This window comes from Scatophagus argus, chromosome 6 (assembly GCF_020382885.2).
Source record: "Scatophagus argus isolate fScaArg1 chromosome 6, fScaArg1.pri, whole genome shotgun sequence".
Lineage (NCBI taxonomy): Eukaryota > Metazoa > Chordata > Actinopteri > Scatophagidae > Scatophagus > Scatophagus argus.
In genome coordinates, this window is record NC_058498.1 from 22,878,857 (window position 1) to 23,166,239 (window position 287,383).

At 40.1% G+C, this 287,383-nt stretch overlaps 17 protein-coding genes across 32 annotated transcripts; 8 read left to right on the plus strand and 9 right to left on the minus strand.

Annotated features, from left to right (window-relative positions):
- The first annotated feature begins 15,120 nt into the window (after positions 1 to 15,120).
- LOC124060578 (pre-B-cell leukemia transcription factor 1) lies at positions 15,121 to 70,624 on the plus strand. 3 transcript variants are annotated; one of them, XM_046391690.1, is made up of 9 exons: positions 15,121 to 15,841; positions 16,772 to 16,845; positions 57,616 to 57,860; positions 60,087 to 60,277; positions 62,154 to 62,289; positions 63,775 to 63,934; positions 65,320 to 65,432; positions 66,345 to 66,434; positions 68,620 to 70,624. In XM_046391690.1, the coding sequence occupies exons 1-9, from the start codon at positions 15,654 to 15,656 to the stop codon at positions 68,710 to 68,712; spliced, it is 1,290 nt and encodes a 429-aa protein (XP_046247646.1). In that variant the 5' UTR covers positions 15,121 to 15,653; the 3' UTR covers positions 68,713 to 70,624. The 3 variants fall into 3 exon arrangements, with proteins under 3 accessions (XP_046247646.1, XP_046247648.1, XP_046247649.1); XM_046391692.1 differs by having other exon boundaries at positions 63,775 to 63,823; XM_046391693.1 differs by lacking the exon at positions 65,320 to 65,432 and having other exon boundaries at positions 15,123 to 15,841.
- An 8,087-nt stretch (positions 70,625 to 78,711) lies between these two features.
- med8 (mediator complex subunit 8) lies at positions 78,712 to 82,667 on the minus strand. Its single transcript, XM_046392694.1, has 7 exons — positions 82,516 to 82,667; positions 82,029 to 82,150; positions 81,224 to 81,368; positions 81,000 to 81,140; positions 80,545 to 80,632; positions 80,221 to 80,460; positions 78,712 to 79,123 (listed from the first exon to the last, which is right to left on the minus strand). Exons 1-7 carry the CDS (start codon positions 82,519 to 82,521, stop codon positions 79,053 to 79,055), a joined length of 813 nt encoding a protein of 270 aa, XP_046248650.1. The 5' UTR covers positions 82,522 to 82,667; the 3' UTR covers positions 78,712 to 79,052.
- A 1,892-nt stretch (positions 82,668 to 84,559) lies between these two features.
- Positions 84,560 to 90,393, minus strand: aldh9a1a.1 (aldehyde dehydrogenase 9 family, member A1a, tandem duplicate 1). The gene is made up of 12 exons (XM_046392624.1): positions 90,236 to 90,393; positions 89,866 to 90,026; positions 89,352 to 89,497; positions 88,887 to 89,016; positions 88,649 to 88,783; positions 88,330 to 88,526; positions 87,807 to 87,947; positions 87,535 to 87,723; positions 87,251 to 87,338; positions 86,984 to 87,125; positions 85,763 to 85,875; positions 84,560 to 85,011 (listed from the first exon to the last, which is right to left on the minus strand). Exons 2-12 carry the CDS (start codon positions 90,005 to 90,007, stop codon positions 84,917 to 84,919), a joined length of 1,518 nt encoding a protein of 505 aa, XP_046248580.1. The 5' UTR covers positions 90,008 to 90,026; positions 90,236 to 90,393; the 3' UTR covers positions 84,560 to 84,916.
- A 975-nt stretch (positions 90,394 to 91,368) lies between these two features.
- Positions 91,369 to 95,214, minus strand: tmco1 (transmembrane and coiled-coil domains 1). The gene is made up of 7 exons (XM_046392628.1): positions 94,993 to 95,214; positions 93,920 to 93,997; positions 93,770 to 93,829; positions 93,626 to 93,672; positions 93,342 to 93,409; positions 92,945 to 93,089; positions 91,369 to 91,841 (listed from the first exon to the last, which is right to left on the minus strand). The coding sequence occupies exons 1-7, from the start codon at positions 95,060 to 95,062 to the stop codon at positions 91,743 to 91,745; spliced, it is 567 nt and encodes a 188-aa protein (XP_046248584.1). The 5' UTR covers positions 95,063 to 95,214; the 3' UTR covers positions 91,369 to 91,742.
- A 507-nt stretch (positions 95,215 to 95,721) lies between these two features.
- uck2a (uridine-cytidine kinase 2a) lies at positions 95,722 to 101,045 on the plus strand. 2 transcript variants are annotated; one of them, XM_046392626.1, is made up of 7 exons: positions 95,722 to 95,854; positions 97,402 to 97,561; positions 97,714 to 97,810; positions 98,437 to 98,579; positions 99,060 to 99,157; positions 99,262 to 99,310; positions 99,888 to 101,045. In XM_046392626.1, exons 2-7 carry the CDS (start codon positions 97,423 to 97,425, stop codon positions 100,022 to 100,024), a joined length of 663 nt encoding a protein of 220 aa, XP_046248582.1. In that variant the 5' UTR covers positions 95,722 to 95,854; positions 97,402 to 97,422; the 3' UTR covers positions 100,025 to 101,045. The 2 variants fall into 2 exon arrangements, with proteins under 2 accessions (XP_046248582.1, XP_046248581.1); XM_046392625.1 differs by having other exon boundaries at positions 95,742 to 95,931.
- Positions 101,046 to 101,765: 720 nt separating this feature from the next.
- On the minus strand, positions 101,766 to 103,867 carry aatf (apoptosis antagonizing transcription factor). The gene has a single exon (XM_046392623.1). It carries the CDS (start codon positions 103,730 to 103,732, stop codon positions 102,044 to 102,046), a length of 1,689 nt encoding a protein of 562 aa, XP_046248579.1. The 5' UTR covers positions 103,733 to 103,867; the 3' UTR covers positions 101,766 to 102,043.
- A 461-nt stretch (positions 103,868 to 104,328) lies between these two features.
- Positions 104,329 to 106,107, plus strand: magoh (mago homolog, exon junction complex subunit). The gene is made up of 5 exons (XM_046392629.1): positions 104,329 to 104,531; positions 104,849 to 104,907; positions 105,343 to 105,453; positions 105,715 to 105,797; positions 105,889 to 106,107. The coding sequence occupies exons 1-5, from the start codon at positions 104,441 to 104,443 to the stop codon at positions 105,986 to 105,988; spliced, it is 444 nt and encodes a 147-aa protein (XP_046248585.1). The 5' UTR covers positions 104,329 to 104,440; the 3' UTR covers positions 105,989 to 106,107.
- A 158-nt stretch (positions 106,108 to 106,265) lies between these two features.
- On the minus strand, positions 106,266 to 110,351 carry cpt2 (carnitine palmitoyltransferase 2). The gene is made up of 5 exons (XM_046392622.1): positions 110,170 to 110,351; positions 109,785 to 109,865; positions 109,570 to 109,676; positions 108,184 to 109,488; positions 106,266 to 107,325 (listed from the first exon to the last, which is right to left on the minus strand). Exons 1-5 carry the CDS (start codon positions 110,349 to 110,351, stop codon positions 106,997 to 106,999), a joined length of 2,004 nt encoding a protein of 667 aa, XP_046248578.1. The 3' UTR covers positions 106,266 to 106,996.
- scp2b (sterol carrier protein 2b) lies at positions 110,339 to 119,725 on the plus strand. Of its 2 annotated transcripts, none has more exons than XM_046392630.1 (5): positions 110,339 to 110,470; positions 113,801 to 113,891; positions 115,186 to 115,315; positions 115,528 to 115,607; positions 119,048 to 119,725. In XM_046392630.1, exons 1-5 carry the CDS (start codon positions 110,427 to 110,429, stop codon positions 119,141 to 119,143), a joined length of 441 nt encoding a protein of 146 aa, XP_046248586.1. In that variant the 5' UTR covers positions 110,339 to 110,426; the 3' UTR covers positions 119,144 to 119,725. The 2 variants fall into 2 exon arrangements, with proteins under 2 accessions (XP_046248586.1, XP_046248587.1); XM_046392631.1 differs by lacking the exon at positions 110,339 to 110,470 and adding an exon at positions 112,876 to 113,066.
- A 4,328-nt stretch (positions 119,726 to 124,053) lies between these two features.
- Positions 124,054 to 135,090, plus strand: podn (podocan). 2 transcript variants are annotated; one of them, XM_046392190.1, is made up of 12 exons: positions 124,054 to 124,271; positions 125,007 to 125,079; positions 127,351 to 127,632; positions 127,755 to 127,848; positions 128,799 to 128,863; positions 130,422 to 130,531; positions 130,618 to 130,774; positions 130,876 to 130,991; positions 131,209 to 131,422; positions 131,639 to 132,082; positions 132,266 to 132,414; positions 133,605 to 135,090. In XM_046392190.1, exons 3-12 carry the CDS (start codon positions 127,369 to 127,371, stop codon positions 133,747 to 133,749), a joined length of 1,758 nt encoding a protein of 585 aa, XP_046248146.1. In that variant the 5' UTR covers positions 124,054 to 124,271; positions 125,007 to 125,079; positions 127,351 to 127,368; the 3' UTR covers positions 133,750 to 135,090. The 2 variants fall into 2 exon arrangements, with proteins under 2 accessions (XP_046248146.1, XP_046248148.1); XM_046392192.1 differs by lacking the exon at positions 125,007 to 125,079.
- A 1,403-nt stretch (positions 135,091 to 136,493) lies between these two features.
- slc1a7b (solute carrier family 1 member 7b) lies at positions 136,494 to 164,621 on the minus strand. Its single transcript, XM_046392193.1, has 11 exons — positions 164,295 to 164,621; positions 153,486 to 153,565; positions 147,179 to 147,394; positions 144,167 to 144,209; positions 143,834 to 144,065; positions 143,628 to 143,727; positions 142,550 to 142,783; positions 141,477 to 141,671; positions 137,693 to 137,827; positions 137,462 to 137,561; positions 136,494 to 137,150 (listed from the first exon to the last, which is right to left on the minus strand). Exons 1-11 carry the CDS (start codon positions 164,433 to 164,435, stop codon positions 136,893 to 136,895), a joined length of 1,734 nt encoding a protein of 577 aa, XP_046248149.1. The 5' UTR covers positions 164,436 to 164,621; the 3' UTR covers positions 136,494 to 136,892.
- Positions 164,622 to 180,225: 15,604 nt separating this feature from the next.
- On the plus strand, positions 180,226 to 189,961 carry LOC124061099 (protein shisa-like-2A). The gene is made up of 3 exons (XM_046392639.1): positions 180,226 to 180,555; positions 186,103 to 186,239; positions 188,452 to 189,961. The coding sequence occupies exons 1-3, from the start codon at positions 180,374 to 180,376 to the stop codon at positions 188,637 to 188,639; spliced, it is 507 nt and encodes a 168-aa protein (XP_046248595.1). The 5' UTR covers positions 180,226 to 180,373; the 3' UTR covers positions 188,640 to 189,961.
- Positions 189,962 to 194,989: 5,028 nt separating this feature from the next.
- c6h19orf44 (chromosome 6 C19orf44 homolog) lies at positions 194,990 to 201,714 on the plus strand. Of its 7 annotated transcripts, none has more exons than XM_046390729.1 (11): positions 194,990 to 195,498; positions 195,610 to 195,780; positions 195,862 to 195,989; positions 196,153 to 196,657; positions 197,639 to 197,948; positions 198,164 to 198,175; positions 198,489 to 198,568; positions 198,788 to 199,181; positions 199,335 to 199,427; positions 200,874 to 201,040; positions 201,394 to 201,714. In XM_046390729.1, exons 1-11 carry the CDS (start codon positions 195,379 to 195,381, stop codon positions 201,481 to 201,483), a joined length of 2,070 nt encoding a protein of 689 aa, XP_046246685.1. In that variant the 5' UTR covers positions 194,990 to 195,378; the 3' UTR covers positions 201,484 to 201,714. The 7 variants fall into 7 exon arrangements, with proteins under 7 accessions (XP_046246685.1, XP_046246687.1, XP_046246683.1 ...); XM_046390731.1 differs by having other exon boundaries at positions 194,990 to 195,489; positions 198,785 to 199,181; XM_046390727.1 differs by having other exon boundaries at positions 194,992 to 195,498; positions 198,785 to 199,181.
- A 232-nt stretch (positions 201,715 to 201,946) lies between these two features.
- akr1a1b (aldo-keto reductase family 1, member A1b (aldehyde reductase)) lies at positions 201,947 to 208,945 on the minus strand. 3 transcript variants are annotated; one of them, XM_046390738.1, is made up of 9 exons: positions 208,788 to 208,945; positions 206,789 to 206,884; positions 205,173 to 205,292; positions 204,832 to 204,983; positions 204,362 to 204,557; positions 204,032 to 204,231; positions 203,570 to 203,642; positions 203,259 to 203,345; positions 201,947 to 202,232 (listed from the first exon to the last, which is right to left on the minus strand). In XM_046390738.1, the coding sequence occupies exons 2-9, from the start codon at positions 206,867 to 206,869 to the stop codon at positions 202,167 to 202,169; spliced, it is 975 nt and encodes a 324-aa protein (XP_046246694.1). In that variant the 5' UTR covers positions 206,870 to 206,884; positions 208,788 to 208,945; the 3' UTR covers positions 201,947 to 202,166. The 3 variants fall into 3 exon arrangements, with proteins under 3 accessions (XP_046246694.1, XP_046246693.1, XP_046246695.1); XM_046390737.1 differs by lacking the exon at positions 208,788 to 208,945 and adding an exon at positions 208,637 to 208,780; XM_046390739.1 differs by lacking the exon at positions 208,788 to 208,945 and adding an exon at positions 207,377 to 207,620.
- A 440-nt stretch (positions 208,946 to 209,385) lies between these two features.
- Positions 209,386 to 222,870, plus strand: uhmk1 (U2AF homology motif (UHM) kinase 1). 2 transcript variants are annotated; one of them, XM_046390735.1, is made up of 11 exons: positions 209,386 to 209,686; positions 209,796 to 210,200; positions 210,875 to 211,001; positions 211,806 to 212,010; positions 212,106 to 212,303; positions 213,600 to 213,694; positions 213,846 to 213,922; positions 214,010 to 214,108; positions 214,212 to 214,300; positions 214,932 to 215,052; positions 222,643 to 222,870. In XM_046390735.1, the coding sequence occupies exons 2-11, from the start codon at positions 209,897 to 209,899 to the stop codon at positions 222,696 to 222,698; spliced, it is 1,371 nt and encodes a 456-aa protein (XP_046246691.1). In that variant the 5' UTR covers positions 209,386 to 209,686; positions 209,796 to 209,896; the 3' UTR covers positions 222,699 to 222,870. The 2 variants fall into 2 exon arrangements, with proteins under 2 accessions (XP_046246691.1, XP_046246692.1); XM_046390736.1 differs by having other exon boundaries at positions 209,390 to 210,200; positions 211,824 to 212,010.
- Positions 222,871 to 223,773: 903 nt separating this feature from the next.
- Positions 223,774 to 232,535, minus strand: LOC124061011 (meprin A subunit beta-like). Its single transcript, XM_046392499.1, has 15 exons — positions 232,447 to 232,535; positions 232,308 to 232,335; positions 231,382 to 231,432; positions 231,252 to 231,295; positions 230,595 to 230,673; positions 230,357 to 230,474; positions 229,738 to 229,916; positions 229,346 to 229,564; positions 228,096 to 228,245; positions 226,829 to 227,044; positions 226,488 to 226,744; positions 224,690 to 224,900; positions 224,398 to 224,574; positions 224,055 to 224,305; positions 223,774 to 223,961 (listed from the first exon to the last, which is right to left on the minus strand). The coding sequence occupies exons 1-15, from the start codon at positions 232,486 to 232,488 to the stop codon at positions 223,917 to 223,919; spliced, it is 2,067 nt and encodes a 688-aa protein (XP_046248455.1). The 5' UTR covers positions 232,489 to 232,535; the 3' UTR covers positions 223,774 to 223,916.
- An 8-nt stretch (positions 232,536 to 232,543) lies between these two features.
- On the minus strand, positions 232,544 to 252,027 carry si:ch211-247n2.1 (calcium-activated potassium channel subunit beta-2). 2 transcript variants are annotated; one of them, XM_046392500.1, is made up of 5 exons: positions 251,821 to 252,027; positions 238,086 to 238,193; positions 236,063 to 236,233; positions 235,695 to 235,890; positions 232,544 to 235,173 (listed from the first exon to the last, which is right to left on the minus strand). In XM_046392500.1, the coding sequence occupies exons 1-5, from the start codon at positions 251,928 to 251,930 to the stop codon at positions 234,889 to 234,891; spliced, it is 870 nt and encodes a 289-aa protein (XP_046248456.1). In that variant the 5' UTR covers positions 251,931 to 252,027; the 3' UTR covers positions 232,544 to 234,888. The 2 variants fall into 2 exon arrangements, with proteins under 2 accessions (XP_046248456.1, XP_046248458.1); XM_046392502.1 differs by lacking the exon at positions 251,821 to 252,027 and adding an exon at positions 243,634 to 244,231.
- Between the last annotated feature and the right edge of the window lie 35,356 nt (positions 252,028 to 287,383).

Below are 287,383 nucleotides of genomic sequence, written 5' to 3' on the forward strand. Positions count from 1 at the left end.
AATATAACCAATTCAGATAGGATGTGGCTGCGATTCTAAACCTATTTGTGCACACAGTTGCATTTGATTATTTGTCATCCTCACATGTAACGGCACATAATGATGAGTGTGGGTTCAGCAGTGATTGGATTAGTTGAGGTTCCACGTCTTTTGACTTCTACATACTTCTAATGGAGATGGAGCTGGCTCTAAAGTGATTACTGTCTTATTTAATCATTTCAGGAAAAATTTGTTCTAATCAACTCGGTGAGTGTGCAGCCAGATGTTTGGAGTTTCTATAATTGAGTTATTTCAGTCAGACAAACAGAGACGTGTTTGGTCTAATTAGACTCCGTTGTCAAGGAAATCAAAAATTCTTCAAGCGGGAGCTGAATGCTTTTAATACGCCATTGAGTGATGTATCATTTTTAGAATTAATTTCTGATGCAATAAAAACTTGTCTGATCTTTGGATGTTCCTGTTCATCAAGAGCTGTCAGTTATTTCTGTCATAATTCTCTCAGAACAAACTGTTTAGAAAGTACATTGTTTGTCTCTGTTTGATCTTCCTGGAGCAATCAGGCGGTCACAGATATTTATAGCACTCCTCCTCAATCTTGGATTGAATTAATATTCGTACAAATGAATGGTCTCTCTACTTCTGTCAGTATATGCAGGGATGGAGATGATTTCTGTTGTTGTGATGTTAAAGCATGTCTGAGCATCTTATGGCATTCTCTCAATTTATCCATCCATATGTACAACGCTTTGAAGGGAAACCATCTTTATTTGGCTTGGAATAACAGGCTGATTTTCTTCCTGGCAGCTCATAGCCTGTGTGACTTCATTACCCCCGTCAGGCCCACCAAGCACATTGGCTAATTACTCAGTCGGTCCAGCATTGGCAGGTAGTTGCACACATATTGATCAAAGTGCTTAAGGCTGGACTCTCAAGCAAAAATTAATCAGGCATTATTTTTGCTGAAGGAAAGTATTAAATCTCAAACTGTTCCATGTTTGATGTGATGTGGATGATGTAGTGCTTCAGCAATTTGTTTTTTGTTTTTTTTTTTTGCGGATTAAGGCCTGAACTTGAGATGACATCAGAGAATATGACTCACTGTGTAAAGACATGGAGACATGCAGGGTAAACAAGTCAGGAGGTCAAATGTCACTTCTGTTTGTTGGACACTCAAAGTCCAACAAACTTAATATAATCAAATCAAATTATATTATAAATTTGACATGCTCGAACTCCAAATAAGCGATGCAGCTTTTGTTTTGGTTCTGATTAAGACTTTAATTTAACACTTCTCTGACACAATATAAGTGAACTGACCATTATAACCTTCATAAACATGAACTTTGTTTGCTGGTCTGTTGTTGTTGTTATTGTACTGGGTGTCAAAAGGTGCACCTAATAAACTGGCAGTTAATTTTATAGTATACTGCCATGTCATTTATCCTTACCCTGTGTAAAATTCATAAAGAATATGAACAACTATCTATCATATCTATCTATCTAATCATTTATTACAGTTTTACTTTAATTTGCATAAACATTTTACTTGTTATCGTATTTTACAATAATTTATAATGTACTTTGATTGGATCTGACTGAGAACCCAAGGATACACTGGGGTATAGTTGTCAATCTCAAGGAAGCCACACCCTAAAACATACCCTTCTTTATTGTCTATTTTACTCTAAATGTTACCATAATTTACACAGTGAACATCATGCTGTGAAAGTACTGACTGAGACCATAAACTCATTAGGAAAGTGTTTATGGAGGTAATAAATCAAGTGACAAATAGGCTAATTTTATCATAAGCATATATACAATCAGACTTCTTTTTGAAACCAGCAGAGTAGGCCATTGGATAGAATGTAGATTTAAGGCACTTCCACACTGGTTTCTTTGAGAATTTCCCCATTGGTACTGTTCTTTTACGACTACTCACTGAAACTATTTACTTAATAATAATACTTACAAGAATAAATATAAATATATGAATAATAAACAAATATAACTAATTTCTTACTGTAAACAGAAACACAGTAATATGAGAATTTGCTGAATTACTGTTCTTAAACTTAATCTCACTTTAGGGGATTGTTTTGTGTACTCACATTTCATGTGTTTTTTTGTGTTTTTATAATCAGGGTCATAATTTTTGGGCTCTGTGCATCTGTGCTTGTAAGTGGGATGATGAGTTTCAGTGTGTAAGTTTGGTTAGTGTCTAGAGTTAAAGTGAAGGTATGTGCTCTGTAACCCCATGGATTTATTTGAGGTCATTTATGGAGCTTGGTGGACTGCCAAGAAGCCTGGATTGAAAGGTATGTCAGCAGTGTGATTAACGGATAATGACAGACCCGGGTGTCGATATGTTCTGCGCTCAGATTTGTAGTGTGGGCATTATCACAGGCTCAGGCTCAGTATATCATCCAAAGGGAGTCAAGAAGGAAGTGTAGTGGGAGATGGCTGAGGAGGCCACAACTATTCTCAGGAAAGGAGAAAAAAAATAAGAGACTACATTCGAGGCTCCCCTGGTGCTGTGTGGAACTTATTTCTCATTTTCTTGCACAGACAGTAAATACCTTGCTTTTCCACCCATGCTCCTGACCTGAACCTGTGACCTGCCCTTGGTCTTTGATGATACTCCCATGGTCCCTTGCTCAAGGCTGCCGAGCATGCGGCACGGCCGGATCCAGGCCTTGTAATTCACAGGCTTCTAGATCGCCTGCCACAGTGTATTGATTTTTGTTTCCCCAATCTCCAGGAGAGAAGCAAAGAAAAGATTAAAAACACTGTCAGTTTGAAGTTGAATAAGAATCCTGCACAGGGGAGATACCTTGGAGAGCAAGGGGTCACAGCTGAGGTACGTATATCTCTTTATAGGTTTAACCCTTCCTTGGCCTGTAAATCCTATTATCAGTACAGAGAAACAGCAAAGGGCCAAGAATGTTGAACATAATTTTGACATTTTATTTCACTAATAAATATAGCGGCTATTTACTGAATATACTGTGTTACTAAAGCAGACTCTTGGTCACGTTGCAAATAATCTAATCTAACTTTAATCTAATATTTTAATAAGGGATTCTCAGTCCTCCTGAAATTCTAGTAAGACCAGTAATCGTCATGTGAATCTGTGATCTATTTATTGGGCCATGGAGGAAGTTTAAAATGCAAATAGCGTGTTTTAAAGGATTTGATATACTTTGTGTTGAAATGATCAATCAGAGAATTATGTGTGTCAATATATTAAGTGACTTTATGTCTGACAGACTCCTAATGGACTGTGTGGTTACCCAAACTAGTGATGTCAAATGACTTTTTAATGAGTTGTGAATATAATATGTTACATTTTGAGGGAAAAAAATAGGAAATTACAAGATACATTTTGATAATTTTAAGTATAGTATTGAAATGTGTTGTGTAAATTCAAAATAACCGTCACTGGTGTGGTTCACTCCTGAAGCTCTCATCAGTCTTCTGAAAGAGCTTGAATAAATCCTGTACACTAACATCCCTGCACACAGCTGCAGGCAGACTCGTTGGTGAACACAGAAAACAGAGCTAAACATACCATGGATTTAGATCAGATGTAAATTTTTCTTCTTCTTCCTTGTCCTGTCTTTTCACTCAGTCTCCTTTGTTGTTCGGCCAGAGTCCTGGGACCTCTGTCTCTCGCCTGGCTGCCAGTGCCTCATTCCAGATGTTTGGATCTGGATCTTCGTCCTCCAGGAGGTTCACCCTCCCCCTCGTCTCTCTGTTGTTTGCATGCTGTCCTTGTCTCTCTCTTCCTCTGTGTGTGTGTTCTTTTCTCCTCCCTGCAGTGAGGGAATATTATACTCAGGCTGTGACATCAGTGTGCATCACAGGTACAACAGAGAACCTGGGGCTGGTCAGAGGTGTGTGGTATGGTCTTAAGTTACTCTTCAAGTATAACCTTATATCAGTGATCTTTGGATAGTTTAATCATTGATTGTGCTAGTGGTTATAGTTGAGCTGTCAGTCTCGGATTCATCTGGTGATATTGCATACCAGTCTTTTGTAACTACATTCTACCATTTCTAATGATTTGGAATGTGTTGTATAGAAACCATTGACATAAGCCAAAATATCCCGGATATGAGAGCTGCCATCTTATTCCGGTGACATCATTTGGAGTCAGAATTTGTGCAGTAGTGATGAGGTGATGGAACCACGGTCGAGTTCCTACTCATAGACCTGAAACCACCTTTTGGAAAACTTGGGATATGTACTAGTTATTAGTTTGTCCCTTGTCCCACCTGCTGAGATTTAGGGGGTGGAGTTTGTGACTTATACTGCAGCCAGCCACCAGGGGGCAGTTGGGATGTTTTGGCTTCACTTTTACAGTCAGTGATATAAAGTATAACATAAACAGACTTTATACCTTCAGCCCCAACACTTTTCTTAATCTAAATCAACAGTAGTCTTCAACAGAAAGTTACATTAATCAAACAGCCTCATAAAACAGGGTCATTAAATTTATTTGATGTAGAGTGCCAAAAGAGAGGAGGCCAAGTCTAAGCAAAAGCAGTTTTTTGGGGAAGGCCCCTAACAGTCACCCTTCTACCTTTCTACAATACAAAAAAGCAAGCTGTAGGCAAACCATCTTTCAATTTCACCATACACATACTGACCTCATTGTATCCTCTCAGTCAGTTTGTGATAGTATGTAGTATTATCAGTAAGAGCTGTTCTATATCCCTCCCATTCATTTTACATTCTCAGGATTGTGTGTGTGTGTGTGTATCGCTGGCATTTTGATCATGGCAGTCAGGCCACATTTGTCTCTGTGGTGTTGAAAAGGCTTCTTATTGGCACTGACCCTACATGAAATATTGTCTTATCAGCTGAGCTTGAGTTGCCATAAGGCATTAGGGTTGGCACATTTCTCCTACTCCCCTCCCTAACAATCCCCACCCACTGGAAGGAGATCACAAATCCAGCGCTGTCACGCCCTGTTCGCTCTGTTTACTTGATGTCTATCTATCTATGGTCAAAACAAAGATGTCAAATAAAGTCAGGCCCTATGGATGTCTTTGAAGTATTATTGTAGCTGTTACTTCATTAAACATTTTTAGCAAAGGAAGCTTCTTTTTCAGGCTTTACAGATGTAAAATATATACAGACATGTAGAAATTACAGTAACCACAGGCAAAATACAGGTGATAACTCTAATAAAAGATGACAGAAGACATAAGGAAACAAATTAGAGGGTGACAATTTCCTCAGATGCTGTCACCTAAGGTTCAAATGGCAGGCACTGTGTTCTATTATTTATTGAGTTGGTTGATGAAATGTCATCTTTGATGATGCGTTGTTCACAGGGAAGGCTGACGTCTAAGAAGTTTAACTGACATGCGTCGCCGTAGCCTTGCCAAAAACATGTACTCTGCTTTAAATATTGAAGGCCTACATAAGGAGGAACATGGAGTTCTTTGTGCTGTCTGTCATTATTATACACGCGCTGGCTGGTGTAAATTAATTGGTTGGATAGCACTTTTTTGTATGCTGATTAAAGCAAATCTTTCAGAAACGGTGTGTAGTTTTCCCAGGATTCACAAGTGTAAGACCAGAAACACTAACACCGAACAGAGCACTATTATACATACAGTAGGCACACGGCTTTAAATTACTGTAAAGCATGCAAATATTTGAATTTGCATCAGTTGGAAAAATGCTGATTATTTCACTGTTTTCTACTTAATTATAGACATTTAATATTAACATTTGCGACAGAAGCGAGCAAAAGGCATCTGACAGGAAACACAGCACCATACTCTGTAAATTCCACAATTTACACAGCATGATATTGTATTTTATGTTATTCATAGGAATTTGCCTTCAGGCTACTTGACGAGCTTAAAGTCTCTCACAATATGCCGGGCCTCCTCAAAGGGCATATTAGTGTTTGCTGTTGCATATTAATTTAGCATCCAGAATGACTGACTGGATACAACCCACCATGCTCCTTTATGCCTCCTTTCTTTCGCCCTGGAGGGGTAATATTGCCGGATTATGACTCCTGTGTGTTATATTTATACACCCCCCCTCCCCCTGTTCCACTCCTTTTTATCTCAAGCAATTATGTCTTTCACCCCATCAATCTGTCACTGAACATCTCCTTATACCCACCACACTGTTTTTGCCAGGAGATGTTGTGTCTGTTCATTCACTGCTAAACCCTTGACTTTTTGATCAGTCCTCGTTTACTTTCCTGCATGTCATCATTAGCTGCGCTTAGGAGAGTGAAGTGAGAATTGTTGCATACAAGTCATTAAAATCAAATCACATATAGTTCACTTTTGAACGTACGTTGCCTGGAAGGAAACACATTTCCTTTGTTGCTATTAGCCAAAAGCTACATTCAGCATTTACATCATGCTCAACGGTCTCATTGAAAAGTTATTTTTTGCCATGTTGACATGTCTCCATATGGTTGTACAGGTGTGAGGGGAGAATACGTGAGGAATCTATCACTACTGTACCGCAGCGGTGCTAGTTATTTTTGTTTGTCCCATCCTCTTTGGTAGAACACGAAGGGGCTCAGGGAGCGCGCTGAGCGGAAAATGTGCTAGCGGAGGATCAATGGAAAAAGTGCATGTGCGTAAAAGAAGACAAACCGCAAACAAAAACACACACACGCCTTCACATCATAAAGACGCACACACACATGCAAACATTATAAATACACAGTATAAGCCCAAGTGGATTTGGTGCAAGCTGTTTTCACTGGCAGCAACCACCCCCTCCCAATCCCCCTCCATATCCCCATCCCAGCCCTGTTCAGCAAAGCTGTCACAGCGGCAGCACTCATAATGAAGGGTAAAATATTTTATTCAGATTTATTAATTTGAAAATGAAGCATGCCTGTCGACAGAGGGACAGTTCTTCTCAATCTGTCAACGCGGAGCCACTCGGCGCTGACACCAGGATTCATTTGTCTTGTCGGCTCTGACAGTCGGATTCTCCCAGTGCTCTACGGAGAGGGATCGCCCAGGGATTTTTTGAGCTGGATAAAACACATTCCGACAAGGAACAGCCTCTTTATTAATGCAAATTAGGCCAGAAAAATTCCAGCAACAGCTACTTGGCTCCAGAGCCCTGGCTTCTATTCTCTGTTTTTTTTTTTTTTTTTTTTTTTAAGGGGGGGTGGTGGTGGTGGTGGGGTGTTAATAAAAGCAGCCTCGGAGTGTTGTGAGAATAGGGCCTGCAGGAGGACCTGTCAAGCCGCAGCTGTGACACTCCCCACACACATGGGACCTAGACCGAATTTTGGAGCCTTTCCTGCACTTTTAGGTGTCCTCACCAGGTGTAATAAACATCACAACAATGAACATTTCTTACATTCATGTTCCTCTTTTTATAAAAAAAAAAAACTTTCCAGAACCAGACAGATATGGCTTGGAGTTTCATAATCATTCAGCTCCCTCATGTAGGCATTAATTAGGGTGAAGCGGTTGAATTGCTTGTTAAGTAAGTCCATATTTGTCAAACCCTCTGCCCTCCATTACTTTTGAGTTTATTTCTCTTTTCTCTGCTCGGTCCCTGTGTGCCTATTTAGACCAGAGGCCAGGAGACTCACGAACTGTGGCTGACTTGTGCTTGCCTGGTTGAGTGCGGGCGAGTTGTTGTTTTATTTCGCCGAGAGTCCTTTGACATTTATCTCTCTTCACCTGCTTCGTGATGGTAATTCCAAGTGACAGGGTCTCCTCTCTCTCTTCCTTCTCTGCCTGTCCTTTCTCAACCTTTTTCCTCGTTGTTTCCATCTCTCCTTCCATCCCCCTCTGAGCTCGTCTTCCTTTCTCCTCCAAACCTCGCTGCAGCTTTGGATATGTGCATCCTAAGCCTGGCTGATATTGGCACAGCAGAAAGTGAATTGAACCTGGGTTACTGTGAGACCCTTAAAAAGAAAACACTGTCAGTCAGAGACATTTGACGGGTTGAGGGGAGACAGCACGAGAGGGACAGCGAGGGTGAAGCTGTGCATGATGGGATTGCTCCTTTATAATGTTGAAAACGAGACAGCCTCTCCAGTCCTTAAATTACTTAAATGAATGAGATAGGAAAGGAGCATGTGCTGCCACTGCATCTCTACTGTGACACTCAGATTAGTTAATTGCTTATCCTCTGGAACAATGTAAGTTGTATGTCACTCAAACAGACGGTAGGCATCACTTATTCAGAGTCCTCCCACTGTCAATATAGTATAACAGAGAGAGGCCTCTCTTCGGCCTCCTGCAGTGTGGGTTTACTCTTGCTGGAAGATAGATGTAGTCCATATGTAACAACCACACACTGTAGCTGTTCTTGAGAGGCTCCATTGCAGCGCACGCTGCTGCAAAGAGGTGGCTGTTTCAATTTGTTTTTATCCCATGTATTGACCAGCTCGTATGGGAAAAGTCACCTTAATTGCAAAGGCTTCAATACTTGACCTCACCATCAGTTCATTAACCCGGCAATAAAAGAAGCCCTTGTTCTGCCAGGACTGCACCCGGTTTGCCCATTTGAAAACCATCTCACCTCCACAACCCCGTTTTCCCCCCAGAGTAAATGCCTGTGCTGGCCACCCACTTCATCAATTGCCTTCATAATTTTAAAAGCCTTTTTTATGTTGTTGTTTTTCTCTCATATAGTAAATGGAGCCATAATTTAATATTTTAATGCATGTTAATGTGTTGTTTAACCTTCTAGCAACAATCAGGCGTCTCTAAAAGGTTAACCTTGAACGTGAGCCAGTGCAGACAGCAGCACAATAACGCGTCAATCTTTGAAAAACATCTCTGTCTAATGGATTAGTAGTTGATTGCACAGCCCCATCTCGAGGTAGATGCCGTATATATTGGATAGGCATTAAAACGAGCATTTCTCAATTTTCTCGCTGCCGGCCCTCAGGGTCAATGGATCGCTAGGGCAACAAAACGCTGAGTCAACGCTTGCCTGTTAATTTATCTTGGGAGTTTGATTACGGCTTCATTTAAGTCTCAAGCAGCCTACCAGCACAGATATTAAACAGGTTGGATTTTAAAGAAAGGACTGGTTTCTTCATTGTTCAATTAAAAGATCTTTTCCCTTGTATAATACCTCACAAGTTAGAGTAGAGGGTATTGTGAAAACATGCCAGACCTGCGCTGACATGAGAGGTAAACAATACTGTAAGAAATATGACAGGTAGCTAAGAAAAAAAAGAGGAGATGTCTTCAGATGAATGAGAGAAAGGGCATGCTGTGGGCTGCTGGTGTGTGAAGGGTAACTAGACTGTCAGTAACCTTTATGCGATGGTTTGACATTGTATCTATCACATTAAGGATTGGTCAGGTGGAAAAACACTGATCGGGCACAACTCAATGTCTTGTTCTAAAAGAGGAATTCCTCTTTCCTCTCAGGTGTTGACTGCAATATGAGACAGTTCATTTAAAATGTGTGAGTCACTGCACTGCATTTCTAATTATACACACACACAGTCAGGTTAAGGCCTTTGTATTCAAAGTAACTTCCAGATTGTCTTTCAAAAACAACCCATTCTTTAAGCTCCACAACTTTCCAGATCAGACAAGCCAACAGTCATGTTAAGAGCTTTTAGATGAAATATGAACTGAAGTTGGCCAGGTGTGGTGACTTTATAGTATCTTCACTGTCTGGCAACTTCACAGTGACAACAAATATCTTTCAGAAAATGCTGGACTATTTCTGTAAGAAGCTCTCAGCCTACAATTTGAAGGAATTTACTCATTGGTAGCTTAGCTTTGGTGACTCTTCACAAAAACTTTCCTCAGTTTAGGTTTACCAGTGGCGGCTAAAAGCCGGCTAAAAATATACAACATGTAAAGAAAACCATTTTGGTGTTATCAACGTGCCTTCTTTTGTTGGAAGCTACTAACTGCCTCGCAACACCTCCTGGTGAAGTCTCTCCTCTGCACACAGATGAAATAGATAGGCCACCTGTGTCTCATCCAAACCCTGGTAAGACAACAAAGAAGTAGATCCCAAAAACGTACCATTAATAGAAGTAGAAATTGTAATGTGTTACTGTCCAACTTTGGCTTCAACACACTTAATTCTAATATAAGAAAATATTAACCTTTATTTAACAAACAGTTATAGTATGCTTAAATAACAAAGTAACTGTGTTAGCCAACATAGCTCTGTTCATCATAGTAGTTTATCTGTCTATGCGCTGGTTGTGTCCCAAGTTTCCACAGTTTATCCACCCGTCCTCACATCTGTCTTTATCCTTGTTCCGTGAGATGCATGTGAGATGCCTGTGATACACTGCTGTGACAGTGGTTGAGCAATAGGCCTGTCTTGTTCTGGGGCCCCTGCTGAAGCACAGTTCCCCTTTGTTCTGTGATGTATTGATCCATTCAGACCTCCTCCCAAATGTACTCCGCTGGTGCTCACTCTGCTCAAACCAGCTTGTGCCATGGATCTTTGTGTAGTTCTCGCTCACACACGGCAGCTGAAAGGGAGCCTCCGCAAAAACCAGCCTTCACAGACTCTATTTTCTACTCCGCTGTGATAACATAGTGAGCTGCTAAAAACCTGTACATTTTCTTTTTTAAGCTATCCGATATAATGCCTTCTAGCTTTTGCCACTTAATGGTTTATACCGAAGAATGAATGACTACATAGGCAGATCAATCGTTTGTCTCTTCCTTATTTCCAGAGGAATTTGTCATGTTTTAGTATTAAAAGTTCTAAGGGGATCCTTTGTTGGGGCTTAATATTTGAATCTTAAAATCTTCACGTCACACTGTATTCTAAAAGCATCTTGTAAAGCAGCTCCTATCACTTAATGCCAAGTCACTCAAGTATAATCTCACTTGCAGCCATTTTGACTCATTGCTGCACAGAAGCAAAAATTTTTAATTTGTATGAAAAACACAGCTAATACAGGCTAAAAAAGGTCACCTCCTGCTTCGTCCAGCTCTTTTTCCATTGTTCATTGCTGTCCATATATGAGGCATTGTATGTTTGAACGCTGAGCGGACATGGAGCTCCAGTGCATTCGTTTTTCAGTCAAAACGTATTAGAATCAAAGAGATGGTTATGTGTATGAATCCGTTCCATTAGCGCTGCCTCCACACAGGCCAAAAGCCGCACAGGATGAAAGGAAGGATTTATCTTCACAACCTCATCACATGGTGTGACCTGGGGCCTGGAGTAGAGAGGTCTTTCTCTGAGGTGCCATGGAAACCAGCCCACCTCTGGCTGCTTGTCCTCTCCTCCAGCCGCCCTCTGTGCTTTTCCTGCAGATATCAGGCCTGTAGAATATGTGAGGTAGTTCTCAGACAGATTGCTTGAAAGCTGTGAGGACTCTGTTCTGTAGAGTTTTAGCGCATCTCTTAATGTGCTACAGAACTGATGTCTAAGAAACTGCTAGTGCACTGTGCTAGCGTGCTAATTTATATGGCCAACACATTTTTAGTTATCAGTGCATGGCTTTTGTTTCTTAATCAAGAGGGGTAAAACTACAGCCATGTATGGTGACCAAACATGACTTATTAAATAAATATATTTTAGAAAAGTCTGAATAAATTCACAATGAAATAATGGACGACATGCAGGTAAGTTGATTTGGCTGCTCTAAAATGTCTGTGGGGGGCATGTATTTGTCTGTATATATTATCCAGCTAGCACTTAGCTACACTTGCAGACAGGATAGCTATCTGTTAATATGTCAAATTTAAATGCAACTAACATTAACCATGGGGAGCTGCATGAGTGTTGGGTCTTTGAAGACAAGCAGAACTCTTCTATTGGTTGTTGTCTATCCATCGGAGTCACCAGTGACTTTGTGTTGATTGAAAGTTATTGATATTGTTGTAACTTACCTGATAAATGTGTTCTAAGCTGTTATCAATTATGTTTTGACTGGAGGGGAGGTGAACCTGACAGTCCCGGAAAAGAAGGCGATAAGATTTATGATCAAGTTAACATGAAGACATTTATATGCCTAAGTGTGAAGATAGGTTTGTCAAAATCGCATGTGGATGTGAGCTTAAGTGCCCTGTGATAGGCTGGCAACCTGTCCACGATGTGTCTGACCTCATCCGGCTCCGCTAGCCTCCAGGCCAACCCTACAAAGGATAGGTTATTCAAAAACGTGAAAGACAAAAGACAAAAATGTAAAGTTAGCCTATATCTGAATGATAGGATAGGCTTTTACTATCCTGTGACACTTCAGCCAATAAGAACTCTGACATAACTCATAGAGAGATTTGACTGCATATTTAAGGTAAAACAGATTCAGCCAGACTATGATCAAATTAAATCCCAAAACAGATTATATAGTTTTAATTTAATTAGTCACACAATTAATTTCTATTTTTAGACTGTATATATTTATTTAATAAGTGCACTTTGTTTCAGCTGTTCTTAGAGATATGGTTTATTTCCAGTCAAGCTGTGTCTGTGACACAGAAGTCCTAGAGGATCTACAGTGCAGAGGTGTGAGGGCCAGAGCTGCTGTTCTGTCCCACACCTGGGCGTTATATTTGCCACTGCTGTCAGAGTCTGCCTTTGTTACTTTTAATAACTGTGATGCTATCACAGAATTCCATTGGTATGGAAGGTACCCTGGTATATGTATTCAGTGCCATGCGCCTTAATGTACCGCTTACCATCTCTGCTGCAAATTAGGCATTTTACAGGTCATCTATAAGCATTTGTTTTATCACTAGTGAGTAGCTGATCATTCATCAGCCTGGCAATGAATGGATGAAGATCACTGCCAGCTCTGTGATTTGTTTGCCTTGCCATGTAGCCTGAAAGTATCAGCATATATTTAGATTCCTAAATGCCCTGCTAACGTAACTTAGCAGATGTTAGGGAGTCATATGGATGGTGGTGTAACAGAGACCCCCTCAGGTATTCTCATTATTCTACTACTGAGCAGATGGCAGAGAAACTTACCACACTTACCATTATCCATCATACATATTCTGGTCCCAATTTACATAGCCAGTGATTCACAGGAGCTCCTACAGGGAGGGTACCTAGCTCCAGGATTGCACTGCAGCTCCACCTGAGGCTTGGGAAGACAGTCTGAGATGTCATTGCCACTACACCTCAAACTCAAATATGCTAATAGTTGTACAGAGGAATTCCAATGGGTGCATCCCAGTTTGTATATTTTGAATTGTGAGGAAGAAAAATCTGCAGCTTGTTGATTTTTAAATAGTTTATTATCAATCAGGAGATGTTCTTCTATGACATAACTTGAATAAGAAACAGCTTGAGTTTCACAGTTTCAGAATTGATGGATTTACAAGTGCAAACGTTTCAAAAAATATACTACAAACTGTATGAGCCATTCGACCTCAAATTAGAAAACTCATTTTGTCATTTCGAGATCCTGAAAACCTATTTTCACCATCACTTTCTTACAAGGGAAGATAGCTTCGCCACCAGATTGAATTGTTTTTGTTATTTTAAATGACAGTTTTCTGTATTTGTGTTTTTGTCTGCGCTCCTCTCCGAGTGGGTGGGCCTCAGTTGGAACAAGATGACATCATGGACTTTCGTGCACCAATTAGGATTCAGAATCAAATTCTTGTGACAGCTGTGACCAGCACAATCTTCCAGTGTTAATCTATAAATAAATGACATCCAGGGATGTGTACTCCAGAGTCTGATTGTAGCCTTTTTAGTCAAGATTATTTAAAGGTGCGCTGTGCAGTTTTTGATCACTAGTGCTGATTGCACTGATTTACAGGTAGCATGAAATTGCCAAGAAATGTAGCAACGCACCAAAAAATATAATGAAGAAGGAGAAAAATGGTAATAAATAAACACTGATGTAAAAAAATACAGTTTCAAAAGGTAAAAAACGTGCTTTACAACAGTTTTATAAAGAAGGAAATGCATTTAAAAAGTTAGTTGCACCTCGATGATACACACAGAGTGAACACTGATTATAAGCAAAACTTGTTCACAAGAAAACACACAAGGGTACCTTTAATATTTTCAAGAAATGCTCAAGATTTTAACATTTTTTAAAGCTTTTTATTATCAAATGTGTTTGTCATTTCACTGGAGTTGCGCATAGTTTAGATGGGTTTAGTTTATGAAGTGAAAAGTTTGTGTCAAAATAAATTCATTCCAGGGAAAACGTCGGGGTAGCAGTTAACATCTTGTTTAACTCTGGTTTGACTTTAAGCCGGCTGCAATAAAACACTGTGGCACTCTAAAGCATTTACATACGTTCCTTATTATGCATGTCACACATGTATACAGCCAGGCTGGCGATTTGCACGGCACTGTTCATACTTCAGCTTTTCTTGCTAGCTTTATTTTGTGCCCCTCCTCCTCCTCCTCCCCCACCTCCTCCACCTCCCCTCTACCCTCAGAATGGCTCTCAGTGGTGGAGGGGAGCAGCGGCAGCGAGGCAGCACTAGGCCTGAAGGGCACTTTTCAGCCTGGCCAGACACACTCGGGGCTTGCTGCTTGGCTGCGCAACATGGGTCACCGCCTTACATTAGGAGGACCCTGCCAAAGCCAGCCAAGCGGAGCCCTGCAACATACCTGAAAATGAATGAACATACTCGATGTTCCACTCCCTACTGTAACCAAAACAGCATGCTTGACTGTGAGATCCTGTTTATAATACCATATAGTAACAACTAAAAAAAGAGATACATCAAAGGTGTTTTTCATAAGGTGTCTCATCAGTGGATTGATTTTCCCAGTCATAAATCTCCAATCACATTAGCTGTCCAGTAATTATATTAAATGAAAGGGCTGGGCAATAGTTTTGATTAGTGCACCTTGTATCTTGGCACTGCATGGAAATGAAATGGTCTCCTGTGGAGCCAGCGGGGCCTCATGCAGAGGTCAGAGGGGCGACTAAAGCAGACCTCATGTGTCAGGCACTGTTATTTATTTGGAGTTCAGGCTCTATTCATCACCGTGTTACCATCTCCCTGCTTGCAAGGCAGCAGCCTCATCTTCCAGCTTCTCCTCTGCATCCCACCTTTACAGTCCAATGATCGACGTTTCATGAGAGGCACCTCAAGGTGGGGCTAAATGGTCTTATATTCCCCATCATGTCGCGTAGGCGGAGTCTGACTCTCACGCTCTTTGCTGTGCTGCTGCTGCCTGCCCAGCCTGTACTGTACATGACAAAAGCAAGAGGATGGAGTGAGTGAAATAAATGCACACTTTTTTCTTTATTTCTCAGAGCCACTCTTTTGTAATTTGTCAGCAAGAAAGGGTGTTGGATCACTGCGCTACATTACAAGAAAACGTGTCTTAGTTGGCGTTAGTAGTAGAAACCAGCAGCCTGTCTGTTTTTACGCACACCCTGCTCCAGTGAAGGCAGCAGCAGTTCAGATCAGATTTCACATTCAGCTCCGACCAGCTGAGAGAGAGAGAGAGAGAGAGAGAGAGAGAGAGAGACAGCCAGAGAGCAGGAGGACTCGAGTCTCCGCTTTCCCCTCCGACAGGCTTCCCTTCTCCGTGAGGCGAGCGCCACACACACAAAAAAAAAGCCCCTGCGAGGAAGAAACCGGGTGCACGGTGCAAATATTAAAGCACCTACCGGGATTTTTTTCCCCTTCCTTTTTTTCTTTTATGTATTTTCGCAGGATTTCAGCAGCGAGAGCGCCACAGAGAATTAGATAGAGAGAGAAGAAGAGATGGACGAGCAGCCGAGGTTGATGCACTCTCACACGGGGGTAGGCATGGCAGGGCACCCCGGCCTGCCGCAACATATGCAGGAAGGCACCGGTGGAACGGACGGCGACGGAAGAAAGCAGGACATTGGAGACATTTTACAGCAAATTATGACCATCACGGATCAAAGTCTGGACGAAGCCCAAGCCAGGTAAAGATACGCTCCTGTTCGGCTGTCAGCAGGAGGCGGCGGCAAACTAGAAAAATAAAAAGAAGGGGACTGAAAAATGAAAAATACATATTCATAATTTACAATACAGTGCGGTGTAGATGGAAGTATAAATATAAGGGCATTGCACAGCCAGATATAAACAGCGGAAAACAACCATGGCATGTGTGCAAATTACCAGTTTGCTTCCCATTGAAATAACTCGACAACCGCGCGCCTTGAAGAGAAAATAAAAGTGTAACGTTATGAATGTGCTGTTTATTACAGTGACCTGCCAACGTGTCGCCCACTGACAGCGTGTTTAAAGCACTTTACACTTTAATACAGTCAAGGTGCATTGGTGAAACCAGACATGTGCAGCGGATTTATTTTCTAAATATGAAATGTAATTACTGAGTAACAGTTCGGGCTGTCCTTCTTTTAAGTGGGTTAAGCTACAGCTTGTTTACAACTTTCTCACTTGTGATACACACTTCAAGAGTTCATCTTGTCTTGTAAAATCCACTTTAAATTCACTGACAAAAGTTTTACGTTTCAAAGAATTTATTTTATTGATTCAGTTGATGGACAAAACGCATATATAATATATATTATATATATATATATATATATATATATATATATGAATTGTATAATTTCATAATAATAATAACAATAGATAAAGCTAAATAAAATGTTACTGTCTGTAGAGGTAAATGTTGCAACAGTGATGCTGAAGAGCACATACACGTTTTACTAATCCATGTGAAAATGGTAAGAGAGTGCCTCTAATTCTACTTTAGCATTTAACAAAAAATATACAAATAAAACCACAATAGTCAGCATTGCACTCCAATAATTAAAAGGCTGAGTAAGTTTTAGATATAATTTATATTTCTGTGGTTTGCTTATGAAGCCACTTTTCTGTTCCAGGAAACACGCTCTGAACTGTCACAGAATGAAGCCAGCTCTTTTCAATGTCTTGTGTGAAATCAAAGAAAAAACAGGTACGTTCATATTCATTGTAATAAGGGAACCTAAACGCTAAACTGTTGCTGTCTCCACACTGTCACACACCAGAAATCGTCAGTCTCCTTCACCAGGTTGGATGCTGCACACTCTCTTTCTCAACAATAGAGCAAAAACAAAAATCCACAGAGGCCCAGCTCTGTGTGGGCTATTTTATCATCAAAGGATAATTTGCTATTTACACTCTTAAGTCACAACCTGATTTTGGATTTTCAGTCACAACACTATTCAGCATATAAATTTCACTGACATGTAAGACATGTGTTTCCTCCTGTAGCTGTAAAGTCTGCGCGTTTCAGCTGGTTCACAATAGGAACTATGGACAATTACCTCGAGCCGTCCTTATCAATTATCGTGTCAAAATATGAATGAGCTTTTTTGATGCTATTGTGGAATAATAGAGAGTATTGAGCAAAATTGTCACAAGCACGTTGATGTCTCCCCTTGTGAGTTAACTGTCAAGTCTGGTGAATACATCTCTTTCTATTCTGTATTGTGTCTCTCTATTAAAGCGGTTGTGAGAGAGCGTGTCAGCAGAATAATTGCTAGGAGAGAAATAACCTAACACAGGAGGCGTAAGTCGTGTTTCCAAATCATTTTCCTCGTGACATTTTTGAAATTGGCACACATAGAATTCAGTGCACTTCAGGCTGATAGCGTGCATCTCATCTTTTATTTTCCTGTCGTCAGACTGATGTGCTACAGGACTGAGAACTTACGCCGGTTAGATACCGAGTCGCCAAAACGTGCCAGTTCAGCACGAGAGCCAGCGCTTTCTGTGTGTTTCACACTCATTAGTGCATGAAATCAAATGGAATGGATGGAGGATGTTGTGTTTTCACTGCGCCACAAAAGTTGCACTTGCTCATACTTGACCTTTGTGGTGGCGTAGACTGGTGCTGTTTATATTGTTTCTCGTGTGCGATCCCACCCTCGCCTGGCGCTTTCATGGATGTTTTCATTGAGGTTTTCATTGAAGTTCACCTCGCTGTCTGCCCCCAAGCTCGGCAGTTTATCTTGAATCGGCCACTGCCTCAGGAGAGAGCAGGGGGCCGTTTGAAGCCTGCTGGCTCACTGTGCTTTTTTGTTGTCTTGGTTGGTTTTTTGGAGGGGGAGTGACACAGTTATGCATAGTGTTTTACTCCCTGGCGCTCCTCGGAGTTCATCCAAAGTTCGGCTCTGCTGAGAGTACAAAGTAACTTGGACCTCTTCCTGCCTGCACACCCATTCTTTTCTCTTTCAGCTGGCAACCTATAAATACAAGGTGCAGCTCGTGGAGCTCTACACAGGAGATCTGGTGCCTGTCTCCTTTTTGTAGACTTTAATTTCATCCAGTTGGCTTTGTTGTAAGTTTCAGTGAGACACATTTCACTTTCACTGTCATTAAAACTGTTTCTCTGATTCCGCTGTAATTTTACAGTTGACTGTATCACTAAAAATTTACAATACGCAAATATGGAGAGTTAATTAAGTACATGTCTTTACACTTTCTTTACATTACCCCGTGATCATGGTCGTGATCATCAGTTAAGAGCAATGTGCAGACTAATGTGCTTCCTCAGACTCAACACCTCTGCACGGCTGGTAGTTTTAGTGGACATAAAATATGGGAGCGTTTGAAAGGCTTCCATGTACTCACACACTGGGTAAAATGTTCATGATTTGAATGTTGTGTTTTACTCTTTCTCCATCAGATCCACAAACACAGATCATGGTCTTGATAATTAATAATAAACACTTTTAAATAATATTTTACCCCCCTTGTCAGCTCGTCAGCAGAATGTTGTGAAGTTGTCAGCTGTCATGTCAGCTGGTGAAACGGTCCAGATTTTTGGATTTTTTTTAAAGGTATTATTTTGCCCGCCAGTCCTGTCCTGAATGTCAATATTACTGGACTTCTGTAAACTATGTAGAAAAAGTCGCAGCTTGTTGCTCCCTCTAGTGGGAGATCTACTTTTGAAATCGAATTAAAAATCTGGCTGATGAGGCTTTGTAACTATTTTTTTTTTCTTTTTTTGTCTGATTAGGTTTTCTTAATTTAAAGAAATTACGGTTGTGATGGTGTGTGGCTGTTTTAGTTGGTGGTCTCATGATATTTGTTCTTTTGAAACTGGTGAGAAAGCCTGTCAGGTTTTCTTTCTCCGCTTTAAATATAAGCTTTGATGGAAGGCTGAAGATGAAAGAATAAATGATTCACTTTGTTTGAATGATTTGCACGTAATTATTAATTTTAACAGATTTTAGACAACGTTAGCTGTAATTTAGTTTGCTGTTTCACAACATTTTTGGCTTTTGTGATATTGTCATCCTCGCTCCCCTGAAACAAACCCAAAACTCCTCCTTTTGTACCAGCAGTTGAACGTTCCCGGTTCCACCTTCAAATATTTCCAAGAGCTTTAGCTTTTACTCCTCAGAGCTGCAGTTGAGCCGCTGCCTGACTTTGTATCTGAGTCCAGAGACAGTGTGAATCCACAGAGCTGCTGTTTGCTTGTGTATATTTTCTATCCCTGGCTGTCCCCGGAGCAGCTGACAGCACCTGCAGGACACAATGCCGTTGCTGATCTAGGGCCTGAACTTGTGACCTGCTCTGTGTATTTTTACTGGGATGAAGTGAAAGATGGCCAGCAGAAATATTGCGCAGTATAAACAAGCACAATGGTCCAGCAACACCCGGGAGGAAAGGACAAGGAAGGAACACTTTATTTAAACCAATGCCTCCCTCTTTCCAACCCCCCCCCAGACAGAAACCGGCTTCGTCTTCACTGCCACAGTTTCATTCCAGGAATATTTGGGGTGTCTTTTTTACTTCAAAGGAATGCTGTTTTTCAGACGCTGTGCATAATTTTGCGCGTGTGCGGCATAGTACATTCCTCAGAAGAGACGAAGCATAAAATATATAAAGCATAGATAAAGCATTAATTATATCACAGTCCAAAATGTGGAGCGAAGGTAAAAACAGAAGTGTTTGTCTGTGTCAGTGCTAGTCCTAGCAACGGCAGTGAACTCAGACTCTCACAGAGACTTTCCAAAAATATATCCAAACAGTTTGACTCCACTGCTGCTGCTCATCCTTCCACCAACTGGGTTTAAGTTAAAAGGCTTATAAAAGGTTTTTACTTTTTGTATGTAATCCATCCATGTAAAAATGTTGATGTTTTTAAGGTACGACGTTTTCTCTTAGTCCACATCATCATCATCGTTTTTTTTTTTTTTTTTTCTTTTACGATTGATGAAAAGCCCACTTTAGATAAGCAAATGCTTGACAAACTGATTTGGAAAATGAGCCGCCCTGACCTCTGTAAACACTTCACCAACATCATAAATCTCCAGCAGTGTCAAACAAAACCACTCCTTGACTGAGCCGTTCAGTAAATGTGCTGCTCTGACTTGCTGTTTAATTTTTTTCTTCTCAACCTCAACAAAAGGCCAGCTTTCTTGTGGCCCGTGTTTGTATAGTGTTAGGTTTCAAGCCTAGGGGATCCTCCATTTATAAAAATGACTAGCCGAGTGATGTAATGTTATTTTTTGAAGGGTGAAAATAGGGTGTTTTACAGAGAGCAGCCGAGTAGTGTTTGACAGGACGAAATGAGCCAGAGGTCTGATTATGGAAGGTGCATGGAAACCTACACCACATTGACTTGTCAGTCCATTCAGATACTTGGCATCTGCCTATTTGTATTACAGAGGCTGAAGTCAGCTCAGCCCTGCACGTCACTGTGCAAACACTTTGAAACAGCCTTCATGGTGACTGGGTCAAATCAGATCAAGTGTAATACAATCTGGTGTGGTGCTGACACCATTAGTGGGTCACAATTAGAAAATGAATTGGCAACAGTTTGGATAAGTAATTAAGTAACTGAACTTATTCATGAAGCAAAAAGCCAAGTATTCTCTGACTCTGGCTTCTGCTTTTCTCTGTTCTGTATTCTTGTGAGCTGAATGTTTTTTGGGCTATTAGTCAAACAAAACAAAAAAATATTTTTATTGATTAATGTGCTGGTTATTTTCTCAATGAATCAACTCATTGTTTGGTCTATAAGACAGAACAGTGAGCACATTACCATAGAGCCCAAGGCAATGTCATCAAATGTCTTGTTTGCCCAATCAAAATAAATCAGATTTCAAAATTAATCAATTTTCCATCTATTGAGTAATCGATGAATTGACTAACCTTTGCATCTCACATCGCCTTGCGCCCTGAAAACTTGTGATTGGCTTTCGTTTTTTATAGACCAAGTGACTGATCAACTATGGACAAAAAATTTCAATTTACAGTTTAATTAATATTGAAAATGAACATGCAGCTAAAAACTGCATGTATTATCCATTAATCTGTTGATTAGCCAATGAATTGTTTCATCTGCAAACTGTCTAAAAAATGAACTACATTCATTTATTTTGGATTTAGTGGGTGGCTAACGGATGCATTTCAACATTACAATCACAGACTCATTATAATGAGTGTCTGCATGGTGGTTTCCCTGTCCTGTTAGGCCTCACTGTAAGAGTAAAAGTGTGTGTTATTCTCTCTGTACTAGGCCAGAGATGTCTGGGCTGATAGGGATCGGTGTGTCACGGGGCTGCGCCTCCCCTCCCGTGGCCGTCCCTCGGCTGACGGAGAGACGGCTCTGATACGTGTGGCTTTTGTCTCGCTCTTATCCTTCCTCCTCGATGCTGATACAGCAGCATTCAGAAGGGAGAGAAATGCCAAGTTCGCCGCCACAGCTGTTTCCCCAATCTCTCTGCTTAATCACCCACTGAGAGAGAGGAAGAGCTGTGGTCTAATTCTCCTCCGAGGATGTACACAACTGTGGAAAAATGTGTTTTGATTAAGCAGTGTCAGGCACGTACGCACTTTTTACTGTATTTGATGCAGAATCATAATCACAGAATCATCTGTGAGTGACAGCATTGTAAATGGTGTGTTAATACCATTACAGTATAGAACAATGTGGTTACATTATACATTATGCAAATTGTCAGTCGCCTAATTGATACATGTTAATCATATTAAGGAGCTTAATTATAGGAATCTTATTGCGCTGCGATTTGTTAATTAACACTGACATCACATGTACAAGGAAAGTGATCTATTTTTGTTCCAGGAGAAGTTTCATGATAGTCTCCTCTGCTCCAGCACTGTATTGTTTTTATGTTTCTGATAGATTTTCACTATTTCTTGAACTGATGAATGTTTTTTTCCCTCTTTTCCGAAGGCCACTAGAATGCAGTTGGTAGAAAAATCACATTTAGCTCCGAGCAGCCCTGCCAGTGTGGAGATTACAGAATGCAGGCGAGATCCAAGCAGGCTTGTAAAAGAGCACGGGCCTCAATCTTTTACCTGAATGTCGACTCCTGAGCTCAACGCGTTGCTTAAATATCGCTGTTCTGCCATTTACCTCGTTCCAGCCTCTCTTTGCAATCTCAGTCCCTGCAGGTTTTGGTTTGCCTTTTTTTTTTATACAGGCCTCCTTAATATGTTACGAATTTAATCAAGTCTGCAAATTTGTTATGCACGTTAAATTGAACATGCAATGGCACATTTGAATGTGGTTGCCATACCAACCCCCCAGGAGTTCATTTTCCATAATGTAGTGTTTGGAATCTCATTTCCTCCACTTTCCCCTGCTGCTACTTGCAGACGCCACCTCCAGGCTTTCACTGTATGTTCACTATGAAAGAGGCTCGGCTGCCACAGCTTTCAAACACTGGAGGAAGAGAGGAAGAAAAGAAAGAGAGAGAGAGAGAGAGAGAGAGAGAGAGAGAGGCCTCTCTCCACGTAGTGGAAATGACACAAATTAATATACACTACTTAAACCAGACCAAGATTAATGGTTCCCTTTCGCTGCAGCTTAGTCCCACTGTCAGTTGCCGGGTGCTCGTTGGACAAAATCAACACTAATCAACATTTATTCCACTTTTGCCCTGGGCTCTCAGGAGTCTGGCAGGACTGTGTGGCCCCCTCCCCCCCCTCCTCAGTCTCCCTTCCCTCCCAGCAATCCACCCCTCCCTTCGTCCGTCTCGCTACGCTTTTCACCTCTCATCCAGCTCCTCCATACATCACCCTCCTCACACCGCTCGGCTCCTCAGAGGAGAGTGCGCCCCCTCCTATCAGCCCACATTAGAGTCATGATAGATTTTCTCTTTTCATTTGCATCTGATATTTAACACAGCAAAGCAGTTGCTCTGTCACTTTACAGTACGTGTGTGTGTGTGTGTTTAGGGGTATGTATGCATGAGTGTGTCCATACAGGCTTTTGTTCGTGTGTGTTTTGGAAGCGGTCATTTCAGTCAGTAATCTTATCTGCTCTCATTCGCCGCTGCATTATGAGAAACAGGATATGCATTCACTGTTCCCTTATGAGTGTGTGACAGGTGTGTATTTATGCAACACTTCATTTCAGAATATCCACTACATGGAAACTGAACTCCATGGTCCTGGTGTAAGATAAAGTTATCACGAGAATAAGTGCTGTGTATCATAAATATATTTTGACTTCTTTGACTGGCAGTAACTGCGGCCACAGATCTGCTGAGTCTGTTCTCCAGTGAAGGCTCATAATTGACCGTGCGAATGCAGCCTGCAACTGCTGCTACTCATCTCAATGTCATTCCATGGCTTGCAATAAAAACACCCTCAGATTAAGCGTATTTCTTCTTAAGAAATACACTTAAAATTAAACGGTGTCAGCCTCTTAACTGTAAATGTGCAGTAAATGTTCTTTACGCTTTTCTTATACCAGAGAACGACTCAACTATAAACATGTTAAGAGAACATCATTGTTTTTATTCTTATTATTAGTATGACTTTGGTTTCTCATACCAAAAACAGAATTTTGTGTTTAATCACAGCCTGTAATTTACAATCCTGTGCAATTACAAAAATAAAGTAAAAGTACGATTGAAATAGAATTCATTTGTCCAAATAAAAATGCATATTTTCTGGTGTGGTGCTCCACCGTCAAAACATTAAGATTATTTTACTTCCACGGCTGCAGAGATCAAATGTGTTCGTGTCATTTCATGTAAAACCAATTCTGATTTGATGTCAGATATTCATCCCTTGTTTTCTGACTATCATGACTTCTACACATTTAGCTGAATTTCATTCATCCAGCTGTTGTCTTACCCGCTTGTTCCTATTAAGGGAGCTACATGTGCTGGATCTATTCTCAGCATGCATTGGGCATGATCCAGGGAAACACCCTGAACAGTTTATCGCAGCAGTTCAAATTTTATGCATGTTCAGTAATGGGAGGTGGAACCCCTCTCAGATTTAGAGATTGCATGTCGCTTTTTGCCCCAGTGGAGGTGAAATTGTGCAAATAACTGATGCCTCTTTTCCTACTTTGCCAAGATATGCAGCGCCTTGTTGTCCATCTTGTAGCATTGCACGGCCAGCGGCATTGTCATGGCACCAACTGGCCTCATTGAAGTGACAACGAGTGCTTTGTCAGCTTTGTGTCTCAGGTGCCAACCTGCACTTCCCAAAATAAACTGTCATGCAATGTGGCAGGACAGAAAAATGTAGGAGCATGTTGGGGCCCTGCGCCCCCCTGAAAGCAAACAAATGTTCCATAGCAGAAATGTATTGTGGTTTTGGATGCCTTCCCAGCTCCGACACCAGCAGCATGGTGGGGAACTTAAAGCATGGAGCGTTATCGTCTGCAGCATCAGCAGGGGTCACACCAGGTGGGATCATAGACATTAAAGTTGGAGTTTTTCTGCATAGACGCAGCTTTTTATTGATTTATTTTTAAATGATTTTATTTCACTGTGGACCTGTTTTTCAGATTTTGACAGCTCTTTGTTAGTTGTAGACATCCTCCTCCAGAAATAGCTTATGCTTACTGTAGTTAGCTCCCCTTCCTGTTTTATAAATGGTCTGTCATCCTCTCTCTGCGGTGCAACATTACACCAGGAGAGCCAACAGAGGATGTGCACTTGGTTGAAGTCACTTTCAGCCTGATGTCAGGAAGTTGGAAAGGGTGAGCATGTAAAAAGTCACACGCAGAGATTCCTTACGACCTCCAAACTGTAACCACTGGTCGTACCTGCCCGTTTGGATTTGGCACCGAGCATGTGATTCCTGTTAGATCTTAGTGTGGCCTGTGTGCTCTATAGCTGGCATGACATTTTATGACTAGTGGAGTGAAGTAAAGGTGAGAGTCACAATGGTTTGAAATGGAAGTTCAGTCCTCACCTCGATAATGAGGTACGAGAAGCTAATCGTGCAGATAGAGGGAAGGATTTTGTAGCCTGACAGTGAGAGAGGTATAATGATGTTTCACTAAACATGTACCGCAGAGCTGGACAGGTTGATTTGAACAGTGTTTGAGCCACAGTTGTGTAGGAGGTGGTGAAATGGGCCCATTACTATGTTTCTAGGGGTCATTGCTCCATCCAACTCAGAAAATAAACACTATTAAAACTGTACATCCACTCAGTGCTACAAAAGTATGTTAAAGTGATATGAGAACTGACCATATACATCTATGAGGATGGACTTCCTGCATATACACCCACCTGACCTCCCTAAACCCCATTTAATAACATCAAATAATTAATCAAAACCAAAGTTATCAGAAAAATTAACACCTGAACATAATTCAGTGCTATTAAAACTACCTAAATGGGAAAAAGTTATTTGATGTCTACTTTCAGTTTTCAGTTTGGCCCATATCCCCTCTGCTAACATGGAGGGTTAGGGATTTTAGATCCACACTGTAGCAGGGGGCTAGCAAAATATTTTCACATTCACTGTTTTCATCGGTCAATTGTGTCGTTCATTTTTTATATAGAGTCACTGGAAGTGACATTAGCATTTGACACATGACAAGTTTAGTTCTCAGTTACAAGAAACAAATGAGAATTGTTTGGAAATTCTAAAATCACACAGGTGGAAAATAAATGAATCAGTTTTACCTGCAAATAGTTTAAATTCAGACAATCTGGAAAAGCAAACTGATTCACTGTAGCTCGAATTCGTGCTACTTAATTTTGCATTTTTTAAACTAATCATTAGATTGAACAACATAATTACTTGTCAATGCTGTGGATGTTAGATAATAAAACTGAAGGATATTACCGTCTGCTATTGTTAGCTGTTGGCCAGTCCTACCTAGCTACAGTATACAAGGCTGAAAAATGAAATGTGGCAAGTCACACTCCGCTTTTTCCAACTGCAAACAGTCCTTGCTAATGTTGTAATGGTACAGAGTTATGTTTCTCTCTCTAGCCTCAAACTTGTAACTCCTAGTCTGAGTCTACAAGGAATTTCTAAGACCGACACAGCAGAATGACTGCAAGTGCATCACAACTGGCAGCTACATTAAAACAAAATCGAACATTAGTGCTATTGATACATTGCATTTTATAGCAGCTGTTCACTGTCTGTATCTAGTTTCACTTCCACACTCCTACACATATGTAAGACAACAATAAAGAAATTTTGGCTATTTGTCTAGTGTGACCACAAGGTTAGCACTAGGGCTGGAATAGCGTGTGAATACTATGAACAGTGTAAATAATACGTGGAGAGCACTATTTGACCATGACTGTGTGGGGGAAATTGGGAGCAGGGAAGTAGTAAGGTCAGTCAACACCCTCAAAATGTGTTTTATATACATGTAAATTGATCATGTTTGATTCAGGTTGAACTGTTGATTGGACAAGATAAGTGAATCAAACGCATCACTTTCTGTGTTTTCTGACACTTTATGGGCTATAGGATTAATGAACTGATGAAGAAAAATAATCGACAGTTTATTTGATAATCAAAATAATCATTACTTGTGATTCTTAAAGCCAGCTGGCCAGCCTGTCACTGCTATCCCTGCTGATAAATTCACATTCTCCTTCCTCTGCTGTAAAGAGATTGTGTTGATAAGTTAATATTCTGACAACAGAGATGAGATAAAGAGGTTTTAGGAGTTTGGAGGATAGCATAACCTTGATAAAACACTCATCTCAGTGACATTGATTTTCACCATCCATCTTCATCTGATATGAAGTATGCAAATGGTGGCATCAGCTGGGAGTGGAGTACAGTGCTGTTAAATGGGCCATTTCAAATGTTCTTTGTACTATGCTGACTTCCAAAAAATTCACTGTCAGTCAGCTCGCTGCATGCTCAAGTCTTTTTGGAGACATTTTTCCACCTTCATCCTACATTTTCTTCCATTTCTTCCACCTCTCTCAACCCCCTCTCCCCCCTTCCCCATCTTTTCCCTTCCCCTCTCCTTGCATCCCATACAAATTAGGTATACACTGACAGTATCAGAATGGCTACTCATTAAATATTAACAGCTTGTAGAGAATTTTACATTGTTACATTACTCTTCATTTTTAACTATGTCAGCACAAGCTGTGGAACATTTGTTTGTGTGAGTTCAGGAAGGCTATTACCCTGCCAGCTTTTTTTCATGTTTTATATGATATCCATCAACCCTTTTTCCACATGCGTGTCGTCTATTTTACCTCAAATATCCTGCAACGGGAAGTGAGACAATGATCCAGTGTGTTTATCTGTACCTAACACTTCCTGGGTACATGATCTCTGGATACAAGATCCTGGATGTAACGAGATGTTTATTGCCCTGTGAAGCTGGTAATTACCCTTTTATGAGTAAGATCACACCAAATACTTTGCATTAAACAGCATATGGATAGTTGTTAAAGTGCCTGCATGGAAGGTAAAACCTGAACTGACAGTGATAAACCCTGAGTTCAATTACAGGAAACCTAGGGTTGGTATTCCTGAACATAGATACGAATCTGTGTCTCTGAGAATCATCTTTTTCTCTCATTTGTCTTTAATATGGTTTATTTTATTTATTTATTTTTTTAATCTCGCAGATTCATTGCTGTTCTCTAAATGCGTTCAGCTCTGTGGGCGGGGATGGCCTCTCTCTTTCTGCCTTTCTGTTTGGATGGCCCCTATAAAGATGGAGCTGTCAATCATGTGCAGGCTTCCTGAGTCCTGAGAGGCGGCGTTAGCTCTCAGTGAGGCACTGGAACAATGACTTTCATTGTCACACATGTGCATTGCTGTTGAGCATTCTGTGGACAATGTGTTGCTACCTTTTAATTAAATTCATTGTGAAGAAGCTAAGGGGAGGTGCGTAGATGCTTGTCCAAATAATTGAACTTACTGAATATAGAGAATATAGTAATGCAGAGAAAGGTCTCATTCAGATCCTGTGATTTGGGTTAAATACCTTCTGAATGATAAAAATCAGTCTATTACAACTTGGGTCTGAATTTCGTGGGTTTTCCTTTTGTTGCTGTATGCTAATATTGTACTCACTAAAATAACTGCTGGAATCTGGGAACTGGGAACACAGCTGCATCACTACATCAGACAATAAAATAATATATATAATAGCATAAAACAAGCATATAAACAAGCTAACACTTTCAAGTCAGATTATTTAAACCACTTAATTTTGAGGAAAAACTGAAAAGTTGCACACCCAAAATGTCCATAGTAATCCCTTACTGCATAGGAAAACCTACTGCACACAACTATGGCAACTAGATAAGCAACTAATTGGCCAGTGAGTTTTGATAGATATTTATGAAACCACAACTGTAACTAAGTGGTATTGGTTAACTTTCACATTTTGTTCCAAACAATTTTTCTTACCTGAGGGTTTCTTTTAAATCTGACTGATGGTCATGATTTCTGGAAAAAGACATTACAGTTGAGTTTTTTTGAATGTGTTTCTGTGTCATCTAGTTTCATTATATTCAAGAAAACATCTCTTTGCCTAGCATCTCCAAAACTTTGCGACCCACACCAAAACAATCTAGATGGATAAACAGAAACAGCACTGAAGCTAAGAAGAAAAATGTGTATTTTTGATTTGGGCTAAACTGTCTCTTTAAAAAAATAAGGAAAATAAAAATCTGTGACAATGTCTGACAGCTGGTCACAAGTAGACATGACTGTAAAGGGCCAAAATCCAAAAAAGGGTTGAGACAGAGATGTAATCCATCAGGGAGATAATTAAAGGTATATCTTCAACATGGAAAATATACATCTTAGAAGGTGTAGGTGTGAAATATTCCTTCCTGTGATTGCTTTGTTGCAGTAAAATATAAATGGAGGAAAATTAGTTGATGAGGTGTATCCTCCTCTGTTATCATACATAGCTGGGGCTTGCTCTCCTCTTGACTAATGATGATGTGTGGCACAGGTAGCTGTCAGCAAGGCATGATTAATTAAAAGGGAAACTAGGCCAATTTGTCATATTATTCTAACTGTGGTCAGAGGGACGAGTTGTAGTGTTCAGGCCTCCACACTCTCCACTGTATCTTGACATCCATAACATGTTGGGTTCTGTAGCTGTTTGTGAGAGGTCTCATCAGCTCTGCTGGAGTTTTTATCAGCGTCTCTCTGCTCAGACCGTCAACACAGAGCTGATAACAATTAGGAGGTGTCTGCTTTGGAATGGGGCTCAGAAATATGACCGTGCCAAGCGAGGTTGACATAATGAACAGATCCAGCACAGAGCAGAGCACTCTTGTTCCTGAAGGGCTTGAAAAGAAGTATGAAGCCTTTTGCCACTCACATACAGTTTCAGCTGCATTTGATTTTCCATGTTAGTGTTTTAGAGGTCTATCCATGCAACAGTGATTAGCACTGTTGAGAAGCCAGTGGCCCACAGCGTTGCATTCAGTGCACACAGGCTGAGGCTTCTCAGCTGCCAGCTGTGGGTCTCACTGGCGGCCCAGTGAAGAGAGCAGAAGTCTTGTTTGTGTTGGACTGCAGTGTTGCTCCCAGCGTGCAGCCTGGCCCCTGTCAGCGGCCCTGTCATATCTGTCTCGGGCCCGTCCCGACAGCCAGCCCGGAATCCCACGTCACAAAGGCGGGCTCGTCCTAGGAGAGACAGGTGTCAGCAACCCCCCACTCCCCTCCTCACGCTCGTTCAGGCAGATGCCTGCTGCAACGGAGCCACATATTTGAAGCTGAGCAACATGGAAGGAAGGGTCATCTCTGCCACCCATTCACAGTCGCCATATCGCAAGAGACCGGAGCTCCATCGGCATGTGAGAGCGCTCATGTCAGATATGGAGCATCCACCAGAGGAGACTGTCCCAGTCCAAGAGCATTACAGACTGGTGCTGCATCTTGACTGACTGACACACTGACTGACAGCTTTATTGTGTCCTTTGAGGAACGGGGATGAAAGGCTCTCATGAAGAGGCCTTACAAACACAGACCATTCTCAGTCGTGCTCAAGAAGAATTACTTGTTCCTTTGTAGGCATTGTTGTTTCTTTGTATAGAGTCCACATCTTTTAGCTGACAACACTCTTTCTCTAATTGTACAAAAGCAGCCACAGGGGAATCTGACATGTTATATTCAGACTACAAAGCTTCAGTCCCAAGGACTCAGGAATCAAGAATTTCATGAGGAATGCTTGTTAGGTTGCAAGCTTCCTTTCCCGAGTACTTCAACTGAAAATTGTATGGCTGTTATTCAAGATAAAAGCAGTGAAATGATATCACAGTTGCAAAGTTTTCCATATGGGTGGGGACACCAATGCTTATAGAACCAAACTTGCACATATATTGTTGTATTAAATTATTTTATTGAGACGCTGCATTGCTACACAACTTTTGCCAGACTTTTGCCAAACAGACGGCCACAAGTGACCACTACAGGATCAACACAGAACATAGTGTAGCATTATGTCAAGGAGACACGAGTCATATGGTTAGTGGCCTGGTGCAGTAATGCCGTTTTGAAACAATATGGATTGCATTAGCCAACATTTGCAACCTTAAGTTAGTGGTCATAATAAACCAAGGTTGTAGCAGCAAAACTACTGGGTGTACTGTATTAAGTTGTACACAGGTCAGAGAAACATACATTAAGTGCAATAAAACTCCAAAACACAGTGACCGGGTTACAAATTACAAAAGTCACGAGTGCAACTAGCTGCCTTTAGTGAAGCATTTAAAAAACAATGCTTGGTCCGCGTTAGCAGCAGTAAACACATGCTCCTGCTCAGTGTGCCGGCATATACATTGTGACAACAGCAAGTTACTAATTTTCTTTTTTTATTACAATTTCACTTTGCAACCAGCTTAGATAATGAGACAAAGAGCGGGAACAACACAGAGACCGATGCTCAAGTTCCATCATTTTAGAAACAAATTTGTCCTTATTTTGCTGCTGTTTTACCTGCCAGTACATGACGTTTTTATTCAAAGAAAATTCATGAAATAGTGAAAGCCAAATGACTAATGACTAACCCTCTTCTTTCTCTCATCTGTGTCTTCATATGTTGAGGCTAGCATCCCTATTTTCTCTCGGTGGTATTTTTGTAGTCATCTAAATTGATCCGCGGTGAAGCCAGACAAAGATTGCTGTATATTTAATGTCTTTCAGCAGCCACATTAAGAGTGCAGTTAGTGTGTGTGTTTGTGTGTGTGTGTGTGTGTGTATGTTTGGGGGTGGGTGGGGGTTGGGATTGGTGGGTGCTGTGACATTAATAATTTAATTGCAGTCGTGTATCTGAATACTGCAGGAGTGCCAAGTGATGGATATTTTAAATGATATGAAGAGTGAAGCCCAGAAAGATCAATGCGAGCACACACATACACACACACACACACACTCTCACAGCCATACATGCATACAGACAGACATAGCCTGTCAATGTGAATCTAAGGACCTGGTGAGGATGATTGTGCTCCCACACTAATATTGTTTTGGTCTGTAACCCGTCTGGTCTGATCTTACGGGCTGAAGGTCTCTGGCCCAAATGACTCTGTCCCCTTTGCTGGTGCTGTCAGAGCTGACAGTCCTCATGTTTATTTCATTTTGCGTCTGGGCTGTCTCGTTTCCCTATCCTCCAATGTCATTAACGCTCCGAGCCAGGACCCTGCAGTGGTGTGCCTAATGAATTCCTCTGCGGCTTCTCACTCCCCACCTAGTTACCCCAGCTCAAGGTGTCAAATTAAAACAGTCTGGGAAAAGAGAGAGGAAACCTCTCTTGTTTGTATGTGTGTATGTTTGTTTCATTGCCTGTATGCCCCCCTGTTGCCTAATTGAAATTATTTTGCACAGGAATTTGTTTCAAGTGGTTTAAGAGTGTCGCTTTTGCCCTTTATCACTAAGAACAAATAAACAAAATGAACTTTTAACCTTTCAATTAGAAAATGAGGCAGCAACAATAGACAAAAAGACCTCTCTGCTGCAGAAATGAGTTTGATCCACAAATACAAAAGCCGTCTCTCATGTCGACGTGCTGCTTTAACCTTCCCTTTGCTTTATGATGGGCATGATTATCACGCATTACTTGATGAAGGATCATTGCTTTTAACATTTGGGATCTCCGGGATAATTTGGGGAATGAAATTAACAGCAGAGAGGATGCCTGGGTGACTGCTAATTGTGCTTATTTAGTTGTCATTGTGATAAGCGTAACGAGGCCAGACGCGCTATTGAGCTGTGAGGCTGCTGTGGGAAAGCAGTTTTCTTACATTCGTCGAACACTGATGGAGCCTTTATGATGAGAATATATGTTTCTGGGAGATGAACATGTACATTTGTGTTTTAAAACGTGTATGGCTTTTGTTGGAATAGCAGTTGTTGGGTTGCGTCCATGGTTTTGTTTGATTATATATGATGCATATTGAGGTCAAGTGAGACCAGTGTTGTGTTATTCAGTACATGTCAATTTCCTAGTGGAGACCCTTCAGAGGGGACCAAGGTGCTGCTGCTGCTGCTGCTGCCTGAGTGTCAGAGGAGCAGGCCTCCCTGTGTGGCTCTCTCTCTCTTTCTCTGACAGCACCGGAAGATGGAAAATGGTGTCAATCAATTCATCAGAGCAACACGGGTGGCTGTGCAGAGAGGAGAGCTGGGGGCGTGGTAATGGCAGCGTGCAGAGGAGCGCAGCACATGATTATGGCTCCCTGCTGCAACTATTTCCCCTCACCGCTGTAGCTGATGCTGCAGTGCCTTAATGGACTGACTGACTGACTGTACACCCGTCGGTCCACGGCTAGAAAAGGTTCCTGCAGGGCGTCCTTAGTGGTTCAAAAATGGCAAGCACCTTTGTTTGGTGGGGAGTGTCTGAAAGGCCTCCTTCCCACCATCCCTGTACGCTCCACAGTCTGCCATGTTTTGGACCACCTTGGCGCTCAAAGTCCACAGCTTGTTAGAGTCAAAGAATGTGCTGCCTTAATTAAAGATGTGTAAATATGCTTGAATGGGCCGCATCTTCACATTAGGAGAGAATTGTGGAATCTGAGCTGTAATATATTTTAATTAAGCATTAATTAAAAAATAATGGGGATTTTATTTTACCTGGCAGACTGGGTTTGGACATGATTCTGGCATCTGCTGTGAGCTCATCAGTGGAATATTGAGCACCTCGCCTGCTACTCATGAGCACGCGGAGACTCTCAAGGTCTCAGAAACAAAAGCTCTGCCTTCTCCTCTTTGAAAAAAAAAAGAAAGAAAACAGACATTTACTGTGGGAGGGAGTGTCCAATGCATTGGCTTAATTAAATTTTTTTTCACCCCCACTCATCGTCACCCTCACCCATCCTCTTCTCTCTTTTTCGGCTGGCAGAGCAGCAGAGTGGCTCTGAGACACGGAACACTAGTTGTGCTGGCAATTATGTTAATGGGATGCTATTAGGCCATGATTCCGTATGAGCGATCGGGGAGAAGAAGAGCCCCGGCGGCAGAAAATGATAACGGAGCGTGCGCCTCGTTGATACCGCTCCAGCAGGATCATTTGCATAATGAACCCTCCCCACTAACGAGGGGTGTGGCCTCGACACTGAGCTACTTAGAAAGCTCAGGAGTCGCAGCGTGAGGCGAGCTGACAGTGAAAGCACAATGTGACAAAATGATTCATGGACTTCACTAGTCGTTGCGAAAGCCATTTTGGCACAAATGTAACTGTAGCATGCAAATTCCTCAGTTGGTTCCTTTGCAAACTCCGTTTACAGGCTCTACTCAGTGTTTCCTTGCTACAGAGAGACATGACAATGCAATTTCCCTGTTGTGCACTCTCATCTTGAAAAATGAATGAGGAAATCTCCATATTGCTGGCTCTTTGGTCTAATTTAGTCACATATCTTGGACTGACTAAAATCAAAGGTGTTTTGTAGCTTCGGTGTAGTGTTGGCACATTTAGCATGTTGTTATTTCTGGCAGCCACATTCTAAAATGTCTTCGGCTTCCATAAATAGTTCCAAATCAAATATTCATTATGCTGCCATTGTCAACTTATTCATTTTTAAATTTCTCTTTGGAGTCAACATTTTGCATTCCAGCATGTACAGCATGAACACGCACACGCACACGCCCACACACATACACACACACCCATGCACACAGCGTAGTTGTGGGCTGTATGATTCACTAAGCATTAAGAAGGAAACTACCTTGGGGCACCAAAGCCCTGTGGATTCCCTCAGCAGCTAAAATAAAACAAGCTGAGCAGGGAGTGCTCCACTTCATTCACACTGGTACATTTGCTAAACATACTGCATTGGCCTTTTCCCCCCTTATTTATACAGCTGAGGTTATGCACTGATGCTATTGATCCCAGTCCTAAGAATTTTTTATTAATTTGGTTGCATTGTGCAGTGTCTTTATTTATGCATCGCTCCTCTCTCTTGATGTCTTGATGTATTATTTGTGTGTCCATGTTGTGTGAGCATTTTCCTGCAGCAAGGCCTGTCGTCTTTAGACACAGGCTCAGGATTTGATCAGAATGATCTGGAGGCCCAGGGGAAGATATTAAACACCCAGAATGCCCCTCAGGCTGCTCTCCCCTCCTCTCTTTCTCAACCTTTCATTCTCCCTTAATGAGAACTCCTCCTAATTATTTCAGTGGCTGGAGCGTGGGGACACAGTCGGAGTTAGATCCCCTGCGCTCGGACGTGACTGCTATGCTGATGAAGGCAGGGGATCAATAATTTAGGCTCTAGCTTTAATGGCGGGGTGAGAAGAAAGTGATACATCTGAGTCAGAGATTACATTTTAAAGGCACAGCCCGAGCTCTAGTCGGAGTCAACTAGAAGCCCCTGTGAATGTGTTTGCTGTAAACAGCTGACACATTTATGTTTACTGGAATTCTTATCGCTCTTCCTCTAAAGCTAAGTCTGTGTCTAAGTGCTTGTTTACCTAGCTTTGTATATCCCGCTTTCAATTATTGCAGTCTGCAGAGTCAGTCTGAAAATGTCTCGCTTGCCAAATGATTTGCATTTGAAGTACATGGGGATATAATTGATTTAGAGGCATGAATATTGATAGTATCTTATCAGCTTGCTGCCCATCCCTCAAACCGCTCTGCAGAGAATAATGGTCCTCTGAGCATTTTTCTGGTCATCTTGCTTTAGCGGATGCACACATAATCTTTAAGTGTACAGAGCCTTGGCTCCATGAAACCCTTCCATCTCCCTCTGGGGAGGCATCCATGCATCTTTTAAGGACTCTTCACATCAAGAAGGGCTTGGGCAGAGTACCCTGCAGTCTCTCCCTCAATTATTTAAGCTGGGATTTTGATGCTCTGTTTTAACTTAGCCTTGGAAGAGGAGAGGAGAGAAGGGAGCCACATGCAGAGGATGGTAGCCTAGCCAAGCCTCTCATCCCTCCCCCGAAGGAAGAGAAAGATGGTGACAATTTCGTATGGCAATTTATAAGGAGATTCTTTTTTTTTCTTCTTTAATGGAAACTTAGAGGAGGTCTTGAAACATTCATATGGATTTCATATTGCAGACATTCCCTCTTCAAACAGATTGAGTGATTCACTGCGGGTTGCATTACAGTTTTCCAGTGCTGCGTACACTGTCACTGTGTGATAGAAAAAAAAAAGGGCTGCATCCAATTATAACAGGGGACACATTTGCTCTCAGTGTTTCCTTTGATTGATGTGTGAGGGCTGTGGTCGGAGCTCTAACCAAGTCCAAAATGGCTCAGATTGAAACGTTACTTGTTGACTCACCCTGACAAACAATAATAGCGACAGCAGACATCAGTGTCCTCGGCGCTGGTTGCCATGGAAGTGGGAGAAATGAGTGATGAATCAACTAAACATGAGACAGGATCTCACGTTTTCTCATCATTACTTGTAATGTACGAAAATGTAGTCATGGTGCACAAGCTCAGGGTACAGAATCCCACTCGGCCTTGATTTGATGCCATTGTTTATTTTTTCATTTAAGTGCCAAGGAAGTCATCCAAACTCCACAAATTGTTTGGCTGATGGCAATGCCGCTGTGTGTAAACTCCATCCGTTGTCTCTGTGAATTGCAGCTGCCTTTAACTCTGATTAAATATTGATATCCATGTAAACACTCGTGCCATATTGAGTGCTTTATTCAGAGTCACAGTCTCCCTCCGCAGTGTGGAATGAGCTGCTGCTCGCATGAGAAATAGGCCCATTGTTTCTGGGCTCACTGTTGATTTATGGTGACAAAATAAAGTGTTCTGACACCGAGCTGAAATTAAAGCCCAACCGATTTCCAACTAAGGTGTCATTGAATTTGAATAAATCCTTCTGCGAGTGTGAGCTAACATGTGTGTACTCACTTTGCGACACACATGAAGCTGTCGCAGTAATTTAATATTGTCTTCCGCAGGCATGAATATTTTCTGGTTGAGAAAAAACAGAAGATCAGTACAGCCTAACTGATAACTGACAAGATTTATCAAGCATCCGGTGTCAGTCAGCACAGCACTATATGAAGTGGTTTGGAACACGGGAGCCAGTCATGTCTTTAATGATATTATTATTATTATATTCTATTTAATTCTATTCTGCTTCTCAAGTAGAGGCAGTTGGAAATAATTAGTGAATGGAAACTGTTAATTCTAAAAAGAAAAGTTACTGCTTAGCTGATTTTTTTTGTTGCTGTTACATTTTTGTCACCGAAATGCAACACTTCCTGCTAAGATGCTTCACATTAAAAGCCTTTCAGTGGCTCAGATTAAAGAATCCCATCCATTCCAGCTCAGCTCTTAGTGTGGAAGGCAGCGCAGGAAGTTCTTTGACAGTAGCATATTTCCATAAATGTGGGTTAATGGAAACGGCAGATTTTGAGAAAGAAATTAAAACTCAATTTTTGCAAAAAATGTTTTTAACTTTTAACTTCTGTTCTGGTGTAACAAATATTCAGTTCACATGACTGACAGATAAGGTGAAGCTGTGTCCGTGGTGGGGTCTCCCGAAATATTCCCACCTTTTCCCAACTGTGCAACCCTCCTCAGAAATTAATCCACCATCACCTACACAAATCCTATATCTTTTGTACTTTTTAATATAACCTTGTATTGTCCAGAATTTACCAATTCCGTTGCCACAAACTCCTGTTTTTACTTTTTTTTCCTGTAATGTAAGACTTGGTCATTGTTTGAATCCCCACATTTATTTGAGAATTTACTGGACTCGACCATGAGGCAAACTGAGAGAGAGATTAGCTTGAGGCACAGTGGAGCTCACTACCACCTGCGTCTTTCATCCAACACTGCAATAGTTGCCACATACTGATATAATACTACTGTGAGGCGAGACTTTTTCCCTTCTCTCCTCCTGTTTTTCTCTCTCTGTCTTTTCTCAGAATAATAGATCTCCCGCCAGTAGTTTCTCTTCACTCCCTCATTGTTTGTCAGATATCTTAGGGTCAACTCAGTGTCTACGTGAAACAGAAATATTATAGACTCTTACTGTGAGAATGTACAAATGCGTATATAGTATACCATGAGCCGTGTCTGAAATGCCATGCTCTGGGGAGAGTGAAGCTATCCACATATAAGAAATGAATGAGGTAATGTGCTGGGAGGTAATGGCTTTATGCAACATACTGGAACAGAGAAGCTCATTAGTAGACTGGAGCCTTAACCCCAGTGCTGCTTGACGTTACTCCCTGTGTCATAGCAGACTGGTGGAGAAGTGCTGGAGGCTGTAGGGAGGGAGGAGGGGTCCATTTTGGGATATGGAATTCAATACTGGAAGTCCTGGCACAGAAGCACAGGTGAGTTACTTTATGTATGAAATGGCCTGTCTCCAAGCAGCAAACCAGCCATATCGCTTCCACTGGCAAGAAAGCACAATCAATAGGAAAGCACTCAGTATTAATACTATATAAGTGACCTATTTTTCATGTTAAATGTGTAGAAAAGTCAGAAGCAGGAGTGATTCAAATCTAAATCCTAAAAACAGATACTTACGAGGTCTTGGTATTCAACTTTAATACTTTGAAGACAAACACCTAAATGTCTGTCTAAAGTCATTCTTGTCCTTGCTCATTCTTTGTTAAAAATGATTCTTTTTTCAGGTTTATACAATGTTATTTATGTAGAAGTTTAACATGTGAGACCCATAGTCTTCACTCAGGCAGAGCACTGAAGTCAGGCCTCTTCTTAACTGATCAGCTGTCTTTCTTTACAATAACTGGCCCATTCAAAGCTGTGTGGCTTTGGAGCTCATTAGTAATATCCAATCACCCTCACACAGGTGTACGATACAGCCATTATAACCTGCCACTCTTCTGTGATATGGGCTGTATTTTTTCCCACATATGACAGAAGAAACAGCAGACCTTCTAGGGTTGTTCTGATACCAATAACAATATCAGAAATGCCTTCAGTATTGCCTAAAATGTTGGCTCTGGTATCGCAGAGTACACAAGTCTAAGCTCTGATTCGATACTACGTGATTTATTTATTAGAAACAGGATGGTATCCATATCAGGCGGTAACGTGTGTAACTTCCAGCATTTCCATAACTTAACGTAACATAACATCCATACAGGGTTGGTACAATACAGCTGTTCAAAAATGAGAATTTTTGTTAATAATTTGCTTTTTAATCTACAGTGAATCTGTACCTGGAAGGAAACAAAATGGTGTTTGAACACAATTAAGAATTCAGGAACATTTGGCATTCGTGCTTGAAAGACAACTAAAATAATCATGCTGCTTGAATTCCTTGAGGGCCTCTTCCAAGGTTTAGCCATTTGTAATCATAGTCAGCTCCACAGACAAAAGGGTTGTGTTGAATCTCTGCTAAATTGTGGGGTTTTCATAGAAAAACATGTTTATATTCTTCAGAAAGCAAAATTTCAATATCCTGCTGTATTGCTTCTTGAATTTTTGGATTTATTTTAACTGTAAATTTCACATTCTGTTTATTTATCCTATTTTGTAAATGCTTAAATTGACGTGCAACAAGAACATTCTTGTGGTTTTGATGAGGATTTTGTTGTACAGCGAGTGTAGTGTTTTGTTGGAAGCTGCACACAACATGGAAAGAAAATCCACGGATGGGCTTAGTGCCATCCACAGTGTTATCACACATCACTGGACAGCACATCAGAGTGTGCTGCAGTGTGTGCGCACTTCACTCTGTGATGGTGTCAGCATTATAACTCAGTGAATAACATGCTTCGATCACGTTTGGTTTGTATGATTGAGACGTAGTTGGGGGCTCGTCTCTCTCTCTCTCTCTCTCTGTGGCGGCAGGATTTGTTTGGCAGGCAGACAGGCAGGCATCACCAGGTTTCTGGCCCGCGTGGAGGCTGAGTTTCCGGTCTATTTCCAGCGCTGCGTGTTCATTCTAGGTGACTGGGGGGACTGTGTGTCATTAAAGGCCCGTCCTCTGCCTCTACTCAAGTGTGAAATGCTGCGCCTCGGAGATGCTGGTCTTCTTTTGTTTGTTCGACCACTTTGTCGCAACTCGGAAATCATGGGCAGAAGGTTAGCGCTGCTTTTAGAGGTCAAGAACTCTCTGCTGTTTGGATTTTTTTTTTCTTTTTTTCTTTAACACAAGTGACAACCCGAAACTTATAATATATCATCACTGGTTTCTGCTATGCTATAGATTCATTTGACTAATTCAGACAGCAAAGTGTTGTTCAAAGACGTTGTATCATATACAGTTTTCTCATTTACTGTCAGAAAAGACAAATGAGCCTGTTGGGATATATCACCATAACAATAAAGTCGGCCAATTATCCCCTTGTTGACAGTTTCCAAAGCATTTTATAGTTGATTCAAAGATATAAAACTTTATTGGATAAAAAAGATAGGGGACAGAGCACAGTATGGTTTTCTTGGCTCTGGTTTATACTATCTATATTATAGGTCCTTCATGACATTTAAAACTTTATTGGACAGGACTTAGAAATCTGGGGGCAGTATATAAAATAAGGAATTTATTAGACTTTGTGGCCTTTTGTGTAGGCTGTGTTTGAAATATTGTATAGGGAGACAGATGAGCTCCTCCTGTGAGGTTTTAATGCTGCAGTCAGTTGGTAATGATGTGCAGTAAAGAGCAGCTAACAGATGCTGAAATAAAAGGAACATGATATATCAATATTTAGCATAACAGATGTGAGGTGGCATTTTATAATGCCAATAATCCCCTACTGACCCTGTAAGACAGTAACAGCAGAAAGATCAGTGAGTGTAACAATTCGTTGGTTCAAAACTGTCTCTTTGGTGTTCATTATTTCAGTTTGTCAAATACACACGGTTTGATTTTTATTTTCAGGGTCATCTTCTGATAATGCACCGAGATGAGGTGCACATTTCCTGCGCCGAGAGTGATATGTTCTGGACGCGGTTCAGGGAAGGCTATAAAAGCACTGTGTTAAGCTGGAGCCCTTTTTTTTTTTCTCTTATTTTTTTCCTGAGGCAGGTGCACATCCTCAGCCACGAGAGCAGAATTTAAAAGGAGCCAGCGAGGTAGGCTCTGCGGGGAAACCAAAGTAGGAAGTCAATAGGGCCTGAATCTTTTATGAAGGCAGAGGTATTCAGATCACAGCTCTGCCGACAGAAAGAGCAGCCTGCTGCTTATATGAGGAGACAGAGAGTAGTGGAGGGTCTAAATCTCTCCCTGATTTACCTCAGTCGTCATTAACGAAGGAGCTGCTGCTCATTACAGTTTTTGCCTCACAGACGAAGAGGTGGATGTTGAGAATGTACAGTTTCTAGTGTGTAGTTTCTCACGCTGTGATTGAACACAAGTAATAAAGTCTCAAACAACAGGATGTATTTTGGATCGTTAGATGCAATCAACAAGCACGATTTACAGGATGAAACTGGTTCATTTTAACAAGGGTTGTACTTTCACAGTTCTGACTGTCATTTCTGTTTGTTAAAACACTGGAGCTTAATCCTTCGGTCTATTACACCAAAAAAAAAAAAAAAAAAAAAAAAACAGCAGGAAAAAAAGGATGTAAAAATAACTAATCACGGTTTCATCAAGACAAATGTCGCATCTTCAAATTGCTTGTTTTGTTTGGCCAGCAGTCTGAAAAGATATTCTGCTCATTACAAAGACAAGAAAAAAACAAAACAAAAAAAACCACACACACACACACACAGCTAATTCTCAATGTCAGGGAAGCATTCTTTTCATTATCAATTAATTTTCACATTTATTTAATTAATCGTTTAGTCTGTAATATGTCAAAAAAATTGCGAAAGCCGCCAGCTCCTCCTCCCTCCAGCTCACAATTTCCCACAGCCCAAAGTGGTGTCTTCAAGTCGCTTTGTGTCCAACCAACAGTCCAAAACTCAAAGACTCTTCACTTTACTCTCAAAAATGATAAAGGAAAGCAGCAAAACCTGATATTTAAGAAGCTGAAACCCACAACTGTTTGACATTTTTGTTTGAAAAATAACTGAGACCGCTAATCACTTATCACAATAATTATTTTTCTTTCGAATGACTTACAAATTAAGTGATTAATTGCGGCGGCTCTACTTTTCTTTAAGCTAAGCTGGAAGTTAGAACACCCAGGACATCAGTAGTAACCTTTTACTGCAAAGAAAGACCACTACAACTGTGGTAACTGCATCATCAGAGTTACTGATGAGAATGATGGCAAATCTATGAAAATAATATCTATTATCACTCAGTAGAATGAAATTGATTCAAACTTGTAAAGAGAGCCTTATCATCCTTGTCCATAAATTGACAAAAGGCACCATTACTTCCTGTTTTGTCTAAGTCTTTACGCTTAAAGCTGCACGAATCAATATTTTTTATATTAACACAGGATCAAATGACCGCATGTGCAAAGTCACTTGTAGTGCACAACCCACAGACTGCATGTCCCCTCCGCTCCACAGAGCGTGTCAGTGTCTTTCAGCTCAGTGTTTCTGTTACAACTCTCATCAGTCTCGTGCAGAGGGCATAGCAGTCAGCAGCTAAACAGTCAGAACATTTTGCTCAGGAGCTAAAAGGAGCGTCAATACTGGGTCTGCGTTGTTCATGTGGATTGAAACATGACTGTGTGAATGCTAGTGTTGCTCTCTGTCTGGTTGATATGTGGATAGGCAACAGTTAGGCTAGGTTAGCACTGTCGCCTCATAGCAAGAGGGTTCCAGGTTCGAATCCCGGTCTGGGCCCTTCTATGTGGAGTTTGCATATTCTCCCTGTGCCTGCGTGGGTTTTCTCCGGGTACTCCGGCTTCCTCCCACAATACCAAAAACATGCACATTAGGTTAATTGGCTACTCTACATTGCCCCTAGGTGTGAGTGTGAGAGTGTGTGGTTGTTTGTCTTTGTGTGTTGGCCCTGCGATTGACTGGTGACCAGTCCAGGGTGTACCCCGCCTCTCGCCCGTAGTCAGCTGGGATAGGCTCCAGCTCCCCCACGACCCTGATGGATAAGCGGTATAGAAGATGGATGGATGAACAGTTTGCTAACACAATCTCCAAATGAACTTCACAAGATTATGATGTGTCCATGTTGTGTTCACTGCTTCCACCACCATCAAGTGGTGAAAAGAAAATCATTGGAGAGCCTCCATTAGAACTAGTTGGAACAAAGAGATGTTGTATTCCTTGGCCTAAGCTAATGCTGAAATACAAATACAAATGTTCATATTTTAAAAGTCAGTCTTAAACACAGGCACGACCTGTGGGGCTGAAAGACTTAGTTGAGCCTCTGTCTTCTCTGTCTGCTGTCCTCACTTCACTCACAGTGTGTTTGAGTGTGTGCTGAAAGACAGGGCGTCTGGGTGGCTCTTGTTTACTATGACGGCGTCCGGGGGGAAGTTTTAAATTTGTTATTGATTATGGGGACAGAGTGCATCAGAGAACTGATGTTTTGTTGAGCATTGGCTGAAGAATAGCCCGTGTTACGTTGAGAACTGAAAACAGCCCATCAGCGCATAATCAAATTAATGCTTACTTACTGCTGCCAAGATCTAATTAAGCATGCCGGCAAAATGCACAAAGACACCAAATGACATCGGATGAAAAGGAAAAATATTAATTTGACTGGGAAACAAATATCCAGCAGGGTTTTAATGGGTTTCTGGAAATGTAACACTGACACCGCTCATTCATGCTATCGCCTGAGCACACAGGAAGGAGCAGGTGCAGCGCTGCAGAAAGGTCGAGGTTGGTCTTTGTGAATGTTGGCCAGCTACACCGGGGCTGAGACATGTCCACAATAACAGACCTTTTTTATGTCCTTTTTCTCTCCCAGCGATGCTCCACTGGCTCTCATTGCAATTAAAACCAAGTGTCCATCAGAGGCTATCTCTGCTCTGTGTGGCCCATATGTTTGGGTGCTGATAGAGCGTGGATTACTCTGTTTGGGACACAGATAACAGGCTGTTTATAACCTTGGCAGAGTCTGGGGCCTAATCTGGCAGGAGCATATTTCCCCTTGCTCCCCGATAAAGGCCTGTTAGCAGCTTTATCACACGGGCAGATAGAAGTCAAGCCAGAGCGAGACGAGCACAGCACTGAGCCCAATCTGGCACCACACATGCGGTTCTGCTGCTTTATTTTTAGAAGCCTTGTCACAACCCCAAACACACATACACACATACACATAAACACGAGTCTCACTCCCTGTCAGAAAGAGCAATTAGTTTCTACATCTGCCTTCTTGGGCAACATGAGGACCAACAAACAAATGAAAAGAACAATGTCCTCATTCATCATTATAGCATTTGGAGTTGCTATATGCCCATACATGAGAAAAGAAACAAGAGCAGGGAGATGGAGGCTCTTCTCTCTCATACATGTCGTTATGTTTGGTTGTAGTTTTGGTTGTAGTTTGTTAAATATAATGTAGAACCTAAATTAGCCTGAGCTGGAAAGCACAATGTACCCAAGCTGTTCCTGTACTTGGGTGAGCTATTCTTCTTTGTCTCCTTTTTTTTTTTTTTTTTAATAATCTACAGAATGGGTATCTCGGTTTAAATAAAAGGAAGGTTTTATAGCTGTTTTCCTGCTTATATCTCTAAGTTACTCTGGGATACGTGCGAGCCTGCTCTGCTATTTTCTGTATCCCCATCTTGATGGCTGTGCGTAGGCACAATTAGAGAGAACGCTCCTTTCACAGCCAGAGAAAATTGTCATCCTCTGTAAATTGCTTTTGCCGCAGCTTAAAGAAGATCTCTTGTTACCCTCTCATTCAGTCTTTCTCGAGGCCCACTCTCCCCCTCTTTCAGGAAAATTGCTTTCTCGCAATCAACAGATTGCTTGCTGCACTTAGGGGTAAATACAGGTAGACTAGAGCATTAGCATAACATTATTCAGACAAGTGTCAACCTCTAGGCAGTTAGTGCTGCATCTAAGCTCAGTGTGAGGTGAAATGAAGTGCTACAGAGTCGGAGGAGCTGCCGTCGCCGCTGCTGCTCAGACTTTCAGAGAGGTGGAATTGGCCAGAAGTGCAAGAAAAGATGATGTGCTTTAACATTTCTTCACTTAAAGAAAAAAAAAATCTTAAAAGACATCTTAAAAGAATTCAAGCATGGAAATGTGACAGCACATCTAGCTTCAAGGTGACTTCACATGTACAGTTTACTCCCTTTCAGGCTGGTGGAGGAGTTGCATTGTGGACTCTCTGGAGGTGTGCAGCATGTAGGTCAGACCGGCCTCATCATCCGACTGCAAAACATGCAGGCTAGGCGAGATGGGAAACAGCTTTATTGGTGCAGTGGTGATACATGGTCTGGTGACACAAGACTGAAAACAGAGCCTGATGTTGGATCCATCCTGCTACAGAAAAACGTTAATGCTTTTTCACTCGCGTCAGTTAGCTCAAATTAACCTCACGCGCATGAGTCTAATTAAGTTTCCTCATTGAAGCTTAGCACCACTCCCCTCCTCTGCATATGATTTGATATCCTCTGTCCTCAGGGATGGGCTGTGGAGAGGCGGTGGCAGGCACACTCCATCGTCCTCCACTACTCCACCCTTTTCTCTCTTCTTTCTTGATTGACAACAGGGGTTCCTTCTGACCTACATTTGCATCTGCTCCCTGACCCAAATAGGACCCATGTAATGAGCCGCGCGGCCATGTTTTTTGAATCCTGAGTAGGAACTTGTGTGGTTTTCATCCTGGCTACACGGGGGTGTTTAGCTGTGCTGTGGTAGCCTGGTCCCTGGGGGACTTTGTGTCTGGAGCTGCAGGGCTGCACAAAGACACTATCACCATCCAGACGCCTGCCTGCATGGCCAACCAAGCCATTCCAGGTCATCTGATTACTCTTCACTGTGATTACTAATAAGTGACTTGTGTTAATATGCTGTATCACCGAGGCACGGAGGCAAAGCCATCAGACAGATTTCAGTCTTATTTGTCAGGCGTTATGTCATCAGTTCTCCTGATGTGTCGTCCCAAATATGGCAATAAAACCAAAATCCATTCAGAGTCCATTCGCAGTGCAGAGGCTGTAATATAATCTGACTGTGCAATGAGGCTGTTATTGTTTCCTCCCAAACACCAGGAACAGTCAGCCCTGGCAGCAGCTTGTACACAAATAGAGAGAGATCCCCTGGGATCCTGCTGTGGATTCCACAAGCGAGCGTGAAAGCCGTTTGGTACTCTTAAGACATGTAGCTCATGTTGGTACAGCAGCCATCACAGTGAAACCTGTCTGCTAAATGCAACCATCACGTCAGAAATGCGAACGGCTTCTTGATAAAGATGCTTTGTCAAAAAAAATAGGAAAGATAGCTCTGTTCTCAGACACATTAAAGTGTATCCAGAGAACAAATTGTCCTTTTTTTTTTGTTCTTTTATGATGCTGTCAGATCATATATGTGAACTTTAACAGCGGGGCACGGTGTTGGACATGTTCCCTACGTTGTAACATTGTTATTGAATACATCACACTCACACATATACACTCGCAATAAGTAATGGTGAGGAGATTGAATTTTGCTCCAGCAGAAATATGAATTTAGACTCACAGGAACACATGTGGAACTTGTTTCCTGGTTTCATTTCCTGTCTCTTCACTGTGGGATTTTCTCTTATCAGCAAGTGTGATATTATGTGACTAATCTTATTTTCCTGCAACTTTTTGCAGCTTTCATAAAGATAATTTTCCATATTCCTGATTCTGATGAACATCCTTACTGCCATGAGTGTTGCAGTTGTGCAAGATAAAAACCGTCCCTTTTGAGTGAGAAGGGAATGAGACATATTCTCCTAGAAATTGCCTTTCTTTTCATTCATTTCTCTCCTGTTTTAGTCCACCTCATTTCAGATAATATTGCTCCAAGTCTGTGCTGAACAATCAGACAGAGAACCTTTTCTAGCCGCTGCATTAGATGGCCTTTCATTTTCCTTGGGCCTGCAATCATAATGACATAATGTTGTGCACGAGCCTCTGCAGGGCTCTTCTCTCTATCTCTCACTGTGGATTCATACTCAAGCCGCTTCACTGTTCCTGATATGTAAAATACCAAATCCTATTATTTCTCCGGCTAAATAACACCGCTCCCAGAGGCGTTGTGTGATGTTTTAATGAGAGCCCCCGATTCCCGATGCTCAACGCTGTCTTCTCCTCTGCATTTCCTTAAACTGCCAAGTAAGAGCCCCATTAATAATTCAGCTCATTAAAGTGTGTAATTAATCTGGAGCTGTGTAACAGGGAGAGACTGAGGCGCAGGGAGAAATCTCTCCAGGGGGGCACAAGAGAAACATTGGACTAAGAGAAACAGCACTCCTGCTGTGATGGAACCAGTTTCCCTGCACACAACCAGTCCTCCTGCATCATTTATCTGGCAGGAAAAAGCTATAGAGAGGCGCCGTCGCTGCTGCTGCTACACACGAGACATCTTCAGGCAACTCAGCCAATCAACGATGCAGCGGGGGTACACACGAGGTGTTGGGACAACGTGTGTGTGTGTGTGTGTGTGTGTGTGTGTGTGTGTGTGGTGTCCTTGTGAATGTGGCAAATCTGCTCTGGTGTCTGCTAACGGTAGATGTTGAAGGTCAGTTTCTGGGTTTCTAGGCAGGTGTTTTGGATTCATGTATACATTAAAATGTAAGTGTTCAGAAATCACTCATTTATTCATTTATTCATCATCATTATTGTATTATATTGCCAGCCATAGACAAGCTACTACATTTTTATAGTATTTTTCCATAGTGAAACTGTTATACATCAACCATTCATTATTATACTGAAACACATTTGTATATTTGTATATTATATTGTATATTACCACATTTACCCACCAGCAAGGAAAATACGAAATAGGTTATTTAGACTGGTTTTATGGTGTTATTCACAACAAAGCAGGAATCTATGGGGCTGAAAAATTAAACCAATGCTGCAGTTCTTCAAATGACTCCTTAAAGCTGGATCAATGAGTCAGTCCCCATAGGCCACTATATTAACATGCTTGACTTTACAACAGAAAAATTTTGCAGCCAGGTACAAACAATGTTTTGATCTCTATAGCTATTTTTTTTTGTTCAAGACAACGATTATTTTTTATTCATAGCTACTAAATTATATTAAGACATAAAGTTCTGAATTATTCGGGGCGTGACCACTTTGAGTGATAGCTAGCTGTGAAATGTTTAAAAGGATTCACCCAAGCTAATCTGATTCAATGAAACAAAGCTCTGTGTCATGTTTGTGGTGTTTGTTATGTCCAGTAGATTGTACTAACAAACCATCCATGAAGTCTATGCTTCAAGTCTTTGTCCATTTTTGTATTAACGAAGGGTCTAACTTACTCAGGTACTGCTAAGATGGTGACGGCCAGAGCCACCACACTGAGCTTTACAGTAGCTCTTCAGAAAACTAAGGGTGACGTCACAGGGACTAGGTCATGTTGATACCTATGATATATAATGGTACCATAGTCCAATAAGTCACAAGATTTTGCAAAACAGAGATACCGCATTACATAAAAGGATTTACGCTCTCCAGAGGGGTACGACCTGCATTAACACACTACTTAACAATGCACAGCCGCTGAGATGAGCCGTGTGCTGTTTGCTTTCAGATGTTTCAGGTAGACTTCAGTAAACAGTGGTATTCACACTCAGCATGCCTGCTGCCACTCTCGAGCCCTCAGCTGCTCCAGATGTGGCTTAATTTACTGCGACTTGGCTAATCATGGTGATTAAGGATTAATTACTGTTAATCACTTTTACATAAACTGGTTGGCAGTAGGAGAGCGCTCTGTGAAAAATGCCACACAAAGTGTGTGTAGTCAGTTAGATGGAATGGGACAGAGCTGGAAGCTGCTGGGCTTCCTGTTTGTGCGTTTCTGTGGTTTTATGCTGTATGCTTCTTTTACTCATGAGCACATCAGCCAGAGAATGTTGACCTCTTATAATTCTCTTCAACATGTAATGCTGGTCAAATAGTACAAGGCCAGATTGCGCAGAAGGTATGTTTAGACTGGTTTAGTTTCAGAATTCCTAAATAGGAGTCATCCTGAACATATTTCTTGCTGACAGGATAGACATCGTCAATATTCAACACAGCAGTTGTCTCCTGGTCAGCCGAGGCTAAACAGACACTGCTGGGCTGTGCGACTGTCCTGCTACAGGAGATAAGAATGTGAAGGAGCATAACCACTGTGAGTTCCATTAACACAGACTGACAAGGGAATCACAGGGACATCAGGGGGTCCGGGATGAGGCTGACAACAAAGCCGCTGCACTGTGCTCATACCCCCCACCCCCCACAAGCTGAGGGTGGCAGTGTGGTCACCTTCCCTCCTTGGCCTGGTTTCACACTGACATGCTCGTCTGCTCTCCTGAAGGAATGGCTTTAATAAGGTAGAGCAGATCAAGGCGACTGTTAATGACATGGCAGGCCCAGTCAACACACTGCCTGAGGCCATGGATGGCCCCAGTCTGGTGCATGCTGCTGGACGCTCACTATCTCATGTGGGACACACAGGACACTTGTCTGGATGCTCTTTAACTGCTACCCATCCTTTATATGGGCTGAGAAGTTGCACTGTCGAATGAACCCAACCCGATTTCACAGAGGGATGAACTGGTTTTACTTCACAGCACTGCATTATTCTCCATTTTATCACAAGTAGTACAACAGATACTTCGCACTCCAATATTCACTTGGGTAAATGATGTAAGTGATTGTCACATTTGTAAATCTGGTCCACAACACTTGCAAAGTGACAATCCTGTAATCAGAAACTCAGAATTAAAAAGTGGAAACCGATCCTATGGATGAATTTAAACAAATTGTATGTTTCGAAAAGCCAACCGGAAAGCAGATAAGAGCAAATGCCATGTGCTTTGTGAGCAATACCTTTTACTCAGTGTATTTTGGACAATTTTGGACAATAAACTGCACCAAACTGTTTATAATTACATGAATAGAGTCACAGTGGTGGTGTCAGTGAGCATCTCCATAATCATTAGCTGTAGTACAATATATTTGTGACAAAATATGTATATGAAATATGTTCTTACTTGAATATGAAGACAGAATTCTATAAAACAAACTGTAACTGTGTATACCAATGTCAGTAGCCATGCAGAAAACAATCGACCGTCTCCTTTGTATTCCATGAGATTCTGTCGCCAGAGCAGAGGATCTGTCTCATAACACAGCCAGAAAAATTGAAGACAGATCAAACTGTTGCTGCTGGTATTCCATCATCAGTCAACAGATTGTGATAGTCAGTAAAAAGGGAAAGACAATCTGACAGATTCTTATGGGTCCAGCAACAGATATGTCCACAACATTACATTTAGCTGGATTCCAGATCTTTCAATTATAGTTTAATTATTAAAGGGTTAAGCTGTTTCAGGTCCTGGATCATTTCAAAAATCTTACGGGTTAGTACTAACTAGCTTGCAGGGGCAGCCACTCAGTGTATGTTGATGATAGGCTTGTCTTTAAGTGCAGTGGTTCCCACCCTTTCACCTCAGAACAGATCTGAGGACAGGATGAGAAAAAATGAAGATACATTGGAGGAAATAATTTCATCTCAAGGTCTAGCTTTATCGTGCCTTATGTTCTCTAAACGTAAATTCTGATAGGAAGTGTATTCACCATTGTAGGGCTGTATATTGGCAAGAATCTGGCAATATGATATGTATTGGGGTTATACAGTTGAATGCATTGTGATACTGTTAACAAAGTGATATATTGTTTCATAGTCCTGTGTTCTTTATCTTTATACTAGTGATGTGCCTTACTTATTCCTTTCTCTGACATTATGCTGACATGGAAGAGTCAAAAGGTTGAAGTTGGATTACAGCACGGCTATCTAGCAACACAAAACAAAATGAACCACAGCCACGAATTTTACTATTAATTAAAAAAGTATCACAAAACACATATTGTGATACTCAAGTGTGTCCATATTATTTTACACTCCTCATCCATTGTATCAAAGGCTGTGTAGTTATAGTGGCCTCTAGGCCTTGGTGGACCTAATTCTAATTACCTTCATTGAATGTATGCGATCAGTGTTTTTCAACAAAGACCTCTCTGCTCCACTCTCTTCTGAACTGTGGTAACCGGTGGTTACAAAACGGAGGGGCCACTTAGAGGATGAGAAGGCAGCAAAGCACTTTAATGTGAAGGCTGTCAGCTCCACTCCCTTTGGTTTTCACCCTCACAAGGCCTTATCGGTTTAATTGACTCTTTACCATTTTGTTAATTTCAATTTCCCCATTCTACCTTTTGGTATGTCATTTTACATTGGCTTCTGTGTGACTTACAGAAAGTGGCTGTATAGATTACTTTATTTCATAATAAGGCAGATTTCTTCTTAACAACACTGTCAAGGAGTTCACTTCATTCTTAATTGTCTTCAATGCACATTAACCTCATTGATATTATCTGATAACCTTTTTTTACTTAAAATGAATTACATGACTTTGTGTCTGCACTCAAAGTCAAAATTATTTTATTTTTTTGCACATCCCAAAGCTCTTTTGTGCACATATAATAAGAGCAGTATAATTTTATATTGCTTGCAGGAGTTTAAAGACTTGAGTTTTTACAAAGACAAACAGGGGGAACTTAAGGGGAGTGGGATTTAACAGTTTGATGCCTGTCGTCTTCCTCCTGGTGTGTGTTGGTTCTCTTTCCATTCCAGTACACTTGCGACTGTATAATGAATTATGCCGATGTTGAATTAGCATGTAGCTGTCGCTTTGGTGCTGGTGCCTGCCTTGTGACAGGACCACCGTAGCACAGGCTGGTGTCGAGAGAGGGGGCTTCTACTGTGATTTATTAACTGCTGAAGCCACAATGAAGTGTGCCCGCTGAAGCACCAGTGCAAACAAATAGGGCCAGGACTGTCGCTGTAAATTCAAGCAGACAGGCCAGCCGCAGCATGACCAGAAAGGGTTAATTATGCAAAAGCATTTTTGGCATTTTTTTTCTTTTGGTTTTTAAGGATGAACTGATTGTTGAAGGCAAGATTGCATCACAGCTCTATTTTTCCACTACATGCTGGCTTTTAATCGTGTGCTGATTTTATTTTGTAACTCCAGAATATATTACTCAGCAGTGATGTAATTTTTTAAATAGATATGATGCCATAAAACCAATAACTATTAAAACCAGGGGTTTGTCCATTTCTGTCCATTTCCAGTTTTATTTTAACATGCTCCAAAAACTAAGTAAGCCAACTACATACCTTCTTCTCTCTGTTAATGCTACTGTTAGCAGAAGCACTTTACAAAGTGTAAAGTTGTGTATGTTTGAATGGTAGTTTGAATTTCAAATTAAAAAATGAATGGATACCAGTACTTTTTATCTTTACTCATTTGCTCATTTACTCATTTACTCGTTGCTGCTAATGCTAACAACCTTCTTCTCCTTTTCCCCCAAACAAACCACCTTTGCTTTTGCTACTATACAAACACAGAAAGCGCTACTTCATGTGTAGCAAGTATTTTTGGACCTGACTCAACCAAATTTGAGTTTATTTATTTAAGTACTATTGGATGATATTGCTCAGAGCAGAAGAGAAAATCTGAAATATCACAGGTTGTGACTTTAAAGCCTCGTACCTTTCTAAAGTGCTCATAGAAATGTCAGCCTAGGCAGTTGTTGATCTGCCTAGACATGCTGTCACCTGACCAGCATTGCGTGTCACTTTTGGCTGACTCTCCCTGAGCTGCTACCCATGATGTAACACTGCGGATCGCATTTCAGCATCTGGGCGCAGAATGGAGGGCCTCCAAAGGTGTCCACCACTTTGAACTGAGGCACCCAATCTGTGTCAAAGGCCTTTATGTTTGACCGTCCATCTTGCTAACTGTGACAGAACAGCCCAACATCATTAATTAAACATCAGGCTTTCCCACAATCACCCCATTGCCCTGACAGGCTGCCATGCCAACAGTTCCCTTCGACATGCCGTCGAAATCTAGAAGGGGATTACATATGGTAATGGTTTTTGACAGCCTGCCATTTGCCTCTGTTAATCTGATGGGATAAGATATCTGGACTGCAGAGCATGGTGTGTTGTAACTCTTTGAGTCTGATATTGTTGCCATGAAAAAACCGAGCCATTTTGAAGATGCAAGCAGTGTCCTGGAAGAAATCTTAATCCCCTGACAAGCTTTTGATAGGATCCCAAATATTGTCACTGACTTAAAAGTGTATTTTTAGACCAGGATCTTGTTTTTATTTGCTGTCAATTTTAATATTTCTCAAATTTATGAACTCATGTCATGTACGGTGAGATGATGTGACAATTTATAATGGACCTGTGTCCTTCCCCAGTGATAACATTTCTCCAAAGAAGCTAGTTATGATGCTAGCCCCAGGCTGCCAACCCACTTTTGTTTTGCCACGGTTCATTCCCCTTCAGAGACAAGACAGAGTTTATTCTCTGGTCTTTGTTCAACTGAGACTCACCACGAACTCAGAGCTGCTCTGGAATGATGTATCTCTGTTGCTAGTAGTTCAATTAATATTTTAATACCCACACCCATCTTCATATGAGGCTGTGAGCCAATCTTCTCGAATGACTAATATGTGGGCAACAGAGAATGTAACGCATGTGCTTGCTGAAAACATATGTAGTGTGTGTGTGTGTGTGTGTGTGTGGGGGGGGGGGGGGGGGGGGGGGGGGGGGGGGGGGGGGTAGGCAAGCTGCTTTCCCTCAGATGGGGAAGTAAATCATCTCCAAACACGATATTCTGAGCTTATCCTAAAAGACCAAAAGCTTTTTCCCTCAGCTGTGCAAAAATTAAATGAATACTTCCAGATAAACAACCAGACAGTTAAACGTCCACCTCTCAAAAAGCCAATTGCCCTGGGCTTTTATTAAATATCGATTTGATTTGTGAAAGGCCAGATGCTGCAGGGTTAAATAAATGTCATATTCTCCCATTTCAGTTTACTTTTCTTGTCTTCTGACATTTTGTCTTACTGTGTGTACACAAAGCAGTACCCATCCTGACCCAGTCCTTCCTTGCTAAGATGCATTTAAACAACATCACACCACAATGCTGCATTCTATACATTCTTTGTAAATCCATCAGCAACAAATCCAGTGTAAGAATCCCATGCTTTTATTCATATTAACACACAAAATAAAGTGAAGCAATAAAGCCCGCTGCATGCCTCCTTGTGAGAATTGCTTGTCAACAACAGCAGGGAGGAATAAGGCATCGTCTGACAACATCTTTGAAATGCCTCCAAGAGGGAAATGGCATCCATTAGAGACATACAGAAAATGTGTGTTGACTGTGTGGGAGGGGGAATACGAATCACACATACACACAGATAATTGTTTATCCCTGGGAGAACCTTCAGTGTTTGTCTGCGGGTGGCTAAGTAAGTTCACCAGCACTATTGGACAGGGAGTGCCCAGCAGACCCAAGCCTTGAAAAACATTAGGATGAATCAATTAGGCTGCCATTAGCCAATAAAGTGGCCCTCACTGAGTCGTGTAATTATGACCCACAGCAAAGCCAATTTTATGGAAGCACATTATCCCTTTCTTTTCTTTATTAATTTTATTTGTTTGAGATAATCCCTCCATGGTTTTAATTATGTGCTTTAGGTTCAGGGTGGAACAAATAAATCATCATTTGCTTCCATCACTTCTGAACACACTGCAGGTCTGTGGGTTTCTCCATGAAGGGAAGACAAGAGACTGTTACCATTATATCTGTCATTGTTATAAGTATCACGTAGATTAAAAATGAACACCGCCGCATCCTTTCTGCAGAATCCACATTAACCCCACTTGGAGCAGGTTCCCATCAGATCGTATGATAAGAGGCAGCAGGAAGAGCTGATATTATAGTCAGCAGCTACTTAGCTTGTTCCCAGCTCAGAGGACACTGTGTAAGTGTGACAATGTGCTGTCAATGAGGGATGACAGTACACAGCCAACATGGCGTAATGTATTGTTCCTTCCTGGGTCCCTCCTGACAGATGCTCTCCAAGACAGCTGGATCAGCAGCAAGAACGGAGCAGGGATCTGGGCTGCATACGAGCAGAGGATGTGATATGGGGATGATTAGCGAGGGTATACATGTGTCAACAAGCAAGGTCTGGGGATCATGTCGGAGTTTGTGCTAATTGTCAGTAGAAAATACCTATTTATTTTGAACATAATGCTTGGCTTTACCTAGTCCTGTTGAATGCTTGCTTTCCATTTGTCCATGACCTTTCTAGTGTTTTTTTTTTTTTTTTCTCTTTGCCTTGCAAGAGATCTCTGAAGAAATGACCTTCTCTGCAACAGCCACTTTCATAAGACTGATGTTGGAGGTGCTTTAAGCCAAGTAAAATAAACACTTCATGAATGTTAAGCTGGAACTTGGCAGACGTGAACTGAATCGTTTCTGTGGACACAGGGAATTTTTATGTTCCATTTTCTTTTGACAGTCTAGACATTTTATGAGTTAGGGAAGAAACCTGGCCTTGGTTTTCAGCAGAAACATCTGAGAAGAACTCCCTCCCTTATATTTATGTGCTGGCGCTCTTTAATTTATACTTTTCCTCAGTATTTAATATTGACATTTTTTCCCCCACCCATGCTTTCAATTTATAGAGTCAGGTTAGTTGTCCAAAACAATAGGTCAAATTTAGAAAATTTCTTCTGTGAATCTTATGAACCTTAAACTGAACTAATTAAACTCATTTTCGCTCCACCTTGAGACACTGTAGCTTCTTATTGTGCACTTTTGTCAGAATTGTCAGTTCTTCTATAAGTAGGTAGTGTGAAAAGAAGAGAATGACTTCCAGAAGCTCATTTTCTTCCATGGGATATTGTGGTGTGCTTTCATTTTAACACCCACTTTAGTTTGGTATTTATGAGGTGGTAACTATAGAGAAAAACTGCCTCTCCATACTGGTGAGTGTTCAAGAGCTGGGTATCAGAGGGGGCCTCTGCTGATGTACATTAACTAAAGTGGACAGGTGGGTTTAGAGTTTCTGATGGAGCCGGTTTGATCGGGTCATAACGCGACTACAGTCGTGGAGGTAAAACGGGTGTGAAGTCATCTGAGAGTTTCCCCCCTGAGCCCGTCCATACTTTACAGGAGTGATGAAGGAGTCTGGGTAATGAGACAGGATGTTTGTACAGTCCTGCCATCCCAAGAGAGCCCCCCCCCCCTTCATCATCCTCCTTCAGCACTCCTCCCATGCTCAATCTACCACCCGCTGAGTCTGTGGCCTGAACCCTGACCTCATCCACTCGCCAAAAGTTGCCATATTTGCATTTCCAGTCCACTTAAGGGCAGGGGGTGAGGGGGTGGTCTGTAACCAAGGTAGCCCCCACCTCTTCGTCTGCTAGTAGTACAGCAGGCCTCATTCTCATCCTAGTGACCCCCTGCCCAGGCCTACCAACCCAGACAGCAGTCTGGGGTTAATGCACCAAGCACTCCCATTGTCTCTGAATTAATGAAGTGCTCCCTGCCTGTCCCTTCTCATTCAGTGACAACGAGGCAAATGACGAATGGTAACGTTTTAAATGGCTATCGACACACGGTGGGGCATGAAGTCACAGAGTCGTAGCTCGTGTTAGCACTGTGGTTCGAGGCCCTGCAATGACAGTGCCAGCTGCTGTCGATGCACTTTCGATGTCCACTCTGGGATCAATTTAGATGCTAGCAGCACCACGCTCCACACAGCAGAAGGTTCTTTATATTGAAATGGATGGTTCTCAGATGGAGGAGGAAGAGTAAGAGCTGGGGAGTGTTTTCACCCCAGAAAATGGAAGGAGAGACTGTAATCTCTTAAATGGCAAGGGAGACCTCTAGTGGAAGGCCAGGGTATCCAGATTATTGTTGTTGAAGAAGATTAGCATTTATTATGCAGATTCATGTTGTGTTTCATGTCAGTTAATATAAACCACACTGTGTACTGTGCCATTTTAGGGGTAAATTTAGCTTAAAACCAACATCAACCTTATATTGTTCATGTAGTGCCTCTGCATTAGAATAAAATAAAATCTACTCTATATCTGATATACACAATCTATGTTTAATATACACAAGTACACTGTGTATTGTGTCCAGTGTATATATATGTAAAGAGGCTCCCGAACAAGTAAAAAATTCTACACCTTGTCATCCCCAAATACCGTACCATGTAGTTTCGAAATAAAAGCAAACTTAAGAGTTCTCGGGCTGCAACTAATGCTTGTTTTTAATATTCATTGTTTGGATGTATATGTGAAACACTTGATTTAGAAAATAGTAAAAAAAAATTAACTATTCTACAATTTCCTAAAACCCAAGGTAATGTATTCAAATGTCTTTCTTTTGTCCCAAACACAAAGACATTCCGTGTAAATATTGAACTAGGAAATGTTTATCGTTTGTTCTTGAAAAATGAAATCATCTCTTCATTCACTGTCAGAGTAGCTGCTGATTATTTTATGCGGATCAAGTAACTGATGAATCGAGTAACTTGCCGCAGCTCTCTTCTAGTTAACATGAGAGGGTGGATGACTGGATTGCAAGGCCTCATTTATTACTGGTCCTAATGCTACAGATAGGAATTTAAAGATAGATTCCAGAAAGAAAATAAAGTTAAGAACTCGTGCGAGTAATTAAGTAAGTAATTACTAAAGCTTCTTCCCACTCACTGTCATCAAACCTGTGGTCCAAATCAGCCTCCTGGTCCTGTCTAGCAGCTGGTGAGTCCAGTGATACAATAAGACAACAAAGACTCAGCTCCTTTGTTGTTAACATCCATTTCTAAATGGGGTAAAGCTACATTTCTGGAGGGATTTGTGGAAAATTTGTCCTTCATACCTTTTGAATGTCAGAAAATACAAAAACGAGTTTTTAACAAATCAGTTTCGGGCTTTGTGGTAGTATTTAGCCACCTCCTTTAATGAGGCAGATGACTTGTCCACACGCATTAGTCTTTGCCTGTGTGTCTGGCTTTCCTACAGACTGCATCACTCACATTGAACTGGTGGATGTGTGGGTGCAGCTCAGCAACTCTGCAGCTGACAGCTTGTTACGGTGCTGTAGGTGTGACCTTTATGACTGACCTCTGACCTCGGTCTGTCATTGCAGTGCTGAGTATCCGCGGCGCCCAGGAGGAGGAGCCCCCTGATCCCCAGCTTATGCGGTTGGACAACATGCTGCTGGCAGAGGGGGTGTCCGGTCCAGAGAAAGGCGGAGGCTCGGCGGCAGCGGCTGCGGCGGCGGCGGCCTCAGGAGGAGCTGGAGTGGATAATTCCGCAGAGCACTCTGACTACAGGGCCAAGCTGTCCCAGATCAGACAGATCTACCACACAGAGCTAGAGAAGTATGAACAGGTGAGAACAGCAGACGTTTTATTTTTATTGACTTTCGTGAAGCACTCGTTACACACTGTGAGAATGCTTTACTGTACTGCATCATCACATCTCCCAATAAGATCTTAGAACTGTAATAATACTAATAGCAATAGAAATCTTTATTCATATAGTGCCTTTCCAAAGAGAGAGAAGATGAAGGCTGCATATTTTAAGTTCAGCTTGTGAGAAGTGTTATTACACTACTGAGGTTTATGTCACCATTTCAGACTTCTTTTGCAATTGAAGCAGCCAAAAAAGAAAATTGCCTTCTGTCAATATATAGTAACAGCTACAAACTCCAACAACACACTTCGTGAATCTGGTAGAGTACATTAAAAAGAACTGATGCAGAGACATTGAGACATCCTGACTTCTGGCTCATATTCATATTTAGGTAAAGGTCACAAGCAAACAAAGAAAAAAAATGCTTTAGCCTATATTTTTCCATAGTACATCATTTTGTTAGACTCACCAGTAAATACTTTGTCTTTCCAACTACACACTGCAGTTTTAATGCCAGGTTAGGGATGGGACTAATGATTATTTTCATTATCGATTCATCTACCACGTATTTTATTGGTTAACTGATGAATGGTTTAGTCTATAAAATGTCAAAAAGGTGACATCTTGAAATTGCTTCCAAAACCCAAAGACTCTTCATTTACTGCCATAAAAGACAAAGAAAAGCAGCAAATCCTCCCATTCAAGAAGCTGGAAGCAGCATGTTTGACATTTTTTGCTTAGAAATGACTAAAGTGATTAATCTACTATAAAAACAGCTAGCAACTAATTAAGTCGTTTAATTGACTAATCATCTTTGCACTTCTTCCATTATCAGTTTATCTGTTGATTGTTTTGTACATATGATTTTTCCACGGTCAACAGCCCAGAACCCAAAAATATTCCATGTAGAAGTAAACTCATCTTGATTTGTAAAATTTTCGGATGTCCCCTTTAGTCACCGGTGGATTTTAGGACATCACTTATTGGTTCATGGCTCTATGGTTAACCTTTAGGGCACAATGTGGATGCTCTCTCCATTAGATCTAAAAGAAAATTGACTAGTTATTTGAATAGTCGATCAACAGAAAAGTAATCAGCACTTTTTTTAAGGAAAAATGCAAAGTTCCCTCAATCAAGCAATTCATTTGCAAACCTTTGCTGATATTCTTTATCATTACTTACTTACTTGCTAGTAAATAAAATATTTTTTGGACTACCATTTGGACAAAACAAGGCATTTGATGATTGACCATAACCTTTTTGGAACTATGAACTGACGCACAAAATAAGTCAGTTCATGGCTTTGTTTAACATGGATTTCACAGACTGTTTCTATCATTGCTGAGCCAGTCCATCTTCACTCTTCACATCTGCGCCTTTTCTTTAATATAGGCTTTTGTTCTTCATTGAGGCAGCATTAAATCAAATGGCACCCCTTGTAGGCTCAAATATTTTCTCAGTATATATCGCTGTCAGCAAGAATTCACTTTAGATTGCGTTTTCATCCCAGAATAGTCCAGCATATGCAGCATGTTGTGTGTGTTTCTGTGTGTATTCCAAGTATAGCCTTGAAAGTCTGTTGGAGGGGAGATGATTTCCTCTCATTGCCTTGATACCCAATGCATTCATGACAATAGCATCCCTTTCAGATGAATGTGGGTAAGACAGATGAACACACAGATAGACAGACACAGACAAAGCCTGACACGGCTAAATCCAGAGAGAGATCGACAGGAGGCGAAGAAATAAAGAAGAGGAGACAGTAAGAGACACGGAGTCTGAGTGTAATATCGTGGCAGATTCACGCCTGGTGTCACACGGGGATGAATGAAACGTCGTAGCATGTTCGTCTCTCAGGGTGGCTATGCTGTAAAAGTGTGTTTCTGGAAAGGGAACAGCTGTCATTGGTTGCTCTCAACACACTGCCATCACCACTTCTACTAAATATGAAATATATCACTGCTTATATTCCCTCTTGACTCTGTGAGAAAGCTTGCCCCAGCACTACATTAAGCAAAGAGCATCTTAGATTTCATTCAACTATGAATTTTACATACTGTATGTCTTTGTGTGTGTCTCTGCAGTACTGAAAGTGTTGAGGCCACTTTGGCAAATTTAAGTCTTACAAACAATTTTATTGACCTTACGGAGAGTGTTTTTGTGTATTTATTTTTTTTTATCCTGCGTGTGTTGTTCTTGCAGGCATGTAACGAGTTCACCACCCACGTGATGAACCTGCTGCGAGAGCAGTCACGCACGCGGCCAATTTCACCCAAAGAGATCGAGCGCATGGTGAACATCATCCACCGCAAGTTCAGCTCCATCCAGATGCAGCTCAAACAGAGCACCTGCGAGGCCGTCATGATCCTCCGCTCCCGTTTCCTCGATGCCAGGTGTGTGTCCTTGTGTGCAGAATGTGTGTGTGCCTGTGTGTGTGTGTGTCTGTGTGTATATGTGTGTGCACATTTCCATTCTGCAAAACATACACACCACTCTCCATGCTGCAAATAACCTCCCAATTTAACAACACTGCAAATCATCATGTGCTTCTCTCTCAGCCTAATATCCATATGAATGGCCGATGTAGGAGGTCTGTTGTGCTATAACCATGCTGTAACACATGCTGTTTTGCTGCTTACCACACACACCAGACTGGTTTGCATCTATGGATGCCATTTGGACCAGCATACCCAGCACCACTGGCCAATAAGAGCTCCCTGCATGCTCCATAACATTAACTGTTTCCCTTTTTTAATGTAATCGCTTGTTCCTTTTGATGCGTGCTTTGGATTTGCATACATTTCTCCAAGGATAAATGTCGCTCAAAGTCTGAGTTGGAGGCATAACATTTAAATGAGGCATACAAAGCTCCCTATCTATTCTCTTGCAAATTATTGTGGTGGTGCAGCAGCGAAGGGAAGGCAGAGGAAGAGGAAAGCTTTCACTGGTTGAGAGGCACTGCCATGCTCGGCTCCGCTGATTAATCTACTGGCTGCTGGAGCCCATGCTGTGCACATTTACATATTCTCAAGCAGGCTTTTGGAGTGCGGGACAGAGATTTTACCACAAATCTCCTCACTGGTGGATACATGCATAGAGATTTTACAGGGTTCCCCTCCAGCTTATGTAAAGCCCTCTTCAGATGTGGCACATGCAGACATGACCTGATAGGTGCAGGAGACAGAGGGCCAGTCAACTCATGGCCATCACCATATGATATCAGTCTGCTTCAAGGTGCTCTGTGGGGATTTTTTCACAGGGTTCATTTTCATATTGAAACGCTGAAGAAAGATTGAGTCAGTATTTGATGTTTGATGAGTATTGCCTTGTTTCTGTGCTGCTTACGTTAACAATGGATCAAAAAAGTCATCTAACTCTGTGGTTTTCTGGGCTGTATGGAGCGTTAGCAGCTGTAGCATCGTTCAGCTCATTGTTTTGGTTTTACGACCTGTGACTTAATTGTTTTCATTCAGTCTCACAAGTCTCATGAAGCTCTTTCCAGACAGAGCAGCTGTTTTTAGAACAAAAGCTCTGATAAACCCCCTGAACATTACCTTCCCAGTACCACACTGCACATAGACAAAGTTAGCAACAGGCTGGTGAATAAAGTAGAGCATTTAGCAGCTACATAGCCAGATAATTCTCTCAGGAGTAGGTGTTGTGTATGTTGTACTTTCATCAGGTGGACAGAACATAATTTCAAATGCATTCTAATCTTGCTTCATGGCTGCTGGATGTGTAAATAAACAGTGTCCAAACATATCTGCCACAACAACATAAAATCAGTTTTTAAAATTTGTAACTATACTATCTGTATCTATCAACCAAACGAAAAACAAGAAAGATTACGAGGCATTACCAGGCATTTGATTCTAACCTTGTGTACTTGAATTTTTAGTGCTCGGTGATACAGACACACTCAGTACTTAAAAAGCAGCGTTACTTGATACCTAGTCCAAACAATAGCTGTTTCATCATTTATCAGATCATATTCTTTATTCAGTTCAATATTCGTGCTATAATCTCTTGAGTCCTACCAAATGTCTCAGTGACATCTCTGTGTTAATGTGAAAGAGTGTTCCGCTCAAACATGCAAAGGCATTTCTATTGCTACTGCTTAAAAGTTTTTTTGGTTTTGAAGCCCCTATAAGTATTTTTCTGAATTTTTGACTTTAGCGACTAATGGTCGTGTCAAAAAAGATACTGTTTTGGTCAATTGTGTTGTTGTGGTTCTATCCGTGTTTTAACTTCTGGTGCTTTTTTTTGCAGACGGAAAAGACGAAACTTCAACAAGCAGGCAACAGAGATTCTGAATGAGTATTTCTACTCACACCTCAGTAACCCCTACCCCAGTGAGGAGGCTAAAGAAGAGCTGGCAAAGAAGTGTGCCATCACAGTTGCCCAGGTAGACCACAGATCAGTTCCACCCCATGCACCACACCCACCTGTAAGGAAACTACTGTACATAGAACAGTGAGACAAACACGATTTCTTATATGTAGCAAGTGTGAGTGTCTTGGCAAGAAACCTAATAATAAGTTTTCTGACTGTCACGAGTACAGACAGCTCCTCTAATCTTTTAGCAGTACCTTTTGTTGAAACAACAAAGGATTCAAAGTATAAATACACCATGTCATAAGTTTGTTGCCTTGTAATTCAAACCAGACAAAGCTATTTTGGACAATGACTATTTCTATTGAAGTAACACAAGCTAAAGACAACACTGCTGTCATAGTTGCTCATATAGTGGAAGATGTTTTCTTAGAAGACACAATGTATATAAAATCCAGGGTTGGTAGTACTTCTGCACTTGTGTGCACGATGACACAAAAATTAACACAATAGTTTTAGGGTAACTTCTTTTAATAATTGAGAAAAAGATTCATTTTAATGAATTTAGATTCATTTTTTGTTTCATATCCTAATAAAATTAATGTTTTGGGGCTACAAATCAAACCAAAGTCAGAAAATTTGACAAACTGATAAGTTGATTGATTAGTTAAAAAAATCAATAGGTTAAATAATTGTGAAAATACTAGCTTCAGCCCGGTATATGGATGTAATTAGCAAGACCATTAGCCTCTGAAAATTAGCACAGTATGTGCAGTGCAGCGATGATTTACTATAAATCTTCCAGTAACTTAAACATCTAAAACCACTTGAGATGCTTGTGCCAATGCTGCTGACAAGCAAAACGAGTAAAAATATAAAGGCACTTTGTTTTTCATCATTGCATTCTAATGCTCAAGTTGTTTCGATTCTGTGAGAATTGATAATAAGGAAAGCAATGACAACACCAAGGTAAACAGCAGTTCGTGTCTTGAATCCAACATTTGGAAATGGATTGTTTTCTCAACCGGTTTCATTAATTTATACCAAGTGATTTGAGGATACATCTGGGCCTGATTGTGGAAGCTGCTCAGTGGCTGAATGATTTGTAGAGTTTCTGTTTCTTGGCCATAATAAAGGAGAATGTTTACCTACTCTTCGTATTGAAAACTTTTCAGGATTGATTAGCTTTTCATTTTAATGTTGTTTATCATTAGCGCTGGGATTACCCCCCTGGCTTCATCTGGGAGTCCATTAGCAGTAATGGGTGTTAGCGGATGTTGACTGATTGGTGCTTGCGTGAGTTCTGATGATAGCTGCAGTCATGGTGACATAATGAGACTGTTATTGGCAATCATTCCATTCTGGCACTAATGTGGATTCACAGCACCAGTCTATGTACCTTCTGACAGAGGCTCTCTGCAGTGTTACACATGCCATTATGGTCATGCAAGTGAAACCATGCCCTGATTTCCCCGAATGCTTGCCCTCAAAGGTGGAGAGCCTCTGTATCTTAAGAATTCACGTGAATTAAACTATATTCTCTTGTTTGTCTGCTCAGGTTTCCAACTGGTTTGGGAATAAAAGAATCAGATACAAGAAAAACATTGGTAAGTTCCAAGAAGAAGCCAACATGTATGCTGCAAGAACTGCCGTGAATGCGGCTAATGCCTCCTCACATGGAAGCCAAGCAAATTCACCCTCAACTCCAAACTCCGCAGGTGAGACAGGAAGTCCCTGGCTCTGCTCAGTTATTGGACATGTACCTCCTCTCTTTACATCACTACAACTTAGCGGTATATCAGTCTGAGGCTGTTTCAGTGCTGGTGCTGGTGGTTTGCAAGGAATGAAGGATTTAGGTCTAACAAAAGGCACTTCCTGTATAAGGAACATGCCTGTCACCTGGTAAAGCACCATTATTGTATTAAACAGGTCAAATCTTACCCCTTAACAAGTATAACTACAACTCTAGAGGCTTTGTCAGAGAATAGCCAACCTGAGCCCCATGCCAAGTCTCCCTATGCTTACTGTCCTTTTGCCCTTTGTCACTCAATCATGTTCTTCATGTATGACTATTAAACTGTGTATTCATCATGTTCTACTGTACTGTCATTCAAAGGATAAGTCTGGTGATATTCTTTACTTCTTTCTTTTTGGAAATAAAACATACAAAAAGACAATACTAGCGAATTGATTATGCTAACAAGTACTGCTTGATATTCTCCTGTGCCATAGAGCTCAACTGTTGTAAAAACACATGCACTGTATGTGTCCTTGTTATAATGAACATGAACACTGTATCACATATCTGCATACAGGGCAGAGAAGTTAGAAAGCACTGAAAGATAAAATAACATCTTGTTAATTCTGGTCTTTTATGACAAATTAAAACAGAATAATGCCAACCTTATCCTTTAAATCACCAATCCTTTATTTTAAGAAATTTGTGCCATTTTACCACAAGTCAATGTAATCTAGCATAGTGCAAGCAAATTATGGGAAATAGATGCTAACCAGTAGCTTAGATCCATAAGAAACTGAAACATGTATCCTGTTGTACAAGGCAGTCACCGAATAAATTCCAGAATAGTCCTGCAGGTTTTCTTGAAAGGTGCAATTTGTCACAGTTGATAGCGCTAGGCTAGCAGTTTCCCCCTGTGTGTAGTGCTTGTACTTAGCTAGTCAAACATCTCCTGAGCCTACCTCTGTAATTAACTCTGACATGAAATTATATTAATAATTTGACCTTGGGTAAGATAGTGAAAATGGGCAATTGGACTGCTTTTTCTATTATTCTTTTTTCCTGCTTTTGTCCTAGCCACAAATAACCTTTCAAGAGCACTAATACTTTGCTTATTTCTATGTGTGGTGGTTAAAATGTGTACCTGACACAGATACCATTTGTTTGGGATTACAGCTGTATTTCTACTGTCTTCATGTGTCCATTAGTTTCCTCTTGTCTCCATTTCTCTCATCTAACAGCCTGTCTGGCTGCTGGCTAACCTCTGCATGCTGCTCCTCCAGGCTGCTGCCTGGGCTGGCCAACTTGCTTAGCCTGCTTGCTCTCTGTCTCTCTGTGATTCGACTGCTCCCTCTCTCCTTTCAGGTTCTGCTGGCTCTTTTAACATGTCAAACTCCGGGGATTTGTTCATGAGCGTGCAGTCTCTCAATGGGGACTCGTACCAGGGGGCTCAGGTGGGAGCCAACGTGCAGTCACAGGTAGGGCAGTGAGCAGCACAGCAGATAATACCTGACCAAGTCCTCCTCACTTCCCGACAAACCTTTCTCACACCAGACGTTTTGATTTGTCATACACAGGTGTAACTAATATAATTAATTAGATAAAGAAATAACATATAACAGTTCAAGTAATATAACTCTAATTAAGGTGAATCGGCTCATTATGAAGGTGCTATAGACAATATTGTGTTACCAAACCACTACAAATGTTAATACAATAATAAAGCAAATTTAAGTTATAGCAGTGTGCATTCATACTCAGTGGAACAATGCTGCTAATATGAAATAAGGGAGGTTTTCTGTTTTTTTTCCCATTGTGCCAACATTGCAAGTATAGGAAATTTCTCTTTGCTTCCTTTGGTTCTAATACACTTGCTTTGTGAGTGATTTTTTAATTAATTTTGTTGTCTGACACTATCAAGCTTACTTCAACATTATAAGCCTTGCTAGCATGAAAACACCCTTCTTTATTTATTGCTTCCACATGAAACAGATTTATTCATTTCCACTCTCTGTTACCACAGCCATGCACACCCCAATTGCAGTGGACCTAAATGTGAACAGTCATCATTAATGTTTTTAATTACAGCTGTGCTTTTCCTGCTTCGACAAGTCAAGAGAGTAAGCATAGAGCCTTGTACTGGCTGCACTATAGAATTTCTTCACAGTCTCAAGGGCAGACAGTTTGTCACCATGTGTTTTTATTGCAGTAAACAAAAAGTTGAGTATCCTTAATTTCCTTCATGTCTGATTGGATTTTATTGTCTGTGATATACTTGCAGCAGTGTACTCCTGTTGTCTCTCTTGTCTTGTCATTCCCCTCTCTTTCCTTTTGTGCTTCTCCCGTGTTGACTCTGACCTTGCTTTATTTGTTGTTTTTGAATGTTTCAGGTGGATACCCTTCGCCATGTTATCAGTCAGACAGGCGGATACAGTGAAGGACTCACAGCCAACCAGATGTACAGTCCGCAGGGCATCAATGTAAGGATTCTTTTTTTCTCTTTTTCTCCCTACCAATTATTTCAAAGCCATAGGGCTCAGAATGCCACTTAGTTGGACTTGTCTAGGCTCCATGGTCACCTAGTTGATTGCTTCTGTATAGCTCGCGCCATGGGCAGCACACTGCATGGCATACGCTGGCCACACACATGCAGAGCCGCCGTCTGAGCCTGTCATGTCCAATCAGGTCTAGCGTAGCACCTGCAGCCACGTACAGTCAGCCGTGAGCAAACTGCACAAACAGGTGACACCTCCTGCACTGGACTTTAAATCCCTCGGACCACCTGACCCATGATTAGCAGCCCAGGGGCAAGAAGCTCCCATTAAAGTCTCCCAGGAGACAATGCTGCTGTCCCTCTAAAAATAAAACCTCACGCCGTTGGAAACAACTCTTCATGTGCCATAGGGGTGTGTTCCCTTCATGTTTGTCTTATTTTTACAGCAGAGTTTGGGTATAGAAGTGGGGGTTATGTGTGTGTGTGTGTTTGTGTGTGTGTGGGGGGGGGGGGGTTGCTTGCGGCTGCAAACAGTAGGGAAATTCACAGCGACAAGCCGTGTCGTAAAGGGGAAAATCGATAAGACAGACACAAGGAGAGCAGAGTGTGGACTTGGGACAGCAATCCAAGCGCATTGCTCAGATCATGTTCCTGCCACACTAATGGCCCTGACAGCGAGCCGCGCTGAGAGGACGAGGACGGTCACAGCCGCGGCTGGGTTCCTCTGCTGTCGTTGCCGTGCCTCAGTGGCCATATGATAATCAGATGAAATGTCTCCCGTATAAAAACATGTATGTGTATTCAAATAAGCTTTCTGGCTGCTCCGAGCACATCTCGCAGCCAGCTGTGCTAACCCTGAGAGGCCGCTAACGTATTCAGGCCCTGTTCTTTCTCAGTCCTTTGACCTCACAGAAACGGTTCTCCTTGGACGCCTGCTTGCTCTACCACATCTTACACTGCCACAGTATGCTGTGTTATTCACTTTTATACCCTGTAAAGAAGCCTTGCAATGCATAATGTAGGAGCAGGATATCTGTCTTCCAGCCTGTTTGCCTGTGATTTATGTAGCTACGGCGAGTAAGTTAGGCATTCTGGCTCTTCACTTGTCCCCAGTTTGGTTTTATACATTTTTCAAATAATGGTGTTTTCCATCAAACTTGATGATTTTGTATGTCAAATGGATTATACTACAAAAAAGCAACATTTTAAAGTGAGAGCATATCTTAAAATGCCAACACATCAGCCTTCTGTCTCAGAGGTACAGCAGAGAAATTATGTGTTGAATATTTATTGTAAATTAAATACATATATGCCCTATATCTTCAGAAACTATTTTCCAAATGTATGAATAGAGATTTTTTGAATGAAGAGTGGAACAAACGAGAGTTGAAGGAAACATCATATCTGAAAGAAGACTGGATAATGACTGAGCGGATACATAATGCATACTGTGGGTGATTACAGTCGGAATTTTGAAAGAGACAGAATGTCACCATTCTACAATTTGACCCCTCCACTTTAGATTACACACTTCTGCCTGCTGTCTTAAATAACTGGCTTTGAAATGAAAGGCTGTCAAGGACCACTTCCAGTTTTTCTGATGGCTTTAAATTTACTATTAATATCCTAAATGCTCTTTATGAGGGCTGTTTCTGGTAGCCCTCCATAACACTTACTGTATGTGAACTCCTGCTGTCAGCGTCATTACCGCGTATAACATTGATTGTACTTGTTTTGTTTCATAGGTCTTTTTGTACAATTTACATATATTATGCATATTATTTAACATCACAGTGACAGGCATTTATTAAAGAAAAAAAAATCTTGTTCTGCCTCTGTGGATTTTCTTCATTATATGAATTTGAGTGTGCAGTGTATGATGGGGCAAAGGCTGTAATTCACTCAATTTCTGCTTGGTTAAAAACATGATTTTATTTTTTTTCTATGTCAGTCTGATTCTGAAATCATTTGAGCTAGGTTAGCTTTTCCTCCAATCCAGGAGGCAGTTTGGCTTAAGTATGCCAGCATTCCATGCTGGGCTCATACACTGCCTTGCCCTCAGGACTTTCATTTGTTGAACCTCAGCTGCATTGAACAATGAATATGAAAGTGATAGACCCCCCACACACATATACACTCACACACAATGGTCTCTCTTTTTTTCCTCTCAGGCAAACGGTGGCTGGCAGGATGCTCCGACCCCCTCATCAGTGACTTCACCCACAGAAGGACCCGGAAGCGTTCACTCTGACACCTCCAACTGATCCTCCACCCCCTTGCTCCTCCGGCCTCTGCTTCCAACTTCCACCACCACTGCAGCCATATCTCGCAAAACTTAAGCTCAAACCCCATCGGGACTGGACGTGACATATTGTATGCGGTCACAAGGCGGGACACGGTTGGGGTCTGGGAAGACATTTTCACCATTATGGACAAATATTTCACTTTTCCTATCCGGACCATGGCAGCACCGTTAGCAGCCTGCATACGGGACTCATATCCACACTTCACAGTTTGTACAGTTTCCACTTGATGTCCATGTTGCCTCTTTGTATTTCTCTTACATTATATATTCATACAGTAGACGCAGTTAGCAGCATAATGCCCCACTTCTTGTAAAGTTGTTTCACACTACCTCGATTGGAAACAGCAACAGAGAAAATATTTCAAAAGCTTCGGTTTTACAAATTTTTGTAACAAATTGTTGGAATTTTACTGTACACCACACCTTGCCCTGTCATTGCACATCTGTCATTATTATGGTATCCACAAAGTTTTGTTTATCTATAGTGCCAAAGTTCAGCCCTGGAGGTGAATTTTGATAAATTCATGTTTTTATGTCATGTCCTATTTTTCATGCCATATATTGTGAAGTATTATTATTATAGTTCAGTCACATTAGTCAGGTAATATCCAAGCATTCGACCTCGATTTATGTAGTTTGTATTCAGAGCCTCTACAAAGACATATAAGGCTTTTTATTTTTTACTGTCAGAATAGGAGATCTCTGCTCATAAGCAGTTCAATAATTCAAAGAATTCACAGGTTTTACACAAGTAATTAGCAAAATGAGTGTGACTTAGAAAGAGAGTTGAAGTTCTGTCATCCACGTTGGCTGCATCCACGATATTCAAAGAAAAATTGATCTGAAAGACTAAACCAATAACTACATTCCCGGCAAATTTGGCATGTCAGTATATATTAAAGCACAATAGCACCGAACAATTGAACTGAAAGAGTAACATTTGTAAATGTCGAAGAGAAAACATTACAGAGGAAATTTTAAGATTTAACTAGAGTTGTGATATATGGAAGAAAGAGAGTGTACATACAGTACATTATCAGGCATTGTCAGTGTGTATCAGTGAGATCAATATAGCCAAATAATGCTGGTAACCAAATCTAAAACAGATACTGTAATTCTGATTTTAAGGTACCATGTTGTTGGGATTTAACACATTGCATGTCTTTTCTCAGAATTCACATTCAGTTGTCATTAATGGAATTTGTGTCATAACCCTGAGAATGCGTTGGGACATTTTGAGCATAGAATAGATTTTTGCATTTGCTCAAATTACCATTTTATTTTAGCTTATTTTTTACATATCATACTTCACATCTGAGCAAAAACCAGTTTTTCGTCCTCAAAATATAATGCTCAGATTGCGGGACAAATATATCTCCATATACATTCAGTGTTGGAAAAACTTGAGGTCACTCATTTTGTGACCCCTGTTCTCTGATAACATTAGCTGGAATATTTGGAAGAAACGTACAATTTGAATTTTCAGTATTCAAGAGTTCTTTCACTTTTTGCTTTGTTTTAAAATGACACTAAAAACACCACATCCAAAAACAAACCAATCCTAAATGTGAAATTAAATTTGTCGTATGTACAGTATAGTATGTGATCTAACATGTATACATGATTACAATAGTCCTCATGAGATATCAGCATTTACATACTTTGATACCAAAAAATGGCAGAATTTTTATCCTCTACAGTGGGATCAGCTTTATTGACATTTTCTTTTTCCTCTTTTTAGGATTTTATTATCTGCGGTACTAGTGAGCATCTCATCATGTGCTAGTGCTCTGTATTCAAAGCCAAAAAATGCAGTTGGAATACAGCAGTGTTTATATAAAGTGGAAACAAATACCCTGATGGCACACAAATCCAGATAATATTTGGATATATTTTTATGTCTCCATTTTTGTGAATATCTCTTTTTTTGTTATTTTCATTTGACATTATTTTTGCTTTGCTACAGGACTATGTTTCTTTTTGTTATGCTTACCATTATATGTGAATTAGCCCAAGAATGCTCTATATACAGTATGTAGATATGCACCTTTACTCTTTTTTTGCATCTTTGAATTTGGACAGCAGCCATTAACACAGACTGATGGAATTCCTGTTGGATTTAAGGTGATTTAAGGTGAAACCCTTATGATTATTTTGTACTCAGAGCACCAAAACGAGCCTGCCTCCATCCTGGCTACTGTCCGAATGAAGGTGATGTGAAAAGTTAGTGTTAACACTGCCCTCTGGAAATGTTTTTAGCTAAACTGAACCCTTACAGAAAACAAAATTAAATCCCGAGATCCCGACCAGTCACAGTACAGCCTGAGAACCACCGGAATTTTTTTAACAGTTGTCAGTGTGTTTGTATTTATTACACATGTATGAAATCATGGAGGTCAACCATGACATAATTACACCAAACAAACTCATTTGGATCATTCAAAGCGGAGCTCTGCCTCGACTCACCTGCTCAGTATTACAGTCGAGGGGCCCAGCACCATTGAAGTGATACACTGAACCTGCCTCAGTCGTGTCTTCTGAAGTCATTGGAGTGAACTGACAGCACCGGCCATGCAAGGCAAACACAAGGATTCTTTTTGAACCCCACAAAAGAAGGCTTAACTCTACTTTTCACATTGCCTGTCAAATATTATCGAAGCTTCATGTAATGATGCTTTTCAGTTTTTGAATATAAAAGGAAAAGAGACATGAAAAGAAAAATGAACAGTTTGTAAAACATAAAATGTTTTATTTGTTGCATGTCTTTTTGTTCTTCAATAAGATAATGTACTGCAGTGTTTTGAATGTTAACTTCTTTTTATAAGGATTTCAGAGTGAAATCGTGGAGCCTTTTTCTTGACAGGTTTTAACTTTTAAGATGTCTGCTTATGTAAAAAGGTATCAAATGGGAAAACTATTGTCTTTTTAATTCCAATTCAAAACCTGTTTTCTGTGGAGAAAAATAGCTGAAAGATGTAGGTTTTATGGTCTCTTAATTTGTACTGGCAATGCGTATCCCAAATAAATAGTTTCTTTTGTTGCATAAATTGCAGTTTTGTCATTTTTCATGTCATATTTTGTCCGCTTTTTTTCCAAGTTTCTACAGAGACTGAATTCTGTCTGAAACTTGAATGTAGTTTCTCCTCCGGGCTTTTGTAACAGGGTCAGGAGTCACTGTAGGATACAAGTTTACACGTTGTAGACTTGTCAGTCCAACACCTCTGGATAACATTGCACGTCTCACTTCCAACTATACTGCGGCACGCAGGCATTTTATCACCACTAACATAGCGCCGGAGCTCGGGCGAGCTGCAGAGGGTGTGAAGGGGACATTTTCACAGTTTTTGAAGTGAATGAAAGCTGTGCGCTCCCGGCAGACAGACACCCCCACCTCCACCACCACCTCTCTTCCCCGCACCCAGCGCTCCCTTCTAGGCATGGTTAATGTGCGTTGCCTGAAAGAGGTGGAATCCACACTTATCTCTCTCCTCCAGATAAACCAGACAGGATGTCTGATTCTGCTCCTTCGATTCGCCCGTCCCTGGGAAAGAGAAAACAGGAGGAAGGGGTTGAAACGTTAACTTGTGGATTAGGAAGAGGTTCCCAGGAGCATCCGAAATCAGAGAGCGTGACAGAGACTGTGGGAGTGACATATGCAAACATGATCAAGTGTAATTACATGGAGAAGCCTCCTTGTTTCTATCAAAGGGCTTCTTTTAGCCACTGTTTGGGGAATGAAAGGCAAGAAGTGCTGGACGTGTATAATTTATTCATGTGCTCCTACAAACCAAAAGACATTGTGAGGCTGATTCAGTCATTACATGATAAAAAAAAAAAAAAAAAGGTGTAAATCCCATTCGCAGTAAAATCAGTGTATGTTCTTTTGAATTTCTGATTCCTTTGACAAATAGGCTGGTTAGCATGTTGCGCCGTGACAAATACCATGCAGGTTTTAAAGAAGACTACACTGATCATTATCCATTTTACACAGTGAAAAGATGCAAATCCAATCAGAAAAGAATTAGGACTTTCTGAAGTCTTTTATCCTTTAGCAAGTAACTTGATTGAAATATAGGGAAGCAATGATAAATTATAGATGTATAATATAAATATAATTTAAAAATTCTACAATCTTATCTTTTGCTGAAATTGATCCAGTTGCTTTAAAGGTGAATGTTTTTATACGTTTATGCCACACAGTAAACCTGAATTTCAACAGGAGTTTTGTTACTGTTTCAATATGTATTTATTAGCTGTTTCACGGAAAAAATTGCTGTTCTATTGCAGTAACCTAAAAAAAAAAAAAAATCAATTAAATCAATGCTTATTGGGCTAAGATAATGGTATAATGTATTTGTGAATATCATTTGAGACAGATTTGTCTAAATGAAAAATCTGTAATTGAATATTTTTACTTGCTCCATTGATATTTTAAGTAAATATAAGGTAGCAGTAGTCATTTCTCTAGTGAAATAAAAGATTTTCCCAGTTTTTGGTGAAATGTTTTTTTAAATAATAAAATGCATTGCGGTTGAATTCCGTTTAGCCATTTCACTTCCTGCTGGCTCACTGTTGGTGAATTAGGGCTGCAGCCACAGTTGAAGACATGTCCTCTGAAATATTTCTGGAATGCAAAAGGTTTAATGACATGAGGAGTTCATATTCTGCAATGAAGACACGCAATTCACATGTTGCTTTTAAACAAGAGGGTGCCCAAATTTTTCCCTTAAAGGGACAAAACTGAAACTTAATGGTCTGCGGTGGGTTCCTAGTACCATTTTGGCTCTCAACAATACAATATACTATTACAATGCAGAAGGCACTTGCTTTTGGGCCAAGTTCCCTTAATTGACTGACTTCCTGTGCAGTGTGTCACCCTGCCCACTGTGAGATTTAATATTCTCTACCAGAATTGCATGCCCAACTAAAGGCTGTAAAACAACATTTGCAGGGACCATGATGATGGAGGCTAAAATGGGCTTGGTTGGTGGCTAGTCAAAATTGTCCCTGAGTTGGGGAAATCTGCAGTCCTGATTGTAATGTCCTCAACGGGTGTCATCCATGTATTCTTCTATGAGAAAGTGAGCTCAAAAGTAACCTCTCCCACTGGGTGCCTTCCTTCCGAGGTCTGGGCATCTTTTCTAAGGGGGCCAAAGGCTCCAGGTTACCTAGTGTGATTAACTGCAGACTCATTTGGTACCACAAAAACCCTGCTTTGAATCACTGTCTCAAAATTTATATTATTACCTGCCCTAAAAAGTGAAATGTGAATTGCTGACTCTCATTCACAGATCATCAAATTCTGACACTTTGGATTGGTGGGCTGGCATCAGTATTTACCGACCTAGGAAGGAGAATCAGTCAACTAGCTTACAAACTGCACGTTTAACATACACCCTTTCACATAGGTCAAAGACCTTTGTGAACCAAATCACACTTCACCTCACCTTTTGTAGTGGAGCTGATTTTTTTTCTTAGAATATGAAAAATAAATTTGACTGGGGCCCACAGTTCACAACAGTCCGTATGGGTCAGTCGGGAGTAGTTCTTGCTGGAATTTCAACTGCAAAATAACTCTTTTTGATGTGTTCAGTCATAAGACCATCATCATCATTTCATCATTGTGGGTAGAAATCAAAGCAGAGAACAGTAATACTGATTTTATGAGAAAAAGCACTTCTTCCTTCTCTGACCTCATCCTCATTTATTGCTTACATATGAGCCTTCTCATCACTGGAGTTTCATATCAATCATCATCAACCAGACCACAACGCATGTGGCACATACAGTGTGGCTCAGGGCTCATATTATATCAATGACAATAACAAGGCTCATAAAAATGCTGGCCTCATACATAACGCATAATGTGCATCAGTTATGTCAATGCCTGCCAGCATGATACACACACACCAAGGCTACACACATGTGCCTGAGGGAAGGGCTACTGAAGCAGACGATCTGAGGTCTGAGGGCACGACATAATGGAGAGACTTTCTCTTAAGGAAATCCTCTGCATTAATATGATGAAACAAGTCTCCTTCTCCACTGATGGATCTCATGTGGATCACAAAAAAAAGCTCTGCAGGAATAGGGTCAACTAATTAGTAATTGTGGGTGTATTCCAGTCACTGTTGCAGATTTCAGATTTGGAAATAATTCAGTTTGGCAAAGACTTGCTGCTGGAAAGCCTCGGTCTTGTATTGCCTATGCCACCCACAGATCTCTAATGAATTCCTCTGATCCCAACTTTCATAAAGAAGACATGTGGAAAAGATTTCACAGATCAGCGTGCGTCATCGTAGCCTTTCAAATTACTTCAACCGTGGAATATTTGAATTAGAATCTGCAATATATTTGAGCATTTGTGGTGTGGGAGTTTAAGGCTGTAAACTGTTTCTTTATACTTTTGCCTAAAGCATCTATAATGAGCAAGATGGACCTTATCATGTTCTTCAATTATAGAGTAAAAAAAACCCTTTAAACCTATGCCAGGAGATGGTCTTATTAAAAAATGAGAAAGTTATCTCTCCAAAACATGAATCAAAAATGAGACAAAAAAAAAATATTTTGCTCTGATGATCAAGGACATTCAGATCACTGCTGTTGCAATAATTATTGTACTCACATCCGGGCAACAAAAGTAGGATCATTCATGTCAATTCTCATTCAGCTGTGAACTAATTTGTTTTGAGTTCGTGTCTGTGTTTTCATCTTTTTAAATGTTTTCCGCATTTATGGACATGAAGCCATTTGACACATTTGGTCACTCCAGTGTGACGCTTTAGAAGGGAATGCTGTCTTTTCATAAGATAGCAATGCTGATTATGTTGTCAGGACGGATTTATGTCAGGTAAGAAAAAACTGCCCGGTTCCCCCTGCTCTGTGTATCCTGCTATATATTGTATGTTGTAATTTAGGAGGCAGCTGTCATATTGAGTTTTCCTATTATCCAGTATGTACAGCAGGGCTCAGACTCAGACGGAATGCACTGGATGTGACTCCTAGTATAGTCTCTCTCTCTCACACACACACACACACAAACACATGCACACACACACACATACAGACTTGATTAATAAGTTCAAATTAAAATTCAAATTAAAAGTGAAAACAGAAGGCGGTGTGAGAAATCCAATTTTAAAGAATGGGCCTGTGGTTGGTCTCTAGTCTCCCAACAGTGAAACACTGCTGACCTCTGATGGTCTGTGTGACTGGAAGTGTTATTCAAAGGCCACAGGAAAGTATGGAAACAGGAACGTTTGGGGTCAGGTGGGTGGGGCAGCTCACAACATGTAGTATGTAACACATTTTTTTTTAAATTAATTAACTAAATTAATAAATCAGTCTTTTATTAAATATATTTAAATATAGCATCCTAATCACATGAAAGAAGGGTGTGGAATTATTTCCAAGAAAAAGTGGCTAAATTAACTTAAGCCAAAAGCGAGCTAGCCTTGGCTATCAGGGATATAGTCACTGTGGTTTGATTTGTGTCTTTATATTTATTTTCCTGTTCTTGTAATGTTTGTTTTTTATAAGGTATAAGATTTTCTATCATAAAAGAAGATAGCAAAAGGTCAGTTTACTTGACAAGGAGTGCATTAATATTCTAATTATATAATACAGAAGAGACAACTGTCAAGAGGCTCAGATGTGGCTGCGACTGCAGGGTAGGGGCAGTGAGCTGACTCATTTTGCTCTTATGCATATTTATAATGATAATAACTTTTCATGCTAATCTTAAGGAGAGGATAAAACAGACCAATGACTTAAATTTAGACATATTTTTGTTTAATATTTTGATTATCAGATCTCATAACTTTTAACATTTTCGTGTGAAAAAAAACAATTATTTAGTGTAAAAGTTCATTCTAGTTCTCAGAAATTATGTTTCCAACAGTTATTGTGAAATGCAATTGAAAGCTGCAGAAAAAGTGGACCTTGAGGTTTTTTTTTTTTTAATTTTCTGTCAAAATCACCTCAGAATGATAGTGAAATGCTACAGATCACAGCTTCTTTCTCACAACATGCAACCCCCAGAGATAAAATTATATATATGCACAACTTACGTTAATTAGTATAATTCCATCCTGTTTTGAGATATTTCACAAAAGAAAAATCAAACATTGATAAGCCAATTTTTTTCACAACAGACATGTTGTCTTGTCAAAGTAAGAAAAGCACAGGTGTTACCAGTAAAATGAAGGAAGGCTCCGCTCTATTCAAGTTTCACACTAAGACATGACAGTGGGCCACAATAAACAATAGCAGGACCCTGAAAATGAAGCAGACAAATGGAATTCAGCTATCATTTATTTTATTATTTACACCTGTGCTTTTCCTACTGTGACATGTCACAGTCCTTTCAGTGAAAAAAGCCAGTTATACAAACTGAATCATAATTAAAAAACTGCATGTATCAAAAATCATTGCAGCTTTAAACTTACACTGGACAACTGAATACGTCATCAAAATTTTATAATATCATTCTAGAAGTTTTCTCCTTTTTGTACTTGTGTGTTATTCACCTGTTCAGCGAGTGCTACTATCAAGCGCCTGAGCCATTTAGCTGTAGCATCTATTCTGCTCTGCTTTTTAAGAGCAAAAAATAAAATAAATAAATAAAAAATTGTGCCTGAATTTCAGAAAATACATTGTGATTTGCGTCATGTAAATGAAATATCTTTGAATTCATCTAATAAAAGTGGTATAATTGAGGGAACATCCTCAGATGGCCATCTCTTCATCAGAAAAAACCATTAAAATAACAAAAATAACAATGTTTTTGTAGGCCATGTACTGCTAAACATGCGTGCTTCAGTGGATTTTGATAAATAAATCCATTCTGAAATTAACTTCTTACCTTCTTCTAAAACTACTAGTTTTAGAATATATCGTGAAAACCGGCTGGATGTTAAACTGGCTGGAAATGTGTAATTGTGCAATAGGAGAATAGTATCATCTTAATATCATCATTGCTGCATTGCCTAATACAACAATGATGAGGACACAAATAAAGGCATAATTACTCTCATAGATTACCTCAGACAACTCTCTGTAAGTTCATTTTTGGTGTATTCAAATTAATGGAAACCACTGCCTCTAAAACAGGAAAACCACTTTTGTTGTATGAAAATAGCCAGCACTTAAGTAAACTATATGGTAGTTTGTTACAAAAACTGTACAACACTTTACATTTGAATGAAAACTTAACAGAAGTCACTCAGTTCACCTCTTCTTTTTCCAAAGTTTACAGGATGTTGCCTGTTAGGTCTTTGTTTATAATTTAGACCTCATCTGTGGACGCAAGTGTGACCTTGTGCAGCTTTGAGCTGTCTCAGCAGAGCATCTGACCATGGTGGCTGACACAGCGAGGCGTCTGCCTGTTTGGGGACAGAGGGTGTATGTAGGTCAGCCATGGGCCTGCATGCTGTGACAGCAGCACCGTTACTGTGCTGTGCAGCAGGACAGGGATTGGAGTGGACAGAGAGAGAAAGCATGGAGAGAGGCCCCCCTCACACGTCAGCACCGATACTTCCTCATTTGCCCCCTTAAACACTTTGACATTATCAGGCCACACAGAGCAACGTCCACCCTCATTATTCTCACCTTTGGCTCTGCAGCAAAATGGGCAAAGGGAAGCAAGAGAAGAAGAAACCGGCAGAAATACTGAACGGACATCATGGTGTATATCTGAAATGTTGGGATGGTCATTTGATGCACAGTGTCCCTAACATGTCAAAGCAATTACAACAAGCTTATGGTTTTGATACACACTTGTGTAACCACCTGTAAAAGAATAAATAAATAAACAACTAGCACCACTGACAAACCACTGTCACAGTTTACTTGTTTAGGATTAAAGGAAGCAAAAGTTATTTTTGAAAATTTGTACACAAGTACAAAGACAATCTGGATCTTCACTGTATTAATTTACAATTAAAATACCACAACCAAGTAGTTTTTTACTACATATTTTATTGAAGGAGTCAGTTCAGTTCAAAAATACAAGCTGTTACAATCCAACAAATGATGACACACTGCCATCTAGTGGCTCCTACACCAAGTCTCAGACATTGATTCAAATATGAAAATATGTATCCTGATCCACGCAAATATTTATGTTTGAGATCATTTCACTCAACAATAAGAGTGGCAGCGTAACAGCTTTAAAGAGCAGACTTTGTAGAGCTTCATCCTTTCCATAAAAATAATTCGGTTCATCAGACTGAACATTCTGCTGTCATTCCTGTAGGTGAGAAATGTGACAAATGTTGGATAAAGAAATAAGTAAGGAGTTCATCTGTTGTACGGATGCATTGAGCTGGACGCAGATTTGATGTTTGTCTTGATGCTGCTTGGCATTTTTCCTGAGAAAAGATAGAGAGAAAAAAAAGCACATCAGTACAGATTATTATTCCAGGTAAAATGAAAGAAATCAACAGTGGTTCAAAGCGGCTTTGATATAACTGGACGTAATGAAAGCACAGGAGGGTATTCGATTACAATGTCTGCCATGTTTCCTCAGTAATCTACAGAACAACAGCACATATCAAGGGTCATTTTGAGGTGGCCTCGAGGTTGGAGAAGCTGCTTGTGTCTGGAGGGTCTTCCCCCCTTCCCTCGGACTGGCAGGAAAAAAAATTGGGTGTGGTGGAGTGATTGATCAATGTCCCCCCTCCATTAGCCCACTGATGTGCCCTTGAGCAAGGCATGCTCCCGGGCGACTGAAACCGCAGCCCACTGCTCCTGTGTGTCTCCCCGCATGTTGCATGTGTGTGTTCAATCAGTGATGGGTTAAATGCACAAAAGAATTTTTCTTTATGTAAAAATATACTGACAATAAAGGTTTGAAGTTTAAGTTTAAATTTATTTGATACTTTTAGGGCTGTAAAAAATGTCATTTTCAACATTCAAAGCCTCTGCTGGGAGGTTCTGAATAACTTGTCGCATTTTATGTCATGTCATGTTCATATCATGTTTTTGAAAGGCTAAACATCAACAAAAACAAACTGAAGCTAATCACATTAGATGAAAACATGTTGTGAAATTTTGACAGGTTACAGAAAAAAAAAAGCAAAAAAGCTGTGCATCATTTCATTTAATGTCAATTTAAAATGTGGGTGTCAACAGCAGCAGCACCTCTTTATACAGGAAGTCACATAACATTCATTCTGACTGAATAAATTATTACTGGTAGATCAATTTATTCAGCTTTTACCCTGTCTGCTGTGATTAAATGATTTGTGAAAGGGTTTTAAACTGTGGTGTAATCATAATCTTCTGACTGTATTTATTAAATTACAACATTGGCAAAGATGTTTCACGTAAAAACCGTGTCCACCTCAAATTCAGTCATATTCTAAAATACAGAAATGTAACCATCAACTAATATCAGTGCAGGAATCCAAACACTCAGAGAGGTGAGGTGAAACACACAGCTAACACAGCTCTCTGGGTTTCCTACCTGGCTGCCCTTGCTGCTGTGGAGCCACAGGTCCTCCCATACCTGCTTGCTGGCCAGAGCCACCACCAATGGTGACCTGCTGTAAGGTTGGACCTCCACTCATCATGGGCCCTTGTCCTGGATGTCCAGGGGCGACCGGACCCGGAGGCCTACATTTGGAAAGCCCCTTTCCAAATGCGACAGCTCCAACCAATGCATTCGTGTCGGCGGGGTTAAAAGAAGGTTTGTTCTGTCTTATCGCTGGAAAAACAAAAACTCATAAAAGTAAACATACCTAAATGTAGAAAACAGATAAATAATCTGAACAATGAATGTGCAACATACCTGCACTTTCTGCATCTCTGTCTTCACGAGGATTGTTGAGCTTCTCTAGCAGATTGGAACACAGTTTATTCAATGTCTGGATCTGTTTCTGTTTATGAAAAATTTACCAGGGGGGTTAACAATGCAAAATACTCTACCGATGTAAGCAGTGTAAGGTAAATGACTACTGCTACATTAGGGGTTGGCGATCTAGCAAGCTATTTCAACGCAAACTTGATTTGTTCGTGTAGCACAGATGTTATAGTCACTGAGGTGATGTGAAGTTTGGAAACATAAGTAAGAGGACATTAATACTGCAATCTTTACAATTTGTCTTAAAAGAATATCGTAGACCTTTAATATTGATCTCAGTCTCATCAGATTGCCCATTCCAATGTCACAGCAAATCTGCTTAATACTGTCAGATATGAGGAGGACAGAAACAATCCAGTCAGTCCATATGATATTTAACTAACCTGTGCAACGTCTGGGCCGATTCGTGCTGCATCTGCACTCAGCTGTTTCTCCTGTTCCTCCACCTCTGGATCAGGCTTGGTCCGCAAGTAGTCCGGCACAATCTCATGGCTGAACACTGGGACACGCTGCTCTGTGAGTTTCTATAAGGAACAAGCATAGGAGGTTAATGGACAAGTCAGAGAGAGCGCTGAAAAACATCAGTCAATGGCTTTGATTGACTCACCGCTAAATCCTCATCTCGGTCTGGAGACAGAAGCAGCGGTATTATAACCTGACTGCGAAAGGATGGCGTCTTCTCATTCTTGAGCAGTTTATTGATAGTGTTCAGTTGACCAGATAGAAGAGCGAAGTTGTCCAAAACAGAAGGCCTGAATAAAAAACACACATGACAGCCCTGTTACAGAAAAAAGCAATCCACAGAGGACATCCTTTAAACTAAACTCTGTACATTTTGATGTCAAAACATGATGGGGGTCACATGTGTGAAGTTGTTTCACCTCACTCCTTCCACTGACCAGGTTTATAATAGTCCTAACTTACTCATTTACTGATGAAATTAGACAGTGAGTAAACGTGGTAGGCATGGGGTATGATGTTTCATTACCCATCAACAATAAAGACAGACACAAAACCCACACTAAACAATGATTCTGATATTGTTTCTGTAATGTAACGAAATTCAATCTTAACTTGAGAATTTGACCAGAGACCATAGAGAGATTTGTGATCAGATGTTGAAGCTAGCATGTACAATGTGAGTAAAGTTTCTGTGGCTGGGATATGAGGACCATTCGGAGGCCCTGCATTCCAATGCAATACATTTTGACAGATACACGTCAAATAAAAATGCCAAAAGTGTCAACAACTTAACAAAAAGTAGAGCAAGAAGTCTTGATGTAGTTCACCTTAAGAACACTGTTGGCTACGGTGCGCTAATTATAAACTGACGTGTATTTAGAGAACGTTCCCCTTTATTTTCAACTGCAAAGACTGAGATCCACGACTATTTAGTAAAACGTTGTACTTACCACGTTAATCGCTCATATTCATTTTCCAGCTTGTAAATGAAACTGTGAAGAGCGTTTTTGACGTGTGCCACCCGAGAGATGAGCGACTCCACCGACGCTTCCAACTGTTTCTCTTCTCGTTGCTGGGAGAAAGGAAAGGGAGAAGCTCTTTCTTGTGAACAAAATGCCTAATTCACTACCAACTATCCTAAAAATAGTGTGTGGGAATCAGAAGTTAGTCAAATTAATAATACTTCAAATTCACATCGAAGTTTACTTTATTGTTATATTAGATATGTGATATAAAACTAGCTAAACACGTACTAACCCAGGTTAGCTTTTAGTGTTACCTTAGCAAGCTAATGATAGCTAATGCTAGCCCTACAAATAAGTAAACCAGGAGCACCATATATAAAACTAAAGCATCAGTCAAAATGCCACTGAATGCGGTAGTATAACAAAGGCTCATGCTGTAATTTACAATATCTGGTTGTTAAAATTACATTACCTGCATCGCTAAACTGCAAAGCAATGAAGAAACGCTCAAACCAATCAAATATAGAAGGACTTCCGGTTCGTGGTGTCAAAATAAAAGCACGTGTTCTAAATTTGAATTCAAGAACATTGTTCTTCGTTAACGATTTGCATTACTTTTCACTACACAGGCATAAACAAATATTTGGGGAAAACATCAAAAACAATGACTTTAGTATATAAAAGTAAGCTGGGTTGCTGGGAAAATAAGCATTGCTATGCCTCCATCTTGGTTGGATCTGACTGAGAAACCGAGGACACACTGTGGAAATGACTTGAAAATTACAAAGCAGATACGCCATAAAGCACGCATATGTGATTTGTTTTTACTCTCAATGGGACAATAATTTCCAAAATGGACATCACGCTGTATTGAAGAAGACATGAAACTAGAAACTGGGAACACAAACCCATTAGGAAAGTGTTTACCGAGATAATAATCTAAATAAGAAGCATGAGACAGTGATGCAGGACACATCATGGATGCTGCTGTTACTACAACTCACCATCATGAAGCTGAAGTTGCTGTGATGAACTGCTGTGTTGTAGTTCCAACAGCAGCCACAGAGAGGCACCACACTCAATATTATTGGTTAGAATGAATTCGAAAAGGGAATACATATTGTTATATTAATGCTATTAACCTCACATTGAACAATAGCAAAAATTTAGGCTTGGACCTCCACATGAAGACGTTTTAGAGCTCCATGAATCACTATTTACAATGATTTTGTTTCCATAGTAGATTTGTTGTTGGATTTTGGGTTAAACCCAACATTTTTATCAATGAAAAGCCCAAAGTCTGATGTTGGTAATTTTAAATAGCTGGCTGAACTGCTTGCAAGAATAAAGCCTTTGGTAATAATGTGTTTCTCTTACTAGAATAGTATATATGTGAGCGGCATATGTGAGAAACCATAAAGATCTGCAAATACGCATCTTAAATGGCCTAAAAAAGTAACAATCATTTCAGTTGTGGGACATTTCCTGAAGCAGGACTACTAACTGAGGATGGATTATCTGCGAGTAAAGATTCATATGAGTTCTTCATGTTTTCATGTTACATTGAGGAAAGTCATTAGAGTTTATGTGGCCAAATCAATAATTTCAAAAAACAACTTTTACTCAGCACTGAACAAACTTCTTCTCAACCAAATTGGTTCAAATACCCTCAGACAATTTATTATTGAATCAAGTTTGTTAAAAAAAAAAAATAAGAAGGAAAGATAAATGGGAATGTTCTGAAATAAATACAGAACATAAACCTGCGATGAGAGACAATTTCAATTGTATTTACATCACTGTAAGACAGAACTGCAGAGATCTCCAAAATCTGAGATCTCTCTTAAGCTTGCCTAACTGCTCATGTTTAATAATAGCATAACATTTACTTGGAAAGACAGTCCCAAAGAAGTGAACTGGGTTTTGGCCATTTCAAAGTGATGACTTGAAAAGACTTTAGAAAAAGAGGATGCAAGCTATGTGTAAGAGGGACGAAGACTCTTCAATTAATGGAACACTAAGTGTGTCCAGAGCGACCGAAGCAGTTCATTAGAGAAAGGAGTGGAGGGAGGGATGACAGAGGGTCAGAAATATACTACAATAAGTGCAGAACATGGACACAGGTTCAACATTTGAGATAAAGCAAATCATGCTTTCATTTGTCAATTGCAGGTACGTGGGAACAGTTTATGAATTGTGTGTTTAATAACATGGTAATAGTGAACAAGTAGTAACTGTTCTTATGTGATCCTTGCCTAAAGATGAACCAGGGAATACATGCATCCTCAGCTATGACAGGTAGAATGTACTACTGGAAGTTTCACGTGGTGATATTGAAATGTCATATTAGGATATTGGCAAAAATGAATATGGAGCTTTTAGATATTTGTAAAAGTGTGAATATTCTATATGCTTAGTATGTGTGTCAGTTGTTACTAAGGAAAAAGAATTAATATAGTGTGCCCCCTACACGTCACTTTTAATTCAGAACCAACAAGCAAACAGAAAAACACTTCTTATCTAAAGCCTTTTATCTCAAGAAAATATGTTCAGCATTTAGTGTAGAAATCTGACACAAGCTGTTTATTAGTTATTTTCTTCTAATATCTTTCATTACACACTAAATCTCTAATTAAGGCTCTTGGTTCTACTTCCACACAAACACCAGCATCAGGGCATATTTGCTCATTACCTAAGCAGGTTCACCTTCTGGAAAAATAAGTAGAAAACAGGTAAGAAACAGACTTCTCCAAGTACACAGATACAGTGCGGACACTGTGCAAAGGAGGGCGTGCCAAACATGCACGGCTGGTACACGTGAAGTGTTTTAATTCCCAGTGCGGGCACAGCGGTGTAAATTTGGTGAGAGGAGTTTAGAAGAGGCTCTCAACGTCGCCCATTTCCACCACCACAGTCTTCAGCTGGGAATAGTACTCGATTGTCACCTGGCCGTTCTCTCTGCCAAAGCCTGCCAAAGTACAGTACAGATAAAGTGAACACTGCCTGTTCTGACATGTTACCCCGCTGTCATTCAGCAAAGGAAATTCAGGTCACGTAACTGAATGAAGTACATGCTATGCAAAGTGTTTTCTTTGCATTTATAATAACAAAAGTGGTAATTCTAAGGAACAGTTCACTCAAAGCTGAATATTCAGTCATTACCTACTCACCCCCTTGCCAATATAGAATCAGAAGAAGATTCTTAGTCCACAAAATACTTCCGGAGCTTCACAGTAAAACAACATTGCAGCATTCTTCTTGACAACTGAAGAAGGTGGGTACTTGTTTTAAAAGCCTTTGGAAGCCCTCACGATCTTGAACTGATGTTATTTACACCCCATTTAAATTCAAAATCTTCATCAAAGCCGCTATGGGAATATCATGCGTCCACATTTGAACTGGTGGCTTGAACGTGCATGAATGACGTCGCGAGATGAGATGTGTTACAAGCAAGTGAATGAAGAATGCAAGTTCTCAAACTTATCTAGTGACACGAATGTGCATGTTTGACCTTGTGCACCCCCTTCAGCCCTATCAGGCTGCGAACGCTTTTATGGGTTGTTTATTTATGTTGTAAAACTCGTCCTCGGGTGCAATGCTGTTTTGTTTTCGTGAAGCTCCAGAAATGTTTGTGGACTAAGAAACTTTTCAGGTGAGTAGATAATGATTGAATTTTCATTTTTTGGGTAAACTGTTTCCTTAACCTTTTAACATCCTACCTGAATTCTTGTATCCTCCAAATGGCACTTCAACAGGGCTGATGTTGTAGTTGTTGATGAAGCAGGTCCCTGCCTCGAGGTTCGCAGCCACACGATGGGCTCGAGAAATATCCCTGTGGGCAAAGGAAAGGATTTCAAATTTTAAACACAAAACAAGTCAGTAGTCTGCATGCAGCTTGTTCACAAAGTTAAAATGCTTGTTCATCTGCCTCTCCAACATTTGAGGCTATTGCAGAGCAAATTCCACTCTGTAACTGTGTGGTATAATTTCTATGTAAGTTGTGATGAGCTAAAGTTATAGTATGCACTGCAATACGATAGCATGCAGTAGTCATGTTATCTTTCCATTAAGAATGAAAGAAAAGCAAGATACAGCGGTATTAAAAGGATACAACTGGTTAAGGGCCTGTAAGCTATAGAAGGCAAAACTGTAATTATATAAACTGTTTTATGGTAGTGAAACACTGTCTATGGTAGCTATACATTGTCCGGCATAAAACAATTATTTTTAAAAAATAGCACAGGAAGAGGCTTGGAGATAATGGTGTCTGCTACCAGCCAAAACTTAGGCAAAAAAACTGGAAGGCAGCCCAGAGAGGCACATGAAGACTGTGTACCGAAGCTACTGGTGTAACCTGTACACAGAAGCGCAGCCCAGAGGGGCACATGAAGATTGTGCACAGAAGCTACTGGTGTAACTTGCACACAAGCACATAAAAAAATAAAAATAATAAATAAACAGGTGCAAGATGAGGTCAGTGGAAAGTCCCCAGAAAACCTAATGGTGTAAAAGACACCATCCAATTCAGGACAAAAAGAGAAACCTATAAAGGGATAGACAATAGGTGTGAAAAGGTCCAGACCTTAAGGTATATAATGTGAAGCCACCAGTCATTCTACGAGAGACCCTTCATGTGTACCTAGTGTGCTTTGTGAACGGTTTTTCCCTTTTTTGCCGGCATTAAAGTCTTTGCTGCTCAGAATCCTGTCTCCTGTTGATGATTCTACTGGACTTCGAGGGAAGATTTTCCAGAACAATTGGACACAGCTAAAACTTAGAAATTACTGTGGTGTGGCTTTGAGTCTTTGCTCTGAGCCTACACGACAACGGCTCGTTTTTTTGATTGAAATCTTGACGATAGCCTCATTATCTTCACTAGCAAACCACCTGCATTGTAAAACTGCTGAGTCATGACAAACTCAAGTGCCCTCCTCGCTCACCTGGTGAAGACTCCAGAGGCCAGTCCAAAGGTGGTGTTGTTTGCCCTCCGGATCACTTCTTCCTCTGTGTCGAAAGGCAGCACAGACATAACTGGGCCAAAAATCTCCTCCTTCACACAGGTCATGTCATCTCTGCAGTTATCTGTGCCGGGAGAAAGGACTGGATGTGACATAGAGTGCATACAAAACATGCAGGCAGTGGAAAGAACTCAGTCAGGTTATGCGATGACATAAGTCGGTAGTTTGTGACACATCGCATAGGCTTACCAAGAACACAGGGTGACATGAAATAGCCCCCTTTCAGTTTGGGGTCACTGGGGACCAAAGGCTCTCCTCCACAGAGCACCCTGGCTCCCTGGTAACAGACATATTTGTCAAATGATTATGGGAACTACTACTTCATGGAACTGCTTTGAGGTGCAGTGGAAGTCTTGAAGGTGCTATCGCAGCTGATTAACGCTCAGATAAATGCCTCTCCACAGTTGCTTAATTTTCCTGCGGGGACCATTAAAGGTTCCTTTGATCTAATGATCAAATGATTATTGACCCACCTCTTTCTTGGCCTGACTGACATATCCCAGTACTTTCTCCAGCTGTGGTTTGCTGATCAGTGCTCCCATTCTGGTGCCCTCGAGCAGAGGGTCGCCCACAGGAATGGCCTTTGTCCTCTTCACCACCTCTTCCAGGAACTGAGGCAAGATCTCTCTTTGTACAAACACCCTGGTCCCATTGCAGCAAACCTACACAATGCGAAGAGAAATATTAATCTGTCAATCGGCTTGGCATCATATAACACAATACATAACTGACAGAGCTGTCTCACCTGCCCCTGTGTCAGGAAGTTTGCCATGAGTGCTCCCTTAATTGCATTCTCCAGCTCACAGTCTTTGAAGATAAGGAGCGGAGATTTTCCTCCAAGCTCCAGAGTTACCTGCTTCACCCCCTTTGCAGACATTTCCATGACCTGAGGAGAACACAAAGGGACAATACTTGACCTTACTGCAATATGTTTTCCAAAACACGTTTAGGTTTTTTTTTTCTTCCCAGTTATCCACTAGTTTCCATTCATCAAATCAAAAACCATGCATTGTTTTGAAAAATTTACGTAATCAATTGCAGGCTATATATGTATATGAATTATTAAAGTGGTATTATTGTAATGGTTATGTACTAACGCAGCGCGAACTCACAGATGCTTTGCCACACAATGACAAAGGAACTTTTCTTTAGGTATCAACAGGGACATGGCGTACAGTTACTGTCTGGACTTAAATGACAACCGTGTTTACTGAAGTTACGTTTAGCAACTCTATGTTAAAATCATAGCATCGTATTGGTCTCTGTACCTTTTTTCCTGTTGGCACGCTGCCGGTGAAAGAGACTTTGGCAACCATTGGGTGATGGCAGAGCAAAGTGCCGGTCTCTGCTCCACCTTGTACCACACAGAAGAGGCCATCGGGCACACCGGCCTCCTTGTAAATCTCAGCCAGTATAACAGCAGTCACAGGAGTCATTGGAGAGGGCTTAAACACCATGGCATTACCTAAAGACAAGCAGGTATTACCACTACAAGTTATGGGCTGTTTATGATTAGGGGGCAAACAGGTAGAAGTTACGATCTTAAATCTTGCGATATTGCGGTAATACACACAGTCACAAACTCACCACACGCCAGCGCAGGAGCAGACTTCCATGACGCAATCTGGAAGGGGTAATTCCACGCACCAATTCCAGCACAAACTCCAAGGGGCTCCCTCCTGGTGTAAGCAAATGCTCCACCGGGAAGCTGGATGTGCTGACCTTGAATGGATGAAAGATCATTTTAAAACAACACAACACAAAGTTTTGGAACTTTTGCAAAATCACACGTTTTTGATACTAAAGAAAGTGTGGGTGCACCCACCTGAAAGTGTACCAGCCAGGCCAGCATAGTACTCAATGCACTGCCAGGCAACATCAATATCCACCAGTGCTTCAGTGATGGACTTGCCATTGTTGATCACTTCCAGCTTTGCAATATTCTCCCTTCTTTCCTATCATCAGTGAAATAAAAGAAAAAAAGCTTGGAATACAAAACATTGACAGAACTTTGTAAAACAAGTATACAGCTTTCAGATTATGCAACAACAGTAGCAGATTGAGTTAACATTATCACATGTCCGACATCAAAGAAGGGACACAGACATACAAAAGGTTTATTTTGTGCAAATGTAGGGCAGCAGTGGAGGAAGGAGCCAAGTTTGCCCTTTTAATGAATAACTAGTGTCTTTCAACAGTCAGCTCCAATTTGTGTTGTGCAACACTGAAATCAGACTGGCTAGCTCCCAGCTATGCAGACAGTACTGACTCAACAGCTTGACCATCTCACCCTGATAATGCGCGCCGCCTCCAGCATCACCCGAGCCCTCTCCATGCCTGCCATCTTGCTCCATTTCAGGTAGGCACTGTGCGCGCTCTTCATGGCCTCATCCACCTCCTCAGACCCACAGGGGACCATCTGACACAAGACACGGCCTGCGGAAACAACATCAACAGAGTACAGACTGGCTGAACACTCAGAAAAGTCACAAGGATTAAATCAATTAATTTTATATTTGTTACTGTATTAATCACAACACGTTAACAAATGCAACAAAAAAAGGTTTATCAGAGTTTTACTTTAAACTACACTGATTTAAGAACAAAACGCCACCAGAGAAGAAGTAGGGGAGGCTATCAGTTACGCAACAGCGTGTGCTCATGTGACCTCGCTGCACAGTTATGTGCCACGAAACTATGGACCTTTAAAGAGGACATTCTTACATTTGTCCACATATGCCACTGCTGAGAATGAAGATATTAAGCATTCAATAACGAACCAGACTTCAGTGTTCGCTATTTACCAGTCGCTGGTTCAAACACGGGTTCTGCGTTTTTGTCCTGCCTGGGTTTGACACGCTTCCCATCCCAGAAATTCAGATGATCGGTGACTACAACGGTTCCCGTGGAGGCTCCGGGCATGGTGTCGAGAATAGACATGGCCATTTTCAGAGGGGTGGAGGACCTGCAAGACCACAGGGAATAACACAGCAGCAGCAAAACACAGCAAAATTAGTTAACCTGGCTGTGAAGAGTACAATTCAGAACATCAAGTGAGTTAGCCGATAGCGCATAAGCAATTAGCTAACCTAGCACGAGCAACAGCAGCACACGAGCGCATACGCAGATAGTTTTAAACAGTTAATAGACAAAGCAGAACTGTTGCATCCTTACCGTTAATGCTTTAGCAGACGGACTGAATGTAACTGCGATGTCAGGCCACTTCTACAGGACATTTCACGCCCCCATAACCACATAGGACACGCCTTATTCATACTACGGCCCATGAATGCGTCTCATCGCCATTGTCTAAGTTGACAAGTCAATGCGACCGACGTTTTCTATAATAAACGTAGAAAGTTAAATGCATTTATAACAGAAAAACGTAAAAAGAAAGGTCCACTCATTTATTATCCGCATGTCCTGCTCAGGACTGGAGAACTCAGCATCGCATCAATATGAAAAAGGCCATTCAGCTTCAACTTCCTTTGTTTATATTATATGTGCCACCACTGAAACAGTTGCTGAAATATTCTGAGAAAATTTACATTTACAATTGAATGTGTTATAATTTGTTGTATACGGTAAAGAAATGTTTCGAACAATCCTGACAAGTTCTGAATTTACAGAGGGGGAATGAGTCTGTGAACGCCTCAGCACAAACCACCACAAACAGCAGTGGGATGTAACGGAGTACATTTGGTCGTGTATCTTAGTATAATTTTGAGGTGATTATTATTATTTTTAAATTGTACCTTCTACTTTGCTACATTTACTTAGACAGCTTTACTCTCTACTTTGCAGATTCAGATTTATTATTATACAAATTATACAAAATATAACAAACTCATAAATTCAACTGAACAACAAAATTAAACAACCCAGTAATTTAAAATTACCCTCACTTTTACCAGCTGTGGTTTTAGTGAAGCTTCCATATGTTGCTCTGAAATGGGCCATACTTTTATATTTTTTAATGCTAATACTCCACAATACCATATCAGTACGTTATTTTCATAAGTCCTTTCAGGTAGTCACTGTTGTTATTTGAAGCTATAATTTTAATTATGTTCAAATCATGTTGTAAAAAAGTCAAACGCTCAGGGCTTACTGGGACACCTAAATAGCACAGACTAAGCATTAAGCATTGTTATCAGTAGGTCTAACACCTGCTGTGAAAAAGACCTTCATTATTGTTAGGTTAGACTGACAGGGCAAACTGTACACAGGGAATTCTGCTTTCAAAAGGGGGAGTAAAAAGGGACATAAATGATTCAATTCATTAAAAATTAAAAACTCATCAGGAGTGTATTCATAAAACTTTATTAATATGTAAGAAATGAAGATACATACACTAATACTGACAAAAAGATCAGATGAGATTGTGGTAGTTAATCATTAAAATCCCAAAACAATGTATGGCATGTGCTGCATACGGGGGAGACATTTGTATCCTTTGGTAATCAACATAATTAAGAACAACTTTTTTTTTCTCTAATTTCTAAGTGAGAGGGTCAAAGTTAAATAACAAAAACACAATCCAACAGAAGGTAGTGTAGCTGCAACAGGATAATACGTTTGCTCTGGCGCTGCAGGAAGAGTTGTGTCTGTGCTCTGATGCGGGATCCATGACTGCACACAGTCCGGGTGTGGGAACAGCACTGTCGAACCCGCCTGCTGATTAGGAAAACTTAGCTGCTTGGGGAGGGGGTCCCAGGAATCCTCCAGCCTGTTTCGTTGCAGCTCTGGAGGGTGCGAGACCGAGCATCTTCTGAATGTTCTGGAGGAAAGACACAACACTCTCAGAACCACGGTCTTTTCCTGGACATTGCTGACATAAGAAAAATCTAGAATTACACAAGCTTCATCCTTTTGAGGATGCTAGAATCATGAGATAGATGGCTGTTATACACTGGGAGTTCAATGAGGTTAATGTTTAATACAAACGTCAATACGCTGAGATGGCTGATGTCCCTTTCCAATCTGTGTTTTCCACTGGTGGTGTGATTAACACTTAATTTATGTATGGATTTCAAGGCTGAATTCTATAGCCACACTAGTGGTTTATGAGACTGTTCATACTCAACAATGCAACAATATTGTTGTCTATGAGAAAATTCAATAGGTGGCAATTTTGCTGTTCTACAGTTCTTAATGCTTGACCTGATGGTGGGACCAGAGGAAAAGGCATATTGCTGTCTAAATCAGATATAATGCATTTAAACTTCCACTGGAAAACTGGATAATGTATCTCAAAGGGTTTATTCTGATAGCAAACATATCAGGATGTTAATATGCTAAGGATTAGCATGCTTAAAATTTAGCATCCCAAGAGGCCGTTCTTGCAAACAGTTTGGAAAAGGGCAGGGACTTTCAAAAAATAATAATTTTACCGGTGACTGGATGAATTTATCTATCACCGTCTGTCACAAGCTACGCTCAACCAATCAGATCAAGGAATCATAAGATGTAATGGAAGAGCCCTAGCAGCAGAGACCAAAGTCAGATGGAAGATGAGTGAAAACATCTTTTCTGCCTGGAAAATCCTTCAGTGTCATTTTTTGCTCTTCTTTCAATGTAAAAATACTCTTAAGCTCTGATATATCTGATTCTACACCAGAATCTACTCTAAATCCTTTAGGAGCCATCATTGTCTTTCTCTGAACTAACAATGTCCTCAGAGGACACTGAGTGGTCCAAGCCACTGCAGTTCAGCCAAAAAGACATCAACTTCCATCTCTTGTTGCACAGAAACTGTAGTGTTTCTGCTGAAAAAAAATGGATTCCCTCCAATACAGTACAACCCATGAAATCCACAACTGTCTAGTGATAACAGGTATCCACCCACCCTCGGTGTAGAGTTGTTACAAGTGTAGAGGTTACCTGTCTGATGGACATGGTGCAGAGGATATATAAGAAGATAAAGGAGCAATCAGTGTAATCCTCGCCCAGCAGGTTGCGGTGTGACAGTCCTTGGATGTAGGACAGCGGCACAAATGGCAGTTTGGCTACAACTCTTCCATCAAAGCTGAAAAAAAAAAAAAAAAGACGACGGTGATCGTTTGAGGTCATGTTTAAAAAGTGGAACAAAGAAGTGACAAGAAACAGATTTCGCTACAAATATATTTCATTGTTCCATATTCCATATTTACTTTTTGTGAAATGCAAACAAATCTTCCAAGCTTTTGGAGACCAAAACAGACTTGAAGTTTTCTGCTTTTTTGGGGGGGGATTTTGTTTTATTTTTAAATCAATATATGAAAATGTGACATCAACTTACATGGAGTTGAACATGCCCATCAAAGCTGTAAAGCAGAAGCCTATGGCAAACATGGACTTCATGCGCACCTGCAAACAGATACACCAGATTAGAGACTAGATTGTCCCTGACTAGAGTTTGACAATGTTGACACAAATCAAATATCACAGTTTTTTTTTTTTAATATCAGTCATGTTAAACGCGTAGGTAAGCTTGTTCATATCTCATTTTATATGACAGCATAGTTATGGATTTAGCTCTAAGCTTAGGCATTACATATTCACTGAAAACAACCTGCCTCTCACCATAGACAAGTCTCTGTTGTTGTTCTTCAGTTTCTCTTCCTGTCTCTCTGTAACACATACAGGAACACTGTCAGTGTGAGGGGAAAAGGGCTGTTCGTTTGTAGCGCTTAAACCCAACTTCTAACTCTGCCGAGTTGTTCTTACCGATTTTCTTCTTCTGCTGACGTCCTGCAGATTCTGTGATGGTCTCCTTCTTCTTCTCAACTAATATCAAACAGGCAATGGACAATACAATGAACGGTCTGAAGAAAAACTGCAAAACAGCAGTGTGACATTCGTGTATAAGTCACTCACGTTTTTTGCTTTGTTTTTCCACCTCAGCCTTTAGCCTCTTGTACTTTTCAGTCCGATACACTAAAACCCAGGTAATTCCTGAGGAGAGAATCACAAGAAAGTATTTGATCCTTTGTAAAAATAATACATCTTTTTTTGGACCACTGCTTCCATGGTGCAACATGTGAGACAATATAAATGTCAGATCTTTCCAGTGCCTACATTTGTCATTATTTGTTTATTACATTCCTGTCTTATTATTTTACCATGCAAAACTTCCATGAAAATTTACAGCTGTGTTTTTCTGTAGATGGATATCATGATATACAACTACACACACTGTCATAGAATATGTTGCACACTCACTCACTAATGCAACACTAACACCCTAGAGATGCGTGGAGGTGTTCACTAATAAAGTGGTTTCCTTATGGGAACAAGTTCTAAGTCAGATGTTAAACTGAATTCACAGCCTGTGATTTTGGAACATCATATGCACAAAAACAAACAAAATGGATATTGTTAGTCTTGGACATTCCTGCAGCATGGAAAAGTTTGCCTTCACAAAGGAGATGTGGCAAAACCTGTTCTGAAAATACCAATAAATTCTAGGCCTATAAATGTCCACTATCAAAGCCATATTAACTTGTCAGAAAAATACAGTTTCAACACTTGTTTTAACTTAAACGACAATTTTCATTTCTATTCTCTATAATTAGGTCCATCACAGAGAACGACTTTCCGAAATGAATTGAATACCGTCTAATTTATTCTCACTTTACAGAAAGCGTTTACCACGGTCCTCGTAAGACTGTTATTGTGAAAAATGTACCGGAAGTTCAGTTCAATGTTCAGACATTTCCGTCAAAGGTTAGCTTGGTTAGCTAATTTCGCTAACTAGCTACCAAACGCCGGTGCTTAAAAGCACCTATATTAACAGTTACTCAGTTTTAAAATATTAGTATGCCAAATTATCCTTACAATATATTCCAAAATAGTGTAAAATATATAATGTATCAATCTGTTACTTGGACGATAGTAAAATGCCTTCCTGCTTCTGCAACCTGTCGAACTGTCAGAAAGGTTTCACTCACCTTCGGCTAACAGAGCTGTACAAACAGAGATGAACACGATCAGGATCGTGTCTGCAAACATGGTACTCATGGTGGCAGTGTCCCTCTTGCCGGCCCGCAGAAATAAATAGTATATTTTCTATTAGAGATTACACCCTGAGCACATTACACGGATCTATCACTGCTTCATATGGCTATGTCAGCATTAAGGAGACCATACATTTAAAAAGTACTTCCGGTTCACCGACTTCACCAGGAAAATGAACCTTGAATATTCACACGAAACACATTGACCAAACAATGCAACAGTTCTGTTTAATCTATTTTATAATTAACACTGGGTTAATTAATTTCTTAGACTGAATCATGATGTTTCTTAGTCTGAATTGTGATGTTTCTTTGACTGAATTGTGATATTAGATTGTTTCTTTTTTGTCTATATTACTGTAAAATAATAATCCAAATAATTGTTATTTATAATAATAGTCTACTATAATAATTACGTTTAAATAAATGTCCTGAAATTTATTTTTATCTAAAATGTGGTAATGGAGACAAATTTTGACAGCAGGCAATGGAGAGCTAGATTAGCAGACGAAGAAACTCTGTTTATATTAGACTTTTCAAAATAAAAGTTGATGCGTTTCACAATTTGATCCTTTAAACACAAAGGTTAAACCATATGCTCAATCTTGATCATACAACAGTTACCCACTCACATTTTAATATAGTAATTGACCAAACTGTGATTTCATCGTCATCGTCATCATCATCGTCGTAGTCGAATGGGAGGAGCGCACGAGGAACGCAGGCACCACCGTGTGTCAGAGGGCCGCATCGCGCTGCAGATGAAGCATGCCGGGCGACAGCGAGACAAAGCCAGGTGACCAAGCCGAAAATGAGAGCAATAATCGGGAGCCTTTCCTCATTGGTGTGGCTGGAGGGACAGCCAGCGGAAAGGTTGGCATTCATATCATAGTAGAGAATTTTATTCCTTCCTATTTATTAGTCCGTGTTGTATTAGACTGTCAGTGTGAGCCGACAGAGATGGATTGATGCAATTGTTGTTAGGAAATTTAGAGATGGAAAAAAAAAAAAGATGCATCGACGCGCGTTTTTATTTTCCTCTGGGAAATAAGCATGTTGCTGTTGGATGAATCAGACTGATTGTGTTGCTTGATCAGTAATGAGCGTATGTAGGCCGCTCCAGGCTGCCTGCCAAAACAAGTGAACATGTGCATTGTCAAAACAAGCCTTGTCTTAAGTGCTGAACAAAGTACTGTCAGAAAGAAAATGAGACTAAGGAGCACCCATATGTCGCTATTCTGTTTCCACTGTTTTCAACTGAAGGGGATATAAAGGGTGGCAAATGAGATCATTCAGTTAATTAGCATCAGCTTCGCAGGGTCTGCCTCAAATCACACAGCAAAAATAAAACACTTTAATAGACCTTCAAACCTCAATAAACTACAGTTTTTCAGAGTCATTCGGAATGTGGCTGTTGTATCATTATATCTGATTCTGTTATGAATATAAAATATCCAGTATAAGATGTCTTTGTGACACTGATGCAACCACTGCCTCTGCTTGTGTCTCAAGCTCTCTGTTGGCTGTCATTTCATAGACTGTCTCATTGGCATTACAATGATATCTTCAGTGCCACGAGAGACTTAATATCTGCACCATCATCCTCTATTCTGCATTAAACATTGTGCATGGTTTCAGAGGTTATCAATAAGTGCTGTTCTCTCTTTTGAACATCGGAAATGGATGCATTAGTTTTTGGCTTTGTTGCTCTGTGGCTCTGCATGGTGGGGTAATCAGAATACACACCCCAGGGCAAAATCAAAGTCTGTACTTCTTAATATGTGACAAATTTGGTAATTGAAATGTCAGAGATGCAGTGAAGCAACTCCAGTAGTCCTTCCTCCAGGCTGCAGTGTGTTACACTTGGAACCTTTTAAACGTATAAACTCGAAAGATAGCTGAATCTATTTCTATTAATTTACATGACATTGGCTGTGCAGGTCACAGTAGATAGATTGTATAGGTTATTAAATAAACAGAAACATGGTTGTGGTTCAGCAGACAGTTGTTTGTGGGTTTGACTTCCTGGCATTATGCCCTTTTTTCCCATAGGAGTAACTGCTCACGGAACCACCTGTTCTTCCACACGATAACTGCAGTCTTTTGTATGTGACTCTCCGTGAGTGAGTTTATCTGCCAGGTTCAGATATGATATCAAGTATCAAAATTTTGCAGCTTTTAAATATCTACAGATACTACAGATACACAAATAAACTAAATACAAAGTGTAAATGAAAGTTTATTTGTTGCCATAATTTGCACAGATGGCCACCTGTGTGCCAAAAAACAGAAAGGCTGATATTTTATCACATGCCGCGTGCTTTATTCTTCCCGTGTGAGTAGTCATCAGTGTGCAGCAAGATCATGGAGATGCTGGGACAGAACGAGATAGATCACCATCAGCGGCAAGTGGCCATTCTCAGCCAGGACTGCTTCTACAGGGTCCTCACCCCAGAGCAGAAGGCCAAGGCGCTCAAGGGCCAGTTCAACTTCGACCACCCAGGTATGTCCAAAACTGCTGCGGGTCTCCTGCTCCTGCTTCTTTGGCCTTGTTTATTCAGAGCCGATGCCAGCAGTAAATCTGTATGTGACTGAGGATATCTCCTCTTGCTAGAGAAATTATGTAAACTGTATTCTCTCTTTCCCTCTGTATAGATGCATTTGATAACGACCTCATAATCACAACTCTGTGGGACATCAAGGAAGGAAAAACAGTTCACATCCCTGTTTACGACTTTGTTTCCCATTCCAGGTGAAAGAGTCTTATTAGGTCATACAAAGAATTAAAGGCGTGTATTTGCATGTTTGAGTCAAACATCTCTAGTGTTGCAGCTGCATCATAATGTGGCATTAACATTGACTTTTAAAGCAGATATGATGTGTGCTGTGTTAGATTCATTATTCTACCTTTTGTGTAAGTTTATTTTCATAGCATATTGGAATAAATGGAAATCAGTAACTGCTGAAAAGGCAGGAAACTGTAATAGAAAAGCTGAAAGACCACAGTAAGCTTTGGGAAATGGTCATTAATAATGCAAATTTTATGTAAATCACATACATCGTAATATTATGCAAAATAGCTTTTGTGTCACTGTTGTTTATGTGTTGCATTGGTACTATTAAGAAAAATGTTAACACTGTTAGCTTTTCATTGTAGCTAAAAAGCGAATCTGCAACTTTTAAAAGTAAAATGTCACATTTAACGTTTTACAATGGAGAAAAAAAAACAACATTCTTTTGAGATACATACATACTTCCTTGATATATGTCAGCCCTGCAATAAACTAGCGACATGCCCAGACTGTACCCCACCTTGTGACTCTGCAAAGGGTAAGCAGCAATAGGTAATGGTGTGGGTGGATGTCTTTTGTACGGCAGGAAGGAAGAGACTGTGACGGTTTACCCAGCTGATGTGGTGCTGTTTGAGGGCATCTTGATGTTCTATTCTCAAGAGATCCGAGACTTTTTCCAAATGAAGCTGTTCGTGGACACTGATGCAGATACACGTCTGTCCCGAAGAGGTGAGACCAGACAAGCATGACTCGACAAATCCCTTCAGTTTTCAAACACAAGAAGTAAGACACTAAATTTAAGATGGTTCAACATTTTGGGAATTACCTTTATTCATTGTGTTGTTAAGATTTTCAATGAGAAGACAGACACCTCTCATGTCTGTAGAGTAAATGTGGAGCTGCTGACAGCAGGTGGTTAGCTTAGCCTGTAAGTAGGAAGCAGCAAACAGCTAGTCTGGCTCTGTCAGGAGGCAATAAAATCTGCCTGCTAAAAGCTCGTAAACACACTAATTAACATGTCATCTCATTTTCATTGAATTTGTACAAAAAAAAAAACTAACTTTGAAAGCGACACATTGTGTTTTTATGTGGATGTATCTTGGCTGCAGACAGTAATTTTCTGGAGTGAATAAGTGTTTTTCCAAAAATGTAGAACCACTGGAATTCCTTTTAACTTTATGTTGATTTGATTCACTTATTTTCCTCCAGTGCTGCGTGATATAAGTGAACGAGGACGGGACTTGGAAAGTGTTCTAGCACAGTACATTACTTTTGTCAAGCCAGCTTTTGAGGAGTTTTGTCTGCCAGTAAGTGCTATTCTACTTCTAACACTGCTGAACTTAGTCTGCATTGCGTCCCTGAGCAGTGACTCATGGTCAAACCTCTATCCTTTTTTACTGATGCTATTCAGACAAAGAAATATGCTGATGTGATCATACCAAGAGGAGCTGACAACCTTGGTGAGTGTTTTTGCACTTGAGACTCTGAGAATCCTCAAGAACATTAGAGATTTTAGCTGATAAAGAAATTGAAACCAAATGTTTGGGACAGTAGTCTAAATAGTCTTATCATTCAGGACACAGCTGCGCATATTGTTGACCTCTGAGTTGGGAAGTGTTCTCTCAAGAACTAAGGAAGCAAAAACCTCCTGCTGGGAGAACAAAACATCTTTGTTGATTTGAGAAAAGAGCTTTAAACCATTCAAAATAAACTGCAGAAGAATAACATACTGCCCCAGCTTGTACCTCTCATGTAGGCTTTTACCATTACAATTGAGTCACAAAGGTAAGCATCCAGTTTTTTGAAAAATAAATTTGTGTCAATGTTTGAACAAGACTTTGCAGCCATGCTAGCAATGAGGCAGTGGTAGACAGCGGTGCTTTGAGCTAAATGACAAACACTGGCATGCTCACAATGACAGTGCTAACAGGGTTTACCACGCTCAGCATCTTTAGCACAAAAAATTTAAAGGTAAAACATGAGAGACACAAACTGAGGCTAACGCTGACCACGCAATCCCTCTGTCTCTCCATACAGTTGCTATAAATCTCATAGTCCAACACATCCAGGATATTCTAAATGGTGGTTTGACCAAACGGCTGAACGGGTGCATTAATGGTTATGGAGCAACAAAGAAGCAGCCAAACATGGAGTCCAGCAGTCGGCCTCACTGATCACCGTGCTGCCCCGTAGAACCGAAGAAGGGTTCGCCTGTACGTGCCGAATGCGCTCTACATTATTGCTAACAAAGTAGGAGTGATTGCCATGAAATCTAAAGGCCTCCTTTTGATATGTTTCTGCTTGGACTGAAGTGAAACCATACTTTTGTGGAGCTGGTTTAAAGCACTTGTATTCAGTTACATTTTTCTATTTTGCTTGTGTACTGTATGACATTGAAGAGTGAGAAATACAAAGGGGCTCACTTGTAATTTCATTTAAAACTGCTGCTTGCCTTTACCAGACAGAGGAACTAACTAAAGAAGCAGTTATTGTGTCTGAAAAAAGATTTCTGAACACCTTACAGCCTTTAAACGTACAATAAATACAGTGTAGCAACATGCTGTTTGATGGCAGGGCTTTATGTTCACTCACTGCAGTTAAAGGTGCACCGTCTGACCTTCTTCAGCTTTCTGTAAAACAAATTTTGACTTAAAGAAAAGAATTTGTGAATAATGTTCTAAGGGATTGAGATTTCTGGTGTTTGAGTCATGTTGCCCCAAGCTGCACTCGCTTTGTCTTGTTTAAATCTAAACTGCATTAGTTCTTGGTCAAACGAAACAACCGATTCCCACCTCAAATTATCTGATGTATGACGTCATCACCAAAGATATTTTTCTGTAATGTCTATGTGGGCTAATTGCTTAAAACTGATTTTTTATTTTCATGTTATACTGACATTACTGTAACTGATTTGAGACGTTAACAACAAAGAGCAATTATGTTGTAATACAGTTACCACAAAGTATTATTTATTCTTTGATTCCCATAAACTTGAATCCTTAGATGCAGACGTATGCAAGTTTCATTCAAAAGAAGTAAACCTACACACTGGAAACAGTGTTAATAAATGCACTGAGCTGTAAAATGTCATGACATACAAGATACCCAATGTAAATGTATTCTGTAAATGTTTACTTCTTGTATACATTTTTCTTATGATAAAGTTCTCAGGTACTCTTTGTTTGCTTGACTTGACAGATCTGTCACTTTCAAATTCTTGCTTTTGATTTAAAAATATACATGCATTTCTTGTTTAGTTATAGTCTAATTGATGTTCCACGTTCTGTTTTACTTGTAAATGCAAATATTATTAGAAAAAAGAATGCTTGGTGCAATGCTGTGGATACCCAGAATAGGGTGAGTATTTCACTTGCTTTGAAGTTACATATGTTGCGAGTAACGCAGTGGCAGTCAGGGCTGTAGGGAGTTGAGGGGTCTGTTTGGAGGAACTAGGGACCCTGTAATAATGTGAGGTCACAAGTCTACAGTTGTGTCCCAAATCCAGACTAATTCTACATGGGACTTCAGTCTGTAGAGTGTTCACACCAGAGATTGGGAAAATAAAGTATTATCATACAGTAAGCATGGTATGCGTACTAAAGAAAAATGCTTGATTTTCTTCATATGCTGTTGATGGACACTATTCTCTTGCCATATACAAACTAAATAAGCTACTCACAACTGGAAAAGAATTTGCATATGATAGTGAAACACTGTGGCTCCAGGAACATCTCCCAAAGCCAGAAAAAACTTTTTTTTTTTGTTTGTTTGTATGGAATTGGGACACAGCATCTACTGCATGTCTGAGCAGTTCATTTTTTAAAAAAGGCCATACATCCTGAAGTACACACTTGAATCATGATAGACTGAGTGACAAGAAAAAGATGATACAGTAACATTCACTAATACACTGTGTTTTGGCAGAAACAATTTCTTTTATCACAAATTTGTCTTAAGGCAACAAAACACACTGAAAATGTTATTCATTATCAAAAGGTAGAAGTGAAGTGAGTCAGTCAATATCCTGTCAAGTCAGAGCACCGTAACTGCACTCTGAGGAGTTTCTTCTGACAGCAGGCTCAGACAAAACCCACTCTGCTGCTTTGCACCGTTGCTGTGAGTGCGAAAAAAGGCACCGTTTTGTTTATATGCCAGCACTTTGGCATCTGCTCCACATGCGTAGCTCGGTCACGTCACTCCCTGGCTGAGGAGTTCTGGCCAAACAGGCCACGATACAGTTCGCTGCGTGCGTCGTCACTCATTGAGCTGTGGTCAATAGGAGCCATAAAATTGACAAGCTTACTGTGGATGTGGAATCTGACTTTACGCCCCTTGCTGGCTTTGGTATCCACCTTCTTCTTGATCTTGCTGCGCAGCTTCTGGATAGCCAGCCACTGCCTGCCCATAGCCACCTGGTCATTGGGGTCCGCTGCACTGGTCTTGCGCTCAATCAGCTCTCTGAGTAGCTGATGGTAGAAATCATCATCATCAAATATATCCTCATCCAGATCCTTTAGATGCGTGTTTGCTTTCAGCTGTCGTTCCGCCTCTTCTCCCTCTGGAAAGACGGTCTCAGAGACAAGAGTGGGAGCTTCTTTTTTCCCCAGGATCGTGTACTCTGAGCGTCGGGTCTGGGTGCGACGCACCAGCCTCTCATTGTCCATCAACACCTGCTCCACTTGGGTCAATATGTTTCTTTCGAACGCCCCAAAACCCTTACAGCTTTTGCCCATAGTCAGTCTGGTTTTGTCATGCCATTTCTGCAATGTGGCATTACGGTAAGGTGTGAAAGCAGCAAATCGTTTGGCCATGAAGTCAGGGTACTCTGCCATCTCCAGTTTTCGTTTAGGTGCTCCACCTTCCTGCAAAGACACCTGCTCATCCTCATTCTCGTCACTGTTTATCTCTTCATCTTCATCTTTTGTTCCCGCCTTCCCCAAAGCGATGGTCCTTGTTTCTGCGTTCTGGTAGAGTAGCTGATCGTGCAGCTCCAGTAAGGATCTTTGAAGAGCTTTCAAAGCTTTGTGGGTGTTCTTCAGCTCTCCCGCAAGCTTGGCTCCACCCCTCCTCTTGAACTCTGGGAAAGTCTGCGGTTGGGGAAGCTGGTTGGCGGTCACCAGAGCTTTCTGGATTTTGATCCGACCCTCGAGCAGTTGGTCCCACAGGGCCAGCTGGTTCTTCACAGCCTTCCCTTTCTCGACCTCCTCGTCTACTTTTTCTTGGGAAAATGTGCGGAGAGTTCCCTCGCCCTCGCCATCTTCATTATCATCTTCCATCTCTTCATCATCAGAACCGTCATCTTCATCGCTGCTTTCAGTGTCCTCGCCACTATCATCATCTTCACTCACTCCCAGGTCATCCATGCCATCGGTCAGTTTATATAAGTCCACTCCCTGAGGAAAGGTCATGTCAGCACCATTTGTCTTAGATGCTAGTTGTGCATCGCTGCCCACCTCCTCCTCATCTTCTAAATAACTTTCATCATCGCCACCATCTGCCTCTTCGCTCCCAACAGAATCCTCTTCTTCATCTTCTTCTAGCTCTATGCAGCCCTCCTCCTCCTCTTCGTCGTCGTCGTCGTCATCATCATCATCATCATCATCACCGTCCTCCTCATCAGCAGACCCCTCAATATCAATGAGCAGCTGTTTACGAGAGACTGCCTTCCCCACGTACCTTCTGTCCGTCTCTGACAGCAAGGACGTGTTGTGCGTCCGCAAAGCGCTGGGTCCGACCCCATCTTCGTCGTCGTCATCGTCCTCGTTGAATCCTTCTATCACTTTGGCTTTGGTGGTCTCGTCATCATCGTCATCCTCTGGATCAGCAAATTTAGGCAACGGATTTAACAAATCCTCGAGCTCCCGAGAAAACGAGCCTGCCATGGGTAAACGTTTACAACAACCACACGTGTGCCCTCAGAACCAAGATCGTTCCTTGTTGCCGTAAGTGATGACGTTGGAAACATGCGACGATTCTGAACAACATTGGCAATACATCCCTGGTTAACGTCTGTCAGGCATAGCCTTGTCTCTGACTGCGTGTGAATCCAGTCAAACCAAATCCTAAAGAAGAAGAAGAAGAAGATGAACTTTACTGATCCCACAGTGGGGAAATTCACTTGTCATGGCAGCTCACAAGAACAGAATATAGTGCAAAAAGCAAAAAGTGTGCAAATAATAAATTAACAATTTACAAGTAAATTCTGTACAACACGCAGCTACAAGTCAGCATAGGGGAGAAATGAGCAAGTAACTATTCGGTTAAAGAAACAGTAGCATTTCAAGAACAACAATAACGGTGAAGGGCGAATAAGAAAATCAAACCAAATGAATGCATTTAGAACTTTCAAAATAAACGAATCCATGCATAAAAACTCAGAGTTTAGGAGGTCGGACAAGCGGCTTGTGATCGGAGGGTTATGCACTGTACAGTACGAAGTTACCTGAAAGACAAGCTGCGGGGCACAAAAACATGAAACCCAAGTAACTCTCTGCGCTTGCGCACACTAGTGGCGAGGCTCCAGGTCGCTCTTGTTAACTGAGTTTTGTTACGCAGAGTAAACCAGAAAGAGTACTTTCTGGAGAGTAAAGATGTCAACAAGTGACTTCTATCTGAGATATTATGTTGGCCACAAAGGGAAGTTTGGACATGAGTTCTTGGAATTTGAATTCAGACCTGACGGTAAGTCACTTTGGCGGTAATACGGACGTGTTAGCTTTCCTGCGTTTGAGCTAACATCGCTAGCATCCCGGCAGTAGCTAGGCCGCAGCGGACTCAAAACGGGTTGCTAGCGCCAAATTCTCTTTTTTTTGTTCCACTGTAGTATAAATGAGAACAGTTAAAGTTTTAACAGAGATTATACCACAGTATATCTTTAATAAAATGCATTCGTTCAAATAATATTATTTGAGTGTTACAGCGCCATGTGGCCTCGCCAAATGGTAACAAACTCGAAGCGATCAGTCGTTCCACACTTAAAATTAAACATTTTCTTGCAGGTAAACTGAGATATGCAAACAACAGCAACTACAAGAATGACGTCATGATCAGGAAAGAGGTAAATTGTGATTAAAAAATACTTAGCTGTTGAAATAGCTGTGAGATTGAGATGCTTTGTTAAATGGAACCGGTGACCTGAGGACAATATTGCTGATTAAATTTCAGGATATCAATAGTATGATCAGTTCTGGGGCTTTGCTGTAAGTACTAACACCAGCTAACACTGTTGGTGTTAGTACTAACCTGCAGTACTGCTTGTAAACTAGATGTCGGTGTTTTTGATCAGCTCAAGGCACTTCAAGGCGCTTGAGAGTGTTGGTCAAGGAAGTAGAGAGATGTATTCTCAGACAACACAGTTCATCCTATGAAAACCACATTTTGATATTAAGACATCTGAAAATGTACCAATGCTCTGATTATATCTGTTATATGGCACAGCTCTAGAGTTGTACAAAGTTTAACCTGGTTCATCTGTCTCCTGTGTACCAATCAGGCATATGTACACAAAAGTGTGATGGAAGAACTGAAGAGGATCATTGATGACAGTGAGATCACGAAGGAAGACGATGCTCTGTGGCCGCCTCCTGATAGGGTTGGCAGACAGGTTTGGGACTCAGACTCTGATTTTTTTTTTTTTCCTCACATTTTCACATGCTTTAACAGCTGTGCGCACGTTATGATTTAATGTCTGAGCACTGATGTTTTTTCCATTGTTGATGACCTGGAGACTGTCTGGTCACAGGTTTTGTTGTAAACATTAACACCGCTGTAAATCAGCTTGGCTTCGATGAATTTGACCAAGAAAATTTTTGTATCCTAAGAATAATTTAGAATAATTTTCTTGTTTTTGTCTAAATTTTCACAGGAACTGGAGATCGTCATTGGGGATGAGCACATTTCTTTTACAACCTCCAAAATTGGCTCCTTGATTGACGTCAACCAGTCAAAGTAAGTACTTTATCTGAAAGTTGGGAAGGCAAACAATGTATAATTGTCACTGACAGAAGTGCATGACTTACAAAATGGCACTGTGTTTCAGGGATCCTGAAGGCCTTCGCGTGTTCTACTACCTGGTGCAAGATCTGAAATGTCTTGTGTTCAGTCTCATCGGTCTACACTTCAAGATCAAGCCCATCTAAAGGAGGATTTTTCTTGTTTTAATTGCTTTACCTAATGTTTCTGTTGTTGTACTACCGCATTTGTACATTTGCTTTTGGTGGAACTGTTTTTTATTTTAAATAAAGTCTGAGGAAAAGTCGTTTGTCTACTTAACTCATAAAATTCATGACAGGTAACCAAGGGTTAACTGTGTTCTGTATTATATTTCAGGATACTGAAATACCATTTTCAGTCAAATAGTAATTTTTTAAAGGGAAGATGTTTACATTACACAAATTTTTAGGAAAATGAAGCACATGCAAATTAAATTAAGTTTATTTGAAATACATTCAACCACACGAACAAGCCTGCAAATGAATTATTAGGTTATTACAATGACAAACAAATGCTGTATGAAACTACCATTATGATAAGGCACAGAATCTGGCTTCATATTCTAATCTGTATTGCAGAAAAGTTTATGTCAGAAAAGGCTGCCTGCATAACTGAATCTTGGCTGTCACTATTGCATAACCCTACAATAAACGGGGCTAACACTTACCATTAGCTACAGCACACTTCTGTTAGACTCGACATGGCTTTAAAATTAAGTGACAAACTTAAAGATTGGTCTCTTGGAACACCACTGCACTGAATCACTTTAACTTGAAAGCCAACCATTTTCTCCAGAATCTGATGTTAAGTGTAGTTTTCATTTTACAATAAATGCTGTGACATGTATCCAAAGTCTCACTGACAAGATCACTTGTTTTATGCCTACAGTAATATCCAACTGGTCCAGACAATATATTTTAAGTCCAAACCCACATTCCTAAACACTTAATTCTATAAATATTTCAAAACTTAATTACAGGTTTTATTTTGAGGTGAAATATACTATTCATATCATTTTCTGCACGTTTGCCCATAGAAGTTAATCACCACTTTGGGAGGTGAGAGTGATGATCACACTCACCTTCACTGTTCAGTAGAATTTTTATTATTATTTTTTTTTCCTTTTCTTTGGTGAGATCAAACACACTTGTTTATTAGCTGATTGACTTTCCTTCCAGGACAGTGAAAATGTCTTCTAAAGACTTGTGAACACACTGCAGGAATTCATGGACGTTGCGAGCTGGGTAGCTGGAGACATTGCAGCCGATCCAGTCGTCATGGACACCATAGCCAACGCCGAACCCATCAGGCACCACCGGGGCAAATCCACCAAGGCTCACCGCTGGACTTGTGAGGGTACTGGTAGAGAGGATGTTGTGGTTGATGGCAGCGTATGCTGGGTCTGTGTACAGGCTGTCCAGAGCCTGACCCTTGGAAGCGGCCAGGTATCGCAGAGCAAACAGGTGACGGTCAAAACCTTGGCCTTGTGAGAGGAACAGAAAAAGTGATTAGTACAGCAGAACACAGGCTGAGTGTGTGTGTGTGTGCGCATGTTTTGAGACCCGTTTTGTCTGAAATCATTCTGTTCTTTAGTTAATTACAGAGTTTGTGAAAGTTAATTTTAATCTTGCAAACATGTCAGTAATTATCTTTGTATATTATTAAGTTAAATTGTTATATTCATGAAGTTATTAAATGATAACTTATACAAACAAGATAAAAATATAAAGCAGGGCTATATGGGCCCCCTATTCCCAACTACTAAATGTAGTGTAATGTGACAAATCTTTACATAAAATCAAAAGAAAAGCATTGTATTATTGGAGTTTTAGCAAAAAGAAATATACAAGCTTTTCTGTTCCATCCTTATCTTTAAATGTTCAAGTTAGGTATCAGGTATCAGTCCAATCATTGCACATTTACACTCAATATTGGAACAATTAAATATTCATGCGATACAATAACTTCAGTAGTAATTTGTAGAAGAGTTACAATAAGGGAATTGTGGTCCAGCTGGAGCGCATCTCCAGTGTATGTCTCAAATAATTGGCTCAGAGTTGAATCATTAACATTGACTGCAGCCTCTGCCATCAGATAATGCAGTGGACATGGCATTTCAGCACCATGATGAGTCTAGACATTCTCTCCTGTTATTAGACTACCAAAGCAGATATCCCCTTCTGGGATATCTTATGACAATGACAAGACATAAAAGAAATAAATACAGGGCATGTTTTTCAGAAACATGCCACAAATATATATCTGCAGAACAGTATTTTGAATATTTCATAGTGTCATCAATTGAAATCTTTTAATGCATGTAGGAATGTCTTATACACACCCATAGCCGCTTCCTTGGTGAGCTGACCATGGTACTTTGAACATTCATTGAGCATGGCCTTTAGTTGCTCCACGCTGTGTTTGTCTGGCTGGCAAACGAAGGCATGTGAACATCTTTTTGTGTGTATGGTGGCTGGCCGAATGGTTTCTGTGCGGCCATGCTTGAATGCCGCAGTGCTACAAGACTCATATGTGGCTGCCGTCTGTCCATACTGTCTCAGGAAGCCCATCTGAAAAGCCAGCTGGGCAATAGCATCTGGACTCAACTTGTTCTTCTTTAACAGTTCTTTCCCACCTTTCCTGAACTCCATGGCATCAATGGTGAGCTTGGAGACAGCTGAATCAAAGTTCTGTTTGGCCTTTTTAATGCCACTCTCCAGCTCGCGGTCCAGCTTGAACTGCAGCCTGCGCACAGCAGAGGCTGAATCCACAGCTGCAGCAGCAGATCCTGGGTGAACCAGCGGCTGCTCTGTTGTGTCTTTGAAGATCTCATTCTGAAAGCGAAGCACAGCTACGCCGTCACCCCAGGAGTGTTCAAAATTAATTGCCCCCTGTCCATCTTTTGTCAGAATGATGCTGAAGGATTTGTCATACCACCGGTTGCAGCCATCGCCGTGCAGCATGTTATGAGAGATGTGAATATGGTCCCTCATGCTTTCATCATCCAGACAGAGACAGAAAAGGGCGCTGTCAACTATCCGTAAATCCTCTGCGTTTCCAGCGGCTATCAGCTTGTCCCTCAGGCCGGCCCACACGTCCCTGTTCTCACTGGTCAGGACCCCGAGGGGAAAGGCAGGCGCTGGTGTCGGATCGGACAAAATGTACTTCAAGTGGGACTGGATCTCTGCAGGCTTTACCAAATTCCCATCCCTGTCCATAATGTCAAACACATACATGTTGCCTTTCCTCATAACCAAGAGATGCCGTCCTTTCTCATCAGTGAAGAGTTCATCTCGGCCACGCTTGGGAATCCGAGTTGAGTTGAAGAGGCGAAAGTACTGGGACATGTCCAGGGGGTAAGCATTCACCATGTAAGCTCCATACCAAGACAGTGAAGATGGAACCCAGCGGATGAAATTTTTGAAGCTGTCTGTGTCACTCTTTGCCGGGTTGAGGTGGAAAACCTCAGGCTCCAGTAGTCCAGCTCGCAGTGTTTTCATGAAACGCACAGCTGAACACACTATGTTGGTTGCTCGCACCAGCTGGTCATTGTATCCCGTCTTAGGATCAGGATTGAAGGACATGAAGGGATTGTAGTTCAGCACCACAGAGTCGCGTGCAGAAAGATACATGTCAAACCATGGCCCTGAAAGAAAAGAAGTTATTCAGACAGATTCATTTGAGATGCTTCAATTCTGGTAGGTAATTGACAGAATGGCAAATTCACCTGAGATGTAGCTTGTGTGCTTATTGTTTTTGTCCTGCGTTATCAGTTCCTCATGCAGCTGTGTCCCCACACCCTTCTGGAAATCCTGTGCAATTTTCTCTGTTGTTCTAAGGATATACAATAAAGAGTATTGAAGGTAAGTTTGGAATAGTTAGTACTGATCAGTAAGTATCAAATAATGAAAATAGAAGGGTTATTTCCTTGTGAAAACTTACCTAAACTGTTCATCATCCAACAGAGGCCTCTGGGCAGCTAAGTACCTCCTGATGGTATCTTCCAGTTTTGGTATGGGTAGCCTAAACAATTAAAAGAGTAATCAAGAAGATCATTTTGGTTCTGGAGAGTCCAATAGATGCTAGATGACAGTAGACGTCAGGGACCCCTAGTGGTCATCAATCTAAAATCAGCTGTGAACTTTCACCCACATTCATCTAAAAGCTTGACCGGTCACCTTCTTTAACTCACAACCTTTTGCTACATCCGCCTGACATTTCCTCGGTAATTTAGATTCATATTAATCCATTGTTACGTTTAATTCAAATCATATGTTCACGTAAAATAGAAAAAAGTGCTTGATCAATTTCAACTTTAGCTCTTTACCTGGGTAAACTCTTCTGGTAGTGCATCGATGGTACAACACTTTGGTGCAAATACTCGCCGGAACACCCATTCTTGCTGCTGTAGTTTCGCTTGTCGATGCCCAAAGCAGCAGTTCTTAAATGAATAAGGTTTCCAGGTTTCCTCAGGGACGCAACGCAATGCGCTGAGAGCAGACTGGCCATGGTGTGGGCAAGCGAACTGAATGCCTACTGAAGTTTTCTAAACGTAAAGCTCTCCGCTTCGAGCTGCTGGAAGAAATGCAGAATCTAAAGAGATATCCGCGTCACAGCCGTGGCTCGAGGTAATAAATACGATGGCTACCTAACGTTAGCAACTAGCATTAGCTAACAAATTACCTTGAATGCACAGTTTGTGGCCAAAACAGAACGACATTTGGAGCGCATGAAGGAAGATGTCTACCGCTAATATAAAATATATCCAAGAGTTGTAGCAAAAACAAACACTTATGAACTAAATTGACATCAGGAAGTTCACCGGGCAAAACCTGTCACGTGACATGAATGACTTCTTCTGTCGTTAACCAATCAAGTGTAAGTGTTCATGTCACAGCGGAGATGTAGACGGCAAAATGATTCTAGTACATCATTGCAGTATTTTCATGTTTATTGTGAATCAAAAAAATATGTTGGCATGAACACAGACTTTAACAGTAAAGCATGCATCCCTTTTTCTAACATAAGAAGGTTCTGCTCCAATATTAAAACAAATTAAATCAAAATAAGATAATGAAAAATAAAAGCAAATAAACACATTAAAATAAAAAAATGAACTAAAATCACAACTTCAGCCTAACAATTACAACCAACCAGGCTGCTATATCTGCCAATATTATCTTACGCGCAAGGTATTGATATTGGTGTTTTTGATGATGGGCAATATGAAATTTCAGTATAGAAATACCAAAAATGTATTTAAGGTCATTTATATACAGTATTGTCGTAACATAAGTTCTTTACCAGACAGCACAAGTTTGTTTTTTAACAGTAAAATGTCCCAGTACATGTCTCATTACAGTGGCAAACTCAAATCGTCTGAGGTCAGGGACAAAATCTACCATAGAGGCCTTCTTGAGTCCACTAGTGTCATATATGTCTTACAATTCAGCATGTCTGTTATCAGTTTTAAGCATTCATTCTCCAAACTAGAGTCTAACATCAGTGTAGCACATTATCATCAGTGTATGGTCTGCATGTATGTATCATTTATCTTTACATGTGTAAACACCGGAAACTTTTCCCTGTGCACTGTAAACGGTACCTAACTGAATCTGATTAAATCATAATTCAGTAGAAGTAAAATATTTCTCCACAGATACAGTGTCTCAGTTGAGTTTCTTTTCATGTAATAATCATATACTTGCTTGAGTTCATGTAATATCCAATAGGCCATTCAATGCTAACACATGTGAAATCACAAACATGCAGACATGCAATGGCACATTATGATGGTCCACTTGCTGTGAACTATTCACTTCCAACATGTTATTGTGAGTTCTTTTGGCCAGCAGAGTGCAGTGTTTTCCTGATTAGTGACTGGTCCAGCCTTTCGCCTATCAAACATTGAGGTCTGAGCCAAAACCTCACACATCGACTACAGAAAAAAAGACCAGACAGGATCTGGTAACAGAACAGCATCGGTTGGCTTCCCGCTTGGCAAACGGTGGGCTTGTCATTTGCGATGGGCCAGTTGAGGGCTTGGCCTCGAGCCCTCCCCCATGCACCAGCCTCCCTGTTCTGAGGGTGATAGTTCACTGCTTCCATTAGACTGATGAGATTTTCTGATGTTTGCCTCCACGCAAGCTATGCACATTTATGAAGTGTCATTTGCTGACCTGCCCTCTTTGCATAGCCTTCAGAATACAGCCAACGGCATTCTGCACATTTAAATTCTCTTTTTTGTCTGATTACATGGTGCAGAACAATGCACCCATCACTGTATCTTCAAATTGTTTATCCAACTGACATTAAAAATGTATGGAGTGGCTAGATGCACATGTTGACGTGTGTCTATTTCTTTCTGTCAGTAACACATTCAATTCAAAGTTACACAAGCTGAGACCTTGAGACATGAAGCCTAGAGGATACCTTATTATCTTTGGCAGTCAGTCTGTGTGTTGCAGTACAAAAGTGCAGAAACAGGAATGAAAGACACAACCCACTTGTAAAACCAAATCTGTGTTTTGCTCACAGCCAGAGAGAAGAGTACTGTATTTTGTGAAATACAAGATGTTTCCTGCATCATTTTACCTCGGGTACAGTCAGTAATCCATTAGGAATTAACAGTAAACTTCAGGGCCCCATTACTATTATTCCGTGTTTATTTTACACTATAACTGCGTGGTAATGCGTTTTACATGTAAGTGCAGGATTTGAAAACTTTACCTACCAAAAATGAAAGCACTTTGGTGTTGGTTTAAACTGTGATGGATTGCATAAATAAATACTGAAATATAAGAAATATTTAAATGTAATAAAGCAGTGGCTGCCAGGAAAAGGCAGGGAGCAATAGATTCAAAAATCTAATACACGGCAGCATGGCAGGCAGGACTAATGGCTGCGTGTGTGATGTACATAAAGTAATTCGTCGTGAGAGGGCTAAAACAACACAACCTTTTAAATAAACGGAGAATAATAATATAAGATAGCTGGAATAATTTTCATGATGTTTTTGACGTAGGTTTAGGGCCGTTCACGTTTCACTCTCGTCTATCTGACATCGACGCGTTGAGTCTGAAGATCCGGGAAAATAGGAAGAAACGAGGAAGTGTAGTTAGCAAACAGCAGGCAAGACACTGCAGCATCCGTTTGTCCGATACATCTGAGGCATCGTTTGTTCACCTAACGTTGAGACAAAATGCCTGAGCTGCAGACACCAAGGTAAGAATTCTAAGCATTGCACAGTATGTTGTAATTATGATGCGTTAAGTGACACATTTTTTTGACTAATTCGTTGAGGTCACCCCAGTTGCTCCCGTTTCACGTTACGCCAAGTTAGCTAACAAATGCCAAAGAAACGGCTACGTTAACGTACGCTGATGCAACTTCACGGTAGCTCGTTGATAGAAAACTACAAGTTTTATCTAGCACGCCAACCCTCTGTTGGTTCCAACACAATTAATGTCGAATATTTATGTCGTTGTACTCTTGAAAAGGTAAGCTATCCTTCTTACCGGCGTTTGTGTTCCGCCACTCTGTTGTGCAGTGCCAGTTTCTCAGCTGACTGACTGGTGGTTTTAGTTGAAGGTGGTTCATTTGATGTTAAAATGAACCGACTGTGAAAGAGGGCTGTGAAGGTGTCAAACGTGCAGGCCACAGTCCTGATGAAACTTGGCCCATTTGTGCTAGCTGAGGGAGCCTCGTGTCATCTCACAGTTGGTGTTTAGCAGGTGGTATTCACGTTATAATGTGAAATTGATATTGGGTAGCCAGTGTTGAGATCCGTACTAAGGAGTGTGTGTGGGTTCTTGCAAATGTGCAGGAGTGTATAAAGAAATACCAAATTAATTGCCAAGTGATTGTTTTGTCTTTTTGTGCTTTTTTGTGCTGTGTTCTTATCTCTCTCTTGCATTGCTAAACTTATATTGTCTTTCCCATGTCTTCAACGTGTCCAGGATTCACGCCGTGAACACCAGTGCTGGTAGTGGATTGGAAGGGTTCAAGGCGCATGCTGTGTTCCAGGAAATCAACAAGAAGCTGCAGGAGGTGAAGAGGAGACAGTATTGTTTGTAGTGGTCCTGTGGCAGTCTGTGCCGTGCAGCTCTATGAGCCTCATGGTGACACATTTGGATCACTTTCTGAACTTTCATTTTATAGCATGAAAATAATGTCAAGCTTATGTTGACTCAATCAGACAAATGGTTTCCTCCAAACCTCTGTGTTTGTAAGCAGTTACCTTTGGGTGACCTCAATCGTACCAGACTCATCTCAAGCTTGTCGGCGGTGCTGTCTATGTAATGAATGGGATTTGTCATTAATGAGAAAATGGCAACAGGGGGGAAATGGTTTAGTGTCTTTGGCAGCTGATCAGACAAACAGATTTAAAATTTTAGATGTAGAGCTTATCTTTAATAAGGGAGTGTGTTGGCCCACTTTTCTTTTATCAGTTAAATGTGGAGATAAAAGTAGATATTTCCGCTTCTATTCCGATCACAATCTTTACAGTCATATTCCCTACCTTTCGGTTATCTGATATTTATTCAGTTTTGGTGTGATGTTCTTAAACACTTCTGTTATATACATGTATGTTTAGAATATAAGAATGCATTGTGTGTATCCATGAAGTCTAACAAACCTGATGGATACACTTCTTGAATTTTCCTTCTGGGGATCAATAAGGAATTATCTCAGCTCATAAAACATTTGAAAAGTCTGGACCCACTGATAAAAATATTGTTCCATAATGTTTTAGTAAAGGAAAACATTCAGCTTTGCAGTCTTGTAATCCTCCATTAGTTTTTGACATATTAGGGATTAAACATTTCTTTAAAACTGAACGTAACCCTGTATCGTTGGATATGGTACAACAAGCACTAGTACAAGTACTTTCGGGATTTGAAGTACTTTGATTAACATATCAAAGTACTTTAAACACATTAACCACCAGATTAATGTGCATTTTACAGAAGGAAATTACAAAAATTAACTCAATTTTGATTCCAGTATCTTCACTGGCACTCAGGGATTAAGGTTGGAAAAGTTCTTTCTTATAACTTCAGATGGTCCTTGACAGTCGTCATCATTTTGAAAACCTGGAGACATACAGCCAGAAAAATGAAATTATTTAACAGTTATGAAACTGTTTTTCACAAACAGCGTCCTTGAACATGTTTAGTGTTGTTCACAAAGGACGGTTTTTCTGAGTAGCTGAGTATACACAAGATGTGGCGTTCTTCGATAAGATGTGATTACGCCATGAGATTGTAAGAATAGGAGGCGAAATGTAATTCGCATGCTGTAGGATTAACTGTATGTAAAAATCTCTGTGCACTTTGAACAGGAAGGCGAGCAGTTTGTGAAAAAGATCGGGGGAGTGTTTGCCTTCAAAGTGAAGGATGGACCAGATGGACAGGAGGCGACTTGGTTTGTGGATGTGAAGAACGGCAACGGCTGCGTTCACAATGACACAGGTAAGAAGCCTCAGCTGTCTGGAGAACAGCATCAGGGCTTTCTGTTTCTGTCATCATCAATCATGTTAATATTCAACTAGGGGTGGAAAGGCAACTTAAAGTTCAAGGCCTGGGCTCACTGTTCCTGCTTCATCAAATCACTGAATAACCGTCTCTGACATGGAAGTTCCTATTTTTGAATTAAGCTCAGCTCTTGTGTCTGTACCTTGCAGCTAAGAAAGCAGATTGCACCATTTCCATGTCAGATTCAGACTTGCTGGCCTTGATGACAGGGAAGATGAACCCACAGACTGTGAGTATTCGATCTTATCGGAAGATTGACTGGGCTGGTTTGCATGTAATATTCATGATTGTGATTCCGAGAATCCACAAGCATGTGATTGACCTTTGTCCTTTCAAGTCAAAAGTGTGTGGGTGTATTTAAATAACACCTGCTTGGATGTGGGCAGGAGAGGTGACCTATGGCAGGATTATCAGAAATGCAGCATAGTGATGATACAGACTCTCACTATGTTTAGTTCATGTATCGTCCATGGAGTTAACCTGATGAACCCACTAATTGTAGAGTAACACTGGACTAACAAAGATTTTGTATGAGGTCATCACTTCCATGCTTGCGTTCGTCCTCCCTCGTCCACATGAGCACTGCCTCTCCATCTCTCTTGCTCCCCGAGGAGTACAGTATGTGTAAAAGTGATTAAACCTGCATATTTTAGAGCGAGCTCTAGTTGCCAGATATAGTTTTATAGATATTTAACTAAATCTCACATCCTATTGTATAAAGTGGCCACAGTTATCACCTTCCTCTTAAATGCCTTAGTGTTTTTCTGCAACAAAGTCAGCGCCACGAAGAGTATAATGTCTTATAAAATTGTCTGATTTTTACACAAGGCTGTGAACAAAATTATGAGTTGATCTCATAATTAAGATTAAGATAAGATTAAGATAATTAAGATAAGATTCTCTGGCTGAATCCATGATTAACCAATTAGTTGATAGAAAGAAAATTAGTTACCAACTATTTTAATAATTGACACATTGTTTCAGTCTTTTTTCTTTTTTTTTTGTCGAGGCAAAAAAATGTCAAACATTTTCAGGCTTTAGCTTCTCAAATGTAAGGACCTGCTTACATTTTTCTTTGTGATTTATGACATAAAGAGTCTTTGGGTTTTGGACTGTTGGTTGGATAAAAGAAGAAGTCTGATGAGGTCACTTTGGGTTAATTTTTTGAAGACATTTTATAGACTCAGCAATTAATCCGTTGTGAAAATAACTGCTCGATAAAGAAAATACTACATAATAGCAGCCTTCGTGTGTTTATGGTATTATTTTTTTTCTATGGCATCAGCATAATATTTTAGGGCATAACTGAGTCATGTAGTGGCATTTACCTCTGCCTTTTCCCTGCAGTTTAACTCACCCCACCTCATCTGTGTGTCCTGTCCAGAGGTTCTCCTATAAAGTGGAACAGATAAGCTTGCCAGTTGGATGTGGTACTAACAGGATATTTTGTTAGCGCCTGGGTGAAACTAAGGAAACATTGAGCTGCCTCGTTATTTGCTGCCAATTTACCACCCTCAAAACTAGGGGCCATAAAATGATTGCTGCTTCGCGTCAAAACAGGAGAGAGACACGTTTTTTTGTTTTCGTTTTGTTTTGTAACGCAAGAGAGTAAAATGACGGAGATCTGTTTTACTGACTTCAGAACATAACGTGATCAGCCTCTCAGCAGCAGTTTTTCTTATTGTCAGTTTGATATAAGTAATTCAAAGCCTGATAATACTGCATCTTACTGTCGAGTTCTTTGGGTTTGTTAGCTTCAGTGCCTGCCTGAACTCGACCTGGCATAGACGACAACAGAGGGCGCTGGACGACTCCACTCGTTTTCTATCTTTATTTGAGTGTTAGCAGGTTGGTGACCTTAAACAAAGCATTTGTTATATCGGTTATCTATCCAAGTCCAATCACTTTGGAAAACAATCGTGTTCAAACCAATCTTAAAAGAATTTTGGTTGAATTGTGTTGAAAATTGTAATCATGATTATATCATGTAGAAAATCATTGTTAATTTATATATATTATTTATTACAATTACAATTTAATACTATTGATTTTAATTTTAAATCAGATTTTTAACAAAAGTCTTAAATCATTTTCATGTTATCATGTTATTTAGATTTTAAAGAATAAAAATAAGATGTTTCCATTTCATAAAGAATGAAACAAAACTTTTTTGCCGACTTAAGTCCTACATCAACTAAATTTTAACACTTAATTTAAATTTTCCATCAAATTAGTTTGAGGTAATAAACTTAAATTTGACTGTCACACCAGTTTAGAATGTTTAAACACAATCTCCAAAAATAATTCCACTTTTTAAACTTTCAAAACGCCAATCAAATTGGAAAATCCAAGCTCATAAATTAATAACTACCACAAATAATAACCGCACCTTACCGTGTTTAACACTAAATAAAGCAGACAGTAAATCACGCACAATCCAAAGACGCATCTGGGCGCTGATGCCCCTCATCACCGGCCGCTCTTTCTCTCTCTCCGTCCCTGCCTGCACTCACACACTTACTGATGTCACGCTGCCCTCTAGTGCGTGGCTGTCATTATTTACATAATTCTAAACTAAAGAGGGTAGAACTAACCTCTGACGCACATGAATGGGCTGCACTGTTGCTCTGGGTGACACGTTCCTTCACAACCATGAGCACGCACACATTGACTCAATGACTTTTGACTCAAAGCCACACATACCGTTTTATTTATTTATTTTTTTTGTCCTCAGAGCTCTCTTAAAAAAGAGATCCTAATCTCAATGAGACAGACTGATTAATTAAAGATTAAATAAATAAATATGTATGTGACAGTAGTTGACAGATGTTTTTCCTCAGCAGGAACCAGTGGGTTTGGGAGCCAAACAGGTTAGGGGAAATGCAAAGTACCAGGAGGCAGACTGATGTATTATTGGTTTAGTTTCTTTTTTCATGAGATTTGTTGTACCAGAAAATAACACTGATCCTTTGATTTAGTCACAAATATAGATGATGGTGAGTGATAAACTTCAAATACATACGCAAGTTTTCAGTGATGATTATATGAAACCTTTATTTTCTGAAATTCTCAGCTCATTCTTGTTTTTCTTGCTGTGTGCAGTAATGTTTTCCAACTGAGTTATGGAAAATCCAGTGACTCATGAGGCCCACCATGAGTGCTGTGATCAGACACCTCTTTGCACTCAGGTGCTCATGTACAGTGACAGCATGGGCGCCTGAAAAGCTGTCCCTGCGCTGTTAGTTGTGCTTGTTCCTCTTCTTCTTTCTGCATGATGTTTTCAATACAAAGACAAATGTATCTGTTTCTGTCTCATACCCACACAAGAGATGGATCGTATTGCTTCTGAGAACTGAGTCAATATTCTAAGAATCTCTGCTCTCAGAGTGGTCAAATTTTTACCTCCTGATCTGATTTAGGTTTTCATTTCTCTTTCTTTTTCTTTTGCGCTTCAACCCACAAACATTTCTCTGACTCTACCCCCTCTTTGTCTGTGTGCCATGCAGTTTCCTGACATTTTATAAGCTGTTGTTGCCATTGCTCCACTTACCCAGGGTTGAGTTAATCTCTTACGGTAACACTTAAAACCAGCAGCACGTAGTTCACTTCAGTGCAGACTTGAGATTCAGAACTGTCTGGATGACATTTTTCACCCTCTGTTGTTCGCAGGCGTTTTTCCAGGGCAAGCTGAAGATCACAGGGAACATGGGACTGGCCATGAAGCTTCAAAACCTGCAGCTGCAGCCAGGCAAAGCCAAGCTGTAGATGAGACATCAAGCGGTTACTACACCTCTTAACACTGAATATAATTAACTAAAGAGAGTTTAACAGCAAGTCTGGTTTTCGGATAAATGTCAGAGGTCTGTAAACATTCTCATCACCGGACTGAACCACTTTTCCTACCAATGACCTCAGTGACTTTCCAGGGGATTAGACAGCAGCCCTACCAATCTAACTGGAGAGTAAGAATAGATGGACAGATAATTAATTCTCTAATCATGTTATTCTCACAATAACACCGGAGTAGACACAGATGCTCCTGACCAATTCAGTTTAGCTCCACTTTTCAATAACCCTCCAAAGTCTGTTGCTAATGAGATCTTTGAGTGTATAGTGTGTGGAAATGTTTTGATTAGAACAGATTTACTACATTTTCCACAATCATAGTGACAACAGTCTAAGTGCCTCTTCATCTTTAGACTTAAAGTTAGCTCTAAGGTTTTTAGTCTACAACATAGAAATGTTCTTCACTGTGGCTACCCAACATTTTAATGGAGGGTTGTGATTTTCTGCAGTGCTATCTGTAAGAAGATTTCTACTAAATAAAGTTGTCTTTGCTGCAACGTCCTTTGGGTGGTCTTGACATGGGTCTGCTTTTTCTTAAGCAGTAATTTTAGCACACACTAATTTTACCAACTTAAACAAAAAAGGCAGAACACGTAATATGTGAAATGGCACATAAAACTGTTTTTTTTTTTCTTCTTGACTTTTATGATCAAATGGTAATGCTGAGTTTATGCATGTTAAAATGGAAATATTGGCCAGATGTCTCAACATAAGCTTCGGTGTTGATTCAGTGTGAGGTGTAGACATTAAAACTTGTGTGATCACACTCTTCTTGGCACCACAAGATATTAACACACACAAATGACTCCAGCATGATTTAGGAGTCCTGTTTGAGGTTATATTAGGGTAACCTTACATGATAATTGTCTGTTCAGATCGGACACGACAGTACTTGGATGTCCCTGTCAAGCAGTCTGGGCCCCTTTCGGGGGACCATGCTCTTTTCCGGCACTGCAGCGACCTGATTCCAGACTGCCACGCTGTAGTTTTTCCTTTGTAAATGGAGGAGCATGACTAAAAGACAAATCTGTTAACTAATCTGACCCAGATTCCACTTCAGCTTTGGCTTGGCTCTTGTAATTTTCTAGGTCTTACTCACAGTGGAGTTTTTTCATTGGTCACAAATGACTACTTGTATGTAAGAGATTTCAGAACTTATCCAATGTTTTGCATCAAACGTTTATTTAAAACATGATTCTCTGGTGGAAAAAATCAAGAATGTGGCCATGTTAATGTGAAATGCATCCAAATTGAATTAAAAAACTTGTGGTAAAAATCCTTAGAGAAATTGCTGAATTATAGATGTTTTCTCAATCATCATCCACTTCTGCTCCACAAAATGACTACTTAAAGGGGCATTGAACCAGCTTTACACATGAAGTTCACTTAATTAACAAAAATGTGTTTTATGGCTGTGGATCAGTTCACCGTGAGCCCACAAAACATTTTTAGCAACAAAATAAGAATACATTGACATTTCGCAAAAACAACACTTAATTACCTTTTATTGCGGTACTTCAAACTCAATGCAGCTTGACTGGTTGGCAGAGACACACAATGGTAATTCTTTGTGGATAGCCTAAAATGTTAGCCCAAGATTTAACCTGCCTCACACCAAGCGTAACTTCAGACAGAGAAAATGTTTTCATTTGTGTTTTTGTGATCACTGCTTTATGAAGATGCACTTAAATTGCTGCGCCTAACTGCTGGCACGAAAATATAAATAGTATTCTACATACTGTAGTCAGTGTAGTTTGCATAATTTTCTAAGCTTTACAAATGAAACTAGCTTGTACTGCCAACTGTAAGGGCATTCTGATGTTAGCATGAGCACAGCACAAATTCAAAGCAGTAACCTTGTACAAAACAATATTTGCCTCTCTCCTTTGTGGAAAAGTCATGAATACACACTCGGTGTTGTGATATGTTTGCATTAAGGCTTTAAACTATCTTCCATAATGTCCCTGCTTGCTCTGTTGTCAACATGACCTCGACCTGCATAAAGTGTTTGCTACTTTCCATGAGTTATGTAACACAGCAGTGATTCTGCTTGTGTACAGGTCATTACTCTCCTAGAAACTGATTATCTGATGCAGGTTGTGTGTTGTATGATTCCAAAAACCCAGCGCTGTGTTTGGAACAAGCACAAGATGAACTGGGTAGTCTGTAGCAGCCATAACAACCAAATAAACATATGTAATAAATATCACACTTAGCAGGGTTGGTGGAGCAGTAATGTCCAGGAGAGCAGCAGCTGAGAAGCTTTATTAGACACTTCACATTACATTACATTACAAACACACTCTGGAGGGAAACTTTGCTCTGCTTTTACATAATATGAAAGAGCTGCTCTTAAAAGAGCAGTGCTCAGGGGAAAATAGAGTATAATATGAAAAGTATTAGTTCATAAAAATTTGGACAGCTGTGTGGAAAGAAAATAGGCAATATCCCAGCTGTAACTGATAGAAACAAAGAATTTTTATGCTGGATCTGTTTGACTATATGTGTCCATGCTTTAACACAGCAAGGGACAAGATATAGATATGTCCACATTTTCTCCTAAAACATAGAGATCAGGGGTCATAAGATTCCCTACTGGTGTATATAATAGCTCACACAATCCCTGTTGTTGTGCGCAGCGTCCTGGAGAATGACATGAAACATAAGAATGTGTAACATGTTCAAAACTGTTGTAAAACCAATCTGTTGGAAGGGCCATTCTTTTGAGAAAGCTCTCTGAACATGTTCCAGTGAAACAGTGGAAACATGTAACAGTGACCAGAGCCCCTCTGAGGGAGAAACAGCCTGCCAAAAAACATGTTGAGTAATAATGAGAGCATGGATTAAAGTGTGCTCTCTCCTACTCTCAGGAGGATGTTCAAGGCTACAAATCAAAGTCTCTGTGTGTCTCTCTCAGCCTGAAAATGACAGCTCAGCAGGTATGTGATCAGTCAGTGAGACTCTCAAAGCCCCATCAGACTCACTAACCACAGTAACCACCCAGTATCTTCCATCCCAGTCCCAGCATTCATCACTGTCTTCATTCTAATCTACACCCAGTGGAGTGCAGTGCAGTTCCAGTATAAACAGTTTCAAGAGGGAGATTTACTACAGGCCACTTCAAGATTCACTGTGATTGTTCAGTTTTGAGTAAGTCCAGATGCACTTGATTTAAGAAAAAAAATAAGCTATAGGATTCACTGGTGAAGAAAGATTGTGTATATGTCCCTTAAGTGATCCCTTGCATTTTGAGGCCACTTTCACTTCACTCTATAATGTAGAGAGCAACCAGGGATTTCTATTGTATTAAAACTTTGTCCTTTTTTTTTAACTGTAGCAAATACACACTTTCAGCATTTCTCTTTCCGGAAACATCTGAGCTATTCACAGTAAAAATGTCAGCTACTTTCTAGTACAATATTGGAAAAGAATGAGAGGAAATGTGGGGAAATATGGGACCTGTATTACTGTTATACTACATGAAATCTAAATTGTTTAACTTTATAGAAAATACACCAGGGTGCATTTATGCTGCTTTTCTTTTCCGGTTTGGACATGTTCAGAGGAGGGATAGTGAATATACTGGTCGAAGGGTGCTGAGGTTAGATCTGCCCGGCAGGAGGTCTAGAGGATGACCAAAGAAGGGGTTTATGGATGTAATGAAGGAGAACATGAAGGTAGTTGGTGTGAGGGAAGAGGATACAGAGGATAAGGCGAGATGGTAGCAGATGATTTGCTGTGGCGACCTCTGAGGGGAACAGCTGAAAGGAAAAGAAGGAAGTGAGGTTGCTAGGCAGTCAGTGTAAAATTCAGGATGTCACAGCACCCAGCCAAAAATTATTAGCATATAACCCCCAGTAAAAACAAAACAAACAAAAAACACAAACACAGTTTGTTAGTTACAGTTTGAACAAACACGATAGGCCTATGGCATGTTAGTTGATTAATTAGTGACCTTTAGAGGTGCTGGTATGCCAAATTTGTTAACATTGGACAGAACCAGGCTAGGCTGTTTCTGCATGTCTCATAATGCTAAGCTAAGCTAACTGTCTCCTCACTATCTTCATTTTCAATGTATCAAAAAAGTGGAACTGATCCACTTGTTTAATTCAAAACCACTAATAAAGTGTATTTCCCAAAATATTGATAGTACAAATGTCAAAAAGTCAGATTAAGTCTGATTAAGTCATTTGACCAAATAGTTAAAATATTTTGGCTTTGTAAGGCAGTGTGGATGCTTTTGTTTTTAGGGTGTTTTACTACAGCATCTAAACTTTTTTTTTTTTTGATAATGCATCATCTCAGAGCTCTTGCATTCAAATGTGAAGTTCAGTGTCAGTCACAGTGAACTGTGCTAATGCATCTTAATGGTAGCAGATGTTCACACACTGTCTAGCAGGAGGTGGGCCTGTTTAAAAGCGGCCTAATCCAGAAACACATGGGACATTAGATCATTATCCTGTTGGCCCTTTTTGGCAGGCTACTCTTTCACTTTGATATTTTTTTTTAACGAACAGCTCATATGTCTTTTCCCCAGATGAAAGTTATCTCAGAACATGTTGCTTTTTTCAGCTTGATAGCATATTTTACCAACAATCTCCTCCACATCAGTGGTTTTGAGATTCAGTTTTAACTCAGATTTATACCCAGCTTATCAATTTAAAATGATCAGGCCTCATATTCTGAGTCCATTGTAAGAATCTCACTTGAATCATGTGAACCATTTCATTGCTTTAAAACTCAACAGATTTGCTATACTGAGGGGAAAAAAAAGTCAAATCTTGGGAAAACAATATGAGAATAAAAGGAAAGAATTTGTGTCTTTGGCTTCCATTCAGGTCGGAGCTGTCTCTCTTACTCACTCCCTTCCTTTTCACTCTCGCCTGTTCCCCTTCCTTTCTCTTGACTTTCTCTCTCCCACTCCCACTCTCTCCCACATCTGGAGGGTATCTGGTGTGGGTAAGTGACTTCTCGCCTGCTATGGGACAGCGCGTGTTGGGACGGGACGTCAGACTTCAGTGCGTTTCAGCAAACGTCTGTCGAAAAGGTAAAGTTATAAACGGGAACAATGCTTTTGTAGACTTTACTGCTGCATGTTTTATGGGTGGCTGTGACGCTATATGAAGCTTAGACAGAGCCTTAAGTGTCAGCATCATTCATCCATGCATGACAATTCTGGCATGGGTATTTCAGACAATCCAGACTACTTAGCAGTGCAGTAAAGCCACTTCATGACCTCTGCTTGGCCGAGAAACAAAATGATGACATTTAAAAAGCTCAGCACCTCTGTTGATAGTCTGTTAATAATCTGTCCTCACTTCAGGTCTTTAAATTATAGGGTAACATGAGAGTACTGTTGACTTTAAACTCTTCTCTGACCCATGGGTTGTATGTTTTTATTCTAACCACATCATACAGTAAGTGCGGGAAAGTGCACAGCCTTTTATTTTTCACTTGCTCGCTTTGTGTATGCATGCTGCTGTGCGTACGTGTTTTCCAGTTTCTCTGGTAGACAAACCACTTCTGATAAATGGCTTTCAGACGTTTGCCTTGAAACCTACCTAGAAAGTCCATTTAGTATTTCTCCACCAACATTAGTGGAGATGATTATAGAGCGTTTTCCTGGCTTCACAAAACCACTTTCCTCTCAAAAGACTGCTGTCCGTGTGTTTGCCAGACAATTGTAATTAAGGCAAGATAATCGTTCATATATATATTGGACAGCAAAGGGAGAGAGCGAACTGTAAAGGCTGATGCTCTTTTTTCTAATGATCCCTTGCAGTTGGTGAGGACTGAAGCTTCAGACTCAGCAGAGAGAAAAGGCAGAGAGCCTGCTGTCTTTTGTTGTCTGCCTGGTGCGTGAACAATGCAAATTCAACATCAATTCAGTACTTTCCAAGACATAATGATACAGAAAGGGCCAGAGATCCATGAAACTGTAGTACGCATGTGTGTATTTTGCTTGCTTTAAAGGGTTTCTCCAGTGACTTAATATTGCAATTACATAAGGTGGAGGTACTTGAGAGAGACAGGTAAGAAATAATAATTTAAAAAAAAACGTTAAAAACTGTTTAATCATGGGCGAAATATCCAAAATTTTAGTCTAAATTATCCCAAATTGGTCAAGCCACCAGAACCCTGCATCCTACATTTCTGATAATGTCACTCAAAAATATCCATCATTACAACTTCCCTGGCTGCTAAATGACCACATCTTTCAAACTCCACCCCTTCAGTTTGTAACACAGGCTTACTGTTATTATAGTTTTGCAGACATCTGGGCATGAACCAGAAAGGTCAGGGGATCAGCAAAGTACAATTCGTCGTGAGGGGAATATGAATGTTTGCACCAGATTTCCTGGCAGTCGATTCAATAGTTAATGAGACACTTCATGTAAAACCACAAACGTCAGCCTCAAAGTGGTGCGAAATGAAAAGTAGAAGTCAGGAAATCAACAATGTCAGCTATATTTATCCTCTCAAAGCCATCCATCTAATAGTTGTTAAGATGCTTCATTCTGGACCATCCCTTGAGGCATATTCCTAGTTTGGCTCAAGAGGTTAGGTTTAGATAGTGTAAAGGTAATACAATTTGTTATATAAACCCACCATATGAAAGAACAGTGTAACAGTGAACCAGCGTGAACAATAACACGCCTCTGGAACTGAAGCAGCTCAAAGGAATTTTGTTATTGTCATTTTATTTTTTATTATTTTTTACATGTGCTTTCCCTACTGTGACATGTCAAAATCCATTTCTGTAAAAGGATGTATATATGTATGTAAATAAGGATGTAATTCTGATTATCATAAATGTATTCCAGAAACCTCACTTTGAAATGCTCCATAAATAACAACCCATGCTTGCAGTTATCTATGCCAGAAGTTTTTGTTTTCCTACCGTTTCACCCTTGGTGCGCTCTGTACCCTCCAAGGCCACACAAGACCTTATACAGCTGTTTTCACAAACTAGATAGTCCTCCCTGTGACTCACAAATTTATTTTGACATAGAAAATTGGAGCAGTGCCTCTTTAAAATAACCACATGCAGCTTTTTGTCTTGAGGCAGGATTTGTTTTCTCACCCTCCAGCCTGTCACTTAGTATCAGTCAGGCTGCCCCCGGAACAGTTGCTTCTCATCATGACAAGCTCTGCTTAAAGCCAACAGGTGGTGAACACAGTGGCTGTACATTATAGAGAAAGCAGCTCTGCTTGAGAAAATGCCTTTCTGCTGCTCAAAGTGTCTTTTGTCTCTAGCTAACTGCTGGTGTTTAGAATCTCAGCTGTGAGCTATGGGTTTTAAAATGTCAACAGAGGGCTGGGAAAAACTTGGACTTGATGGACTTCATGGTAGTACAGCAAAATCCGGTTTGTTTTCCACCACACCAGTTGCAGAGCTTCAGCTACATACAGATAACTGACTTGCTGAACAGGGTCTGACCCTTGATGAATCTCTGAATCCCTTGGGCCTTGACAGAAATACCAAGTTTAGCTAACTAGCTGTTGTTTAGCTAAAACCAAACCGCAATGGAATAAAATGCAGCTGTGTGACTGCTACATCAAAGAGACTGCAAATCATTACAAATCAAATCAAATTAAATTTGGCATTAAAATGAAAATGAAGGAGATGTGACACATCACTCAAACCCATACGTAAAAATATGATCTTAAGTTGCCTTTAGATCATACTACTCTTTTAAAAATATTATTTTTGTTGGTATATTTAGAAATAAATATAAATCATGGTTAAAAATTTGAACTTAATGATGTTCATAATGAACTAATGATCTGATGCATGATGATCCTTGATAGTATTGCCCAAAATGAGTTGCGCACGGATGATTGACAGGCAGTAGGCACTCCTGCTCAAAACATGGAGCACTGCAAAATGATGACTGACATGATCCCACTCCCACCACAAACTTTATTTGAAAAACCCATTGGTGGTGCATCTTATTAATACAATGTAATAATTACATTTATAATGTCAAAGTATAAAAACCACCCACTACAGCTTCATTGGCCAAAGGTAGCAAGTTGTAGTTCTTCCAATGTCCTGTTTGCAGGAACAAAATACTCCATGACCTGATGTTTTTATCTTTACAATACATGTGCTTGTGCAACAGGAGAGCTCAACAGTGGACATGGATTTTCCCAAGCATTCCATCCTGCAGGCCTTGAGTGTGCTGCTCTTGGCCTGGGTGTTGGTGCGTTGCCAGGCCCCTCTCGAACCAGAGGAAGAGGAGGAGGAAGAGACAAACACCGCAACAATAGGGACGAAATCTGAGCCGATCGAATGTCCACCAGAGTGCAGCTGTACTGCAGAGGGGGCAGTGGACTGTGCTGGAGTTGACCTTATAGAGTTCCCCGCCGAGCTGTCTGACAAAACCCGCCAGCTCTCTCTACAGGTCTTTCACACAACTGCACGCACGCATAGACCTTAACAGTCATGCACATCCAACATTTTGCAATTCTGTTCAGAAATTGTGGTGATCTCAAGTGTGTCCTTGTATGTAATTCTTAATACCAGAACAACAAAATCGAGGAGATAACAGTGGAGCACATTTCCCATCTGCATCAGCTTGAGACTCTCAACCTTCAGAACAACTGGCTTACCTCAGATGGTAAATACTGTAAAACAATCTAAACACTTAGCAGGGACCCAGGGAGCAGATTGCAGACATGTCTACAAGGTTGTTTTGTGGGACAAACAGTGCTGTTGAGTTCCTGCTTGTCCTGCCCAGCTGTGTGAATCAATACTGAGATCATCTAAAAGCTTTTCCTCAGCCTCTTTTTCCAATCTTGTTCAAGCATACCATATGGGTGGACTTCTGAGGCTGCTATATAGGTTTTTCCACGGTGCTTTGGTCAGTGCACTGTGTGTTTGGAACATGCTTTCTGTTATTGCCAGATATGAATGAGTCTCATGGTCTGAACCAGGGCTAGGATTTAGTGTCGAATTACTTTTACGTCATAGTCAGTAATGTGCAATGAAATCTTTGCCTGGGTTGGCAGTGATCTTTCAGAGTGGCATGTCTACCTTCAGTGCAGCAGCCCTAGTTTATAGAGAAAATACAGCTTGTTACTTTATAACCTGACATTAATGCTTGCCCAGGGGAGCTCTGCATTTGGACAAATGAAGTGCCTCATGCAGCTGTCTGTATTTTTCTTTGTTAAAAATAGTAATTGTTGTTGTTAGTTGTCAACTAGCAGTCCAGGATGCCTTGGGTTCAGTCTGTCTTTGTCTATCTTTGTTTAATTTGTAAAGTGATTTGTCATGTTTACCTCTGCACAAGATGTACTGTGGGCTTTTCAGCCTTGTATGGTCCATTAGTCTGTATGAAGTCAGACAGATGTTACAGAATCATATCACTCCAGTAATTTGCCATCCACATCTCTGACTAGATAGAGCTTTAAAAAACATCTCCTATGAAGTCTGCTTCTCTGGGGTCTGAAATCAGTCCAGTTTTTCTTGAAATGCTTTCATGTAATTTGAGATTATTTTCATGTGTTCCATGTGTTTGGTGAAAAGTAAACATACACTGTGTACTTGTGATGGCTTTTCTCTTTGTAGGCCTTGATGATGAAGGTTTTGAGATGCTCGAACAGCTGGCTTATTTATACTTGGCAAACAACAAGGTGAGTCATACACCAGACTTTTGTTTGTTCTCAGTGTTGACCTGTTGATATGCTTCCATGATGAAATAACAAATGTATCTTACAATGGTTTTTATCTACTCTGTTCTGAAACACTGACAGTGCCAGCTGGCGGAGAGGGGTGGCAGTCTCATACGCTCTCTGCAAGCTTATGCTTGTAATCACCTCCAGTATGGCTGTGCCAGCTGGTCAGAGCTAAAATGTTACTGACCCTTTTGGACACGGAGCAAGAGAGAAAGGATGGACAGATTTGTTTGTGCCTTCACAGGGATGAATAGGCAAATGGGATACAGGAAGAATAGGGGATTTTTAAGTGCTCACTAAGCCTCAAAGACACCCATGCTGCTTTAATCCATAAACCATGTTATAAAGGAGAGAGCTCTAAATGAACATCTAATCTCACCAGTGCTTCTCAGATTTCTATATTCTCTGCTATGCACTAGTTGCACATCAGACATTTTGACATCTCATAGCAGGTGTATTAAAAATTGCTGCATTCCACTTGGAGTAGGTCCTACTATTGTGCATGCTGGTTTACTTTCACTGTTATTGGGACACTTAATTGGAGTAAGTTATTTTTACTGTTTTTAAATTCACCTGTGTTTTAGCTGCTGTGACATGTCAAAATGTCCACTTTATACAATGTGGCATTCATTCTTGTAGAAGTGGTCCTACTTTTGCTAGCAGGTGTACAGCAACATTTCTGGTTTGTAGCCAACTGACTTAGAGATGACAGACTCGCTGTATCAAAGCAAACATCATCAGATGTCACTAGATGTTGTTGTTCTGGAGATAAATCAGGGCAACTAATATTTTTTTTTCTATTTGATCCTGTCAAGAACATGAATGTCTGGCCTATTAACTATCGGAAATTCCAATTGTGGTCCATACATTTCAGTCAGGGGATCACCAGCATCATTAGCATACTGTACATCCTGAGGGAATCATGAATGTTAGCGAAAGCTTGTGCTTATCCATCTTGCCAGTGTGAAGTCATTTATCCTGTGAATTTCACTGGATAATTGACTCCATATATGTTGACTTGCTACTAATTCTGGACAGAAAGTCAGGGGATCTCCAAAGCTGTTAGGGGACATCCTCAATGACCATGAGTTTACCAAAGAAATGACAAGTTATGCCTACAAAATTTCACAGCAATTCATCTGACAATAGTTAGAAGTGACTTAAGACCAATGTGGTGGAGTGACTGACCAGCTGACCAATGAACACTGGCATCTCTGGTAGTAAAAGTTAAAAGAAACAAATGCTGGCTCGTAGTAGTTGGAAAAGTGTGGAGTCACATAGACTTTGTATACTCACTATCCACCCCATACTCTTCCTAAAGAGTGTCTGCGATGCTATAACACCATTACTATACTTTGACCTTTGCCTCTGAGAAAGATCATTCATTGTTTGCTCATCATAACTTGTTTCAGTGTTATTATTTTTGTGGTGACAGTCCCCAGAAAATCAGATCCTCCTAACATCAATGCCATCGGATTTTTGTAACAATAGCCTGTCATGCTTCTTGTGCTTACAGCTCACCTCAGCACCGAAAGTCTTACCTCCCTCTTTGGTTAGTGCTGATTTTGCTGCTAATCAGCTTACAAGGATCTACCCATATACATTTGGCCATAAACCAAAACTGAGGTAAGAATGTGTGTGTTTGTGCAAGTTTACCCAGCCCTCCTGAAACTATGTTAATTTACACAGTGTCCCATAATCACGGCTCCCAGGTCTGTGTATCTCCATAACAACAAGCTGACTGATGCGGGGCTGCCTGATCATATGTTTAATGGTTCTGACAACCTGGAAATCATCACCATGTCCAGCAACTTACTGCGTGTTGTCCCAAGGAATCTGCCCTCCACCCTTTACCGCCTACATCTTAAGGTCCAACAGCTGTTAAGACCGGTTTAGATTTTCCATCTTATCTCCTTTCATTGATGGATATAGGAATGATAATAACAAAAGGACTGCCCCTGTTGTTACAGAGTAACAAACTGGAGAAAATTCCAGCAGGGGCCTTTGACAAACTGCCAAACCTCAGAGAGCTGTATCTCCAGAACAACCACCTCAGCAATGAAGGAATGGACAATGAGACTTTCAGGTTTCCTCACACACAAACCCTAAGAAGTAACATATTATACTGTATTTATGCTGCTGCAAAAGCTAAAATAAACTTTGATCATAACTGTATTTATCTCTTTCATATGTGGACTAGATAAGAAGATCCTCTTGACAAACAATATGTGAATTCTCATGTTGCAGCATCAGAGAGAAAGTAAGGACTGAGTTGATGACTTCCTCTTTTTCTCTCCTGGCAGCCAACTGAGTAGCCTGGAGTTTCTGGACTTGTCAAATAACAACCTGACTGTCGTCCCCAAGGGTTTGCCTCGCAGTTTAGTGCTGCTACATCTAGAGAAGAACTCCATCCGCAGTATCCCTGGAGACGCCCTTATATCTGTCAGAAACCTTGAATACCTGCTCCTCCATAATAACAAGCTTCGATCACGTTCCATCCACCCGACTGCCTTCCAAGTGCATTTCTTTTTTCATTCCATATTCTTTTGTATCTTTTTCAGTGTAACTGAGTTGTGTAAAAACACCTTTCATTTTGTATTTTCATCTCTAAAACCAGACTGCAAGAGATAATATTCTCCACTGCTTTGTTGGACCATCTGACAGATTTAGACATTTTGACTTTCTGTGTAACAGTGGCCCATCCTTTGAATCCTACATTTTCATTTTCACTAGGGCTTGAAGAAGCTGCACACTCTTCACATGTACAACAACTTGCTGGAGCGAGTCCCTAGAGGCCTACCACGGCGGGCCAAGACCTTAATGTTACTCCACAACTTAATTTCTGAAATTGGACGCAATGACCTGGCCCTGCTGTATACCCTGACAGAGCTCAACCTCAGCTACAACAAGCTGACAAGCCCCAGGCTGCACCGTGAAGCCTTCAGGAAGCTGCGTGTGCTGGAAACCCTGGATCTGTCAGGGAACAGCCTTCACTCGATGCCCCTGGGTCTTCCACGCAGCCTGCAGGTCCTCGAAATCAAGAATAACCAACTGAACTCCATACTGGATGGGGCACTGACAGGCATGGAGAAGCTACGAAAGCTTGTCTTGAGTGACAACCAACTAAAACTGAATTCGGTCTACCAAGGAGCCTGGATGGAGCTCAGTGCACTTACAGTGAGTATGGTGGAGGAGGAAAGAACAGATATTAGTGAAAGACATTTTTTTAGCTCTTGTCCACTGTAGGATGTTTTTTGAGATGCTTATTAGGTTTTGGTATGAGGTTCTTCCTTGCATTTTCCTTGCATAATAAAAGGTTTTTATTATGCTCACTATTTTGCATGTATCTTGTTGCTTTAGACGCTAGACCTGTCAGGAAACCAGCTGTCACACATCCCCTCTGATCTGCCCGAGTCTCTGGAATACATTTACTTGCAAAGTAACCGCATCTCCAGCATTCCTGCCTCAGCATTTGAAGGCACCCCAAACATCAAAGGCATCTTCCTTCGGTAAGCGACATACTATCCATTTCTTAACTTCCTAAAATAATCCACATCTAGCGGTAACTTTGTAATTACCATAAACATACAAGACTAGTAACAATCTTCCTATTTAACTCTTGCAAAAAAAGTGAATAAGCAGGCGTTTCAAAATTTCCGGCAATTAATTCACAATTTTATAACAATAAGAATTAGCATAAATCTGTACTCATGTCAAAATGTTAGTTTTAAACTTTCAAACCCTACTTATAAATTTTCACAACATGGTGTTAACTGTCAAAACTTACTTTCAGTCTTTCAAAATATAGTCTCAGTCTTAAAGAAGAAGCTTGTTATGAACTTTTATACATATGCCCTTTTAGTCCTGGTCTGTTACTAATCAACTAAATTTAGCTTGTTTTCAGACAGTCTGAATGAGCTTCATTTTGCAGAGTACTGCATTGCGATATCTAATCTCTCCATCTTGTGTGTATTCAGTAAATTTTCCACTACTCCACTCAGTACAGGCTTATACTAACAAGCACTGCAGCTGAAAGCAGCCATAGGACAAGTGCTTTCAAGGCCTTTGTCCTGTTTGGATGTCAGTCTGACCTCAACTCGGTTGTTTTATGGCTGTTGTTGATGGACCTTGACCCCTTCTAGGCTGCTGTGCTCTATGTGTTCATATCAGCTGTTACCACTTCTTTTTCACCAAAATCCCTCTACAGATGGGAGCCTTTGGTTTTAGCCAATTTAGAGCTGCCGAAATGCTTGCATCAGTAGGGGAGTTGAAGGAGGATTTATTTATGTTAATAAATGCATTTGCAATGTATGTTGGCTCGTTGTTAAAATTCATGGCCAACATATTAGTCTTCACTGATGGGTTAGAGTAGATGCAACATATTTTAAGTGTTTCAGAAGTACTTATATATAAAGTGACTGAAACACCTGTGACTGCATTTGATCACCCCAATAGTGGGTGCAGTTCAGAGTATCATAGAACTAGATCCCAGTTCTGATCCCTTAGAAAGTGTCAGAAGCCTAATCCTCCTAACAGATGTGATTTGTACATGTCACCTACTGTCTGCTATTCATTTCCTCTGAATGTTAAGATTTTTGCTTTTAGCCCCTAAATGGCCCAAAAAGTCTGTTGTGGTCAACAGGGAAGAAAAACATCTCACAACCTCATAAAAAATCCTCTCTTTTGTTTTCCTCTGAAGATTTAACCGTCTGTCTGTGGACTCTGTGGACGAGAGCTCCTTCGCACACCTGACCAACTTGCAAGTGCTGGACATCAGCGCAGGAAACACCAACCTCCCCTTTAACCAAGAGATGGGAATGATTGAAGAGGAGCAAGAAACATAAGACACCCTCAGTGAAACTGACAGTGGACTGCACTGTGTCAAGGACAGAAATATTAATGAGCCTGTGAATGTCATTTCCCAGGTCCATTATTGTATTGTGCTGAGTTACATATTTCTGGTGCAGGATACCGGATGTTACTTTGAAGTTTCCATTTTTTGGGCTGGTTAGTATTACATATCTTTATATCTGAGCTAATATTTGTTTTTGACTGTTGACATGCAACATCTATCATCTAATTGTTTTTTTGTGCTTGCATTCAAAGACATCATCAGCCAATATGAAAAAAATTTAAGCAGAATGAAAAAGGGCAGACGTTTGTAGCTTTCTCTGCTTTATGTCTGTCTTCCTGTCTCAAACACTGTGAAGCAGTTATGTTATAACACCAATGGTGGCAAGATAAGCAGTCTGACTCCCACTGAAACCATCAAAGCCCCAGTAATCTCAAATTATTGAATGAAACACTGCACGAAGTAATCTCAATTCAGTTGCATAATAAATTAACGAACAGCTTATTTTTTCAAGTGGTCAATCTACAATGACAAAAGTTTAACACAAGCCTGATTTTTCAAATTGCTTATTTCATGGAATCAACAATTTACAATGAGAAATAAATGATGAAGAGCAAAACCTCACATTTGAGATGCTTAAAATTTTACAGTCCTTGAAGTGTTCATTAAATCAGCAAATTACATACTACCTACATTTTTACCATTAGTCATTCATCATATTTGCATTTAGTTACGTTGTGTTCACTTACTACAGAACACAATAAATGGTCATGTTTTAGCCCACAATTTTGTTGGATGTGCTCCAAAAGACACACAGTGTCCCCTCAGAGCCTGGTCAATATATCATTCTCATCATACTCTTGGACTTGTGTTGTGTGAGTATGTGGTTAGTAGTTTTAGCTGATAGATTATTTAGACCAATCACTTTCAAATGATAAACTGAATTGAGAGTACTGTTACAGCAATGCTCTCGCATCATTCAAAGGGTAATGAAAATTGGCAGATAGACAGTCAATGAGGTACTGGAATGACAGCAGTAATCTTGGAAAGCAGTACTATACATACAGAGAGGATGATTGTGGATATCATTTGTGCTCGAAATATTGCAAACATAAAAGCAATTTCAACAGAAGCTTCAATGCACACTGCTGCTGCTACTTCAGTCCATTCCTGTTTTTAAAAAAAGATAGCAAATATTTTTATATGACATTAAAAATACTCATCCTATTACACTCACTATATTGCTATGAATGCAGTGTCACTTTCACATACAGCAGTATAGTATTGTTACATATACAGTCATTGAACACAGCAATAAATTATCTGAAAAGGCTGAAGACTGTGCGTTTCCTAACATTCACCAGAACATCTGATCAGTATTTCAGGTTCTCCCACACAGGGCAGTGGCACCGCTCATTACTCCGATAAGCAGCTTGTGCAGATGTCTGCTATCATAACTATGAGCCAGACACTGTAAGAAGAAGAAGAAGAAGAAGAAGAAAGAAAAAGAAATCTCAAAATACAGAATACAATCATCTTATGAGAAAAATGTTGGCAGCCTGTTGCACTGTTTTTCCATTGAGAAGCAATACATCAATTTTCTCTATGAAGACATTGCATATTGAACATTCAGGGTAAAAGGATTAAAGTCTATCTTTAGTATATAATGCTTATGCTAATAATTCCTCCTGAGCATACTGACTACACAGCAGTAGTGTGAAAAAAATGAAATGGTGTTTAACACATGGTGAATTGTAAATGCTGTGCAGTTGCTTACAAAGTAATTGGAAAGAAAGTGTAATAAATACATTTTCTAGCAAATTCATAAAGCTCAGGGAGGTGAGGAAAAAGTAGAGGCTGCAGGGAAATAACAAAGAACCATTGTGTTGCACAAACACACATGCAGGTCACTGGTGCACATGTTCTATGGGCCATACAATACAGAAGCTATGCAAACATTTTTGGGACATTCCTGGGAGGTTGAACATTTGCTTGGTGCTTATCAAAGTCAAGGATGCGTCCTTGGTAAAACATACCTTGTGACCAGTTATAATGTCAGTGATGATGCACAGTGAGGATGACAATTCAAAGGTGTTCAAAATTTCAATTTTCTGCTCTCTATAGAGTGAACTGTTCTATTATGTATGACTGAGTAGACTTCCTTCCCTATTTTATACAACAGACTTGGAGCACACTCACTTCATGGCCAGTATGGACAGGAGGAATAATTACAGTGACCAAGATATCTTTCCACATACATGAGTATTGTATGAAAACTGACCTGAAAAGATTCCAGCTTAGCCTTTAACTGAATGGCTGAAAGAGCTCCAGTGTAAGTTCATGTGTTGTAGCTAAAGAATGTTCAGATTTTGTTTGATATATTGAAAATAATAGCAAAAAGAATCACTCAACCAACAAACAAAGACCTCATGGTTTATGCTGAATTACCAGTAGTTGTTTTTAAGCTGTTCAAGTGCCTGGAAGGTTTAATTAAATCAAGTGTTCCTGAGGATTTTCAGATTCTAGGCTAGACAACTCGCTATTTTGCCCATGTATTCTAGTTATAACATAACCTCAAGGGAAGGTAAAGTTTCTGATCTTCTTCTTCAGTTCTTCCCGGCCAGCCTAGCACCTCCAGCTTTGTTAAGGCAAGATTAACAAATTAGGGCATTTCACTTGGCCTCCTCATCACTGAGCTCAAACTAGACACTTGCAATCCTGTCTCTTATATGACACAAAAAAACTGGTTGTTTGCAGTAGTATAAAATTTAATAAACATTTGTTAACATGTTGCACACGGACAAAAAATTCATTAATAAATTAATTAATAAATCATAAAAAATGTAGATATCAAATAGAAATCAGTGTGTCAATGCAGGTACTTAGACCTGTAATCAGAGTCTGGGAGTTCAGGTGTGAGTTCACGCTGCAGGTCCACATAAAGGATGAGTTTTATGAATAAAATCATACTGTTGACCTTTTGGTTTCATATTGAGTTTTGCTCCATGAGTTCGTTCCCCCATGATAAACTGAGAGATGAAGGTGAGCCAGTCCGTGCTGTTCTCCCACACTTGCAGGTGTCCAGGTTCTGATCAGCACATCAACAAAGACATCCCTTCAAACTCCAGAAGGAGGCTATACATTGGTCTCAAGGCCATTCATGTCAATGGTGCAGTGTTCTTTGTTTTTCTTCAAGTGCCTTGGAGGAATTGGAGGTTTCTTCCTCTCTGACGGTGGCCGGACGCCCTCCTCCAACTGCATCAATCTGGCCACGTCAGAAGGGATGAGCTCGCGTTTGACTCCTGAAGAAGGTGGGCGGTAGTTGCCATTGTTGTTGCGACAGTTCATCAGAGGTGGGGTGTTCATTGGTTTGGTCTCACAGATCAAAGGTACCTGTGAGTCAACAGGATCACAGAAAAGGAAGAAGGAAATGGGAAAAAATACATGCCAGGAAGCAAAGGAGGTGGACCTTTCAACGTTATCTTTGAATGATGTTAAATTCATGATTGCAGAGACAAAAACAATCCTCTTTCCTTAATGTCCCGAGTTTTGTGTGTTTAATTGTTGATCGAGCTTGATCTTTCACAACTTGTCCTCCCTACATTTTAAAATACTCTTTTAATGACAAATCTAACAAAAGTGTGCAAGTCTCCTAGTTACAGAGAAACAACTTTTTCAGGACTGAAGTGACAATTAAAACCCACCCCATCTCCCTCTTTCATGAAGTCCTTCCTGCAGATGTGTGCCATGATTCCTGTGGCCAAAGCATCCCCCATTACGTTCACCATGGTGCGGAATCTGTCTCTGTAGAAGAGGAAGACGTTTGAGACAGAATATCAGTGAGGTGAGAGAGAGAGCGCTCATATGTTTTTGCTCTGGTTTGATTAGTTTCCATCTGTTAGACAGTAATGGAAGTGAACGCAGGTGCTACTTACAATGCCCAGTCGACTGCAATGATAAGAGTGATGTCATCAGTTGGCAACCCAACTGACGTTAGCACTATCACCATGGTGACCAGTCCGGCTTGGGGTATCCCTGCTGCTCCTATACTGGCTGCAGTGGCCGTGATACTGAAGATTTATTATTACAGAGAGAAGCCTCATTTCAGTTCAAAAACATGAACAGTTGTATGTAATGTATAACTGAATGTTGCCTCAAGGATGTCATGAAAGGTCAATACACAACTAAAGAAGATAAGATTAAGTCCTTGTTATTTTCACAAAAGCCATATCTCCACTCCATTATCCATCTATGTTACTCTCTCAGAGAGCTATGTAAATACTTTCTCAGACCATTATATAGGCTATAGAAATAGGAAAATGTTGACTATGAATGCCTCCAGAGTATCAGAAACATTGATACTAGCACCATATGCTTGTGGGAGTAATGACGTGGTAAGTAATGACGCATTCCTCAGTGGATGCTGTAGAAGGGTTTGCTTCATCTTTGGGATCACAACCTTGGAATTATATAGAACAAAAGTGTCAAGAAAGCTATGACTGAAATATAGTGGAGGCAACAGCAATGCATATGCTTTGGTCCTTTGAATGGAAAGAAGGTTACACTGAGATAACACATGCCTTTGAAGGCAGGACTGGCACGCCTTTGTTGTACCTTGTTGTCATTGTTGTTCTGCCTCTTACCAGGCAGTGGAGGTAGTGACAGAGCCCAATCTATATTTACATTGAAGAAGTGAGTCATAGAGGTGGCAGGATCGGAGATAGACATGATGTTTTGTTGGTGTTTTATGTGTGTGACTCACCACTGGGAGATTTAAAAAACAGCTAGCAGCAGTAAGCAGCTACGTCCAAAAAGAAGAAAAGCAACTGAAAATATCTACCAAATGGAAAGACGAGGTTTGGGAGCTGTTGCGTTCCACGTCACGCCTCTTTTGCATGAGGAATGCAAACATGCAATTTAAAATCACTCTCTGCCTCGCATTATATCAGCATTGTTAGGTTCAGTGTAAAAAATAAGAAAAAACAAAGAAGGCATAGAGAAGATTATTTGTTGCAGCTGTCTTGCATGATCAAAAATGTGTCAATATAATAGTCTACAAGATATAATCACAAATAAACTTATAAAAATTGCGGCTTTAAGGAGAGTTCTTACAACACAATCTACACATTGGCCTTTTTTTGTGTTGTATGTCAACTTTTAGAGGTCAGTTGCAAACATAATTTTAATGGGCAGCAGCAGACAGCAGGTATTGTTTTAACGAACACTAACACTTACATGAATCAGCCACAGATTAAAACCACAGGAGAAGTGAATAACTCTCATTTGGTTACAATGCCATGTTCTGCCAGGAAACCTTGAATTCTGGCAATCATGTGGCTGTTCTTTGACTCACACCACTCATCTAAACATTGCAGACCAAATACACCACCCACAAAGGCAATGGCTCTTCCTGTTAGCAGCAACCTGCCCCCAACTGGACATTGTATCCCATCCCATCCCATTCCAGCTCAGGAATGTCTCAAGGACCACAACAACAGCCAGCAGACTCCCCATATCCCAACCTGATTGAGAATCTGAGAGATGCACCGGAATAAACCAAATCCACCCTCGTCCCTGGAGGCCCCGCTCACAATGTACAGGACCCAAAGGAACCAACATTCTGATGCCAGGGACCACAAAATACTCCCAGACATCCTGTATCTTCCTGTGTCCATCCTGTGTCTTTAATGCAATTGTGTGAATATGTGCTGAGGCGTCTAATAAATGAAATGAATGTATAACAGTAGAGCTTATGCAGTGAGTGAACTACATGTTGGTTTATATCTGATGTCTGGTGCAGATCCAGAGGTTGAGGATGGGATGATCCCACCACTCATCACAGCATGATGGTGAGAGGTGGTGAGAGATGGTGAGAGGGGGTTGGGGTCAGAGGTCAAGCAGTGGCGTGACAGGGATATGGAGGTTTATCGAGGCCACATGGCTCTTTTCTGAGAGATAAGCGGATCGTTTCAATCTACAGTTGCTGTAGGGATTTATATAAAAAAATATATACAGTGGCAAATACAGAGGGAGTTGAAACTGTTGTTGTCTTTGTTGTCGGTGATATTAAAATTTGCAGATTAACTCAGCTAATTTACTACACTGTTCGCCACAGGTACATCTAATGTGTAATCATACCAGCCAGACACTGTTTGATTCTCAGAGATTCACCATAGTAGCATGTTTTTTTTTATTTTTTTTGTTCAAACATTAACAATTTTTCCGTGAGTGCACTAGTGATGCTGTCTACTCAGATAATCTGAGATAAGTTAAAGGTTCATTTTATGGACTTTTACTATTTCTTACATTGTGGACATCTTCATATATATGTGTGTGTGTATACACACTTGAGAGAAATGATTTTATTCAAGTCTTCCTGTGTGAGTCATGTCAGATAGATTTTTAACAATGAAGACAACAACAATAATCCCACATTTCTTATATCCTTGCTTTTGTTCTTATTTTGAGACCACTGGCAGCAAAAACAACATACAGTAAGTTTAAAGCACAACAGTTTTCTACCATTTGAGTTTTGACTGACACAGAAGGAAATGGGTATTTCTATTGCTGATCTTCTGGAAATTCACTTCTTTTAGATTTGGATGGAAACCTGACTTATGACTGCAGGCTTCATTATTCAAATGTAGCAATTTGGAACAGGTCTGTATTTATGTGTTTGTCCACTTTGCATGAACTAGTTCATTTTAAGCACGCTGAATCCTTAAGTCAGGGTTCATTTAACTGAAGTAAAACAGGTTATTATCTTGGAAATCCCATCTTTTCCAACTCTCTCTGCTTTAAGCCTTAACTATATTAACTATCATCATGGTTAAAAAGAAACTATGCCAGTTGCCATTACAGAGAAGAGAGTATATGCCATTGTACAGTGTGTACAGTTCATCTGGTGGAATTTTTCTCCGCTTTCTCTGGTAATATAGCACCCTTCTCAGAAATATTTTTGTCATTGTACAGCTACAACAACCCAGTTTTATGACAACAGCAGTCAAAGCAATGAAACACAAGAATTTTTTTTTTTGTGAACCTGGCTTCAGAAGTATCCTGCTCTCAATTCTACTGGATTGTGATTCCCATCTGAATACATTCTGGCTGCCTATTGTAAGACTATCATCAATATATTATTTCTCCTGTCATTGCTTTTGAGAGGCTCACTGACAACAGCTGGGCTCCCTATCTCCTAGTCAGTCCACTGCTGCACCTGGTCAAAGGCTTTCTCCACAACAAGATTCGACCCTTGGTTTTAGTGGCTCCTTTTGGAAGCGATTTCTTCGATTGTTTGATAAAAGGCAGGACCTTGCTTCAAAATGACAACTCTTCTTCACCTAATTGGAGACTGGAGAAGCCTTGTTTGATTTGATACTGTTTTTTTTTTTGATGGTAGGAATGACTCAAAAGTATACATTGATGCTCATACAACAGAATGTCTACCACATAAAGGAATTTTAGATTTTTAGATAGAAATTTTACTTCTCGCAGTGCTTATGTATCAAGTGTAAAACTAGCATTTTAAAGTGGTGAGATATTTTGATAACTGTACTATGATTAATCTGTTTAGAAAATCAAAGAAAACACAAAAAATGAAAGTGGATATTTCAAAGAGACATATGGCATGCCATTCACCATTGCTTTAAAATCCCAATGATATCTTTCTCCCATTAATGAGCTCAGAAGCACAGATGGTAGATAGTACAGTCCACTGACCTGATGGTGATGATCTGGCCAAAGTCCAGCTCATAATTATTGACTTGTGCGATGAATATTGCTGCAACAGCTTCATAGAGAGCAGTGCCATCCATATTGATGGTGGCGCCCACAGGGAGCACAAAACGAATGATGCGACGGTCAATGTGGTTGTTCTCTAAGAGGCACTTGAAGGTTATAGGCAATGTGGCAGAGCTGAGGGAAAGAGAACAAAGCAAAGACCATCAGAGAAACAAGTGGTGTTTATTAATGGCATGTTGTGGTGAAATAACAGCTGAAACAGATTAAATAATGGTTATCAACACATTCAGCCTTCCGGTTGTGCAGTGGTGTACTGTGATCATCAGCAAGCTGAATACACACTCCCTTCTTCAGTTTGTCAGAAGAATAAGGATTGATTTCACATGCAAATATTTTGAAATTTAATTGGCTATGTCAAAGTTTAGTAGTAGTATGTCAAAGAAGTGAGTTTTAACCAAATCACATCAAATAACCTAACTTTGCATTGCAGAGGAGAGGAGATTTTTCAATTTGTGGCTCTCTTACCTTCCAGGCTGCCCACTGGGTTTTGTTTGTTTCCCCATGGGTTGAAAATTAAAACAGTATAAAATCTACTACATTGAATATAATGTCTATTAATGTGAATAGGCTAAAACTGTAATGCTAATGCTGTAAAAACATTAACATCGTCATCTAAACTGAGCTGACCTCATCACAAAGCATCAAAAACACAACACAAATGAATAAGTGCCAGTCTAAATACATGGAATGCTCCTTTATATTCCCATCTCTCCCACACACACCAGATGTTTTCTGATCTCCCAACATCCCTTTGAGGCTTTTGATGGTAATGTTCCAGTAAATGGATAGGAAAGGAATGCACATATGGTATTAAGACTCAGGGATATATAATTTTGATTCACACATGAGAAAATAAAAATCATTTACTGATTGTTTCTTTTCACCACACATCAGTATCAATGTTAAAGTACAAGTTTAAGTACAAGTACGAGTACAAGTTAAAGTACAAGTTAAATCATGGGTTTGTTCACCCTGTATTTGTTTTCCTTTACCTGGAAGAGGTTGCCAGGGCGATGAGCAAGGCTTGCAGGATTCCTCGTATGTAAACAATGGGGCTCTTTTTGGTGATGAAGAAGTACATTGCAGGTAGGATGAACAAGCCATGTAACACCAGACCAAATACCACGGTGACGGCATAGAAACCCAGCTTTTTCCCCATTGCTGATGGATCACTCATCTCTAGAATCTTACCGGCCACCAGGAACACAATGCCAAATGGGAAGTACCTGGCAGGAATAGAAATAGAAAAGTCAGCATCAGTGGCTGTGTCTTATTTAAGTTATATAACTGTTAGATTTGCTGACCTATACATTTCCAATTGATGTTATAATAAAATGCATATGCTCGTGGCTGAAAAATAACAAACCATAAATATCAAAAGTAGTATCCCCAGAAGAAAACCTCCTTACAGCTCAGAAGAATCTCGTCAAGGCCCTGGAATACGATCAGGTGGTGATCGTAGACTGAGACTAAGTACTTGGCTAATAAAACGAGTATCCGGTACAGATAGTGAACTTTTTATGAGTGCGAGTATCATCCAAGTGAAATGTGTCAGTATCTGTACTCATGATGAAGAAGTAGCTGACTGAATTTTAGTGATTCAAGTCCATGAAAAAAAAAACAACTCATTTTGTAAATAGTTCTCTTACTCTTGTGATGAAAAAACAAAACAAAACAAAACAAACAGACAAACAAACAAACAAAAAACGCTGCTCTGACGCTCAGCTCTTCTGTTGAGTCTTCTCAATAACCCATATCAATTTCAGGCTGAAAATACCAACCTCAAGCCCTGCCCATTCCAAGTACATATACTAACACAGATAATTTAATTGTTTGATAAGATACAGATAATGGTATCCTTGCTCATCCCTAGAAAATGCGTTCAAATTCATGCAGTCAAATTATATGAGATTTGACATTATCTTATTACAATAAGCATACATCAATATCAGATTTTGAAGGCGTATCCCAAATGAAGGCACCTCAGTGCAGCAAACAAATGTCATTTGTAAAAGAGAAGCCTGTCTGTGGCTTCCTAAAGTAAAACAGAAAGTTAAAAGAAATCAGTACCATATAACTATGGCAACAATTCTGAGGACGGCCTCATTCAAGCTCTGGCAGAAGTTCACCAAGGCGCTGCCATTTGGCCCCATCCTTCCCAGCATAATCCCTGTGAAATTAAGTAGCATAATCTTTAAACAGATGAAAGGATTTTAATTTGCAATGTAAACTTGAAGTGAAAAGGTACACATCAGGATTCAGAGATAGATCATTACCCATGGTGGCAGAAAATATAACAATTCCAAGGACATTCATTCCATCACTTGTTCCTTCTCGGGTGCGTATGAGAACATCGGGAGGTGGAGTCAGATCAAGGGCAAAGTTCTGGATGTCAGTTCCATTATCATCCTGGATGCCGTAGATGAGTGCTCGCCGTGTAGTGGACTCTGATTGGGTCTGACTCACCGTCGGTTTAGGCTTCACAATGTACTCGCTGTTTGTTCGATACTGTTGCCATGGAATAGAAACAGAGGAAGAAATACACCCGCATTTTAGCTCTAAGAAAGCCAAGTGTGTGTCAAAGTGCTGTGTGATGTCAGAAGCCTTACCTGCTGAAATGTGGCCTGGACCAGATTAGATGGGAACATGTTGCTGCAAGGCAAAAATACATGCTAGTTAAATGATACTGTATTCTTTTCCAGGTAAAAAGACCTTTTTCATCAGTTTAATGAATGCTTTCACAAACACGTTTTGAGACTTTTCTTGTATTGAGTTAGGTTCCAAGCTAACATAATAAAGTGGTAGCAGGAGACATCATGTTATACATTCATTTAAACAACATAATGAAAACAAACAACAAAAACAAACTGTAATATAACACAATCTAGTGACATTTCCCCGCATCTCTAAGCAAACAAAATATAAATAAAGTGTGTTGTTGCTGGTCTGGTACCGGGCAGGTTTTACCATACATTGTCCTCTTTCTTAATACATTTACTTTCTAACTACCTTACGATGTTCTACAGTTTAAGAAAAACAAAAGGGCAAGGTTCATTTTAGGAGTTCATTTAGCTGCTCTAACCTTACCCAAATGACACAAAAAACATGTATTTTTTATGAAAAACAACTGAATTATCCTAATTGCACCATTATCTGTGAGAGGTAAGGAACACCATTGTACTAAATATTGACAGAATAGTTAGTAATGGAGTTAGTAATTTAATATTAACGATGCTTATTAGGATTATTTTTATTTTCAGACTTCTTTTGGATAATAAAATATGCACCAGGTCAAATTTACCTGGGAACACCATTGCTGTTCCTGACAAATGAGAACAACAGGAGGGTTAAGACCAGTAGATCATTGTGAGTATAAACTATAATAATAGATGTAATTGTAACTGACATCACAGAGTCAGTTCAACACAGCAACAATGCATCTCAAACCTTTGAAACAAAAGCAGTTTTATATGCCCTCAATGATCATATTAAAATTGCATTTCACTGATGTAGTGCTGAGACAACAGTGGTGATCTTTTAAAGCCCTTACTGACTGTAATTATGACCCAGCTCATCAGATCAGGTGAAACCAAATGAGCTAACAGCCACATATAACAAGAGTGAAAGTCTGAGAGGTGAATGGGGGAGAAGCACTGATAAACCCACTGTACACTAAGCACCCAACACTAAATGGCACATAGACTGACTGTTGGATGTAAATAGGCACCTGTTTATGTATCTCATCCATCCATCCTCTCTACCACTTATTCGTCAGGATCGTAGAGGGGCTGGAGCCTATCCCAGCTGACTATGGGCGAGAAGCAGGGTACACCCTGGACTGGTTGCCAGTCAATCACAGTAATGACACACAAAGACAGACAACCACACACACACACGCACACACTCACACTCACATCTAGGCAATGTAGAGCAGCCAGTTAACCTAATATGCATGTTTTTGCCACGCAAGCACAGAGAGAACACACACAGAAGGACCCAGACCGGGATTGGTACCTGGGACCCTATTGCTCTGCGCTAACCACTGCACCACTATGCCGCCTAAGTGTTAATATATCAGTGTTGTGTTTACAGTTTCTTCATGCACGTTTACATTAAATGCAGAAAGAGAAATGCTACTGATTTTAGTGAATGCACTGACTGTATTCTTGAGGTCACCTGCTGATCCATTCAGCCTGCCTACACAGCTCTGTGCTGTCTGATTAATGGCCTGAACTTAAGCTCACCCCATCATTCCGCCAACAGCACGAAATAAAATACTTGGATTAAACTACCAAACAAATACTTACAGAGGTACAATGTATGAAAGGTGACCCTTAATAGTCTTGTTTACTGATACTGGGTCTGAGAAACCGAGTGACATCTTCTAATAAAGAAGATTAAATGGTTTTTAGTCAACAATGAAGTCATCCCAGAATACGGGAACTGAAAAGCTTAAGACAAACAATGTTTTTAATCCTGTCTCAGGATTTGTGGCAAATCCACATGGTCTAAAAAAATAGAATAGGATGCTGTGAAGATGACGTCTGTTCTAGAAAGGTGTCATTAGTGAGGTGGACGTTGGAACAGTACTGACTGATAAATAAACTGAGACAAATTAAGCTCCGTAAAAAAAATATTTAAAAAATTAATCCAAGTGGCTACATTCAACTAACAGGAGCATTAAATAGTAAGAGTAGTGACAACATTTCATCCACATATATCAGCAATCAGTCAATCAATCAATCAATCAATCAATCAATCAATCAATCAATCAATCAATCAATCAATCACGTCACAACCCAGGTACTCCACTCTTTGGTCCAAGCAATTATGTCTGACATTATTTTTGTGCCGTCACATACACAACATCCTCTCCATATTAATTTCTACTCTGCATTAGTGTTATAGCACCAATCGTTTCTGGAACACGGGACATTCAAAGAATACAGTGATGTTTTCCACAGTAATCCACTGCTACTGTGTCATCTGGAATCTCAGGCGCTTTGTGTCATACAGTATACGGAGCTGTTTTTTTGTATTCTTTGTGTTGACGTCATGCTATAAATGTCAGAACGACAGCAAAAGTACTGCCATGGGAATGTGCTGTGACACTGAATTGAACACTGTATTTCTGTCATACCATGGAAATCATGTAATTGGCTGCATTTATTACATGTTAAGTGCACAGCATGTGAAGTTCCATTATAGACTGCCTCCATGTTTCTCCTTTGTTCTTCTGCTTGCTGTAATAGAATATAAAGATTTGCAGCTTTGTGTTTTAGATGCATGCTTTGTATAAATTTACACACCATCCAGAAATGTGGCTTCTTCCTGCATGATCGTGTGAAGGCGTGTACTGTGTGAATACATACTGAATACATACATACTATTCTTGTCTTCAGAATTCAGATCCATAGATCACCTTTAAACCCTGACAAAACAGATCTCTTGTAGCAAAGAAATAATCTGCTTCTGTCAGTAGGAGTTATTTCTAAAGACAGTTATCCTCTCTAAATGAAATACAGACCACTTACAATACCTTTCCTGAGAATCACTTAAAATGGCAGATACAGACCTCTTCTGCTGCCATTTGTGGTGCGGAACTGGATGGACGGTCTTACCGGATGAGATCCAGCAGAGCATCAGCAGAGCTCATGATAGGCTTTCCGCTGTCCTCAGAGTCCTCTTTCTGTGCTGCACCGCCTGGATGGATGATGGAGACCATTATGATCCCCACTATCACAGCCACAAAGGTAGTCCACAGGTAATAAGACACTGTGATCAGACCGAGCCGACTGGAACACTTGGCATCAAGGGCTGCCAGTCCTGACATCAAACTGGAAGAGGAAAAACGAAAAAAGAAAGAAATGTTAAATTCATGTTTGATGTTTTGACAAATAGATTTTTTTCCCTTATTTTCATATTGCATGTTCAACCATGTTATGACAAATGTGACAAAGCAATCCATAATGTCCAGTTTTCAACAGCTTGGCAATGATGAACCTCTGAGTGAAACAGTGAAGTGTTTTGTAGCTGTTCAAACTTCTAAGACATTGGCCCTTGTGGTGAGACTGTTTTGATGAATTTTTTTCTGTTTTAACCAATGTCAAAAATGACCTTTACATCTACATTAATATGACAATTGAGCAAACAAAACGTCTGTAGAGGAAGAAAAATTATACTGTGGTGAGATTGTTTTTCAACTCCTTTTTCCCAGGTCAGAAAAAAATTTAACTCAGCTCAGCTGGACATTCATGGCTGATACAATGTTGCTTTTTCAGATAAATGAGCAACAGGTGGAGGATCTGTTGCTCATTTATCTAAAAAAAAATAAATAAAGTGACAAAATACACTGGTTGTTCATTCTCTCTCAAACAGATGCGTTTTCTGATCCGACACCTCCACCAGCAGAACAAGATCACTGGTCAGTGCATTCAAAACTAAACCACTGTTGAAAATAAATTAATTTTACTTTGATTTTTTTTCAGGTTTAGACACTAAAACAAGATGGTTAGGATTACAGACAGATCATGGTAAAAATATGATCATTTTAACCTCACAGATTTAAATACCATTACAGTTCATCAAATTACTGTTTTTCAGACAGCATAAGTGTATTATCTCTTATACTGTTCTGGCCTTCAGACCTGCCCCATGTGAACTCTTTCAATCTGACCTTCTTCTTTTTTCCTCTCATAATCAATGTGACTCTAAAGGGCTTTGTTACTTGATCATAATCATACGCAGCTTTGGGTTGTTACTCACTCTATGTTTAGCACATAGAGAATCTCCTCAAAGAAAAACCTTTCAGTGCACACAGGATGAGCCACAATTTCCAAAAACTTTATTTCCAAACACAGCAAATGTACAGGTTACCCAACATCAGCGTTCTCATCACCTTGCCTCAAGTCTGTGTCAGGCCATAATATTTCATCGTCATCCCACAGTATGTTTGTTCTTGTCAGAATGTTTGAGATAAAATGCCTGTGTGCCTTGGATCGGTTCCTTAGACACATGTTGCCCTTTCATAGTTGCTCTTTTCTTTCTGAGTACCTTTAAAGGTACAGAATGCTGAATATGTTGGTTGCTGTTTGTAAACACACCACTGAAAGGTGCAGGTAGAGAGAAAGAGAATCGTCGAGTCTCGTTCCCAGGTTGTTGGTATTTGACTGTCGTTGACCCCCAGAAACATTCTGAACATTGTAAAATACTAAGAAAATAAAAAAATGCACACAGAGGGCAGGTTCTCTGCAGATACAGACACCACCACCCACTTGTAGTGGATAAGAAATGATAATTGAGAGGGTTATTTTTGAATGAGTCTAGAAATTGTTTAGGAAAATCCTGCAAAGTGTACATTTGAGGCCCCCTGACCAATGCTTCAGCATACCAAGACATGTTGGACATTGCAACAGTTTGGTGAAGGCCCTTTTCTATTCCAGCATGACTGAACCTGATCACATGAATAGGCAAAGATTTCCACAGAAAGATTCCAAAAAACAAACAAAAAAAAGTCTTGTGGAAAGCCTTCTGTGAAAAGTGTAAGCTGTCATAGCTGCAAAGGAGGGGACGAACTCTACTCTCAAGTCTGTCCCAATACTTTTGTCTAAATAGTGTATAGATTAAAATACAATTCAACACTTTAAGATACATCAGTCTGATAAGAACAACCTAAAAATGACAGAAGCCATCTTTGGAAAACAATTATTTGACAAGTACTTTGAGTTTCTAGTTTGACCTATATACCATCCGCTTCCATGAATGGGGATGGGTTTAGGGCCTATCCTGGAGCCAGGCAGCGGGGGTGATCAAGATGTTTTGGCTTGAATGTTTGGGAGCTCTCATGTTGTCCAGCTTTATATACATTCAATGCAGGCACTAAATTTAAAACGCCAACACCATGGCAGTAAATTAGGAAAAGTGTTGTCATTTTTCACACACACACACACACACACACACACACACACACACGCACACAAACACAGCCTCCATGTCAAACCCAACAAGAAGACTCACTCTGACTGTGACGTAGTGTCGCTCTAACCTCTCCTCTTGTGTCCTTGCAGGACATCATTATATTTGCCTCACTATTTGGGAACTGGGATAAGTACTCAAAATAACAGCCAGGGGTTTCAGTGTGTCCACAATGTGCAGAGCAGGCTCAGCTGTGCTCGCTCTCTCTCACCTCAGCTTTTTATTCCTTTTAGCTCTCTCCAAACAGGTACGGCAGCTTTAGAAAAAACAACTTTGGCCACTGTGTCCTTATCTGACACTCATAAACTGAAAAAAGAGTTTGTCTGACATGCCTCTTAACACTTTTGGTGTATTAAGCCATTTAAAACAGTATACTTCAAAACATCAGACGCTTTCAGTGTGTTTGGGCCTTTAGTGTTTGAAGCTTTTGTAGCAGAATCATGTTTCACTTCTTAAACATTCATAAAGTGGACATTACAAAATGGACCTGATAATCAGAACAAGTACATAGTGTAATAGTTTAAAATGGCAAATTGATTCTTTTAAGAAAGACAAGAAAGACACCTTGTAGTACTGCCCCTTTCTTCACAGCATTGCTTAGTGTAATCTGCAGGATACAGCACATAGTCTTCAGAAGCAAAGAATTCAGAGGTCCAAACTGCTGCTACTGTTGTATCTAATCCATTCATTAATCCATATGATTTATTTGTGTTGCATGACATGAGATGGAAATGTAGTAGAATGTAGTGGAATGTTTTGGGAAGCATTAAGCTCTTAAACTAAATGTTTGCATGTTAAATTTACACGTCAATAACCAGTCACCACTAGAGTTGGATTTCTCTTGTGAATGTGAGGACCAATGCTTAATCCCCCACTGCTTTCATTCAGGGACAGAATGCAACACACACACACACGCACACACACCCAGAGCATGGACATGGACAACACAGGCTTGCAGTTGATATTTTCCAGAACAAAGTTTTGAAAATTTACCACAAAAACATGCAACACTGAAGCCCAAATCTGTTCCATCCATTTATCCTGGGAACACAGCAAGTAACAGCCAACATACTGGTTTATTTTTCTTTTGTTTTATCAGCTGAACGTGACAAATCTGTAGTGTGCTAGCCAGCCTGAGCCAACTTACATGATGAGTCATGTAAAATGCTGACAGGACACTTAATATGACTCAGCAGTGTCATTCAAAACAGTTTGTCTGGGCTGCTGGGTTAGATTCTATTCATTACCATGACTCTGACGGAAATCGTCACATGACTTTGGGGTTGTTTACAAAGAAAGCTTATCATGACAAATGCATCGTCACAAGCTGCTAGTATAGACTTACCAAAATAAAGTTGGCTAATTCAAGTGCATATGATTCGCAGGAGAATTCATGTTTTGCCATAAAATGTCGTTTGTGTGTTTGATGAGCGGAGTGAGCAGGTACGCTTGAGCTGCAGGTGGGAGATGGGTACTATTTACATATTCATGAATCTGTGCATACGTATGCATATATGTTATTTTGATGAGCAGAGATGATTTTTTAGGAGTTTAATGCCAGGAAAAGAGCCAGAGCTCTTGTGTTCCATCAGCACTTCCAGAGCATGCTGCTGGATCCAGAGCCAGGTTAGAAAAACTTCCTGCATGGCTGCAAACATAGCCAATCTGTATCCGTTGGATCAGCCTGACCTGAGTGAGTGCACAGGACTCACAGAACCGGATCCACAGGGACAAGATTTTACATTGGTGGAGCTGCTGGACTTGTGCGTGTTAATCTCAGTTACAGTCACGAGTCCTGTGTTCCTGTGGTCTGTTTGGTGCTGTGAGTCCCGTGCACTCACTCGAGGCAGCCTAATCCAACTGATCCAGATCGGCTATGTTTAACGTAGAAATTTTCTAACCCGACTTGGTTGGCTCCCTGAGGATGAATAAGGTAGCCCATGTAATTTATGCTATTTATTGCAACAGCCATTTGCTAACAGTTACTTAGAATGAATGGAGTAGGTTTGAAGTTAGTTGTCAGCAGTAATGTTACATACATTATATTTATGTAATAACCTATTAACTGTTTTTCCCCAAAGACATGACACCACATAGCAATCTAACGTGTAGCTAACATCTTTAGGTGTTACGTTGGAAGCGAACATTCTGTACTGTGCTCTGCTCCAATCTGTTCCCCCATTTTATCAGACAGCGATTTTCCTACTCTGACCTGCTGGACTCTACAGCAACAATTATCCAAAGAATCAGATTAGTTTCTAATGTGAATTCAGTGACTAATCTAAAGCTTCCCGCTTTCCAGGAGCCTCCTATAAGTAGGACAGAAATATACCACACTGTGGTCTGACGCCCCCAGTGATGGGAGCAGGGGTGGAGAGTATCAGAATCAGAATCAGAATCAGCTTTATTGACCAAGTACGTGTGACTATACAAGGAATTTGACTCCGGATTTTTCTCTCTCCTGTGCACCATACAAAATACAAAAAATAAAAACAGAAAAAATAATAAATAATAAAAATAAAAATAAAGTACTTACAAAAAGAAAAAACAAGATATAAATATATGTATGTGTAGTGCAAACAGTGGGATGGTTCATACAATGGCAGGTGGTTTACGGGGAGATCAGGGGGACAGCCTGGGGGAAGAAACTGTTTTTGTGTCTGGTGGTCTTGCCATACAGAGCTCTGTAACGCCTACCAGAGGGAAGCAGAACAAACAGTTTGTGTGCAGGGTGTGAGGGGTCTGCAGTGATGCTTCCTGCCTGTTGCACTGAGTATGTGTCTCTGACAGTATCATAACACATATTTAAGATCTTATGTCTCCTACTGGGACAACATACTGGTAGTATGTGCACTGTCACACACCCAACAGTTATTGAAATCTCCATGAATAAACTTGGGTGCATCAGTTAAGATTAACACAAATAAAGAGGAGGAGGAATTTATTTTCAGCTTCTTCAGTCAAGGAAAAAAATGCCACCTTTACATTTGTATTTCTCCTCATCCCTTTGACTTTGTGATTTATTAATAACAACAAAGATTCTCTGCCGTATTGTGTCACACAGTCTGAACCCTGGCCACACTGTTCAGTGCTTGGGTAAGAAAAGTGTGCAAAACCACTGCAAAAGTTCCAGTTACACTCCGCAGAGCTGCACCCATGGCTGTTACTTCAGCGCTAGCAAGATGCCACGTAAAAACAACAATCACATCTACATACACTCACATACACTCAGCTTTGACACTCAAATGCCTGGGTTGACACGCAGCAGGGCAGGCAAAGCGCAGCGCCCAGAAAAGCAATGGCTATCTGGGTTCTGTATGTGAATTTCAGTTGGATTATGTGAGCTGCAAATGTTATTTCTTCACAGTGACAAAATTTCATTCTGATGTGCTTGGCAGCACTACACTTGTGGCCTGCATTTTGAGGCCTGAAAGGTTAATCCTTGAACAATGCATTTTAGGACAGAGTGAAATATAGGTGGATATAGGTGACAGTAAATTTCACCAGTTGATGATTTTTTAACAATCTGCTTCATTACGTACAACAATCCTCAACAGTCTGGTGACAAAAAGTGATGAATAATTAAATTCTCACTCATAACACTGACAATTACATTTTTTTGACACTTAAAAAATCACAGTGAGCAAACTGACATTCAAAAGATTTTTTTTTTTATGGCACTTCACATCTTTTTGTTTGTCACATGTCGAGTTTGCATGTTCTGTCCATGTTTGCATGGGCTTCTTCTGCATCTTCCAGCTTCCATACACAGTCATGCAAGGTTCATAAATCACCCATAGGTGTGTGACCGTGAATGGTCCCTTGTCTATGTGTCAAACCTATAATCCACTGGTGATCTGTTCAGTGTGAACCTCACCTCCCACTCAGTGTCAGCAAGGAGAAAAGGATAAGAAGTTATATGGATAATGGATGGATGGAGACAGACGTCAGTACCTGGATACAACGAGAGGGAGAATTAACATTTTCAGCATCCTCATCAGCAGTTCTCCAGGAAACTGGAAGTACTTCACCTCCTGCCAGAAAGAAAATAGAAGAAATAACGGTCATTAGAAATTTGAGGGCCATTATATAGCTAGTGAAACACAATGTTCAAAAAAATCAGATGTCAAAAAATAATGAAACAGGAATAGAGGATTGTTAAGATGTTCAGAACCGTACTGGAGATGAAAATGAGCATACTGACTGCAACAGCACGAAAAGACTGGACTATTCTTCTTCATCTTTTGGCCGTTCTCCTGAGTTGGTCAATATGAGCAACAACTGACCTAATAACATTCAGAAAATGTATTTACCACAGAGATATATTGTTTGTTTGTTTGTTTTTTTTATTTACAGTGGAACCTATATACTTAATTTAACAACATCACAAATACCTAGCATAATCATAGTGTCTAGTGTTACATAGTGTTATTTTACAACGCACATCTATTTATACATTTTCAACATTCATTTTCAGTTGTTTTGCAAACATTTTAGCCTCTTTTTTTTCTTCCACATTATAGTGATCATTAATTGCAACCTGATGGGCATAACTTGATGGGCATATCCTGAACCCGCACTGGCAAGCTTAGTTTTTGCAGTTCACACAGTAGCATTTATTTGGAGATTATTTCTGGCCACCTGACAAATGTAAATGCAATCCTTACTCTCCTGTGAGCTCAGAGTTAGCCCCCGCTTTCAACTTAAACTGTGTGAATTTACCTCAGACATCTCTCATGGCCCAACCTGCATGTGTTACTATGTGTTTTCCATGCATTACAATTTAGATTTTTTGCCACATCAGTCTCAACTTTTCAGACTTCCTACACTTAGCTAATAGCTAAATGACATTTTCTCATTTTGAGATCCATGATTTTGTGCATGGCCCTTGTTCAATAAAGACAATCAAGAATCTGTGTAAATAAATCAATAAAAAAAAACAACTTTAATGCCTGTGGCTGCAATGCTGCTTCTCTACTGGAGGTCCTCTCCAACCACAATTTTTGGAAAAAAAAAATGTTTACTTCCTATATTAGTACTGGAAGTGGAGGTGTGGTCTTGTTTATACTAAAATATTCCAAGTGACTTAATCCACACTTATACACCCACACAAGGTGTGAATGACTTCTTTTCCATTTCAAGTGCACTATTATAAAGTTCTATGTTTTGCAAGGCTATGCCTCTTTTACTTCTTGTCTTTATACAGATTGCATCTTAGTCAGTGGTCCCACCTAACTCTGGTCCAGTGTTGGTATGAAATACTGATGAGCTTCATTGACTGGCTAACAGGATAAAGTGAATTATAGGAAAATGATTGCCCATGGCATATGAGACAAGTTTGATTACCTGCAGCCTGAGCAAATAAGTACATGTAACAGCTGCCACTGCCTTACATAACATAACAATACAACAAAAATAACTTTGTGGACTATTTCAAGTCACGTTCTTGTTAGCTAAATAAGCTTAACTACAAAATTGAGGTACTTGTACTTAGGCATTTATATTTTCTACTACTTTCTACCTCCACTACTTCTACTCCATTACATCTCAGAGGTAAATAATGTACTTTTTACTGGAATACATGGCTTTGATTACTAGCTGCACGTTCAAATTAACAATACGAAATTGTACGAAATAATTAATAAATAAACTGTGATCTTACTATGTCATATCAAGGTTTAATTTGTCTCCAGGGGAAAATGCAAAGCTACAGCAGTATCTATAGTAATACATAAAATATATCCACATTTACTGACAGCATTAAAGCAATGAACATGCATCAATAATTATTCTAATACAATAATATAATGTATATTATTCTGAAATGAGCCTTTCTGTGTAATGAGTACATTTACTTTTGGCAACTTAAGTATATTGTGATACACTAGTACTTTTGTACTTTTACTTAAGCAACATTTTCAATGGTTTATGTGAATAAACCATATATATGAATCAACTATGGTGTGGAAGCATAAGTCCTCTTTTAGCACCATCAAACACAGTAAACACAGTTGCATGACTCTATAGGCTGTATAGGCACCACTGTTTTTCATAGTGTATGGAAAGTATGTGGTTGAGTTGCTTTCATAAGAAAAAGATGTTGTGTTACAGAGCTTGAATAAAAGGGTAACCCTGAATAAAATACAAATTTAAGAATGCAAAAATGCAAACCACAACATCATCATACTGTGTGACGGACAGATGTGTTGATCACTCGACTATAATTTGATTTGAAGAAAGTGGGGGAAGTTCAATACAACATATCATGATATTTTGCATGGCAATATTGTATTGATACACAGAAGCCAAATATCTATCTTGTGTTATATGAATTATTCATATTAAAATACAAATTAAACATTTCAGAATTAATTTCTTTTACATACTTCCCTGTCATTATAGTGGCTTCACGTTTGTACAAGTTGCATTGTTCAATGTCCTGTACAGTAGTTCTTGTTTGCAGACCGTAGGGCCATTTAGATTGTAATACAAACAGTTAGACTTACTTTATTAGATGGCAACATAGCAACACTTTGCATATCACAAAATGTATCAAATCACAGTAATATTGTATTGTGACCTTAGCACAGTGGGGCCTAAATTGAGTCCCACCCACAGTGAAAACTAGACTTTGTTGTATGGTCCAGTTGCTGTCCTCTGTTTCTCACTATGCTGTGTGCCAGAGACTTGCACAGACTTCCTGCCAATGGATGTAGCAGTAATTTATAGAGAAGACAGGTAAATCTTGGAGAGCAGCCATAAAACATCACAGATAAAACTCCAGTAACATGTTTCCAAAGCCCAGGAGTTTTGGGTGACAGTTTACAGATCTCACAGGGGTTTCGTGTGTTTGTGTCAATGTTCAATACTGGCATCCATCCAGAGCAGTGGTGGACAGCTGTTTTCTATCAACTATGCACTTCCATCCCATGCAGCCAAACCTCCACTCTGTTACAATGAACTCTGGCTGGAACATCAGGGAGTGTGAAGTAGAGCAGAGGGACCACACATTAGAGAAAGGTTTGCAAACAAAAAGAATTTGTCCTCCAATCTGACAATGAAAGGAACTGATTGAGCTAATGGGAAAGGCTACTGTACATGTCACACCTTCTGCCACTACAGTTCTTGTGAAGAGAAGAGAAGAGAAATATGCATGGAGCCAAATTCAGACAAAATCTTGAAGAGCATCTACTAAAGTGCCCGGTTTCACAGATGGCTGTACATCTAAGTGATGTTCTAACAGGTCAGTGACCCAAAGCAAACAGCTACACTGACTGCAGTGACTTTAAAAATGGTCTGTGTCAGCATGTCCCCACCAAATTCCAAGCTTAATTCCAATGAAAATTGGTAGGATGACACGAGGACAACACTTAACAGGCATTAACCACCCGAGTAAGTAAATTTTAAGCAATATGTGGTTATATAAAAGATATCAGCATATCTATAAAAGATCTCTTTCACATAGTGTTGTATTCATGCTCATAATCTCCACTGGGGACACGTCCCCCCGGACATTTCGATATGACATTCAAGTTATCCCATACAGTAGCTTATTTTAGTTTATAAAAACATAGATTAAGTAAGACTTGTCTGTCTACACATACAGTAGGAAATGTTTGTCATTAGCTACTGAGGTGGGATGAACAAGAGGCAGTGGCTGGGACACCAGCACATCTTGTTACAATGCAGTGCTCTGCTGAGAAACATTTCTCATCCGCCTAAACACCACAGCAAACCAAGTACACCCCACCATAGCAACAGCATTCCTTGATGCCAGGATAACCCAAGCAGAATAATGCACCCCATGACAACAAAGACCTTGAGGTGTCGATCAGGTCCCCAAACTGCCCAGACCTCAAGCTGATGAAGCATCTATGAGATGCACTGGAACTATAGAGGCTCCACCACGCAATTCACCGGACTCAAATCAGCCAAAACATTAAAACATCATTGTGGCTGATTGGTGTATACAAGTTGTGTGTTGTATAGAGCTGATGTGAGTGAGAGTGAGGTTAGGGATGTCAGGGGAGATGGGAGGACGGTGGATTGAGGGGCTGCAGGCCGAGGTGGGTGCATAATGACAGCTAAAGAGCTTTTCTGTTGGGCATTAAGTGGAGAGAGCTTAGTTTGCTGTATAAGAGCAGGATCAGCACTCACATACAGCCCACAGAGAAGGTTTGTCTCCGCTCTGCTCATCTTACACTTGTGTGTAGGCTATATATTTACCTTCATATGTGTGTAAGTGAGTCAACATGAAGCACCAGAATGTAATAAAACACCATCTTTTACAACTTTTACTCCAACATAAATTATTCATCTTCAGAAATCCAAAACAAGCTTTTCACTTTTGATCAGATGGTACTTTTTTCAGTGAGACTCTGTAACTTGTAAAAGTACAAATAGAACATGCTTCCTTCCCATACAGATGAGAAAGTAGATTTATAAGGAATAAAACTCGTCCCTCCAGCATACTTTGAGGCTAGAGTGTTACTGGTCTGGTATCACCATTAATTTACGGTGCTATTATGCCAACTAATGCTAACAAATTGGCCCCCAATGCCAATACAACGAAGCAATATCTATTTAAAGCTTTCTAACGTCATCTTCCATAAGCTAACTGGTCACTCCAGACCAAGTAAGGCTGTGGCAATGAAACTTGCAGTGGTTTGACTTGTGCAGGTGATTCATTGCTTATTAATAAGCTGTTTCTTGTTAGAAGAAGAATGTTTGATGTTCAGATGTTTCACAGTGTGCTTTAGAAATTTCAGTTGTTTTCAGTGGTGAGACGGTGGTAAGCTAGCTTAAGTCAAACCACTAAAACTCATGCTGCTTATGTAATCTGTGTTATAAATCTCTGACAGACTTCATACTTCCCATGCAGCACCACAAAGAGAGATACTATCTAACTATCATCCTCCATTGTACAATTTCCAATTGTAATTTATTTCCAACAACCTGACAAAACAATGGCTCTGAGATTTCATGACTGAGCAAACCTTGGAGAGTTTTCCTGAGTGGGGTTTCAGGAAGGAGTGTTGTTGGGAATGGAATAAACTAGGATTCAAGGATTCAAGGATTCAAGGAGCTTTATTGTCATTTCACACACGTAGAACATGAGTGGAACGAAATTAGTTTCCCCGGTCCCAGTATAAGCCCACTTGCCTAACAATAATAAATATAAATATACACAACGCTATATAATATAAAAACAGGGGAATATAAGAGAAAACAGTAGATGATATAAACACCAGTGTAAACAGTATAAACAGTAGTGCAAATGGCTGACAGGGTAGTGCAAAATGACCGTAACTACTGCCTGAAACAGTTTTTTACCCCAAAAACTGTGGGGTAAAAGGTGATGTTGATGTTGGCAAGATGAGTCCTGTCCCAGTGAGTCATTTACTCCTAAAAGTAAAAATGGCCTATGTGCATATATAAAGACAAAAGTATTCAGACACACCTTTTTATGGTGCTCTTATTCAGGGGTTGGACTGGGCTCCTGCCTTCCAGTGAAGGGAAATCTTACCAAGACATGCTGGACAATACTGTGCTTCCAACTTTGTGGCAACAGTTTGGTGACGGCCCTTTTCTATTCCAGCATGACTGTGCCCCAGTGCACAAAGCAAAGTCCATAAAGACATGGTTGGATGAGTTTGGTGTGGAAGAACTTGAATGGCCCGCACAGAGCCTTGACATCAACCCCATAGAATTGAAAATGGTGACATACTGACATTCTCTCTCTCTCTACCACACACACACACGCACACAAACATACAAACTGATGATGCGGCTGTGTGAGCCCTTGTTTCATCTGCCAGGCTCTGCTCCTCATTAAAGTGCCCAAGTGAATCAGGCAGACTTGTGATTTAGTCTGGATTGTGGTCTGTCACAAATGGCTGTTACACTACTTTTATTTACCCGCAACTGTGGCTGGTTGGGTGAGAGAGTGCAAATTTTGAATTCTGGATCTTGTCAAGGTCACAACTGATTTGAGTTCTTTAAAAAATACATCCCTCTGTCATCTGTCAGCCTTCAGTAGAGAGAATTTTGCTCAGTTTACTCTCCCCCATGCTTATTTTCACTTGAACGTCAATTTCAAGTCCTCTATGCTTTTTTCTGTTATGATTTCTTTTGATTTTAAACCATCATTTACCAACAATAACAATCATTTTTATAAAATAAAAAAAACAACAACAATATTATTGACCATTTTGATAGAGTGTGAAAATGCAGAAAAGTTTACTTGGGAAAACAAAAAAAAAAATAAATAACAGAGAAACTACACAATTCACATCATGACGAGCAAGCAACATAAGAATGTCTTCAAGAAGTTTCATCTTTAGTGGGAGAATATTCCTAAATATTCTTATTGCTGGCTATGGAATTTACAGAGAAAACATTTTCAAGGCTGGACACCAGCAGTGAATGCATCAACAGCCATTTAAAACCGAGAGATTGTTTGATCCAATACATGATTGATTTTTATCGCCCTGCTGTTGTACCCCAGCAAACTGAAAATGATTTCAGTTAAGTAAATCTATGTTGCCTGAGCTCATCAAGGTGATCTCAGCATATAGAAGATAATGATTACAATATATTATAGATGGAACTGACAGTAAGTCACTGTTCACCAGAAGCACCAAGGTACAAGCTCCCATGACAAACACACACACATGTGGCGGATGACTGGATCTTAAGAATGTGACTTGACCAAAATCTAAAGCATTGCCATCACTGACATAATTCTATAGAAAAACTGAATCAGCCTCAGCTTTGCTTCTTACATATTCCTCGTTGGATAGCATATAAAAAGTATCCTCCTGTAAACAAGATAGATCAAAAAAAAAAAAAAAAAAAAAAAATCAGACAAAAAGAATTTACTCTATAACCTATCAAGTCTATTACAGCTTTTCGGGCAGCTGTAGTGGGGGTTGTACTGGTTTGTAATGCTTGTCTATTTTGGTTGGTGAAGGACAAAACTAATGCAATTTGAAAAATGAAAAATATCTTATATTGGGTTATCTGGGTTGTTTGGATGGCAAGTACTTGTTGTCTTCCAGACTGCAGGAAACAGATGCATGTATGTCTAATTGTCTGTTGTCTATGACTTCTTTTCTCTGGACTCTAGGAGGAGTGGAGGGTTGACAAGGAATAAACAAATAAATCTTCATTTCATTTTTGAGTGGTTGGAAACTTTTAAGCAGTAACACTTATGCACCTTACAGCTCACCGAAATAGAAACAATAAACTGTATACTCAGTGGCCTCTTTATGAGTTATGTATGTACAGTTTAGTGTATTCCAATACAGCCGCTCTGCTGTAATGTCTGCTTATACGGTACCTGTTAATTAGCCCCCTTGTGTTCACACCAAAGATAAAGCCATATTTTCACAATCATATACAAAGCAAATGCAAAGTGTAATCATGTGAGTTGAAAATATTCAGCTTGAGCTTTGCAGAGTGTTGTGTGGGGAGGATCAAGTGGAATGGGGACACAGGAGCTGCTGAGACTTGGGAAGCTCTGGAGGAGAGATCTGGAGGCAGAGCTGGAGCTTCTGGGGGAATAAACAACCAGATTCTGCTCTAATATGAAACAGAGTTCAGTTGATTTTTTAAGATTTTGGGATTAAAAAAATATATCTATCTTCACTGTTGTTTCTGAACCTGTCTGCAGCAAAATGCTGCAGTATCATGTAACGCAACTAGTCTGACTTTGTCCTTGGTCACTGCTAACTTGAGGGGAAATTAACTTTACTTCACGCATGTTCATGGCCAAGTCAAAAATTGGCTTTTTTGTCTGTGTGGAATTTGATGTTATATTGAAGGACAAAACAGTCTAATTGCCAGTTCATCAAATACTGACCATCTGTGGTGGCGATGCACGGAATCAACTGTCTCCGTTAATAGTTTTTCAACACACAGATAATATTTGAATGGACTTTTCCCGGTTTGCCCAGTCATGGATGTTAATTCAATCATATGTTAGTAAATTGTATTTAGTAGTACCATGGTATGTATTTGATTTCATCAGCTTAGTGATGTATTAAGCTGACTTGCATTATGTCAAGAGATATTGCTAATAATCTGGCCCCCTTATGCATATAAATGGTTTGCAGTAATGAAGTACAGCCCCATTTTAACTATAACCCCAGTAAGAAACATCATGGAATCTACCAACAATGGTCACCAAAGACCAACATTCTAAACTTTGTTAAGGTAGAATTTGTGGCAGAGCTTCTCTGTTGAATTGCATCAGATTGTGCAGGTGGATCTATAAAGATAAATAAAAGGAATATGGCACATGTGTGAATCCTGCCTAAAGCAGACCGTCCTCACAAAGTAAGTGACAGTGCAAGAAGGAGAGCAGTGAGGGAGTCCACCAAGACTACTCTGAAGGAGCTGGAAGCTTCAGCAGCTGAGATGGGAGACACTCTGCATTAAACAACTGTTGCCTCAGTTCTTCACCAGTCAAAGTTTTAAGAAGTTTTAAGGGAAAAAGCCACTTTAAGAAAGCTCATATTAAATCTCAATTAGTTCTCTCAAATGCATGTGGGAGACTCCAAGTTCAACTGGAAGAAGGTTCTTTGGTCTGATGAGACCAAAATGGAGCTTTTAGGCCACCAGAGAAGACACTATACTGGCAGACAACAAACACTGCACATTGCACAGAAACACAACATCCCCAAGCATCATGACGTGAGGATGTTTCTCAGCAGCAGGCCCTGGAGGGCTTAAAATGATTGCAGCAAAATAAAGGGAAATCAGGGAGGACAATCTGATTCAGTCTGCGACAGAACGAATACTTGGGAGAGGGTTTACCTTCCAGCAACATAATGACCTGAGTCATTTAAACTCTGTGTGGTTTTGTGTGGATATTGTTTAGCACGTAAAAATAAGTTCCATATTTTTTAATGAATGTTCTTATTTTAATTTGGGCTAATCCCTGAACATTCTGCTACTCCGCTGTGTAATTTCTTATCAGAAATAAGTCATTTAATAAAAAAAACTAAACCTTATTTCTTTACTAACGCCAGGCATCCATGCACACACACGCATACACACACAGTTTCCTCTCTGTGCTCTTGACCGTCTGGGGAGCTACACAGTAAATGGTTTGAAAACATAAAGGTCTGTGCCTCCTGTGTACCTTGTCATGTGTCACAATGACAGGCACTCTTATTTGATGTACAATTAGAGAAGGCATTTGTTTGATTGGATTGTAATCCCTATTGTGAGAGTAAAGGAGCTACAAGCTATTTTTAGGCCTATTTGAGAATATGACAGAGCTTTAGTCAGAGGATGAGAAAGAAAAGGCTGCATTTTGTTTATGGGCCCCCCTCCATAAAGCTGCTTGGGGGGTTTACAACAATGTGCTGAAGCTGTGACATGTACTAACTAGGGTTAGCCTGGATTTGTACATTGATGTTTTCTGTGTATCTTTTAATCAATCAAAACAGACACACTTCACTGTGTGAAACCCCAGTTAGAGCCAAAGTCAATACCTCCTAAAAATACAGCACTGGACGGCTGTAAAGGTACAGTGCATTTAATGTTTCACTTTTGTGAATTGTTAATGTTAAAAATGTTTCAACTCTGATCTATTTTGGTATATTGTTGTGTGGACGGACTGTAACACCCAGAGGGTATTTTGTACTCAATGTTAAAATTGACCACAAATCAAAACACCCAAATGCACAACTCTGGAAAAACTCATGGTACTTCATTTCCTGAAAAGAAAAAACAAAACAAACAAACCCAATGAGCGAAACAAAAAGCAAAGTCCAAAAGGCGAGCAAGAGATTAAAAAAAAACCCAAGAAGACAAACATGAAAGATTGCTGGAACAAATGGCAGGGTTTATATAGAGGAGGTAACAAGATACAGGTGAAACCAATGAGGGGCGTGAGACACAGAGAAATGAACACAACAAAGAACTGAAAAATTTAAAACAGGAAAGACCAAAACAAAAGCACAACTAAGAAACAGGAGCTATATCACTAAGCAGACAGTAACAATAGTCAGTTACAATACATGTACAATTACATCAAATGGATGTATTTTAGTTGTTCTGTGCAGCATTCCAGACACACTGTCCACACTGTCCCAGTTGTCTCATATACTGGGAAAATTTGGGATTCTCCACATTAAAGTCGAGGGTCTAAAATGTGTTTGGCTGTGTAATGAGTTTGTGATGACTGCCCCAACAGCAAGTTGATGCTTGTTTAGTTTGTTTTTTTAACAGATCACACTTCCAGTGCTGTTAATGTTTTAGACTTTAAAATTGTGATTTTCAGCTTTGAGGGAGCTTTTCAAAGAAAAAAAAATACAGTTGTACAGTTGTCTTGAAGTCAACTGGCGGTCTACACCGGGTTACAATGCAATAATAAAATCATCATCTTTTCAAAATAGAGGCCAAGGTTATGTTCATCAATATATTACCTACTCAAAAGTCTGTAATTTGGTCCCATCCTGTAATGTCATGAATGGAAATAAATGGCTGCCTGGAAGGATAAAAAAAACATGCTCAAACTACAGTTGTCAAAGAAGCACTCAGAAGCACTTGTAATGATAATAATTGCAGAGGTCAGCACTAATATGCAGTCCAGTGTCAGTGTGAACCAGGGGAAAAAGGCAGGAAAACACAAGAGGCCATATGGAGTTTAAGCTCCATATATGTTAGGGGCACAGGAAAAAGATTCTCTAACAAAGCCTTTCTTCTGCCTGCATGACGTCACACTTGGCCAGGAGGAGGAGACAGACTGACCTGCTCTGTGAGACGTCGTGTCCTCAGGAAGAATCCTAAAAGACACCCAATGACCACAGCCAGCACCGACATGATGAGGAGCCCATTCTGTTTGCAGACGTTCTTCACCCTCAGCCACGCTGCATCCAGAACCACGGCCATTGCGAGTTACCCGTTCTGTCCTACTAGCAACCCATAAATGTACCCAACCCAATGCCTAAAATCCAAGTAAGAGGATGCAAATGAAAGCAAAAAAAGGAAAAAAAATAGATGAAGAAAATCTTCAGGACCAGATGAGGCGCTGTGTGAAATATCCAATCCTTGTCGATGTTTTAAAGAACCGCTGGGCTTAGCATCTCTCTTGTCCTCTCACGGCGACAATCTGCACTAAGCTAAGAAGATCCTCTCACTTTCCATGCTTCCCCTTCTGCCCTGCTCCACCCATCTGCTGACCCACCGCCAGGGGGATGGAACAGCTGGCAGCCATGTCCCTGGCGGTTAACATCACCAATCCTGTTAGTGTACTGCTGTATTAAACAGGTCTGAGGAATGATTAAAGACCCATGAACAGTCTGAAAAAGGTTAGCAGTGCAGAGCAACCTCATGGGCCTTCTGAAGAGACAGCAGGATAGATAGACAGATAGATAGATAGATAGAATAGATAGATAGATAGATAGATAGATAGACAGATAGATAGATAGATACTTTATTTTATTATTCATTTATTATTTTTATTATTCAATCGAGAGAATGATGTCTAAAAGAACTAAACCTAGGACATAATGGTTTACTGTTACCATAGGTAATATAGACTCACTTAATAGGTGATATTGTTAGTGTTTTTATGTTTATTTGGATCTACATTATTGCATTTTTAAATATTAGGGACAATAGAAATTTGCACACCTTACTGCTATTTATATAACATAATCTACACTCACCCTAATCTTGATGGTATCTCTCACTTGTCTTTAAGATGGTTCTTCAGGTGTCTGAGACAGGAAAAAGATGTGGAATAGGTGACTTGTTGTGGCCAGCACTGGAGAGAACCATGTTTTCTTTTGATTAAAGCTAAGGATGGTGAACATTTTTTTTTCTGTTTCTGTTTGAATGCTATTGTTGCTCTAATGCTTTGCCAACACATTTTTACAATGTGAAATTTACAATGTGAAAATAGGTCAATGTCATATTTTAATTACTCAGTGTGCATTACTGATTGAATCCTAAATTATCCACACATGACATTTTCTGTGTTTAGAACATGCAGATACAGAAAATGAGACACTGTTGTTTAACAAGCAGCCAGCTTCTGCTTTGGTGGTATTTGCAGACCATCAGTGAGATTCTTTGGTTGTAGGCCACCTCACAATCACCTCCAGCTGCTGTTCTAAACTAGGATGTTGGGTACTAGTCTGTTCATTGAACGCAGAGAAACAAAACCGAAAACAGTAACAGTAAACACTGGAGATTACTGCACTAATTCAAATTGTACCCCCCTTTGCTTCACTCAATTTTTCTTATTACTGAAAAAGTACTCACATTTCTGTACAAAGTACTGTGTTACTGCCCAACACTGTTTGCATCTCATAACTTTATGCTGTCTGTCATTCATTCAAACTTGAGTTGGGTTGTGACACAGCAGATGTTGGTCAACACTGGATGTAAATCATCAGGTTAAATATGGCACTTTTAGCTGATCTGCATCCAAAAGTTTCAACAGAAACGTTTGATGAAAGGAGAAATTCAGCGATGTCAAATTACACTTTTAATGTTTAAGCAAAAAGAGGGGGACAGAATAAGAAAAGTCCACGTTGAAGCAGCAGAGACAGAGATACACTTCCTTTTAGTCACAGTAAATATCAGTGGTGCAGCTGGTACATTGGAGCCATTGACTGTGATGGACAACATGAGAACTCCTCTCAAGTGAAGCCAAAACCTCTTGACTGCCTCCTGGTGGCTGGCTGCGGTATACTGTAGGTCAAAACCCCCTCCCCTTTCATGTTAGCAGATGGGATACGGGGCAAAGTGAAAACTCAAACTACACATCAAATAAATTGATGGTTTCTATTATTTTAGGTACTTCCTATCACATTCATGTATTCTCTTTTTTTTTATAAGTTTGGTTTTAATTAGGAAATGGGGTGAATGGGGTGTCACTGGTGCAGACTGGCAGATGATCAGAGCCCAGAAGCTGTCAGTGTGACAGTTGACATTATTGATGTCCTTTCAGTTTGACTCAAAATAAATGACCTTTCCCACAATGTATCTGCTTTAGAGTTAACTGCTCCACCTCAAAGGCCACTCCACCCTAATGACTGAGTGTGATCAGGTTACAACCTTTATATACCAGGCAAATCCACAGGTGACAAAGATGTTGCTACTCATTCCAGTGGCAACTGGAGGAGCTGTGGATACTCTACCCTGTGAAAGAAAAAGAACCCTACTGATGGAGGTGGCAAAGAAGGCAAAGAGAGAGACTGTTGGAAACTGAGGTGGCAAGAGTGAATGGATGGGAATTCACTCACATTCGCTCAGTAGAGAAAGTGCTAGTTTTGTGCTGATGTAAATGAAGATAAAAAAATATGATGAAGACAGGAGGCAGGGCAAACAATAAGTCTCTCATAGAGGGTGAAGAGCTCTTGATATAGATGTGGTCTCTGTCGACAAAGGTCCAGAAAATGTTCAGTGTTCAAGTTACAAATATGATATTTTTGACTGCAGCTCCTAACGTTGTACATGGTTACTGTTGTCATATTGCTTTTGCCACACCTGTTTCTGTAATCGTTTTAGTGAATATTTCTGTGCATCTCCTCCATGTTGTATGGGGTAGAATGACTGATTATGACATTCCCTGGTTGGTTAATTAGGTGCTGTACTGCACAGATGCCGTCTCTGACCTTTGCTCATGAACTTGTTTTTCTTTCTTCCCTCTGGCACCTCAATAATAATTCACTAACTCAACCATGTTCAATTCAGTACATTATCAGGGTTAACAGTGAATCACTACAACAAAGAAATCTTGTGTATTTAAAAAATGAAGTATTCAATTAACTTTTTATTATACAGTACACTTTTGATTAAGCAGTGTGTGTGTGTGTGTGTGTGTGTGTGTGTGTGTGTGTGTGCACACTGTAGGCACCCATCCTGTCCACTCTGTCTGTCCCAGAGATACCCCAAAGGGCAAGGAGCAGCTCTGCAGCAGGAAGTGCAGGTTGGTGTGTGTACCGGGGAAACTCCCTCTCACAGTCCACTGTTAGCATCGCCTGTAGCTGTTAGTTCTACAACGCATCCACAAGAAACAAACAGAAGGAAAGTAACCTAAACATAACGCAGCTTCCATGCTTCACTCAAACTGCGAACTCATTTCCATAACTTTTCCCATTATTCAATACTGATAAACAAAGGTGGCCTGGTCTGGCTCCGGTGCTACACACTTATCCCATGCGCATGCGAGGAAAGGAACATAGCCACTGATGCATATGGACTGTTCAGATAAAAGGCCAGTTATCATGTCACATTCATCAGATAAATATTTCATATCCATTAAGCCTGCATGAGCACTCTCATCCAGTTGGTACTGAAGGTCACCTAGTCCCTATCAATTCATCTCAATGACAAAAAAAATATGGTTACATAAACATATTAATAAGACATGGAAGAGCTAGAAGAGAAACTAGAACAGAATGCATGTCAGGAAGGAACAGTGAAAACAAACCAACTTAACTCATCGCCCCATATTTGCGGAGATTATGTGTCCAATTTTAGTGATAGATCTGTTTATTATTATCTCACTTAGAGGGAAATTGGCAGCAACTAATCTCTGCTGTTTCACATTGTTTCCTCCAATTTTCACAAAGCACAGAGGTCAGCAACATGATGTGTTGAAGCTATAAGCTACTCTGATGTATAGAGTAATTTACATTGACAGTGTTTTTATCAAGTTCTGATTGTGGGACTCTTTATCCAGACAGTACTGCAGCTGTGTCCAATGAGGATAACTGACTGTGTCCAATGACAATATGTATTTAAAGGATCAACTTTCTCTGCTGCGTGGCAGGGAAGTGGCATGTGTGAGGTCTTTGCAGTTCAGCTGGATTTCATTTATTAATGTACGTATAAATGCCTTTTGAGAATAGCCAGGGGATTAGCACAAATGCATTTGGCTGGACCTGCATTTATATGTATGGTGTCTGTCAGTTTGCTGGCATCCTGTCTTGTCATACGACAGTTTCTCTGTTAGCACAGCTGTCACTTTTGGTTTTGTGGCAGGATGCAGTGTTGTTGACTTTGGATGACACTCACATGGAGCTTCCGCAATTACTCAATTGATTTGATAATCGATCACGTAAAGTTAGACATTAATTATTTCAATATGTTCATATTAAGTAATTTTTCAAGCAAAAATATATATAAATAATTGGCATATTAATCAATATTGAAAATAATTGTTAGGGGCAGCCCCACAAATTTTTCGGCCTTTATTAATTTTTGTTTTCTAAACAAATCCAGAACACTCATCACAGTCAATATCAGTACCTGTATGGCAATTCTAAGCTTCACACAATTCCAAACAAGTTAAATGAATACTTCCATGTTTTTACATAGCAGTAGCTAATTACTTTCTTTACACTGCAACTGGAGGTCGCCAAGCTGACATTTCAACATTTAATGTGTGCTTTGAGTTGTGTATGTTCTGTCACATTTTCATTACTCTGAAATGAGAGCGAGTTGTGAACTCTTAACTTGCATATCAAACAGTCAATCACTGGTACTCAGAGTTTCCCTTATAAACGTATTTGCTGTTGCAAATTAGTTGTATATAAATGTAATTTTTAGGAGGCAGTTGCATTTTTATATTTTTTGTGTGTGTGTGTACTAATCAAACAAACAAGATACATCATGTTACTTAGTCGGCTTAGTCAGATTTGATCTTATTTATTTATTTCACCCAAATAGGAGTTCTTTCCCAGAGCTTGAGTGATTCAGGTCGCTTCGTCCTTCGCAGTCTGTCGTCAAAATGAAACCATGTGTGTGGCCTTCAGGTTGCACAGATTCAATTTTGTCAGCCCTTTTTTCTTGGCTGTACATTCCTCCCGTTAGACTTGGGTTGGACTGGCACATGGCCCTGTTAACACACATATGCACACCCTGCTCTCATTCTTTTGTTACATATGGAAGAAACATGAATGGAGGCGGGTGCCGCGTCGTGTTTGTGAATGCCAGGGGAGAGCTGCATATGTGTGAGTAAAGTATGTGCTCGTGCTGCGATCACATGTTTTGCCAGACTCCATGGTCACTAATCCCTCTCTTTTGCCAATATTTCCACTCTATCTGGTTTCATCAGGCTGGGATTACACAGGATTAGATAACCTCCCAGAAGCTGACATGCATTCATTCATTAAAAACCCAAACGCAGATGCTCACACGTCTCCAATTCAGCCAAAATGCACCAATTAAGCTTAGAGCAAGAGCATATATGATGTACATCTAAGTATACCTTTCATGCATTTACTTACATTTATTTCAGGAATACGTGACTGTTTTGGCATGACTGTTGTCTTGTGTACTCTGTCATTACATAATATAGTGGTGATGACAGAATGGGGCCCGGATGTCATCAGGGTGGGAGTGGTATTGAGGTTGTAGTTTAGCAACCTTAGCCTGCCCTTTACCTCAGAACAGCAGGCAAACAGTCTGCTGAGCGTGATCCTCTGGCTGAGGTGAGGCTGGAAAGCCAGCTTTTCAAAAAGATTACAGCCTGCTGTATAGCGCACAGTTTATAATATTGTACTGACATGATCCACAATATAATTGTATGCAGTCGAATAACTACATAGACACAAAACTGATGACACTTCACAGTGTTGTAAAGTATCCTCCCATGAATGTCTTACCTATTTGGAAATAGAATGTTATAAAAAAATATATTTTGATGTCTTGCCTAAAATATGTGGCCAATATGTAAGGAAACTGAATCAGCTTTGGTGCAACCTGGACTCAACCAGGTTGTTTTGTTTTTTTTCTCACAAAGCCGAGCTCTCATTGTACTCTGCTAAGGCTCATTAAACATCTGCTTGAGACAGATGTCATTTCAAGTAAGCTGCACACTAGATGACTGACAGGCCTCTCCTTCAATCAGACGTCAGCACAAGACCTACTGACAGCCGATTGGATAAATGTACCACTTGCTGAGACTAGTCTTATTTTTCTTCTTTCTGATTGTTTAGAAGTAGTTTAGAAGTATGCTCTACAGTTACAGAGACCTACTTTATTTTATATCCCAAATATCTAATTTAGAATATCAGGTTTTTATCCTGCTAGGCCAATTGTCATATGCTGTCTTTTGAGGGGTAAGGGTGTTCAGCTTGCCATTCTGTGGGACTGCTGAAACCTGAACAGACATAAATGTTTGTACCTAACTTCACTGCAATCCCCACAGGATATTTCTCTCAAAATCAGACTTCTAGCCTCATGGTGGTGCTAGAAGAACACTCATGTGACCCATCTGGTGAACAGTGGATGTACGTGTATGTATGTGTGTATGTATATGCTATACTGACCTGGTGATCTCCTAAGTTCAGAAACTGCCGACACCCCACACCTTTCAGACATCAGACGTGTCTGAACATTTCTATGATTTTCTGAAACCAGGACTCCATCATTCACACCCACTTCACATTGTGAATGGCCAGCTTTGAGGAGGCCAGCAATTAGTTAGTGTTTGGACCGCTCTCTGTAGATGTTGCATTCTTTACATTTTCTACATTTCATCACTTTTCATGGTAACATTTGAGCACAGCACTGTGAGTGTTTACCAAGAGAAACTGTAGGAATATTATATCTCTACACTCCAGGACAGCCAGCTTCTCACTGCGGGACTGATAGCTGTTTTTTTATGGCTTACTGCACCAGATGACCTGCAATAACCTGCGCACTTTGCTTGTTTCAGCTCCATTAACCACTGTACTGATCTGTCAAGAGATAGGACAAAATCTACAATTTGTAGTTCAAGTTGATCAAGGGCAACACTATGCTTTAGCAGCATTTAAATCATTCTGCCTGAGCAGAAAAAAACACCTTTTAACAACTAACAAAGTCAACAATGTGCCTTAGTCCTGGTGAATGTGCGTAGGACGAAGGAATGAATGAAATTCACAGAAGCATTTCGATACATTTTAATTTAAACATGGCACTTTAGCTCGTTATATCCTTGTAAGTGTCACTGGTATGTAAACCTTTTCTGAACTGTAGTAGTGAAATAATTGCCAGAGGGGAAAGCGGAAAACAGAATAACAATTACCCCACAGGAACTCAGTGCTGAAACTGAGTTTCACATTCACAGTCTGCTGAATTTGCCTGCATAATAGCACAAGGCCAAGTCACCCACTTAACATGTGCTGTGTTCCAATTATTTTGCTATTTTATATTCATTAATCCATCCATCCATCCATCCATCCATAACTTCTTTTTTTTTAAACCCCACTACATTTATGTGACCGTTGTAGCTACTTTGCAAACTAAGATTTGAGACACAAAACCACTACTGAGGTTAAGTGATATGATGTGTTTATGTACAAGTAGATTAAATGACAACAACTGTATGTAAAGTAGTAAAACTTACATCCATGATGATTAACTACTAGTCTATATTAAAATACTGCTAACACATGCAGTAAAATGTAAAAAGTACTTGCATTTTTTTTAAGTGTACCAACATGTTAACATATTCACACCCTGATGACAGAGGCTACAATTCAAGATGTTGACCTGCTCATCAGGAGTGATTGGGGTTCAGTATCTTGTCCAAGGAGCTGAGGATCCAACCAATGACATTCCAGAAAGTGGACGGCTTGCTCTACCCTCTGAGTGAGTCACCTTTATAAAATTCCAGTAAAGTACTACACTGTATAATCATATTACATTCACAGGAGACATTTTTCTGCATAATTTAAACAAGGTAACCAATAGTTTCCTAAAACAGTTGAGCACTGTAGCGTTTATCAATAAATAAATAAGGTACGTCATACTTTCATACACAATACTTTTTAGTAGAAACAGTTCATTTTATGGGATTTGTTGACCAATATGATCAAAGTCAGGATGATGTAATACTTTTGACATGCCATGTCATGAAATGCAGTAATCACCTTGGGGCTGTTTGTTTCGGTATTTCGTTTATTTTGTGTTCCTGTGCTCCTGTGAAGCTTTTGCTGCATTAACAAACTTTCCTTAGTCAGACGAAGATAAAGAGCAAAGGCCAAAGAGAGATACAGCAAGTACGAGCATTGTCCACAGTGAATGATGATGGAGGAATAATGTGAGCAGTCATGAAGTTATTGTCTTTCAAAGTCTGCTGCCTTTATCACAGATGATTTATTAAACACCAAAACACCTCAGTATGCAGGACCATCCCTCCATCCCCTCTGATAAGGGACTTGTGATGTAGAAATTTTGCCTTTTAGGTATGGTGCCCCCATCAGGCTGGTCAGTGTTATTGCTGAAATACAACAACACATCATCATCCCTCCAATGGTTCACTACTTTGGTCTCTGTAAGCTCAGTCAGATGCAGGGTAAACATTCTTCAAGCAACCCTGGAAGTTTTATCATACTAAAAGTACAGACATATAATTGCTTAAATGTACTGAAATGATCATTTTTAGTGAATTAAAGTGTGGGAAAATTATGTAGATACTTGAGGAAAAAAACATGTTTATATGCAGATGCGGTTGACTGATATAGAGGTGAGATCCCATCTCCTCACAAAAATGATTTCTTTACGTGTTATGAAAACTGTCTTGACATATTGTGACTTTTGTACAGCCGGAATAAAAAGAGATAAGAAATAATTGTCCCGATGTGGGGAAACTCGTATTGTCACAGCAGCACTAGGATAGAAAAAAGGTGGATAGATAGTCGAATAAAAAACATACAACGTAAATAAGTAATATTTACACTGAATGTCCTTGTTTTAAAAAAACAAAACTGTATAAAAACACACATATTTACTGTCGATTGATTTTATCCAGCATATACATTTATTTATTTTTTTTATCCAGTGTATACATTTATACATTAATCTGCTATGATGAAAAGCAATGCAATAATGAACTGTAGATGCAAATTTGTACTAGCAAAAACAAACAAACAAAAAACAAAAAAACACTACTAAACAACTGTTTAACCAGTTCCCAGGTGACCAGTGCACAGTGCAGTGTGGCAGGAAAAGGGAAATTATCATATATTTACATTTCAAATTCACTGAACAATTTTCATGAAAGCTTTGGTAAAAATTATTATCGGCATGTTGCTCTTTTTACAGAGCACAGGCAGATGCACTCCAGTAGTTGTATTATACTATTGGACTATTATTAATGATGCACAAACAACATCTTTATATATTGTTGGGTGCAATCTGAATACATCATGTTTTATAAGGGGTCTCTGAACATTCTTTGCTACTACAAACCATTGACCAAAACGTTGAGAAATCAAGACTAAACCGCCCTCAGACAGTAAAACTGGTAGTGTTTCATGTAAACATCATCTATCTACAAAAATCTATCTACAAAATCCCTGACTTTGTGCAAGTGTACCTGTAAGAACTGATGCTGGTTTGAACACCAAATATTGATTCGATTTTAGATGATAAAGATAAACAATTACTATTTATATTTTTGACAGCAGTCTTAGTTTACAGCATTTTTTTCCGCACATGCCGAAAATTTTTGCACAGTACTGTATGCAGGTGATATGTAAGCATATATGTGAATGTTGCTGACGGTGTTCTGGCTCACTGCGGTAACAACTGAAGGATTCTGTGGTTGCTACATGTTGTCTCCGCGTGCATCATGCTGTAATGACGATCATTGAACATAAACGAAGTGAGTTTCAGCCGAGAATACACGCAGTGCTTTTCAAAGGTTTCATTCAACGATTTCTGGAAAGAGACGACCTCCATCCACACCTTTTTTAAATCCCACAACAGCTGACGACCCAGTAAAAAGGAACATGGCTGTTTCAGCATGGAAAATGTAAGATTTATTAATTTAAAGTGCAGTTAGTTTTGCTAAGTATTTTACTATTCAGAATCCTTAAAATTCTGATGCATTATTCCTTTGATCTGTGAAACAGTTTGAGGTTTAACTAGACAGGTCTGACAGACTGACAGCATTTAACCAGATAGCCAAACGAGGCCAAATAATTTAGTCTTCAATTAATAAACAACATAACTAATTAAGTGGAGAAAAGAGACACACAGGTTATAGATATTTACAGATATTTACAGACAACTACAAACACTATTTTGTTTGACATTAAGGGTTTTTAGACAAAATATATCCTTGAAATAAATGGTGTCATTTTGATGTCCAATCTCAGATCTACTTTTCAGTGAGATAAGTAAAGCTGCTACTATATCACATGTTCCTGAAACATGTGAGCTACCTGCTGAGGGTAAAATGAATGATGTGTATGAATATTAGGTGTCATATGAATGTGACCTGTGATCAAGCATCCAGATTATATGGCGAGACAATCAGCTGGATTAGTAAATTACTCCAGGAATTACGCATTTGAACAGAAAACTGAACTGATCTGATGATGCAGATGTTGGCAGCTGTTTTTGTTATGAACGTTATTCATCATGTAACCCCTCATCTGACCTACGATGCGCTATGAGACTGTGAAACAGCCAGGGTGACAGTAAGATGCGTTGTCCTGCTCTGAAGGGAATTAACATTTGGATCAAATATTTTCTGACTGACAGCAGAATGACGTCAGAGTACAGTCAGTGATGTGATGCTGCACTCGGTACGTTGAGTCTATCAGTGCTGACTGCCAGTGACTTGATGTTGTGTCTGGCGATGCTGAGAGAAGCACAGTGTCCATATGAAGAAGAAAGAAATGAGGCTTTCAAGTCGGGTGACATGGTGGCTCTGAAAACAGCTAGAGCCAACCTGAACCGGGCTATAAGACTGGCCAAGCGCGCTCATGGACAAAAAATACAGGACCTTTTCAATGACCCCACTAACACCAGACGGATGTGGCAGGGCATCCAATCTATTACTGACTACAAGGCTCCTACCCCTTCCTGTGAGAACAACACTAGCTTCCTCAACCAACTGAACAAACACTTTGGGAGGTTCGAGGCACTGAACACCACCTCAGCAGTAAAATCCATTCCTCGCCCAGGTGAGCAGATACTCCGCCTGGATTCAGCTGATGTCCGGAGAACCCTGAGGAAGGTGAATGCCCGGAAAGCAGCTGGCCCTGACAACATACCAGGAAGAGTGCTCAAGGAATGTGCTGACCAGCTGGCTGGGGTTCTCACAGACATTTTCAATACATCACTTCACCAGGCTGTGGTACCATCCTGCTTCAAAACTGCCATCATCGTACTGGTACCCAAAAACAACACAACCTCCTCCCTCAACGACTACCGCCCAGTTGCACTTACACCAATCATGATGAAGTGCTTTGAGAGGCTGGTAAAGGACCACATGGTTTCTGGACTCCCCTCAATATTCGACCCGTACCAGTTTGCTTATCGCCGCAACCGCTCCACAGAGGATGCCATCTCCTCCACAGTCCATTGGAGCCTGGAGCATCTGGAAGGGGAAAACACACATGTGCGGATGCTGTTTCTGGATTTCAGCTCCGCATTCAATACCATCATTCCACAACACCTGATAAATAAACTGGCCCCCCTTGGATATAACACCCACCTCTGCAACTGGCTGCTTGATTTCCTCACCAACAGACCTCAGCGTGTGCGGGTGGGAAACAACGTCTCCAGTGTCATCTCTCTGAGCACCGGCTCCCCTCAGGGCTGTGTCCTGAGTCCGCTGCTGTTCACACTTATGACACACGACTGCTACGCCAGGTCCACTACCAACCACATTGTGAAGTTCGCAGACGACACAACAGTAGTGGGCCTCATCACGAACAACGATGAGCAGGCCTACAGAGAGGAGGTGAAACACCTGGCAGTCTGGTGTGACACCAACAACCTGATCCTGAATGTCTCTAAAACAAAAGAGATCATTGTGGACTTCAGGAGGAACCGGCCCAGCCACACCCCTCTCACCATCAACAATGCAGCTGTGGAGATTGTCAGCAGCACCAGGTTCCTGGGGGTGCAGATAACTGACTCTTTAACCTGGTCCAATCACACTGGCACTCTGGTAAAGAGGGCCCAGCAGCGCATGCACTTTCTTCGCCGGATGAGGAGAGTACAACTACCCGCTCCCATCCTCACCACCTTCTACAGAGGAACTATAGAGAGCATCCTGACCAGCTGCATCTCAGTCTGGTCAGCGGCCTGTAGTGCCTCTGACTGGAAATCACTACAGAGGGTGGTGAGGACAGCGGAGAAAATCATTGGGACTCCACTCCCTCCTCTCCAGGACATTGGGCCCACAACATCACCAGTGACCCCTCCCACCCTCACCATGGTCTGTTCTCACTGCTGAAGTCTGGCAGAAGATTCCGCAGCATGCGGTGCAGAACAACCAGACTCGCAAACAGCTTCTTTCCATATGCCATAAGACTACTTAACTCTACATGATCACTTCCCCTCCTCAACCACACAAACACCACTCAGGACTACAGCCCATTTATTTACTGTGCAATATATTTATATTCTGTACATCCACAAAAGTACTATTTATTACAAATACTCACTGTGCAATAATAATTACATATGTATATATGCTGACTGACTTTTTATACAAACTACCTCACTTTCAAGTACTTTTTACTGCATATTTATTTGTGTATATATTATATTTTTACTTTTTCTTTTATAAAGAATATGTCGGTAATTCCTGCTATGCTTGAGCCACTGTACCGAAATTTCGTTTGTGATGAAAATCCAAATGACAAATAAAGAAAGTCTAAGTCTCTAAGTCTAAGTCATATGTCCTTTAACATCACACCTGCAACAGAGTTAGAGCAGCTTCGACCAGAGACACTTCGGATAATTTACCCTCTTTTACTCTGAAAGGAGTATTACTGGATTGTAGTGATGATCATTACTTGTTAGTCCAACAGTTGATGGTGCGTTCATGTGTCCTGCATCAGAAATGTAAAGGTTTGTTTGTGTCTTCAGCCCGATCAGCGCTCCACTTGGACATCTGTCCTCGTGCCCAAACCCAACCAGTCCGGGAGCCCGAGACTGATCCTGAGGAGGATCCCGCCACCAACCCCCTCCAACAGCTCCTCCCTGCGCTCCACACCCAGGTCTACTCCTCCCACACTTCCCACCGATGAATTTTTAGGTAACTAACACTGGATGTGTTAGTGGAGGGGTGTTACTTTTAGTGGTCTATCAATTTGTCAAATTAATTTCATCTTCAACTTCCGTTCATTTAAAGTGCACATCTGTCAGGGAGCCTCTGCGCACTCTACAGGTCAATGAAAATATAATATAATATTACATATCAAGAAACAAATTTACACACTCACAAGAAATGATGTTAACGAGACAACAAGGTTGAAAACAGATCTTTTAAAAAAGGGACAGTGTTGTCTAAACATAACAGGACTACCAGTAAGAAAACAGTCAGTGATTTGGGCCTCAGACAGCGAAATCAGGAGAGATCATAGGAAATAATTATAGATGTAGTTCATGTTAAACAGAGGAGCAGTTAATGTACTAGAAGGTGAAATAAGGCTGGGAGTATTTGATTGAACCAGTCTACTTAAAGCCTTGTGGGTTAGAGGGAGGATGTTCTGAACTGTATGCATCTGAGAAATTGTGGCATCTTCGGTGAAAATTGTGAGAAAAGATGTGACCCTAAACTGGATTTAAACTGGGCAAACACACAACAAATCTCTTGTGGCTTTAAATGCAGAAAACTGTTGCACACCCAATAACAATAAAACAATAATGACCTCTAACATACAAATCTTTAATTTAACTGGTCGAGAGGAATCATTGACTTTATTTTTGCGTGAAATCAGTGTGGCAATGATAGGCAGCATATAAGACAGCAAATAAACACAAAGTGAGAGTCACTCACTGTGAATAACTCCAAAACACCCAAATTTCTCCTGCCAGTCTGGGATGGAATTGAACCGGCGAGCCTCTGGTCACAAGCCGCTTCTCAAACCCTGAATTTAAACATTGTGAATGAAGGTGCAAAATTTTCTTCTGAACCAATGTGTGAGCTAATGGTTTATGAAAACTAAGCTCAGGCATATTAGTATACACCTTTTCTCAGTTCTCTCCTCACCTGGTCCAATGATAAGGAGAGGGGTGAGAGAGGGGGGTGAGAAAGGGGGGTGGGGAGGGGAAAAGGGTGGACAGTAGGGGATGGGGGGTTGACAGTGGTAGAGGGGGCTGGTGTGAAGTGGTGTAAAGACGGGGGTAATGGGAGGTGGAGTAGAAGACAGTGATGGTGGTAGTGTCTGCTGGCCTGGAGATGTGTGAAGGGATGGGGAGAGGATGGGTGGCAGAGGGGGTGGGGTTGGAATTAAACCTGTTTTTCAACACCTTTGTTGAAAAACAGCGCTGCTTGCCTTCAGCTGTCCCTCTGGCTGCACTCTGTCCATGTCCTGAGATGGTCTTCAGGCCCTTCCACACATCTCGTGTATTGTTCTCCTCCAGCTTCTTCCTGTAGCTCTTGGCCCGCCTGATTGCATACTTGAGTTCACACTGAACGGACTAGTCCCAGCCTAGTCAAGCGAGCATGAACTGATGAAGCCTCTTGGATGAGAGGTGAAACGTCTTCAAAGACAAATAACTAAGTCCAGTTGCTTTCGATTGAATTTCCTTGAGATAACCATGACCTGGATGAATGAGAATATACACAGGCTCACACTGAACTAGAAAAGAAAGCCCTCTTCTTCTGGTTCAACAGGGCTTTTAGCTCAGGGGTCACCCAGGGCTTGTAGTGCCCGACACACAAAGACAGACAACCACACATACACACACCAAGGGTCAATGTAGAATAGCCAGTTAATCTAACGTCCATGTTTTTGCAACTGTGGGAGGAAGCCGGCGTACATGCAAACTTCAGGCACAGAAGGGCCCAGATTCCTCTTGCTGTAAGGCGACGGTGCTAACCACTGCATCCGCCGTGATGAAATACCTTTCTGTATTATTAGTTAAATATTTGCGGCATACGCGCCAGTTTAGGGCATTCGCCATTTTTGTTGCACGCATCAATCAAGCACAGGTTTGTGTTTTATTTTAACCACGCTTCTAACGTCTGCTGTAGCTCTCGTAGTTCTCTAGGAAAAATAAGGACTATAATACACAAAACTGAAATCGTATCATTGTGTTTATGTTCACGCAATGATAACTGAAGTTAGCCTGCCGTAACCTAACGCTGCTTGTCGTAAATCTTTAACCAACCAATTAGCATACATTAGCCATTAGTATTTTTTTTTTTTGTTTCAATTCTGATATATAATCGATACTATATTTGCAAAACTCAAAACAAAACATTTTAGTTTAGGGGGTTACACTCATAAGGGCCCCTCCCAAAACAATGGCTGCAAAGCAACTCGAATAGTACAGTAAACTAGTGATTATAAACAACTACAAAATAAAGACATAAAGAGAGATCATAATGATGACTGAGAGGGATTGTGAATTTAAAACGACGTCTCTGTTCGACACTTAAGTTTTTTGTTTATTCTTAACCTTAAAGCTGAAACTGAGAGTGAGCGAGAGAGAGAGAGAGAGAGAGCGAGAGATAGAGATAGAGAGAGATAGAGAGAGAGAGAGAGAGAGAGAGAGAGAAAGAGAGAGAGAGAGAGCGAGAGAGAGAGCGAGAGAGAGAGAGAGAGAGAGAGAGAGCGAGAGAGAGAGAGAGAGAGAGAGAGAGAGAGCGAGAGAGAGAGCGAGAGAAAGAGAGAGAGAGAGAGCGAGAGAGAGAGCGAGAGAGAGAGAGAGAGAGAGCGCGAGAGAGAGAGAGAGAGAGAGAGAGAGAGAGAGAGAGAGAGAGAGAGAGAGAGGTGTGTGGAGATGCAGTGAGCTTTACTCCTGCAACTCCTGAATCCCACACGCTGACGCTGATGTGAGAAATGGGCTGCCGGTATGACACCTGGTTTTAATGTGCACCGGTAACGTGCGGACAGACTGGTTCTGATATGAGCTCGGACTGCGAAAGTTACTACAGCAAAGAAAACGTGTTCGTGGAGCGCTTCACGTGTCCGAAAGCGGACAGTGAGACCACGGCACTTTTCTGCTGCGGGTTCAGTGACTTGAAGTACTGTTGTGATGACCCCAACAGCTTCTTCCCTCACGAATATGGATACATGTGGTGGCTAAGGTAAGGCTGCACAGATTGTCTCCCATCAGGATATGTGTCGGAGAAGAACCGTGGAGGATAAATAGATCCGTAAATCATCTGGCAGGATTTCTCATGCAGCAAACAGTTCTGCTCAAAATGCATTGTCGTATTTAAGACTTTTTAGAAATTACTTGTAAGGGTTACAGTTTGGGTTAAAAAGCACATCATTTGTTTGTTATGTCAGGGGTTTGTGTTCAGAAGCCAAGATGTTGATGCCATCTTTGCAGCATATGTCCCTGTGTGGTTGAACAGGCTAATTGGCTGTCATAAGTGGGAGGCTAATTAGGAAGACTTGTGATTTAAAATACACTGATGGGCTTCAAAACAATATTCAGATTAATGTTTAATCATTTAAAGTGGAGCTCAGGAAGGGATGTTGTCACCTAGCCTTTTTTGACAAGTCTTAACCGCAAAGATGTCATGTGTGATGCAGGATAAAATATAAAGGGTGATCTTGCATCTTAAACTCACCTGTGGTGAGTTCCTTGTACACCGCAAGTACTTTCAGGAACAGCATTGCCTGTAATTCAGTAAATGATCAAGAACTAGCATTGCACCCTTTCTTGGGATAAGAGATGTTCACTGAACAAGGTTCACAGTGAGGTATTCAATCTGCAAAACATTTGTAATGCTCAGTATTTTATTATTCAAATTTGTGAGGCTTTTCAATGTAAGGATTATGTTTGTCTATAGTTGGCTTTCAATTTTATAATGTATCACAATGTAGCTCACAACATTGTACCAAATCATTGCTGTAGGTGGTCCATTGAAATAAGCATTCCCAAGGCAGCAGGCCATTCTGCACCATTAAGTGTCATTATGTATAAGAAGAACTCCACTGAAACACTGCTGTGGTTTTGCTATAGTGCTTGATTGCACTTTTATGCATTTTACCACTTGAAATACAGAGTAGATGCTCTTAACTTGGCATGAAGGCAGAACGTCTGCCACTACGATTGGACACACCGTAGCAACAAAAAACAATAAACACATCTTAAACCTCTTGCATAGTTCATTCAGCTGCATTTTTCTTCATTTAAAGCTGTCCATACTGTGCTTTTTCTTGAAGTACAACCCAACTGTCTATATTCCATTCCAACTGACAGTAAACAAACTAATCATTTATGCCAGATACGCATGTGAGAATAGGCATGCAGTGCAGATTTAATCCCGCAGCACTGTCATTTTCACATCGTGCCTGTAGTTGTTTTCATTCCATCTGGTTTGATTATTGGTTGAGTGCAACAGCTGAACAAATGTACCGACACTGGAATCATGCAAAGGAGAATATAGTTGATTCAGAGTTATTACATGCAAACATGGGCAGACAAGCAGATGTTGCCTGTCTAGTATATTACATAAATTGAATCAAGTGTATTTAAAAACCTCATTTAACTCGTCATTTTTCTGATCAGTAGTGTATCATGGAACCATGTAGTTGACAGCAGAGTCACGCGGGAAGTGTAAAGGAGAACGAGAAGAAAAAGTAAATATAGATTTGACACAGAAGATAAAAGATGTCATATTCCTTGCGAGAACAGTGGAGAACATATGACTCAGTGGACCTGCATTAATATCACTACTGAGAGCTGTAGAGTAGAAATCCTATGGATATTTTTACACCTATACTTTGTTCATTTGGTTCAAAACAAGTGACAAAAATGATATATATATTTTTGTTTTTTTGTGTCCCAAAAGTTCCTGGAGAAATAAGTAATTATGAGAATTATTAATATTATTAGACTGCAAATTAGCTGCATGTTATGAAAATGACTAACATGTAACTTTCTAATGGATTTAATGAATTAATGGACTTGACAATGTGAAATGTTTGCATTAATATATACATAGCTTATACCAGGCTTGTTGTACTCGAGTCCAGGACTCGGACTCGAGTCCGACTTGAGCCTTAATTTTAAGGACTTGTGACTCGACTCGGACTTGAGCACTGTTGACTTGGACTCAGACTTGTGCGTTAACTGCATTCAGACTTGTAAATCAGAGACAGGTCCTCAGGTTTTTATTTTATTTTATATAATATACCAGAGTAATTTGGTATAAGATAATATCTACGTTAAGTTCAATATTATATAGTGATTACACAATAATATATTTGGATTGGACTTGACTCGGATCAGTAGTGGACTCAACTTGGACTCGACTCAGATCTTTCTTTAATGACTTGAACTTGACTCGGATTCAAACACTTGGAACTCGAACTCAAAGTTTGATGACACAGCATTTATAGCATATGTTCTTGAACAGATTTCATGATCAACAAACTGATTTATTAATAGTTTAGTCTTAGAAATCATGCAATAAAAACAAACATATGTGCTATCGTGACCAAGACCCACCTTTTCAAGCCACCTCTGCACCATTGTTTGGTCTGTACAAGGGTTCAATTTCACACCAGCCCAAACAAACTAACCAGAAGAACTTCATTTTAAAGAATTTCATTTTAATCAGACCAAACCAGTAAGGTGTGAAAGCACTTTCAACTAAATGCTAACGTCAGCATGCTCAAGCCCACATGTTTACAATAACGTTGTGAAGATGTTAATGTTTTGCAAGTTTTGATTGCCATGGTTACCACCACATTTAGTTTGGCATGTCAACATGCTAGAATTTGCTAAGTAGTACCAAACATGAATGTCATTAGTCTTGCAGATATGTGGTCATAAAGTATTAGACAAGTTAGAAATTTAACCTGATGATGTCCCGAGATGAAACATCAGGGTATCTCCAAAGTTTTTACAGTTGACCCGGAGGAGAATGTTAACATCTGTACAAAAGTTCATGATCATTCATAGTAGTTGCCAAGCCATTTCATTTAAAATCACAAATGCCAACCTCACAGTGGAGCAAGAGGAATAGTTAAGGCACAGTCAGTGTACATCCTTTAGGCACCAAACTTATCCATCCACCAAATGTTGAGATATTTCAGTCTGAACCAAAGTAGTGGGCTGACCGTACCAGCATGGCAAACAAAACAGGTTTGACCCAAAAATCTAAACAACTGCTTGTCTGTTTAAAATCCGTGTAAATGAGCACCGCTTCTTTGCCAAGATAATCTATCCACCTGACAGATGTGGCACATCAAGATGCTGATTAAAAAACATGCTTTTAGTACACAAACTTTAAGAGACCATCTCAGAGAAGCTCATCTGCATGCTTGCCATCTGCACCAGGGTCTTGACCTGACTGTAGTACATGTGATCCTCACTTTTAAAGTCATCTGGCTGTTTGGACGAGTGTTATCTTCACAGATGAATTCTGGTTTGCACTGCACCAGGCAGATAGCAGACAGGATGTATGCCCTTGGGTGCACGATCAGTTGCAGAGACGCAGAGAGATACCGTGATGAGATCCGGAAGCTTGCTGTGATGCTAGTCACCCCCTGACATTGCTTCACTTTGCAGCATGATAATGCATGGTCCCATGTTGCAAGGATTTATACACTATTCCTGGAAGATGGAAACAGTTCTTGCGTGACATATTGGCCACTGGGATCCTCTTGAGCGATGTCTGACAGCGTATTTCACTGACAGCATCCAGCATTGTCACGCAGCCATTCAACAGGGCACAATCAACTACCTGATCAACGCTGTGTGAAAGAGATGTGTCATACTGCATGAGGCATAAGTGGTTGCGCATAATTTAGTGTCTAAGAAATATCTTTTGCACACCTGTGCAATAATAATCCACATCTTGATATGACACACCTGTCAGGTGGATGGATTATGTCGGCAAAGAAGAAGTGCTCACTAACATAGATTTTTAACAAATATGTACTTAAAATCTGAGAGAATTATTTCTGTTGTGTATTAAAACTCTTAAATGTTGAATTCACCTTCTAAAAAGTGGAAATAAACGGAAAAGTGTTGTGTTTGTATTTTTGCTGAGCACATTGAAAAGAAAAAAATCGCACAAGAGTGAAGAAACTTATGAGCATAGTAGTTCAGCAATATCATGACTAAGCTGCGTCCATCTAACTTTTGGTATATATTACTTACCAGCTCTGTTGTAAAGATCTGTGAAGTACAGACTCACAAGGTCAACAAGGCCTTTCTTCTAAGGTTTTTTTTAAATTTAAGTTACTTTATTAATCCCAAGCTGGGAAATTACTTCTCTGTATTTAACCCATCACTGATTGAAACACACACACATGCAGTGTGTGTTGCCCAGGGAGCATATATTGGGGGTTAAGTGCCTTGCTCAAGGGCACATCAGCCAGCTAATGGGCTATTATCACTCCACCACACTCAAATTTTTCCTGCCCGTCCAGTGGGGGAATCGAACCAGCGACCTTCTGATCACAAGCCGCTTCTCCAACCTCTAGGCCACGGCTGCCCCCAAACACTGAAAGTCTGTGTTTGAGATGCCTTCAACTAATGTGATGTGACAAACTGAGAAATACATATGTGGAAAAAATATGTGGAAAAAATTTAAGTAAAGATTGTGGTCTAGCCTTGCTCTAATTGGAAAGTGTCATGAAATAACTTTTGTTGTGAATTGGTGCTATATAAATAAACTGAATTGAATTGAGAAAAAGACTTTCTGCATACTCGCTAAGAGTTAGTTGAAAAGACAGATACCATTCATGTATTCATGGTGTGGTCATTGTAAAGTTACTACTTGGAGACAGTGATGAAGACTGAATCCAGGGGGAAACAACGAGCAAACAAACAAATCATCTTACCAGCAGCTCTAAAGCTCACTAAAGAACCTGCTGAATGTCTTTTGTTAAATAGTTACACAAGTACACAAAAAGTTATGGTGTTACAGGGAGTTATGTGCTCTAGCTAGTCTATTTCTTTGTGAACTAGTTAGTTCATGCTAGCTAACTGGAAGCCTCACAAATCTTTCCCAAATATCTACAACATAAGTCACTATTTCTTGTTACCTACTTGTTACCTTTTACTGTTTTTAGGGGGACTAACATCTGTCCACTGGCTTCAGATTAAAAATAGTCCCTTCGCTATCTGCATTTACAGCACTGTTTAGAATATTAGTGTGGGCTGTCCGTGTTACATTTCCCTTTAAAGGTAAAAGATACAACATTCACTTCCGCTAGATATTATAGATATTATTAGAGGAGTAATTAGGCTGAATTGATCATATGTGATCAACACTGCCGATCCCAGTTGATTTTTGGGCATTCACATCTACAGGAAACTTAAGGTCACCAGTTAACCTAACCTGCATGTCTTTGAATTGTTGGAGGAAACCTGAGTACTTGGAAGGAACCCATGCAGACATGGGGACATCGTGCAAACTCCTCACAAACAGACGCGGGCCAGGGTTCAAACTGGGGACCTTCTCGTTGTGAAACAACAGCACTAACCACTGCAACACCATGCCACCCTAAGAGAGTTGTCACGGCAGTATTTATCAAGTTGTAATTAGTGTCAACATTTGAAATTGATGCACTTGGACAGATTTTATGCATGTAGTTATTTCTGTTGTACAGTATATTGGTCACAATGTGATTCTCCTGCTGTGTCTTTGTTTTCTGTTTTATAGTCTCGGAGCTCTTGTTGGACTCTCTGTAGCAGCTGTGGTTCTTCTTGCATTCATTATCACTCTCTGCGTCCTCTGCTACCTGTTCATTACTACTAAACCCAAAGGTCTGGACAACGGGCTGCCTCTGCGAGCACCAGGTACCGACTACAGATTTGACTCCTTGCTAACACATCGATAAAATTCACTGAATTATTTAGGAACGACCTCTTGACATTTGTTAATTGTTGATCCAGGGGTTTTGAGCAGAAGAAATTACCAGAATCCAAACCAAATATTGCAACCTTGTTTTTTTTTAATGTAAAACTGACTGCTCATACATTCAGCAATCTTCACATGGTTTGTGAGTCACCTGTTTTGTGCTTTTGGTCAAAGCCTAAAGCATAAACTGCGTGCGATGGCTGCTTTGTGCGCTTGCTGCCCATTCTTTGACTGTGCTTATGTTTTTCTTCTTGTGCTCAGCTGTCTGTACAACTCTCGGTTATTGAATCTATGTGCGGGGACTTAGGTTGTGCAAGGGGCGGTTAATATCTGCATGTGTGAAATACTATAATTAGCTTTTTAGCGTTTTATCTCACTTACAACACTTGCCGTGAATCCGATGCCAGAGTTGCATTCGTGAGATTTCCAGCTGTTTTTGCAGATTCAGAGCACAAGAGGGGTGACAACTGGTTTATCCAAGTATAACTAAAAAAGCCATATCCAGATCTGTCTGTTTGCCTGTTGACTGTTACATCAGCAACATCAATAGACCAATTTAAAGGACCGCCCTGGGAATGAGGCTGATGTTACTTAGAAGACGGAGTGTAACAGGAGAATTCACCTGCAGGTCAAAGCAAATGGAGGTTGCTCTGCTCTCACTTTGAATTTCCATGCAAGGAATTTAAACTGCCAAATCTTGAAACAGCTTGAAAAAAAAGTGAGCAAAGAATGCAGGGATAAGCTCCTTCACGTATTTCGGCTGGACAAGATGATATGTTGTCATAACATGTAATAGCAGACCATGTCAGACCTCATTTTAACTGTTAATTATGGAAATATATGAATTGGCTCTTGTCCATAGGCCACAAATGTGAGCTGCAAACTATATTTTGCAATGTCATGCAAAAATAATAAAAATATACACTAAATCTGTTTTAGTCACATTTAATCCCTGCTACATGCACACAGGTGTTTTCAGTTTTGTTGCCTAATTAGAAGTCTTCTCAGAACTATGTGGGTGGATGATTGACATCCCTCTCACTATCCTGTTAACACCTGTTCAGGTTGGACAGCTTACATGGGCTGAATTCAAATGTCTGGACTAAAGTACTCTCACAGACTTTGTGAGTGTGTTCCTGTGAAGTCTGTGAGCGCTGAGGACTTCCTAGGTCCACTGTTCATCCAGTATGAAAGGGTCCTTAAGCAGATTTTCTGCAGACTTCTAGAGCTTTTGCTTGGGGTGCAGTTTTTAACAGACTTTGATTAAATTATGTACAATTCATTATTTTGTCTTACCAAAAAATTAGATAACATAATCCTGTATTAGTTCCGCAGTGGGGGGATTTACATTGTCCCAGCAGCACCAGGATAGCAAATAAAGATAGAGATATATAGAATAAAAATAAGCTAAGTGGGTGGGAGTCATTCTCCATCAGGGAGGATAGCTTGGCTATCATCCTTCTCTCTCCCACCGCCTGCACTGGGTCAAGGGAACTCCCTAGGACGGAGCTGTCCTTCTTAATGATTTTGTCCAATCTGATCCCGTCAGTAGCAGTAGAGATGCTGCTGCACCAGCAGACCACTCCACAGAACAGGACCGCTGCTACCACAGAGTCGAAAAATGTCCTGAGAGGTCCCTCCTGAACTCCAAACTCCCTGTGCTGCAGACCACCATGTCAGACATCCAGTTCCGCGGCCTCACATACTGTGGGCGTTGGTGAGGTAGTCCAGCAGCCGTGTTGCAAGGTGCTGGTCCACCCCTCAGTGCTCCAACTTGTCCATCAGAAGCACAAGCTGTATGATGAAGGACCTTATAGCTGTGATATTATGATTAACATCATCAGTGACTTCTGTTCTGTAACAACAGCAGAAACAACATAGCAGAAAGAATGAGTGAAAATAGAAGGAACTTGAAACAAACCTGATTTCAAAGTGAAATTTCAGCATGAAGGTCTCTGAAAGTGAGATACTCACAACACCAATACCTTTGGTGTGGTGCCCTGCCTGCTCTGAGATCTCTAATCATAATAACTAAGCTGATAACTTGGTAAATACATTACTATCGTGAGTGACAGAACCAGTGTCTTATCAAGAGTTATCAAAACAAATTTTAATAAACTGTAGTCTCTAAGTGAATTTTCTGTCTTCCAGGCTCTGCATCGAGTCCACAAGCACCAGGGCCAAGCCATACTGGGGGCCTTGCTGGTCCTCAAGGCTTCAGGAAGCACTTCCTGAGGGGCAAGCTGGACTGTGACAACCAGCCCCCGGACCCTGACCGCCTTTTCCAGCGCTGTTTCATGGCTACTGTGACATCTATCAATGTTGAGGGTCCTGCCTAGAATGGTAGACTATTTGCCTTTTTGACCAGCTACTTTTATCTTGATTCAGAGTTTGTTGTGTGTTGTGTTGGGATAAAAATAGATTTGCACTAAATGAAGCAGTTACCTTTGCTTGACTAAACAAAATACTTACAAGTTTTCTGAAATCTTCAGAGAAGTACTCAGTGTGTATAAATTGTAATATATTTATTTAGAGAAAAAAAATGTAGCAGAAGAACAAGAGTGATGCAAATGTGATTTCAGATGCTTCATATTTTGCCTTTATTAACTTTAGTCTGGGCTGTCAGACAAATTATCTGTTGTCATTTGTGTTTGTGTAATGTGATGTGTGTATTGATAATTGCTACTGATAATCAACATGCAGAACAAAGCTCTTATTGCTGATTCAAATTATTGTTGTGTGTGATCTTGGTGCAACAAAACCACCAAACCAAGAGCTTTAAGGAAAGTCGACAAAACAAAACATCATAATTATGGGTTGTGATTGTGTAGATCATCAAGTATTTTTATGGTGGTAAATCATCGGAACAGAGAGTATTTGGTAAATGATATTTGGTGACTTCAAAATCAAGAGAATTGAACATAGATCATGACAAAAAACATGGTTTTAATTGGCTTCAGACAGATGAGACAAGCTAAGTTATAATAAATGTATTAGAAATTATTCCCTAAATTCAGTAGGTTATTAATACCTGTTGGTCTTGCATTTTATGTTTCTTTAAAAGCGACAAAAAAATATTCAAAATGTTCTCTTCAAAATGAGATGGACTGAGAAATAACCTCAGCATGTTCTCTGAATGATGATTAACCAGTAAGCGAGAAATGTTTTTGCCAAACCTTAGAGACAGGGTAATTTTACCAGTGGACAAGCATGTAGCTGCTGTGAGGGCGCTGAGTTTACTCACATGCTCTGTGCCACTCGTGAGTTGAATAATAAATGTTTTGTGATTAAAGCAGTTTTAGGTGTTGAATAAAGGGGGGAAAGGCTTATTAGTATGTTAATGCAGTCAAGAAAACAAGAAAAATACCAAACTTCACAGTCCGATCATCATTCAACTCTTATATAACCCCAAAGACATCGTCAGATGTGTAACATAAGGCTTCACATCTTTGCAAACTGGTGGCATGGAATTTGAAATTTGTGGTTGTTTACCACAGCAAGAGTCCAACAAAATTTGTTGTAGGGAATTGTTGGCTCCATTGTTTTGGGGGCTTAGAGCCCCATATTCAAAGTCAGGGTATCTGTCTGTCATTCTAACACTTAATGTAACGTAATGTAATGTATGAGCTGCTGCAATAAAAATAGAAGTGTTAAGATGACAAAGCAGTGGTGCACCATGCTCAGCAGCCACTGACACGAGAGTTTGACTTCCTTTTAGAGATCTGTCCTGATTTATTTTTTATAAATTAAGTGTGAACAGTTCCACAAACAATCTGGACTTTTTTTGTTTTGTTCAAAGTTGTTAGAATCAAAATGGGGAAACTTTGTCTCATGCATTCATTGATTGTGTGCTGTGTTAAACGTGAAGGGGTGACATCTCATACTCAGCTGTTAATCTGATGAAACAGTTTGTGTTTGGCTTTGATGCTGTTAAAGAAGACTCTGTATTGCTGTGCCGTGACCGCTTAGCACACTCCAAGAATTAAAATTTTAATGTTTTCAATAATAACATCAGCATCATGAGCGAGATATTTGGCAGCTCAAGTGCCTCTTACTGATAAATGTGTAATTCAGAAAGTTATTTATTTAAGTTATGAAGTACACATGCTTGTGTGCTGTGTCAACATCCGGCAGGTGCTGTCACTTATCACAGACTACAGTATTCACTTCATGCAGAGATGCCACAGAAGAGCAAAATATCTCAAAGATTCAAATCATGCCTGTGTTGTTCTAATAGTTAAATATACCCCCAGAAAATTTGAGCAGTGTACAGAATTTTTTTTTTTCAACTTTATTCTTTTATTCCTAGTATTTGGTGTAGGTGGAATGCAATAGATCTCAAGAACAACAATGAAGGACTACTTCTGTTCACATCAAAATAATTGTAACTTGTAATATTTGTAATAGTTGTGCAAATTCTTATTTACGCCTGCAATAGCTGAGTTATACCATTTGGGTACGGAAGAAACAAGTTATGCCATATGACAGTGGTGTTAAAGGGTTAGAGAGAAACATTATCGTTCATTTGGTTTTGTGTTTCTGTTCACCTTTTATCTCTGTTTTTGGTCTTAACCAACTCCTGAGGGAAATACTTGGCTCTTTAAACTGCTAACTGCTAAATGCTCCATTTTCATCAGCTGTTCTGTAGCTACATCTGTCTGCTGTTTTTTTTTTTTTTTTTTTTTTTTCTGCAATGATTAGGTTGGTGACGTGTGTCAAAGAACATCGACATGATTACCAGAACCCAAGGGTTCCTCACAGAACACTGCATTCTTATTCACTTCACCAGTCAGTGGAGTCAATGTTGTGGCTGATCGGTATATATTACAAAATATATAAGGTTTGTGTACATGGACACAAATTTATTTATTTTTCATGAATGTCATCTTTTGTGCCTGCACCACATTTCTTTGACTGAATGAATCATCAGATGTGGAAACTGTACTGCAGGGGATCAGGGTGGATGGTGGGAGTACTTCACGGACTGCCGTGATACTGCGTTAGATAATGATACATTGTTGTTATAATAAATAAAGACTGCAGAATGGCTCCATGTTTTCCATGTACAATATTTTGGTATTCAAGTGATAGTTAAGCTGAGTTTGTCTGCTTTGTAAAGAATGCATCATATTTTTAAGCTGACCACATGTTTGGTATGTAAAATTTTTATGTTGTTACTATATGTGTCAAATAAATGTAATCAAGAAAAAGGGAACAACATTAAAGTAAATGTAATAGACAGTATGTGTATGCATATTATGTATGCAGATATCAACCAAATAAAATTCCCACTCATCACTCTACCCACCACAACACATCTATTTTCAATTTTCATATCACGTCATTTGCTCACAGAAAGCATCCAAAAGAACAATTATTGCTCCAAAATAATTGCTAGGAGCTGTGCCCCTGCCACACTGCTCATATCTAATTATAATGAAACTGATAGGAACATTTTTTGAGATGCCATGGGTTAACAATTTGTCATGACACTGAAGTTAAGCTTTTATGGCTGGCAAGAAAGCCAAAGGGATGAATATTCAGAAATAACTTAGATTTATCATCATTTATCAAGAAACACATGGGACCAGTCTCACACAGGCAACCACGCACAGTACTTTCCAGCACAGACCGTAAAACATGGACTTAGTGTTTGACGTTGGCCATATGTTTCTGAGCCACATGTGAATCTTACTGTGTTGGCTACGCCCATCACATTTTTTGTTGCTATAGAATTTATCATGAATGTCACTAGCAGGTTTTGTAAGATGAAAACTCCCATTCAGAGCTCATTCCACTGGTTAGAAACAACAGACCTGTTCGTATTCCTTCACATATTCGAACTGTAAGCACCACTGCAGATACGTAAAACCAGTAAAACCAATTACTAGATAATTTTACCACTTCAGATCTCTAAAAAAATGATAAAACAAGTATAAAACAGGTATTCACAAATAGGAATTGTGAATATTTGTTTTGCTTATATGACATGGTGCCATGTTGTTGTTGTTTTAAATTCAGTTTCTTAACCCTCTCCCTGTACCACCCTGACCAGGTACCTGCAATCACCAGGGCCTGGAGACATTAGACCAAGAGAAATGCTGTTGGTGGCAGTGGGCCAGCTGGCAGCTTAGTCTGCAGCTGGCAGTTTAGTTAGTATGTTTTTGTTTTTCTTCTCTTTAAATAAAATCCTGATTTGTGCTAATGCTTTCTGTTTCCCTCATTCTTTCCCCAAGTTTAATTTTAGATTGTTACTCCCCTCATCCTCTGGACTTTCTCAAGAAATGTAGCATTTCATTTTAAGCAGTCGCAAGCTAAAAAAGGCTGTGAGTCGCTGATTTCTGCAACCTCTTTAGTGTCATCCATTTCTGCTTGACATTGTTCTTCTGTTCTTTCCCTGTAGGCTCCCGATCAGAGTCCTCTCCCCCTCCCCTAAAAGCTGAAAGCCTGTAGCAGTCACGCCGTGTCACAGGAAGCCTGAGGAGGGTTTTCAGATTTCCCATGATGTAAAAACGGTGCAATAAAAATTAAGTTTGTAGGAGTTTAGTCACTGATGAACTTGTCTGCAGCCACAAAGTGAGAAAATCACTGAATGTGTTTGGCTGACAGCCTGATTAGTCTAAATGCAGCATATGCATGTTTTTCAACCATGAGTTTTTAAGCCAACAGACTGTTTCTTTCCAATGCTTTGGCATTTGCTCTGCAACTGAACCAGCTGTTTTTTCATAGGCATATATAACTGTGTCATACACATATATCTGAACACTGGACCCAGGATATGATTCCATTTTATTGTTTAAAAACATGACTTTTTATTATTTATGATGACACATTGCTCACAGTTCTGAGAACTCATGAAGTCATAATCATCTTCTTCCTGGTGGAAAACAGCACATGGTGTTGGGACTTAAGTCAGGAACATACCTACAAGCTGCAAACCGGCTTGAATAATCAAGAGGCCAAAACTGCTGTCAGCAATAAGACAAGATCAAACAAGGCAACTGTTAGCACTGAGAAATTAACCCAATGGCAGCAATATTTATCCTGTAACAGGTGAATAAATAAATGTAAATTTGGTTCTTTGTGTACTGTGCTTTTCAGCAAATGAATGTGAAATATATGGAGGGTAGTTCAGAATTGGAGCTGCTCTTAGTACTAACTAAAATACTAATACAAATAAATGCCCACTTCTTGTAATGAGTGGTATTTATGGAGTGTATGGGGACCCTGAGAGCTCAACACATTACAGCCTCAGAAACCAAATGTGTAAAATGTGAATGCAAATAAATCACACATAATTAAGAGAACATCTTCATCGGGTTGACAACACATATGCAATGTCCTTGCTGACAAAACTATATGCACCAACCTGATGCAAGTACAATTGGTGATGTACACAAGCTTGTGTACTGTGTAATGTATACAAAACAGGTTGTACATGCAGCATTTAGGCACAAGAAAAGGCAGAAACAACATGTACTGAATAATAAAGAAGAACACCAAGGTCAGGATGATGAAAACATTTTGAAAGAACTGCCTGATGATTCAAACTCCGGGAGATAACTGGAAACAGCAGAGATATTTTCCATTAGTTTGTTGATGACAAACTAGAGCTAAGACAAGGTCACTGATTTTACAGACAAGTGCAGTCACAGAGCACTCAGATATTCATGTTGTGAACCACCTGGTTCTCCTGGGTGCAAACAACAGTGCAAGGCTAAACACTGGCTCTTGAAGAGAACCAAAGCACGTTCAGTCTGAACATGGTGTTCTCGATTTCTTCAACAATAAAATGGTGTGCAACGGGCTTTAATGTATGTTTTCTCTGATTTGGTGGGCGTGTCACAGGTGGTCCCAGGCAAAAGTCTTTCATAACAAGTCCTATCATCACAAGGCTGCCAGAGCAGGAGAAAGCCCAATCAGCAGTGACATGTAAAAAAAAAAAAAGTTTGTACAACACACCACCCTTTCTGTTTTTTGTCAGGGTTGAATGTGGTTCAGGATACAGTGTCCAAGGCAGGGCCTCATTCAGTCAAAGTTGTTCAGTGATGCATTAAGCCAAAAGAAGCTATAAAGAAATTACCCAGATGAATGCATACTGAACTCAGGCAGACACACCACCTGGCTCTTCTAGACTTTCCAGATGTTTTGAGGCCGAATGGATGAAATTCACAGGGGTTGTGATGCATCGTTTTACTGCTTCTTTAACAGCGTGTGCTTATGGGGAAAGGGACAGGCAAAAGCAACAGGGAAGAGGATAAGGAGACAAAAAGAAATACAAAGAAATATATGAAATGCTATAAAATCAATAAATATATAAAAATAATAATATAAAACAGAAAAAATACTAACTGCTATTATGCTCTAAATATACCTTATTTGATGCCAAAATGCATATGAGTTAAAGGTGATGTATGTGATGTTACTGATGTTGAAATTGTTGAGCATGTCATTACGACAGTAAATACGGTATAAGAGGAGCGTCTCACATAAGATAAATGAAGAAAGGTTGGAAATTGGAAGGGATTTTAGGGATGAGGAGATCCTGTAAGGCTCTTGTTTGTGTTTTTTAACGGTAAAGGGTTGGGTTGTAAGACACAGTATGTGTCCTCTCACCTATTCACACTGTATGAAGCCCTGACGGTGCGCGCTCCGGAATAGTGGGTGGCGGTATGCAGCTATAAGTTGGTTTGAATCCGCCATTAAATCAGAGAAGAAGAAAAGAGGAAGTTTTTTTATTTTTTTCTCCCTTGGAGACAAGGGACGCCTGAATGGTCGCTATGTTTAAAGTGGGCAGTATACAGCCAGAAGTTGGCAACATTATACGCCGTTTTTGGTGCTTAATTGATGTGAAATTGTAGAGAGACTTAAAACGAATCTCTGAAGCGCTGTTCTGCACCGTATGTCGTTAGCTAGCGTTAGCCAAAAATGTTTAGCCTCTGTCGTTGGCTGGCTAAAACTGCTATCGCCAACGCAGGATGAAACTGTTCCAAGTTGGGTTAGTTTCTGTCAAAGTAACGTGTTGCTTACGTGTTGTGATTCTAACTGTCACGTACGTAGCTAACACTTAGTTTAAAGATGTGGAAACGAGGCGGTCGAAGCTCTGCTCTGGACCGGGCGCAGGCTTTGTTGTCCGCTAAAAGGAACCAAGGAGGAGACCTTGTCCATGGGTCTACAGCCCAAACACCGGTACATACAGTGAGTTTTAAGCCTTACACGTGTTTAAATGAACTGCGGCGTTACACCGGGAGATGTTTTAACACGCGTGTCGTGTAACACCAGAAACGTGAGTGTCCTTTCTCTTAATAGGGTGCTGTGGGTGGGTCTGTGAAAACCAGGTCTGCTCCTCCAAATACACACACTTTACTGTCAGATGTGAGTGAGCTGTCGTCGGTCAGCCCAGGTACTGGGCATGGAGCGGACACCATGGACATGGCTGCTGCTGGGGAGATACTGGGTACAGAGTGGGATTCTACCAAGGTAAACACCTGTAGAGGATATGATGCTGTATGCACTTTTAAGATGCCCTCTGAGCCCTGAGGCCCCCTTTTCTTCTGCCAGGATCTCAGGCCTCAGAGCTCTCTGAGAGGAGGAGGGAGCAGGTTCTTGAAGAAGGCTCCACCACCTGCAACCAACAGCGGCCAGTCACCTGTCAGAAAGAGTCAAATGCAGCAGGTGCCTGAACCCAGGTACTCGTCTGTGTATTCATGAGAAACAAGTGTCACATTCAGCACTAGATTGAATAGTCATCTGCTCCATTGAGTCTGTTGAAAGTATTTCCATTTATTCACCTGTGCTGCTGAAACTCATGTGTTTTTCTCTTCATTCACCCTGTGTTTCCCCCCCCGTCAGACATGTTTCATCTTCCCTGCGAAGCTCCCAGACTGCTGCTTTGAATAAACTGGCACAAATTGAGAACCGCATACGCAATCGCAAGCAGGCAGGACAGATCCAAAAACCAGCTGAGACGCTAACGTCAGATTTGGGAACCTTCTCACCACCAGCTGCCCAGCCCCTCGAGGCCTCTCAGCAACTCTCAGCACAGTCCAGCAGTGACTGGAGCCTAAAGAGAAAACGTTTTCTCAAGAACAACACAGCTGTAGCAGTGGACAACAGCAGTGCTGCTGCCATTAGGTCTCCACAAAGCCCAGCTGTTGGTGCTAGATCCCGATCCAGAGCTGCTGATGCTGTTGCACCTTCAGTGGGTTCAAAGACAAAGCCTGTGGGAGCAGTGCGTGGTGTGAGTCTGGAAAGTGATGAAGAGGACATGAGGAAACTGCTTGGAGACTCTTTGGATTCAACAGACAACAGCTTCTTAATACCTGCAAGACCCTCTCCCAAAAGAGCAGCAGACAAGGTACCTTTCATCTTTGAACCCTGGACCTGATGTCTCTCATTTTATTCACAGTCGTATGGCATAGTTACCGCATGTCTTAGACAGGCATACTGTTATTGTGAAAATGTGTTAGGCTTATGAGTTACTTTTTTGTCACTTTTAAACACGTTTTGGTCAGTATGTCTCATATTTGTTTCAACACTTTTCAGTGATTTCTGAGTCCAAGAAGACTTCACTGTCCACCACAAAGCAATAGGCATCTTTGTGATGCAATAAACAAACTATATGCGCAGATTTAGATTTTTTTTTTCCTGTATGTTCACAGGTTTTCAAAACAGCACATGTATGTTTAAGAGATGATGGTCAGTTTCCCAGAGATATAAGAAGCATGTTGTTTTGAGTTGGCATTCTGAGGCCGAGCTGAAAAGTCACATCAGCTACATGCAGTTCCCATTTACTCTGAAACCATGGATATACACAGAACAAGCAACTGGATCATGTTTTCTACTCAGGAAAACTCTAAAGGAAACAAGAGCTGAATTTAGATTAAACAACATTTTTACATTATACTCCCAGTAGATTTATGAACATTGATCCTTGACAGACATCTGTGAAGGATTTTCTGTATGTAGCTACGGGTCATTGGGTTATAGTTCACCCCTAACAGCATGTAACTTAACTTTGTGTGAACAAAAGTTCATTCATTGCCTGTGGGGGATTGCAGCTGATGGCAGCTGCCCTGATAAAGTAGCCCCATTTCCTAGATAGCCAAAGTTAGCAGACATCCATCTTTGTAGTAGATCTGAAAGCTCATCAGCTGGCTTCACTTTGTAGCACACGTAGTGAGAGCTGTTGATCTTAAAGCAGCTTAAGCATAATGTAAATTATGTAACCACAGAGTTTAATACTGTGAGACCAGGAAGTGTCTTTCAGAGTTGACGTTACATAGTGTTCTTACTTATATTGTTATGTCCATTCTCTGATTTTCATTAAATACTTCAGCTGAAGGCATCCTCCAACCCGGCACCACCACTCTCCCCTGGCTCTCCTTCTCGTCGCAGTTCTCCTTTTCGATTCACCGGTCAGGCTCAGGCCCACTTTAGTCCCTCTGTGCTCTCCCCATCCCCCTCTCCCCCCAGTGTCTCCCCTTCTCTCCCGGGGAGACTGAACTCCGCTCAGAGGGCAGGGAGTCCACAGCGCTCCCTCTCCTCCATGTCCGGCCCCTGTGAGGTGCTCTCCCTGGAGGAGCTCTTCCCCGTTGTGTCTGGCTCTGTAGATCCCCACAGTGAGATGAGCGCAGCTTCCTCTGAAGGTGAGAGTCAAATCAGATACATCAGGGAACCTGGCATGTAAAGTTGTGCTGTTACTCAGATCGAGAGGCAATAGGAATTTACGTGAACATTCTGTGTAAACCAGTTTCCCCAGTTTCTTGTTTTAGTAATTTATTGTTGCTATATTGCATACACAGGAACATGGTGTTAATAATCATAATGTTTTATTCTTCACTCCTCAACTCATGCATCCCAGAAGGACAACAAGGTACAAAATTATAAATATGAGTTGCTGTTCAGTATATCACAATTTCATAACAAGCTTCTTTTAAACCTGTATAGACACCATTCTTATTGCTTTCAGGTGCAGGGAGGGATTATGTAGCTATTGTAATATATTCTGATGGGATACATTGTAACAGGGTTATGACATATGACAGCAGCTTTGAATAACATTCATTTTCTTTATTTTGCTTTTACTGTATATTTAATACCTCATACATATGCATTTTGTGTTGATGACAGTTTAGTGCACACACACTATCGTTATGAAATTTTGTTATGAACTTGCGCTGTTGCAGACTTCAAGATAAATGTGATGACATTGGATGATCTAGTCCCTGCAACCCTGGGATTGCTTGAGGAAACACCAGGAGAGAAGGTGGGTCATGACAGAATATGATAAACCAGGACCCTGTATCCATATATTTACACATTATGGTGCGTGAATGATTCAAACTTACCTAAAGTTTTGGAATGGATTCAGACACGGCTACAGTGGCTGTTACATAAAACTTTGAGGAAACTCTGTCAAAGTATTGCAAGCAAAGTAGCTTCTGTATGTTTGATTGATAAAGTTAACCATTTTCACCGCCAGGAGGAGGTGGAGGAGGAGGTTGTGCTGGACTACCAAAGTGACTTTGAAAGTGAAAGCAGGACAGAGCCAGACTACAGTGCTAGCCAGGTTTCAGAGCACTTGCAAGGACAAGAAGATGAAGAGGATGTGGTGTCGGAGGTCAGAGAGGAGGCCTCAGACATGTCCCGTGGTAGGACAGAAGATGATTACTCAAGCTCTTTCTCAGACACAAGTCGCTCCTACACCTCACCGACCTCAGATCACAGTCAAACACTCAGCAGATGCAGGGATTCTAGATCTTCCAGATCTCCGGGATCACATGGCAGCCAGTCGAGGAGGCGTCCTTCAACTAGAAAGGATTTAAAGGAGACAGCTGTACAGACTCAGCCTGAGCCACTGGCATATGCATTCCCCACTGGTTAGTGTGCCATACATGGCATTTGTGTATTTAACATACAGCAACATTTCTTCATAGTATTCATCAAGTTATTAAGATTCATGTTCCAATGACACATGTAGACAGCTAAGAGATCAGTATTCCTGTTTCTGATCTTTGGCTCTCTTCCTTTAGTAGATATGACTACTTTGGGTCCTTCAGTGGACGTGACCTACATGAATCCCACCCCAGTGGCTGCTCATACTCTGAGTGCTGAAACGGTGGAAGGTAAGCCCGAAAAAAACAGAATACGCCCAAAAGACTAGAGACACTGAGAGAGCGAGAGAGAGCAGCTCCTTCTGCCAAGGCTTAATCTGAAATAGAAAATATTAAAAAGATTAAAACTTGTACCTGGATCCAGATGGTAACCGTAATGTTTGCACAAAGATGTGACTCACATCTTGTGACTTCCAAGTGAGTCATCTAATTGCTGATGCAGGCCTGATTGAATTTGGTGCTATTGCTCCATCTAAAGAAATATTATGGGACAGAATTTGTATCATTTGGTACTAAAAAATTTTTGCTACATTCCAGTTTTACTTTTTAGAAATAAAGAACACAATTTCCCACTGCGGGACCAATAAAGGCCTATCTTGTAGCTGGATGTCCAAGGGCACACTGTGAGGCCTACAACATTTCTAAAATGTCTGGTATTGTTCAAGCGAGGAGGGAGCATTAACATGTAAAAATGATCTGAAACTGAGTCATCTGTTTTGTGCTGCAATGGTTTATGTAGGAAGGTTATTAGAAATGTTCTGGATCAACTGATTAGCTAACAGAGTGGCTGTTGGTCATAGCTTACAGTCTCTCCTTAAAGATGAATGGACAATGTGTGTAAGTAACTAAAACACACACACTTGCAAAATGTTTCCTAAATTCATGTACAATCTACATTTTATTGTTTAAGTTAGAGTTCAACACTTTGGGAAATGCACTTTCTACACTGTTAGAAGAGGAAATTGGTTGCCAAATTGATCTCTTTATGCTTAATATAATGCCTTGACTGGGATAGCTTAAAATAGCACAGACAATATCCAACACACACACAAGAAACTGTGCCCAGCCAAGAAACAGCCCAGAACACTTTGCAATTTTAGCCATGTCCTTGTTTTAGCTATATATTTACCATACAGATATCAGTGATGTCAGTTTACTCATCTAAAGAGAGTTCACCTCAAAATCCAAAAATACATGTTTCCTTACACGTGGGACATGATATTTACAAAGATAGATTGCTATTTAGAATTTCAAATGTAATTTTTGGTGCTTTGAGCACCACAAGTGAAGTGCCATGTAGTTCTGTCTTATAGGAGAGAAAGTAGACATCTCCGCAGCTGGTATCTCAAAGATAATCCGAATTGATAAATAACACCACAGGTAAAATGAAAAATATTTATTTTTAATTCAGAGGTGAACTGTCCTTTAAATTGTCTGCTGGAAAATGAATGAGCACATTTTTTCTTTGAGACAAACTTTAGTTAAAGTTTTGCACATTGCAATTTCCACCACCAGGTGAAGGCGATCATTTGCTTCATTACTTCTCGAACTAGTGGTACTAAAAGTAAGACATTTGTCACAAACCCAGTTAATGCTAAAGCCATGGTACTGATTTTTTATTTATTTATTTATTTTTTTGCTTAGTTTTTGTGCGATTGTTTATTCTCCCTCACTCAGCTCTCAGCGCCTTCAATCCAGCTGCATTCGCACTCAATGAACTGCTGAAGCAGCAGCTTGCCATGACGAGGCGCTTCATTGAAAGCAGCCGACGGCTTCACTCCAGCCTGGTCCAGAGCCTGGAACCACCAAACTACAAATACACCACGCTGGAGGACACCAAGGAGGTAAAGCCTATTGAAACATACACACCCAGTTATATACTAGTGTGGAGTTGTCAGTTGCTTTCAGACTCAGCAAAGGAAATAGCTATTTAAGCCCTGGTCGAAAGACTCATTGGTTGAATATCCCATTTGTAAAAGAACGCTGACACCTTCTCACCATATTTATCTCTCTGCATGATGAGACATTTATTGTAGTCTGTTATTCAGTGATGGAAAGTCAGTGTGGTGAGACAGACAAGTAAAATGAACAGAAACCAGTCATTGTATAAACTGTTACTACATTCCAAACTGCATTAAGCTGTAGATAATTCGCAGACACACACATTTAAGTTTGTCTTCCTTCATTGTTTCCACAGTACATTCGCAAGCACAGGCCTCCCAGACTGACAATGGAAGAAGCCTTAGAGGAGGTGCTGCAGGAAAAGAGAGACTACCATCATATCTGAGCAGTTTACTGAGCCCCCACATGTGGAACAATAGATTTGCCATACTACATTTATACGTAATTATTTTTCTATTCTCATCTGTTGTTCATCAGTGATTGGACGTGCTAGTGTTAAGCCTCTGTGTATGAACTATTTTGTAAATTCATTGTGCGATTTTAATGAGGTGACCTCAACCTTGCTGAAAACAGTGTAAAGCATCAATGTCACTTGTACATTAAAACTACATACCAGTCACATATTTCAGTTTAAAACATCATTAGTGTCATTTTGTTTTATGCGGTGAATAAAACAAATCCAAAAATAGGTTAAGTCAGTGTTCACTAAATGTATATCTGACATTATAGAGCAAAAGAATACTTTAGATCATATTTTGCTTGTATAGTACAGTAATATTCCTTCACCCTAAAACACCACAGAATTTAATTCATAAATGAGCACCTGACTAAATAAAGACGACTGCAAGTGAAGTAACAAAATGTTTATTTAAAAAAACAACACAGTATGTAGACAGACAAACCAGGTTTTCTTCACCACCAGCAATAACTTTGCAATGTTCTAATGATAAGTGCAGGATTTGACATAATCTAAAGACAAGCTCAAATGTCAGAATCCAGGAACATTTATTTGTGATGTGGTGTTGGTGGGCTTGTTGAAGGCACAAATTCAGGTTGTGTTGCGAGTTGTCAGTAGGGATCATTGAAAGGGTAATGAGGATGTCCCGCATCCCTGGGAACACGTTGTTCTCCCACCTGCAACATCCAAACCAAACATGAGACAGTTTTCTCTGCTCTTCAGTAAAGAGCTTTTATATTCCCTTCTTACACCTGGTGGTCTCTCAAAACCAGTCTGATGCTTTCCCACTGCACACACTGAACTGCTGCTGAAGCCTTGAAAAGCACTCACCCTGTGTGAGTCTTTAAGGGCTGTCACTTAGTTTTGTAATTTAAGTTACAACTTGTAATATCTGACACTTTGATTACATAAATTGGTGTGGTGGTGCTTATTTGATTTGGTGTCAGCTTAACTGGAGTTTTTTCACAATGGCTCGTGTTCCATATTCTTCCCCAGAAGGAAGCATAATATTTGAGTTTAAAGAAACATTACGGTGTTAAACCCTCTATTCTCTGACATTAGGGTCATACATTTATGAGAAGAACATTCCTCACAAACCTCATCACACCACATACATCACTGCTTGTTGCGTATTAAGCCTGCAATGGATGACCTAAACAATTAATACTTCACAATCAGATTCCACAATAAGGAAATACTTGGGATTTTAGCAAACAGTCAGTATACTATCATAAGCATCCAGACTGTTAGACTGGACCTATTAAGAGGAAAACAGCATATGGATTTGGATTCTTGTAAATTTAAAAAAAAAAAAGGGGGAAAAAAATGAAAGAAATTGATCCACTAAATAAGATCTACTCCCTAAGGCCTGTATGAATTAGGGTAATGAACCACAAAGGTAACCACTGACATAACCTTCTCAGAGCAGCTTAGAGATGAAGCGTAAATTGCAATGACTGCATACCTCGAGTAAAGCTTATCCGCTCTGTGTGGTACGGCTTAAATCAGGACCCGACGACATAATGTTACCAGCGAAGACACCTGGATAAGTCAGTTTCCGCACTTCGTAATAGCAGCCCTCTGGGTTTCTGATGTGACCACAGGTTCCTTTATATCATGGCTTATAAACTGAGCTAGTTGGGACATGAGCTATCCCAGCAGACTGGAAAATTAAAATAGAACAACCACGAGAGATTACTCACTTGGATCATTGGTACAATGTAGCGCCAGCCTTTGTTCAGCACTGTAATACTTTGCATTTCTTCAGCTTCAAGGGTGAAGTCAAACACCTGACAAACAAAAGAAAATGAAATCTATACCTCACAGCCATCTAACACAACCTTCTTTGGAATTATAAACTAGTTGTACCACAAAATGTAATACACATGTATACACTTCTAAGTGGCTTCTAAGTACTTGAAGGCAAAAGCTGAATCTTAAGGAGATATTAAAAAAGGTCATCTAAAGCAAGTTTTTTTTAATTTTTCATTGATTGCTATGACGTTTCGCTCACCTGAATGTTCTCTTTGATACGGGACTCTGTCACACTTTTGGGGATCGCTACCACTCCCCGTTGTGTCTGCCATCTGCAAACACAGCAAGCCTGAGTTGAAATATACACTCACTGGCAGAGCTTGGGAATAACTAGTTATATGTCACTGAATTAAAATAATAAATGTAACTGCAATCTGTTACAGTTACTGAGACAAAATATGTTACAGTTCTGATCACAAAGGCGTTCCATCCAAATATACTGGTCTTGGATAAAAAGCTCACATGTAGGATATATCGTTCACTCTGTTGCTTTGCATCGTTGCATTCAGCTACAGCTACTACATTCATGTGAAAACCACCAGATATAAAAAGTTTTTATTATTTCAACATTAAATGTGAAAGACTTTTTAAATCCTATCCAAGACAGCCTGTGAGATAAAGTGCATTTACAATGGGATAAAATTTGAAAAACTGAAATCACCTCAGGACAATCTGGGCAGGGGACTTTTTATATTTCTCTGCGAGGGCAGAGATCACAGGCTCCTGAAGCAGAACAGGTTCATCCGGATGTTTCCAGGCCCGGTCAGGTGATCCCAGAGGGCTGTAGGCCGTCATCACCAGACCCCGTTCCCGACAGTGAGCCAGCAGCTCTACCTGAGCCAAGTAGGGGTGGCCCTCTACCTGCACAACCAAACACAAAGATACCACGGTGACCTGTAGCTTTCAGAATTCCAATGTTGAAACAAGCTACAGTGATGTTCACACCCTGTTTGGGACTAGTTTTCCTCATCACATCACATCATACCCGTACCTGTAGCACAGTGGGTTTGATGCTGGCCACAGACAGGATGTCATCAATCTGCCGGCTGTTGAAGTTGGACAGGCCGATGGATCTGACGAGGCCCTTCTCCACCAGCTTCTCCATGGCAGCCCAGGTCAACTTGTAGTCTATGTTGTCGTACAGTATGGTGCCATCCTCCTTTTTGGGGAAAGGAACGTCTCCTTGTCTAGAGAGAGAAGAGGAGAAGAGAGAATAAAACGAAAGATTTAAAGCAAACATAGACTGACCGACATAGAAAAAGTATCGCTGTAGCTTTTCTTTTTGTTTATTTCCTTAAAATTTTGCCCCAAAATAGCAAGCTAAATAGATTGCTGTCTTGGGATAACAAGTTGTTTTCTTTTGACTACGTGTTAATTAACTCGTTACCTCGGGAAAACAACAAGCGGTTTTCTCAGGGATAACGAGGCTCATTATTAGACCTTGATGGAGCTTGAGCTCACTGGAAGGCGTGGGGCCAGTGGATGAGGTAGAGGTCCAGGTACTCCAGCTTCAGGTCCTTCAGGGTCTTCAGGAGGGCCGGCTCCACGTCCTCAGGGTGATGGCGGGTGTTCCACAGCTTGGATGTGATGAACACGTCCTCTCGTCTCAGGGCCTGGTGCACAGACAACAGGATTGTGATTGTCTTGAGGACAACAGACCAGGCATAACAGTGGCCTCTGTAATTACTGAACACGTCCACGTGTCAGCCCCAAAGCTGATGTCGCTATTTTACGTTGTGAAACAGAAAACATTCTTACTGAAACTTCTAACGCGCTTCAACTGCAACATATAGCTGTTTCACCTTGCCAGTGCCGAGCATGTCCTGCAGGGCTTCTCCAATCTCAGCCTCATTGCCATAGATGGCTGCACAGTCAATGTGGCGATACCCCGCCTCCAAGGCCCACACAACTGCTTGTTTCACCTGTTACCGTGGAGGGAAAGAAAAGGACTGTTAAACACCAACTTGAGAGGCTGCACCAGTTGAACATCTGTGCCATCATGCCATCATCAGTTGGTAAGCTGTAGCACTTATGTTCAGTGAAATTCCACTGTTTAACACAAGAGTGGAAGAAACATTTCATTTCAACATTGCACAGATTTTCCAGATTTGGTTGGCGAATGGTATTGTGTAGATGCAGATGATTTTTGGCAGCTTGGGGGCAGTGACATGCAACTCCATGATATTACCTTATAATATATAATGCTATATAATGATACTGATATGGTGAACTTGTCAGCAAACAGAGCAATAAGAGTTGTATAAATTATTATGCACTCTCTTTTTAAGAGTATTTTGGACACCTGGGAAAAACATGTGGCTCTTTGTTCCACTATGTTCACCTTCTAGTTACTAACTAGTGTACAGTGAGTTGATGAGCTGCAAGCTGCTGCTGGAAACAAAGTTAATTATAAGCGGTAAGACCGAACCAAAACAGTGAGTTAAAAGAGGATAAATCCTGTTAATAATTCTCTGTGGGCTCACTACTACAAACTAGGGATGTGCGCTGTTAGCTGACTAATAGTTTAAAATGTCGCTATCCTCGCTAGCCGGCACCAGAAATACTAGTTGGTTATTAACGTCCATGTTGGAATCATTTCTAGAGCTAAGTGTAAGTAGGACACCACAATGGTCAGTAGGTGTCACGTTTGTGCTGTGATATAAGTATGAACTCTCACTCAGCAGACAGGTGTTGCTGGACAGATGAGCACACACAGTATTTTCCAGTGCTATGCGAGGCAAACGCTGTGTTGTCGCAGGCTTCCGCTTAAGTGTTTAAATCTAGGACATATTTGAAACGTGGTTGTGAATTCTTGCATGTAACACGCTGAAGAATATAAATGGTGAGCGATAAATATTCCATCACAGACTGGGAGCAGAAGTCGGTGTGCGTTTTTTTCACTAAACACTGAATTTTACCAACTACATTATTTTCAGTTTACAATAAGGGTGTAAATCACCAGCCACATCACAATATGATATCATATTGATAACAATAACATAATTGCCAGTGTCACAAAAGTTTGACATGATAAGACTGAGTTACAGACTGCCCACAACTTTTCTGCATTTGGCTATTAAAGAAAAGAAAAACCAGCAAATATAGAATTGTAACTGGTTCAATGCCAACTTAAAGGAATACATTAAAGATAAGAATATGGATGTTTGTTTTCACGTTGCATCAATTATACTGGATCGGTTGATCACCAAATCAACATATCAATCCAGATCGATGGATCGTTCACCTTTGGATGGAAGATGAGGTGAAGTGGTAGTGAATGAGCAGAAACCCCAGAATGTAACACTGCTCCTTTTATAACACCGTAATGAGAAATAATTTAACAAAGACTACTTCTCAGACAGGCTTTTTTTTTTCTTTTTAAAAAAAGGAGACAATAATAGAGGAGATCAGCCTGTACCTTTCCTGGCTCACTCTTCCATGTTCCCAGTCCAAGGAGGGGCATCTTCCGCCCTGTGTTGAGAACTGCAAAGTCATTCATGCCTCTCAGAAGCACCTTAAAAAGGACAAAGGAACACAGATTCAGTGAGGAGAGCTTCTTGGCTTAAAATGTATGTAAAAATATATTACTCTTATTAAACTATTTGGTCTGCAACATTGGAGATATTTAATTCTTCATTGTCCCACAAGCTATAATAGAGAAATCCAACAAGCAAATGGAGGCACACAAGCAAACGCTGTCACACATAAACTGACAGAACATCTGACATAAGCAGTTCAGTTAGACCTGAAGAGACCAAACCATCTGAAGACCAGTCCATCAAGTTAGCTTTCTTATTAAGAAAGCAACAGTATAGCATGGAGCTGCCATGACATAAAGCCAGATGGACAAAGGAAGGACTTACAGTCACCTTACTTTGAAGTGACATAATGTTAAAACATGAATCAGTGTTACACTATACAGCCACAACCGGAGAGCTCATGTCTGGAGACAGCTGCATGACATGCTGTGATGTAACACAAAAGATTGTTGCATAGAATCACTTACATTAAATCAAGTCCCAATCTATTGTGGTTTGCAGGAGGAGTCCTCGTTTTGCAGAACAATGAGACAAAACATGAACAGAAGCTCTGCCAGCTGACCGTGCAGGAAAGAGGAAGATGTGCTGACTTGCATTTCCCTCAAAAGTCACCAGACTGAGCTATTTATCAGGCACAAAATGCTGTGAGCTCACAGCACACGCACCGAGGTGCTCTTAATAGGACATGGAGACTTGAATGAAGACAGAAATCGTTGCATATGGCAACAAGGAGAAATATAAAGCTTAAAGGCCAAGTTAAATATTTGAAAACAAAAAGCACTGAACATAAAACAGGTTTCCTGTCCAGCTAATAATGCATTACGTTTTACAAAATGAACTTTCAAAGCCTGTTAGACGTGAACACATTCAGTAATTCATAAGAAAAGGGACAAGTTGGCATCTAGGTTTAAAAGCTTAACTGTGTGGCATCCATGTTTTTGTCTGCTACCCTCTTCTGTTAAAACTCAATTTAAAGCATATCGTGCTTTCCTGCGTCTTTGATTCAAGTTGTTTTTGTCTGTTTTCTTTTAATCCATTTAAACTGCTTTTATTTCCCTCTTTATGTTATGTCATGCTCTTGCAGACCTTGGCTCGAACATTTAAGGTAAACTGATTCGCATGGCACTTAAGCTCATGTGAAATCTCACACACAGAATGCATTCGGAAAGGAAGGTCAATCAACAGTCTCACAAACGTTCAAACAAATGTACTGGCTGTGATGTGAAACACAAATCGTTTCTGACATATTCATGGGGGGGGCGGACAACAGACATTTTCCAGATCTTTCCAAAATCCAAGTCTGTCAGCTGATTTGATGGAAGGTCACGCGCCACAGCCACACCTCAACGACTGACCTCGAGCTCAGCAGCTTCGGCACCTCAACATGCAAACATGCTCGCGACTGACAAAGGAAGTACCGCTTGCATAAATATGTAGCAAACGTTAGCAAGCAAAGGGTGATTCATTATGGCCACCAGTTAAATATTTTATTGAGATATGGTGAATAACTGGGTGGCCACTCAGTGGGTTTGCTCCTCTATTAATTACTAAGACATCTATTCTTGTGTTGGAAAAACACTACTACCCATTATAATCAAGGCACCGCTCCAGCACTTGTTAAAGCTAGCATTAGCTTCTCTTCAAAATAACTCTCCCACTTGACTTCACTGCCTGCTTTTTATTCGTTGTTCAAGGTTAGCGATTTTCACAGTTATCGAATCACTCACCCGCTTGCCAGCGTCAAAACATAAACGTCGGAACATCTGTTTTAAGACCCGATATTTGAATGACTGCATGATGGGTTCCGCTTAGTTGGGAAATTACATAACATTAGCTTGTCAGCAGCCACTCTCCCCTCGCTTTCAGTCACCAACTTACTGTTTCAAAATTTCAAAACCTACGACTCCACGCAATGACCTCTTCTTGTCGTCCTCCTAAGCAGGATAAGTATGTCAGAGTGTTGTTTTCTGCCAAATATTCAAAAACACCACCTCATTTTGGTGACATTTCCTTTTCCGGAATAATGATTCGTCTACTTCCGGTTAAAATACTTAACCTCACTTTGTGCAGGCAAGGTTTGAATTGAATTTGGAGTTGGTTCTTATAAAGCACTCCAGCCATAGAAAGCCAAATGTGCTTTTTTCAAAATAATGGAAAATGCCAAGCTTCATATTTGTACTGACAATTGTAAGGTGATAAAATCACACGCGCACACACACACACACACGTATATGTGTGTGTCCTACAGAAAATTTAGAAAATTTTGAAAAATCATTTACTGTCATTTATTTTAAATATTTATACACTATCTATAAACATATACAACATTTGCTAATAGGTAATCAGAACGCTTGCACGTTGCTGCGAGTTTTTTAAAATCATATGATTGAAGATTAAAAAAACAAAAAGAAGGAAACAAGATTTAGAGCTAAGCGAAATTGTAGGGACACTCCTGACCGGCAGGGGGCACGGTGCAGTAAAAGATGTACTGCAAACCTGCAAGGAGGTTGGTAGAAACGGAAGTAACGTTGATATCAACAACCTGAGTTGCAACTCAGGCAAAACTTTACTGTCGTTATAACTAGCTTTTAAAGTTATTATATTCGTCGCAAATGCCGTAATAATATCTTGTATATTATGGAGGAAGCATTTTCCTGTGAGCCGTGGAAGTGGTTTGTGTTTATGCTGAAACTTAGTGGCTAATTTAGTCATTTTGAGCAGCCAAGTTAGCTATCTTTTTGTCAGCTGACAAGAGTGAATTCGTTTTGACAGCCTCGGTAAGCAAACAGTAGTCTAATATGCCCAGGTTTTGTTTTGTGTTTAGTTTTGATAAGGTTGCGGGTGTAGCTGGATTGCCTTCTCGCTGTTGTTGACACGTCCTGGTAGGTTTTTATCTGGTGCTGAAAGTGCCCGGTTCGCAATGCTCCTGCAGCTGCTCCCACCTGTCAACTAGCTGGCTCCTCCTGTCTCCCATCTGCCGTCACCCAATGGCTCACTGCGGCTCCTTAGAACCGAGCGCAAAGGTACAGGCATCACGTCCGGATAGCATCATGCCGCCGCAGGGTAGCGTAGACCAGAGCATGAAGCCGGTATTGTTCGAGATCTTCGGCGAGATATGGACCGTCCAGTCGCGCCTCGGTCAGGGAGTCTCGGCCTCGGTGTACCGGGTCAGCTCAGGCAGAGCCACCACGGCCGCTGTCAAGGAGTTTCAGGCCGACACTCAGGGAGGAGATTACGGGTATCGTAAAGAGAAGTCCGTGCTGGAAGACATCCAGGGACATAAAAACATCGGTAATAACAACATTATTTTACCCAGTATAAAAACATGTAGACCTGTGAGTACGAAGCAGGCAGAAAATGTGCTCAAGTTACCGTCTAGCATAACAAAGTGTCAAAAACACTAGTATGCTGACAGGGAAATTAAATGTCATTACTTAATATGAGCCTTTCTGTAACAGATATAAAGCTTCTTTGGTACTGTTTTCAGACCCTTATGTGTTGCTGTTTCTTTGAAATAGAAAAGACACATTATAATGAAAATCTGACATTTTAATAGGAGCTTGCTTGTCATCAGTGGCATACAGATAGAGGTACAGGTAGATTAGTCCGTAAGAACATTTATTAAAGTTAGGGTCTTCTTCGTAATTCTGCATAAGATAACCCATGAGACAGGATCTCATTGCAGTATAACGTAAGGTTTTATATCGTCTCACAATGCTGTAATCTGCAAAGTTATCATGGTAGACATATAAGTCTGTAAACCTATTGTAAAATCTGAAGTTTTATTCAAATAAACCATACATCACGTGCTTGCTGGCTGTTCAGCAAAGGTCCTCTTATACAAACATGGTCGTTATAGTCAAGTCAATGGTACTGTTTAGTACCAGGGTCATATGTCTTTTTTGTTACACATGATATGTATGCAGACCTAGCTGTGTGAAATGACAGATTTGCTCTCTTCTCAGTGACTCTGTACGGGGTGTTTACCAATAGCTGTATGGGTGCTGCCACGCGCTGCCTTCTGCTGGAGCTCTTGGATGTCAGTGTGTCTGAGCTGTTGGTGAGGGGCAGCAGTGGTACCCAGGGTGGTAGGTAAGCCACTGCTTCTCATGCAGCATAATTCTGACCGTGGCAGATTGCAGAGAGGCTTTCCTGTTATTTTTCTACCCTCAACAATACAATTGGGATGGACAAAATAATTCACGTAGCTGTCAGTATAGTGCCATACAGTTCGACAGGATCATAAAGTTGAATCAAAAACATTGCAACCTTCATGAAGGGAGGATTTATTACTGGAGATTTGACTAAGTAGCCCTAATAAACTGGAACCTGAGGGCGTGTAGCCACATAATGCATTGTGTGGTATAAGTAGTGTAATATTAAAAGTTTCTGCCTCTCACATATACGATCACTTGTTCAGTTTGTGAGCTGTGCGCTCATGTGTTTTGTTGACAGGTGTTTATTCATTAACTCCCAAATTTTGAAAAAAAGGCCAATGTCAGCATTCTTCATAAGTTTGTAATCATTAAATCACAAGTAATTGTCCCTTTTGTGAAAAATTACAATTGAATGATTTGAGATTTGATCGCAGTAGCTTTTACTGAGAATCTTTCCAGTTCCAATAGCTATGTATAACGGCTGACCGTTAGCTCTCTGTGCTAGATACCAAGTGGTAATTTTTTTTAATTTGGGTGAACCGACTCTTTATTTTGATAAGTTTTTAAAAATTCCAAGTGTTTAGTATAGGTCTCTGAATGTTACAGTACTGCTGAATAATAGTACTGTATTGTTAACATTGCCCTCACAGACAATATACAATCTATAGTACCGTATATAATGAATGCTTTAGCACTGCAGTCACTTTAGGAGAGTCAAGCTTTCTGTTCCATTTCACAGCATGATGTTTTTTGGCAGACCCCAGCAGGGCCACTCCATGTGGCTCGTCCAGCACTGTGCCAGAGACATCCTGGAGGCGCTCACCTTCCTTCACAGGGAAGGGTACGTTCATGCAGACCTCAAGCCACGCAACATTCTGTGGAGCGCTGACGACGAGTGCTTCAAACTCATCGACTTCGGCCTCAGCTTCAAAGAGGGAAACCAGGTGTGTGAGTTCAGGTACTGGAAGGTTAAGTGGAAGAGGAGCAGGAATAATTGGGTATTGTATTTCTAACACTCTCCTGGCCTCTATTCCCCCAGGATGTCAAGTACATCCAGACAGACGGGTATCGCGCTCCAGAGGCTGAGCTTCAGAACAGCCTCGCTCAGGCCGGGGTGGAGGTGGAAGGGGACTCTGGCTGCACTGCTGCTGTGGACCTGTGGAGCCTTGGCATCATCCTCTTGGAGATGTTCTCAGGAATCAAACTCAAAGACACAATCCGCTCACAGGAGTGGAAGGTACGCTGGGCAATATTTCGGGGTTCATGTGATAATATTCTTGTTGATAGGACAAAATACTGAAGAATCATTTTGGTATATAACTCACAATAGCTGTTGAGCTTTCCTTGTGGGGTTTTTGGCTGTTGACAGTTAATTCTCTGCATAGATACCAGTTGATTGATTATGGTTTTACCTTTGACCCATTTAAAGATGGATGACGCCACTCCACTTCTTCCCACTGTACTGAAACAAAGCCAATGTATCTCTAATACAAGTACTAATAATGTCATTCAGAGCTTGAGTCTGTGCAGTAGTGTCAGGTCCGTGATATAGAATTCCTGCCCATCCACCCATCTCACACAGTCATGAGTAGCGCTCAGCTGTCAGTCATGATTTATCACCACCTCTTTTGGAGCATTAACTAATTAATTCAGCTTCCTCAAAACAAAACATTTAAAATTACATTACAAGAACTACATAAAATGACAGAAGCCACCTTTGGGGAAAAATTTATTTGACATGTACTTTGAGTTTTTAATTTGGCCAATGTCCCATTTGCTAACATGGAGTAGGAGGGCTTTGTGACAGAGCCAGACTCTGTGAGCCAGAAGCCACTGAGATGTTTTGGCTTCACTTTTGAGAGCTCTCATGTCCATACAGTCAGTGGTTCTTACAGTCTTCCTGCACTTCTTATATTTTGTAATCAAATCACTTCCACACTGCCAAAGTCACTCATCTTTTTGAAACTGACTCCATCACCTCAGAGCTGGTCACAATGTTACTGTCACTTTCAGCCATGCTTGTTGTTGCTGCGTGTAATCGTATGAGGTCACTTTGTCAACGAATGGGTATGATATGGTGCAGCCTTAGTTGAAAGTAATGACCAAGCTCTGCTCAGGGTAGATTGATGACATTGATTTAATGGACTCGAAAGATCTTAAAATGTGGAAATGTGCAGAAAAAACTGCAAACTGAACAAGATTTAATTCTGTTTAGAAGTGTTCAAATGTTCAATGTTCATTTAGAGTTTGGTCTAGACCTGCTCTAATTGGAAAGTGTCATGAGATAACTTTTGTTGTGAATTGGCGCTATATAAATAAACTGAATTGAATTGAATTGAATTGAAAATTTAATTTTCAGTTAAATGTAAAGAGAGAGGAACAGGTCTGTATTTGTAACAACAGGTATTGCAATTGCCCTTGAGTTAACTAAGTTAAAGGGGAAAAAAATAACACAACATACGCAATAAAAAACAGAATAAAAGAAGTTTTCACCAATTTTGAATCAGCTTTGTCTGTTTTACCTCTCGTTCAGGATAACAGTGCTGCCATTGTAGACCATATTTTTGCAAGCAACAGTCTGCTGTGCCCTGCCATCCCTGTTTATCACCTCAGAGACCTTATCAAAAGGTAAGTCCTCACTCATACAGCTATGAATTCTGTCTGATTCAGATTGATGGAGTATTAATACTAAGCTGTGTTTTCTGCCTATTGAATATTGTGTGCAGTGAAACTGTCGTAAATGTGTTACGTTGGGGTTTTGTTACTTTTGTGTCTTCAGCATGCTTCTCAACGACCCAAAGCAAAGATGCACAGCTGAAACTGCCCTGCTGAGCCCATTCTTCAGTATTCCCTTTGGTATGTGTCAATATTTGAGATATCCAACAATATTAAAATATTCCTCAATGAACCATATTCATCTGTGTGTGTGTGTGTGTGTGTCAGCTCCTCACATCGAGGATCTGGTTCTGCTGCCCTCTCCTGTTCTGCGTTTGCTCAACCTGATTGATGACAGCCATCTGCACAATGATGAAGAGTATGAGGGTACAGCATCACTTTTGTTATTTTGCTGTCTTGAATGGACACTGTTTTTTCCAGTTGTCTAGATGTTAAAGCACGTAAAAATGGTTGTCATTGTTTCTCCCAGACATCCTGGAGGACATGAAAGAGGAGTGCCAGAAGTACGGCTCAGTGGTTTCTCTGCTCATCCCCAAGGAAAACCCAGGGAAAGGACAGGTTAGTCTGTTGTTGCATAAACCGGCAATCTTCAAAATTTGCAAAAATGTTTAGCTTGCCAGGAATTCTCAATGTGAGACATAGCATTCATTTTACAGCTTTTTTAATCATAGAAAACCTCCACTGCAGGATAACTGAAATCTTCACGCGCCCTTCATCTTACAAGCATCTTTATTGCACATGTGCATCTCTAAGCAGAGATGAGAAAAAAATGAGATGGCTCACTTCTCTGGTACTTCAGTCATCAGTTCCATCATCAGAAATGAACGTGCAAATTCGTACTAGCCAGATGTAGCATTTTACTTGCCTCAGGCAAGCGGGTGATCCATATTGAACTTCCTTTCATGGTGATATTGTCCCAATGTATAGTGAAATTAGTTTCAAGTAATAGGGAGGGAGATGGAGGAACAGAAACAGAAAAGGCAAAAGACAGCTTTCTGGCTACTAATATACACAGTTCAGGAGAGACTGGAGTGTTTTCAACAAAACAAAACTGCTTGAAAATGCAGTCTGTTCTTGCACATGTGGCAACCAGAATGCGACACAGTCAATTTCAGTTGAGATGCAGGGTTACGCACACATTCAGACATCTGCTCACTAATTCGCCCGCCTGTTCTCTGCGTGTCTACAGGTGTTTGTAGAGTATGCCAACTCCAGTGACTCCAAAGAGGCTCAGAGGCTGCTGACGGGCCGCACCTTCGATGGGAAGTTTGTCGTGGCCACCTTCTACCCTCTCAGCGCCTATAAAAGAGGTTATTTGTACCAGACTGTGCAGTGAAGTCCTAAAGCTCAGTTTGCACCTCTGCAGTGTTTGCATGAAAAAACACAACTAAATAGGGTACCACAGGGGAATCTTTTTTTGTCCCCTATAAAAATAACTACAGCCAACTCAGTCATGAGTGGTTGCTCTGCAGTTTCAAATGATTTAGTTATAAATGAGTGTAGTTCAAAGTTCTGCATGTTATCCATGTGGTTTTCTACAGTAAATTCTGTGCTTCATGCAGAGTGGAAATTGAGCTCGGCTGTGAGGGGCATATAGCAACACTTTATGTTTTCTGCCTCCAGTCTGGCAACTACTCTTATCAGTGCACATCCATGTAGTGCTTCAAGGTGACCTGCATGTATTTTAATGACTCTGGGCGAAACGTCTGAGGTCTGGGTACAGCAGTTCCTGTTCTATCCTCCATTTCATTTTCAGAAATTACCATGCAGAAAGAATGTGTAATCAGTGCAAGAAAAATGTTCTCTGATGAACCTTCATCAGGTGCATACAGTTTAGGAATCTGTTCTCAGCATTTCTAAATACTTCTACATATCTAAGCAGTTGCATCACCCTTGATAAATTATTATTGAAACACGTTATCTCATCAGGTGAGTCACGGGTGTGATTAAAAACAGGATAACGCTGATCTCCCAGTATTGCTGAATGGTAGTACTGGGAGATCCTGATGACAAACACAGTTCCTCTCAGCTAAATATTTCCTGTGGTGAAATTGGCGTCATATCCTGTTGTTAAATGACTAATGATAATTCTGATATTACTGTTGCCTATTTATATTTGTTATGCTGAACATTTATTGAGGGGAAATGGCATGGTACAAAGACAGGTACAGGTACACTGTGTTTGACTGGTTTGGTTTGGAGTGATCTCTCTATCAGCTGGTAGTTTTTGCTCACTCACTCTCTGCCATTATCTGAGCAAACCAAGGGCTCCTAGTAGCTGTAGCCTTACTCATTGTAGCTTTTTATTTACAAAAGTCTATAGATTCTGTTTTTATCCTTGGTTGACTGTGCTCATTTTTAGGGGGCATACAGTTTTGACTGCAACACTGAAAAGGGTACATGAACAAATATTTCGTGCTGAAAATGATAAGATTTTTGTATAGCTAGCGCAGTCCGAGAAACGACTGTCCTATGAATAGAATCTGAATTGTCCAGAAACCTTTTTTCCAGCTGGAGTGGTACAAAAATTGTGGTAGCTCCAACAGTGGTAAAAAGTGTTCTTGAACCATCTAGAGCTAATATGAATCAGTCTAGAGCCAAAGTGTTGAGCAATATATAATTTCTCATTAGGAAATTCACAATAGCAAGTGTACGTACCCAACAGTCATGTCAGGAGCAGTTTAAAGCTGCTGTGTGTAGAACATTTGTAGCATCATTCAAATTTGTCTTAGGACACAGGTTGTTTATTGTAGAAAACATTCAGTCAGTCCAGGTGAAAATCAGTGTAGTCCATGTCTTTCTTTGACCAGAGCTGGACTTTTTTCCGATCTTACACATTGAGACTTTGACGTATCGATGCAAAATGAAGACAAAATGTATAACGTTATGCAATCTGATGCTATCAGTCGGTTTGTGTTTGAACCAGTGGATCGATGGGTACACTGCAAGCCCAACATCACCAAGATTACTATTTCACACTTCCATGTCTTTGAAGAAATGTTACTAGTTGCTTGACAGTTTGTTGACCTATGAACATGATAGAAATGTCTAAATGTTCACACTTGAGAGTGAAGATTTCTTTGAGCCTTGGAAATTTCATAAGTTTGTTATTTGGCTTTTATCAGGATGGGAAGAAACAGATAATGCTGGATAGGTGTGACAGAGAGTCAGTAAGCTCTGTATTTTTGCAGTGGAATGTAGTTCTTGTTTGAGAGATTCTTTTCTTCGCTTGCTCCCACTTAATAATGGTGGATTTGCAGTACCCATCAAGCCCACTCAGTCACACAGAAACATTAGATGATTTCTACACAAGTGCCCTATGACTTTAAAGCTAGCTAACTAACCAAAATGCTGCTAGAACAACAGGTTGTGCAAATTACAAATGCCTTAGAGAATAATTCCCTTCCAGTAGTAGTCCCTGCGTGGTAGTCCCACCCAGTAACAGAACTAGACCGTAAGCAGGGATGTGTCTTTTGGTTTGTTCATGAAACTTCTCATTGTTCATTTTCACTGTGTTCTTGTTAAAGCCAGACTATGTAACTTACTGAACAGCAGTCACTGCAGCAACCAGTGAAAATGATGAACTCATGCTAATGCTGATATTAGCTACAGTAAATGCTAAATTACTAAATCCTCAAAATGCTAAAATAACCAAAACTGCTGTTTAACATTTTAGCAGTACCTTCCACCATTTAGCTAAAATGTAATGGCAAACCCTTTGGTGTAAAGGGTAAATTTTATTGCTTATTTGTAAGATTAAGAATGAGAATTTCTTCTTTAAGAGCTCCATAGCTTTGCTTTAAAGTTTAGTGTGTGAAGAACCGCAACTGGTTCACTTATGCTGTAGAGCACAAATATAGAGCCCTGCTTTACTTAATGGCTAATGTGATTCAAGTATGTGAGAGGCAGTACATATTCATGTGAAATAAGAAAATATTTGAAGCTTATGGGCATATAAATGTTCCTTTGTCTGAGATTTATTTTTATTAAATAATGTTCAACTTCTTTGTCTTTGACAGAAAACACATTTAAATTCTCTAACCAAAAATGTAAAAATCTAGAGTTGTCAAAGAAGTTGCAGTTTTGTCTTATCTAAAAACCAACATATTTTTCTACAGACTATTTGTATGTGCCTGAAATGTGAATTCCAATGTTTCCGCTTGGGAACATAGCTCAAATCATAATTTGAAACTTGAATTGAACTCCTACCACTCGACTACAGTCTGTGGTACGTAATTGTGATGGTCAGTTGCTTGCAAGCAGTGGTTTTCAGTACCAGGTTAAGAGCACATTTTCTTCCACAATTTCCTCATCATTTTTCCCATAGTTTTTCAAACACTTGGTGCAAAAATATTTTATAATGTCAAAATATTCTTTAAAGGTATTTGAATTTGGTTTAGTTTTTTTCTTTAGCTTCATAACCATCTCAAGTATGTATGGTTTAGCTGAATGCTGTTAGCAGTCCCAGATACGTGTCTATAATTCTCTGTAGCAGTGCTCCTGTATGAGGCTGTTTCAGGTCTTCTTCAAGCATGATATGAATAATAGTCCCATTTAGAATAAAATAGACAATAAAGGTGTAGTAACGTGTATCCTCCCCACCTCCATCATGCATCCAAATACAGTCACTTCTGTTTTTTTTTTGTTTTTTTTTTAAAACAAAAAAAACCCCGGATGTCAGCAGTGTAAATGCCAAACTCGATGCATCAAAACTGATACAAACTATTAAGTGATGTCATGGTGGCTCTGTCTGCTGATTATTACAGAGTTCTCCTATGATGCATCATTGGCAACAAAGAGCCCTAGCTGAGATTATTAGGTTAGGTAAATAGATTTGTGTTTATATAGCACAGTATTTTTCCAGCACAGTTTGGTGGTTCAGACAGTTTGAGGTGCAGCTGCACATCGAATCACCAACCTTTCAGTAAGTGTCCGACCTGCTCTGCCTCCTGAGCCACAGTTGCCCCATATATATGTGTCTTTACTACATGGTCATCATTACGCCACGCATGCTCAGGTTGATTTTAAAATGACATATCCACATCCTCACAAAAGTTGCTAACTGACATTTTTTGACATGAGGGACAGTGGCAAATGACACAACACAGACATCAAGTGGCAAGTCTTTGCGAGAGCCCGACCGATCTGTTAGCCGATAATAGCCTATCACAGATGTATATCAGTATTGGTGTATATGTCGTCCAATGTGATTCTTTGTTTCATTTTTTCCCAGATTATATTCCTCCCACATGCATTCAGCATGCAGGTTTCCACATCTTAACTCAAAGATAGCTTCCAAAGCTCAGTCTGCCTTGTCCTTTAACTTTAAAAGTTGCTAAGGCTGTCTAGATACTCGTTCAAGCTGGCTTATAATTTTGGAGACATGAACACTAGGCCGCAACAGGTGATGAAACAGAGAAGCACAGAGGAACAGTAAAGAGGTGAAAAAAAAGACCAAACCAAATATGGCTTTTATATCATGCTACAGACTTTATTAACATGACCACCTACTGAGTCCCTCATTCGCACTGCCATTGTTAAATGCACTGCAACCTGATCGCTTTATAACTGCTTCATTCACTGTTTTGTTTGTCATTTTGTAATGAGGATGATACTGAGGTGTTGGGTGCGAATTAATGTTAGCCTTAGGTCATTGGTTGTATGTTCTGTAGTTTGTAGTTTACACAGAAGAAAGCAGGTTTCTATTGATGGCTGCAGTTGGAACCCTAATGTGACCACCCTGCGTCCATGGAGGGGTGAGAATGATAACCAACTGATCCTGTGCGGTGACAGTATTTGTTAGCCATGGCTGTCAGTCTGGTCAGCTTTGGCCCTATTTGCATTAACAGGCTATGAATTAACCTGCTGCCACAGACCTGTGAGTGTCTACAGTGGAAAAGTGAATATTTAGCAGTGTTTAAATATTAGACTCAAATATTTATCGAGGCTGCTGTTGACCTGATATAACATCAAGTTGTTTGCTGCATGCTGATTCTGTTTGGGGAAGGAGCTCATTTTAGTTGAATTCTGATCTTCTTATGAGCTGAGATCCAGTATATGCAAAAACAGCTTTGTTTTGTGTTTGTTTACACAATAAGTTTTGCTTCTATATTATTAATTTATGGCTGTGGAATTTGTATTTCTTTCTTAAGTCAGTTTTTCACTCTTGATCCAGAGGGCATAATGTTTTTGTTCCAAATTAAGTGTGGAACCAAAAAAAAAGATGCCTTCCTCCTCTATGAACCCCCTGTACTTAGAAAGGTCAAAAGATGCTATTCAAACTTTGACACTGCTTATATATCACCTAATGTTATATTGATGCACAGTTGTATCTCAGTGAATTTATGTCTCATGTAACACTTCCACTACTGGCTGCTTTAGCAGGTTGAGAGGGAAGAGTCAAGATAAATCCAGTTTTTAATCCCAAAAAACTACACTCTGCTAGAAAGTTCACTGTCAGCTTTCCTCGTAGCGGTAAGTGGCTCCGGATTAGAGCGGGATCCAGTGTGACTGTGGGTGTTCATTGTTCCACAAAGTGCAGCTACAGATCTCACTCTTCCCATTACCCACACCAGTATTGCACAGAAATTGAATATTTTCCACTTGAATGAATACATACTTGAGTCACAAAATGTGTGTCGTTCTTATTTGCATTGACTTTGTACGTAATCACGCAGTGCGACAACTTGGCTTTGCGTTTGGTGTGGACACGCCACAATGCTCACTGCCATGCACACAGCAGTTTGGCCTGAGGCAGCATCAAAATGTCTCATTATAGTCAGACATGTAAACCATTTTTCACCAGTTGGTGATAATATGCAAACTAAGGCTGCAGTCAACAATATTTTTTATTATGGAGTGATCCATTCATTAGTTTTTGGGTGGCTCCATTTCCTCCCTGTCTGACCTTAGGGTCATCACTCATCACTGTCTTTATGTCTGTAGCCCTGACTCAACTTCTTTACTTGTCTTCCTGTCTGTTTTTTTGTGGGTGGGGACACTAAAGAGAAATATGTGCTCATGGAAAATAACAGGAAATCTATACAAGTTTCTAAAAATGCAGTGAAGTATCTTTCATTACTTGTTTAAGTCTTAACATTTCAAACATATACTTCTCACTGCCTTTTGGGTGTGCTGATGAGCTAAGCAACAGATATAAATTCATTTCTCTTCCTTTTCTCTGTCATGTAACACGTTTTGGGTTGTTGCTCAGAGTGGCTCCTTTGTGCATTAGTGTGTGTCTAGATAATTTGGACAAGGGGTGTGTGCGTGTGTCTGTGTGTGTGTGCTCATAGAGGATGAAGTGGCAGTAACAAGTTATTACCATTTTTGGAGACAGTGTTTCTAAGCTGCAAGCGCTGTCTGCCTGTGTGCATGTGTGAGATCGATATATGTAAAGTGTGTTTCATACTATTTCCCTCTATCGGTGTGTGTGTGGTGTTATAGCTCAAGCAGTATGCCTGTTTGTTTGGAAAAGACAATATTATGTCTTTTAAAATCATAAAGACAGTGTGAATAGTCCGAGTCAGTTTGGAACTGAAGAGTGAATATGCAAGAGTGCATCCAGCCAAATATACTGTGATGTCTATAGTGTCCATTCCTATTAACAAAGCACACATTATTTAAGGCTAAGCTTGGGATTCTTTATAGCAAAGAAGGTAAAAGGTGAAGTGCAGTGGTGTAGAGACAAGGTCAAGTATAAAGAAAATAAATCAAGTGCTTCATTGTGCTCAACAGGGCTATTCACAAAACTTTCAACACTTTAACAAGAGTGCTTCAAGAGACAAAGACTTTTTGTTGATGGAATTAGTCATGTTGAGGTGAAGACAGATTGAAGAGCAATCACACTACAACAGTGATTATACCTTCAGATGTGCCACTATTGGTTCATCTTGAGCTGTCCTTACAGTTTAACTGAGACATGTTGACAAAGTGTTTACTACTGTTACAAAGGACTGTTTCAGTTAAGTACTTTTTCAATACCACAAAAATGATAAAATGATTAAAAATGATTCAATATTGACATTTGGTTGTACCTGAAATACCAAAACGTCAGGCAAAACAACCAAGGCTGCACAGATGTGAACACAACATGTTGCTTTGTGTTCTGTGACTTTTTCTGAACCAGCGTTGTGTGCAGGTTGGTAATACAAATAGAAAATTAACATATTTTTCACTTTTTGCTTTGGTATTGAAAACTGGGGCTATTGAGTGTTGTTTTTTTTTAATATATACTAGAACTGTATCAAAGTTTAACATTGTGGTATTATGACAACCTTAGTTTGAAGAAACTTTTTTCTTTCTAATTCTTAATTAAAGCTGCAATAACTGATTTAGGTCACAAAACAACTCTAAAAATAGACTAAAAAGCTCTGCAGAGTTTTGTGAGTTTCTTTGTTACTATAAAAATACTGACTTTCAGATGAAGTGAGCTTCACCCTGAAGAACTACAGATAATTTAATTTGACTTTACTGCTCTCATCCAGTCGGATTTGAGGATAAATGTTGAGCTGCACAAGCTGTGAAGGCCTTAAAACACCAAATCGTGACAGAACTGTCAAACAACTGAAAGCAAAATTGTTTGATCAGGAGGAAGAACTTGCACAGGTTGCCATCAACATTTTGAGTCTGAACAACTCAAAAGGCCTTCATTGTGATGCATTATTTAAATATCAGAAGACAATCCTTATGACAATTGTTGCCTTTTTTTAAAATGAGGTCTTCCTTTTAGTTTTATTTGAACCAGTATGTTTGTGGAATAATTTGTTCTGTGTTAAGTAAAAGTGTGGGATATTTGAAGAAGTGGGATGACTGATTTGGCCAAATAAATTCTCATGTTTTTTTCCCAGTGAAACATGAATGTTTTCATATAAAATGTTCATGTCCATTTCTGTTCCCAGATAATCCATCCTCAGTGAGTAGTCCTGCTTCAGGAAATGTCCCACAGCTGCAATGATTGTTACTTTTTGTTTAAACAAAAAAATATTAAGCACAATATGAGAAGGTCACTGTATGCAAGACACATACAACTGTGTGTGAAAATATGTGAGTTCATGCTTTACAGTGAATTGTGGCACTCATGCTGTTGCGTTTAAGTATCTCATAATAAAAATGATATTAGATTTGAACTGATGTTTGTGTGTTTTTTCGGACTCCACAAGTGACTGATTGATGTGTGATGACAGACATGATCGCAGATATTGTTTTGTTTTTGGGGCCATTTAAGATATGTATTTGCGGATGTCTACAGTTTGATTTTATTGCTCGAATAAATAATATAGTAATAGAAACCATGACTCATAACTCGAATTCCAGCAACAGATCTACTATAGAGACAAATTCATATCAAATAGTGATCCCTGGTCTAAAACGTCCAAAGCTAAATTTTGACTATTGTTCAATGTGAGGTTAAAAATCACTAAGGATTTAGACAGCGCATGTATTCCCTTTTTAAATTCACTCTAACCAATAATATTGAGTGTGGTGCCTCTCTGTGGCTGCTGTTGGAACTACAACACACAGCAGCTTCAGCAATGTCTTTGTCCAGAGATGCTCTTTGCTGTCTGAGGTGAAAAGGCCTCCCTGATCTGCACGCAGAAAGTTGTGAAGTGTACCAAGAAACATGACCTTCCTGGCAGAGGTAACCTGCTCTTTGAGCACACACACACAGATTCACTGTCATTGTGGGAAGACCAGTCAATGTGGTGAAAAATAGTAGATAATTGAGATTAATCATCACTGTGGTAGGGGAACAAATCACATATCGAATCCTTAATGCATTCTATGGCATTCACTTGGAAAAGTTTTACGCACAAGCAGCCCCAGGGACTGAATTCTTCAGGCTGGGATGATGCCTTCCAGAAAGTTTGAAATGCAGTTGCAGCTGAGCCATAAAGCCAGTACCAATGCAGTTATGGTGTCTGCAGGACAAGTCTTCCACAGCTAAGTATTAAATGTAAGTACCCTCACAGTTTACAGTTTTATGGTTTGAGGAGCCTGTAACGACAACACTGTAAATCACTCTGACTGGTAATGAGGAAGGAACAAATGATTTGAACACACGTGCTTGTGAAGAAATTTTATTCAGTCTCAGATTGTATATGAAAAGGAGTCAGGTGGCATTTAGAAATGTGCTCTCTTCTGGCAAGTGCTGACTTTTCTTTTGTTTGAGAGATTATGGGGTGGTGAAAGCAGATGGTAAATATTTGGTCTGGTTCTCCTGTAATGACATTAAGACACGTATACTGTAGTAGCGATTTTTCAAACACAACCTAAGAATGTGACATTTAACCTTACATAAACTCACACTCACCTCCGTGGATCCAGGCATGGCCTGTATGATCACCACCTCTTTGCTCTCCTGTTGTCTTCTCCTCATCCTCCAGATGAGCAGCATGGAAACTACCAACATGGCTGCTGCCACAGAACCTGCCACAGCTGTTACAACCATGGGGTTATTGGCAGCTTCCGGTGGAGTACCTTGGTCTGCAACCTTTATCAGCCTGGCATCAGTGTGGTCTGCAGAGCGAGGACGAGGCTGAGATACCAGCAGATCAGATATATCTGAGGACAAGCAGATAAAAACAGTGATGTTTCACAGACAGGATGGTCTTAGATGTAGACTATAGTTTAAGTGTTGTGTTTTATAGTCCCACCTTCCAGACTTAAGAGAAAGAAGGCATCGTCTCCTTTGATGAAGTTTCTGCTCTTCATTCTACTGTGGGTGATGAAGGTACTTGTTCCAGTTCCCGGGCCTCGATAGAAATAGCTGCCATCAGATGCAGTCACCCTGGAGCCCACCGTCCTGGGATTGTCCCAGTAGTACTCAGTGCCTGGGAGAAACAAATGACAGACACAATATTTAATCAAAAACAACTGACCGCATAAAGAACAGAATAATTGGGTGGTCAAGCTTGCTACACTATGAGTTATCCACCCTTCTCTCACCATCAGAGGATATCTTGCCAGGGTCAGTGGTGACCATTCGGTGCATGTTCATTTGCTGTCTGATGTCAGAGTGCTGATCCATCAGAGCCATAGTTCCCTGATGCCACGGACACGGCCATTTGAGCTTGTGGTCGTTGGGGCCTGAGGTCAGGTGGAAGTAGATGGCCATGTACCCTGGATGGGTACTTTTCCCATTTAGGTACACTCCTACCTACAGATCACAGAGCAGTCTGATGTAATGTTAGAGCACTTGCTACTTTTTAAGGGTCTGGTTTGTAGGATTAAGTAGTGTCTAACAACGTGATTGCAAACTGCAAACAACACCTCTTGTTTCGCCCTCCCCTATCGAGGCTGCTGAAAACACAAAAGGACCTAGAGCTTTAAAAGGCTCATTCTAAGGCACATATGTCAAACTGGTCCACAGGAGGGCCGGTGTGTCTGCAGGTTTTTGTGCCAACCAACCAAGAGCACACCGTTTGACCAATCAACTGTCTGAAGACGGAGATCAGTTGATTAAATGAGTCAAGTCTGGTGTGCTGCTACTTGGTTGGAAAGAAAACCTGCAGCCACACCGGCCCTCCTGTGGACCAGTTTGACATGCCTGAATCTAAGGTAATGAAAACATAAGGATTCTTAGTTTCAGGTGATTATACAAGAACAAAAATATAATCAGGAATATTATATTCCATTTATGCTAATATCATATTTAATTTTTGGTCCCATGTGGTTTTAATTCTACACAATGGAAATTTATTTTGATTGGACAATTATAGGTCAGAAACAGTACAAACAGATGTGTGTGACACTCTGGATTTCTCAGCTTTGACACAGCAGTCTGAATGATGCTCAAGTAAGAGCAATATTCTCTTGTGGTGAATATTTTTCTAGAGTGTATAGTTTGTTGTAGTTTGGGAAATAATGGAATATGACTAAAACTAGTGAATATGCTGGTTACATTGAGGAGATAAAATGTGGTGATGTTGTGTCACAGGTGGAGTGACAGTAAGGTAATATAAGTAAGAATTTCGTTCATATGAATCAGATACTGTCCAGGCACCGCCTCAGTTTTGTTGTTCTTTGCTTTCAGAAATAAAACCTAAAAAATCATAGCCTTATTTATTGAATTGTACAGAGGTCCATATGTGGAAGGAGATCTGAGCTGTCTGGTCCAAACAAAGTTTCTTCACCTTCCACACTCTAAAACCAAAAGCATGTGTAAAAATGGAATGAATGGAATGAACTGTGTGTTGGTCTGTTTGAACAGTAGCTACAATTGCTGGCATGCCTGGTTAACTAGCTGTGGAATTTGTGGCATTGAATGTTATATCTATCTATCTATCTATCTATCTATCTATCTATATATATATATATATATATATATATATGTATATATATATAAAAGCCCTGTTCATGACTTGCACTACTGTGTGGTACTTTTCTAGTGTATGGAGGATGGCTCTGGATGCTGTTAGGCTAAGATTTCAAACTTCTTTACATAAAAGGCTAACATTTCAAACATTTTAAAAATACTTGTCTGGAAACCTTAAAAAGCCAACCCATTTACCAGCTGGCTTACTGGAGCTAACATTAGCTCAGTTTGCTGCATGGCTATAGCTGATAATTATCATTTCAAATTGAAAGCCTTCTTTTGCCAGCTGCTGTCTGAAACAACTATGTTGACAACAATCCATTGTTTTAAAACCGGCTTTGGATTTTATTTGTATAGGTATTGCTAAATGAATGTCTACTCCTTTCATTCATCAAGACTGACAGAATGAGATACCAAAACGACTTTTACCTGGAAGGAGTAACCTGCTGGTGACAGAAAGCGAGGGCTGTATAGTTTGTTTCCTGCTGGCGTGGTGGCCAGCAGGCCCGTGATGTTGCGGATGTGCCAGATGTGTTGAGGGCACGTTGTAGATGCCAAGTTAATGTCATCCAGGGAAAAACCTCCCTTTGATGGACTGTTTCCCCTGACACCCTCAAAAACCACTCGAGCCTTCTTTGTCACGTCGAGATTGATGTTCTGCAGTTCCCAGGAGCCTGTGACACTGCCTGCAAAGGGGACAGGGAATATAATCACCATTACTAATCACATTACAGTGTAGATCATATTGTATGTAATATTTCATTTGTTACCTGAAATGCTCTTGAAGAGCCTCAGTTTACCGCTGGGGTTGGCCTTGTCGTACTCTCGCACCCAGATGTTGAGAACATCATCAGCTGCCCCTGTGTTGTGGAGGAAGAACTGCAGACACTGGGCTCCAGGTTTGGGGTAAAGCCAACGACTCTCCAGGAACGCGTGGTCACCGGGTTCAGCAGAGGCTGTGCTGAAGTGCATGAAGTAACCTTTTCCTGAATGAGGGCGGAGACAGCATATAATGTTGGCTACCTGAAGTAGCTACCTGAACAATAAACAAGGGAAATGTATGTTACTTGATCACCTGTGAATACCTGGTTAAATAATCTGTTCGTAAACAGATTAAAGAGGCTACTTCATCACTGTCACTTCATCATTATGCTCAAAGTTCCTTTTTGACCTTTGTGTTAAGAAATAACTGTCATATATTTTTGTTAAAATGATGATGATGAAGGACTCAATGGTTGGATAGGTTTTAGGCTTGGTTTAAGCAGTAAATCCCAGAATTATCTTTCAGCATTTTCTAAAAGGAAATGAAAAGAACCTCGCTATAAACTGTATTGAATACATCCATCCATGATGGATGGATGTATTCAAAGACAGACAACCACTCACGCACACACACACACACTCTCACACCAAGGGGCAATGTAGAGTAGCCAATTAACCTAATGTGCATGTTTTTGGTATTGTGGGAGGAAGCCGGAGTACCCGGAGAAAACCCATGCAGGCACAGGGAGAACATACAAACTCCACATAGAAGGGCCCAGACCGGGATTCGAACCTGGAACCCTCTTGCTATGAGGTAACAGTGCTTATCACCACTGTGCAGCCCCTTTATCAAAAAAATCACTAATAAAGTGGTATTTACTTTGAAACTTCACAGAATAAATATTTTTTTCTACCAGCCTCTACTTTTGTGCTACAGCTGCTTGTCTTTAAATGTCTAAATACGAAGCTAGATAAGGGAAAATGTGGTGACTACTAGCTGGACAACCACACAGAGATGTGGATGTGCTCCATGAGCTTTCAGTGTCTTCCATTCAGTTATTTTGTCTATGTGTGTATATACAGTTTAATGGCCTTCATTTTGTAACATTTTCACAGTATAAGACTATACTGTATATTTTTTGTCTGCATTTGCCTGTGATCATTAGTAAATTTAAAGCTTATTTGTAGATATTTTGGAAATATTTGATATCTCTGGAAGCTTTCAGAGTGTCCAGAAGGACACCATAACATGCATTTGGGATGATTGGCTCTCACCTTTGCACTGTCCCATGTTGGAGAAGTCAGTCTGAGGGCCTCCACTTACAGAACTATGTTGTTCCCACTTTCTATTGCCAGGACCCTGAATCATCCCACAAATGTTCTCCTCTTCAAAGTTACAACTTTCCACAAAGGTTGACGATTTGGCTGTAGAGAAAAATCAGTCACAGTTTCACCAAGAGTGCAACAGACCTGTGTAATTCACTTTTACTACTTTTGGTACTTAAGTACTTTTAGTATCAAATACTGCAAATAGAGCTTTTACTCATTATTTGCGTGGATACTTTCACTTTTACCAAAGTAATATTTTAGCACGATGCCGTTTTATCGATACCATGCTTTACAGACATATCCTCGCAGGTGGCCGATGTCAGGCTTGTGTGAGAGAATAAGTAATAGTGCATCACTCTCAGTGACTGTCTGATGGAAACTTCTTTTGTTTTGAGTTTTGAATCAGAGTGGAAATTTGACGAAGAAAAGAGCTAGCAACCTTCAGCACTTCAGAGACCTACTGTGTGCACACCTGAAACTTGAAATCATTCTGGGTCAATGAGGCTATGACTACTCAATAAATAAAAGACTGGCCAAGTAATATGTGGCATCTCCAGGATACTCATGGCTGCCTGAGGCACGTTACTATGGACTGATAAATTATGGATTACAGCCAAATATTATACATCAATATATATTAGTATCATCTTATGCCAGTTTATCACTCCTCCTGTATGTTACGTAGGTTATTATGATTCAAGTTAATGACAGTTCAAACACTCAGAGGACTCTTCTTACTAAACTCACTACAGCTCATGTGCACATTACAACTGCTGTTTTCCAAAATATGGAATTGTGTCTTAGATTCTTCATGCCTTTCCCTCTTGATCCAATATTCAGTATGTGATACTGCTTAATTATACTATGATATAATAGAGCAGTATCACAGATTGTTGTTTTGTTTTGACCTTTTTCTCAGTTCTCTTTGAGAGATAACATTGTTTCCCTGATGATTCTTTATTGCTTGCGTCATGTTTTTTATCAGGGCAAAGTCACACTGCAGTATTGGGCAATATGTTGGGAGACAAAAGTTACGAATCTTTAGCTACTGAACTGAAGAAAAAAATTGTCTTTTATATGTTGTATTATACTGTTTATAGAAGAAGGCCACATGATATTGCAAACATAATAGCTTGTGCATTAAAGGAAATATGTTTCATTTAGAACAATATTACAGTTTGAGAAGTGCAACTCACTGCAGTTGTAGAGAAGGTTGAGCTTGGTCAAGTCACTATGACTGAACCCCATCCGCTGACCAATCACATCCATAAAGTGTGGGATTTTGGTGACGATGGTGGGCTCAGAGCCGATGCTGAAGGACGTCTTACTGTAGTGCATTACAGAACCGTAGTCATAGGGAACGCCCAGAGCACTGGACACCGTGTCATCATAGGTATTGAAGTTGTGCTCTTTACCTGAGGAAGGCAAAAATGAATATAAGGAAGAATTCACTTATTTGTTCTTGAGTTATATAATGATGGAGTGAATAACAGAATTGCGAGTAACTGCCTTTTGGGTAAAAACTTATTCAGACAGCAGAAAATGTCTATATACACTAAGTGTTCTGTGTGTTACAGGTCAGTGTTACCAGGTTCAATGCGATCCCAAATGATGTTGATGTAATCATCGCGGTCAGCTCTGGACTGCTCGTGCCAGAAGCCCAATGCGTGCAGGAACTCGTGCTCAACAGTTCCCAGACGATCACAGTTGTTACCAATGGACAGCTGCTGCTTCCCCACATGCCGGTTGCCTACAGAAGAATAGCATCTGCAGAGAGGTGAAACAAGATGCACTTTGGACTACGGTAAGTGGTCTTTTAAGCAATGGAGACAAAGGACTACATTCAGAGAATATCAAATAACACCTGTAGCAGTAAGTAGTAGTGTAGTAAGTCCAGTATTCTCTTTCCTTTTACCTCTGTTTTGGTCTCTATCAACACGTGAGAAAAAATATCTGGAAACTGAAAGCTCCATAAAAAACACTAAGGCTGTGAGCTGTGAAGAAAAAGAAACATTGAGCAGAAAGCGGGACCAGATCCATCTTTTTCACCTTACATGTACTCATTTGACCTATGGTGTATATGAATTAGCGCAGCTTTAAACATTTGCTGAGGATGCCTTCGTAGCATGGGTGTATGATGTGACTCCACGTGCCATGACACATTAAAGCAGCAACACAGTTTATATGAAGTGTAAAGCTCAGCTCACCCACTGCCTTTGAACACAGAGATGTAGTTCTCTTCCCCTTTCCATGGTGCGAAGTCAATGCACGTCTTCAGTCTGTACTGGTCAAATGCCTTCAGGATCACTCCCTTTGCATTCATATCTACACGTCACAAAATATAAGACAAAGAAAAGAAGAAAATGTGAAAAAAAAAACATCCATCCCAAGAATATCCATAATAACATGTCACACACTCTTACTAATAACTCCACACACTCTTACCCAGACTATTCTCTAGGTAGTAGGGAATGGTTGTTGGCCAGCGATATTTATCTTCTATGATGGAGTTTCTGCTGAATGTCTGATAAGAATGATTAAAAGAGAAACAGCACAAACCTGAACAGACTCACTTTAGTGATATCACTGCAATGTTCTGTTTTAAATTTAATACCTTGCCTTGATTGCCATGCAAATTAAATTCCCTTTAAGACAGTATTCTGTCCTTCAGAAGACTTCATTATATGTAAGATCATAGTTCCATAAAACTAATTTGAATAATGCCCATGTCATTGGTATGTTTTACTGCTCATTGATATTTCTATCATTGAATTGTAAATGCACAGGGACATTATGAGCACAGAAATGTTCTTCATGCGTGCAAAGACATTATTGTATAAAATTATTACAATTATTATTACACAAATGATAATGTAAGGAAACATAACATATAATCACAAAATAATAACTAAAATTTATAACTGACTGTCTTCATTCTGATGACTGGTAGGGTCATCATGTTTGGGAAGCAAATATAATTTGAGGCCCATCACACTGCCAGAATTCAGATCCAAATAAAATGTCATACCCAAGCCTGAATGTGCAGATACCTGAAGTGTAGCAGCACTTTTTAAGCTTCAGTGTCCGTGTTCGCAAGCTTACCTCCTCCTGCTGGATATCTCCCTCCAACAAGTCCAGCCCAGCCGCTACCAAGGAAAATTGTACTGGTCATGAAAATCCTCAGAGGCATGGACATATTATACAACAAAGCATGGCAAAATAATCCACAAACCTTCATTGATGTTAAAGATGTCCCAGTCATGGCCTTCATCAACATCAGTTTCTGCAGATGTAGAATCAATAATATGCAAAAGAATTACATGAGGTACAAAATGTAACTTATTAGGTTAATCACTGTACTGTGGACTGGTGCAATAGACATTGAAAGCTCTTATGTAATGCAGTTGTCCAGACCTGAGATGTTTTGACTTTAAGCTCATTTAAAACTTTTATTTTATTTATTTATTCTTTTATTTAAAGGACTCTGACTCTATTTTAAATTATTATCATTATAAATTTTTATTATTATTTGAAATTGACTTCCAAATTGCTCTGAATTGTTGCCCTTTAGTCAGAGATGCACAGATTTCTTTCAGGAGTTCATACTGCTGCCACCTCAGCCACTAAAACACAGTGAAGTAGGAAGCAGGACATTTTGAGTGAGATGTGCTCAGAAGTCTTTCTGTTTAAGATTAAATACATACAAGAACATGAATGGTGAATGGAGGACAGAGGTGGAAGAAGCACTGAGACCTTGAATGAAAATAGCAATACCACAGCATAAAAAACTCAGCTACAATAAAAAGTCATGCATTTAAATTTTTATTTGAGTAAAAATAAAAGCATTACCATCAAAATAAGGACTGACTAACTTTAATGGCCACTTTAACGGTGAAGCTGGTGAAGGTGGCTTAACTACTTTATGCAGTTTATTTGCCGGAGAGGTTAAATAAAGTTTTATCTTAATATAACATAACATTATCATTTATTTACTGATTGTAATTACTTTTAATAAATTAAATCAACAAAGTAATTTTTAAATAAAGTTGTAAAATACGTGTAAGTGTAAAAGTATAAGGGAGCTGAAAATGGAAATCCTCAAGATCAAATTAAAAAAAATTTACCGAAATACAGTACAAAATACAATGTGTGACTCACCTGTATCACCTGTTAGCTTAGCTGCTGCCTAACATTGGACAAAACATTGGGCAGCACATTAATCAATCAATGGAGAAAATTGATGACATGATTTACTAATGAATGAATGAACAATATGGACACAAAGACCTGCACTTACCAGTCCCAGGCCAAAGAGCAGAATGATCTGCGTGAGTGTCATGGCCCCAGCTGCAGACACACACACTCACAGTGGTGCTCCAACCCACCTCAGCCCTGCTGTGTATGAGCAACTGTGGTTACTTTGTTTTTGAACAGAAGAAGAGACTCTGCGGTGTATACAACATGCACATGACCTGATCATGTTCATGACTCAAGTTGAGGGAGATTACATGAATGTCAAATTAATTATTAATTTAATAGTCACGATTAGCTTATCCATTGTAGGCACACTAAAAAGCATACACAAAAGCATGGAGAACAAGGAAGTGCAGTTTGATTATAGTTCGACTGAAGCTCCTGAGGGAATAAATGACCACATAGCCAGGTCTGTAATTACCACCAGCAACACTGAAATCATGTCCTACGTTTTTGGTTTTCTGGAAATTATGGTAAGTATGGGGACATTTAACATTTACAATTAAAAACTTAACACAAATGTTCATATTTAACTGGGTTAATAAAGGAGTCAGTATTTGTCCAAGACAGTTTTATTAATAGCAGTGTGGAGAGAGAGAGAGAGAGAGAGAGAGAGAGCTTTGAGAAAAATCCAGAGAATTTAAAAGAAATTCAGAGGAAGCTGCTGAAAGGAACTCATTCCTCAAGACTCTCCTTGTCCCCTTCTTGAGGAAAAGCCAGGCCAGGATACAGACAGAATTTACAGTGATAGAGATAGCAAAACAAGAAAAAAATGATTGCACAGAATTGATGCACCTGTAAGCATGTAAGCACCATCGCTGATGGATCAGTGTGCATATTCATTCACAAAATATAGACATGTTTGTTATTTTTCTAAATGACATCTCATCAAACATTCATTCAATTCTGTGTGGCCACACTGACTAACTAATTTAAACCAATTTAGCCATTTAATTAAATTCCTCCAGGTATATTGGCCCTGCATAAACTCCTCAACAACCATGACAGCTCCTGTTCCTGTAGCACTCTTGATAACACTGGCTCGGTCGCTGCACCTTGACTTCTGCCCTCCTTGGATGTCCACAGCAGCTGGACTGATTAGACTTATTATACAACATTGCCTCCCCAATCCACGATGATACAGACCATCCAGCCAATGGCAAGGCTGGTCAAACTGTCTGTGATCTTAAAATACTTCACATATTCCAAATGACATGATATCACTGCGACACTTTCAGAATAAGTGTAATTAAAAATTGACAGGTCAAACGTCATCATCAAGAGGTAGCAGGTACATTGTGTTTATTTGATAATACAATCATTCATGAATCAATACATGTTTGATAGAAAATTTCAAATCAATCACAGGCAGAACTGGTGTGTGCAGCTGTGAGTTAGCACTGCTCAGCATGATTAAGCCCAGTAGTAGAAAATAACTTTTATAGGTTTCATCTTTTGGAGGCCCCTTTCTGAAAGTGTTCTGCATGCAGAGCTGTACATTATCAAAGCTGGAAATCCTCTGGGAATCCTAGAAGTTCAGCTGCAAGTATAACTCAGTATACACACATTTTCTAATATGAGAGCAGTGGCTGGTAAAGCACCACCACGTGAGATCCAAACAGCAAATTCTCTCCTCCTAAGACACAGGGACAGTAACACCCCTTAGAGACCCCATATGGAGACTAGGACAGTATTAATCTGCAGTATAAGAAAATCTGTCTTAAAGAAATAATTCAACATTTTGGAAAATATATTTACTTGAGTTCTTGTCAGGAGTTAGTTGATAAGATTGACACCACTGTCACATCTGTATGCTGTATATTATGCTACAGCCAGAAGCTATAATCTTTGCACAAAGATAACGTAGGAAAAGCGTGTATCAAACAAACAAGATATAAAGTGTTAACTAGAAAGTGTAGTTAGTGGTGCTGGTGAGCAGATTTTGTTACCATAGCTGTTTCCCCTCCATCCTTAGAGTTTTTGTGCTTGGTTAAGCTAACTGGCTGCTGCATGTGGTATCATTACAGAAGAACAAATACAAGAGCGGTACCCATTTTCTCACCTTATGCTTGGAAAGAAGATAAGCGTAATTTCCTAAAATGTTGAACTACTCTTCAACAACTATCATTGCAAAGATTCAGCAAAGATACTGAATGCAGAACAGGCACTTAGAAACATTATGTCACATTTGTATACATCCTTTCAAAACTGATAACTGACCAACAAAAATAATGGAAATGAGTTTCAACCACCAGCAGGCCTAACCAGTATCAGTTTATCTTCAAATCTGGATTTCAACCCTGTCTCCAAAATATATGCTTGTCTTTCTAGTCGCGTTTTGATTGTCACTGAGACATGCTCTGGAATCCACAACAGACATGTCAGCTGTCCCTCCTCTCTGTCTTTCAGTCTGAGCCCCATCCAGTTGTCCCTGTGTCCTTTTAAAGGGGGACTTCCCTTTGAACTTACGGTCTAACTTTACCCTTCACCTCTTTATGCGGTTTATTCGCTCACTCATGACTGATAGGTATTGGGTTAGCTTCACCAAGGCGATAATGATGGCTCCTCCAATCAAGGTGCAAGTTGGCCAGAACAGGGAGTGGAAGACGGCGACCTGGCCGTAGATCTGCGTCAGGATGGCACTGTCCATTCTATCTGTCGGGTCCACAAAACACTGAATTGTGTGCTGGGACCTAAGACGCTCAGAAATGTTCTGAACAATTGCATGTGTGGTTGCATAATCCTTACGGCATTTTGGGATGTAGAAGCACTGGCAGAAAGAAGAGAAAAAGAGAAAAAAAAGAAATGTTGTTTTATTTGTATACAGCTGGCTGGTAGACCAGGTAGGATTATGATTTGTTTTGGTCATTTCTGGTCCAGGACTGTTCTTATGGACATAGTATGGTGTGTATATTGACAACCTGATGTGAGGATCAGATTTTAAATGCACTGGGCTATTGAACTCCACAAAATTTGAACTGTGCAGTCATTTATACTTAGAAATCAATCCATCTTCAACCTTTTCCCACATACATGAGCTTCAAAGGGCAAATAAATGTGTTAGTTCAAGTGAAACTGCACTTAAATTTCTAAAAATAAAGATACAAGAATAATAAGATAGAAATAATAAGAAGAAAGACCACCTGAGTTCAGTTAATAACTGAAATAGTATGAAAAAGTATTTGGGTCCAGTGAATTTGCCCAAACAAATATAAAAACCATATCAGTCCTTTTTACTAAAGCCAAAGCCACCTGTCCCAGGGAACAGGAACATAATAAGCTGTGGAGTACCTCAGGGTTGCTGTCCTGTGTCTCCTCGTTGTGCAACAGTCGTATCACCTTTCCTGAGGAGTTGAGACTGACGTAGACCTGGAGACAGGGATAACGGGAACTTTTCCAGCACTCTGCTCCACAGCTGTATGAACAGTTTACATGCCACACGATGGTGGAGTTTACAATAGTGCAGCTAGCCTCATCCGTCCATACGCTGTAGAGAAAGAGAAGTTACTTTCCTACTGCAAGCAAACAATCCAGTGGTGTCACTGGATAGTTTGTTAGTAACTGTTTGTGAATATGCAGATGACCACAAGCTTTGGCTCAATGATATGCATTTTTGTTTTACAAGAAAGTCCTTATGTGACTGTGTGGTGTTATATTACCTGTCAGAGTAAGAGCGCAGTATGGTGATTCCCAGGACAAAATACATCATGACAGAGACAAAGACCATGCTGAGACCCAGCAGTATGGCTCTGTCCTCCCCTGCCCTCAGAGCTGTCACTGTCTTCCTCTTGTCCAGAACTTCATATTCGCGAATCTTCTGGTAGATGGATCTGAAAAAGATTAACATAAAGTCAGTCCTCTTCACACTTTGGGTAAAGTGAACAACAGGACAAGCTCCCAAAACTCCAAACAAACTCTATGCAGTTCTTTAACTTTATCTACTAATATAACCACTCCCTGAAATGAAAAACTGCAAAATTATAATTGCATAATAGAGGATGAGATGATGATGGAGAATAAGCTTCTGACTAGAGGGTTGGCGGTTCGATCCCCCCCCCCCCCAACTGGCAGGAAAAAGGAAAAAGTGTTTAATCAACCCCCCTCCCATTAGCCGGCTCATGTACCCTTGAGCAAGGTACTTAACCTCCCTGATTTGCTCCCCGGGTGCCTGAAATGGCAGCCCACTACTATTGTGTGTTTCACTGCATGTTGCACATGTGTGTTCAATCAGTGACGGCTTAAATGCATGTCCTAAGAAGAATTCCAGTGTATGTAAAAATAAACTGACAATAAAGGCTTGAAGTTTAAGTTTGTGCCTGAGCTGAGATGTCAGATCACAGGGGATTTAGAGGTGGAGTATTTTCACATCTTACCATGTGAACTTAAGATTGACCAAACCAGAAGTGACTGTAGAAACACAAACCAGGACAGTTTTAGTGAGTTTTATTTGTTTATGTCTTGTTTGAATGAAGTGTGTTTTGTGATAAGTTAACATGACAAGTTTATCTTTGTCCAATAAGAGAAAGTTGAATTCGGGGAACAGGGCTAAAGAGCAACACACTGAACCAGGATCAGTACTTACTCTTAGTCTTAGTCTTTACTGTCTTTCCTTTAGTCTTTACTGGATAAGCAGGAGCTCAGTACATGGAGAGGCAAAAGGTAAGACAAAGGGACAAACCACAAGTCCAAAAAACTGCGGAGTCAAAATACACAAGGAAATACTAGAATGTATGCTACCATTTAGCATCCTGAAAATCCTGAATCTAAAATTGTGAAATTTGTTGGAAAAGTGTAATTCCATAATTCATTCATGACATATTTTACATTGTTTTCACGTTTTCCAACTATTTTCTGACATGTTTAATGTGTTTTGAAAGAAATGTTGGAATTTGCTTTACACAGACTTTAAAACATTAAGCATTTTGAATCACAATTCAATAGTGACAGTGATTCTTGCACCAGTCATCTGTGACTTCTTTTAACAAATGTTTGTGTACGTGTGTGTGTGTGTGTATCTGGCTCCTAGAACAATTAACTCCTTTTTATTACTCTTATAAATTATTTGTGTGGTATTAGCCACTCTCTGGGTAATTTACTGACACTTTTTACAGTGCACACACTCTCTGGCACTTCAAGTGTATCTTCAGCTGCAATTGTAGCTTTAACTACTCTTCAACTGACAGATAAATACTCTAGCTAACATTTCAACTGTTGTCACTCCTCAGAACAGTGTTTCCACTCCTCCCTTCAACTATTTAGAGAGGACACACTTCAGCTATTTCTGGTACTTTAGTTTCACCTTCAACTGCTGTCATTGCTACACTTAAAATGACTTCCTACCCTGTTTTCAGCCTCTAGACATCCAGTTTTAAACAGTTTTTCACCTTTCAACTGGCAGCTCAAATATTTCCAAATGACCTTTTAGTTGTTGTCACTGCTACCTGCTACTACCAGGTGACAAGTTATTTACATTGCACAGCCTCAACTTCAACTGAAACTGTCGAAAACAAAAATTTTTTGCTTACAAAAAAGTAAGATTTTAAGACACTTTAACCTGCTTTACACATTTGCACATACAATGTCCAGCACACGTATATTTCCTTCAGAAAGTGTAGCCTTTTTCAGCACTGACATGCTGCTGCATTAATACTGAAACAAACCAAACAAGGCAGTATCAAATACCTGCGGTCACTTCTACCATCTGTTGCTTTACTTCCTGCCCACAGGAACATTGTATGTGAGGAATGAGGAAATTGTAGTCCACCGTTGCTGTCAGAGTGGGTGACCCACCTGCAAAATAAAGGAGAGTGTCATTCAAAAACTCTACAGATCAGGATGCGGGATGTGGCTGGTCCTGATGGGCCAAGAGAGGTCGATTTAGATTAGAGGAAAGTTCATAGTTCACTTATCTTGTGGTGTCATCCACTTTTCACATAGATTAATTCAATTTTTATCGTTCTAAGGGGATTTCAAAAACACCCTTATCATGACCTCATAGATCAGAGTGTACTCAATGTAGATAACATCAAAGACTGAAAAACAACCCCAGCTGGTTGTCAAGATGCATGTTCAGATGTCATCACTGGACTGACCCAACACTGCCTCAAAACTATTTACAACCCAAGCTTAAAAGGTCTCTTTCATCAGTCATCAATAAGAGTTTCACACCCACTCTGAGAGGTTATGGTCTTGTCGGCTCTGAGCTCTGTGCGTGTGTGTGTATACTTCAGATGCATGTGTTGCAGGCAGTACATGTAGCTGTTTTTCACAGGCAGAGAAACAGTCCTCTCCAATGGTCTCTGAGCCTTCTTCATTCTGATCTATCCATGCAAGCACTTAATGCAGTTTTGACAGTTTTGTACTCTTATTTGGCTGGTTGAAGTTGAAGTTGAGATGCATTATGGCGATTGTGCTACCAATGTGTTTGATACATCTAAGCATAAGCTAAGCATAAGTCTGATTTTGACCATTGTTTTTTTTGTTTGTTTGTTTATTTGTTTTTTGCATTATGGGTCACTTGCTTTTCACGATATTTAGGTAGACCTGTTGTTTAACCTAAACACTTTTGGGTATCAACCAAATATGTCTGTCAGTTGTTGCATGCTTGTTCCAACTCGGTTATTTCCTTGTCCTTTCTGACAATAGAGAAATCTGGTCTGGGACTTAGATCAGCACCAGTGTCGGCCAGGATTATCTGGTAATGATGGGTTTACAGATCCAGTCTTAAACCACCTGAACTGCTTGCAGACTCCTTGGTGCCACCCCCGTTGACATAGGACGGATGACAGGTCTTCACTTCTTGTGACTGTACAAAATGTGAAGCTAAAAAATGTGGGACAGACCTGCGATGGGCACTTAGTCAATCATGATGTTTCACCCCATTTATATAGCATCAAGTTCCTGATTAAAAGCAAACTTATCATAAAAATGAACATGTGAACGTATATCAGTGTAAGAAGAACTTCCTGAAATGACAGAAACCATCTTTAGGAAAAATTTATTTGATGTGTACTATTACGAGTTTCTAGTTTGGCCCATAGTTTGGCCCCATCTGCTAACATGGAGGGGAAAGGATACTACAGCCAGGAACCAGGGGGCGATCAAGATGTTTTGGCTTTGAACTTTAGGATTTAAAATCCGGTTTGTTATTTCTGTACTTTTCGAGTGGGACCCATGGATCTATTGGGGAGAAACAGTTGATCTACAACAGCCAATGAGAGGGACGTCCTGAAGCAATGCCAATAATTCTGCCAACAGTAAACATTCTGGCCCTTGTGGCTAACATTAGCTAGCATACGACATTAAGCTCCATAAAATATCTGAGTAAAACAATCAGTAAATCAGTGTGACATTATATCAGCCTGCCTGCATGTCTTCCAGTTAGTGTGGAGAAACATGTAACCTAAAATAAATAAGGCTGACTTTGAGTGTGTACACGTCTTTTCTGAGTGTTGGTTTGATTTATGCGTGATGAGTGTGTTGACTGACTGCATACCTACACAAGTCTACATGTGCCTCTTTGTCTAAAGAGAGTTATCTTTGTAACTAATGGAAAATCTCCAGTGGCACATACACATGAATCGGTATGAGGACACGCCGTCTTAAACACATAACTGTCATTCCTTCACAGTTCAAAACCTCCTGCACAAACAAACTACACTCTCATATAAAAACTGAGGTCATGAAAGTCGGAAAATGCTGTCACTGGAACCAGATAGAAAAACTTATTATATAATTCTAACTCCAGTGTTGTGTTTTATTAAAGTGTTAGGACAAAGTTTTTAAGCCTGTAAAGTAGAAAAAAATAAGATACCTTTTGGCTCTTCCCCTTTTATGTTCCATCCCGAATTATGACCATGGAAATAATATGAAGTAAGTCTAAAAGATTTTACATAGAAAACATTCATTAAAATGATGATGCACTGAAAAAATAAAACTATAACTAGATCAAATAAAATTTCAGGGGTTGGGTTAGGTCCCGTACTTCCAGTGAAGGGAAATCTTAATGCTTCAACATACCAAGACATTTTGGACAACGCTATGCCTCCAACATTGTAACATCAATTTGCTGAAAGCTCTTTCCAACCGCAACCCCATAGAACAACTTTTGGATGAACCGGAAGGCCTTTTGGTCCAACATCAGTGCCTGACCTCACAAATGCTCTGCTGCATGAATGGACAAAAAAAATCCCACAAGCCTTCCCAGAAGAGTGGAAGCTGTTGCAGCTGCAAAGCTGTTTATGCATTTAGAATGCAATATCATCATTGAAGTCCCTGTTGGTGTAAAGGTCAGGTATCCCAGTATTTTTGACTATATAGTGTACAATAGTGTGATATATATACTATAATATAGTATATATATACTATATCATTAAATATGCTTTAATTAATTCACCAGCAAGCAATTCTGTGGCAAGATCATCACTGAGTCTCATTCCCAGGTTGGCAAATTGCCATCAACACAAATGTCAGTAGTCTGACAACCTGGTATTAATACTGAACAATCAAATATCTTCCTCCAGAACAGTCAACCCTCAGAACGTCCCAGCTAGCCAACACAGCCAACCATAGCCAGCCATAGCCAACAAAGAAAGAACAAGTTAACCAAGTTGCCTAGTTTAACTTTAACTTTAAAATATTAAAATTAAAAGTGGTCATTCTGCAGTAAAAGGGCCCCCGTGAATGATGCATCACAGTACTGATGTGTCACTGCGAGCTACATACATTTTACTACATAGCTTTTCAATGGAGCTACTTATCTCCTTTATTCACTGTTTAGTCCAGTGGCGCTCAGCTGGGCTAAACAAGAGTCACAAGAAAAATCTGAGAAGTCATGAGATGACAAATTGGTTTGGGAAAAAGAAAAGCTCAGTTCAGCTTCACAAATCTGTATTCATTTTTTTAAAAATATATGTTTAAAAATATTTTCTTTATTCAACATTGAAGAATTTTATCTTTTAAGGTACCATGCTGTTAGATAAAGAGTCCTTTATTTAAATAAGATAAGTTGAAATGGTTAAACTGCTAACAAACAGCTCATCAGAAATGTGACAATGGGCCCAACTATTTTGTTGTTGGGGTTTAGGAGCCAAAGGTTTTGGCTACCAAAGGTTTAATCTTAACAATGCATTTTATTTCAGATCTTATTCTGACAAGTAACTAGCAACTATATGCATCAAATAAAGCAGTGGACTGAAAAGCACAATCTTCCCATCTGACATGTAGTTGAGTGGAAGGATTAAGGTCACAATTGAATTGTACTTGAATGAACAGACTCAGTTAATTTTCCCCTACTGTTTGTGACATAAGGATGATTATTTTATTATTTTACAGACATATGCAGGAAGGCATGCACACTTTCCTTTCTTGACAGCTGTTTGAAGCATATAGTACTGGGCCACTGCTAAAATAATACTTACAGAAATAGATTATAAAGAAAGTTCACCTGCCCCTCAGTTTTTTGACTTTCAAAGGCTTTAGAGAAAAATGAAATTCATTGTTTTCAAGCATCTCATGATATTTCTTAGTATCTAACTGTCTGGCAAATCACAATCCTTCACCATATGGAAACACTGTCCAAAATCTCCCACTGTATTTATTCATACAGTCATGCTTATTTAAACTCAATAGACCAATCACGTGTCACTGATTTATTTTAATGTGGCAATTTATTTTTATGTGGTAACATTTTCAAAGAAATAAGTCACGTGGGGAGTCAAACTGGAAGACCAAAACGTCAGGAAGCTCTTGGCACATGGCTACTACGGCAGGAGCAGTCAGCATGACAGGGCTAAATATTGACTGAAGCATGCTTCAGTACACACACAGACATGCTTTGTCTATGAAAGTAACAAGGCCTATGAGTGATGGACCACCTGATGGGTGCCTGAGTCAATATTTGCTTATTCTGTTTATGTCTGCGTGGAGGTTGTGAGCACTGTCTCACACAGGTCTTTGGCACAGGAGGAGAGCCCTCACTTGCTGCTTAGTGACAGCTTGACTTCTTTGAAATGTACCCGCTGATAGGATCGTTAGTGGTGGGTGACATGGTGACATGTCAGCGCGAGTAGGGAACAATCAGAAGTTAGCACTGAAATCCAAACACTCTTCTAAACCAGTGGTTCCCAACCCAACCTAAAGAGGCTTCGAAATAAAGCACAAGATGAATAACAAGATGGTACAATATATGCCTTTGCTTCAGAAATTCTGTATTTTTTTTACTGATGTTGAATCTTTTCAAGCAACTATTTTTAGTTGAAAATACAGGATAGTCTTTCCAATTTATATCTCTAACAGCTATCAAAATAAAACAATTTGCTGTTCATTACTCATAGACACTTGACAAGAAGTTGAGGTCTAGTGTTGTAAACCCATGCACACTGCATACTAACATCTGATGTCACCTCACCTCATGCATTTCTGCACAATGAAGTCTATAATGAATAGCTACAACATCAACAATAACAAAATAACATCTGTCACCACCACTCTGATCAGTCAAAATCTTGAACCTTCCTAGATTTATAGCTTAGTTCTGCTCACTTTATCCCTTTAGTAGCCTGGCATCACCAGATAAATTCTCAAATCATATTAGTATGGAACCTCACAACTCAATCCAACGTCTAAGAGACATTGTCAGTGAGTGCAGGCCTGAAATGCCTCTGGATGCAGTGAGATAGATCTACAAGCAGCTTGTTATGTAGTGCACTAAAACATGTTTCTAAAATCATTTTATTTGAGGCATAGGCAATGTAATAAGGTTGTCAAAAGTATCAAAGTAGAAGTGGTTAAGTAAAATACTTTTTTGATAATACGTGTTTAAAACAGTATGATAGTAGCGCTTAAGTACCAACGCCATATTCTCAGCTCAGCACATGGCTGTATCAAATAATTAGTGCCACAACACAATGAGATCCCACTAAAGTGAACACAAGCACATTACGTAGTGCAGTTTAGAGGAACAACTGCTCAGTTTTGTGTGTTAACAAATGGATACAACAATGGACATATTGGTTTGTTTACTACAGGAGTAGATTAAAGCAGCAAGCATTCAAACTGAACCGCAAAAACTGAGTAGCATCATTAGATTTACTCAATACAAGCATCTAAGGACTGGACATTACACCACACCAGAGCATCAGCGACACCATCCTATCGAACAAAAACACTTATTTTAGCCGATGTTTTTATAAGTCCAGTAGGAATGCAGCAATAACGAAATGGAGCTCACCCGATTTCTGAAGGTGGTGTCGAACAAAAGTCAATGGTCAGGCTGTCGGAGCAGTTGTCTCCTAACATGTCAGCTTGCACTTTACAACACCTCCACCCATGGGCTTGTGTTCATCCACACTATTCCTTTCATTTAGTGCACATGATGATTCTGACTGCTGTCTGACTGAGGTTTCAGCAGTCTCTTTTTAAAAATGATTTTCCTGTGTTAAAATATCCAGCTTTGAGGAACTTATATGTTAGATAGAGAACAGAGAAAAACAAAAATAAGTTGAACTATAGAGCTTAAAAAGAAAACCTAAACCTTTGTTGTTTGTCTGGAAAACAAAACAAAACAAAAACAAAGTTCAAACAAAAAACCCACAGATTCTGCTTAGCAAAAAGAAAAACAATGAAAAATGAGGACACAAAAGGGAACCTGTCAATAACCATCCATCGTCTAGGGCCATTCTCCAAATAATGACCCACAAGTCTGTGTCAGGTGTCAGGTCTCCACAACAGGGTAGTTTACGTCAGCCTCATCAACATCTGTCACCGTGGATGTGGGAGGTGGCTGCGCTGCGTGGTTGGCGTTGATAGAACGTGAACATGAAAATGTTGATGTTCCCAAGTCTGGAATCGTCTTCACCCAATATCAAAAACCTCTGTGCTCTCAGCTACTCACCAAAACAGTAGCTGATGAATAGACTCTGGCGAAGTAATCAATAATGCTATTCAAATAACCTGGGGGCAGTCATTCTCAGTGTCATGTCACGCCGTTAATAGGAGACATTTAAACATCACAGGCTATATTTAACTCCACAGGCTATGAAAGCAGGAGCGCTCCCTTCATGTGTGAGGCCATGTTGCCAGATGAGATTAATACATTTTATGTTTGCTTTGATCTCCTCAACAAAGAGTCAGCTGTATGGTCTAGTCTGCCTCCAGAGGACCATCCACTCTCAGTATCCACAGCAGAGGTGAGAAAAATCCCACTGAGAGTGAATATGAGTACACCTGCGGGGCCTGATAACTTAACCTGGCTGTGTACTAAAAATGTGCTAACCAACGAGTCGATGTTATTACCGATATTTTTAGCACATCACTGTCACCTCACAATGTTCTCACCTGCTTCAAGACCACCACCATGGTCCCTGTACCCTGTGGCACTCACCCCCCCCCCCCCTTCTAAAGAAGTGCTTTGAGGAAATGACTCCCCAGCACATCAAGAACAACATATTAACCAGCCTGGATCCTCAACAGTTTGTATTCGGAGCCAATGGAGGATAGCATCTCCACTTCCATCCACTCACCCTTCCTTGACAATAGCAACATCAGAATGTTACTCAGCATTTAGCACAATCTCCCATTAGAGTTCATTAGCTCAGTGGTTAGCGCTGTTACCTTACAGCACCAAGGTCCTGATCTCACTTCCTTTGAGAAGTTTGCATGCTGTCCTTGTGTCAGCGTGCGTCTGCTGTCCACCACAGTCCAGAGAAATAGAGTTTAGGAGAATGTGAAACTCTAAACTGCCCTTGGCTGCCCACTCTACCTCCTTAGCACCACATGGCAAATAAAGAAGGTTAAAAGGGCTGCAACTATGTTTATATATATCATAGATGTTTGTAAGTCTATCAAAGGGCAATGGATATCACATTCACGTGTCATTATATTCAGTGGAAACAGACACACAGCGCTATTTATGCACCTTTTTTTTACAACTGTGAAAAAGGTCATGGGCAGCATGTCTTGTGTTGTTGAAGAATGCTCTCTGATGTGGTTACACACCTTATGCCTTATACATGTTCTCACACATGCTGCCTACATAGTGTTCCCTGCTGCATCTTTTGACATCAACACAGCCACATACCACACAACCACATACATTTACTCAGGCACACACAGAGACACTGGCAGGCAGTTCATAAACTAATCCACTAGTCTCTCTTGACACATAAACTTCACGGCTTTCCTGGAAGGCGGGACCAGTCAGGTGGTATGGTGAAGGCACAGGTGCTGCCATTCTCTGTGGCAGGGCTGGAGACACACACACACACACACACACACACACACCAAATGTATCTCAGCAGTGATGTCATTGTTCTGTTTCTGGAAGGTTATTTGGATGGCATGTACTTCAGTGTGCAGTTGCAGTTGTCTGTTGCCACCTAACTGACCACAGGACAGGCAGGGAGAGTCTCACACAGCTGTTGAGCTTTGTTTAGAATCAAAGAGTTCAAGTATAGGTTATAAAACAAAAAAAAAGTTGCACTAAAATGAACTTGAATTCATTTTTGTTGTTACTTTTTGATTTCACTTTGTTTGCCAGTATGCTAATTGTACATATAGCTGTATACCAACTGTTATATCACCAGTAACTTGAATTACTTTTTGCTCAGTTTGAGACTGAATCAGGATCCAGCAGCATCTTTGCATGGACTCATTTGTGTCACCTCTAAAATTGTTATGGTGTTGTGCATTTTTAATGATAAGGCCTAGAAAAAGTGAATAAAAATATTATTGCTTTTTGGGAAACCAAGACATATTTACAACCAGATGGTGTAATTACTGGCTTCTTCAGTAGGTTTTTGAAGCCCTCAGCAGAATTTATCCAAGTAAATGCAAGGCTTCTTTGCCAGGCAAAGCTGACAACTGCTGTGGGAGCTGGGCCATGGTGAAAATACAAAATACAAATACAAATACAAAATACAAATATGTTAATTTCATATGCACAGCTATAGCACAGAATGAACTGCGTTTAGCCTCATCTGAAGGCCCTGTTTTTTTAACGGGACTTTTTACAAAAAAAAAGCTTAAACACCTTTAATTTTCTAGCTGATATTATTCTTACAGGATGCATATTTGACTGATTGACATAACTTTATGTAGTAAACAAGCTGACATACAGCAAAGCTGGTTGCTACTGGTTGGTTTCTGGGGCTCCAGACAAAATGGATGAAGAAGAAGAAAAAAACATATTACGAAAACAGATTATACATTACTATTAACAGTTTAACCATTTAGATGCACATACGTAGAAGCCAGCAGATGTTCTTGTGTGAAGGCAGCCTATATGGCATTGTTTCACATTTTCTCCACTGAAAGGGCGCTTTATCATGCTTTACCTTTTTTATCAGCCATAGAGGCATCCAAGACACAGTACTTTTACAGTATTTTTTCAAACATGGGTGCATGCCATTCTGAGGTTTTTGTTTTGTTTTGTTTTTGCACATTTGAAGACATGATAATTGTAATTATAATAGTGGAATAGTGGTGAAAAATCTGCAAAGTAACTAAAGTTGGCAAATAAATATAGTGGAGTAAAAAGTACAAAATATAGTGTAAGTATAAAATAGCACAAAATGGAAATATTCAAGTACAAGTACCTCAAAATTGTACTTAGATACAGTACAGTACGTGAGTAACCATTGCTGGGTTTTCTAAACTCTTCATATAAGAAATATTGGCACACTGAGTATTCTAAATCCTTATACTGAGTATATGATGGTTATAAGTCTTGTTGATTCTCTGAAATAAAACACATTAATCCCTTTTGCCCATTTTTGCCCATCCTAGAGTGAAGCAGCCCACTACCACTCTTGTCCATGACCTTTAATGAGACTGCCTGTGATGAAGGTTGGCCCGCTGGCACGGGTATCTTTGTGTAAAGCTACAGCCAGAATGCTAAACTTTACAGAATGAGAGTGAAATTCAGGTGACAGAGACACGGATGGAAAGACAGTGTGATGTACAGTAGATACAATCAGAGTTGGCTTGTCTCTGACATATTTTGTTCATATTTTGTTGTGAGTGTTAGAATGAGTGCTAATGGAAGAGGGGTTGAGGCAGCTGCGGTTAATGGCTCAGACCAGACTTTGTGGCTCCCCACAGTGAGGTACCATTAATGGAATGATCCACACTGCTGGGAAGTCACTTGTAATTAAATTAGCTGCTGAACTACAGTTTACAGTCACTTGGTGGCGGATCGGCTGAAATCGAACAGGTATTTTTTGGCAAATCTCAGAGAAGGGTACAAGAGAGTGGTTGTTGTAACAATATTTGGTTTGAAGTCATCACTCAAAAAACTCTTCTATCAGGATATATTTTTTAGTTAGGTAATTTGTATCTGTGTTCCGCTTGTTAGCACTCATCAAGTTTTGACTGAAAGTGAAATTACATCTGCCCCCATATACAGGGTGATTGTAACAGCATATTTGGGCAATTGTAAAAACACACATAAATAGCAAAAACCACACTAAACTCCCAACAATATAGATGTAGTTATAATGATTTAGAATCCATGGAACCATTAAATCCAGTTTAATTAAAATGGTATAATTAATCATATAATTATATACATTTGAAATGTGAAAAAGGCTTCATAAAACGTAAGTATAAGGCGTCAGTTGGTCCATTAGCAGGCACTGAGCACATTTAACTAAACTAAATGGCATTAACCAGATTCTGAATCTTTTTCAATTTATTTTTTCATTACTAAACTGCTTTTGTAAACCAAAAATAATAAATATGTTTTCTGATTTTCAGGCATTGTGGTTTAAAGTTAAGACTATACTGTGGCACTTTAACATCATACAGTTCACTCCACATTGTCTATTGTCCATATTGTATTGTATTGTATTGTACCATACTGTACTTATTGTCTATATTGTTATTGTACTGTTGTATTTTGTTGATTTTTTTTCTTTTTTATTTGTGTATTTATTCATTTTTTATATTCAATATACGTACTCCTTTATATGACACCATGTGGCGTCCTGGAGGAACATTGTGTCATTGTTCTATGCACTACACATACATGGTTGTAATGACACTAAAAACCAGACACTTTTAAGAATAAAAATTTAAAAGAAAAACATATATCATGATGCCATTACTAAGTTAGACACCAATTTGACAGGGTCAAATATAAAATAGGATTGCACTACCTCTCAACTGTGTAACCCATAGCAAAGACTACCCTGCAAGCTAGAAAAAGTAAGCTAACATTTTCCAAAGATATCAAATGTTGGCCAACAGTCAACAGAATGATCATAAAAAGTAAACAGATCATGAACAGTAAAGGTACAGATGGTGTGAGGAAAATATTGTCAGCCTAGATGAAAACAAAAATCAGGTTCATACCTTGGAAATCAGAAAAATTGGAACCTTATTTTGTGTAATATGTCGTAATTTTATTTTCATTGCTGTTTTTGTTATTCATCTTTCTTATTTTAACTATCCATATTTTATCCATCCATCCATTTTCTATACTGCTTATCCGCTGGAGCCTCTCCCACCGTGTCGCCAGCAGTATTATTTTTTTTTTATCCTTTGTTTTGTCAGTGATGTGTAGAACTTTGAATTGCATTACATTGATTTCAAAGGTACTACATAAATTCAATCTGCCTGATTGATTAACTGTTCAATTGACTTGATGAATGTATATTCAGTAATACACTCTCATTTGACTGGGATGCGCTTCCCGCCAACTCTTGGGGTAAATATCTGTCTCAATAGCTGTTAAATGCTCCACTTTACAGAGCAAGTCCTGAGCAGGTATTCCCACAGGTAAGGACTATCAGATGAAGCTGCAAAGAATGGCATCAACACCAAATTTGACTGATACAACATAATGGAGACTAAACCTACTAATGGGAGCTTTGGCATGTCATGGTCTGAACTTCTGTTTTGTTGAAACACGGTTGAGAGTTAGGTCTGTGCAAAATACTGCACATAAACATACTGGCAGTGAGCTATTGAACCACCATAACAGACTCATCAGATGTCAGAAATTACAGCTAACACTTCATTTCAGTGATCGATGGATTTCAGCCAATACACACAAGTGCTTCACCTACTAGTGGAACTACTACACCAGGGTTACACCTTCTTGTATACCAAAATGCCATCAGAGAACTTTACCCAAGGGCTTTTCTTTTTCTGCTATTATTCAAATTGTCTAAACTTACCTTTAAATACTGCTGAAGTCAAAAAAGTTTACTTGCTGCATGTGTTCATTTTGTACTTAAATCCCATGGCATGTTAAGAAGTGCACTCTAGGCTGAGCCAGAATGTGATACTCTGTCTATCAGCGACAAAGCAGCGCGCCTCCCATACTTCAGACTGAGGGACAGCCATAATAACCACACTGCCCCTCACTGCTCACAGTAACATTCAGAGTGTGATGATAATAGTCTGTGGGATTTGGGAGGGCGAGTGAAAAGGAGGAGATGAGATACAAAACAAGAGAGAAAAAACAAAACACATGAAACATTACAGATTTCAGATTTTCATTGCATGACTATTGTCGCCAAAAGGATTCATGATAGAACATTACTGTGACATCTTTATAGAAAAAAAAGTAATAAAGTTTTCAGTCAAATTCATCTTTAACTCATTGTGTGTCTTGTCTCTTTTTTGTTAAATGAATTTCAGTTGGAATACAAGTGTAGGGACATTGATAAAGTCTGGAACCATAATTGTACAAAAGTGTAAAAAAAAAAAAAAAGAACAGTTGCATTTAACGTATGGTGAAAAGACATCAAGATGAACTGATAAACAAAAGATCCACAAGGCCTAGCATCTCTGCTGAATTATTAACATGATATTATCATATGTGTATTACTAAATGATGTCAGTGTTTCATTTTTCACTACTATGTTTATTGTTAACATTGGTATATCACAACAGCCCTAGCTTACACCTCTGTTTTAAGTCCTCGTACCTAAATACATCCACTGAAGATCATTATTTAGCTCTGCAACTGCAATTGCAACTGTTCCAGAACCAATTCATGTGATGACAAGCCTGTCAAATAAACTAATCCCTGCCTGCTGCTAGAAACAAGGTTGAGTAAAACTGAGCAAAATAATAAGCTGAAAGTCACTGAAGATGGTCCTGTTTTTAGTTATTTTCTTTGTTGGTTTTTCTTAGAAAAGATCACCATCATGTTTTAAGAAAACAAGCACAGACCACCATAACCTCTTCCCTCAGTCATTTCACTTTTTTGCTTTCTGGGATCCTTGACAAGACAAACTCAAATCGCATTACAATATGAGAAGCTGACAAAGCCACAGTCTCAAACAAAAAGACAATAAAGGCATGAACAACTTTTTCAAAGAACCAAATAAGACATGAGCCTACTAAAGCACTTTCTCGCCTTACTCACCTAAAAACAGCTAGAAGTGAACCCAGCTTACATTAACCATGAATGTAGTGGTTTCAATCTGTTGATCCCATCATGGCCTTTACAATTTAATTGAAACATTTATATTTTTGGAACTGTTGCTCTCCATAATAAGTATGCTCTGCTGTGACCCACACAGCTGTTTTCTCTAGTAGGTATGTCTCTCCTGTTTCACCAGAAAAACACACACTTTATAATAAATAACCTTATTGCTGGGCAGCTGTAACACAGTATTTACAAATGTACAAAACCTTTGGCCCATAGACGAGAGTGGCATTTATCACACCATACTCTACACTGTAAATTATATGCATAAATATAACATTATTTCAGAGCAGTAGCAAAAACAATGTCCTACACCTGCAGCAGGTACAGTTTGACCGTAGCCACAGTGCCCTCTAGTGGCAGCTAGCTGGCTTATACAAGACAGTTCAGGCTTTCAACTATATTGTCTGAGGAGACAGTAGTGAGCAGTTATAGCTCCTAAGTTAATATATTATGCTTACTTGTTCTTTTCACTGAAGTTTTTGAGAGGATTTTTGAAAGTTTTTTTGTTTTTATTTTTTGGACAGAGCTGCGTAGCTGTTTCCCCTGGTTCAAGTCTCTTACTAAGATAAGCCAGGAGTTTAATATGTTTGAATGTTTGTGAAGAAATAAATGAGGAGATGAAATACATAATCAATTTCAGTTTCAGACTGTGAATGAGTTCTACTGTTCTTTTTTTTTCTTTTTTAGGATGGGTGCCATATGGGATCTTCATAAAAACATATGTTTAACAAATTGATTCCTTGTTATTGTAGTTACCCTGGCTAAAGCAGTAAGCATCATATAGTACAGGGCGCCTACTTTTTAGATATAGTACATGTAACTTTCTGAAACAATATTATAATTATGATAAACTCTTTTTGAACCCCATCCTAAAGCTACTAAAATGAATGAATGACTCAGTTCCAGCCACTTAAATATGGCAAAAAGTTAGAGCTGATGTTGGCATGAATGGAAAAAAAAGATCAGTGGGCTCACCCTGGGGTGCAGTAGGCCTTTCTGAAGCTCTTCTGGTGTAGCATGCTGGTGCTGTGTCTAACTCTCTGACTGTGACTGACTGAGAAGAGTACCTTCACACACACACACATATACACACACACACACACAAGGATCTCAGGATGAAGTGCAGTCCGGTAAGCAAACAGCGAGAGAATTGGAGGAAGTAGAGGCTTTGTTCATTTTCCTGATGGTGGCACACAGCAGTCGCGATTAGCTGTTTCCCTCTAATCCATGCTGTTGGTGATGGCAGTTGTTGACAATTTTCTCATGTTTCTTAACTTCGCACTCTTCAAAAAGTAATGAAAACGTTTTGGCAGATAGCCAGGCATCTGAGTGTTTTTGTTTTGTTTTGTTTTTTGTCTAAAATATAAACTGAAAAAAATCCAAAACCTTCCCTCAAAATAATAAGTTTAAAATTATAATTAATTCATTTATCTTATTTGTTATTTATTTAAGTCAGAATTTGAACAGAATGAAGTTATCCAAACATGCTTTAAAGGGAAATACAGTAAACATTTTCAACCTAGGGGGTCTTCATGAGGTAGACTTAAAGGACGTCACCACTGGGTGGCAGCAGAGAGGTGATCTGAGTGTGATACAAAAATATGAGACTTGGTCGTACTCTTGAACAAGTCCCAGCAGGTGGCAGTGTTGAGTTATACTTGTCAAAGTTGAGAGCATGCTGTTTGTCCATAGGAGGCACTATATCCTTAAGCTTTCCTATTCTCTCTCTCTCTCTCTCTCTCTCTCTCTCTTTCTTCCTCACTCTCTCTCTCTCACACACACAGGCAGTGTTTTGAAACAGGGTTCATTCTGGGCTTAGCTTGGCATTCTATTTTAGAACTCCACCCTTAACAGCTCTAAATGGACTTAGTGACTTCACCCCACCCCCATCCTGCTGCAGGACTGTTTGTGTGTTAGTATGTATGTGTGTGTCTTTTAATGTGTGCAGAGGTGGGAGAGAAGAAAAGAACAGGGAAGAATCAAAGGGCCAAGGAATGGGGAGGAAATGTAGGTCATGCTAGATAGGAGGGAGGCAGAAGTGAAGAGAACTGAGATAGAGAGAGACGAGAGGGAGGAAGACGGAGGAGGACAAGACACATGGCCTCCCAGAATCCCACGTGTCCTTTGGCAACTGAACAGCAGGGACAGAGATACAGAGAGAGTCATGGCATGGCAGGATGGAGAAAGCAGAGCAGCACTGAATCGATCACAGGTGTTTTTGTGTGTTTGTGTGTGTGTGTGTTTTGCCCAATCAAAACAACCATTACACTGGGATGCTCCTTCCCTCCTCCCTCTCTCCTTCCACAAAGAGGTGACCTAAATAATAGAGCCGCCAAACTGTTGGAGAAAGACTAAAAGAAACTGCTCTGTGAGTGTGTGGATATGAGTGAGGCAATGCGTGCGTGAGTGTGTGTGTGTGTGTGTGTGTGTGTGTGTGTGTGTGTGTGTGTGCGTGTGTGTGATGGGAGGTTATGGTAAATGTTGCATCAGAAGCTCTAGTGCAGCAGCTCAAAGCTTTATTCTTGCCTGTTGGCATAGCAACCAGTGAGACGAACCAGGATGATCAGAGAAGACCTGATTACTCGTGTTAATTTTGTCAGCTAGTTTTCTTTTAAAAAAAAAAAAAAAAAAAAAAAATCAAGTCTTAGTGCTGTGAAATGTCCTCCTCAGCCTCATCCTGTTTTTGTTTTTAGTCGACTAAAAGCCTTGGCATTTTGTCTTTACTATTTCTGTACAGTTGTAGTCAATAAAAACTGTTGACATTTTAGCCTTTTTAGTCATCAGTTCATGTTTAACATTTTAGCACTATTAAGTCCATCCAAAACAGTTCATTTTCTGTCCTTTGAATCAAACATATTTCACATCAGATTTTATTTGATCTTTTGAACCACGGTTTCGCCTCGTCTTATTTTCGTAAACAGTAGTGCATGTTGGTTTAGCCACAGTTAGTGTAAAATGACTTTGGTGCCATCTTGTCATGAAGATAAAATGTTGAAAATATTTATGTAACAATTGTGTATGTTGCATATACAGAATATCATCTTATGCACCACACAGCTCAACATGACTCAAAAGGTAGGTGATAGTTGGCTTTATTCTTCACCCTTCATACACGTATGGATTACAGTTATGCAGTATTTATAAATGTCTGAAATCCAGTATACTCTTCACTATAGAGAAAACTAGTGAGTTTTTTTAGGCAATAGTGTTTGAGTTATCCAAAGAGTGGTTTAAGAAATCGAAATTGTTTTCTGATCTTCCACATGCACGGCTAAGGTCTGGTTACATTTAAACCAACTAAACTACAGTTTTAAGGTGGTTAAGATGAATGTTTACGTTAGTGAAAAACTGTACTCATGCCAAGAGAAACCTAAACTGACTGTACGTGCTAGACAGGACACAATATGACCTCCAGAGTCAAAATCACATAGCTTTGCTCAGTCATCCATCTGGACCTCCTCCCTACATGCTGCTACTGCTTTTGACACTTAGAGAGATGACCATTATTTGCACAAGAGGCCTCTTCCCATGAAAAGGTAGGTCACTTTAAATCTTTCAGCAAACTAATCTTGTTGTTCAGTTTTCTGATGAGGATAGTTTTATCATAACATGCTGTCCTGTGAGGATCATTTGGCGTAATGAAGAATTGAACCAGTTGGTGCACAGTTTTGTCCAACCACGTCTGAATCCAAAGGTGTTTCTAGCTTTTTGGAATAGCCACACTCAAAGGTGGGCTCAAAGAGATGGAGAGACCTCATTTCTCAAATGCAGTTAACAAGACACCTTCCAGTCTTTTCCTCACAGGCACTGATGGTAAAGTAGCTTTGTAAATAATGATTAAGAGAGCTTGAGAGAGAGGTTAATCCTGCATACTTTCTAATCTCTCTCACCTGGCGTGCTTGTCAGATGTGTCGCTTACAAAAAACTTCAGATAATTTAACAAACCAGTTGAGAACATGATTTTGTGAAAAGCATTTTAATTTTTTTATGTTGGGATCCTGAGAAGGGTTTTAGGGTTCCCTCAGCTCCACAATTCTAAATTCTCAGCTCCACATCATGTTTATATGCTGATCTGTGGGTGGGCAGAGAGCAGCATATGGTAACACTATTGTGCCAAGACCCAACCAACTGGAACAGTTAGAGCAGCAAGATGAAGCTTGTCAATGCATTCGATATATTCAATATATAAATTCCCTCTTCAGTGAAAAACTGATGGCCACCTCTTTAGCCTTTGCTTCCTGCACATCTGTTATTGTCAATGGGACATTGTCCCGTAGGGTACACATTAAAAACTCCATGCAAATATGTTGGCTAACACATATGCGAACATCTGTGCACCATGCCTGTGGACTTGCAGATGCAGAAGCTTGTTTCAGGCTTAAAATAACGCAGTGTTTTTTTTGGTGCATATCTCTGCCTCTGAAAAAAAAAAATTGTGCAGAGCTATAGACAATCAGTAGTGAGATTATGACCTGCTGACAGAAAAATATAGATTAGATATACATTAATAAGATTAATGGACAGCACATTTCTCCAGCAGATCAGTTGTTTATTAGAAGGTTCACAATTTGTCCTTCACCAGTAAATGTGGAATCAGTGAAGCTACAATTTGGTGAGGAGGAACCAAGACAACACGAACAGGTTCATTGCTTTTGTCAACTGGGAGAAATGTGCTGTTTTTGTGTCTATGTGAGAGTCAGTGTGGGGGTGAGTCTAGTGTTACAGACGTACAAAAAAACATGCCATCAATTCTCAGAGACCACAGAGCCGGTTGCCATGGGAATGCTGCAGGGAGCTCCTCGTCCTCCCACCAATGGGCTTCGGCGATTTGTTACCGCGGGAAACCTGGCTTGTTGCCTAGGAGACCAGAGGCCGTGTGCTGCAGCTCAGAAGGAGAGTTGTTTCCGCTTGGCTGTTACTACAGGTAAAACACTATGGTGAAAACATACTGTATGTGTTACTGATGTAAGGGAGCAAGACTGATTTGGTAAATGAAGTGTATAATCTATTAAAGGGAAACTCTACATTAACACATCAATGTTTTACAGCTGGGAATGAGTGCTATGTTACAGTACCAGTCTACCACTGACTGTGTCTAGTCACACAATTTTTTGAAAACCAATAAACTGTATCGAATTATGTGGTTATATCCATTTATGAAGTGTAGGTGTGTGTTGGTAAAACGATCAATAAACTGAACATAAAAAATTGCACAGATGTCTAACATTAGCTGCATTTCCTAAAACCAACTGTAAAGAAGTTAAATCACAAATCACAACAGTATTTACTCACTGTGGTGGAATCACTGTTATCAGAGGATGGCCAGTTTGCACTGTTGACTGATTAACAGTCTGGACAGGGCTGACAGAAATGTACAGTAACTTATTAGCTGTGTGGTGCCACCACCATCACCAACAACAAAAAAGTTAGGAGTCTGCTACTAATTCACCTCTTCAACTATGTGAACATATGGTCTCTTCAGAAACTAGCATGTTGTCAGATTTCTAGCAGTTAGTTAGCTCATCAGCCACAGTAGCTCACCAACCATTTCTGCATGTAGTCACCTACATGGTCATGCTTCTAACATCAACTACAGTATCTCCCAGCAACACCTAAATATGCCACTTTCTGGTGTGACCCAACAATGATGAGTAGGGTTAGAACTTCTAATAGCAGGTGAAGATCTGTAAATGATAAAGCATAAGGCTGTAGTTATTCAATGTCTTCCTTTCTGTCAACAAATCCCATGAAAAGACCAAAACCGACAATTTGTCAGTCCATCCCTCAATACTTTACAGAGACGTAAATCTTGAAAAAGGCTCACACACATATATAATTACATTTCTTAAAGGGCTCATTAACTTCCTTAAAGAGCTGGGCACTGCGGTCTTTAGCAAACACTACTCAAACAGGAGGAAATAATGCAGCAGTTTGAGTCTATTTTCTGTCTCCAGATTAAGACAGCATGGCTCACTGAGGTTTGTTTCATGGCTTCAGGGAAAGAAGATATGAAACACTTTGGATACACACACACACACACACACACACATTAGTTTGATAGCTTGAAAAATTATATATACTATGTAAATGTAAATGTGTTTCAAAGATTTGGGTAGATTTGAGGGCAGCATTTTATGTGAAATTTCATATTTTAATGCAGTGCAAAAAAAAGAAGAGCCGGAGAAAGTATTCACACACATGATGAATAATTGAAAAGTGAGCCATCTGGAGATGCAAATAACCTCCTACTAATTCACCAAGGACGTCACCTGAGTGCACGACAGCACTGCAATGCAGGGAGAATTATCACAGTGTATGCTACATGGGGGGAAAAAAAGGTATGTGTGACCGAAGCTCACAATGTGGTTTTCAAACTTTGGTATTTCAGTGTCCATCCACATCCAAAAAAAGATACTGTGTAGATGTAGAGAATTTCATTGTCTCATAAAGACTGACTGATCTGAATTTGTGTCTTGTGGTGGCATTAATGGAACAATTACCCCCCCCCCCCCCTCCAAAAAAAAGGAAAAACAAATAAACAAAAAAAAAACAAAAAACAAAAAACAAAACTGTCATTATGTACGAAAAACGCCCATATACAGTTTGTCCTGCATAATCTGTGGTCTCTCAAAGTCCATTTTTAAACCAAAATCTTTACTGTAACCATTAAGCTAAAAGTGTTAGCACACACCCCGTCTCATGTAGGTGCCCAAGTGTGACCATGCGTACACACGCCACTAGATGAGATAACTGGCTATTTCATAACCCTAAATTCTATGAGTATAGGTGTAGTTCTCTATAGAACAACTTAAGCTCTCTCTGTTGTGTGTGATGCAAGCTTTGGGCTAGCAGGTAAACACTGAGGTATACATAGATTGCAGAATATCATTGATCTTGTCCAGTGGTGCATGTAAATGCGTTTGATTTGTGAATTTTCTGTTAATATGTAGAAGAATGAATTAAAAAGGCAATAAACAAAGAAAAGACTACAGGGGCTGAAACAGATGTGGGTCTGCAGGAACAGGCAACATCTTTCTCAATGCAATTCGAAGTATTAATGGTTTCAAGCATTCACAGCAGGCCTTAACAGGCTTTCATTGACTCTTTTGCTTTTTTTGTTGTGCTGTACACAGTTGTGCCAATCCCCTTATAATGAAAGCTTAGGAGGAAAACAAACAAGACACCTCAGTTCTTTGTGAATTCACTCAGAGCACTACAACTTTGTCACACGACAATCTTCACAACAGATTAAACACTGTCCATATGATGGGAGTGTTTTGATTCAAAGCTAATGCCTACTTTATTTTCCAATGTTGTAATTTTTCTCAAACTACTGTACCTGTAAGTGTACCATGACTGAATTGTGAATAAAAAACACAAACATTTTCAGTGTGTTACATAAGGCTCAGCCATTTTTTGATACACATGGTTAATAAAACACTGACTCATGAATTGCTAGCGTTCTGTCCATTTCATGCTGCAAAACATTTTGGCTGCACTTTAGAGTGCTTGCAACACTAAACTAAAAACAGTTATCTACACTGTAGAAACAGTTGCAGCACTCGGAACATAAATATGCTTTTACACAGGTCAGACATCTGTTCAAAAATGAAATTCCTCATCTTTAAATTACAGCAAATTATGAGCTTCAATAGAGAAACAGAATTGGCACTAGTGTTGAAAAGCCCACGCCTCTGTGTCATGCAAGGCGCACGTCAAGACAGATTTTGGTGTGCGGAGCTCGTGGAGTGCTTCTGTTTTTATCTTTACAAGAGAAAGAGGTCATTCTACTCCCCTGAGTGTTTTCTCTGCACTGACACGGACTGACAGAGACAGAGTAAAGGGAAAAGGAGAGGGAAAAGTAAAAGGTTCTGTTAGGCTTGATCCTAGACCTTGCAAGTGAGGATAAAACCAATGAGCCATATATTCCAGAGGTTCTGTGATTCGATGGCTGAATGCCAGAGATGTTTGTTTTCTGGGGGCGTTTTTTATGCTCAAGCAAACATCACAGCATCTGCTTCTCTGTAAATGTGTGTAAGTATATTGATGGACTGTGTGGACAAATGAAAAATACATTTTTTTGTAAAACTTTCAAACTATTGCAAAAGTGAACAAGATAACAATACAAAAGAATTCGAGTTCTAATAAGCATTACATGCATTATTTGTTGATAATGCATCAGCTTCTTTGGAGAGCTTTGATATTTAAACACATTTTTCTGTTGCAAGGCAGCTCTCAATCAAATCAAAAGACGGAAGTAGTGTGGGATCATGAGAGTTGTTGTCTTTGTTGCTGAATAACCTCCACAGCAGATGAAAATCTGGCTGACTCAGGCAGAAATGTTCATGAACAAACAAATAAAACTAAAGGTTTTATTATGTTCGGTCGCATTGTCCAAATCCCTTTCTCCCTCTCTGAGTCGCTTCAGGAAGTTACAGCGAGAAGCGGCCAAATGAAACACCATGAATAGAGTAGCAGATTAGAGTTTGAGCAGTACACAACTCAAAATATAAAACAAAGGTTTCGTTATTATGGAACAACCTTATCATCCATGTGGAGTCAGAATGACTAGCCAGTATTCACTCTTCTTTTAACTTATGTCAGTCTGGTGTGACCGAGTCCAGGAATTCTGCAACTGTTAATCTTTGCTGCTTTAAATTGCAATGGGGAATGAGTTCATACCATGTTTGAAATAATGATCGCGGTGTAAACTTACAGAGAAATCAGTTGGGATACAAAATGGTTGCGAGAAGGTTACCTTGATGTGGTTAGGTGGAGACAGGGGGGCTGTGATCACCTGAGAGCCACAATTTAACTTTCACTGTTGCCTCCTACCATTAGAGGTCAATTAAAGTAGTAAATTACTTAAAGCCTTTTAGACTTCAGTTGACCCTTTGAGACTCTAACGGTGATTGGGGACTTTACAACGCGACATGACAGCTGGATGGAAACAGCTAATGATGTCCAGTTGAACAGTTGAATGAGAGATGTGCCAGGGAAGCTTTCTAACACTCACCCCCCTCTTCTATCTCCCTCGACCTCCTTCTGGCTCTCTGCTTGCCTCCTGTTGAATATTTCAGCTTATCACTAATGAAGGAAGTTATCTGTCTCTCACTGCGGCAGGAGCTTTAAATAGAACTGGAACATCAATTCACTGCTAACAGTCTCAGAGCTGTGTGTGAGAGAGTTACACAACCTCACCAAATGGCTTGGCATGATTCTAAAACATGGAGTAATGAATAGAATTATCGAGCACATGAAGTAGATTTCAATATTTTGTTTCAGATGCCCTGTGCTCTGATAATATTAACTACAAGACAAGTATGAAAACCAAAGGAAAAATGACTCTGAAGCTCTGCTGCAGTCAAATGAAGAGACTGTGGCTCCTGATAAATCAAGCTCATATTCAAATCACCAGGGCACAGATTCAGTTTCCATACAGATGATTATGTTTCATCACATATCCTGGTTTAATGTACCCTTGTGCTGCCTACAGATAAGTAGATAGATTTACATTAAAAGGTTTTGTAGGGTGCGGTAAAATACACCAGATGGAAGGTGTGCAGGGTGTGAAATAAAAGGGGTCTTGGGGTAGCTGAGGTCCCTGACTGACACTTGAGGACCCCTCAACAGCAAAATTTTGGGGATGCTCTGGGAAAATATTTAAAAAAAATAATGTGTCACTTGCAACTGTCACTAAAATGCACAGTACTGATTATTCACATTCCAAAACATTTATGCACTAACATTAACACAGAAAAATACTGTTGTGATGCTTGCTCTAAGGCACATGATTTGTAATCCAACTGTTATGCTTAGGAAAGCTCAGAAAAGTTCAGAAAACATTACCCCATACAACCTGGACCTTCTTCTGGGACTTTTTTGATAGTAAAGAAAGCAACATTCACTACTTGCTAACTTTGGATTTCCTTCCAAAAAGCTGTAGACTAATAGAAAAACAAAATATAGCAGAGAGACCCAAAGCTAACATCGGTGCCTCTGTAGCTACTAGCACATGCACATGCACATGCACATGCACATGACATGACATGACATGACATGACATGACATGAGGGCTTCTTCCCCCGAAGGACGAGTTTGGGCTGAGCGCTCATCTCACAGAGACGAATGAGTTGGCTGTCAGCATATCCAGTGAGCTGGTTGGACAACAAGGCAGGTGGACATTTTAAATTTTCCAGAACATATAACCTTTTATTCAAGACAATCACAAAAGTGCTGGATGCTAGATTGCCATCAGTCTGACACATTGTGCAGTGGTTAGCACAGCAAGGTTGTGAAAGTCCTCCTTCCAGAGGGGGCTGTTTGTTTGCCAAATTTCCATTGCGGCCTGTCTAAGGAATCACCTCCAGCCAGCACTGACCCTCTAATGGATTGGATTAGGCGGTTATAGATAGTGTTTTTCATTTATCCGTACTAGTTCTAAAATATAAAGTATTTCAAAACAAACAACATTTTCCGACATATTAGTACAGTAATTCTAAAATCTTTTCTTTCTAACCAGAAAATGTAATTGTTTCTATTTTTATCGCACTAGTTTTAAAATATCTGTGGGTTCTTCAGCAATCTTGGGAAGTGTTAGTCTGTTGTTTTAGCAGAGAATATTGCTTATTTTAAGTATTATTTTCCCTATTTTATTTCACACTCAATGTCTGTCCTCAAAAACACATTTCCTTACTTGAAGATTATGACATACGTCGTATCTGAGCTGAGAGCCAGTCCACTTGGATCTGTTCTGTAGCAGACATATTGACAGATCCTAGACCTGCAGCAATACAGCTAGACTCCACCCAAACAGTCAGACTGAATAGAATCTAAACCCAGCTCATCTCACATCCCTGGCTAGTTCTCAGTTACCTCATGGAGATCTCCCTTTGGCAGTACAAATTCACCGTTATCACCCTGGTTTTCAAAGAATTCACTCAAACAGTAGTGAAACGGTGAACCCTAAATAAGTCAGTATTCTCTATTTTAAATCCTGACAGCATCTGAAACATAATTCAGTCCTCTTTCTCAGCCCCCTCCCTCCTCCTAACCCTCAGTTTGTCTCTGTTTCTCCCTCCCTTGAGAGAACGGGAGAGAGTCTTCAGAAGTGCTCAGTATCCAACAGAGACACAAGTTGATGAGACAGACACAGAGGATTGCCAGCCTGCACAGATAAAGGCAGGCAGAGAAAAAAAGATGGTGAGTCTATTTCCAAAGGGGAAAAAAAAAAAAACCTGAGATGATTAAAAGAGAAGCTGGGCTATGTTAAAGTTCAATCTAAGTTAAGATGTCCAAACAAAGTTCAGTGAACCGAGATGCCCTGATTTATACTACTTTAATATACTGCAGTTTCACAATATACGTTTTGATCTCTGCTTTGTGCAGTGACTGAGAAAATGTGAAAAATCTGTCTTTTCTCTGTCATTCAGTACACAGGACTACAATCAACTTAAACTCACTTAGTGGATGTGCAGCACTGTGTTCAAAAGTATGAATTTTTAAATGCCATAAGAAGGTTTCAGTCAAACCAAGCAACATTTGAATATGATGGCTCTGTCATTATTATGCAGAATGTGTTCTACAGCAGTATTGCGTGTGTGTGTGTGTGTGTGTTCTGGGGTGTGAGCTGTGAGCACTCCAGGCTACACTCCTATTTATAACTGACATTGGTGGAGCTGCATAAGGACACAGCAGCATGTCAGACTGTGAGAGAGATGTAGAAGCTGAACGTGTTGGCAGTGACCGATGGCTTGTAAATGTCCTGATTCTGCTTTAACTCTATAAGCTATTTGTCAAGAACAGGCTAAAATGTCCACCTATTTCATAGAGTTGGCAGCTGCCACCTTGTACTGATTTTATCCATTATGATAGAGGCTTGAGTTTAATTTCTGAGAACATTTCTCAGAAGCAGAGAAGCAAATGTGGACACAGAGTAAATAAAATGAAGTGCTTGAAAATTCTGGGTGGAGCTGACACGCAACACTTTTGTAGCAGAATTTCCTTTTGTCACAACAGTATGCCTGAATTGTATCATGATGTCCTTTCATAAAGTTCACTCCTCCAAATCCATCCATCCATCTTCTATACCGCTTATCCGTCAGGGTCGCGGGGGAGCTGGAGCCTATCCCAGCTGACTACGGGCGAGAGGCGGGGTTCACCCTGGACTGGTCGCCAGTCAATCGCAGGGCCAACACACAAAGACAGACAACCACACACTCTCACACTCACACCTAGGGGCAATGTAGAGTAGCCAGTTAACCTAATGTGCATGTTTTTGGTATTGTGGGAGGAAGCTGGAGTACCCGGAGAAAACCCACGCAGGCACAGGGAGAACATGCAAACTCCACATAGAAGGGCCCAGACCGGGATTCGAACCTGGAACCCTCTTGCTATGAGGCGACAGTGCTAACCACTGCACCACCGTGCCGCCCGCTCCTCCAAATGGTTGATGTTTATGTGGCATCCTGAATATTTTAGTGATCATAAAATATATCCCTCACATTCTTAATGTATTAGTTTGCGTTATTACCCTGGTGCTGCCCACCGTTATTTCTGGTTGTTGTTATTTAAAATGCTGTGTGTAACTCTTGAATGAATAAATGTTAAACGTTATAAATAAACGTATACGAATAAACGTTAGATGTTACGTGACCTCAGTTTTGTTATGAACATTACATACATTAAATACCTTGCAGCAGCTCATCAATGTCTTTTGACACAATAGTCTTCTGGGTGAAAAGTCCTGTGGTCTCCCAGGTGAAAAGTCCTGTGTTAATTTAGGCCATCCATCCACCCAAACCTTTGCCTTCTGTGGACGTTGTCACTCTTATACTACATCAACTGGCTTCCTCTTTACTTGCAATTATAATGCCCACTAGAGGCTGATGTATTTGCAGTTGAAGAAAAGTGCATAAGTGCCGTTTGCGTTTGCATATGTTATTTATGTCAGAGAGTAGCTAACTAATGCTAGCTGAGGTCGGCATTTTTTTGTAGTTCCAATTTTACACATCTTGTTCCAGTTTGCTTGTTGTAGCAGCAGGGTCTTTAAATAATGACACACAAAAGAGACATAAGTGACATAGCACGTTCTTTCTTGGTTAAGTTAGCATTTTGAAAAGTTATTTATTGTGACTCAAACTGCGTGGAAACAATTGACCATTGCTAACATGTCACCAGGTTTTGCCACTAGTATTAGCTGGCAAAAACGGCTATAAAGAAGGAACTTGTATACATAAATGCATGCATAAAACACATCATTTGAACAGTCACACTTAATAAGCAACTGAGGCAATTTTTTTTGCTTTGGCCTCAAACACAAATCAGTCCTGAGAGAAGCATATCAAAAATGAATGTCAGATCTTGCATGCTGAGCACATTGTGGGTGTTGAATGATGACTGTCACCCCTTTTAGGATGCTGAAATCTTACAGGCTCTGTAGCCTGTGTGCAGGTTGTAGGAAATGAGACCAACACCTTACAGAATGCGATTTCCAATTTCTTAGACGTCACGGAAAAAGATATGACAGCATGGTATAATACACATGGACGTAAAGCATGGGAGAGTATGCATGTGTGTGTCTGGTGGTTTTTGGTGTGAGTGTATGTACACACCCTGCTCTGCTCCAGTGGTTTTCGTTAATCCCAGGATCAATAACTGGAGCCACTCTTTCATGATTGCTTCACAGTGGCCTTGATCTGTCACATGACATCATGTCAGTGCCTACACACACACACACACACACACACACACACACACATTTCTGTAAAAGGCTTTGAAAGAGACCATGCTTGAGCCATGCACAACAACACATACTGAACCACACAGGACCCACACCATTTGGTTTTATTTATGTTATGTTTATTTATTTATCACTCTTTGTTTATTTCACTAATTATTTACAAGTGGACTGACCATTGTTTTTGTCAGCCTTACACCCACCATCACTATATCATCTATATATTTGTTTCCAGTACAACCATATCTATCCCCTATTATTCCTATGCCGTAGCATTTTCAAAGGCACCTTGACAGTAATACTGAAGAGAGAAGGTTGCTCATTCACTTTTCATGCACACACTCTCTCTGGCAGGCTTGAAATTAGTGCTGGCACCATTGCAGCTTGCAAGTTCTCTAACACTTACATAAATGCTTTTTATTCCAGTCACTTTGGCCAGAGTTGAGAGAGAAAAGCCACCTGGCAGGCACTGGACTTTCATTATTTTGCAGACGAATATAAAAACAAGATAAGAATAAGGAGTAAAAGAATATTAGTAAAAACATCACACAGGTTCTAAACAAATATATTCATAAAGTTCAGTTTTTTGGGAAATGTGCTGATTTGCTTTCTTTCTGAGAGTTTGAGAGTTTGAAAGAGTAACGAGCTAACCCCCTTCCACACTCGACCATTAGCTCATGGGTTGTAGCAGCTAGCAAAAACAACAGCATGGGTGGGATCTCCCATGTAATTATACTCCTTCCATGGACATATTTTATCCATCCATCCATCCATTTTCTATACCGCTTATCCGTCAGGGTCGTGGGGGAGCTGGAGCCTATCCCAGCTGACTACGGGCGAGAGGCGGGGTACAACCTGGACTGGTCGCCAGTCAATCGCAGGGCCAACACACAAAGACAAACAACCACACACTCTCACACTCACACCTAGGGGCAATGTAGAGTAGTCAATTAACCTAATGTGCATGTTTTTGGTATTGTGGGAGGAAGCCGGAGTACCCGGAGAAAACCCACGCAGGCACAGGGAGAACATGCAAACTCCACATAGAAGGGCCCAGACCGGGATTCGAACCTGGAACCCTCTAGCTATGAGGCGACAGTGCTAACCACTGCACCACCATGCCGCCCCGGACATATTTTATTTCAGTCGAAATTGTGTTATATTATGGACACAGTCACTGTCTTTTAAACACCATACGTTAATTGTTACTGCTAATGGAATAGTGATATACCTTTTTATATTGCTGATAAAGTCGTCAGTTAAACAAAGACAGATTTTTTTGACAAATCTTGTCAAAAATATAATTCACGGGTATACACATTGATAAAAGGGTTTATAGAGTTTCAGACAGATCAGCAATGCAGTGCCACAATCTTTATTCATATTATATCAGAACTGCCTCATTTGACATACTGATCTGATTTTTGCGAGCCTGTTGCATGGACTCTTTTGCATGAAGCAAAGGTTAAATCGTGGTTATGCAAATTCCAATCTTCTGATTGGTCCATCAACTCGACATGCCATATCCATCATGCACCATGCAACCAGATCTCCCATTCGCCATAGAAAATGTACAGGAACTGGTGTCTGCACCATAACAATTGTCAAATTAATGACTTTGGCTAATATATGCTATGTCAAGTCTGGTTTTCCAAGAACACTGACTGCAGGTCTGTGCAGCCTCCAGTAATTAAGAAACTGATAAGGACAGCAGGAGTCATTTGTATTTTTTTCCTCACACAGAGCTCCACACTCCAGATGGAGATCTAAATCTAAATTAAAAGTGGCACGGTGGTGAACAAAAGTCAATAGCTCACATAAGCCCTGAGGGTTTTCAGATTGCCTGATATAATACGAGAATACCACCAAAATACAAATAACAAATGTGAAATCGATTTGGTGACAGTTTGTGTTAGCTGAGCATAATTTTTTATAAATTAGATACTTTTAACAGAAGAATAATTGTTGTCTATCATGCAAAATCCTCACACACCTCCCAGTTTGTGCCATCCAACCCAGCCTAGTATTGATACAGACTTGCCTCTGCTGTGCTGACACTGCTGGCACACAGCCCACTTCAGCCTCTTTCACATACACACCTTCACACTAGTTATTTCTGGTTGTTTCATTCTGCCTCTCCCCCTCTTTGTCTGTGTTTATTTCTTTGTGTGTGTGTGTGTGTGTGTGTGTGTGTGTGTGTGTGTGTCTTTCTCACACACACAATTTCTCTCAGCTCTTGGCTGTCTTCCTGCAGATTCATCATTAATTCATCCAATTTCTTAATGCTCCTCCTCTTCCTCGCCTTCACATGGCCTCAGTGTCCCTACCTCTTCAACCACCCACTGGCTGCTCTCCATCTGCACTACTTTCAGATTGAAAAGCTTCTCTCTACTTTATTGCCTCCTGTGTCAACGAGTTCCTCCATAAAAAAAGATGCTTTTTGAAGAAACGGGGAAAGGATGTTTGAATTTTGTTCTTGCTGGATGACAGGCTTTGCTGGAACTGTTTCTACTGTATATTATTCAATGAAGGGGCAGCTATTTATGAAAGTGATATAATAAGAGGTGACACTAATGTCAAATTATACACATTAATGTGTGAAATGCTGAGATAATATTTACAGAAAATGAATTTTTTGACATCTGGATATTTTTCAAGATGTATATTTTCCCATCAGAGAACACTGGCATGTTCTGTTTCATCACTCACTTACTATAAATACAAGCATGTTCATGTTTTCATCTTTACCCAGTGATGAATATGCTTGGTAGACACACAATCAGTTGCTGTCAAATTTCACACTGACGCAAATGTTCAAAGAAGACTATAAATAAATAGACTCTGAGGCAGAATTAAAGCTGAGAGGTGAAGGTGTGGCCAATAACGACAACTCACTGTCGTAAAACGTGACGTTACGAAATAAAAGTGTCACTGGGAACAATAGCATCATTAAAGGAAAACAGACAGAGCACTGAAAAAGTCTAGATTGAAATAAACAGCAATAAAACTATCCAATATCAACATATATATAACAATATAACAATATTTCATAATAATGGCTTCAGTTAAATTAATTATTATATTATTGCTATATTGATAATGTTATTAATAATATTCTTCAAAAATATTTAAAAAAATACATGTGTTAACAATGCATCCTGTTCATCACCACTGACCATATAATAAAATCCATCTTTTTTTATATAATTCTCCCTAAACTGATTGCTGAGCATTTTTTTGAAGAGAAACTGACTCATCACCCATTACATCAGCTGTAAACATCCATCAGGGTTTGCAGACTGACTCCTTGCTTTCAGTTTTAGCATACAGCACTTACGGTTGTGTGCACCCACAGTTTTCCCACTCAGTGAAGAATTATTAACATTGTCTTTGTGCTCATGTTATAAAGTGGTTCAGATAGTCTACTGGAACTGTTGGTACATTTTCCCAGATCTTTGTAATTACTGAATGTTATCATGCTTTTTTTTTAAATGTGACAGAGAAAGTATGTGAGTACTGGCATATACCAGTATGATGTGTTAATAATCTGTTTAAGGTAAGGTGAATGATAGCTTTGTGGATAGCAGCAAACAGTGTTACTCATTGTTGGTGCTATAGTTGTGGATAACCTGAGCTGTATTTGTACGTGTCTGAGCAAAACATTTAATCAGTATAATGACCCTAACGAGCGCGAGCCTAAAAGCCCTGAAGTATTTATTAGTGCGTCACAGCATTTCAGCATGAGCTGTTTAGATGTAATGTGAGACTTTTGTTTTCACACCGTTGGGATGACCTTGGCACTGATTATCTGCTTAGAGACAATGAGATGAGAAACCGAAAGATGGAACAGAGGAGACGGAAGTTTTTACTTTGTCCATAAACGCTTCAAGGACAGCATGTTTCAGGCCAGTTGTGTTATTCTTCTGGTGGAGCACTCACATTTAATAAAGACTGAGAAACAGCAAGGATGAAAGAGAAAGAGGTGGAAAGAAAAGGAAGAGGGGTCAGGGACCTGAACCTGCTGCTGGAAACTGGAGGTAATGGCCATACAATGGACTTACCTCTTTCTTTCTTTCTTTCCTTTTTCACTGTGTTAGCTCTGTACTTCAGAAAATACTTGCAAAAGTTTTACATCATGCCCACTTTCACCCCACCTCACACTTGGCCCATCAGTATGAAAAGTAGCTGTGAAAGTCAAATTTATTGTTTCAGAGAGTTGTCAAAGTTGCTAGATGCATATGATTCTGACGTCTGAAAATAGGTTTCTGATTCTGTTACGGGAGCCATGCACGCTGTTTGAAGCATGCTGAGGCCTTAATGTTTATTTACTGTATTGCATGTGAAGATCCCTGTATAAGCAAGAAAACAAAGAAACTGGAGGAACCTCATTACCATCTGTAACCCTAAGCTAGCAATGAGCACTGTCGCATAATGCACTTTCTATATCTTTATAACTTTGCATTTGATTTGCATAAGGACAAAAATGTCAGCCTGAACTCACTCACTCACATGACGACGTGTGTGTGTGTGTGTGTGTGGGGGGGGGGGGGGGGGGGGTGCCGAACAACTGAACCAGGTATAATATGAGGCTGTATCAGGCTGATAATAGCACAGGTCTGCAGTGCTGCTGGTCTTGTCTTCCTTTGCCTGTTTCCACAGATCTATAAATAGTAGCAGTGCTGATCATGCAGCACAGCCTGCCATCACCCTGTCTTTGCTCTGCAGCTTTCTCTCTCTCTCTAATCTCTAACACACACACACACACACACACACACACACACACACACACACTTTAGTCCCCATGTTCCCTCTCCCACACTTTGGTGCTAATTTTCCCTGATTTCTCACCCATCCCTCCCCAACTCTCTCTCACTCCTCCCCCTCTCATTTTGTCTCTCGTCCTTCATTATGCTTCTTTCATTTCCCTCTCTAACTCTCTAATTTCCCTCCGTGTTAGCCTCCACAGTCATTCTCTCTCTCTCTCTCACTTCCCCTGTGATCATTTCCATCCACCTCCTCCATCCATTTAGTCCCCTTGCAACCCTTTCTCATGTTCCCCTCTCTCTTCCTCATTAACTGTTAACCCAGCCACTCACTTCTTTCATCTTCACTCACAGAGATGGATGGATGGAGAGAAAGAGAATGAGGCAGTACTGACTGATTTAATGACAGATTGACTGTACTACTCCCCAGCAGAATCATTACAGCTGGCTGGACTATGAAATGGAAAGTGGTACTCTGGAGCATGTTGTACAGAGATACCAAGATGCCATAGATGTTCATAATTACCCGTAGGTAAGGTAAGAGGACAGGCTACGCAAATAAAACTAGTAAGAAATCAGAACACATGCAAATTGTGGTGCCAAAAATACACACGTGTGATGATTGCAAAACATAAGTGAGCGATGATCCATAAGGGGCCCCAATCCAGATCCAACATCTGCTTGAAGGAACAACCCCCACCCCCCTCTCTCTTTCTCTCTCCTGAGAAAGACAGGCTTGGAGTTTGAATGAAGAAAGAGAAGGAGGATAAGATGTGGGAAGGAGAGAGGGAAAAACACAGAGGTTGTATTTTGAAGGTAAACAAGTAACAACAGAAGTCAGAGAAATGCAGAGTTTATTAGAAATTACAATTTGTCGTATGAAGATGGATGACATGTGAAGAAAGAAAAGAATGGGCTGTAATTAGATACGGTGTTGCTTTGAGCTAAATGCTAATAACAGCACTTTCATAATGATCAACTCGCCAACATTTAACAGATAAAATTTATGTTCACTATTTAAATTTATCATATTACCATGCTAGCATACAGTGATCAGAGTTGAACACAAAGAAAAGATAAGGCTCATGGCAAATTAGATTCAATCCATCCATTATTAAGAGATTTCACTCAAAATCACGTTTTCCATATAGCGTGCCAAAAAACAATAAAATTGCTTAGCTAATACTTGCTTTGCATTGAAAGAGTGTGCCACTCTTGGCTAGCATAGTTGACCTTGATTCATTATACGTGGAGTTTTCTCCAGTACTGGCAGGTCTCTTAGCAGCTACGCATCAGACTGTATGAGAGTACAGCTTCTCTTAAAATTTTGAATCCACTACATTCATCCATGTCAGCTTGCAAACCCTGACAGCTGACAGATGTCAGATGTAGCTGGTTTCTAATTTTAAATCAGACTTCTTTTTTTCACTTTTGATTCAGCATTGACTACATTCTGTGAGTCACGCGCTCTTGGCAGGAATCTAGCTTGATTCCATGAACTGTGCTAAAATTTCCAAATTAGTGTGCTAATTCTGTATTAATAGAGAAAAGGAAAAACCCATAGCAGCCGAGTCTGCTTAAAGTCACTGCTTTCTGTCTTGCTACACCAGGCTGTAACAGTTACATTAGTGATATCAATGCAGTCAATCATGAGTGCATTGCACTGCACATGAATATAAGTCATGCATAGGTGGAGGTAATCTGTGGGCCTTCTATCACAATTCGCACTTCCATCCTTCCATGAGTTCTGGACCAGCAAATCTTCACTGATACTTTTGTGTTCGCTACAGGGTCTGCGCCGTTGTGTTCTGTTTCCAGAAAATTGCCTCATCCCATCAGTGTTGATATACATAAAAGTATAAGAAAAAAAGGAAAAGGTTTTTCTTTGACTCCAGTGGGAACTATACAAAGTCTGTAAAGGTGACGCTGAAGACTGCAGGCTCTGTCTTGTTCCTGGTGCAAAGCAGCACATAATGCAGCACGTGTCACTGTTAGATTCTGACTGACTGAGTCGTAATTGTGCCCACCCACGTGCTCATGTGTTCATCTTAAAATGAGATGTGGTCAGATGCATTGTTGGCACCCTGAACCCGCAGCAGAAAGTGACTGCACTGCACTGTCTACAGTCAGTGCCACACTCTTTTTCCTGCTATTCAAATGGGCACATTATTTAGATAATAAGATGTGTCTATTTGGGCAGGTATACAATGCTTGTGCGTTCTGATTGTTACACATTGCTGCTGACATCATCAAAATCTTAATTATGTGTGACATCATGGATGTGTAGAAGAACACATTAATTAACATTAGATCCTGACCAAACATGTCTGCATGTCAGGATATTTAGATAACCAATGATTGACGGTTTTTATGACCATGCCTGCCTGATCCATGGAATATCTTTGCATTAGCTCATATGTATTCAAACTGAAATGAGATGGCGGGGGAGTTGAGAGTTCACCAGCCAAGGAACCCATAACAACTTGTCACTCAGCAAAGAAACACACTGCTGTTTAAATAGCAATGTGCCAGGTGCAGGGATTTTACAGGGAATGGGAAAAGATACTCTGATTGGCTTAATGTCACGCCCCAAAACGCAACTATGAATAATTCATGGACCAAATAGTCAATATTTGCACTTGCGCTGTGCACTTTAGACCATGTGTTATAGGTTATCTAAATAGGACCCTACAAGTTTGAAAATGTAAAAAACTAATCTGGGGGTGTGGAGTTAGAAAGAAGTGAGCTTTCCAACTCCTACTCCTACTCACCACCTCGTGCAGCTCCAGACTACGTTCACCACTACTAGCATAACATGCCCAAATCTCCAGCCGACCTGTTGGCAGTCACGCTGCTCTGTGAGTAGTGTTGGCACCAGATTTTGAAGGAAGAAGAATTCTATGAAAATATATATCTATATATATAAAGAATCTCTTGTGCTGTCTAAATGCCTAATACCTGAAAATATGAAAGTTCGTATATTTCGAGGTTCTGACCTGAAATATACGATACAACAGGCTGATGCAACATAAGCCTCGATCCCTATCACTCATTCATCCATTTCACACATATTATATTCTCTCCACTGATAAACAAATGATTTTTTCTAGTGGGTTCTGCAGCCGCTATTTCCCTTCATAAACAGTGTTTATATTGTCAGGTGCGTTATATGTTCCTGTGATCCTCTTTTTTTGTTTGTTTGCTTGTAGTTTTTTTCTCTGCACATCCAGCTACCATAGTTATCCAGCTCACCTCCAATGGGAGCCATTAAACTTTCATCCAGTCTAATCCAATCCATCTACGTATCCATGCCAGCTTCGCTCTGTCATCCTTCCCTCCCTGTTTTTGTTTTTCCATCTCTTTTCTCTTCTCTTCATCCATCCCCCTCATCCTTCTATCACACTTTTTTTGTTTCTCATCTCTTCTCCCTCCCATCCCCACCTCACTGCTCCATCTCTCCCTAATATCCTCTGCATTTATTCAATACTCTTATCCCTTTCCCTCCCTCTCTCTCTCACACACATCTTCTGTTTTATGAGGACATGCACTTAAGGGAATCACTTTCTCAAGCCATTTATATCTTCCCCTTCTTCCTCAGTGCTACCACCACCACCACCACCATCTACCCCACCCACATCAGACACACATGCTTTATAGAATAAGCTCCCTAGAGGACAACAGCAGTAGAGGACATCAGGTTTAAGATGACTAACATATAAACCCCCCATTTATGAGTATGCATGAGAGTATTTTGTAAGGGAACATTTTTGATGTTTTGATGTTGCGTGGTTGGGAGAGTTTTAATGTAACTAGTGTTCATTTTGTCACCTAATTTTAGATTTTGTCCTGACATCAAAAGTCCATGTTAGTTTTAAACTGACTAACAAGGACCCAAATCTTGTCTTTTTTATTTTATTTTTTTAGTCAACTAAACTTTAGTTTTGTATAATTTAGAATATCATTTAGATAAAGTGGGAAAGAACTGGATCCAGTATCCTTGAAATGATTGTCTTCAGCAAACATTTGTCAATTAATAGGAACATTGGGGAGGTCCTTTAAAATGTTAGGGTGGCAGCATGGACAGTATAGTTCATTAAAAAATTGGTCATATCGAGCCACAGCTGTAAATTCCTGCAAAATGGTTGGGGTAGACAAAAAATTACAATATGTGCTTTTGAGTTTATGAAATTTAACTTTATGAAGTGATAAGTGCTTTAGTGTGCATTGGATGACTGGAACAAGAAGCCCATTTTGTGAATAGGACTGACCTCATCTCACAATGCGCTGTATGTCACCCTGTATCCAAAGCTGTAGGCGGGGCAATATTGAGATTGCTTTTTAATTTGTTGTTAGACCACAGCAGGAGTTTGCATCTCTTTTGGATATTTAAATGGACATTTAAGCTGCCTACGGCTTTGATCAGACTCATTTTTCTTCTGCTCTAAACCCTCCGATGCTTCAACATTACACAATTAAACTGAATACTACCTAGGGATGTCAAGGGGCCTATCAAGCCTAGTTTAGCCCACTTCTCTGATAATTTCACATTAATAACAACCAGCTGTGGAATGTAACTAAAATGCATTTACTCAAGCGAAATCTGAGGCACTTTGCTCGACCATTTCATTTTATGCAGCTCTATACTCCTACTCCACTGCATCTCAGAGGTAGATAGTGTTCTTTTACTCCACTCAGTTTGCCAGTTTTAGTTACTGCTTATTTTTCAGATTACAGTCTCTCATATCCTTCCTGTCCAATGAACATACACTTTATTCGCCTTTTATGGCAACAGCGGCACATGCAGATGCAGCATCTGCTAGCACTTTCAAAAGTATTTTTTTCTTGCTTTATTGCCGAAACACATGCTACCGACCAAAGGAGGTGATGGGTTTGGATTAAGAGCAGTGGGATTTTTCTGATGATCGCTGACCAGTTATATGTATATGTTCATGTCATTGTGTGAGTTCATGCAAGAACAAAGTATCCATTTGTTCCTTTATTTTGAAGATTTAGTTTAAAATTACACAGGCCCGTCGATGGTGGTGCAGAACTCACAATGTAGCTAGAGAGCATGTTATTACGTCAGATCATTGGAAACTCTCTGTAAAGGTTTCAGCTAAAATAAGTAGCATTTTTGGATGGACCTAACATTTACCAATAGTCTACACCCCAACAGATATGAGTCAATGTCTTTCCTTTTTCATGTTGCCATGACAACTAACTAATGCGAGCGGAAATAACGCAAATGGAAAATGTTACTCTGAGCATTTATGCACATTATGCAGGCCTACACAAACACTGCTTCTATTACACTAACGGCTGCTTTTACTTGCTCCTGTTGATATTATCTCCTCTGACCTTCCTGTGCAGACTCAGGATCCAGGCAGCCGTACATCTTTACTGGTCAAGATCCAGATTTGGACTGCTCACTTTTATTTGCATGTTTCCCGCAAGAGCACTTACAATGACGTTAGTTAGGCCACAGAAATACTTTTAATTACGAAAACAATCAAAAAAAAAAAAGAGCAGCCTGTGGTGATCTCACTGGTAGCTGCAGCAGTGTCTGCATGGACTACAAAGGTCTGCAGAGAGCTGGTTTGTGAAGTCAGCAGCAGCAAATTTGTCACCGTCATCATGAAATATGCAAGCCTGGTAGTAACCTGAGTGTTTTCTTCGACTTTGAATTAGACTACCTTTCCTCTGTCAACACTGGTTGTTAGCAGTGAATGTAAACGATTTAAGTTTAGGATCTACATATTTCAACCATAATTTGATAAATTGTTATTATAAAAACACTATATTGATAACAACTGCTTTAAAATGTACTGCGGAGGAAGTTGTCGGACACAACACATTATGATTTATGAAATTCTAGGAGGAAGTCCCCACTGATGGGAGTAGTGAGAGCACTCTGCAGATCACCAGACTTTTAAACTGAAATTTGAACTTCATCTATTGCAAGAAACAGGGGTTGAGTTGCATATGCTTCTTGTTCCAAAAATATTTCACCTCGCTGACTTCACACGGTTCAGTGTGTCTGAACCTGCATACTTGCCATTACTCAGCCAATTAGAGGAAAGGGTGGGAATGACCCCTCGCACTGAAACTATTGATTGTTTCTATCCTAGTCTATATGGTCATATGCAGAAAAAATACAGCGTTCCTTGTCTGGCTGTGATGACATATACATTTACACAGAAACATGTTCATGTATATATATACACTGCTGGTTCCAGTCAGCTGCAGAGGCAGACATGACTTTAGAGTGTCACCTGAATCAATATGACAGTTTCAAGCACACAGCCTCCAAAGCATTGGAGAAACTGTCACACTGACTGAGATCCCTTAAAGTGTAACTACACAAAAAAATCATTTTCTTAGAGCAGTAATTATTACTTCTCTCACAGTAAAACTAGCCTAGTTTACTCTTTACTCTTACAATCAGGCTTAATTACCACTCCAAGTAAACCTGAAACTGACATTTGTAAGTACGCTAGCAACACAAAGTCCAGCCTTGGAACAGAGCTTTTCTCCACTGTCCACAGTGTGGCTCACTTTGTATGATGTTTTGTTGTTGTTGTGTTTATTCAATATGTTGTTCAGATGTCTCTTGTGAACACCTTTACTGATAAGCCCCTGACCCTTGTGCAGTGATCGACAGAGGAGGCAGTCCACGAGTGCTGGCTCAGATACGTCTGTAATAACAGAACTGTAAAAGCTTGTAAACAGCAGACATTATCTCTAAAAATATAATGAATGACTTAAGAAGAGAGTGCTGGTGAGTTTTATGGATGTGGATGAAACCAAGTTACAATCGTGAAAGTGCCTGGGATGTTTTATGTTTTTTTTTTTTATGGGAGCTTTTTCTGTGCTCACAGAGTAAATGTTGTTTAACTTTGTTAGGATCGTAGGATCATAAAGGGTCTCACTTTCTTGCGGCAGCTGCTGTACTGGAGTTGATTTGCCTTAGAGTATGGAAAGTAAATCCCTAGGAACATCTTTTTTTTTCAGAAAGACAGATGAAAGAAATGCTTAATGAAAGACTGAGCTAGTGGAACAGAGGCTAGCTTGGACACAACGTTAAGGCTTTGGCTCACTATTACCATTTATGTACCTATTAGACAATGTATGCTGGTTGTTAACAACAGGTGATGGATTTCTTTCTATCTGTCTTTTCTTATCTTTAATATGTATTGCACCACAAGAGGATTGCAAAGCATAGCATCCCTGAAGTTTCCATGCAAACAAGCAAAAGCTAAGTTAACAATCCAGTTATTCACAAAAAAATGCATGATTCTTTGCATGTCTGTTTGCAATGGGTACCTCCAACAGCTTTGTAACACTGAGTGAAATGAGCAGCATGACACCTAAGACAGGAATGTGCACTGCATTCCCCACATGCAACGCGTGTCCTCTTGCACGTGTTCGACCCACTCGTAAAAAGATCGCTTCGTAGTGCTACCGGTGGTCAAAAATGTCACAGGGCATTTTGTTTAGTAGTGCTTTTTCATCTGCCTATTCCTGTGAGACAAGTTGGCCTAAAGTGACCTCAGCCTTCCTCCCTTACCTCCTCCTCCTCCTCCTCCCCCCCAGTCAGCAATTCATTATCTGACCTAACCAAGCACACAAGCCCGATTCATTTTTCTCCTTCTCTCTCTGCTTACCCTCCCCCTCCACCTCCTTCATCCCCATGCCTGCCTGCCTGCCTGCCCGCCTGTAATTGTTGATTGTCCTTTCCAGTTTATGCCTGCAGCAAGCTCACGTAGACGCCCACACACACACGCGCGCACACACACACACACACACATGCACACACACTGAATCTTTATCTTTTTATAGCTCTGTCTTGTTAGGCAGCGAAAGCACATTTCTCCCCAATGAACAGTAAGCATCTCCTGCAGCCAAACCGGCTCTGTATTATATAACAAGGGACTTAAATGTATGCCACTAAAGTATGAACAGTTCATTTTAACTCCCTTTCCAACTCCAGTCTCATTATTGATGTTCTCTAAAGATGAAATACATGAATGTTAATGCTATGGTTCTTCTCATTTTTAGATTTCTTTACAAGACGGTTATGAAACCACTAAGAGGAAGTTGTGGTTTTGGTCTGACAGTGTTTATTTCTAACATCACAAGCCTTAAAGTGTAATGTGTATGATCGACTGGACTGTGAATAAATACTCCCCCTGCATGCTTGAAACTTTGAACCAGAGGGCAGTAAATTTACTCTTTGAATCACTTCTCCTTTTTACTTTCTCATAGGGCTGAACATGTTCCTTACACCCTCCAGTCATGTACATCCATGATCCATCGCTCGTCATACAAGTACCTGGTGCTCATGTGTGGTGCTATACATGGCTCAACTTTCAGCTGCTACAAGACCATAGTTTCTTGTATTTGCTGGGGCAGGAAGGTTATGATTAATTCCAATTTTAAAAAAAAACAAAAAAAAAAACTTGTGGTCAATATATTCGGATCATTAGACACCAGTACACCGTTATCTGTATCTGTTCAGCCATCTAAATTATCTATAACTGTATCATGCTCAGAATGGGTTGGAAGTGACAATGCTTAAACCATAACATAGCCAGAAGTTGTTCATTTAAATCTGAAATTAATATGGGTTTATCAGGAGTTGCAATATGTATTATTTATTAGTAATATGTTTACACAACTGCCTCAGATGAACATGTGTCTTTGAATTTGAATAAATTTCAGTCAGCTGCCCAATGGGGATTTTCCTTCTTCACAAGCACAGACACTGACTGATACTTGTACTTAAAAAAATGCAGAAGATGGACATAAAGACTTTGTGTTTAGACATCACTGAATGGTGTTAAAATGTTAAGTTTTCTGTGTTTGGTGGTGTCGTTCAGTGTTACGTTAGAACCATATTGTGTGGCTGGATGGACAATATGAGTGTTCAGAACATTCATCTTTTCACCAATATATGGCTAAATACACAATTTTCATACTACACTTTCACACTCCATAGCCAAGCTGACTTGTGCAGCTATTTTTCAAGGCTACAGATGTGATTCTCTCAAGATCACTGCATGAGAGAACAACAGAAACTGCTGCCTGTACTAGAAAACTTAATCAAATTACTTCAGTATCTTTCTTTCTTACTGCCTGCCCCTCCCCTCCTCCTCCTCCTCCTCCCTCTTCGATCTGCCTCTCAACCCCCCCCCAGGAGAGATGGCGGGGGAGTGTAGATTATAGCTTATCTTTGCTCTGCTCAGCTCTGCATTGCCTCGCTCTGACAGCAAAGCCCTTTCACCTACATTCACTGAGAGTCTGCCTGCCTGCCTGCCTATCCCCTCAGACACACACACACTCTCCCTCTCCCTCTCTCTCTCTCTCTCTCTCTCTCTCACACACACACACACTGCCTGCCTGGTCTTGTCATGCAGAGTGCAGCAGTGTTCTGCAGTCTGACATGGCTCCCTACAGGAGTGAAGTATTTACCATCTGTCTGCATTTACATTCTCTCTATCTTCTCCCCTTTATCCTTGTCTACCCTTCTCTCCTTCAGCTCTCCATCTCTCTGAAATAGATACGGAGTAAAATAAAGCAAAGGAGTGGAGGAAATGCTGGAGAAGGAGACCAGATGAAGTGAAAGGACAGCTAAAAAGAGTTGCATGCTATTGTTGGTTGTTGGATAAACAAAATGTTGATTATTTAAGTCAGTGTTACTGTACAATATGACTCATGTTATCTAGGATGACAAATTTCGAGGGCAACACTAAACTCTTCTAAGAGCTGTAAAATTCAATCAAATGTATTTCTATAAAAGTGAACAAATATCTGCAGTAACACATGGGATGTACAGCTTTAACTCAACACGATAAACATGTGATCTGTTTGGAGTCTCTCTGCAGAGGCTCCGTCATCTCTCAAGGTATAATCAGACTCAGATGAGCTATGTTGCAATAATGGACTTTCCAAAGTTGAAAAGATGATCATAATCACAGAGGTCCAGTTATGCCAAACAACATGTGTAAGAAGAGCTGAATGTGTAAAGCTATTCTAACTCAGAGGTTTGAGTTTAAGGATAATAAAATGTTCCGACATATTATCATATGATAAAACATTTTTTGTTAAAATAAAAAAAGAAGATATGAACAGATTTCGGAGCAGTCTTGTTTGAGAAATTTTCATGCAGGTATTCACTTAGAAATTGGGTATTACGCCTTGTCCTTGTTCATACATGTGTGATTTTGGTGCTCAGCATTAATGTTCACTCTTCTGAAGCACTGTCTCAGTTTTGGAGGATATAAAGGTTTCGCTGCAGTGCCTCGTGATTTTGGCTAATTGGATCCGATTCAGTCTCTTTGTTTTTTGGAATGATGAAAGTCAGTGTGTAATTCCAACCACAGAGCACCTCGTATCTCAGTTTCTCAGTCTTCCTCTAAATATTTTGAGTACATATACATATAGATGTATAGCACAGCACAGGCTTTCACAAAGGGTCTGTAGTCTTTAATTTCCACAAAGTTATATTACATCAGTCAATTTCATTGAGCAATAAGAAAAAGCCTAATAACACATAAAACAAAAAAGTGCATTACACCCAGAAAGGCAGAAGAGTCAGAAGAAACAACACACGCACAACTTTGTTCCGTTCACAGACCCTTACCAGCAAAAGAAAAAAAAATGGACAGATTTTCCTGAGCATGACAGTAGACACATGGTCATCAGTCCCTCTAAAACTGGAATCTGCACAGCAAATGGCAGTCTGTGGGAAAGACGTTCTTTCTGTTGATGCAAACTGAGATCTATTATTGTAATATTGCTTCTTCTGCTTGGCAAATGGTCTGAATCTTACTAGATTGTCTAAACTCACCTCGCACAACTCTGCATCTTAAAGGTGCTCTGGTCAGTATTTCAGTTAACAATGCATCAGTTGCCTGGGCCCTGTATTTACATGTTTTGGTATGTAAATGATTAATATTCACCAAAAGTTTCAGGAATTGCTCTGTTAGATTGCCTCAGCTGCCAGCTGTGACATGGCTGTAGTAACTGTGGTAATCCTTTGGGGGAGCTGTGACCGTCAAAATTAAACATGATTTGTTTTTGTTTGGTTTTTTTTTTTTGCTACTTACAGTCTGAGAATATTACTCTAAGTGTCTTTCGGTTTAACCAGAAATACTTGCTTAGGGAGGAGTCCCACTGAAATCTTGTGAGAGCGGAGCTGTTGTAGAAAGACAGTGATGGAAGTGTGAGTTTATTTCCAAAGATATGACTGAATCTTTTTCTTTTTAAGAAAGAAGCTGATTTCGACAATCTAGATGAAGCGAGAGCCACGACAACTCACCTCCTGCAAGATTTCAGAGTGAAATTTCTATTCAAGCAAGACTTGTGTTTCTGGTTAATCTGAAACAGAACAGAAAAGGATTTTTCTCTTTGACAAAAAGATCTGTCTCTGTGAGATCCTCTCTGTAGTGTTGTCAGACACTCAGAGTCCCAGCCTGTGAGTGGCAGTCCAAACACTTTTAGTGGACATAACTTTTATGGTCAGAGTTGCCCCAGAGAATTATGCAGCAGCCATTGCAGCTATGTTGCGGTTGCCAGCAGTTGCAGGTGATCTGCTATGCCAGTTCCGTAACTTTTGATGAGTATGAATCACTTACATACAAAATATGTAAATATGTGGCCCAAGTTTAAAAATACCAGAATTCTCTTTTAAAGTAAGGCTTTCTCAAGCACAGCAAAAATGATCATCCTTAAAAAGGCGGTTGAAGGGGTTGTATTTGTATACTGTGCAGTATGTTAGTGCTGTCTGAGCCCAGTCTCATTCCCAAAGCATCAAATTCCACTTCCACATGAGTTTGTGTCCTGTGTCATGCTTTGGCCAATGTTCTGTCAGAACACAGAGTCCATTGCAATGTTCTGCTGGGAAACCTTGGTTCCTGCTATTCATGTGAGTGTTACTTTGATACTTACCACCTACCTAAACACAGAGTTTGAGGTGTTGACTTGGACTCCAGATTCTACAGATCTCAATCCAACTGAGCATCTGTGGGATGTGTCAAAAAACAAGTGAGATTAATAGATTCCTTGCCTCGAAACTTACAGAACTTAAACTTAAAGTTAATCTGTTACTGAGGGCTTGGTCCCAGATGCCACATTCTAACCTCAGAGGTCTAGTGGAGTCCAGGCCTCGATGGGTCAGGCGACGTACTTAATATGAGATGGGTGGTAATAATGTTATGACTGATCAGTGTGAATAACCATGCTCTTTAAACAATACATACTCACAACGCTAAACATGTCAAAATACCTGACCGGCTTTCTATGCACTCAAGTCAATATTTCAGCATTGGCAGTTTATTAAAACACAGCCTGCACAGGCATCTAATAAGCATGGCCCTCAGTCTGCAATATACAGTACATGAACTGGTTGAAAAATTAATATAAGCCATCTAAATTCAGGAAGATGTTACTTGTGGCTGCACAGCTTGCCAGGCTTCTTGTCTTGTACATAATAACCAAGTAGAATGGTGCAATTTGGGATAAGTATCATGTTTTCACCCCCTTGTCCTCCAGCAGGGGAGCTGATTGTTAGCTCTGTCTTCATTAGGGTGCCTCAGGGTTGGATGGGACTGAAATTATACTATGCTGATTTGGCCATTCCTCATCTTTCTCTCTCTCTCTCTCTCTCTCGCTTACACAAACACACACACACACGGTTATTTCATCCTGCTAAAGCTTTCTGTCAGCAACTCAGAATATAGTGTGACTGCTTGTAATAGCTTCCAGTTCAAATCTGTTATCACTCTCATTCACTGTTAAACTTTCTTTGTTGCAGTGCAAACTGGCATCTTATCAATACACTAATGAGAGCACATTAGTGTATTGATAAAACACATATGAACCTTTTACAACAATGTCATTGTTCATGCCAGCATTTTTCGCTTGCTTCTAACTGTTGCCCTTCCAAAGCCAGTCTAAATCATCCTGACTGACTGACACCCCAGGTCCCACACATTCCCTACTTCCAGACTCAACTTTCCAGACTAGATTTGTTGATTTGCAGACCATATACAACATTCAGTGTATAGATAATATAGCTACATGTTAATTATGTAAATAAATGATTCTAAAGGCCAGCATTTTACTCTCTGAAAATGCATGCTGTCGTGTTGCCAAATAATTGCTAGGCAACTATAAAGGTACTGTACCTCTACAAATCTGGATTGACATTTTGAATCCTTGTCCAACCAGACTTTATATTTGAGACTGTCAAGCCGTCCCTCGATCCTCATATTTACCCATTGTGTTTGTTCAGTTCACAATCCTACGCAGAAAACTGGACAAAGTTCTGTCAATCATCTCTGGCCAAAGAAGAAGTAAACTAACCAGTGCTACCTGTGCTTTCATTATATTCCCTCGACATATTGTATAAATAACACTGCTCCCACCATATTTTCAGTCATGCAGCCATGAATATTCACTGTGTCCATGGAACAGACAATGATTCATCAGGTATGGACTCCTTGCACAGATAAGATCTGTTTACTTCCATGACAGCTACATTCACTGCATAACCCATTAAATTTCAAAAAGTTAATATTTGGTTGTTTGCGATGCTCTGTATGTTTGCAATTCTTTCAAACTGCTTAGATGTCTGGATTTGGTACGGTTAGATGGCACTAGTGGCAGAGCTGTTTTGCAGGCTGTGATGTACAGGCACAGAGGCAGCTCTGAGTAGGTATGTGTATTCAGTCATATGCCATACTCTTACCTAGCTTTCAACAAGATCAAGCCGCACTCTCTCACACGGTGGTAAACATTTTGTTTGCACTGGCTGCCTGCTCCAAACACTCCGCTTTTATGATTTTATTCATTTCAGAAATTCGGAATTTTATGTTTTAGAAAGAAAATATAGGGGTGAAAGCCTGGAAACAAAAATATTTGTCCAAAATATTTCCCATTTCCCATCTAAATCAGATTTCATAACAATCCAAGACTTTTCACTGTCAAAACCATTAATGTCAACCTCTTGATGGCACTGAAGAAAAAGTCGGGGATTGGCAAAATATGAATAAAACATTATGCCAGTCCATGGAGATATTTGACTGCTACATTAGCAGCTGATGTTACCTCCTCACTAGATATTTTTTGTTGGATCTCTGCTGTAATTACCAAATTTATATGTGAACACTTGTGACTTGTGGATGCTATTGCACTTCTAGTACATCAATTGCTCAACAGATGTGGAACACTGTGATAATGCTCTCATTGGCTGACAGTCGCATCTTGCTTCCTTCCTGTCTGCTTAATAAGAACAGCAAAAGTTCCAGTTAACAAGCTTGATGGAAAGGTCTCGGTAACTGTGGAATACTGTGTTCTAAATGTTTTGGCACTACATATTCAGACTGGATGTAAACAGTCCAGAAACATCCCAATGTAAGCTGCCACACAGATCACAGTCCACCTATTGCACCTTTAAGATGAATTTATAAGATGGCCAAAGGTGTAAACATGTATTTCAAATGGAGTTAGACAACATTTTGAAAACAGGAGTGAATGAATCCACGCATTGGAGAGAGCTTCAGTGTTAGGTCAATGAATATGTTTCAATATGTTTCAATATGTGTTTTCCCTTATCACTGAGATATGACAGAGTTCAAAACCAACACAGAGTTGAAATTATTTCTCCGACTGTTTTGTTTTGATTTGTTCTGTCTTCTCCATGCTCTCCAGTTTCAGTGTCAGACATTCTCATGTTAAATGGTAATGGTAAAAATTTCAAGGCTGCTGTGGTAGTAAAACATGATCCATGTATCAGTGCTGGCCATGAAACCATTTTTTTTAAACATTCTTGGAGAAGGTGTGGTTAAAAAGAAAAATAATCTGAACTGTACATATTATGTATACATTTTTCATCCTTTTGATTCTCCTACAAATAACAGGCTCATTCACAGGAAAGGTTGCTATTGCTGTAGTGTTGCCAAGGAAACTCAGGATATGTCTGTTATTGGCTCAGTTGTATCTAGGCAGCCTATATTACCACAGACACACACACACACACAGAGAGAGAGAGAGAGAGAGAGAGAGAGAGAGAGAGAGAAACATAATCATGCTGTCCCTATACAGACACTGTGCATATCCTCTGGGGGTGTAGCAAATTGACAAAATACACAGGTCAGTTCAATTTGTTCTGGTGGTATCACATATTCAATACATTTCTGACACAATAAGAAGTAACTATGAAAACATTTGCCTTTTTATTTCTGTTTGCATTTCACAGTATATGTTTTCGAAGCATAATATTTGGTCTTGAAAAACAGTTTGCAGTTTGTAGTTTGCCTGATTCAGATTGGTTGGTTGGTTTCTCAGACTGTCAACCTGCAAACATAATAATTCTAGCCATGGCTCGGGACTGACGCATAATAAAACAAAATGCACTGACAAAAACAGGTGATAGACCAGTCTTCTCGTCATATTTTGACAAAAGAATGAGGTGAATAAAATTGGTCTGCACTGAAATGAGCACATGAGTATTTCACGAGTCACATGAAGTGCACTATGTGAACTGGTCAACATGTTAATACTGGAAAGGTTTTCTACAACAAAATAATCAGTCCCTATCTTGATCCTGCTGATCTCAGCTGTAAATAAAGCACTCCTGCTCTGTGGTGCCACTCAAATAACAGTGCATGAGTGCCATTTATTGTGTCCCCTGTTGGTAGATTCAGATGTATCTGCGTTTTGTTTTTTTGTTTGTTTTTTAGCAAATTCGAAAGAAATCACTGATGTGAGTCAACAGTGAGAGGTTTCCTGTAGCACATTATGCAGACGAGGAAATTATGATGGTGAAATGATCACTGCTCTAAAATACTCAAGAAAAGAACTTGTACAACAAGTATGCAAGCATCTACACTAATGACATCTCAACATGAGCCACCTTTATCAGCAAGAACTTCTTTTTTTGTAGAATAATGTTACCTCACAGGATGTCCAAGAAGAGTCTTTTACTGGATATGTTTAGGAGTGAGCAACCTTCTTTATTAAACATTTGAGGGCAAAAGGTTTATGCTATATCCATAATACAAATACAATTTAATTTTAAGGTTAAATTCTGGCGCTGATTGTTTAATCCAAACGAAAACAGTTTGACCTGAAACTTGAAATGAAAGCAATACCTGCAGGCAAAATTTTAAAATCAGACAAGAGATAATATTTTCAAATCAGATGGCTGACACCATTTGCTAGGTGATGGTGTGTGTGTGTCACAGGTTATTTTCCCAGAAGGAAACAGCAGGTTAATTAAGAGTCCAGCTTCAGCATGTGAAATATCTGACCAAGTCTTCTGCTCCCAACAACAGCCATCTCATCACTTGGCGAATGAGTTAGTAATTCAACTCGTTCACTGTCAGTGATAGGGTTTCAGCTGTACCAGTGCGTTTGAAATGAGACTACTGATAGCTGCTAGTCACTTCAGAATTGACTGCTGTCATTAAAAACTCATTACATTAGTCACAAATGGCACATTGAAGTGTAGCAGTCCAACTGTACAGTATAATACAACGACTGGATGGATGGATGAATAAAGAATTTGAGGTCAGAATGATTCAGTCATTTCACTCCATTATAGACCTGCAACAAAACACAGACAAAAAGAAGACTAAGACTCTATATTCCAGCCATGCTAACAGCTCTGTGAGGTTATACTTAGACACAGTGATGCATGCTAACAGACGCACAGTGACAACGCTAACATGCTGATGTCATAATGCCAAGTTCACTATCTTAGCTCAGTGCATTAGCATGTCAACATTAGCACTAAATGCAGAGTACTTGTGGGGCTTGTGGGTATATCTAGGTTTACAGTTATTTGGTTATAAACTAAAGAATTGGACAAATTGAAATTTTGACCCGATGAGATGGTGTTACAGGATAATAGTCAGAGGATCGTCAAAGGTAATTCATCCTGAAGGGAACATGAACGTCTGTATAGGAACCCAAATGTCAACCTCATGGCGCCACTAAAGAAAAAAGGATATGAAAGACAAAAGTGTTTCAGCCACTAAAGGCTAACATCGACTGTATTCTGCTGTGGATCGTGTTGCCAACTTGGATGACTGAAGGACGCTGCTTAAAGCCCTGAACAGTCTGCTTTACAATTAGAGCAAAAGCTGAAGGGCTATGAAATCCGCCGACTGAATGAAAACTGAAAACAGAAAGAGAACACACTTGCCGCTGTCTATCAGCTTTTCTTTTCTTAACTCTATTGTGTGCATTTAATTAGTAATATTAAATAACAATATATTGCTGAATGTATCATAATTTTTTTTTCCTCTATTTTTTTTATTTTATTTTTGTCCTTGATTTGTGCCATCTTCCTGAGTTAGGCTCATGTCAGTTGTTTGGTAAGCATTCTCCTCAAGGACTCAAGAAAACATTTTTTATTTATTGAAATCCCTGAAGGAGAACGACTGTTTGATTTCTAATTCTCTTCTTTTGATTGCATACATGTCCCTGAATGTTGTCTTTGGGGGCACATGATTATTCTTTGAGCATGAACTAACTCATAAAGAGAAAAGCAAAATCCCATCGTACTGCTTCCTCTCCTGCTGAGTGGCCCACCTGAATCTATTCTCTTGAATAATTTGCCTAATGAAGACAATTATCTCTCCTTATTTCTCCCTGTGGTGCTGTTTTCTGTCACCACAGTCAGCGGTTTGTTGAACAGCTTTTCTGGTTCGACCTGTGGCTTTGCTAGCTATCCCACAATGCAGTGCATTTGATAAGCAAATGTTACAGTTGTGTGATATTACATCTACACACACACAACACTTCTGCTCAGCTTAAAAGAAACGATTTTACTACTACTACTACTACTACTACAATATAGACTAATGATTGATAGAATGATTTTGGACACAGCTGGAAAGAAGAATATTGCAAGCAAGTAAACACTGATTTAAGCAGTGCAGGATTTGAAATAGTGTGTTTTGCACTCACATTTTATTAGACACAATGCATTTTGGTGACTGAACATTGAACTTAAACACAACTTTGCCAC

Excerpts from the sequence above, each read along its gene's own strand:
- LOC124060578 (XM_046391690.1), top strand. The coding sequence starts at position 15,654 with ATGGACGAGCAGCCGAGGTTGATGCACTCTCACACGGGGGTAGGCATG. Across the intron at positions 15,842-16,771 it reads CTGGACGAAGCCCAAGCCAG|GAAACACGCTCTGAACTGTC; the intron begins GTAAAGATACGC and ends TTTCTGTTCCAG. Across the intron at positions 57,861-60,086 it reads AGCTAGAGAAGTATGAACAG|GCATGTAACGAGTTCACCAC; the intron begins GTGAGAACAGCA and ends TTGTTCTTGCAG.
- med8 (XM_046392694.1), bottom strand. Across the intron at positions 81,369-82,028 it reads GAATATGAGCGATTAACGTG|GCCTTCTGTTTTGGACAACT; the intron begins GTAAGTACAACG and ends TTTTTTATTCAG. Across the intron at positions 81,141-81,223 it reads ACCGAGATGAGGATTTAGCG|AAACTCACAGAGCAGCGTGT; the intron begins GTGAGTCAATCA and ends TGTTCCTTATAG.
- aldh9a1a.1 (XM_046392624.1), bottom strand. The coding sequence starts at position 90,007 with ATGGCCATGTCTATTCTCGACACCATGCCCGGAGCCTCCACGGGAACC. Across the intron at positions 89,498-89,865 it reads CGTGTTTGAACCAGCGACTG|GCCGTGTCTTGTGTCAGATG; the intron begins GTAAATAGCGAA and ends TTGTTTCCGCAG. Across the intron at positions 85,012-85,762 it reads TGGAGGATACAAGAATTCAG|GCTTTGGCAGAGAGAACGGC; the intron begins GTAGGATGTTAA and ends GTACTTTGGCAG.
- tmco1 (XM_046392628.1), bottom strand. The coding sequence starts at position 95,062 with ATGAGTACCATGTTTGCAGACACGATCCTGATCGTGTTCATCTCTGTT. Across the intron at positions 93,998-94,992 it reads TACAGCTCTGTTAGCCGAAG|GAATTACCTGGGTTTTAGTG; the intron begins GTGAGTGAAACC and ends TTCTCTCCTCAG. Across the intron at positions 91,842-92,944 it reads GCACCATGTCCATCAGACAG|AACATTCAGAAGATGCTCGG; the intron begins GTAACCTCTACA and ends TCTTTCCTCCAG.
- uck2a (XM_046392625.1), top strand. The coding sequence starts at position 95,827 with ATGCCGGGCGACAGCGAGACAAAGCCAGGTGACCAAGCCGAAAATGAG. Across the intron at positions 95,932-97,401 it reads GAGGGACAGCCAGCGGAAAG|TCATCAGTGTGCAGCAAGAT; the intron begins GTTGGCATTCAT and ends CCGTGTGAGTAG. Across the intron at positions 98,580-99,059 it reads TACACGTCTGTCCCGAAGAG|TGCTGCGTGATATAAGTGAA; the intron begins GTGAGACCAGAC and ends ATTTTCCTCCAG.
- aatf (XM_046392623.1), bottom strand. The coding sequence starts at position 103,732 with ATGGCAGGCTCGTTTTCTCGGGAGCTCGAGGATTTGTTAAATCCGTTG.
- magoh (XM_046392629.1), top strand. The coding sequence starts at position 104,441 with ATGTCAACAAGTGACTTCTATCTGAGATATTATGTTGGCCACAAAGGG. Across the intron at positions 104,908-105,342 it reads ACGTCATGATCAGGAAAGAG|GCATATGTACACAAAAGTGT; the intron begins GTAAATTGTGAT and ends TGTACCAATCAG. Across the intron at positions 105,454-105,714 it reads CTGATAGGGTTGGCAGACAG|GAACTGGAGATCGTCATTGG; the intron begins GTTTGGGACTCA and ends AAATTTTCACAG.
- cpt2 (XM_046392622.1), bottom strand. The coding sequence starts at position 110,351 with ATGGCCAGTCTGCTCTCAGCGCATTGCGTTGCGTCCCTGAGGAAACCT. Across the intron at positions 109,677-109,784 it reads TTGGATGATGAACAGTTTAG|AACAACAGAGAAAATTGCAC; the intron begins GTAAGTTTTCAC and ends GTATATCCTTAG. Across the intron at positions 109,489-109,569 it reads GCACACAAGCTACATCTCAG|GGCCATGGTTTGACATGTAT; the intron begins GTGAATTTGCCA and ends CTTTTCTTTCAG.
- scp2b (XM_046392630.1), top strand. The coding sequence starts at position 110,427 with ATGCAGAATCTAAAGAGATATCCGCGTCACAGCCGTGGCTCGAG. Across the intron at positions 113,892-115,185 it reads TCAACAAGAAGCTGCAGGAG|GAAGGCGAGCAGTTTGTGAA; the intron begins GTGAAGAGGAGA and ends CACTTTGAACAG. Across the intron at positions 115,608-119,047 it reads GGAAGATGAACCCACAGACT|GCGTTTTTCCAGGGCAAGCT; the intron begins GTGAGTATTCGA and ends TGTTGTTCGCAG.
- podn (XM_046392190.1), top strand. The coding sequence starts at position 127,369 with ATGGATTTTCCCAAGCATTCCATCCTGCAGGCCTTGAGTGTGCTGCTC. Across the intron at positions 128,864-130,421 it reads TATACTTGGCAAACAACAAG|CTCACCTCAGCACCGAAAGT; the intron begins GTGAGTCATACA and ends TTGTGCTTACAG. Across the intron at positions 130,775-130,875 it reads TTTACCGCCTACATCTTAAG|AGTAACAAACTGGAGAAAAT; the intron begins GTCCAACAGCTG and ends CTGTTGTTACAG.
- slc1a7b (XM_046392193.1), bottom strand. The coding sequence starts at position 164,435 with ATGGCCGTGGTTCTGGATGCAGCGTGGCTGAGGGTGAAGAACGTCTGC. Across the intron at positions 153,566-164,294 it reads CACGACGTCTCACAGAGCAG|GAGGTGAAGTACTTCCAGTT; the intron begins GTCAGTCTGTCT and ends TCTTTCTGGCAG. Across the intron at positions 137,562-137,692 it reads ATTGCAGTCGACTGGGCATT|AGACAGATTCCGCACCATGG; the intron begins GTAAGTAGCACC and ends CCTCTTCTACAG.
- LOC124061099 (XM_046392639.1), top strand. The coding sequence starts at position 180,374 with ATGAGCTCGGACTGCGAAAGTTACTACAGCAAAGAAAACGTGTTCGTG. Across the intron at positions 180,556-186,102 it reads GGATACATGTGGTGGCTAAG|TCTCGGAGCTCTTGTTGGAC; the intron begins GTAAGGCTGCAC and ends TCTGTTTTATAG. Across the intron at positions 186,240-188,451 it reads GCTGCCTCTGCGAGCACCAG|GCTCTGCATCGAGTCCACAA; the intron begins GTACCGACTACA and ends TCTGTCTTCCAG.
- c6h19orf44 (XM_046390727.1), top strand. The coding sequence starts at position 195,379 with ATGTGGAAACGAGGCGGTCGAAGCTCTGCTCTGGACCGGGCGCAGGCT. Across the intron at positions 199,182-199,334 it reads GGCATATGCATTCCCCACTG|TAGATATGACTACTTTGGGT; the intron begins GTTAGTGTGCCA and ends CTCTTCCTTTAG. Across the intron at positions 201,041-201,393 it reads CGCTGGAGGACACCAAGGAG|TACATTCGCAAGCACAGGCC; the intron begins GTAAAGCCTATT and ends TTGTTTCCACAG.
- akr1a1b (XM_046390737.1), bottom strand. The coding sequence starts at position 208,705 with ATGCAGTCATTCAAATATCGGGTCTTAAAACAGATGTTCCGACGTTTA. Across the intron at positions 204,232-204,361 it reads TCAAACCCACTGTGCTACAG|GTAGAGGGCCACCCCTACTT; the intron begins GTACGGGTATGA and ends TTGGTTGTGCAG. Across the intron at positions 203,346-203,569 it reads GTATCAAAGAGAACATTCAG|GTGTTTGACTTCACCCTTGA; the intron begins GTGAGCGAAACG and ends TTTGTTTGTCAG.
- uhmk1 (XM_046390735.1), top strand. The coding sequence starts at position 209,897 with ATGGCTCACTGCGGCTCCTTAGAACCGAGCGCAAAGGTACAGGCATCA. Across the intron at positions 213,695-213,845 it reads CTCAGAGACCTTATCAAAAG|CATGCTTCTCAACGACCCAA; the intron begins GTAAGTCCTCAC and ends TTGTGTCTTCAG. Across the intron at positions 213,923-214,009 it reads ATTCTTCAGTATTCCCTTTG|CTCCTCACATCGAGGATCTG; the intron begins GTATGTGTCAAT and ends TGTGTGTGTCAG.
- LOC124061011 (XM_046392499.1), bottom strand. The coding sequence starts at position 232,488 with ATGACACTCACGCAGATCATTCTGCTCTTTGGCCTGGGACTG. Across the intron at positions 229,917-230,356 it reads TCTGTGTTCAAAGGCAGTGG|ATGCTATTCTTCTGTAGGCA; the intron begins GTGAGCTGAGCT and ends ACCTCTCTGCAG. Across the intron at positions 226,745-226,828 it reads GCTCTTCAAGAGCATTTCAG|GCAGTGTCACAGGCTCCTGG; the intron begins GTAACAAATGAA and ends TCCCCTTTGCAG.
- si:ch211-247n2.1 (XM_046392500.1), bottom strand. The coding sequence starts at position 251,930 with ATGTGTGTGTGTGTGAAGGTACTCTTCTCAGTCAGTCACAGTCAGAGA. Across the intron at positions 238,194-251,820 it reads AAGGCCTACTGCACCCCAGG|GTGGGTCACCCACTCTGACA; the intron begins GTGAGCCCACTG and ends TTTATTTTGCAG. Across the intron at positions 235,891-236,062 it reads CTGCGCTCTTACTCTGACAG|CGTATGGACGGATGAGGCTA; the intron begins GTAATATAACAC and ends CTTTCTCTACAG.